Source organism: Pseudonaja textilis, chromosome 5, assembly GCF_049901715.1.
Source record: "Pseudonaja textilis isolate UNSWEBS1 chromosome 5, rPseTex1.2, whole genome shotgun sequence".
In the NCBI taxonomy this organism is placed as follows: Eukaryota; Metazoa; Chordata; class Lepidosauria; order Squamata; family Elapidae; genus Pseudonaja; species Pseudonaja textilis.
The window spans coordinates 46,930,741-47,219,098 of NC_141994.1; the positions used below are offsets into that span (position 1 = coordinate 46,930,741).

The 288,358-nt window shown below is 38.4% G+C and overlaps 1 protein-coding gene and 2 pseudogenes across 2 annotated transcripts; all 3 read right to left on the bottom strand.

Moving 5' to 3' along the window:
* Positions 1–24,755: 24,755 nt before the first annotated feature.
* CACNA1I (calcium voltage-gated channel subunit alpha1 I) lies at positions 24,756–206,239 on the bottom strand. Of its 2 annotated transcripts, XM_087934779.1 has the most exons (35): positions 206,133–206,239; positions 202,756–202,889; positions 161,623–161,720; positions 140,999–141,158; positions 138,410–138,725; positions 137,621–137,713; positions 124,292–124,598; positions 121,339–121,748; positions 100,341–100,492; positions 97,366–97,551; positions 95,525–95,642; positions 94,917–95,072; positions 93,781–93,862; positions 91,773–91,942; positions 89,814–90,224; positions 88,706–88,806; positions 86,836–86,959; positions 86,108–86,176; positions 85,047–85,231; positions 81,282–81,408; positions 79,421–79,546; positions 73,382–73,471; positions 66,081–66,273; positions 64,896–65,047; positions 60,905–61,014; positions 59,698–59,831; positions 57,999–58,069; positions 47,595–47,673; positions 45,117–45,238; positions 43,456–43,776; positions 42,709–42,855; positions 34,313–34,423; positions 32,877–33,042; positions 31,659–31,807; positions 24,756–31,058 (listed from the first exon to the last, which is right to left on the bottom strand). In XM_087934779.1, exons 1-35 carry the CDS (start codon positions 206,223–206,225, stop codon positions 30,351–30,353), a joined length of 6,171 nt encoding a protein of 2,056 aa, XP_087790905.1. In that variant the 5' UTR covers positions 206,226–206,239; the 3' UTR covers positions 24,756–30,350. The 2 variants fall into 2 exon arrangements, with proteins under 2 accessions (XP_087790905.1, XP_087790906.1); XM_087934780.1 differs by lacking the exon at positions 42,709–42,855.
* On the bottom strand, positions 111,802–112,569 carry LOC148125634 (uncharacterized; annotated as a pseudogene).
* Positions 112,566–114,469, bottom strand: LOC148125635 (uncharacterized; annotated as a pseudogene).
* Positions 206,240–288,358: the final 82,119 nt, after the last annotated feature.

A 288,358-nucleotide genomic window follows, 5' to 3' on the forward strand; every position in this document is an offset into this window, starting at 1 on the left:
GTCAATTTTGTTATCTCTCCAATTTCATCATCTTGACCAAGTATTACTCCATATTGGTAATGCCAAATCTTTCCACTTTTATGTATATAATAAACTTACTGCAGTTGTCATGCATAAAATCAAAGGTCTATGACTTTTCTCCAGCTGTTTATCCATCAATCCAAAAGAACAGTCTCTGCTGAAAAGCCTCTTGTTTCTATTGTTCTAATTTCAGATCCTATATAATTTTAATTCTTTGTTTTACTGTGATTCCCAGCACTGACTGAAAAAGTGTTGTGTGCATATATTGTTCACAGCATTGGAAATCACACTCCTCCATTGCCTTCATAAAAAAAACTATTCCAATTCAACAAGTAATATCAGAAATGTTGAGGGATAGATCTACTACTGCAATACTTTCCCTCTTTTAGAACCTCACATCATGCAGATGTGCTGGGAGATGCAATTCAAACATATCCGGCAGGCACAAAACTGAAAAAGGCAAGATTAAAAGCTTTTACCCATTATCAAGGTTTTTATCTAGATGAACCCTTCCTTTCTTACTAATTGCCAGGGTTAATGTTTCATCTGTTTTAATCCTGCCGTTTATCAATATTCCTCTGAATACCTGTCTACAAAGAATGGTTTGGATTTTTTTTTTTTTTGCATTATGATCAACATAGGAAAAGGGGAAGCTGTCAGGGTATACTATACTCTTGAATAAACCATGCTGAATATTTTTTAAAAAGCTTGTTTGATGATTAGATGGATAGTAGAAATGTGTTAGTAGGGGTGATTTTTTGAGGCAATCACAGAAAATGTGACTATGATTCCGTAGAATTTAATTAAAAATAAAATAAATATGTAGGATTTCAGGTAAGTAGTAAGTAAGTAGCAACATCAGGCTGATCTTTTCAGGACCTGGAAGCTAAGCAGAACTAAACATGGTTAGTACTTACATGGTAGATTTCTAGAGAATCCCAGGGCTGTAGGCTAGACTGAAATATTGAGGAGAGAGAGAGAGAGAGAGAATTTCATAAGCTTAACCAACCATTTATGTGTACTGTATTAAGCCCCCATAGTATGTAGAAGGAAGGAAAGTACAATAGTTGTGATGGAATATCCATTTGCAGCAGAAGCAGCAAGATAGTGTTTTACCAACTCAGAGCTTTCTCAGAAGGAGGCCCAGATTAAGAGACTGCGCAATTCTGAGCTGGATGGGGTATAGGCAGGGGTGGGATTCTACCGGTTTGCACCTATTCGCTAGAACCGGTTGTTAACATTCTAAGCAGTTCAGAGAACCAGTTGTTAGAAGAAATTACTGGCCTAAATCCTGTAAGGAAGGCAGAAAGGAAACATTCTGGTGTTGCTTACAGAAACTGCTTCTCCGTTAACCCTTATTACATTCTTGGCAGGACTAGACTTCCTGTCTCAGGAACTTCTCTGGAGCTTTTTTCCCCTCCTTTGCTGGTACTTTGCTTGTTTGGAGTGACCATTCAAAGTTACAATGGCACTGAAAAAAATGATTTATGACCATTTTTCACACTTACGACTGTTGCAGCATCTCCACAGTCATGAGAGGCCAGGCAAGGTAATGCATGCCTCGATGTGAGTGATATTGAGTTGGCCACATCCAGCCAATAATATGACCACCAAGCCATGTCCACCAACTAAGCCACGCCCACAGAACCGGTTGTTAAAAAATTTGAATCCCACTCCTGGGTATAGGGAAGCGTTTCAGAGCCGCTATACTCTAGATTCTCTCATTCTCTCAGGAAACATCTAGTAGATTAAAAAGTTATAGTTTCATTTTGCCAACATTCTGTCCTTTAGGGGAAGCAAATAAAACATTAAAGCAATTGGATTTCACTGTCTTGTTTTTGGACTTAGTTTCAGCAGAAGTTTCGTTTTAACTCTGCATGGTTCCTAACATGCTATTTCAAAGGTCAAGCAGCCCTTTGTAAAAAAGAGGTTCCCAACATCTGAAATTAAGGAAAAGAGAAAAACGTTCCTTTTGAACATATCAGCAAAAGATAACTAATTGCCTGTTTCAAGCTGACTTTTTCATTTTAAACATCTAACATTCTGATACATGACTAGAAGAGGACCCTCTGACTAGACCCTCCTGGGAAATTTGGTGACTCGTGATAGGCTAGGCCAACATTCTGGTATGCTTGGAAACATAGTCTCAGGAAGGTAGGATTATCCCTTTCACCGATAACATGGATGAAACGAAGGTGCTTTAGTGCATTTTATCTAAAGAAACTTTAGCCATAGGTTTCAGAAATCTTTTTTTGCCCACTAACATCAGAATCAGAATTTCTACTAACATCAGAATCATTTTTTTCCATTAACATTGTCCTTATTTTGATGATGCTTTTCTGTTTTTGCCCATTACTAAAAAAACAGTGTGCAATGAAATAGTTATGTTGAGCTGGAATCAAAATACTAAATGTCTGCAACTGGATGAATTAATATAAATGATGCATTGCTTTCCAGCTTATGTTGATACACTGTAGACTGTGCCCACACACATCAAGTCTCAAATCTGATTGACAGCAGAGACATCTTCCCTCAAAGGCTTGCCTTATATTTATAAATTCTCCCCTTAGGGGTCGCTAGAATCTAAAAACCAAACACCTAGACAAAACAATCCCTCACAGCCCATCCCTTTTCTGTCTTAACTGTTATCAAGGTGATCTTATACAAAGATGAAACCACCTTCTCAAATGTTCAAACATGTTTGCACATGTTATCCTTAATCCTGACCTGGTTTTCAGGTTTGGATAGATACGTGTGTACACACACTCACTTGCAGTAGCATTTACTTGTCATGTATTTATAAAAGAAAGAGGAAGACAAAAAGTAATAGTATAACTGGATGCAGGTTATAGAGAAACTGCACAATGCAGGTTTTTTTTTTAAATGATCTGAACTCATTGGGCATTCTGGGCACAGCATATGCAAGCATGCAAACACACAAATATCAACTCCCTCACGCAGAGATAAAAGTAATATCTTAGGTGGGCAATGTCCAATTAACAAGCCTGAATACACCCACATGTTGCAAGTTCTAAATGTCAGAAAATGGAATTTAGCTTACTGTAAAGAATAAAAAAAACCAAAAGCTTGTGGAAACAAGCATACTGGAGGATAATATGCAGATTGAATATAACAGACAGCTTGCTAACTCCAGTTTGCAGTGATTCTAACCTTCATTCAAAACCCTAACATCCAAGAGATATGCCAAACCAGCTGCCAATATACAACTTACAATCCTATCGTATTTGCAATGTTTTATATGTCACATCCAGATTATTCAAATCTGGACTGCCTTGAGGTACTTTATTGGTGTTTCTGTCCAATGTGTCATGCTGTGGGATATGTACAGTAGCATGTGCCTTGTTCATTGATTGTTGACTTGGATCACAAAGTCCTAAATTTAAGATATTTGATTGCAGAGCTTATGAATGACTTTGAGCTAATAATTCTCTTTTAGCCCAAATTATCTCACAGTTTTAGCGATGACATGAGAAGAGAGGAGATCCTGTACCTCGAGTTTCAGAGAAAAGTATATAACTGCAATCAATTAGCAATCAGTCACTCAATCAGTAAGTGAACAAGCAAGTTGTGAAGTATGTCCAAGCAATCGCACCTAACTACAAAGTGAAAAAGCTGGTACCTAAAGACATTCATCTAATGTAGATTTATGTACGTGCTTGCATTACTAGATTTGTACAAAAAGAGCAGTAGAATGTATTAGAAATCTAAACTCACTGAAGATATTATATAGTTAATATTTTCAGCAAGTCTAGATTTCTAATTCTATCTTATAGAAGAACAGGGGAGACATGTGAGAAATAAATAATTCAGTCAGTCAATCAGTCAACAGTTTAATACTGATCCAAATTGTTTGGCAGGAGAAATTGCTCTTTGATTTGAGAATTATGGGCAAACATCATCCTCTATGGTACTGCAAAAAGTAGATACTGTATATATCTAACTCTTGGACATGATTATAGATTGTATAGTCTCTGAATGCTGCTAAAGGGATTCTAGTAGTCTTGTTCATATGGTCAATACAGAAACTGAGAGTTGTAGTCTAGTAACACCTAACAAGCCATGGTTTTTTATTTCTGGATAGATGGAACATTACTTATGGTCTTAGAAATAATGGTATTTATGAACCAATTTTTAAGAGACTTGGGCTTGATCAAGTCCTTAAAAAAGCTGTCTGGCTTGTCAGATACCATTTGGGGGATTGATGTTTTAACCTAGCAGGTTTTCTAGGATTTGAAAAGTGTAAGTGGTAAGTAATTTATTAGATAGTAATTTAAAATTCTGTGGCAATGAAAAATATTACAATTTTATTTAATTAAGATTATGTATGTATTTTCCAAAGGTGATAGGGAAATGTTCCAATTTTAATGAAGTCCGTATAAAGTAAATAGATACACTGTGATTTATTATTAATGCTACATAATTTAATTAGGAACTGAGAATATGGGATCTACATATACACTCTGATTCTTTCTCATTTGAGGAGCATCTTCCTCATTTTCATTTTTAAAGGTATTTCACATTGTCATATGGCAAATATGCATACTTGATTTTCTTATTTATTCACATACATTTGTACTTTGATGTGCTTAAGGAAAATAATTCAGTTTTAAAAAGAAGTTACCCATATTCTGTATAGAACTGTTGTTCGGCCAGTTAATGTAATTACTTAGATTAGGGGTGTCAAACTCAAGGCTTGTGGGCTGGATCTGGCCCATGGGATGCTTAAATCTCACCTGCAGTGCCATGGCAGGTAAAACAGAGAGTACTCTCCTGTGCCCTGTTTTCAGCCTGGGCAGCCTCCTGCAGCCTCCTGCTGGCCAAAATGCCCCCCATGCCCCGTTTTGGCCAGCAGGGTGCTGTCCCATCCTCTCCCACCCACCAGCCCGTGGAGGAGAACTACAGTGCTGATCCAGCCCTTGAAGATATCCAGTTTGACACCCCTGACAGATACATTTTTGAGGGCTATCTGCAGATAGAATAGATATGGTAGAATATCTTATAACTAAATAAGGGCATTATTTCTTTTGTAACACAAGCAGGGATGGCCCATCCATGCCAATGAACTAGATTAAACAATTGCTTGAAGAGCCAAATAAGGCAGGGCACTGAACTAAAAAATGTTGTTAAAAATCCTTTTGATGAAGATGAGGATGCTATTTGCATGGTTCACTTGCAGCTTGTCTGCAGTTATCATTGATTGGGAGCATAGCTCTAAGCTCTTGGTTGAAAAACCAACTCATCTAGTGCTGGTTCCAAATGCAACAAGACACAAATTTTACACGGTTGCATTCTATCACAATACAAATTCAATTGCTCTTAAACTTCCTTCCTGGACATGGCTTCTTCCTAAACAAAAGAGTAGCCAGCATTACAACTAGGACTTCAAAAGAATATTGCTTACAAGCACAGCTCTATGCTTCCCACATTAATGTTCACATATATGAATCAGACATTCATTACCTAGTGGGGAAATAGGTTACATATCTTCTGATGCTGGTTTAGGATTAACGTCAATATAGGACTAAAAATGAATCTTTTGAAATTTCTTGAAGATCTTTGGAATTCATGTTAACATAAGAATGCCACACATGATTAGCCAGGCATGAGGGAAAATATGTATCAAACAGAAATAAAAATGACAGACTTGAATTCCATATTGTTCGTGTTCATGTCAGCCAGCCTTTTGCTTACAGAATAACAGAATGAGAATAACAACAAATGTTTGGAGATTATATATTCTCACAGAATATTTCTTGCTAATTCTAGATCTGGAGATTTCCCTTGTCAGCTGACTTTCTTTCCTGGGTAGGAGGAAGAGTAGCTTCAGTTTCCAAATAAATTGCCTTTTCTTATACATTTCTTCACAACCACTAAGGTTGAGAGAGGTTGAAAGCACAGTTCTCTTGGAATACCTGATACCTCTATCTTGTAATAGAGAAGGGACATTGCCAAAGGCATGTTTTTTTCACAGTCTAGCAAGAAATATACCATAAGATGATGTTGTGATAATACCATTTGTGATAATACCATTTTGATTTTTTTCTCTGCGAAGAGTCGAGGCCAAACTAACATGACTGGAACAGTCAGATTTAGTGTTCATGGTGCTGTATAAAGTCATGGATAGGGTCTCATTTTTAAAACAATAAAAATGAGGAATCCTGATTCTGTTTGCCATCTCTGCAGTAGCTGGAAGCATTATTTTCTCTCAGTTCCAGTTTCAATGCCAACACTCCGGTGCCAATGCTTTTTGTAAGGAAAAAAAAGCACAACTGATGTAGTGTACTGACAGATGTCTGGGGGAAGGGCATTTACCTCCTACCATATGCATTTTGTTTCATCTCCCTTTGCCAAGTGCATGTGTCTATGCACACACACACACACACACACACACACACACACACACACACACACACAGATGCAGCTGTATTTCATAATTCATTGAACTTTGGGACCAGGGAGATCCAAATTCAAATTCCCATTCAGGCTTAGACTTTGATTTGGAGATTGGCAGGGTTACCTTCAGTCTATCTACCTCACAATGTTATTGCCACTGTATGGATAAAATGAAGGGAGATCACCCCATATATGTGAACTCAAAAAAAAAGAGAGGATTATAAATGCCTTTCAAAAAGTAAAAACAATTAAAATAGGCAATATTTTAATAAAAACTGGTGGATATGATTTCCTCCATTGCCTTTTACTACTACTTTCTAAAAGTTTCACCAGAGCTGTATAGTTGTAGATTATAATAGTACGTCCAAAGCAATACAATTTTTGTGTGTTGTTTCTTTGTTATTTACCACACCTGAGTGACACTACTTATAAAAGTGCAGAGCTGAACAGCCACTGATTTTCAACCCTTCAGACAATAATTATGAGAACATAAGAAGGGCAAGAATATGTACCTGCTGTCTTTGGAACAACAATAAAATATAAATGGAACAAAACGTAAGAATCTAGTTTTGCAGAGCCATCATTCTCAATGTTTGACAGAATGAGAATGTCAGAACATCACATGAACACTTCCACTTTCTTTTTCTTCCAGTTTAATTCATTAAACAGCATCACCAATTTCCTCACAAATGCCAACTGGCTATATTCACACAACATGCTACAATTGGTTGTACATACCCAGAATATTTGATTAGTTTATAGTCCAATGTATTTTGCAAAACCCCAAAATGGGCTAATTCAGTAATCAGGTTCAAATTGTATGGATGCAATTAATAATCAATATGCCTAAATTTACAATATTCAAGTCTGCTACAAAATGTTTGTTTACTCTTTAAAATGTCAAAATCAATGTTACATTTTTAGGGTTATTTGAGGACCACTTCACCCCACTTACATTTGCGTGTCCCATCAGATCCAGTAAGAGAGGCATGCTGTGGGTACTATGTCTCAGGGAACTATACTTGGCAGGCCCAAGGAGGTAGCCCTTCTGTGCCATGGCACCCACCTTATAGAATATTCTCTCCCCTGAAGTGAAGCCAGCTCTGCTCCTCCTTATTTTCTAGAAGTTCCTCAAGATCTGATTTTGTCATCAATTTTTTTTGCCAGCAGCTGACATTGGGGAGATCTGCCATTCAAATTCTTTATTACTTATTAAATCTTTGAGGACAGCACCAGTGCCTGGTCTCATTTCTGTGAAACATTGCTCTCAGCAATAAGGGCAAAGCAAAGCAAGCATGCTGGCATACTTTTGTACTGTTTTCAGATTGGAGGCAAGTACACCAACATAACCATGAGAAGTCCACAATCAATCAAATAAATGAAATAAATATAATACCATTCTGCACTAGAAAAACATGTAAACTAACATGATTTAGAAAAGGTTACAACTGGACAGATTTTCAGAAAAATAAGCTGTTTAATTTGTCACAGCAAAAATGCCAAACAGATTTGTAAGATTTGTTGGAACCATTCTGAAGCAAAAAATCACTGGCTGCCAGCTATATATAGTGCCTTTCAATTATCTTTTGTTAACAGAAAAGGCTGGTCTTCAATATTGAGGGCAGAAATAGGGGAAATGTTTACTACTTCATCCTCCTTCTGTAATACTGAATTTCCGGATGTTCCTCTCCCGTGCTGGTTGTGGCCCCCTGACAGTGAAAGATACCAGCATTTGTTAGTAGAATTGCATCAACCTTTTGAAAATTGTGAACACTGAAATGTTTGTGCAGGAAACAGCACTTTCATATAAGTGCCCATCTTTGCCTCTTGACACAATGAAAGATGTGTATGACTGGGTTTTTGAGAGTGGAAACAACTTTGCATCCCCCACCAGCATTGTTACAATAGGAAAAGATGGTGATGAGGACAGATTGTTTCGGTCATGGCAAGAGAAGTCACATATTTTGAGCTAATCAGCAGAGAAGAAGATACTACACTCAGCAAACATGACAGCCAACCAACACTTTCCTGTTCCCTGAAATATACATACAAGCGCACACTTACCTTTAGCTCTTCCCCCGCTTAACAGACTTATTGCTATAGCAACAGGAATCTTAGGTCATGAGTCTTTTTTAAAAATGTCACCCCCGATTATAGAAGTGGCAATGGAATCTAATTTTCATCAGAGACATTATGGTTGTTTTTGCATAATTGTATATTAATACTCAACATGACAATATTTGGTTAAAATTCATGAGCTCTGTTCTAAAAGAAGAAATGATGGCCAAGGGCTTATTCTTTTCTTTTAAAAAAACATTGTGAGACTTGAATTCATATTTCAGTAGGCTTCATGTATTAATCTAACTATTAATAAGAAAGGAAAATAAAAATGAATTTGTTAAATTCACAGAACAAAGGGCAAGTTAAATGTAAATGCTTTGCTCGAGTAATGTAGAAATGTCATATCACAAGATGATGCATTGCCTATATAAGATCTAATTTTGCACAGATTATGGAAAACCTGGACCCACTTCTGCAAATGTCAACTAATTTCTCCAAAGCATTCAACCTCCCATCTCATTTTGGCAACGTCAGGAAGTTCCCAGGACTCTACAATTATTTTTGGTCAGAAAATGTATTTTTTGCTTTTCTTTTTGCTTTTTAAAATACAGTAAATGAACTAACCATTAACCCTCAAATTAAATATAATTGTTTTTTGTATTTTAAATATCTTCACTCTTTTGTCTTTATATGCATAATGCTTATTAAGAATTTTGATTTTAATATTAAATTCTAATACAAGCTAAACAAATAAAAGCAATAGAACAGAGTAAAACATGCAAAGAAAAAAAGAAAGAAAAAGAAAGGGAATAAAGGGAAAAGTAAGACTATAATAAGAGAAAAATATGTAAAGAACTGACTTGCAGCCTTCATCACAAATATACATTTTTTGGTAACTCTTCATCCTCTCTAAAGTTACAGTTATCTTGTCATCCCATATCCCATCTCTTATCTATAATCAAATCCATAAAACATCATCTTTTTCCATCATGGTGTCAGCAGAAAGCATAGCCAGAAGTGATAAAAATCTCATTTTAACCTTCATCAGATCAGCCAACTTTATATTCTGTCCTTTTACTTCTAGCGGTCTTAATCTTTAGTTCACTCAAATATTGTTGTAGGATGTGATTTCTTACTTCTTCTTTGTCCCATTGCACAGAGTTCTTCAAAGCTTTAGCAAGCTTCTTTTGTAAATCCAAAAGGAAAAAAAATATCCAGGTTACTTTCTTAGTTTGCCATTTGTGTTTTTCTTTTAAACTTTAAAACCTTTGCCAGTTTCTTTTATAGATCCAGTGAAACATCTTTTTTCTAAATTCAGTGTCTTGGTCTCTCAGCTATAATTCTACTTTCAATAACATATCAGATAAAATTTGTTCTACATTTGGTATTTCTTCAATAACCTCTTTTGGACATAATCCATCCATAGAAGCATACATAATTCCTGACATTGTTGATATCATGACTATTATTTTCTGATCCCATTCTTCAAAACTTTCTTTCATCTTTTTATTGTCATAACACTTTGCATCATCTTTCTGCCTTTTCTCTTCCTCTTTTGATCTTAGCTGTTTCTTGCTCTGTTGTGTCACCTATCATCTCCATTTACATTTAAAATCTTTTTCTTATCCAGATTTTGCCCCAAATCTTGAATTGTTCTTATCATACCCTCTTTATCATTCTATCAAACATTCATATTTCGTATTTTCCACTAAAGTAGCTCCACAAACTTCTGTGATACTCTACAATATAATTTTGTTCATTCTATTTACAGAATATATAATTTTCCTTATGTCTATTTTCCATTCACTCTCTTGAAGATTATTCTATATTTTAATACTTCTGTGTTCAATTTCTTTCATTTCTTTCCTTTTCTTTCATCTTTATTTTCTTAACATCCCTTCACCCTAATAATTTGCCCCTCATGTTGTATCTCCTCTCCTTTGTATTCTTTTCTAATTAGCCATGATTCTGACTGAATCCTTTTCCACTGGAGTTTAGAAATATAATATTTCAATACTGAAGAGAAAATATTGAAGAAGAGAAATTACAAGCAAGAGGGATCTTAAAAAAATATGATGGCGACCGTCTGAAATAATAATAGTAGCAAAAGGAGCAGCAATGGAAATGCTGCTGCCATTGGTGACGCCTGAGTAAAGCACTTTGTTTCCAAAAACAGAGAGAGTTTGCTGGTGAATCCTCAATTTAACAACACACTTTAGTAAAGTATAACTGAGCAAAAGGGCAGACTTGTTCTTGGAATTTCTCTCTTGATGTTAGATTTTAAACTTTCTGTCCAGCAGAAACCTTCCAAAAATGGATGGGTGAATTCCTGTATTTCTCTTTAACCTTGTACTTTATTTTTCAGCAAGAAGTATTTGGATTGTTTTGCCTAAACTTTGCCATAGGCCATCATTCCCAGTTCCAGAGTTCCCATAAGGGAATAGATGACAAGCAGGAAGATATATGGCACAGCTGGGAAATTGAGAATACTCCAAAGTAATGCTTCCATGCAAATGGAGGTATTAAATCACATTGTGATAAATTATTGGGCCATATTATTATGGGTTTGAGTGACTTGCCTCTTCTTCTGTTGAAGAAAGGCATTTAAGCCTGCCTGCTATTTTTTTATTTTATTTTATTTATTTATTTATTTATATTTATTTATTTTGCCACGCGATTATAATAGGTATAAGTATAAACATAGTTATGAATACATGAAATGGATACATATAAGAAAAATAAAAAGAAACAATAGGACAGGGACGGTAGGCACATTGGTGCACTTATGCACACCTCCTACAGACTTCTTAGGAAAGAGGTGAGGTCAATAGACAGTCGAAGGTTAAAGTTTTTGGGGTTTCGTGAAGAAACCACAGAATCAGATAGAGTATTCCAGACATTGACCACTCTGTTGCTGAAATCGTATTTCCTGCAGTCAAGTTTGGTGTGGTTTACCTTGACTTTGTATTTATTGTGTGCTCTTGTATTGTTATGGTTGAAGCTGAAGTATTCATTGACAGGTAGGACATTGCAATATATAATTTTATATACTATACTTAGATCGGACTAAAGGCGGTGTAGTTTTAGGTTTTCTAGGCCTAGAATTTCATGTCTGGTGGCATAAGATATTCTGCAACGAGTAGAGGAGTGGAGAACTCTTCTTGTGAAATATTTCTGGACTTTCTCAACTGTATTAATATCAGGTATGTAATGCAGGTTCCAGACTGATGAGCTGTATTCAAATATTGGTCTAGCAAATGTTTTGTATGCTCTAGTTAGTAGTATGATATTACCAGAGAAAAATCTATGTAGGATTAGGTTAACAACTTTTAATGCCTTTTTGGCTATATAGTTACAGTGGGCTCTCGCACTTAGATCATTAGAGATGAGTACTCCAAGGTCCTTGACAGAGTTTGAATCATCAACAAGGTCTTGACTATTCAGCTTGTATTTTATTTTCTGATTTTTTTTGCCAATATGTAAGACAGAGCATTTATTTGTTGAGATTTGAAGTTGCCATTTGTTTGACCATTCTGATACATAGTTAAGGTCTTTTTGAAGGGTAGCAGTATTGTCTGTGGTGTTGAATAGCTTTACATCATCGGCAAAGAGAACACAGTTTCTCTTAATATGATCACAGAGGTCATTTATGTATTTATCTTTATCTTTATGTATATCTGTATCCGTATCTATATCTATATCTATATCTATATCTATATATCTATTTCTATCTGTCTGTCTATCTATCATCTATCTATCTATCTATCTATCTATCTATCTATCTATCTATCTATATTCTTAAGTTTTCACGGGTATTTACATGTATGGTATTCAGCTTTCTCGGGGTATTTTCCCACGTCATTATAGTTGTGCTTTTAAAATTGTAGCAACGTTTCGGCAGAATCTCATCTGCCATCATCAGGCTTCTGTATTGTGTTCATCTGTGAATATTTATATTTATATTATTTATATTATTTATCTATTCCACAAGGGATCATCAGGGACTATAGCCTAAAGAACAGTTCCTATATTATTTAGTCAAGTATTGTAATTCTATCCATATACAATAGAACTCCATGTCCTACTTGACTGCATGTAAAATATCTTCAGCTAAAAAAACAATAAATGGGAAGTGGCTATGGTACAAAACCAAATCCATTTCTAGCATTTTTAGAAGGAAGGAGGGGTGAGAAGGAAGAGGAGGAGGAGGAGGAGGGACCCTCTGGCCCCAAATACAAAGAGTGGCTGGATGCATCTCCTCAGAAACAAATACGACCTAGAATTATATAGGGGGGGAAATTACTTGGGATGACCAGAGGTGGTAAGGAATTGTAACTTCCTTACAGTTACTCAATTCTGCTAATTACTTGAACAAAAACACATTTTCATACAGTGAAAATGCACTGTATTTCCTACCTTGTACTTTGTTTTCCCTGATCACTATCATTTTACCCCTAGTGATTCCACTAGCTACTTCGGTTGCTGACTTTCACATCTGGAAACAGTCTATTTAAACCCCTACCACATATACCCACTCTTCATCTTCTTTTACATCCTCCTGTACATCTTCAAATTCAGCTTCACACAACAAAATGTGTGTGTAAGTATTAACAAAATTATTGATGAGGTGCTCCAGCTATGAATCTTTTGTGCAGTTTAGTACAGTTGCAGTGGACATCCAGATTACTTAGAGGGTTCCTTCTTAGCTTCTTATTTGACTTTTAAAGAAGTAAGAATGCAGGAGATGAAAAGGAAAATGTCTGAAAAATTTGGCAATATCTAATAGAATTTGCAGGTATTAAATCCCATCAAATTCTGTGATCAGAACTCACACTTGTCCATTTAAGATATACACCAAAGAGATTATTAATGTTCAACTTTTGAAGATGGTCAAGTGGCAACTCTATTATTTTTAAAAGTAACTAGTTCCTTCTTTACTGATAGAATTAAAATGTACATAATACTTATAGTCTATAATAAACTGTTTCAGTGCAATTCGCCTCAACAGATTGATTGGTTGGAAATTTTGGAAGTTACAGAACATCATATCTCAATGGCACTGAGGGGAATATAATGCCAATGGCATTTAAAATCAGTTTGAGATAGATTAAGGCAGTGTTGCTGGAAACGTCCTATGAACATTTTATCTAACCATGTGCTGTGCCCTAGTACTGCTGCAATATTCTCCAAAGATATATAGGGAACAATACAGGGATCAATAGCTGATGTTGAAGTAGTATATCTATTTTAAATCAGTAGTTTTGGGGGAAACTCAGGCTACTAGCCCAAATGGATGGAGAATGGAACAAAATCAAAGAAGAGTCTTCTGCATCAATTCAACTTCATGATCACTGGGCTCAACGCATGTGCGAAGCACTTCACAATTAGCATTGTAATGGAATATGTGGATGACGTTGGGGGATGAAGGGAAGAGATTCTGCCTAGGAAACAGTCAGACAAGAGAGGGCAGAGCACTGTCAGAGTTGCAAAGTTCTGTTAATGTAGCCTTACAATAAAGCAGAATTAGTCCTTCTAGTGGTGTTTCCGTTCTGGTTTATCTGAGAGCTGACTCTTTCACACTATATCCATAGCATCCAGATCTGTCTTCCATGCTGAAGGAGAGTTTGTATGATTGCTTTCTTCTTCTATATTTTGAGGAATGGCTGAAGAGTAATAATTTATGGTTTCATTCTGAACATAGCAGAGCAGAGGAAGGATTCTGGAAGTCATCAGGAAGAGAAGCATGTTGACAAGAGATGATTTAATATCCGAGAAGGTTGCCAAATCAATATACCTCTTCCATTGTTGCTCCATAGGGATTTATATTAAGAGGGATGATGTGTCTGAATTTACTGATTACATACAGCCTTCATGGCTAATATCCACAACTAAATTGATCTTTCCATGAATTTGTTTAACTCACTCTTTAAAAATTAAAAATCATATTGTAAGATTGTTAAGCTCAGGGTACATTGCTTTCATGATGGTAATTTTGGCCATTTTACAATATCCCAGGTATTTTAGGATTTTAAAGTTCAACATGAGTTGATGTTTTGGTTTATAAAGTTCATATTTCTGAATAAAATGCAGACTCTGGTATTTGCATTTAACTATCTTGCTGGATGATTCTCAAATATGTAATAAGGTCAGGGGTGGGATTCAGTTTTTTTAACAACTTGTTCTTGGGTGTGGCTTAGTTGGTGGGTGCGGCTTGGTGGTCATGTGACTGGGTGGGCATGGCCAACTCGACATCACTCATGTCAAGGGGCGCATCTCCATGCCTGGCCTCTCATGACAGTGGAGATGCTGCAACGGTCCTAAGTGTGAAAAATGGTCATAAGTCACTTTTTTCAGTGCCATTGTAGCTTTGAATGGTCACTAAATGAACTGTTGTAAGTCAAGGATTACCTGTACAAAAATACAAAAAGCTTCTTTGTTTGCAAAAAGCTACCCTAAATACCAATCATTAGATTAAAAATACCTGCAAGCCGGAGTTACAAATCAGGCAGGGTACCAGAGTACCTTGAGGAATGAAAATAGTTAAAATGCAGTGATAACTATCAAGCAGCCAACTCTTGCTCATAAGGTGAAACCCTTTAGCAGAGAGGTCATTTAAGCTCTCCAGAAAAAGCACACCCAGAAAAATCCTTAGATCCATTTGCACCACTTAAAAATACCAGCTGGTCTCACTCACCTCACAAGACATCCTAAGGAAATCATCCAGATTTAAGGAAGGGTCACATGCCCCCCCCAGAAAGGCAATAAAAAAAATCAGGGCCAAGCTTGCATCCTGCCTCTTGGAAGTATACTCCAAAAGGACAGTGCCAGATAGTACTAAAGCAGTGAAGGGAGACCCCCCTCCCCAGATAGAAAAAGAAACCATGAGGCAAGAAAAAATTCAATCACAATACAAATAATTAAATCACAACAGTAGCTGTTGCTTGTTGAAGCTGAATAGGGAAAATTATCTCATCAATGAACATAGAATTAAACATCACCAAGCACAGAATTAACCTTCACTCAAAACCAGTTTTAGACCAAAACTCAGAGTATGTAAACTCATGTTTGAATGTCAATCTTTCTAGCTAGCCAAGAAGCCTTGCTGAATGTCACTCATCTTGGTTTCCTGTCACTAAAAGCTTTGCTTCATTATTCAATTATTTCTTCAAAGTGCTGATTGTTCAGGGAAGTATTTCCTCCCAACAGCAGTGTAAAAATCTTAAAACAACAGTTCCCCTTTAAAAAAGCCAAGCCCCCAAAGTTCCAGAGACAGGAAGTCTAGGCTGTCTGCCAAGAATGTAACAAGGGTGGAAAAAATGAAAGGAGATTGCTTCTAAAGTTCTCTGAACTGTTTAGAAAGTTAACAAGGTATTCTATTGAACCGGGTAGAACTGGTAGAGTCCCACCCCTGAATAAGGTCCTGAAAGTAATTATTAAAGGTCTTATAGAAACTCATATTTGTCGTGGATGTTCTTTAGGGTTAGCCATAGCCATCACACATCTTTTAATGCAGAAGGCAAACCCTTTACATGCCGAGATGAGCATTAGAAATGAAAAAAAAATACCCTCTGAAGACAGCACACTATAAAATCAGCTTTGTGGTGTGAAAAATGACAAAATTGCATCATTTGGAATGCAAGAGACTGCAGACTTGTGTTGTTGCCTAGCCACTTGAAATAGGTGAGCTGTAAGGAAAAAGAACAAAAGGCCCCTGCACCAAACATGACATCAGGTTTGATTTACATTTTCAGGTTACAGGTACCTTTTGGCATTCATCTTGGGAAGGAATATATTAAAAAATCAGCCATATTATAAAGCCCATTTCCAGAAATGCAATGTTTGCATTTGTGTGCATGGATATGTGTGTATGAAGGGGATTGTATCTCTATATTAGTCCTACAACAACAATTTATTCAGCTCAGCATATAAAAGAAATATGATGTGCTTCACTAAATGTTTTTAAGCAAAAATCACTATAATATAATAGTTACAATTTTGGTCTGGAATTAGAATGCTAAAATTCAAAATCCCAATAGATTTAACTGGATAGCTTTGGCTGATTTACCGACTTTCTCGGCAGTGAAGATTCTTGTGTAGATTAAAAAAGGTGAGGCTACATGATTGCAAAGGCAATGTGTATATTTCAAGCAAGAGAATGCAAGAAGATTGGCTCTATATAAGTTGCCCAGAGTCACTCAATAGTAAAATGGGCAGCGTATCAATGAATGAATGAATGAATGAATGAATGAATGAATGAATGAATGAATGAGTGAATGAAGCAAGCAAGCAAGCAAGCAAGCAAGCAAGCAGCAGAGGTGGTGGGTGCAGAATCTGTTCTGAGCCTCATCTACTGCTTCCATGTTCCAAATACAGGCTGAAGTAGCTCCTGAGGGCTAAGAGATCATGCAGCTTATGAGCCCATATGAATCATTTTTATATTTTTAGTTATGCACTCTTACTTTTGAGCTCCGTCTGCAATTTGTTCAGTTCTTATTGTATGAATATTTATGGCTATTTTTATAACTCTGATAATCAAAACATATGAACTGTAACATTCTACCTCATGGAGAGACAATTTTTGCCAAATAACTGTTAATCCCTTTCATTGCATCTGAAATGTTCTGGATTACAACCTTCAGATCAGATCAACTAAGTGTCACCATACAGTTAAAAATAGCCAAACAGCCACATGGCCAGAAAGTTTAATAAAGAAATCCAATATAACCTCAGACTAATATCTCCTAATATTTTTGAGAAACCACTAAAAACACATGCTCATTCAGGAAATATATTAATTTCAAATGGGAAATCCATCAATAATCTAAATTGGCTTTTTTTAACCGATGGTACTTAAATGTATACTAATCTGCATCTTCCAGGTATTTTGTCTCAAATTTTCAGTTTCTTGCCACACCACTTGAAGTCTAAAATTGCATGCAGGGCATCAGATTGCTACAATGATTTAAAACAAAATTCTACTAGCTTAAGAAGTGGGGCTTCCATAGTTCACATTTTCTATATAAATACCTCAGAATTATTTTCAATTCTTTAGTAAGCACTGTGGGTATTCAACATTCTGGAAACACACCTTGCTTTCTTCTTTTTATTTCTTCAGCAGCCTCCTTTCCATATCAGAATCTCCTCCACAACGATTATGCCAGTTTTGTATTGTGCCCACTAATAAAAGCACGTTGTCTTCTTATGATGGCTTGGCAACAGAGTTCAATCACAAGTAAATCACCACTTGGATTTCTGATCTCAGATCCCACAAGGTGAGACATCCCAACTCTGCACCATTCTGAAAAACTTAGCATTATCTTTCAAATGTTAGTATATGTTTGGCTTTCATCTGTACAAAACATACATGTTTAAATTCCACATTTTGTTCCAGAGCTTAAGCAATAAGCATTTTGTCCCTGATTCCATTATCCCCATAACAAGTTTGGGTTAAGAGTAATCCCAATGTCACCCAAGCAAATTTCTGCATCGGGAAATGCATTTGAACCTGGGTCTTTCCAGTGCCAATCCAACAGCTATGGAAATAGGAATCTTTAGTCCATGGCAGCATCTCAATGTGAAGATACTTACAAACTGCAATAAAACTCAGTCAATCCTAAATCCCTGTCAATGCTTGGTTACCATACATTCTGAAAACAAATCAATTTTTCTAATATCAGTGTATGGGTGCTGTTTGCTTAAGATGTGATTCAGCCTTTACCATTTGCCATGAAAAGGACTGAAATGAGGCAACAAAGACAAAACAGTTGAAAGCTTGTAAAGAGCTGATAATAAGCTGACACAAATCTGTGTTCTTTAATTCCATACAGTTTCTTGCTTCTTTGCAAGTATCACAGCAAATTCTAATCACTGACATTGACACATTAGCCACTTCAATGTGATTACAGTTTGTAACTTGCAGGCCATTTTAAAGTAGAGATGTGTATATATGCTGCTACATATCAAGGCAGAATCCAAGGGCTATACATGTATTATACCACATAACCTAAGTCTTTTATTAGTACTTTGGTGGTGTAATTATTAATTCAGTGTCACAAACATAAAGGACTTGCACTTTGGTTTGACTAGCCCAGGCAGCTTCAATTGCAAAATTCAATTGCACATGTCCTTTTACTTAGGGGTGGGATTTTACCAGTTCACACCTATTTGCTAGAACCAGTTGTTAACATTCTAAGCAGTTCGGAGAACCAATTGTTAAAAGAAATTACTGGCCCAATCCTGTCAGGAAGGCAGGAAGGAAACATTCTGGTGTTGCTTACAGAAACTGCCTCTCCATTAACCCTTATTACATTCTTGGCAGGACTAGACTTCCTGTCTCAGGAACTTTTCTGGAGTTTCTTTCCATCTTTGCTGGTACTGTGCTTGTGTGGAGTGACCATTCAAAGTTACAATGGCACTGAAAAAAAGTGACTTATGACCATTTTTTACACTTACGACTGTTGCAGCATCCCCACAGTCATGAGAGGCCAGGCGAGGAGATGGTGCTTCAATGTGAGTGATATTGAGTTGGCCATGCCCAGCCAATAACATGACCACCAAGCCATGTCCATCCAGTCACATGCCCACCAAGTAAGCCACGCCCACAGAACCGGCTGTTACAAAAATTGAATCCTACCCCTGCTTTTACTACATTCTATTCTGTCATAACCTGAGTTGGATAAAGTTAAAAAAGAGAATAAAAATGATTGGTGTCACAGAAGAAAATGAAGCACAAGCAGACTTTTTCCTTAAGATTGCTCTTTTCATTCTTTTCTTTTATTCTGTCCTGCTCTGTCCTTTCTTTTTGTGGGATTTCCACACTTTTCTGAAGAAAAGTGTTTGCTCTGCTTGTCATCTGGAAATCATCTGGAAATATTGTCATCTGGATATCATCTGGAAATATTGGCTCCCATTATTTTAATATTATATTATTCCATTGGGTTATTTAAATCACTATGTTGCTATTTGAGTCAGTACAGCTGCCTGATCCATCTTGCAGTACTGCACAGTTTTGATAAACCATTGGTACGGTGCTATTGTAACAGTTCGTTACAGAAGCAAGAGCACTATTGTGAACACATGAGGCTGACTGGAGCCCAGATGGGGGGATGCTTACCTGTCTGTAACAGTCAATACCAGTGGCTTTGATCCATTTGCCAAGCATCCCTTGACATAACGTATTCCAGAGCAGAACAGATTTTATGCACTTTGTCGCTGTTGCATGCTATTGACTTAAGGGGGAAAACACTGTTTTAACAATTCCACAGCCAGGGATAATCAAGGCCCGTCTGACTCATGACTGGAGGTGAGATCATGGGAATATCACAGAATATGGTAGGGAGGGTTTCTAGGGTATGTTTCAGTGGTGGTGTTCAAAAATGTTTACTATTGGTTCTGTGGGTGTGGCTTAGTGTCACATGACTGGGTGGGCATGGCTTGGTGGCCATGTGACTGGGGTGGTCATATGATTGTGTGGGTGTGGCTTGGTGGTCATGTGACTCAATGTCACTCACGTCAAGGGGTGTCTCGCCTGGCCCCTCCCCTCCCAGCCATTCCTTGTCACACTCAGCCTCAACACATCTATAGTTCTGTAAAAATGTTGTTCACCTTTTGTTGACTTTATTATCTATGTACTATAGATGTACTTTCATGGACCACTGAAAGGAGGAAATGGCTCACCCTCTTTGCCCAAGAGGGTGATAGGCAACAGGCTTTTAGGAAGCTGCCAGAAAGAGGGGGGCAATGTATTTTCCAAAGCACCAGAAGGCAAACAATGTATTTTCCAAAGCAGGATGGAAACTGAACAGAGAGAGAAGCAACCTAAAAGTAAGGAGAAACTTCCTGACAGTCAGAACAATTAACCAGTGGAATTGTTTGCCACCAGAAGTTCCGGGTGCTCCAACACTGGAAGTTTTTAACAAAAGACTGAACAGCCATTTCTCTGAAATGGTATAGAGTTCCCCCCAAGGTCCCTTCTAAGTACTATTCTGTTATTCTGACACCTTGCCCAGGACCTCTAGTCAGAATTTGGCACCCTCAGTTTTCCTGCCTGAGCAGGAGGTTGGACTAGAAGACCTCCATAGTCCCTTTCAACTCTGTTAAACGCACCTGTATTTATGCTCTGGACTATTGACATGTAAACCCTGAAAAATACTTGGGCAAAAGAAAGGTAATAAAATCACTCTAGGTGTAGGGACAGTGTATAATATTAATATATGATAAATAATGGAACAATTAAAAATAATAGCACTGAGTTTTCTCTCTCCCCCTCTTCCTTCTTTTTTTCTTTCTCTCTCTCTTTCTTTCTCTCCCTTCCTCTTTCTTTCTTTCTTTCTTTCTTTCTTTCTTTCTTTCTTTCTTTCTTTCTTTCTCTTTCTTTCTTTCTTTCTTCTCTCTCTCTCTCTCTCTCTCTCTCTCTCTCTCTCTCTTTCTTTCTTTCTTTCTTTTTTTTCTTTCTCTCCCTTCCTCTTTCTTTCTTGCTCTTTCTTCCTTTCTTGCTCTTTTCTTTTTGCCCTTCCTCCCTCCCTCCCTCCCTTCCTTCCATGACTCATGCAAACACACACACACCTTTTCTGGGAAGAACTTATTGGGCAAACTCCAGAGCAGCGAGCAGTGGGACAATGAAGAAAGAAGCAGCCCCAGAACATCCATCCACCCTCCCTTTCAAAGCACGTGGGCAGGGGAGGTGGAGGCGGGTGGGGGTGCCCCGAAAGGCAGGGAGAGCTTTCTCTGCTGCGCTGGGGCTGTGGCTGTGGCTGAGGGGGTGGCAGAGGCAGCAGCAGGGGTGCCCCAAAGTGAATGGAAAGCCTTTCCATTCGCTTTATCTGCTGCGCTGGGGCTGGGGCTGGGGCTGGGGCTGAGGGGTGGTGGCAGCAGGTGCCCCGAAAGGTAGGGAGAGCTTTCTCTGCTGTGCTGGGGATGGAGCTGAGGGGGTGGCGAAGGCAGCAGCGGGGATGCCCCAAAAGGTAGGGAGAAAGTGAACGGAAAGCCTTTCCGTTCGCTTTCTCTGCTGCACTGGCGCTGGGGCTAAGGGGATGGTGGCAGTGGGTGGGGGTGCCCCGAAAGGCTAGGAGAGCTTTCTCTGCTGCACTGGGGCTGGGGCTGAGAGGGGTGGCAGGGGCAGGTGGGGGTGCCTCGAAAGGGAGGCCAGGAACTCTTGGGGCTGCTTCCCATAGCCACACTGTGGCTGCCGCTGTCCCCCCTGCCCTCTGGACTGGCCCAAAAAAGATGCCCTACCTTGGCCTCCTCTTGTCTGGAAAGTCCTGGGTGGTGAGGGGAGGCCCGGAAAGGCCCTGGGCAGTGGGGGGAGGCCCAGAAAGGACCCGGGGTGAGTGAGGGCCTAGCATGACACAGACTTACCTGTGAGCAGGTCAAGCACATCAGGGCTGCTCAGTTGGGGTGCAGGCACTATGTGGGGAAGTCAAGTTAGGCAAGCCACGAAGGGCACAGCGTGCCACATAGGAAGGGAGGAATGACTGGGGGGGCAAGCAATGGGCGGGTGAGCTGCACGAGCATAAGGTGGGTGGGGCAACTGAGCAACTGGGGCCCGGGGAACCGGTTCGGGGGCATGACCAGCCAGAAGTTGCTACCAGTTCTGTGACCCACGCCAAATTCTTGCTACCGGGTCACCAGAACTGGTGCGAACTGGCTGAATACCAGCTCTGGTATGTTTGTATTGTTGTCGTTGCAAATGAGGAGAGACCATATAAAGAGAGCAAAATCTCACACAACATTTGCTACTCAGTTTATTTCTGTTAGAGTTAAAATTGGGAAATTTAACAAGTGCAACATTAAACAATGTGATAGAATGCTATAGGCCTGATAGAAAAGAGTGAAGATGTTGAATTTGGCTTTAATATACAAGATATTCTCAAAATCATTACAGATTTGAAAAAAGTGTTTTTTGTCCAATAGCATCCGGGAGATTTTAAAAAATTAGTTTTCCAGTAGAAAAAAAGTAGGCTTAGTCTGAGAATTCTCATGGAAGAAAAAAGAAAAGCAAGTAATAGTAAAGCTGTAGGTTCTTGCAAAAGCAATCTGAATATGCTCTCTCTAAATAAATAGGGAGTAATTACCATAGTAATTTGGGTTAATATGTAGCCCCCAAATCAGTTATCCTTAACAATTCAGTTCTTTAAATTTACGATGTAATTCTTCAGTTTAAAAAAATGTTAAAATAGGTATATTTGGGTGAATATATAAAGAAAATTATTAGTGTAAATAATGTTCAGAAATACATGACAATTAGAAATGCTTGCATATATTGTAAGTAAAACCTGTGCAACCATATGGATATTTTTCATTGTAAATATGTAAAAAGTTTTAACCATTCAGAAAACATTTAAGATTGGAAAAAATGAAAAATTAAGAAATTAAATGGATTGATTCTTCCATTGCTGTTTCCATCTTTTAACCCATAACAATTCATAACAGAGATCTATGTTACTATTCAAGGAGATGGTTAGTCAAAGTAAAATAGGAGAAAGATAAATGCATCATAAGAAATTAAAGCCTTCTATTCAGGGGTGGGTTTCAAAATTTTTAACAACCGGTTCTGTGAGCATGGCTTAGGTGGTGGGCGTGGCTTGGTGGTCATGTGACTGGGTGGACATGGCTTGGTGGTCATGTTATTGGCTGGGCATGGCCAACTCAATATCACTCACATCAAAGCACCATCTCCTTGCCTGGCCTCTCATGACTGTGGGGATGCTGCAACAGTCGTAAGTGTAATAAACGGTCATAAGTCACTTTTTTTCAGTGCCATTGTAACTTTGAATGGTCACTCCACACAAGCACAGTACCAGCAAAGATGGAAAGAAACTCCAGAAAAGTTCCTGAGACAGGAAGTCTAGTCCTGCCAAGAATGTAATAAGGGTTAATGGAGAGGCAGTTTCTGTAAGCAACACCAGAATGTTTCCTTCCTGCCTTCCTTACAGGATTAGGCCAGTAATTTCTTTTAACAACTGGTTCTCCGAACTGCTTAGAATGTTAACAACCGGTTCTAGCGAATAGGTGCGAACTGGTAGAATCCCACCCCTGCTTCTATTCCTTAATAATCAGCAAGTGCATTCTTTTTTCATTTTTCTGGAGTAAAGATCTGACTATTCTCTGATTAAGAAAAGAGTGAAATTCACCTCTTTTTGATTTAGATGGATTTAATTCTGGAAGTACTTCTCCTTATTAATTCAGCAGGCCTTAAGAAATTCTTCAGCAAACTCCATGCTGCATTTTCGTCATCAGCAATCATCTACACCACAGGTGTCAAACTCATGGTGTCACATTGCCATCACATGACATTTCATGATGTTTTTCCCATTCATGGAGCTGGGGTGGGTGTGGCATGCATGTGATGTATCCGCCTTCAAGCTGCCAGATTGACACCTGATACACAATGTGCATACATTCAAATTGTCAGATTCAGTGTTTTTAGGAAGAACAAAGGCTTTAAGCTTTATGTGCAATTTAAAACATCTTGCAAACCTAGGCAATTGTTTAGGTTTAAACTGCATGTGATTGTGAATAGATGTGAATAGAGCACTAAGTCTTCCCATATGTTGCTTAACCAGGCAAGCAGATTGATGTTCCCCATATTTTGTCTAATGTTTTATAAAACATTTTATAGATTGAAAGCAAAAATATTCAGTTCTAAATCAAAGATGTGATCCAGTGTTGAAAAGTCCAAAGACCTAAAAAGATGAAACATTGAAAGATGTTAAATGTTTCTTACCTTAATGCAGAAAATATTCACTATTCGCTGAGCTAAATAGGAGCTAAAGAATCATTCCACTAAAAACATTAGGGGAACAATCTTTTTAAAATTTTCACAATCACTGAGAGGAGTCCTCCTTACTTCCTATATTTACTCCACATGCATATGGATTTTGCTCAATTTATGAGCTGGAGTTTGGCATGCCTGCATGTGCTTTATTTAAGTTAAAACTATCCATGGTAATTGCTTGATAGCTTTCTTTGTAACTTATAGGGCTTATAAATGGCCAGAAAAAAAAAGGGTGGCTGAGCTTTTAAAATTTTGCTTCTGGTTCAGCTGTTCAATCCCCATCAAAAACTAATAGACTCTGCTGCCTAACTTTCTCTAACCCCGAAGAAGCCACCTTCAGACAACTTATTTCAATTGTTAATATGCTGGAAAAACTCATCCCTTCCCTTCTGCAGTTTAAGTAGGAGAGCCATTAATTCCCGGAAATAAAGCAAATCACTATCCTCTGAAGAGAAAGAAAACAAATGACACCAGATTACAACAATTTTTGTCAAAAGGCAATACTTTAATCTTCAAAACTTTCTACACAAAGTGCAATTGTCTATTGTGGGTTTTTTTTTTTTTAAATTTCATTTACTGAGGAAGAATTGCAATGAAACTTCCTCCTAATGAGGTTTCTGTGATTGAAGAGATTCTAAAATGAACACAGAAACAGAGAGGGGCTGCAGAGACTTTTGGAAATCCCCATTAAAGGGACTGGACTGAAGAGCCACTGAAGAAAATAAAACCAACCAGGTATAAACAGTTTTTTTCCTCATCACCCAATTCTCAAATATGGCATGGAAGCCTTGTTCTAAGCTAATATGCACAGAGAGCCAATTTTGTTGCATTTTAATAACTTCTCTCTGGGAAGAATAGATATTTCCTCTTTTTTCTTCAAAACCATTAGTAAATAATTAAAAGCAAGAGACAAAATATTCTCTAAAGATAACTTCGTCTTCAGTTGCCATAGTAACCAGCCTTTCCTAGGCTAAGCCAGATTTTTTTTCCTTTGCTTGTGTAGTGAAATAAAACATAAGCAAAAAGAATCCAGTTTTTGAAGGAAAAGTAGGATGTTGTTGATGACATGAAGATGTCTCTGCTATCGTATGTTCAAATGATATACAATATAATGCAAACTACTTGTGACTTCTATTGTCATGAATAAGCAATAGCACCTTTAAAAAATAAAAATAAATATTACCTGCAACAAAGGCCAACATACATTCTACAGTTCACAACTGAAATTATTAATTTTTTCAATTAGTTCTATTCATTTCCTGCATTTATAACTCAAGACATCTGCCGCATAGGCACACACTAAATTAAGAAGGCAATCTTGTAACTATTTGTGAGTAAGGAAAATTTCGCTTTAAATCTAGACATCTGGCTAAGCATCTTTGGATCACAAACAGAATCATCTTGCAATTCCTGGTGGAAAGAACCCCCCTACTTCTAAAAGTTTAAAATAAGTGATAAAGTGTCTGAAAACACAGATACACATTCAAACACAAAGGAGATGAGTCCAGAACCACAGAATTTGCTCAATTTGATTCAAGTCTACAACCATGAGAAAAACGCTTGTTGAAATATATGTTAGCATGAAACTGGCCAGAATGTTGAAGCATGTATATGTGATGTAGATGAGGAAGTCTTTTTTGTTGTGATGAGATTAGAATATCCTATCTGGAAGTCACAGAGAAATGGCCCAGTATACTAGGTGGTCATCAGGAGGGATCAGTTTAGATGCTTGGTCACATGTAGAGCTCAATGCCTAAAGTGTGGCAAGTATTCTCTCTCTTCTCCAAGTTTTCCTGAAGATCTGGTCCTCATATTACAGAAAAGTTTTCTACAGTGGGAAACACTATTGTACATATGTCAGTTCTATATAAATTGGAAACTAGGATTCAATGTGTTGTTAGCACTTTCATGCTAATGATTAATCAGGACACCTCCTTCTTTCATGAATTTCCATATGATTTAAGATCAGCTGTGAATTCTACATGCATTCTCTGAAGAAATTTGGCATGATTAAGGTATGAATTGGTATCTAGAATTATATCCCTGAAGATGAATTGGCCCCTGGTACCAGAAAAATGCTTCTCTAATTTCTTATGTGATATGACTGATATTAAAATTGTTGTTGGGTGATCAAATCTTGGAATGCCACTGAGTATTACACACTCAGTTAATTGCTCAGTTAATAACATCCTAACAGAATATTAGTTCATTCTTTAAATTGCATCAGATTACAATGCATTGTGGCCAGATCTAGGCTTATCCCCAACTTCTCATTGTTAGGAATATAATTTTATATTAATGTCATCAGATGTTATTATTCTTTAATTCAGGTTTGTTCTTTTTTTTTAATGCAATCCAACTTAGAACTTTAACAGAAAGTAATTTAATTTTGTGTACTCAAATATAATCTGCCCCAAGTTGTAAGACAACGTTTTCTCAAACATGAATGTTGGAAACCCATCACCCCAACACTGTTGGAAAATGAAACTTAAATGTGATAAAACATACATAGGATTGGACTCTATAGTGACACACATTTCAGAGCTGTCATACTGTCTGTAGGTCACTTTTAGGGCTCTATAAATAACATATTACATAAAATTATATACTGTCCAGTCAAAATGAAAATTGCAGTATAAACCTGATGCAGGAACAAAATTGTGGTCAGGGAGGAATTGCGGTCTCTCTTCTCTTGTGAAAGCCTTTAGAGTTTTGATCACTTCCAATCCTACACAAGCTCCCAGCTCCTTTTCATTACTACCTTCCTATCTTTTTAAAACTACATTTGTCCAAATCACAGACTGGGCAAACAGTTTCTATGCATGTAAGTTTTCTTTTTGGTCTCTCGACTCTTCAAGTACAATTAAGCACAAATTCAAAGCCAAACATTCAGCTCACATCATGACAATCTGAAACAATGCTGGCAACACATACAAATGAGAAAGTTATATTAGTTATATAACTTACATTCCCATACATCTGAGCAGACAGGATCCCACCAGAACATGAAATTCCTATCTACTATTGGAAAAGATTTACACAGCTGTTTTGGCTGGCAGACTGAAACTGCAGTACCTTGGTTGGTTTCTGCACTGCAGCTAAAGTTATCATTTAATTGCTTTGCCATAACTGCAAATAGTCACAGAGTTATGATAAACAGAAATAACTGGGTCTGCAGATGGAGTAGTGACAAAACTCATTTCAGTTTTTTCCTATGCATTGATATGGATGGCTTCCTTGTCCTTTCAAAAAAACATTTAAGAGATCTGCTTTTTTTACCCATCATTTCTGCTTCATAAAGAAGAAGCAGAAAGCATGTTACAAGCTACTGTGCATGAGTACACGCACCCACAGATGCACACACAAAACATTTAAAATTAGGACTATTATTGCTTTATTAATGTAGACCTTGATCCTTCTCTGAAGCAGTCAGGAACTCCTTCCTTCTTTTCTGCATTAGTCACTCTTCATTTCAGTTTTGTACTCTCTAAAAACACACTCATTACTTTTCAAGAGATGCATTCATCATGATTTCATCTCCTGCCTATTGTAACATATTTGGTATTCATTGACTCATTACACTAAAAGCAAAGCAGCCATCTGATGTACAAATCAGCATTGCCATGTCTTCTAAAATTCTCTGCTAAAGTCGTTAATGTTGAAAGGCTCTTGATGCTGAGCCCAAGTGTGTAAAGGTCGGTTATTAAATCAAATGTGACTGGCTCAATTTTTCAGGGAAAAGATATACTTCAGTTCCAGGGAGAAGACCCCTCTCCCTCCCCCTCCCACGTTTCCAATTTTGGGATATGGACTGAGCCTCTCATGGAAGATGTGCAAATTTCAAGGAAGGGAGATTTCCTGTTAACATTTTTCCCCAGAGCACTTTAAATCAGTTACCAACTTTCAGTCAGTCCTTGCCTGGATCTGTCCTTAAGAGTACTTCAATCTACAGCAACAAACTACCAAATAGAATACTTTCATGCTGTGGAAAACTTTCAACTGCCCATTTCTGTATATCATAGCCCAGTCCAAGTCATTTAAGTTGACAGATTTTTTTGGAGCATCAATAACAAAATAATTTGGGAATTATACCTATGATTATTGAATTCTTGCCTTGAAATAGAAGATGATAGCATTTTCAGAAGCCAGGCTTTCTGCTTGATGGCTTGGCTAATAGTGGAAACATTATGATAAAAAGGTATCTTGAAAGTGACCGAGTTGCTGAAAATGTGGTTTATTGTGAGAATGATCCCAGATGTCATATAACTGAGCAAGTTTCAGCTATCCAGTCTTCTGCCCCTAACACTCCATCCTCCATATACAGCCATGCATACACATCCTCACTTAAGGCCAAATAACACATGACATTAAATAGATAGTATGCTGTTATTCTAAAAGAGAAAATAGCATCTGGATCATAATTAGGAGAACAGTATTTTCTCCAGTGCCACTCTATTCATGAAACTATTGCTTGGTTTAAAAGAGATGCTCTCACTGATGCTAATTTCCTTTTCATTTCAAATAACAGCTCCCACATGTGTGAAATGGAATTCTTCTCAGGAATGTAGTACAATTCACTGCCTCCCAATCTACTAATGGATTTGATAGAGATTTCTGGATTTTTTTTCTCCTTTTATGTTATGGTTCCAGTCTTGCTTCTCCCATTCTAGCAATTATCTATAATTTCAAAAAGTTACATGCAGTGTCAAATCATGACATGCAGCTTGGCCTGATTGTCAGTAAAAAAAAAAAATGCTAATCAATTGTTTTGCATTCTTAGAATGGCTGGAGGCATCTCATCTGACACTATTTAAGGGACGTTCCCTTAACTTATCTAAGGAAGCCATGAAAGGCATTATTGTGTTCTTTTCTTATGGAAACATAGAAATGGTTCTGGAAGGATCAAAATAACAGGCCTATGTTGGATACAATCAGCTTGTTACATTTCTTCCTCATTCTCTAGCTTTTTTTCCCCTTTCAATATATTTGTAAAAAATAGCATACCTTTCTTCAGAGATACTTTTTGCGCCCCTGGGCTTCTAAAATAGAATTTTTCCCACAAATATTGAATAGTAAACAAAATAAACTACAAATCCCGATCCCTAAGCAGTACAAAGTGGTTTTTCCCAATGTAGCTTTCTTTCTAAATCCTCCCCCAAACAAACAAACAAACAAAGCACGAATCAATGAAAATCAGAGCACCGAGTAATTTGCCATGTGGCTTCTGCTTTTACTTCCTGGTTTTTTCCATTACCCTGTGGCAACTAAAGCTTCCCAAGGGTGTCCAACTGGGGAAGGCCACCTAGAGCTTTCAATCCTACACAGCCCACATCGACTTTTCTATAAGATGTGTTCACGTTCAAGGAGTCTGAGAATTTCACTGATGCTACCTGAGGAGTTTAACAAAGCTGCGCTTCAGATGCTATTGCACCCCCTCGAAGTATCTCCAAAGAGTATCTTCGTATAACTAGCTCCCCACCCTCCGGCCAAGATGTGGATCATAGTTTTTACTACTACCACCATCACGACCCCACAAAACACAAAACAAATTATGCAATTTTGCTTGAAAGAGGTACCCAAGCCCTAAAAATTTCATTTTAAAGTTATTTTTCCCAAGACCCTGCTCTTTTCATACTCAGCACTTTCTGGAAGTCCTAAGCTCTCTGTAAAAAAAATAAATAAATCATTCTATATATCTGTACATATATATTTGTATATGCAGAGGGCTAAATAGCTGCATCCAGCCAGCTAGTTATTTGGTCGGAGTGTCTTCTTCACCCTCTTAACTATATCCCACTGTCATCTTTGCAGAGGTAGTGGTACCCTGCAAATGTGGGATGTTCTGATATTGCTATCACTCTCTCAAGTCTCTGAGGTATGGTACAAAAGTCTTGTTTTCCACACATACACACAAGCGGACACACATACACACGTGCACACATACAGACATACATATTTATATTTTGTGTGGTTGCTTTTTTCCTTTTCCACAGTCCTCTCATTGGGAACTGCTGTTAGGAAGTGGCAGCCAGAACAAGCCTCTTTCACATTTCATTCTTCCTCCCTGCCACAGGGAGACTCATCTATGTCTCTTGCTGACTCTGGTCCCCAGCTGCAGCTCAGAAGGAACTGGGGGTGTGTGGTCTGGAGTCCCAATTTTGTCTAAGTCCCCTGGTACATCACCCTCTCTCGGAGAAGGGCTGTTCTTGCAGAAGTCTGTCACCCAAGATGGCATGGATAAAAACCCCCTTGGGTCAACTGAGTAGAACTGCTTGGCTTCATTTGCTGCAGAACTCCGTGAAGAAGAGTTGGCATGGAGACTGCTGGTGCTGTTGCACTTCTTCACAAGTGCCAGAGCTTGAGATGGAGGTGGTGGTGAAAAGAGAGAAGTCAGAGAGAAACTGCTGAAGGTCTCTGACTGCTCACTGCTGTTGCCTCCTCCCCTTAGGCTGCTCCCTATCCCTTCTTCATCAGAAGGGTCCATGGAATCATGATAAGTACAACCTGGACTAGTGCTTCCTCCACTGCTGTGGCTCCGCTGGTGCCTCCTGATGTTCTGGAGAGTGAAGATGCCACGACCCCTTATGCTTTGCCTTCGGGAGGCAGGGGAAAGTGGGACCACCAAAGCTTTTTGGGTGGCTGCTGGAACTGGGCATAATACTACTGGGAGATCTAGGGTGCACTGGGGTGAGTCACTAAGGTTTAAACTGTCTTCCAGTGTGGTCTGCAAGCTGCCTTCTGAGCTATTGCTCCTGACATCATCAAGGGAAGTGTCACTCTCCGTGGTCTGCAAGGCCAAGAAATAAAAACAAACAAAATCAATCTTCATATTCAGCACAAAGGAACAGGGCATCAATTGCAATGTTATACATCAACTAACAAAAGCAGATGATTATTCCTTGCCTCCACTTTCATCTGGTAACACTAACCAGTTAATATGAGGACACAGTTCTGATTCCTAGCTGTCAGGCAGCAATATCAGCTGAGAACAATAGTGTGTTAACATCATGGCAAGGAACCTGGTTGACTAAAACATTTGTTTGGTGTCTCTTCTCATACCCAATATTAGTCATAAATACCCTGTTCTTCCATCACTGTCTTAAAATTTTCACTTTTGGATATAAGGTCCACTCACACTCTCATTGTAGGTTTATTTAATAGCCAGGCCTCCTGGTTATTAGCATACATAGGTTTAATTAAAAGGTTTTCCAATGTTATATAGGTAGGATTCATCCATTTTTTTAACCTGTATTGCATAATTTGGTATGCATATGAAGTTTATTTTAAATGGAGAACACAAAGTCTATTTTTCCTTCTGAAGCATTTTCTATATATGGTTCAACCTTGGTGGACATGTGGGAGACAAAGTCATTATGGGAACACTTACCTGGTGAATAAGTGAGGAGTTTACATTTGGAGTTTGCAGTGAGGCCCAAGAAGCTTGCAGAGAGATTTTAGGAAGGTTGTCTGGACAAGATACTTTCTCCTGACTTGATAGTTTAGCAGAAATGGCTGGGAGAAAAAGCTCTGTTTCAACTGGCAACAGAGAATGGGGTGCAAAAAACAAGGGGGATTTGGTAGTTAGGAGAAAGATATATAAAAAAAGAAGAAATTAAGTTTCCACTTTTCAGTTTTCTTATTGGGCAGAAATCTAAAAAGTCAATTTATGTTTAATGGGAAACCGAGAAAATCAAGCTCCTTCTCTTACAACTCTAGTCTCTTCCTTTGGAAGCACTAATTCATTTTGCTCTTGGTTGGCACATCTAGCAAGGTGTAGTCATCCAGCTCTATTGGCTAACATATTTCCTATTCCCTGGATAATTTTCCCTAAGAGAACATAATTTGAGCACGGCCTTTAGTATTAGACAAATCAGCACTTGCCAGCCGAGCAGCATGAGGGATTTTGGCAATGTTTCAGGTTTTTCTTCACATACATCAGGGTTGCACTTTGAAATCTCGTTTGTTTAAAATGTAAAATAATTCTAGTTACCTTTTCATGAGACGTCAAAGTTGTTCTAGTCATGTCTCACAATAACTTATTTCATAGGGTTATTATAAGGTAAGAGGCAGGAGCTATCTATGCTGCCCTCATGATTTTTGAAAAACAATGGGAAAATAAACAAATTAACACTAGAATGATCAGAAGGGTGAGTTTAGACACTGACTTCAGAGGACTTTTAAAACACAGATGAACATATGGGAAAATGACCTTACAAAATTATGAAGTTAATACTTGCCTTTAATCGTTTTACTACAGATAACATATGAAACATATTGCAGAGTTTCCAACTCAGTGTCTTTCAAATATGTCTCCTAGCTATTGTCCCTGATGAAAATATTGGACCCATTTGGAATATACTCAATTGAAAAAGGATGAGGTATTGTGTTAAATGATGTATATCTGTATACAGTGCCATTTTCTATTCCTAGATCAGTGAGTGAAAAAAAACCCTTTGGCAAACATCAATTTCTTCATAACTATGTTGCTTATAACTGATGTATTTTTCATGTCTATATCTGAATATACCCCATTAACACGAAAGAGCTCCAAGTAACTATCTCTTGGTACCATATTAGTTCAGGTCAACTCTGTGGCATTGCCTACCTTCATTGGTCTCATTGTTTAGCCAAGACTGAGCTCGACTGAAAGGGATTTTTTCCATTTCATACTGCTGGCTTTCTGGAAGCAAAGAAGGTCCTGTATTTGTTAAAGGGAAGAGACATTCTTCCAAGTCTGTATTCCTTGTAGAATTAGGGCTGTCTTCACCATCCTAGTCAGAATAAAGATATTTGTCTCATGAAGCTTCATAAAAAGGAAACAAAATTATTTAAATAAGGGGAAACTTTGCAAGGTTGAAAAAATGGGCTGCAATATCTATGTGATACACTGTCAGAGGGCATTAGCACTATGTGTCATTCCCCATGGGAATTTAACCATGAAATGAATGTGCCCTGTTAAATTATTTATTCTGTTCCCTTACCATGGTATTGTTTTCATTTTAGCCATTCTGTGGCAGTATAATCAGATGACTATCCAGAACCTCTTGAACACTTCAATCTTGCACAAATATGTTACTGGGGCTCTTGTTACTCTTCTCTGTCAACTTTCTTTTTCCTCCTTTGGGAAAAAAAAGCAGGCAAAGAAGACAACTCTATGGGTAGCTTCTTATGGCCTGCTAAACAACTCGTTGTTTGGCTCTGAGAACAGCCAGAAAAGCCAGAAAAGTTGTCACATTTTACTGAGCTTCCATGCCACTCCACAGATCAGATGTTTGATGAGCTTCAGAAACTACCAGGACTGTGACTGGCGGATGGATTCCCAAGAGAATTGTAAAATAGAAATGTCATCAGAGAATTTAACCAATTGCTTTTCTAACATGCCAAAACAAAATCTATAGAGGAGGAGAGGGACCAGCAGTCAGAACACAAACTTTTATGTTATGCAGGTTTAGTTTTCAGCTAGCTCACAGAGGATTGATAACACTTTAACTGATATGTATCAGAGCTTTATTCTTGACTGAGGTAATTCGCTTTATACATTTCAGTAATTGACTTCCCTTATTGAAAAAGTTCTGGTGGAAAATGAAAATGTTCCTTATGCGCATATGGACTTCATGTTTTATGAAAGAATCTGTATCAGGAATAATATGATGAAACAAGTAGGGGTAAGCATGCTCCCCTTGTTATGGCCCTATGAGCTTAGTATGGTCTTAAATATTAAGTTTTAGTACTGTTTCAGAAGCTCTAAAACTTTATAGTTTTAAGATTACAATGTTTGTACACTTGTGTGAAATGGACCCATTCCATGCAGCCATCAATGTCAGTTCATTCCAATAAAACAAGATAAAAAAGTGTGCCCCCAGTTATTAAAAGTTTCATACAGTTGATATAGAGCATAGTAAATTAATTCAGAACATTTAAGAAAAAGTCAAATAGAAGTTTGTCATCCATCCATCCATCTACCTACCACCCACCACTCCCCTGACCTTGAAAAAATGGATTCGTTCAAAGGAAGGTAGTCCCTATATATAAATAACTTACCTTTTCCTTAGGGTTTGGCTGCTCAGTGTTGGAAATATCTCCATCATCTCCTAGCAGGATAGAAGACTTATCAGAATTGAGCGACAAGGCCTCCATTTCAGCCAGCTGGATCTAAGGGGGGTGGGTGAGTTTCAGGAAAGAAGCTGTCAAATAACACTCTTAACAGTGTTACATCACTGTTAAGTCACATCACTTTAGAAAAGAGATTGAAGAGAAGGAAGAAGGTCATACTTGACATACTTTAAAGAGCCTTAACTCAATTTTACATATCATGAAAGATTCTTAGGGTGAGATGAGGATAAACAAAAATAAAATAGACTTTTTTTGCATCTATGATGGACCATGTCATCTGAAGAATTCTCCATTTCATCTTCTGTGGAAGTAAAAAAAGAAAGCCTTTCAGTCTCACCAGGAGTGGCTCCATAATATATAATGTAAATTCAGTGTAACTGAATCTACATTAAGAGACTGAGAAATCTCTGAGAATTCCCAGAAGGTAGTCTGGGCATCATTGAGAAAAGGCTTGCCTTGTCTTGGATAGCAGAGTTTATTTCCATCGACAGGCAGTTTATGGCTACAGTAAAGCCTTCAACAGTAGTAATCATGCAATTCATATGAAAATCATGTAGCTGTATGTCTTTTCTTTATTATTTTTCACCTACTTTTTACCTTTTGAGCTTAATTCCAACTTATGAATTTACTAGTTAGTGTTACTTACTAACACAAATTACTTATTTCCAACTGAAAAAAAGAAATCATTCTATTCCTTGTTATTATTCAACTTCTGTTTTTCTTTTCTTTTTAAACAAAATTCTATGTTATGATATTATAATATTCCTTAATTTCACATATCTGACCCAAATTGCTGGGTTTTAATTTGCTACCTACAACAAATAATTCCCCAACACCATTGCTCCATCTTCTTTAAATATCATCCCTTGATGAAGGGATGAAGGGATTTCCCCCCCTTTTCATTTTATTGGGTTACCTTCTCTTTTATTTTTCATTTTACCCAGCTTACTATTCTTTACTTTAAAAGTACTTTTTTTCACTTAATGGCAGTCTCTAAGGAACTTTTGAACCTATTTTGGTATTTGCTCTTTCTTGGTTATTATTTTATCTCTATTATTATGACCCGATTTGAGAGATCCTTCAATAAAGTTCTGCTTTCCTGTATTTGTGCAGAATATTTTGCTAGTGTAAACAGTAGGAAAAATGTGACATGGAGAGCTGATGGCTTTGGACAGGATCTGTAACAGAATTAGTGGCAGTGCCAAATATTAGGACTCCTTCAGACGACAGTTCATTTGGAATTAATGGAAGATATGGCTGAAGTAGATTTCCAAAATGGTAATCCACTGTCATGATGTAATCTGTCACAAGGATATAATGATGGCAATCTTCACAGCACTAAAACCACAGTATTCCATGGAGGCTATCTGCTGAACTACTACTGTTTGGAGCACTGTGGACACAATCCAGTGCCTTGTAATGTCAGCTTAAATGCCTTCAAGATCCACAGGATTAATGCATGCTTCTTAGTGTGCTAGATTGTGTCCAAGGATGGATAATATGGAAGTTTTTACCAAACACAGCCACCACTAATCATCTACACATTTAAAAAAGAAAAGAAAGCCAGCATCACATCACATCAAAACACAACACAACTACCAGCCACAATATCTGGGACATATTATACAAACACAAACTTTGTATGAATGACACCTCTAACTAATTTAGTAAACTATCATATGCCAAAGTGAACTTCACATGAAAACATACTTATTTGTTTCAGGAGTGATTTAGATACAACAAAAAAGCTGTAAGATTATTATTAATAGCCACCTCCAATTATTAATGGTAGAACACTTGATTAATGTTGCATTGTTACTTTGTAAGACATGAACTTTTTTTCTATTGAATACCAGGACAAAAAGAACACCCTAATAAAGTATAAAAGAAAACATCAAACTCAAATCTACAAACCTCCATTATAGATTAATAGATCATGTGAAGACAATTAGCCATTTTGTATGCCTCCAGTATGAAGTCTAAATAAATTATTTTAAAAAGTTTTCTGACACCAACATTAAAATTAGAACAATACCAAGAAGAATAAAGTATTACTTCAGTGAGAGTATATATATTTGAACATTACAGACTGCCTAGACTACAGGATACTTAAATGTATTAAAATATATGAAAAACCTAATTTCTGCAGAACAAAATTCATAGTTTCTTCTGTGATCATAGTTTCTTCAGATGAAAAGTTAATAGAATTAAACTAATTTATTTTCTTCTCAAGTTATGTTTAAACATATCTGAATAATTTTAGCATTTTGGAAATCAAGATCTGTGTGCCACCTGTGATCAACTGATATTAAGAAGTGAGTTTCTGAAGCAAAATATAGTTAGAAATGTTGTAAATTTTTTCCAAATATGTTATTAAAATCAAGATTAAATTTTGCTTTAGTTTTCTCCTTGAATTATTAATACAAGGATATCACAAGACAGGAAAGGGAGTTGTATAGTTTGGTGACACTGGTAGATTTTGCTCTATGAGCTTTTAAAATTCAGAGTGTTTTTTTCTCTATAATTCTTACACAGATTCAGATTTAGTGTCATTACAAATATTTTGGGATATATAACCACTTCTCACAAGCTAGAAATGCAGCTACAAATATTGACTGACTGAAAATATATTACTGAACCAAAACATGAAAAATGTGAAATAACATAAAGAGGTTTTTTTAAAAAAGAAATTTATCAATTAAACCTGCTTGGACATAAATTACTTAACAAATCCCATTGTAATGACATACTCTGAATTATTTCACCCAAGGTTGCATGGATGAACACTAGTTAAACATATCCTTGATCACTATCCTATGTAAATGGTTTACAGCCATTATATAATCCTACTTGTTTGAAAATGCCTATGGCAAATTGATTGAAAACAATGTACTGCAGGGAATGAATTATTTTGCTTGTGGGCTTTACAGATGTGAGGAAGTCTAACCCATCTATAAGGTACTCCAAAATGAAACTGGAAAAATGTAACAGTAAAGCTATATTGTTGCCAAGAAAACTATATGGATATAGCTAAAATATTTAGATAGGCTTGAGTGACAGATGATAAAATTCGCATATCGGAAGGCACTCTTCCAGTTACTGGGGAAGAATGTCAAACTTTTATTGTGTATGATGAACATGGATGGACCAGATCCCAAAGGAAATTTGGTGATAGTTATTAAAGATGGATTTCTTGTTTAGGAGGACTCATCATTAGAACCTGGAATGTGAGGTGCATGCGCACAACAAAAGTGAAATTATTGAAGTGGAAATAAAGTGTACTAAATAGGATACTGTATTTTAGGTATATCTGAATTTTGGTGAATTGAATTAAATGATTATTTCTATTCAGGGTTTGCAACTATATAGGTGAAAAATGAGAATATTGTGAAAAAGTTTATTTATTTCAGTAATGCAACTTAAAAGGTGAAACTAATATATGGGATAGACTCATTACATGCAAAGAAGATAGTTCAAGCTGTGACTTGTCATACTTGTGATGATTATGGCTTACAGCTCATGAAAACCCCAAATCCACAATCTCAGAAAATTAGAATATTACATGCAATCAATAAAACAAGGATTGTACATAGAACAATATCGGACCTCTGAAAAGTATAAGCATGCATATGTACTCAGTACTTGGTTTGGGCCCCTTTTGAAGCAATTACTGCCTCAATGTGGCGTGGCATGGAAGCTATCATCCTGTGGCACTGCTGAGGTATTATGGAAGACCAGGATGCTTCAATAGTGGCCTTCAGCTCTTCTGCATTGTTTGGTCTCATATCTCTCATCTTTCTCTTGGCAATGCCCCATAGATTCTTTATGGGGTTCAGGTCAGGCGAGTTTGCTGGCCAATCAAGCACAGTAATCCCACGGTCATGGAACCAGGTTTCGGTGCTTTTGGCAGTGTGGGCAGGTGCCAAGTCCTGCTGGAAAATGAAGTCAGCATCCCCATAAAGCTCGCCTGCGGAAGGAAGCATGAAGTGCTCCAAAATCTCCTGGTAGACGGCTGCGTTGATCCTGGACTTAATGAAGCACAGTGGACCAACACCAGCAGATGACATGGCTCCCCAAATCAACACAGACTGGAAACTTCACACTGAACTTCAAGCATCTTGCAGTGTGTGCCTCTCCATTCTTCCTCCAGACTCTGGGTCCTTGGTTTCAAATGAGATGCAAAAGTTGCTCTCATCAGAAAAGAGGACTTTGGATCACTGAGCAACAGACCAGGTCTGTTTTTCTTTACCCCAGGTAAGATGCTTCTGACGTTGTTTGTTGTTCAGGAGCATCTTGACAAGTGGAATACGACATTTGATGCCCATGTCCAGGATCCGTCTGTATGTGGTGGCTCTTGATGCACTGACTCCAGCCTCAGCCCACTCCTTGTGAATGTCCCCAACACTTTTGAATGGCCTTTTCCTGACAATCCTCCCCAGGCTGCGGTCATCCCTGCTGCTTGTGCACCTTTTTCTTCCACACTTTTCCCTTCCACATAACTTTCTATTAATGTGCTTTGATACAGCACTCTGGGAACATCCAACTTCCTTTGCAATTACCTTTTGAGGCTTTTCCTCCTTATGGAGGGTGTCCATGATGGTTTTCTGCACAACTGTCAGGTCAGCAGTCTTTCCCATGATTGTGATTCCTACTGAACCAGACTGAGAGACCATTTAAAGGCTCGGGACCCTTTGCAGGTGTTATGGCTTAATTAGCTGATTAGAGTGGGACACTTTGAGGCTAGAATATTGAACCTTTTCACAATATTCTAATTTTCTGAGATTGTGGGTTTGGGGTTTTCATGAGCTGTAAGCCATAATCATCTCAATTATGACACATCACAGCTTGAACTATCTTGCTTTGCATGTAATGAGTCTATCTCATATATTAGTTTCATCTTTTAAGTTGCATTACTGAAATAAATGAACTTTTTCACAATATTCTCATTTTTCGAGTTTCACCTGTAGTAACAAAGGAGCAGCAAAAAAGGATATCATAATATATGGGTTTGCTACACTTTATAACAGGATAATATCTATTAGAACTAGTAGATATGCAGTGAACATCAATGTTATACAAATGTGTGCACCTGATACACATGTGATGGTGAAACATACTGAGAGATTCTGTAACAAATTGTAAGCAGCACTAAATCCAACATCAAAAGATGACCAAGTATTACTAATTGATGACTGGAATACAAAAGGGTCAACCAGCTTTCCATACAAGTGGTTATTAAAGCAAATAACAATACAACAATAACAACAACAAAAATTTTTGAAAGTAAAGCAAAGGACACAAAGAATAAAGGATAGCATTTGTAAACATGAAGGATGTACAACAACCAAACACAGAGTCAAATAAGAAATGACAAAGAATCAAGAATGTCAACATAGAAAAGAAATAGTAAGAAAATGATGATTAGGAGATAATTTTAAGAAGGCTAAATAGATCATAGGAAAGTTTACAGTTTAGGTAGAAGTACTCAAGATTAATCCTGGAATGAATGAAGGCAAATAAGGTTAAAGGAAGATTGACAAATGCACATTGAAATAGTTTCTAAAAAGGCATGAGAAAAAAGGTGAGAAAATTTGGAGAGAGGACTTATACCAAAATGGACTCTGCTAGAAAGTAACTTACAAAAGATGAAGAGACAAGTGCTAACAGTGCTACATCAACAAATATACAATTAGCCTGTGAGGCCTAGATTTGTATATATACTGATTTGAAAGAAGAATGATACAAGAGGATGTGTAAATTACTTAATGCACCAATTCCCTGTGTAAGCAATATCTTATGTTCTTATAAACAGAATCAAACATGGAGAGCAAATGCTAAATGGATAGACAGGTTTCAGGCAAGGCAGCAGCCTAAGAGATCTTCATGTAAGATGGATAAAAGGGTGAACAAGAGGAAGCCTTACCTTTGATTTATTGTCTATAGCAACGCCTGGATATGTGTTTATTAAAAGTAAAGATGGGCAGTGTGCTAAAGAATTAAGGAGTTTAGTTTGAGGAATGAATATGGTGCTATATTTAGACAAGTTCATGAAAGCTAAGTACATTTATATGATCAGAATATAAGAGCAGAATAATTAAATCAATTATCTTTCCAGCAGTATAGTTTTCAAATCGGGTACAAAGACAAATGCTTTTGGACAGTGGATCTGGAGATAATAACTGAGGGTTTCAATCCATCCTGGATTTAATCAAGACTGACTCTTCCCTTGAGGTGATGTTCAGATCATCATGTGCATGTGATAGGAGTGGATGATGATCTAGAAATAACTGTATTTGTCAAGTAGACAAGGGAAGACAATGGGAAAGATTGAAGAACAGGCTCAGACTTTAGAGAAGGGCTGTCAAATTCCCGGCCCATGGGCCAGGTGTGTCACATACTGGCCACGTCCTTGCCTGGTTTAGTGAAGCAGGGAAAAGTCCTGGTATGTCATGTGATGCTGCCATGACAATGTGAGTTTGACGCTCCTGCTTTAGAGGAATATTCCTGAAAGAACTACAAGATAGATAAGCTAAAACAGCCATGCAATTGCCAGGAATGTAGCCCCATATAGAAGCACCTGTCACATTTATAATTTATAAATGCATTATGTATGAGTCATTTATAATGCATTTGGCAAGTTTTAGAAATATTTGTTATACTTTTTTTTACATGATAAGATGCAAATTGTTACAGAAAGGGCATTGATAGAACGTGGACTAGAGTCTCACATTCCATCAAAGCCAGCAGCCCAGGTTTGACACAAGAGTGCCAGGCAATGGATGAGCTCCTGCCTAGCTGCAGCTCCTGTAAACCTAGCAGTTTGAAAGCATCCAAATGTGAGTGGATAAAAAGTAGGTATCACTTTGTTGGGAAAGTAACAATGCTCTGTGATGTCATGCTGGCCAAATGAACAGGGAAATGTCTTTGGACAGCGCTGGCTCAATGGCCTTGAAATGGAGATGAGCACCACCCCTTATAGTCGGCAACGACTAGCAAATCAAATCTACAGGGACCCCTTACCTTTACAGTGTCATCCCAAGTAAGCTATAAAAGTGGGGCAATGAGATGCAATGCATTGGACAGATATGTTGCTGGCATGAAGAGTTTCTTGGATTAAATAGTTTTTATCTTGGCAAGCTTTTTTTGACAGTATAGTAATTTAAATGTTTGGGCTATACAAGTTAATGAAAGAGGAACACTGATACTTCAGGAAGAATTGAGGTGCATAATTCTTTTGGGAGACTTGGATGGTAGTTTTGAAGGTCATTCCAGTTGTACTTGTGCATGCATAACCACTTTGCTGGTGATTCCAATTTAAGTGTTGTCTATGCAGGCAAATAATTGAGACAGCCATGAAAGACTTTTGAAGAAAGAGGCTTTCTTAATGCATTGAGTGCAGTGCTTTGCTCACATAACATGCATTATGAAGCCATAAAGGAAGGAATTGTAGTGGGAGATGGGGAAAATGTTATACTTACAACTGAATAAACATGATATTCTAAGATATTGCCAGACTCCATGATTTAGACCAAGATATAAAAACTCTAGTTTTACTATCAGCCAAGTATTTACTAATGAGATTCTTGACTTGTGAACATTCAACTGGACTTCTCTGCCCTCTGAAATCTATGCAACTAAAACATTCACATTAATTGCAAAGAATTGACAAAGAAGTATTCTATTAGCTAAGATATGCAAAAATGTTTGATTCAGGCTACCTAAGCTATAGCTCCTTACAATCATCACTCAATAGGAAATCTCTTTACTTCCATTTCCCAGACCTTCCACCAGCACAATTTAATTAAAAAGCCAAAGTTTCAAAACTAAAACAAAATAAAATTGTAGCCAGCATGTTAAAAACTTAAAGTGATTTTACCTTGAGCTATACTGTTTTAGAGTACTTAGATACCAGAAAACAGAGTTCCACTTAAAACTAAGCATATCATTTAAAAATACTCTCCAAATCTTGAAAACCATGGCACAACTCATTGTGTTCCTTTCACAAACCACTCTACAATATGCAAAACAGAATACTGTATTCTCTACAGAGCTAATACTGTATCTCATCTTTCATAATGATGAAAGTTTTTTTTTTCCAGGTATCCTTGTCAATCTAGCTGTCTTTCCACTCATCCTTTGATTAACACAAATGTGCCTTTCCTCCTTTGAACTAGATGCCTTCAGGAAAGCATGTTAATGGCAAAAGGTATGTCAAAATTATCTATAACTAGGAGACAATCCCAAGAAGACCTTGTCTTTAGTGTGCATGTGTGTGTTCTGAAAAGCATGGGATGTCCCCTCCCGTATCCTCGCACGCAGATTACCTCTTGCTTGTCATGGTTACACTTCTCGCACATGACCGGCGAGGAGTAATGATGGAAGACGGAGCCCGATAGGTTATCGATGATCATTAACTCCCCGTCGAAGGAGTCTTTAATTATTAAAGACACACTGTCCAGCCATAAGTTCTCCTAGGGGACAAGAAAGGGGGGAGGATGGGAGACATTATTTTAAGAACTCCATGTTTTGTTTTAGTGTTCTTTTGCATAATGTAGTTATCTTCTGCCACTTTCACTCATGCTGATCAATTATGTGGTAAATAGTCACATTTGTGCACAGTCCTACAGAATATGAGTAAATGAGGCAGAATATAGCCCTACGCAATGATGTAAAATGAAGGGGTCAGATGGATATTGGGTAGAGAAGCACCACTGAAACTTGCTATAGAACCTCACAGGTGTTCCTCAAGATCTTATGTAAAGAATTTTGTGTTTTGCCACTGTAGTTCCACTACTGTACTTTAGGCCTGCCTCATAGTATCTTTTTAAATTTTACTTTTCAACTTTTTACAAAATCCAGATTTCATTCTATTAAGCATTAATTGGTATTCTAAGTTCTGACTTCATGAGAATTTTTCAGAACCCTTAGCCTAGAACTGAATCTTTGCCAGTCACAGGTTGTTAAATATCCATTTTTCCATCATAACTCTCTACACTCTTCTAAACTAACTTTGTTCTCCCAAATTAATGTGCCAAAAACTTGCTAACAACAAGGAAAAATCCTCCGCCTACCTGTGCTGGAGAGTAACATGTCATGCATAGATGTCCTTCAGAGTCCTTTCTCCCACCTCCTCCATCTTGTCCAGGATTCAATGAGCTCGTGCTATGAGGGCACAATCCATGTGCCATCTCAAGCTCAATCTCAGCATCCATTTCTGCATCCTCCTGTGCTTCCTTGTTGCTGTCATCTAGGTGCTTCATAAGGACAGCTACTACAACATTGATGAGGACAAATTGGGCTGTGAGCACGAAGCTAACAAAGTAGAGTGGAGAGATGAACTGTAGGTTGCTCAGGCAGCTCCGATCATCATGAGTGCAGTCACGTAGTGTGTCCTTGAGGAATTAAGTTAGGCCAAAAAAGTGAAAAACAAAAAGAAAGGAAACCAAACAACTCCCCATACAACACATATACATGAGCACAAAACACAGAGAAAAGGGAGAAGTTATTTTAAAAACATGAAGACAAAAATTAGCTGCTTTTTCAATCAAAATATTTAAACAAGACTCAAGATCTTTGATGTATGGCATTTCTAGAAACAGAATTTTCCCACTCCAACCAGTACCTCATTCATTCTATCACTTTCTGGATCCACAAGAAATCTGTCAGATAGGTAAGTCCCAATTAACTACAAAATGATAACCCTTTTTATTTTAGCACACATGAATAGAAAATAATGCAGCAATGACATAATTATCCCTGTTCCATGTCCCAATATTCTATTGAGACAGAGCATTTTGTGCTTTGAGATATATATTTTATAGTACTGAGTATTTAATATGAAATGTGAATATTTTAGTGACTAGAGTCCATCATGTCACTTTGTAGAGCCTACTTATGTGCATTTGATACTCTCCTACACTGGATCCAAATTAGGACAGATATGGGGTAGTGATCCTACTGAGCAAGATAATATGAGTATCTGCATGAAACAGAGATTTTATGCAGGTTGTCTTAGCCAAATCACAACGTTTTGTCCAAAGTGTTGGTCTAATTTTGTATTACTACAGTACTCAAAATCCATTTGCTACCAAAATGTTATATTTTAAACATTATTTTACGAGATGGTTCACTGTAGCTATCCCAGTGGAAGTGCCTTTTGAGGAAGCACATGAATGCCTAGAAATTCTCTAGGGGCTCCAAGCAACTGCTCCAAATCTAAAAGCAGCTGAGGCTGTCTTATGGCCTTGAGGAACAGATTCACAGAGGCACTTTGTGTGTTATGCACCTCCCCAAATGATTTCCCAGGCTCAATATTCTTTAGCTTTAATGTAGCCGTAAAAAGAATTGCATTGCCATTGCTCTTATATGATGCTTCAAGAGTGACAGGTTTTTTATGTGGTGTTTTAGTACTATACTATCCCTTCCCTCTTGCCTATTCAGGAATTCACACTCCATACAAGCTCTAAAAATATTGCAAAAAATCATCCCATCCCCCAAATGATAAGATAGATGTAACATGCCAGGCTCTGTCTATCATTATCAATAACATTCTAACACTTCTTGTAATATGGGGCATTTGCAGTCATTGATTAGATAGTTGCAGCATAGAAATCACAATATATACAGTATGCTTTAAGCTCACTATAGAACCCTGTCAACTTTCCTTTTCTTTCCATTTCAGGACACTATTCATGACAGCGCAAAACATGACTCCAGAAATGGCCCCAATTACCTTCATAATGCCATTCCAGTTGTCACCAGTGGAAACCTGGAAAAGTGTGAGGAAGGCCATTCCAAAATTCTCAAAGGTGGCATGGCGGCTCATTCCTTCACATGGGTTCTCATCATTGCATACTGAAAAGAAGGGGTTTTATACAGGAAAAAATAGGCATGAAGCTGAGGTTTAAGATTTGAAAAGTCCGTTTATAAAATTTACACCTGTCTTTACAGTATATGCAAACCTAGATAGAACAATGATCTAATTAACATATGATAACCTCTAAAAGAACCAGGATGAGAAGATATCTTTATATTTTTGCAAAATGCACAAACTCTTTCCTAATGTGTTCTAGAATGTATACCAAGCTGATTTCAAATAATAACGTGTCTTATTTTCCACATATCTGCCTTATAACCGCCTTCTCTTTCTCCAAATCTTATTTTTCTGTTGCTTTTAGATTACACTTATTAAAAAAATATGTTTCCTTGAAATTCATTAGCACGCATGTGTAATCAACAAATATGTTGTTAAATGTAGGAAGAGTGACCAAAACAAATGACTGAACTTCCATTCAAATTCTAATTTATTTCAAGATTTATAAAGCTGTCAAATAACAATAACCCAATATAACATATAAATCAAACCTACACATAACAGAATAACCAAAAGGGGGGACTCTCAACTGGCTCCTAATGTCTAACAGAAGAGAAAGGTCTTAATGGCTTTCCTAAAGGTTAGGAAAATGGGACCTGTTGTATGTCAGAGAGGGGGAAGGGGAGAGAGATAGTTTCAAGAACAGAAGCAACTACAGATAAGCCACACCCTCTAGATTCCATAAGATGACAAAATTTAAAAGATGGAACCTGAGGCAGGTCCTCCCTGTGGAGAATGTGGGGCAGACAGATGTTCTTAGGAGAAGGTAGTTCCTCAAGGAACCTATACTATGTAAGGTTTTAAAGTGATAACAATCACCTTGAAGCATACCAGAAGCCTATTGGAAACCAGCTAGGCTTGTAGAATAGTAGTCCGCATTGACTTAATGAGATAATTCCCTGTGTTGCTACATTCTGGACCCGCCGAAGCTTCCAGATGATTTTAAGATTTTCACATTCCCGTGTGGAATGTGTTGCAATAGGCCAATTGGGAGGTGACCAAGGTATGAGTGACCATGAATGGGGCCAATGAGTGCAACTGGCAGATAAGGTGCAGTTGTATAAATGCAGCCTTGGCCACAGCTGCCACCTGCTCATCAAGCAGGAGCCCCCAGATTGCACACCATGTCTGAATGGAATATGTCACCCCACCCAGAATCAAATATAGAAATTTTGTAATTCCTGGATCTGGAGGACTCAAAGAGATCAGTAAATGACTCTTTCTGTTGCTTTCTCATTGTACAAGCCAAAAAGTGGTTGAGAACAGAGTGAGGACAGAGGCAATTCAACAGAAAGAGGGAAATGATGAGGCAATCTGGTCCAATGTGGTACTTACGTTTATTTCATACATATTTACTTCAATTATTGCAAAATCTGGCCATTATCACCAAAGGCAAATGGGTTATAAAGAGATGAATTAAAGCTATTATAACTATAAAGGTTTGGGCCTGGGTTTCTGAAAAGTAGGTTATAAAATGGGATTTGATGGTGAAGACCAATTAACTCCTTGTTCCTTGATTATTATTATCATTTAGCTGTTTTAAAATAAACTATGCTTAAAAGACAAAGAGATGGATTTTTCTTGAAATAATTCTCCTTAATAATCTCCCATGTTACAAATGTTTTATAAGCATGTGACAAAACAAAGACATAAGGAAAGCACAGTAGGTGTTATAAAGAAAAAATATAGATGAGGGGTCCCTTCTAATGATAAAAACAGAAATTCTATTCCTTTTCAATATTAGAAATGCCTTGAAGATTAAGAAAATAAAATTGTCTGTCTCTGAAGAAGTTGGAAGAAAAACATGAATTGCCTGCAGACATTAAATAATTATCTATCTTGCACAGTATAAATGGAAACAATTAGACTAACCATGGGCAATATGCAAGAGGAATCCCTGTCATGCTAAATTTCTTAATGATGAAAACAGTCAGAAATATACCCAGATCATTCAGCTAAAATGAAACATATTATTGTAGTTTTCTATTTATGGCAGCCATGAACTGTAAATTACAAAGGACAGTCCTTTATGTGAAGCTTGTGTGATATGAATGACTGTCCATTTGGAATCCAGTTTAAAAATATACAAAAACGGAGAGCAGAGCCTTTGAAGTTGCCCATAAACAGTCACCCAGACAACAGAGCAAGCAGGCATGTATGTATGCAAATTATCTAATTACTGTCCTCAAGGTGCATTAGATTTCTATTTAAATCATAGGAATTATTTCTAAGTTAGCATACTATTTTGGTAATTCCTCCCTCTGTGTGGGTGTGATGTAATTGGTGTTGGCAATTCCACCTTTCCTCTATGACACACCTTTATTCTGGAAAACTTACCAAGTTTGCCAAAAAGCTCCACTCCTAGAGCAGCATAGATGAAAAAAAGGAGCATGAAGAGGAGTCCAAGATTACCAACCTGTAAGTAAATCAAATTAATGTCAAATAATTCATAGGATCCACAAGATAAAAAAGACCCTATTTTGAAAAAAAGGAAAAGAGACAGAACACATGAATTAGCACAATTGGCAGCTCAAGATCAGGATCAGATATCATTGAGCAATTCAAAGCATGCTTAAATGAAGTTGGAAAAAGAACCTTAGCATAATCCTGAAATTTATGTTTGACATGCAACATGCAGTTCCAGAGGTCCCACAGCACAAAAGGTTTGGGTTAAAGTCCATCAAAGATAAATAAATGAAAATTAATATGAAATTAAGTCAAATTTAATTTTTGATCAATCCCCTTTGATGTTGAAGAGAGAACAATAAATTGAACAATAAATAGCTAACTGAACTCTTAATGTGTGGATAACATTATTTTGAAAGGTGAGCTTCCTTGGTAGTTTCTTATAAAACAGCTCCCCAAAATGAATAACATGCAGTTTTCAGAAGCCCATCACATGTACCTGTCTGCTAGATATTGTGGTTGACAGGCTGAGCATCATGTGGTTACACACTTTCACATGGAAACACACACCAAATAGACATAAAACCAAAGGGGTTAGAAGATAGATGGGAAGAGAGATTTAATTTTGAAATACTTTGTTCTAAATTGCATAATGTTATGGATAATTTGGTTGTTCCCTGCAGTGTCTATGTACAAAAACAGAAAATTCAGCCTAATCACTTAAACGTAGAACATTTTTTGCTGCCTTGAGTAAAACTCACAGCACAGCCTTAACTATGGTTTCATCTCTGCAGCTTCTAAAATGTAATTTTATTAAAGGCTTTAGAAAGAAGAAAGAAGGCACTGTGTTTTTTAGAGTTCTTGGAGCAATTGCTGATTCATGCGTTAGAAAACACATTTTCACATGCTGATAATTTAAGAAGAGTTTTTGCAATTGTTTTTATCCAATTGCAGAAAAAAGTAAGCTTGAGATTTCCCTGAAGCCCAGGAATGGGTGGTCAGGGGTTGTAAATGCTGTATTTATTCCCAGGAGGTAGAATCAGAACATTTCATGATCTCTGAGATTCCATCCTTCTGATAATTGCTGTCATGCTCTGACCATTTTATATTGGTTGCATTGTAATAGTTTTGTATTTTTATTAAGTTAATTTTTAGTAAGATTTAAATTATATTTTCTGGATCCATAGAATATTAAAAATAGAATAATGTAAAGTATAATCAATGCACTAATATTACTAACCTAAGGAGTAAAAGATATCTTGCCTAAGATTTCTGGAAAGTATAAAACGAGTGGTTGTGGCTTAAAAAAAGAAAGTAACCCACATGCTGAAATTATATCATGATTTTACAGTCTAAGCTCTGCTATAGATTTATGTTCAATGGCATACCTATAATATGCATAACATTCCTAATACTATATGAAATGCCAACTGAATTTTGCTGTTTTTAAAGTAGGAGAAAATAGCATTAGTAGTTGACAGTCAAAATAAACATGGTATGATATATAAGAAGAAGATTGGAAACAATTTGAATTGAAATTGCAGTCCTGGAGAAAACGGTGTTTAAGCCTTTCTATGTCTCCTTCCTTTATTTCCGCAACAGTAATGATATCTATTCTCTATACATCATCTGCTACAGTATTGGCCACTGAATCTACATATTCTAAATGTGCAGGTATAGGTAACCACATACATTCTAATCCATAGCTAATAGCAGCTGCGTGGTGCATGGTGTGTGAATGCTTTTTATCAGGATAATAACAAGGCAGAAAAGAGTTTATCCCTGCCTTCAACACAATGGTTGCAAACCAGCTCCTATAGTTGTTTTTAAGATAATACAAAGATTTTGGAGAATCTATTGCTGTTTCTAATATCACATGAAATGCAAATTTATACATTACTCAGAACATTACTTCCCTTCCTTTTAGAAATTTGCAAGGTCATCCAATTCTACAACTCTGGGTAGCATACAATAAAAAGCAATCATGCATTTCTACTCTCACAGCCCTTAACAATACTGAAATCACTTTTAAAAATTTTCCTGGAAAAAAAGGGACATACAGTCTTTTCCAATCTGATACCCTCATAAATTAATGGAATTGTAACTCCCAGTTACAGTAACTTTAGATTTAAACAAGCATGGCCAATGCAAATTTTGGGACTTGTAATCTAGAACACATTAAATACGGGAATCTAGGCTACATATACATTATCTGCCATGTGAAATGATTAACATTACTGTTATGTCCCTGGAACTTGAAGAAGTTCCCCCTCAGGTCCGCTCGCGCTGCGGGGGCGGTTGCCCTCTCTCTCATTGGTTGGTTCTCCCCAGCAGCCAGCTATAAAAGCAGGCTGCGGGGTCCAACCAGTTGCTGATCGCTGCGAGCCAGTTCCAGGCTTGGCAAGCACGTTCAGTCCTTTATTATTCTAATAAAGTATTGTTGCATCCATGCCCTGGTTCAGCCTCTCATTACCCAAACTTAACACTGGCGACGAGGGCGGGATGGCTACCAGAGGCACAATGCAACCGCTGAATCACTAGTCGCCGATACATAGCCAGAGAGAACGATCGGCAGGCGATAAGAGCAAACGCTGATCCGCAGCCAGAGAGAGCGGTCAGCAAGCAACGAGAGCGAACGCTGATCCGCAGCCAGAGAAAGCGGTCAGCAAGCAACGAAAGTGAGAAGCGTCTGTAGCCGCTTGTTAGCCAAGCTACAGGGAAAGTGAAGCGCTGCGAGCCGCAGCCGCTCGTTTCTTTAGGCGCAAAATTCAAACGGCTGTCATTTGAATTTCCGCCCTAAAAATACAGCGCGGTGCTGTATTACAAGTCACTGACGCCCATGCAGGCGCGAATTTCGAAACGCTGTCAACGACCGTTGCAGCCTAACCTCGTGTTACCCAGAGAGAGAGAGAGAGCTGTGAAAAGCCTCTCCAGAGCTGAAGTCACTTGCCTGCCACAGGCACAAAAACCGTCCTGCTGCTGCCCCAGAGAGATTTTTTTTTTTTCAACAGACTATCCAGTCTGATTTTTTGTCATCATGAACTCCAACCCAGTTTTCCCAGCATTCAAGCCGGATGAGGAGAAGTGGGAGTCATACAAGAATCGTTTTAACCATTACATCGACGCAATTGGGTTGGCTGATACAGGGGAGCACAGGAAAAAGTCATATTTCCTGATCTACTGTGGAGCCATCGTCTTCGATACTGCCACGGCACTCGTGGCTCCACGTGAGTTAAAAAACGTGCCCTGGACAGAACTGTTAGAAATCCTCACTAACCACTATTCTCCTAGGCCCTCACAGATTGCCAGGTGGTTCACTTTCCGAATGAGGAAGCAATCAGACAAAGAGACCATCAACCAGTACATGGCTGCCCTCAGAACCGCAGCTCTCCATTGTGGGTTTGGGACCTACCTGGAGGACATGCTCCTCGACCAGCTAGTCTGTGGAGTCAAGGACCTTCACCTCCAAAGGCGCCTACTTGCTAAGAAGGACCTCAACCTCGCACAAGCCGTCGAGGAAGCCCTGGCAGCAGAACTGGCAGCACACTCAGCCACCGAAATCCAAGGTCCTGCTTCCAAGCAAGGTGCAGTTTCAGTCCACTCCGAAGAGGTGGCCATAGAGGAGGACCCCAGCGACGCAGCCGACATCCACCGCCTCACCCACGCCAGACACCCGCAGGTAGGAGCCAAGCAGGAAAGCGTCAGTCCACCCAAGCACATCACCCTGTGCCTATCCTGTGGTGGATCACACCTGAGGGCCACCTGCAAATTCAAAGGAGCCACGTGCAACATCTGCCACAAAAAGGGGCACATCGCTAGAGTCTGCCAGGCTGCTCACAGCTCGGCACAAAGGCACCCCTCCTTTTCACAGTCTGGACCCCAAAGGCAAGTATTGAACTGTCGCACTCGCCACCATGCTAAGCACGCTTGCCATGCCATTAGTAAAATCTCTCTCTCCATTTTGTTAGAAGGTAGACCTTGTCGCATGGAGGTTGACACGGGGTCAGCGCTCTCAATTATCTCTTGGAGCACCCTCAAGAGACTAAGCCCAGTCTATCCAGGAGCCGGCTCCAGAAGTGCCAGTTTAGCCTGAAGGACTACCAGGGGAAGGACATTCCTGTAATCGGCAGAGGCAAGTTTTCTGTTAATTTTAAAACTTTCAAAGGCCACCTACCTCTAGTGGTAGTTAACGGAAACCTCCCCACACTCTTGGGGCTTGATTGGTTTCCCCATCTCGGCCTAGGGTTGACAGGAGTCCATGCTGTCTCAACCTCAGACACTGACTCCTTATTCGCTGACTACTCAGACGTATTCAGCAATGAACTGGGGTGTTATAACGGTACCCCTATATCATTCTCAGTCGACCCCCAAGCAGTCCCAATCAGGCTAAAACCTCGTAGAGTTCCATTCGCTATTCGGCCTAAATTAGATGCGGAACTGGACAAATTATTAAAACAAGGGGTCATTGAGCCAACAGATTTCGCCAAATGGGAGATGCCCATTGTCACACCCCTCAAAAAAGACGGTAGCCTGAGAATTTGCTCGGACTACAAAACCACAATTAATAAATTTTTACAAGTTAGCGCTTACCCAGTGCCCGTCATTCAGCATTTATTACACACTTTTGAACCTGGCAGCATTTTTGCCAAATTGGACATGTCTCAAGCGTATCAACCGTTCCCTGTTGACAACCAAACAGCGGAACTCCAGACCATTGTCACCCACAGGGGTGCTTTCCGGTGCAAGCGTCTCCAATTTGGCGTAAGTGTTGCCCCAGGCATTTTTCAATCCCTCATGGAGCGGATTTTGCAGGGCCTCCCTGGTGTAGTACCCTACTTCGATGACATCTTAGTCTCGGCCAGGGACAGACCCCAACTCTTCCAGAGAGTTCGAGCAGTGTTAGAGAGGTTCAGACAGCATGGCCTCAAGTTAAAAAAAGAAAAATGTGCCATTGCCACTAGACAGGTGGACTTTTTGGGTTATAAAATTGACGCCTCAGGCATTCACCCCCTGGAGTCCAAGGTTAAGGCAATTCACGAGGCACCCACGCCAACCTCCAAAGCGGAACTGCAAGCCTTCCTGGGGCTATTGAATTTTTACGCGTCGTTTCTGCCCCATAAAGCATCTGTGGCGGAACCCCTACATAGACTTTTGGATAAAAAATCGCCTTGGCATTGGGGACACAAGGAAGACTCCGCCTTTCGCGCAGTCAAATCACTAATCACATCGGAGGCGGTCCTTATTCAGTTTGACCCCAACCTTCCATTAGTGTTAGCAGCGGACGCATCCCCTTTTGGAATTGGGGCAGTGTTAAGCCACAGGCTCCCCAATGGCTCCGAAGCCCCCATCGCTTTTTTTTCCAGGACGCTCTCTGCAACAGAGCGCAATTATAGCCAAATCGATAAGGAAGCTTTAGCAGCTGTCGCAGCTGTGAAGAAATTCCATGAATTTCTTTTTGGCCACTTTTTTCGAGCTGGTCACGGATCATAAGCCGCTCCTGGGTCTACTAGCTGGTGACAAACAGACCCCTCAAGTCCTGTCTCCTAGAATGACAAGGTGGACTCTTTTTCTAGCGGCATACTCGTATAGACTCACACACCGTCCAGGTAAAACACTGTCCCACGCAGACGCCCTCAGCCGCTGCCCCCTGCCTGCTCCAGCTGAGGATCCTGCACCGGTCCATGCTATCTTTGAGGTCACCCAATTGGACCTTCCCATCACTGCCCTTGACATTGCTGCCAAAACCAAGGCAGACAAAACAATCGCCCAGGTACTGGACTGAGTGAGGAGGGGGTGGCCGGGCGGTGATGTTGAAGCGAAATTCACGCCTTTCAAGACCCGCCTACAGGAATTATCCAGTTTGCAGGGCTGTTTGCTGTGGGGCACATGAGTGGTCATCCCGACCTCACTGCGTACCCGAGTTCTGGAGGCGTTGCACGAAGGACACCCTGGCATCGTCAGAATGAAGGCATTAGCACGCAGCTACGTATGGTGGCCGGGACTCGATGAAGACATCAGCAGATGGGTAAGCTCCTGCCATCCCTGCCAGGAATCCCGTCCATCCCCTCCAATTGCCACCCCCACTAAGTGGGAAAGCGCCAGCGCACCGTGGTCCAGGATTCACATCGACCTAGCAGGCCCGATGCACGGCAAAATGTTCCTGGTGATCGTGGACTCTTACTCTAAGTGGATTGACGTGGCACATCTATCCACAACCACCACGCAAGCGATTACCAAGGTATTGACTCGCCTGTTTGTAACACACGGGCTACCAGACTCTATAGTTTCCGACAATGGCCCCCAGTTCGCATCGGCAGAGTTCAGCCGTTTCGCTGCCAACCTGGGCATCCGCCACATCTTCACGGCTCCCTTTCATCCTGCCAGTAACGGGCTGGCAGAAAGAGCCGTTAGGACCACTAAAGAGGCTCTAGCTAGGTTCAGTAAGGAAGACTGGCACCACAAACTCTCCCGTTTCTTGATGAGCCAGCACTCAACTCCGTGCACAGTCACTAATAAGTCCCCAGCTGAGCTCCTGATTGGTAGACGCCTGCAGACTGTATTGGACAGGCTTCACCCACATTACTGCCCTGACTCTCCCCTCGCTTCCACATCGGGGGTTAGGCATTTTGTCTTACAGGAACCCGTGTTTGCGAGGAACTTCGCTGGTGACCCTCTGTGGATCCCGGGCGAGATCGTGGCCATCACCGGACCCAGGTCGTATCGAGTCAGACTGGAGGACGGCCGAGTCTGGAGAAGGCACGTGGACCAGCTGCGGAAGCGCCACGACACCCTCGTTAGCGGTGACTCAGGGTTACAGGCCGGAACGAGTCCACAGCATCAACCCCACATCAGCACCAACTCCGGTGACCTGTTTACACCAGCAGCCGAGCCAGGGAACCCGAACACGGACCACGACCTCCAGATGGCCGACCAGTCCGAACCAGTCAATGGGAACACGTCCCCAGAGACCAACCCTTCGAGTCCCGAGACAGCCCTGACCGAGGGGCGCGTTCGTGACTCCCTACCGATCCAACCCTCCATTGCAGACTCTGAACTGACAGACAATTCACCAGAGTTGCACCGTTCTGGGCGCCAGCACAAGCCTCCAGCGTACCTCAAAGACTATGCGTGTTCGCATCTGGGGGGAAGGGGTATTATGTCCCTGGAACTTGAAGAAGTTCCCCCTCAGGTCCGCTCGCGCTGCGGGGGCGGTTGCCCTCTCTCTCATTGGTTGGTTCTCCCCAGCAGCCAGCTATAAAAGCAGGCTGCGGGGTCCAACCAGTTGCTGATCGCTGCGAGCCAGTTCCAGGCTTGGCAAGCACGTTCAGTCCTTTATTATTCTAATAAAGTATTGTTGCATCCATGCCCTGGTTCAGCCTCTCATTACCCAAACTTAACAATTACAGTGGAATAAACATTATGTGATATAAGCAGTATGATCATAGGTAGCCAACATATCAATGGAGTACTTCACAGAGACATTTGGGGAATGGCTATTGTTATAGTTTGGTATCAATCATTCAAAGATGATTTTTAAAATGATGGTGGGTAATTACTCCTAACTATTGTTTCTTGTGTATTAAAAAAGGCAGTAATTTGATGATTACTCCATGAAAAAGAATTCTTTGTTAAACATTCACAATTCAAAAATAGGGAACACTGTACCACAATTCTCTCACTTGTAAATTGTGTGGCAGTTCCTGTTTTCATCATGAGAAAAGAGTGACTTTGAGACCATTTAGATTCTCATAGGCCAAGCCTAGTTCCCTGTATTAGACCAGGTTTCACCTATTTGGTGCAATTCCTAGAATTTCTGCTCCTTAGGAGAAAGTCCCAACACATCCCAAATCTACCTAGCTAGAGAGGCATAAACTGTGTGGCAATGTATTGAAGACAAGAAGTAAGATCATACAAGGGCTTTATGTTGACTAAAGTTCGATTTTCTCTCATGCACAGAGAAACATTATCTGACAAGTTCGCTAACAAACTCTTTTCTTTGGGACAAGAATAAATAAAACGTCACCATTGCTTGAGAACAGTTGCTTATTTGGCAAATGTATCATTTTAACTTTTAAAAATGGCTGGTTTCTTTTTTATTTTATTTTCTTTCCTTACCTAAGCAATTACCTATGCTAGTGTGCTTGTTTATGAGGAAAAGGAATCTCCAAAACTGATTTTAGCTGGAGATGGCACTCTAGTTTGACAAAGTGAAGCAAACAAATGTTGCTCAGAATTTTTGTCTGCATTTATAACCTTTTTTTGTGTGTGCTTTCTTTTAAGAGGATCATCTTAAATTTAAGGTTCGTCTTCTCCTTTTAAGCAAATGCAGCATTTTTCTGGTTCCTTTGAATTAGTGTTGACTGTCACAATTGCCTGGAAAGTTCCTGCAATTTTCTTGGAGGGATTTTGGCATTGGTTTGCCATTGTCTCTTTCTTAGGGCTAAAGAAACTGATGGCCCAAGGCAGGACTAGACCTCATGGTCTCCCAGTTTCTAGCTTGGTGCCATCTCCACTATAGCAAATTGATTTTCTTAAATACAGTTAGTCTTAAGTGCATTAGTGAATATTAAGTACTGCACACCAGAACAACTAGATACAAGAACAGTTTTTTCCCAAAAGCCATCACTCTGCTAAACAAATAATTCCTTCAACACTGTTCAACTATGTACACTACTATTGCACTACTATTACCGTTTAACTTTTCATCACTCCTTATCACCCATCCCCTCCCACTTGTGACTGTATGACTGTAACTCTGTCATTTGTATCCTTATGACTTATATTGACTGTTTCCTAGTATGATTTGATTGCTTATTGTACCCTATGACTATTATTGCTATACTATATTATTGTTATATTTTCGACTCTTGACGAATGTATCTTTTCTTTTATGTATACTGAGAGCATTTGTACCAAGACAGATTCCTTGTTTGTCCAATCATACTTGGCCAATAAAGAATTATATCTATTAATAGTTTGTTTAATCTGGTAGAGAATTTAAACTATCTTCATTATCTGAATAGATTGAAATGCATGTAGTAGATTGGCAAAGCATTCGCAAAGTTTCTGGGGAGAAAATGATGTCCTCAGCAACTTTCCCCTGTTCCCTGGCATGCACTCATCAAAATAAATAAAATTCTGAGAATTTTAAATATATGACATAAAACTAAAGGCTATTATTATTTTTTGTCAGGATTTACTTTGAGAACAAAATTCATGGACTCATAGTGAAAAGAACATCCAACCCAAGAGAGAAAAAAGAGAAACAGAATAAGGAAAATATCAGCAGAGTTACTTAACGTTGTAAAAACACTGTTCAATGGGGCCTAAATGGATCAAATAATCTAGGGAGTAAGTGCTAATTACTTAAATAGAGTTTCTTATCCTGAACTGTAGAATGAAAGAGACTGGAACTAATGCAAATTTGCTTTGTTGAATCACCATACAAGTAGTCCTTGTTTAGCGACAACTGAGACTGGCAATTTGATAATTCAATTAAGTGGTTGCTAAGTGAAACTGCAACAATGCTTCAGATCCTACTTCAAATTTTCTTTTGCTTTACAAGCTAGAGGTAGAAAATGTGATAGATCGTAAAGTTTTTTATTACCATGATAACTCAACCATTGTTAAATGAAGCAGCTTCCAAGCAAGGACTTCCTGTAGTGATTTTGTAAGTGGTGGCCATGCTGGATCAGCTGCATTTCTACTTACATAAGATTTTAAGGTATCTGTTTCTAATTTAAAGGCCTCTGCTTTAGTAAGGCAGAGCTTTGTAAGCTATGAAAGGTAGTCCTTGACCTATGACAGCAATTGGGTCTGGAATTTCTGTCACTAAGTGATGAGATTATAAACTGTGATTGGATTACTTAACTAAAGTCAGTGGGAAGCTAGAAGGAAGTTGCCACTAGCAGGCAGATAAGTGGCTGCTACTAGGTGGGGGTAGGAATGAGGTGGTGCACAACAGACACAATGGAAGCTAAGGAGGGTGTGAGTGGGTACATGACAGGTGAGGTAGAGATCGGGGAGGGTGTGTGAGGGAGTGAGGTGTGATGCCAGTTGTAGAGGTGCATGGGGATGTGCAAAAGATGCAGCAGAGGTTGGATATACTACAGATGTGGTATAAGTGGGGAGGGCGTGAGCGGTTGCACTAGAGGTTATTTTAATCCATTTATTAGTCCAATAGCTAGAAATTAACTCAGTTCATTTAGTAATATGTAGTACACAAAATTATTTTCCACTTCTGCTCTCAGATAGGGTTAGCCTTAGAAATTTCTGATCTAAGTATTTTATATTCTTCAATTTTACAACTTATACACTTTATACAGCTTTACTTACCTGTGGCAGTGCTTGCACTACTGTATCCAATAAAGCTCTCATCCCAGTTGCCATCTTCAAAAGCTTCAAAACTATCACAAGAAAGCAAGGCAAGTGGTAACTTATTTTGGGGAAGCAAATACTGCTTTGTTTTTTTCTCTGGAGCAGCAGATCATAGATTAATTTTGTAGTTGGGATATCTTATACTGAATGTAGACATGAACATGTATAAATATCTGTGGTCAATGTGAAATGTACACCATTATGTTAGAGCTACCAAGAATTTGAATCTAAAATTACCTTTTTGCTTCAGATTGTAGCTAGTTAGTAATTAGAAATTGTTCTCACTCTGTATAGGGAGTCATGGATAAGGAACTAAATGGGTGCAGAATGTGTCAAGGGCCCCATTTGCTGGCTGTATTGTTAAGCGGCTAAGTGTCTTATCTGCTATGTATACTTATTATTTTATTGTTTTAAAATGTTGCGGTTTCTTTATTGCAGTATATTTTTTAAATTGTAAATCACCCAGGTTCATTGATCAAGATGGGTGGCTATAGAAATTGAATAAACAAACAAACAAACTATTCTTTGAATAACTCCCGCTCTCTTCATGTAAACTATTGCTTAATAGATAAACAAATAAATAATATAAAAATGATGTTGAACAGAAATGAATTTATTCAATTTAGATGTCATTCAACTCCAAATAACTTTGATTGGCTCACAATGTAACAAAGAAAGTAAAATCAGATAAAACACACAATGGCAAATCCAGTCAACAACAGGACTCACAAGGAAATCCAGTCAACAACAGGACTCACAAGGAAATCCAGCCATTTTAGACCAAGGCTTAGGAAAAGGCTAGTTCCACAAATAGCTAGCCCTAGGCCATGTAAAGCTTTATAGCGGACTGGTAGCGAGTACAGCTTGTACAGCAGAATTGTCACACAAGCATATCAAGGTATGTCCATCACTGCCTGCACCTCTGCATTCTGGATGAATAGAAACTTCTAAGTGGTCTTCAATTCCAATAGAAAGTATTGGCAAGTGGGGTGACTAAGACATAAGTGGCCGAAGGGCTTTCTGATCTAGTTATGGTAACTCAGACATTTTCTCATTATATTGTTGAACAGTGTCATTGTATTAAGGCCTAAAATGAATTATTTATTCAGCAATTCAACTCCATTTATCAGATTAAGTATGAATCTAGCCACATTACATAAACAAGGAGGATGACTGTCTGCACAATTTTTCTTTATATACAGGAAATAACAGAAATTGTTAAAAACATTTAAAAGCAACACAGAAAACAAAACACAAAAAAGAAAGATTTCAGACAAAACCCAAACAAAACCCAAATATGAGCAGGAAAAAAAAGAAAATGGGTGTCAGTGATCCTCATCAAAGGTCTCGGTAAAGAGCCATGTGTTCAGGGCCCTTTAAAATACCAGTGGGGTGGAGGCTTTTTGGAGTTCAGAGAAACTTTATTTCAGAGGGTAGGTACTGTTACAGAAAAGGCAAAATTCTGGGGTCCCGAAAGATGGTATTGTTTAATTTATGGAAACTCGTGTACACTAACCCTGCCAGATCAAACCAGCCAGGCAAATACTAACTAATGACATAAACATCAGGGTCTCAGTGCTATCCTACTACTGATGGATTGATTGTTTCCCAAAACATAGGTATAAGTCAGGTTATTCTTTCTGGCTCCTCCTCTTACCTCGGGCAATACGAAGCACTCTCATGATGCGAATGATGGTGGGATTGATTGGAAGGGCAGCATTGATTTCAATTTCCTCCAGAGTAATTCCCATGACGGAGAGCAGAACAATAGCTAGATCCAGCTGGTTCCACCTTTAAGAAATTGAAGAAAATAAGACACCTTTTCTGCCTCAATGAAAGATGGAATCCATCTATTTCTTTATCTGCCCCCCCACAAAAAAACTAAACTAGGTTATGAGCAGATTATTTAGAATATTGCATTAATCAAGTAAGCCAATTTCAAAAATCAAAATAAACATACATATTTTTATTTATTAGTTTAATTTAATGTCTTTAAACAGTTTAATTGATATCCTTTATTTTGATGCTCAATATATTTTGAGGAAGTTAATCTTTATGGGTGTGTTTTTTAATGATAGATGGTGATATTTCATACGAGAGGTGGTATTCAGCAGGTTCTGACCAGTTCTGGAGAACCGGTAGCAGTTTAAGCAGTTCGGAGAACCAGCAAATACCACCTCTGGCTGGAGATTTTACAGTGTTCTTCCCCTGCCACGCCCACCAAGCCACGCCCATAGAACCAATAGTAAAAAAATTTGAATCCCACCACTGTTTCATACTGAACTAGACCACTGATCAGTCTACTGTAAAATTGAATATTTTGACTGGACATAAACTTTGTGAACATTTATTAAGACAAAAAGTTGGACCAAATTAAATGAAACAATAAGGAATTCTAATGAATGGAGCAGTATTTATCCTTGTTTAATTTTAAAGTATTGCTTTATAAAAACATTTTAGTTACAGGTTTGAAGAATTTTTCCCCCAGTGATCACATGGATCACAATGTTTCCCTTTCCTTTTAATGTTACACTGATTTTTCTTCTACCACTTATTTAATAAGATGCAATACTGATTTTGATTACAGAATCCCGAATATGAATAAAAAGAAAAGGAATGGTTTATGGAAATCTCCTCAGTTATCTCATCTCCATGAAATACTAAAACAATGTCTGCTAATTTCTACTTAGTGGTGCTAGTGGGACTTTCAAATCTTGGAACACCATTACTCTTTACAAGACATTGGGAATGTGTCCCTTAGTTTAAAGTATAATAATGTATAGTTGCAATAATCAAAGTACAGCATGCATCATTTCTGATCGTCTGATTCCCCCAGAATGGGTATTATCTTAATTCCAGCTCACCTGTCTTTAAAAAAGCGTCTCAGTCCAAAGGCCACAAGCTTCAAAACCGCTTCCAAAACAAAGACTGTAGTAAACATGTAGTTGCAATACTTAAGAGCAGTCTCCAGGGACTATGAATAAGAGGAAAAGGAAATATTACTAACATAAAGCTCTGGGACTGATATGCTCTGTAGCTGGCAAAGAAAATATGGAAGTGTATTCTCTTTTTTTAAAAAAAAATCTTGTTACATTCCAATTCAATTCTCAGTTTGCAGCAGATTTTACAACAATTTTGTGATCAAAATTCAGATGCTTGGCAACTGGTTCACACTTACGATTGTTGTAATGACCCAAGGTCATGTGATCACCTTTTGCAACCTCCTCACAAGCAAAGTCAATGGGGAAGCCAGATTTACTTAACAACTGGATTACTTACATACCAAGTGCAGTGATTCACTTAACAACTGTGGCAAGAAAAGTTGTAAAATGGTGCAAAAGCTCACTTAACAACAGAAATTTTGGGCTCAGTTGTGGTCATAAGTCAAGGACTACCTGTATAGTGTCTTACCTTATGCTTGAAAGGAGGATAAGGAAAAGACAAATCAACATTAGATCTGATTCTAGAAGATGAGTAACCAGAGGTGCCTTCAGAATTTGGGAGGTCCTAGTCAGATTGCCTTCCCTTGAGGGGCCACTGATTTATTTTCAGGTGGTTGAGCTGCCCAGATATAAAGATGCCATGTCAGTGACAGCAATAATGCTGCACACAGCTGTGAGCAACGCACCTGAACTCATCAGTACTGTCATCCTAATTATGCCATTCCTAATGTGCATACACTACTGTTGGAAATAGCATAATTAAGATGACAGCATGAAAGAGTTCAGGCTCACCAATGTTTCTCCAGTTGTTACTGCAGGAGGGAAAGACTGCTGCCATGGAATCATGTTAATGCTAATCTTTACATGTACATAATTAAATCCCGGTGAGTTGGGAAAGACAATTTGGAATTCTGCTTTTCATCTTCCCCAGCATGGATGGAGAACAATCAGCAACAGGTACAGCAGCAGCCTGGCAGTATCCCAGGGCTGCCAAAATCTTTGAACACTGAGCTATTCATAGCAAGAATTGTCTTACATGGGTTATCTTTATTGTCTTAATACTTTCTTTGTTGTTCCTTTTTGGCAAATTTCCAGGTAAGATCACTGGTCTTTATTCTTTTTACAAAAAACAGTAGTGTACCCCTCATACCATATTTGGACAGAGTTGGTGTTAAAATTACTATGTACATGGCTTTTAAGTTTGCTGTTTTTTTTCTCTTTAAGTGAAAGAATAAACTTGAAAGAGGATTCAAGGATTTTCAAAGTATTAAGCAGTAGTCTCAATTTATCACAGCTAATGGAACAGATACCCTTTTCTATGCTGGCATTCTAATGATTTACAAACAATTTGGTGACCATTCACTCAATGCTATTCCATTAAATTCAGTAGATCTTACTCCCAGAGATTCTGTAATAGGACTATAATGTTAAATAATTTCTAGGTATAATAGAAAAGGGGATGATGGAGATTAAAGAGGAAGATACAAAATATTTTTCCAAATGGTATCTACTAATTCTCAATTTCATTTTTTAAAATCTTTTCATTAATATGAAAGAACTGGAAAGAAAAACATAAAATAGAATGCATGCCAGATTTGACCTAGTATTACAGTATCATTTTCCAGATCATTATGTGGTCTAAAAGGAAAGCTGGCTAGGAATTCTAATGTTTCAGTGACAACACATCTGGAAGGCTTACGGTTAGCGCATTAGATATAGTTCTGTGCAAATTACATCTCTTATTATGCAAATTATACAAAAATTGATGAATGAGAATTCATCATATTCAGCTGGAAATGAGTCATATTTCATTCCCAAAGGGAAAATATATCTGAAAAAGCTGAGAACTTCATTCTCTATAGAGTATCTAATCATTTAGAGGATTTTTTCAAAGTTAGCCAACTTGTATGAAGCTATTGAAGCTCACCCCAAAGGATTGGATAATTAAAGCTTTTTATAAGCATTCCACCAAAGAAATGCTGTGACAGGAAGGTAAAAATATTTGTCTTCGATAGTTAACAATTTGATGGATTTAATAAGGAAGGAGATAATAAACTTTGCAGCATAAACTAAAGAATGCTAAGCCTAGGAATATATGTTTGCTCTTGTGATTTCAAACAAGGTCAACAGAACATTTTGAAAATGCCATATAAAAGATCTCTCAGATAATTCCCTTCTAGATTATGAACTTTCTTGAATATGTAGCTCTGTAGGACAAAAGGTAGCAGTTAAGAAGAATATCTTATCCAATGTGCTTCAATGCAAACCTTTCAATGCTAATAGATAAAGGCATTTGATATTAAATTTGCAAGTTATGTTTATAATTATGTACTATATTAATTTATTTGATTCATTTTGTTAATTTTTATTGTTTTAAATGTGTTTTTATATTCTGTAAGCCGCTTTGAGTCACCATGGGTAAATAGGCGACAATATAATTTCAATAAATAAATAATGGTATAAATATCTTGCATTATTTGTATAAGTATTTATATATTTCTTTAGACTGTTTTAATTTATTCATGTAAGCAGAAGTGTACACACACACACACACACACACAAACACACACACACATTTTTGTTTACTTCCCCCTAATGAAGATGTTTGGTGGTTGTGATAGGGAGTTATTGATAAAGAAACTGCAACCAAAACATTAAATGAGTGCAATTATCCAAGTATAATCTTTTTCATTCATGGGAGGGTTGGGAGGAAGGATATGATTTAAATAAATGTATTTATTTATATTTTATATTTCTTAACCACTCATCTCCCACAGAGAGGAGCTCTGGGCAACATACAAGATCAATAAAATTAAACATTAAAATCAGAATAATTTAAGATAATATAATAAAAACAACATTATAAAAAATTCAGAAGGTGAAGAATTCCAAGTTGGGGGATTAGCTAATGCAGGCGGTGGGTGGGGAATCTCATGGAGCCAGTTAGCCCCATGATTGTGTGGAGCTCTGTGTCCTCCACATAAGGCTGCACAGTCAAGTTTTGACTCAAGTTTTGATTGGAGACTTTCCTCACCTCAATTCACCTGAAAATGCAAAATACATAATTTCTTCCACATTGCTAGGCCAGATCAGGTGCAAATGGTAATCAAGATAATTTACTAAATTGGATAAAGGAGAAAAAATATATATTTGGCAGGTTTGATGAAACTTGCTTGCTTTCTAGATCAGTGATTGCCAACTGGTGGGCTGGGGACCACTGGTGGTCCATGTGAAAATGTGGGTAGTCCGCAGAGAAATGTCTCCCCCAAAGCACTCCCCCCAAAGCAATTAATCCAAGTTGTGTGAAAACACAAGGCTGTGCCACCCACATGGTCGCCCATACTCTGGCCCCTACCCTTCGGCCAAGCACAAACCTTATCTTGAGTACATCCACATGAGCTGGAACTGGAAGGTAAAACCAACAGCGGGGGAGGGAAATCTGCCCTAGGGTGGCTTGCTGATGTTGGTGGGAAAGTCGGTCCCATATTCTAGAGCTGCAGTAGTCACAAGACTGGCCCTTTGGTCATCCCAGAGCAGCTCCTCCAGGATGACCAAAGGGCCAGTCCTGTGACTACTGCAGCTCTGGAATACGGGACCGACTTTGCCACCAACATCAGCAAGCCACCATCAGTCAAAATTCATATTAGTGGTCTGCAGGATTTAAAATTATGAGTTTGGTGGTCCCTGAGATCCAAAAGGTTGGCAACCCCTGTTCTAGATAGTACTTCTCTGCAACGTATCTGAGACAGGAAATCTTTTCCTGTGTAACTTTCTAAGCATTACTAAATTTTCCTCCTTACTATCAAGATCTCTGATTTTCTGTTTTATAAGCAGGAACTCTTTTAATGTTGAATAAAGAAAAAGAAAAGAAGGCATAGAGGCAAAAAAAACAAAAACAGTTTCTTGAACTCACCATTGGTTGATTGTAGTGCTCCAAAGACATGGTGACGACGTTGAGGCAAATTATGAAGGTGATGAAGATGTCCAAGTAGTGGCTGGTGCAGACTGAATGGATGAGGAGGCGGACAGGGCAATAGGTGGCATAGTACGGCAAGCGCTGTGCTTCTTCAGTTGGAGGTGAGGGAGCAAATCAGAAAAAGGGTAGAAAAGAGGGGGTTCAGATTAGGACAGGTGTGTGTGTGTGTGTGTGTGTGTGTGTGTGTAAGAGAGAGAGAGAGGGAGGGAGAATTGAGGGAAAAGATGGAGAAGAAGGGGAAAGAATTGAAAGGTCAAAAAAGGAACAATAATTAAGGAAAGGAAAATAGGAAGCAATATTACAGAAATAAGATAAAAGGAAGGGAAGAAAATAAAAAGAAGGTAAATAGCAGAGAGGAAGAAAAAAGAGGAGAGCTATGAAAGTTTTAGATTTACTGAGCGTAAATTTAAGGGAAGGGGAAGATAAAGGGAGCCATATTGCTATAAGAATGAGGCTCATTCAAACAAATCTTTAAGATGAACAGGAAGGGAAGCATTAGTGAGGTAAGGATGAGATAATTAAGGCCACACTTTCCTTTTAAAGCAAGGAGCTTCATTTACTTAAGAACTGCTAAGTTAGGCCATTCTCCTACTAGTGTTTTTACAGGCCTGTGAAACTGGCAGTCTGCAGGCTGGATGCATCATATGCAGGCCATGCCTACCCCGGCTCACAAAGGCAAAAAACATTGTGATATGTCATGATACGTCACGTGAAGTGATCGAGTTTGACACTCCTGCTTTAGAATGTCTTCACAGCAAAGCACAGTGTAGTATCACCCAGCTATTGTTGAACAGAATCTGTCCTCATTGCTCTTATCTTGACATAACAAAAATTGGATGAACTAAGTTATGCAATAAGTTCCTAATGTGGAAATATACTAAGCCAAAGTCTGTTAAAGTTGTGAAAAGGTCTGCAGTTTTCAGAGCCCAGCAGAAAATAAATCCTTCCTTGAGATGAAGAAAGGAAAAGCTCAATAACATGTTTGGCAGCACCTCAGCAAATTCCCGTCACATGGTTCTAACTTATGCACATGTATATCAAGTTTATAATGAAATAATATTTGTCTCAAAAAACCTTGGCCTACAAACAAACAAACAAAAAACCACTTAGGTTATTCCTTACTCCTACGCTTCTTCTCCAGGCGCCTCAAACGCTTTTCCTCCCGCCTCCGAGCCTCTTCGGCTTCTTGGTGTTGCCGACACTTGTGGAAATTCTCCACCACCACCCCTACAAACATGTTGAGCACGAAGAAGCTGACGATGAGTAAGAAAGAAATGAAGTAAAGTAGCATCCAAGGGTTGTTGTTGGTCACTGGCTGGAATGTAAATAAAAAGTAAAACAAGCAGCAGAGTTTAATAAGGTTGACATTACAAAAAACATTATAACAAGGGGGGGGGCATTGTTATTTGCCAGCAAGTTTTCTGCAAAATAAAAAAAGTTATATTTCTATGGAATTCTTTGAAACCTCCACAGAATTGCAGTTAACCCCTAGATATATTTTATGTAACCCTTCATCAATGGGGTATTCTGCAGATGTTGGATGATATTGCTGGTCATAGTGGTTGAGAACAAATTCCAAAATCTAATCAGGAGAAAGCCAATCCATTTCTGGAATTGTTGCTAAAAATTGTTTTGATATAGCTGAAATATTTATATACATTTGAGTGCCAGATGATGATACTTTTACATTAAAATGCTCTCTAAGTATGATGGAGAAAGGTTGAATTTTCATGTGAGTGGTATGGAAATGATTATATGACCAAATGAAAACTGCAAGGACATCTGGCCAGTGGTTTGCCATTTTATGAGGCCATACAGGTAGTCCTCATTTAACATCCACTTGTTCAGTGACAATTCAAAATTATGATGGCATTGAATGAGGCCCTACTTAGGACAGTTCCTTATACTTGTGGCCATTGCAGTGTCCCTGTGGTCATGTCATCACAATTGGGTGATTGGTGACTGGCTGTTATTTATAATGTTGCAGTGTCCCACAGTCACGTGATCTCCATTTGCACCCATCACTGCTGGCTTCTGACAAGTAAAGACAGTGGGAAGCTGGCAGGAGGTTGCAAAAGACAATTAGTTCACTGTGGGATTCTGCAACTACTGATGATGGCAACTGGGGCTGCTAGATTACCATCATAAGTCACATGACGTTGCACCTTATGACTATATTATTTAGCATCAGAGTTTCCAATTCCAATTATCACTGGTAAGAGAAGACTGCCTGTACATAGTTAGAACAAGAAATGTGAGAAGCATAAATCAAGGGCAATGTGAAATAGTCAGAGTGGGGATAGTATACCAAACATGATATTTTAGGAATAAATGAATGTAGGCAGTTTGAATAGATTACAGAATATATTATTCAGAGAGAGGGAAAGGAAGATATCCTAGGTATGTGCTTGGTTATAGCTAAATGACACTGAGGAAGTCTATAGCAAACTGAAAGAGGTGCCAAATTTATTTATTTGTTAAACATATTTGCTGCCTATCTCACTGTGGGGCTATTCTAGGCAGCATATAACAATTAAAACAGAAAAATGAAAAGAAGCGTAAACAGAACAGTACCAAAAAAATGGAACAATAGAATAAACAATGAAAAAGAAAACAATGAGAATACAGAGATATGAGAAAAAAAGATGGACGGGTAGGGAAACAGGGAGAGTGGGGGGAATGCAGCATAAGGAAAACTAGGCTATTATTAACAGGTCCTTGGAATGCAAAGTTGGAGAAACAAAAAAAAAATCTGGAATTACAGAAAAAAATGGACTTGATAAATGCAACATTAAGCAAGATAGGTAAATTGAATTTTGTGAAAATTATTCTTTGTTTACTGCTAACACATGCTCCAAGCAGCATTAACACAGACCTTATGCATGGACATTACCAGATGGACAATACTAGAATCAAGTCCATTGAAATCAATAGGAAATATAAGATGGAGAAGCACAATCCAATCAATAGGACTTTTCTAGATGCAGATTGTGAATTTACAGTATAAAATATATAAATTGAAGTAAGAAAGGGAATAGACTGCCAGCAAAATTGATCAGAAGGACATACACTCAGAACAGAGGATCAATATAAAGATCAGATTCAGTATGCTAAATTATTCAAAAGTGAACCTAAGAAAAAAATATTATCTTTCTGGAAAGAGATAAGAAATATCTTGGAAACAGTAGTGGAAACAATTCCTGAATTTTCCATTTTTCAAAGAGAAAAAGAATAAGCTATTGGAATATTGAGTCAATCTACTGCAGACCCAGTTCAGTGCAGTACCAGGCTATTTGAAGAAACTGAAGGAATTGGAAGACTCAATTATAGAGTAGCCTTAGACACAAAGCCAGGTAGATAACTTTGGACTAGTCACATTCCCTCAGCCGTAGAAAGTAGGCAATGGCAAAATACTTTCAAATCTTGCCAAGAAAACTGCAGAGACTTGCCAATCAGACAAGTGTAGTCAGTGCTGACTCCAATGCACAAAATAAATATTGGAATAGTCAAAAATAAAAGATGAAAGCAACAAAAATGTTGTAACAACTGAACATAATTTTCAGTATCTTGAAAGAAACTAAGTCAATCAAAAATTTCAACAAAAGAGGAAAATTATTTTAAGAAAATCAGAGGAAAATGTCCTAAAATAAGAATACTCAAGGTAATCTCAGAAGAGATCATTGGAGAGAAAGTAAAGAAAAATGAATAGACAATACTGAAATTCTTTACAATTAGATTAAAGCATAGGAGGTCAAACATCTATAAAGGGAGAATATTTCAGAATTCAGTTATGCCAAAAAGTGAGATACAAGAGGTGACAAAACCACTCCAACCAGGAGAGTTCCAGGCAGAGATAAATATCTCCTGAATACTCTCCTATATGAAGAAAAGTTAATTACAATGTTCACAACTCTACAGCAACATATACTGCATGGCCTACAGACTAGAAAAGCTACATGGTTTGTAGATTGGAAAATACATACCAACCAAGACAAATGCAAAAGACTGAACAGATTATTGAATGAACTAATCCCTCAGAGAAGCATATTTATGTTTAATAATTTGTCCAGAAGAATACAGCCAAGTATACACAAAAAATGTCAGAGATAAGTTTCAGAAAAGGCAAAAGGACACAAGGTTAAATAAAGAACCTAAGATAGATAATAGTGAATATAGGATTTGTCCACAGATGGGATTCATACGGTTCTCACAGGTTTGCCCGAACAGTTAGTTAAGTGCTTATGCAGTTTGGAGAACCAGCTAAAAATAAAGTGCAAGAGAGGGGTTTTTTCTCTCTCTCTCTCTCCCTTCAGTTAATAGCTCCAGGCGGACAGCCAAGAACCATTTAACAGTTGGTTGATTGGTCTCACTCTTAGGAAATTTCTCCTTAGTCCTAGGTTGCTTCTCTCTTTGGTTAGTTTCCATCCATTGTTTCATGTTGTGCCTTCTGGTGCTTTGGAAAATAGATTGACTCCCTCATTTTTGTAGGACCCCTCAAATTTCCTGACAGGATAATTAATCAGTGGAACAACTTGCCTCCAGAAGTTGTAAATACTCCAACACTGGAAGTTTTAAAAAAGAGATAGGATAACCATTTGTCTGAAGTGGTGTAGGGTTTCCTGCCTAAGCAGGGGGTTGGACTAGAAGATCTCCAAGCCCATTTCGAACTCCATTATTCTATTCTATTCTAAATATTGGAACAGTGCTATTTTATTGTATTTTATCTTATTGTGAATTGGACTAAGGGGAAATTTCCTAAGGGTGAGACCAATCAAGTTGGCCATGCCTACCCAGTCACACCACCACCAAGCCATGCCCACTCAATCATTAGGGCAGAGAACTGGTTGTTAAATTATTTGAATCCCACCACTGGATTTGTCTTTGTCTTATTAATTTAGCAAGGCTTTTAATTTTGTAAATAATAAGAACATGGAATGTTAACAATAATGCTGGACAGGATGCTGGAGAAATAAAAAGGATTTTACTCTAGGAAGGAAGTCAATGACAAATTATTAAAAGTTCAAGGATTTTTCTGGGCACGGAGAAAAAGCAAGAGAAAAAAGACAGATGCTTTCAGATAATGGATCTGGAGACAGTTACTAAGAACGCCACAGATGACAGTAAGAACCAATCAATCCTGGATCTAATAAAAACTGATTGTTCCCTTGATGCAATTGTCAGCAAATAGAAATGATATACATGGCCAAGTGATGCAAGCAGATAATGGAAAGGAATAAATAATCATGGTTGGGGAGAATGGGGAAATGGGAGGAAAGCACAAAGGATTAAGTAGATGATAGGGATAAAGGAAATTATAGGGCTATACTTGAAAGAACTACACATTATTACTAGAGACCAATTGGAATACAATCAACTATATTTACTTTTCTCATTCTATAACCCCTCCCATTTTAAACAGATTTTTAAAGTCATCAGATTGGTTTTACAAATCTATGAATTTTTTGAAGAATATTCCTAAACTCTTTTACAAGGAGTTTGCTTACAATATAAAAGAGTTCTATTTCTATATTGTTGACTTGGTGTAGCAAAGCTGGGTAGCTCCAAAAAGTTATTGTTCATTTGTTGGTTAAATTTACAAAGCTTTGTATCTCATGTCTCTTATGTCAGGGAGCTTACCCTGTTAAAAATAAAATAAAAAACCACATAAAGGATAACCATAAGGGTATAAACACAAAAGCCATTAAAACACAACAAATAATTTTTTTAAAAATGATTAAAACTGAAAAAAAATCTGCAGGAAAGCACCATTTATTTTCCTATCAATTTAACTATTTATCAGGCTCTCCATCAATGTCACCAGATCCCCAGACCAGAAAGCAGACCAGGTCTTCAGTCTCTTTTAAAAGGTCAAAGTCACAGTCAATCTCATCTTGGGAGAGGGGTTCCAAAGGGCAGTCAGCATCTGACAGGACCCAGGAGATGGCAGAAAAAGTCCATCTCCTGGGTCCTGAAAGATGACATTCCTTTGTGGATGGGACCCATTACATGCTCTTTCCATCAGACCTGATGGGATGGATAGATGTGATTCGGGAAAGGCAGTCCCTGGTTACCATCATTAAGTTAATCACTGGCAGGTCATTATGTAATGACTTCATGGGATTGTGACCTCCAAGTTGTTTGACTTCCTCATTGACTTTGTTCATGGGAAACTGGTAAGGAAAGACTCAGTTCACAATTATGTGACCATGAGATGCTGTGAGAGTCAGAAATCTTGGCCAACTGTCAAGTGTCTGCATCATGCTCACATGATGGTGGTGATGCTGAGATGGCCATAAATTGAAAGACCAGTCATCAAATATCACTCATTCAGCACCTTTGCAAGTTGAAACACTTGCTGAACAAGTGATCATTAAATAAGGACTCCCTGTACACTTCTGTTAATGCATGTAGCCTGGGATAATGTTCTTCATTTATCTCTTACAAATGCATCTACGCCTCTTCAATCACATGATTCAAAATGGCTTATAATATAACGTACGATACATACAGGATAGTATAAGAAAGAAATAACTATCAAAATGACCAGGCATGTCAATAGTAATATTATCAACACTGACTTAGTATAATTAAAATAATATAATCATTAAACTATTTGTTTTGGGAATCTGCATCATACCATTAGCTCATGTTCAGCTTGTGATTCACCAAGATCACTTCCTGTAGCCTTTGATTTTTCCTATCCAAGGAACAAAAGTATTTATCCCTGTTCTTTTTTGCTGGTTTCTGCTCACTGTTCCAGCCTGTTAACATCCCCTTAAATCATGATATTATACTCTGTATTTTATTATCTCCTACATCCACGTGTCATCTGCACATCTGACTACTGTATTTTTTAAACTCTCGGCCAGATCATATAGAACAGAATAGGTCCCAATGTTTCCTTCCAGACTGATCAGGAGCTGGAAATATAACAATTGTTTGACCAACTCTGCGCTCATCTAATAGTAACACGTCCAAACATCTCTCTAACAAAATTTATTGCATATCATTAAACAAATGTGAAACAAATTAATCCTCAGATTGGAAAATTTTAAATGTGCAGAGAAACATTTATTTCATCAAACATGCAGTTTTTCCAAATTCATTACTTGTCTTCATATTTGTATATTTCCCTATGTAAATAAGCATTTGTTCATTTATAAATGTAAATAAACATCCTTATAACTATTTGGAGGCTGGACTAATAAATGGTTCTTTTAAAAGGCCTGTCAGAAATAAAACCATGTTGTATTGTGAAGAGAACAAACAGAGATCACAGTGTGAGTGTAATATATCATGCCTGGTCCAATACAGCCACCATCTGTTTTAGAAAGTGATCTCCTGTTATTAAACTGAACATGAAAAACATTAGATTGTAGCTATCAGCCACAAGAACTTTCTTAGGATGGAAACCATTGCCAGAGAGTAGAAAACAGAAGATCGGGGTGGGATACTACCAGTTTGGACTGGTTCTATAGAACCGATTGTTATGATTCTGAGCAGTTTGGGGAAACCAGCAAATCATGCCCCTGGCTGACCCCGCTTGTCTCCACCCGCCCCTCCCCTCCCCTCCCCTCCCCATCCATTCAGTCCTTATCGTGCATGTGCAACATTGCGCGTGTGCCCGACATCGCTGACTGTGCTCTTTCCCCACCCAGTCATTCCTTAAGGTATTTCTTTTTTTCCCCTGCCGACGATCAGCTGTTCCTATGATCAGCTGTGCTGGGATTCCTCTTGCTTACTGCTTTGCCCAGGAGGCTTCCTAAAGCCCCAGGAAGGCAAAAAATGGAGGAGGAGGAGTACAGCACCCCCTCCCCCTCCATTTTTTGCCTTCCTGGGCCCTAGGGAAGCTTCCTGGGAGCAAAAACGCCCCCCCAGGAGGCTTCCCTGAGGCACAGAATGCCCCAAAAATGGGGTGGGGGGTTACTGCAAAAAAGGTACATGCACCTTGTCACATGACCACATCCACCTAGCCATGCCCACCTAACCATGCACACAGAACTGGTTGTTACAAAATTTGAATCCCACCCCTGCAGAAAATCATATCATGGGCTCCCAAAACATGCCACAACTGTAAGACGGAGATAGGAGGAGATAAAGAAAATAATGTTTACCTCACATTTTTATCAAAGAAATAAGAAAAAAAGCATTAGACATTTTATCCTTGATGGTTACCTGAAAGATAATCTGCTTCTGGTATCCACAACAAATTAGAAAAGTTATGTCTAAATGGAAGAAGGGGAAGGACCAACATAATAATATACATACAGTACATATATGTGTGTGTTCTCTCCCTCTGAATCATTATGGCATGGCATGGCATGACATGACATGGTATGTCATGGCATGGCAGGCCATCCAGTCTGCCTAACAATTCAGTTCAAAACAATATGAAAGATGAAGGGGTGAGATAACTTCTCTACCTGTTGATCCACAGCCACAGCATCCAGTCCATTATACATAATATTAACCCAGCCATCTTTGGAAGCCAGAACAAAGAGTGACATCAAAGCCTGAAATATATGAGATTGTCACATAGTTTTATGCATTTATTTGCATTTTATTTTTTTATAGTTTTTATTCAAGAAAAAAGAGAAAATTTTAAAAAGAGAATCATGTTCTCACATTTTACAGTGTTTTCATAACAGTGTACATCTCTATTAGTGTTACTTAAGATCATTTACTACAAAGATATCTTAAATCTAATTCCTGATTTCTTACTTATTTATGTTATCATGATACATTGTTTGTTTTCCTATGTTACTACACTACTACACCTGTATACATAGCTATACTATACATATATTCATAGCTATACATTTATCCTTATTTCTGTTGTTCAATAATATTTCTTTAATCATTTTCACTATACATCTTTATTTTCTTTTCATTTAACCATTTGTACCATGTATTCCATGTTGTAAAAAATTCTCCCTCTTCCTTGTTTTTAATATCATAGTTAATCTAATCATTTCTGCGCATTGGTAAATTTTGTTGATTGCTGCTAAATCTATGGGTACCATTGTTAATTTCCAATTTTGGGCAAAGGCTATTCTTGCTGCTATGATGATGTGTAGTATTAGATGCTGTTGTTTTTTTACTCCATGACAATTCTGGTATTCCCAATAAGAAGGTCTCTGAGTTGAGTTTAATCCTTAATTTTGTCATCTCTTCCAGCCACCCCTGTATTTTAGACCAGTATTTTTGAGCTTTGGGGCATGTCCACCACATGTGAAAATATGTTCCCCGGCTATAATTGCACTTCCAGCATTTGGGTGACATACTGGGAAACATTTTTGCCAATCTTGCCGGTGGAAGGTGCCAGTGATAGAACATTTTATAGATATTCTCTTTATATGATACTGATAACATTAATTTATAGTTGGTTTGCCATATTCGTTCACATTGTTCTAAGTGGATGTTATGACTGCAATTTTTAGCCCATATTATCATATTCTCCTTAACCATTTCCTCTTCCATTTTAAATTCCAATAAGCAATTGTATAATTTAGTAATCATTTTTTCACTTCCTTGTAATATTCTGTCTAATTCCTGTTCTTTGTTGTAAAATCCAAATTGTTCCTTGTCTTTTTTATATTTTGTTTGAATTTGGAGGTACGGCCACCACCCAATTTCAATTCCTTGTGTTTTGAGTTGTATCTGTGATTTCAGGTCACCTTCATCTGTTATGAGTTCTTTGTATTTTATTGTTTTATTCAGATCCATGGCATTACGATATATTAATGCCTCCATTGGAGATAGCCAGAGAGATATTTTCACATAGTGTTTTTTTTTATTGCCTCCCATACACATAATAGAGCGTCTCTTATCCAGTGTTTTTGAAAGTAGCTATGGATTCTGTTTTTCCCATCCCAAAGAAACGCATGCCAGCCAAGCTGTAGATCGAAACCTTCTGTTGTCAATATTCTTTTATCCTCCAAGTTAATCCAATCCTTAATCCAAGTACTTGCTGCAGCTTGGTAATATAGCTCGAAGTCTGGAAGGGACAGTCCTCCCTTGCTTTTAGTATCCTGCATTAATTTATATTTTACTCTTGCTTTTTTCTTTTGCCAAATATATTTACTAATTCTTCTATTCAAGTCTTTGAAAAAAATTTTCTCCAGTTTGACTGGCACAGTTTGAAAGAGATACAATAATTTTGGTAATACATTGATTTTAATGGTGGCTATCCTTCCCAACTCAGAAATTTGTAGGTTTGCCCATCTGTCTAAGTCTTTCTGTATCTGATCTATTAATTTGTTGTAATTATCAGCCTTTATTGTAGAACACTTCGCTGTGAGCCAAATTCCTAGATATTCTATTTTGTTTGTTGTCTGAATCCCTTTTGTTATTATCTTAGTCTTCTCTTTATTAATTTTAAGTCCTGCTACTAATGCCTCTATTTCTTGTAGTAAGTTTTTGCTTGACTCTTGTGGGTCCTCCAGTATAAAAACCATGTCATCAGCGAACACTTGCAGTTTATATGTTTCCTGTTTAATCATTAGCCCTTGAATGTTTCGGTTTTCCCTTATCTGCGTTAACAGTACTTCTGCTGACAGAATGTATAGTAATGGGGCAAGCGGACATCCCTGTCCCACTCCTTTGCATATTTTTATGTTATCTGTCGTTTCTCCATTGATTACTATTTTTGCATTTTATATTGAATATATTGTTTTAATTAGCCCTATAATTTTTTTGCCAAATTCATCCTGGATATTTGCTCAATCAGAAATTGCCAGTTTAAATTGTCAAATGCCTTCTGGGCATCTAGAAATATTAATGCCATCTGATTGATTTGGTTTCATAGTACTCTAGGACATCTGTAATTATCCTTATCCTTATATTTATATTTATATTTATATTTATATTTATATTATATATATATATATATATATATATATATATATATATATATATATATATATGTTGTGATTGGAAGGACCAATCCTGTTAGGAACTTTGAATCTGATGACTGTTAGATCGTGGATTGACGTCAGAACCAGGAAACGTTACTCCCTTTAGTTTGATTTGATTGTGAAATGACTGTTTGAATTTCAAAAGGGAGTCCTAACAGTTTTGCTTGCAGTTTTGAATGAGAATGTTACTCCCTTTAGTTTGATTTGCAGGACCGGCCTGAACCTTCAACCTCCTCTGCTTCTCAATCAGGTTATCAGCCGGGAACGGCTGACAATGAGGAACTTATGGAGACTTCAGGTGAAGATAATAATTTAGATGATTGCTGGGTGGATGTCAGAAGCAGGCGTCTCCTTACGAGAAGAAACCAACGGGAGCACAGGAGGAGGGCAGATCAGTAATTAGACTAATTAGCTGCTGCTCTATAAAGGGAGAGAGATGACTTTGCACTTTGTCTGGAACAAAGTGTTTGTTTGCAAGGAGAACCGAAGATTTTGGCTTGGAGGATTTAAACCTGAAATATCTTGTTGGGACTTGGATTTATTTCGTTGGAACTATTAACTTGGACTATCTTGTGGAGGCTATCTACAGCTGTTATCAGTGAAGATTCCTGTTTGCTGCCTTTATTTGCGAGGACTGCTGCTTTCAGCCTTATCTGTTTATTTTGGAAGGTGGGACATAACATATATATATATCTGTTAGGGAGAAAGCCATTCTGGTCTGGATGAATAATATGATTTAATAGTTTTTTTAGTCTATCTGCAATTATTACCACTAGAATTTTATGATCTACATTCAGGAGTGAGATAGGTCTGTAGTTTCTAATTTGGTGGGGATCTGTTTGTTCCTTGGGAATAAGGGATATCAAGGCTTCCATCCATGTTTGGGGTATTTTAGCTTGATTCAAGGCTTCATTATATATTTCCACCAATGACTCGCCTAGTAGATCTTGGAATTTTTTGTAAAATTCCATCTGGTACTGGGGCTTTGTTAGTTTTTTGTCTTGCATTTGCCTCTTGTACCTCTTCTAGGGTTATTTTATCATTTAATAGCTCCCTAGCAGTTTCCACTATGTTAGGTAGTTCTTTGCCCTCAAAATATTGTGTGATGTTCTCATCTAAAATTTCTTTTTTTATATATAGGTTAGCAAAAAAGTTTTGAGCTATTATTTTCTTTTGTTCCAATTTTGGAGACAGTATCCCATTTTCGTTCTGTAGGGCTATTAAGGTTCTTTTCTCCTGCTCTTTTTTAATTTGTGGGAGAGCCATCTCCCCAGCTTGTTCGCGTTCTCAAAATAATGTCATTTGATTAGTTTTAATTTTCTAGCCATTTCTTCTTGAAGGCTTAGGTTTATTTCATGTTTGGCCAGGTTTAATTGTTTTTTAACTAATTCATTACGAGGATCTTTTTGTAAGTTAATTTCCAATTTTTCCAGTTTCTCTTTTCTTGCAGTGTGTTGGTTTTTCCTGTCTCTAATTTTTTTTGCTATGTATGCTATTGTCAGGCTCCTAATGTATGCCTTTGTTGTGTCCCATAAGTTTTGAGTCGTCGTATGTTCATTTGTATTAATTTCAAGAAATATTTTCAGTTCTTTATTTATCATTTGAGTATATTCTTTGTCTCTCAGAATACTCTTGTTAAAGGTCCATCTACCTAGCTTTTTCTTTCCTCTCCAAGTCAGTTTGATTGGATTGTGGTCAGCCTATGTATTTGGTAGGATTTCCACTGCTTCTGTTTTTTCCAATAGTTCTGTGTCCATCCATATCATATCAATCCTGGACCAAGATTGATGCGGGTTGGAAAAAAAAGTAAATTGGGTTTTTGATGTATTCAGCTCCAGGCATTTTTTAACTTCATTTCTTGAGCTAATTTGTCAAATGTTATTGGGAGTGTTTTTCTCTTTTTTATTGTTTTTACTACTTTTATAATCCTTTTCTATTTGCATTTTAAAAGATAAAAATTACAGTATTCTGTACAGTTTCTTCACCAACTCCACCATAAAGGACATCCATTAAGAAAATATATAAAGGTGGTCATGAATTCTGAGTTAATTTATTGTGCATACAAAAAGAGGACTAAATGAATCAGAAATATAAAGCATCCCACATAAAAACCCACAGAGTATATTTTTTAAAGGTCCCTATATCCTAAAACTCAGCAATTTTCTTGGGCATTCCTCAGCTATTCTTTTCCTGAAAAAGGAAATATCTTGTCTAACTCTCCAATCCTCAATGTCCTTCCCTGTTATTCCTATATAGCTATTTTCCCCACACCAGATTTATTTATTGTTTTACATTTGAAAACTGCCCACAGATTTCTGAAGGTAACATAGTATAAATAATTAAACACAATATATAAGATAAATTAAATGGCAAATCAGAGAGCTGGATAAGCTATGTGTAAGTGATAGAGTGTAATAAGGTGGTGGGTTCCTAGGAAGGAGGGAGTGCATTCTAGAGAAGTAAAAAGCAACTTAGTCAAATACTATGTGAGTTCCAAGTAATACACTCATAGTAAACAGAACTCCGAGGTAAGCAGGTTCCTCAAAGAACAAGTTTATTGGATATATCATATTGGCACAGACTGGTGGAAACTGACACTAAAGGCTCCCATGGTTTTCATCTAATTAAAGGTAAATGTTTCCCCCCCCCCTTTCCCAACCCATCAGTCACATGACCCAATCAAGATGCTGTCCGATAGCTTGGAAACTTCACTCCTCTTCTCTTTGGCCACCTGTGGGAATGTCCTTGGTTCTCAGGGGAAACTATTTTGTTATGGCTACAAAACTCCAACTATCTCAATTCCCCCCTCATCACCAGTGTGGCAAAGCTGAAGTCTCCAAGATGGCCTCAGTCAAGCCAGCTTCAATGTGACAAAAAAAGGGTAAAAATAGCCCTTCTCTAAAAAAATTCACCAAATATATTGCAGATGCAGATAGTAGAATGTTCAGTTTGCCAAGTTTTTGTCCACAGGTGTGAAACAAAAAAAGCACTTAGCTTGGAAGAATCACCATATGTCATTCTTGGTTGCAAGTTTGCACCATTGTTAAATGAACAGTCATAGACTACTTTTTTGATCCATTTAAGTACTGTATCCAATATAGTTTAGGCCTAATTTAAGACAAAGTTAAGCACTATTTACATGACCACTACATACATTATGAAGCTAATATGTTCATTCTTTATTTAACTGGATTGCTATATTCCTTTAATAACAAAAACATTGATTATTGTATTGTATTTTGACCACGGAAAACTATGGCTGAAGGATTGTGTGAAAATTAACATACTAAACACCTATATACATAGATATTTTCTACTGAAACCAAAGGGAAGTGTTTAACAATGCCTCTTTGTCATTCTGATTAACTGGCCTCTACCAAGCGCATTCATTTTCTACCAATGTAACAAGAAATAATTTGAAGATAACCTAAGCAAAATAATACTATGATTAGGAATTTGTGAAGGCATCTAAATATTTGAAGGTACAGCCCTGCTAAATATGACTCTTAAGTAGGTCTAATATACTTTGGAGGATTCTATATTTACCTGACCCAGATTGTCAAAGTTGTATTTGTGATGTACCCATTTGTAATTGGCAGCCATGCAGTCAGACCTATTTGTGATATTTCGGATATCAACACCCAGGCAATGGTAGAATTTTCCTTTGAAAAGCTATAAGAAAAAGGGATTTTGTCAGACATTGAAAGAATAAAAGGATAAGAGATTGCTATATGAATGGCCTGATGACCTAATGGTGAAGATGCTCGCCTCCCACTCAGAAGGTTAAAAGTTCAATTCTAAGTAGTGGCAGATATTTTTCTATTAGAATGCAAAGAAAAAATATCTGCTATGAACTCTGCATTGTATCAGGAAGGGCATCCAACCAGTAAATGCTCAGCTCCATCCAATCACCCCAACTCTACAAGGATTACAGTGTTGTAAAAAAAAGGTGGGGGGAGGATGTTGGTGCTGTATTTTTAAGCTGGTTTCAGGTCATTTTTCTCACATTTGTTTGGAGTACTCAGTTGGGAATGGAAAAGGAAGACCTCTTAAAGGGAAATAACTTCTATTCTCCACTCCTAGTTCCCCAAAATAGCCTAAAATCCACCACAGTAATTTGGCAATGATTTGGGGGATTAAAACATTGAAAATGGGAGCAGTTTGCCTCATAGAGTCCTCCCATTCCATCTTTACCCAGCAATCATCAATAACAATATTTGACATTTAAATAAATAAAAGATTAAAACAAATTGGCTGTAGACCAGGAGGCCAAACTGAAGCATATGCTATGAAAATCCATAAAGACTATGTTGTAAGAAGAGCAACTATTTGCTTCACTTCTTATACATTTTAAGTTGTTCCTCCTTAAAATAGGCAATATAGTATATTTTTATATGAAGACAGAAGCATTACCCACTCTTACAGAAGTACACCAACATAAAGACAATGCCATATCTTTCCATCTCTAAATAGCTGTTGGAGGATGCTTGAAATGTGGGTGGGGAGGGGAGAGTCAGAGAAATAAGAAAAGTTTTTTTAAAAAAATAAATGGTTGTCTCAAGGCATCTCACCTCTGATCAGACATCATTTCAGCATTCAGCCCTACGATCCAACTACATCTTATTGTGGTTCAAAATCCAAACCCTAATATCTTGTTAGTTGGGAACCTGTTCTTCTTTATAGGACATGGGAAATAGATCAAGAAGTAAAGCCATTAAAATGATGGCCTCAGTTCATTTCCAAGAGTTTTTTTCCTGTCGTCCTTTTTTAGGCCACATTATTCTCCAGCCACTATTAGAGATCCACCTTTGTATTAAGGCAGAAAGTAAGTAGTCTATAATAATGATACTGCAAAGATAGAGAAAAGCTTGAAGCATCTCTTTCGACATATATGTACTGTGCCAACTTTGAGCTGTTATTGCATGTGAGAAATTGGACATGTTGATTATTAATAAATATTAGGTTGGGAAAACAAGGGCAGACCAGAAATGGAACTCTATTCATACATTCTATTTCTAAGAATGTAGGAGTGGCAGGTCTTGGGGGTGAAGTTAAAAGAGGAATTAGCCTAGAATCCCTATGTAGCCACAAGCGAACTAAGTCCAACCCCCTTTGAATTTTGTGGATCCTTATCTAATTCCAAGAAGGTGCTAACCATTGCTTGAGAAGATTCCCATACATAGGCATGAATAGCAATTAATCTTGCTAGTGCCTTGATCTTTCATGCCTGGCAAAGAAAGACCAAAGCTAAGAACTGGGAGAGTTGGAATCCCAACACATATAATGGGCACCAGGTTGGGGAAATCCATTTCAAACCATACTTTTCAAAAGTGTTTGAAACTGTAAAACAAACATTAATAACAACTGTATATGCCTACAATACTTTTGTATTTAGTAGATACCATACCTGCACTCCAAGAATTCCAAAGATTATAAAGAAAGCACAGCAGATGAGGACAATATTTCCAATAGGCTTGAGTGATGAAATGAGAGTTTCAACCACCAGCTTCAAACCTGGAGCACGGCTGATGACCCTGAGAAAGGAGCACTGTGAGAGCTATAGGGTAGAATCTAATACTTCACTTTCCATGCAAAGTATCATACCAAGAGTTTGGTTTGCAGTTCTGCAAAATGGTTGGTTTAGGAGATCTTGCCTTAACAAATCAGACCAAAAGTTAAACTTCAAGCAACTTATCAAATAGTAAACCTCTCTCAAAAGTAGACAAAAGTAACTAAAGGATTTAATATTTATGAAGGAAATTACTTTTAAAAGCTATTTTTCTCCAAGGGCTAACATGAACAGTCAGGTTGTCTATTGTCCGTATTGACCAGCAACGATTTTTGAGGAGTAGGAATGGATGATATTGTTTTGTATGCTCATAAGGAAATATGACCTCTGGGTAAATTTTCTGGTCCATTTTCCAAGTACAGGTAGTCCTTGAGTGATGACAATTCATGCTAAAACTATAAATAACAGGAAATTATAATGGGATCTTGGAGTTTCAGCTTCCCTCAGTCATATGATCATGATATCTGATGTTCCTTGACAGCTTCCCATAAGCAAAATCAATGGAGAAGCCTGCAAGAAGTCAGATGTTGCGATCATGTGAGGTCTTTGTTTAACCATAGCAACTTGGACTACAGGAATGGCTGTCCCTAAACAATACAATCATGTGACATCATGCCTTAGACCAGGTCACTCAGTGACTGAATTGTTGGTCACAACTGCTGTTGTAACTTGAATACTACTCATGGTGTTTTCCTGCGTCTGGTGGCTCAAAGCATTGCTATATGGTTTGCCTACTGCATTGCTTTTAGTAGGACAATACTTTGGTTTCTTTGTAGAGGTAGGGATACCTACTCCACATGCAATTCTTGCTTTTCCTGAATAATAGCTGCTGCTGGGTATGTTATAAAAGGTCTTCTTACTTACTTAATGAGTTTAATGCTTTGCCTTAGATGTTAAATACTTCTGGCTTGAAACTTGGCAGGAATACTGTTTTTTAATTGCTATTCTTTTCCCCAGAGCTACCTATTTTTGTGCTGGGCTGTATTTCTTTATTAATTACTCCACTGATGCATTATTTCATCTTTTTGCAACTTATTTGAGTCACTCCCTGGTTGAAAGATTATAAATAGATCAATAATAAAACAACCAACTTTGATTACTTTGAAGGCAAAAGATAATATCCATACTTGTGTGTTAAACGGTAGGTTCTCTAAGCTTGGCTTTTTTTAGGGGAGACATTTTGTTATTAGGCTATGTAACATCATTAGTGCAACCAAGATTATCAAGGCAAGCACACGGTATAAACAACCAGAAAATTTCACTCTCTCATCTACTGATGATCTTAACTAGTCTGGTAATGAAATATCTGTAGGAAAACAACCAGGCCAGAGACTACTATAACATAATAAGAATAATGATTGGTGACTAGCAGAGGTAAACAAAATTCAAACCTTCATCTCCATGGTCAAAACAAGTACACTGGCAGCATTGCAATCCAAGCCTAACCCCTTCTATATTTGTATGTGTGATACTTGGATAGTGATACCATATCACATCTACTATCTTGCCTGTATTGTCCCCTGTGGATGCTGATGTGTCAAAAGATAGTGGAGAACATAATTATTTAAAAAGCTGTTTTTTTACAGCAACTTAAAATAACATGCTATGAAAGGACAGAAATATTTCTTTGAAACAGCACACCAACACTTCTATAACAGGAATATAACTGAATGTAGGCAAAAGTCCTGGAGAAAAATGGTCTACCAATTAATTTTAAAGATTTCAGGGAAGACTGCCACCCCATCCCCATATGTTTCATCTTAAATGGAAGCAAATTGCTTAATATGATGAAAAATTTGAGAATAATTGTTCTTAGACACAACATGGGTTTAAGAGACATGGGCAGAAGCATGGTTGGATGCAAAAATCTTCTTGCCTCTAATGTTAAGAAGAATCAAAGCCTTCATCACAACTGTATACTGTCAGATGTAAAGAAACATGCCAGAAAAGCTGACATCCACTTTCATAAAGAAAGGGTTTAAGATAATTTATTTTTTTACCCCACCCCAAAATGCTTGCCTTATTCTTTGCGCTCGATTTTTTAAATGGCTGTTTGCTACACCAGATGTTAAGATTACCATTCTTAATTAAATATATGCAGAAGCAACAGCTACAATTTATACAAATAATGTTAAGTCAGAAAAGATTGATTTAGTCAAGGTAGGGTGGCCTCTCTTCCCTTCACTATCTGATATTGTAGTTGAATTACATGAACTTGGGAAAGTCTAAAGTTAATATTTGGGGGCAGCAATAAAAATGACAATACTTCCTAAGTTATTATCCTCATTTCAAATGTTGCTGGGCAAATGTCCAAACACAGTATGTAATAAAGTGGAAAAAGTTAATCAATGAGTTTATTCATATTAATAATACATCCAGGTGTCCAAAAAAACCAAACATACAAGCAATCTACCTAGAGAAAACTGGAAACCTCCTAATTCAAAGTTGTATTGCACAGTATTCCAAATATTTTTAAATAAATAACTTTAAAGAGAATCCACAAGTTTCATGGAATTTCCTTTGGAAATTGATTTTTACCAAGCTATCTCTCCCCCTACCCCATCAAACTGAACAATTGTTAAATATATTCACAATTACTGAAAAGGGATGTTCTGCAAATTACAATAGTTATGGACATAGGAGAACTAATTTTTTTTTTCTTTTAAAAGATTTACTTTAAATTAAATCCTGATGGGATCAACCCATCACACCTACACTGGCAGAATGATCATGTTATGGAGCCCATCAGACAAAGAATTTCAGCCTTTTCTGCTGTGATTCCCACCCTCTGGAACACCCTGCTCTCTGAGTGGAGATCTGTACCCTCCCTTTTGGCTTTCTTAAAGATCTTGAAGACATGGCTGTACCACCTAGCCTGGGGCCCCAATGGGATACGGAATTTTGGAGGTGGCATTATGGAGTAAATAACACCCTACTTCTTCCCTGTGTGCACTTTGCTCCCTCTCCATCCTGATTAGTTTTATTTCAATTTCAATTTATTATCTTTATTTATTGCTTTAATGTTTTATTGCAGGGATGTCAAACTCGTGGCCCACATCATGTGGTGGCCACGCCCACATCCAGTTTAGCGAAGGGGGAAAAAGTCATGATACATTATGTGACAATGCCATGTTGATGTGAGTTTGACACTCCTGTTTTAGTGCATTTTAATTGAATGTCTGGAGTCACCTCTGGTGAGATGGGTGGCATACACATTTAATTAATTAACTAATACAGTAAATAAACTTTGTTGGCTTAATTTCAAATGGTTACTGATTTTTTTTTTCATAGTCCTTACACCTTGGTTGTCAAACTTGCCTAATATGGAGATGGGGATTGCCAGGAAATCCATAGATTAGATTAGGAGTTGAGGTAAACCTCCCTGAAGTAGGCAGCGTAACTCCTTTCTCTATTGTTGGCAAACAAAACAAAACAAAACAAAACTGTCTACATCCATGAAAACACTAGGAGCTGGATTTGATTTGAGAGAGGCTTTACCTTACTAAATTCTTTTATTTGGCCAAACACATGAGACAAAACAAAATATATTTTTGAAATTTTCCATGCAGGGTTATGATATAGGTGAGGTTTCTTGGATCTTACCTCAGGGGGCGTAAAGTGCGCAGAAGTCGGAGGACTCTTAGCACTCCTAGGATTTTGGCTCCTCCGGCAGAGGCTACCGAAACTACGATATCAATAATGGATACAAACACCAAAAAGCCATCCAAGATATTCCAACTACTGCGTAGGTAGGCCTGGTCTCCAAAATACAGACCAAGAGAGACTATCTAGAGAAGATTAAGGATTGTATGAGCATGCGAAATGAAATCATGAATCAGTAAATGACATCTCTAGTGAGGTACGCTTCCAATTCCTCAAAAATGGATTTATTAGGTCATAGAATCCATTGTAATAATGACAGGTAAAGAATTTGTGTAAACACAATAACCAACTGTGCCAGCATTGCTGTTCATCTCTTTCAGCAGAATAAATTTTGAGAAAAAGAGGAATTAGAATTGGAAGCTTTGACTAGCTCCTCCAAGAAATACTGTTATCCTCTATAAAGTTATTAACCAACTTCAAGATGTTGATGACATCTATTCCCTCTTATTGTACACAACTTTTCATCCTCATAAAGATGATTACACATTTTAGATAAGTAAGTGTAGTTATGAAATGTTTACAGATTTAGTCTGTAGGAGGAAATTGAAAAAAGAAGCTCCAAGGCCATGCTAAATATTTATTCATTTTTATTTTGGGACTGAAATGGATTTTCTCTTATCCAAAGAGGAATAAATAATTAGGGAGAAGCATCACTGAAATGTGCAAGCTTTTAATTTCTTTCCCTCCAAAGATCTGGCTCCCTGCCCCCACCTAGGTCTTCTTTCTAAACTAATTCTAGCTAATTGGGAATCATGTAATGAACTTGATAATGGTAGTTAAACAACTACTAAATCCATTTCTTTATCTATTGAAATGAGTGCAAACAAAGCCAATTCATAATGAAGGTAATCTTTTCTCAACAGAATGTTTTCTCTTTTCACAGCACTGAAAAAATCTGTGACACCATCCAGTGAAAATAATTGTGAAAATGGCACTCCTTTTACACTTAAGATATTGGTTGAGCCAGCACAGCAAGAATGACTTGGCAGTGGGTAACTTACCTTCAGTGTCATCTCAGCAACAAAGATTGCTGTGAAGATGTAATTGGACACTGTGAGGAAGATTCTCTCCTAGAACAATCAAAGGCAGTCTCAAAATAGATATAATAAGTATCTTTCCATTTAAATTATTGCAACAGGCTTGGGGAAATGGTGCTTATGTTAAAGTTAAGAATTGCTATGATTGAAAATACAGTGTATTTGGGTATGTTGCCTCAAAAGCATCTCCCACCTCAGTATTTTAAATAATTTGCTTTGTACTCTCCCTGTGTAATCATATAATTAAATTCCTTTAGGCAGAAATGTATTTGTATCAACTAGCAGCTAATTTTTTTTCTTATTTGGGCACAAATGTCTTTAAAAATATAAATACAAATATATTATCTGTATTATTATACCCTCTTGGTCACACTACACAGGCATGCACAAGGAGATGGGTCTTCCTCATCTTTCAGACCTGTTTTTATGGGAGTCCAGTCACTATCCTACAGACATTAAGCATGAATAGAAGCAAGAACAGTCTTCTGCCACTTGAATATTATTTATATCCATATGATCTTTATTACTCTCTGAAACACATAACTCTGGATATTTCCGAAACAGAATAAAGTGAATTCTTAGATTTAAATCCAATTATTGTATACAGTATTATTTAGAGGCTGAAGAAAGCATTTATGACTTTCTAACTGCTAAAATTATAAGTCTACTCATTATTATACAAAGCTACTCACTGTGCTCCTCTGTTCAATCTCGGGTCTCTCCAAGGCAATAGTAACGCAGTTCAAGAAAATGAAGGCCAGGACGATATAATCAAATAGCTTATGAGCAATGATAGTTTGGCAGAGAATGCGAAATCTGGAAGACAGTTTGTTCTAAACTATGAAAGGTTATCTATGAATATATGTACAATGGACATATCATGGTCATAGCAGGCTTCCCCATGCATCCCAGTTCACATTAACAAAATTAAGTGGCAAGCCCACCAGTTTTTAAACACATCCTCTTCTCAGACATTTGTTTCATCCCCAAAAGGTTTAATACACTTATTTTATACTGAACAAGCTCACTTCATCCTTGATGGCCTTAAAAAAAAAGCAGTCCTCGACTAGAAAAAGCTGTGCATAAATGATTGACAGAGACACCTGGAAGATTTAAAGAAAGTAGGGCAAACGGGATAGAAAAGGGTATGACATTAAACTTTAGATGTTAATCAAAATTGAAAAAATAGAAAGATTTATGGGCAATACTCAACTTCCTCAATTAAGTCATCAATTCACCAGAATTGAGCCCAAAATTTTTGTTGCTAAATGTCACTTAATATTTGTTAAGTGAATTTTGCACCATTTTACGACATTTCTTGCCACAGCTGGTAAGTGAATTACTGCAGTTGTTCAGTTAGCAACATCATTGTTAAATGGCTCTGGCTTCCCCATTAACTTTGATTGTCAGAAGGACGAAAAAGATGATCATGCAACTCTAGGACATTGCAACTGTCATAAATACAAACCAGCTGCCAAACACTTGAATTTTGAACATGTGACCATGAGGATGCTACAATGGTTGTTAGTATGAAAAATGGTCATAAGTCATTTTTCAGTGCTGTGGTAACTTTGAATGATCGCTAAATGAACTGTTGTAAGTTGAGGGCTATCTGTAGTTATTTTCTCCCATTTATTTGATAGTACATAATTGACCAATCAACTTGTATTTAAAAAGCAAGAATAGATTCCTTAGTTTCTGTAAGACTTTCTATTGAAATGCAATATTATTTGCTCAGGGCATGGATTTTCTCAAATGCAATTATTGTATGGCAACCACATTTTTTATGAACGCAATTTTTATAATATGAAACACTTTTGTAATTTTGGAGATGTAGGGACATTTTGAAAGGTTAAGGATATTGTATTTACTCCATAAGCACATGCCACAAGCCACAACACACTGCATGAAGTGGGCAGTCATGGTGTTGTTGTTAAGTATGGAAAGTACATGCATATCTGCATAATTAGGACAGAAATGCAGGTTTAAAAATAGATACTGTGTGATTATGCAGAAAAAAAAACAAATTTCTTGCCTGCATACCTGGCATGCTGACAGAGATCAAAGGAGAAAGTGGGGAAAACGTTGCAAAGTAGATTCTACAACTCTAAATAATCTTCACTGGTTTTCAAAGTGGATAAACCTAAATGCATATGATTTGAGAATATGCTGAAACTATAATCGTTGGGGGAACAGTCAGAGTAATATGGGAAAAGTATAGAACACTAAGTTAAAAAAAACCATCAGGAAAATAGGATGATGAAGTATATTTTACATCACTTGGTCTTAAGATAAAATGCCAGTATAGCTTCACCTGGAAAACATGGAAAGCAAAATTCAAAAGCAAGACCAAAGGAGGAAGAGGGGAAAAAACGGAGGGCAAGAAAAACGGAGCAATGCTTCATTGTAATTATCCTAAGGATAACTTGAATGTACAATTGAAAAGTAAGCCTTCTTGTATGACTGCAAGTAGCTAAATCATTTCTACACTAAAATTGAAGACAGAATGATAAACCCACGCTTGAATCGCCATTCCCCAAAACACAAGCAAATGAAACATACTTGTTTTCTGGTGAGAATAAATAGATGGACCAATCTTCCCGTAACTCACACCAATCGGGCTTGTAGGCCTCTATCATCTTCTTTATACGGAAACACAGGCTCTGTAGAGGCAGAAGCAGATAATCAGGAACTGTTGAGCAGTAGTTGTTTCTTTTCTTCTGTATCTATCATGCCCAACTGAAAATCATCCATGTACTAAATGAACATATTTAGTTGTTCACTATCTAATATTACTATTTATTATAATCACTATAATCACTTCTGCATGTTATAAAAACACAACAAAGAGCATACTGATAAAGTGACGGTGGCATAGTCAGAAAATTCAGAAATTTTGCTCTGATCCATCATGAAATTATTTATCATGTAGGAACGGAATGGAAGAGCAATGAATGACAGCTAGAATACTACAGTAAAATAATTTGCTTTGAGATCTTTGAGCTGCTTGGATTCTCTCTCAATCTACTTTTTCTCCTAAATGGGATTCTACTGTGAGATCTTCTTCCGGGGGTCACTATAGAAGGTATCACACTAAAGCTTTGCTATGGTTTTTCTTTTGCACTATACTGTAATAGAGTTCATCTGTTCATTTACTATAATTTTTCTCTGTTTTCAATTTATTTTAGTAAAGATAGAAAATATATTGCAGGACCACCTCATCCCAATGGGATTGACCTACCTCACCCTGGCCAGCAGAGGACGCATGCTGTTGCAGGCCCCATTGGCCAAGGTATTCCAGCTACCAGGTCCAGGAAAAGAGCCTTCTTTGTCAGAGCACCTGCCCTTTGGATCATCTTGCTCCAAAGAGTGAGGTCAGTTCCAACCTTCCTGACTTTTCACAAGAAAACCTGGCTCTGCCAATTGGCCTGGAACTCCTGTGAGGGGGCTTCAGGTTGGAGGTTGTTGACAGATATGTTCATCCTACTCCCTCCCTCTCCATGTTTTGGTTAAAGTTGAGTATTTATCTTTTTATTGTGTATAGGTTTTGTACTGTTTTATCTTTTTAATATTGTAAACCACCCAGTTACCTTGTGATAAGTTATGTGGTCAATACATTTAAATGAATGAATGAATGAACATCTAAATAAATAAATAAATAAATATTTACATAATCTATCTCTTCATCATCTTCTCCATGGTCTTTCCGATTGTTCATTTCTGGAAATATATCCTTAGCAATTGTGGGCATTTTACCATTGCAGTGCTGGTGCTTGCTTGGCCCTATAGTCATTCCTATCTTCCATGATGGCTTGTGCCCAGATGAGACTGCTGAAGCCAATTCCAGTTCAGTGGGATCTTTGATATCCAATGAAAATGTCCGTCGGTGATGGTGAATTACTGGCCTTTCTTGTTCTGCCTCTGTTATCCTGTGCCGTTCCCCAGATAAAAGTGATTCATGTTCAGCTGAAAAGGGCTTGTGTTTGAGGCTGTGTCCTCGAGCAAGGTTGTTCCAACTGGAACGTCTGCTTCCCCAGCCTCCACTATGATACCGAGCCCCATGAGAGCTACGGGAGCTAGACTGTAAGAAAGCCAAAAAAAAACCCTTATAGTGCTCCCATTCAAAACAAGAAGTTGACATAGTTTTAGTCATGCACCAGCATATTTTTATTTATTTGTTATACATTTTATACTACTGCATTTGTAACTCATTACTTAACTCCCACCTAATGTTTCCTTCTCAAAAAAACAGAGTAAGGAAATAAGATATTGGATTAATACATGGAAAAATGAGACAAACTTTTGAGTTTCTTTCAATCTTATTCAATAACTGAGGGTGTTACAAACATTCGGTGTTACCCTTTTCTTTGTTTTTATCCTGCCCTTTTTCATATATAACTCAAGGTGATGAATACCCACAATACTCCTTCCTCCTCCTATTTTCCCCATAACAATAGCCCTCTTAGGGGAGTTGGGCTGAGAGAGAGTGTGTGTGTGTGTGTCTAAAATGGAATTAGAATTTACAGCTTCTTGGTTTTTAGGCCAACTCCTTACACCAAACTGGCTCTTTAAGTGAAAATTTAATTAAAAACATTTAATTACACATATAATTAATGCACTGAATTACTTAATTAAAACATTTAAAATATAGCCTTACTTCTTAAAAAATTAAATTTAATGGAAATAGTTATAAGACTTCAGGTGATGTCAGTTCCACTAGTTAGTCCAGACCAGGAAATAACTCCATAGAAAGGCCTAAACTACTTTTAATGAAATTAGCTATAGTAACACAATTTTTCAAACCTAGCTCTGCTGTAACTCCTCTCCCTGCTTATATTCCTATGATTTAATGAAGCATCTGCCTGAGCCTCTGCCAAATATTCTATGTCTATCGTAGACTTAAGACATCCCTTTCATCCCTTCGATAACAAATCTTGTGCATCTCCATGAAGGTCACCTTCCTTAGTCTCTCTAGACAGCAAACACAACATAAAAAGATGTTCTCTCCTTTTGTGAATCGTATTCAAGTAAATGTCTTCTTTAATATGATGACTACTATCATTCAAGACCACTTTTTGCTTTCCTCTCCAAGTCTAGGACTTGTCCAGTATGGGTGGGAAATCTCTAACTCCCTCAGACTATGTTGGATTCTCAAATTATCATCCTAGTTGATGGTCATAATAAAAGTAAGTATGATACAATCATCTGCAGAGTCAATGACTGTCCTTTCAGCACAGCAAGCTAGTTTATTTGTAAATTAGAAAAGTAAAGGCTTACACTAGATATACTTTTAATTGCATTGGCCTAGTTCTTATTTTTATTACATTGCAGCCAGTGTTAACTACTATTCAGCAGAGCTTCAATATAAATTCTTAACTATTTTGTATAATCCAATTCCTTTCAATATAGGGAAAAATAATCAACCCTTTCCTACCATGTTAAATGGAGAGGGGTAGGGAAAGTGCATAGATATCAATCAAGCATACTGATTGCAGAATATATAAATGGAGAAGTTTATATAATGATTCTACTAATTAAAGGCCAAATTCTCAGATATTGGAGTTGGAAGATGATCCTAATATATGACTGTTCATGTAAGTAGGTTGCAGATGGACTTAAATTCACTTACTAAAGACATCACGCTGCTTTTCCGGGATTCAAGGGCCATGAGAATATCTGACTGCAAAATATTGCGGGATGGATTCATTATTCCAGCAGTTGCCCCAGGCTGGTTTAGACAAGGAAGGCTGGGGTCAAGATGCCCATTTGGAGTCATGGGAATTGCACAAAGCTTTGGATCTGAGAAAAAACAAAAACAAAGCAGACAAAACACAGAGAGAAAGAGAGATAATCCCCAGGGAAGATATTTTTTAAAGTAATTAGTGCTGTAAAATAAACAGTTCAACATAGATATATTCTAATCGTGTAGTTATGCTTCTAGAAAACAAGGAACAATATGGAAATAAATTAATCCCTTTCCCCTCTTTTTTTCGTGTTCCTATTCTAACAATGCTTTATGTTATGCTTACAGAAGCTTGGAAACATTTGATGAAACTCTGCTCCATTAAAGTAAAAAAAACCCCACCCTTATCTTTTAACATTTGTTTAACATTTACCACCACAAGTTTCCTTCACTGTAACAGAATGAGAACTACTAGAGTAGCAAAGATAGTCCAGTGGTAACAGTTCAGAAGTAAATTTGTGCTGAATGCACAGGTGTCTGCAGCTATCCACAATGATACCAGAATGACAAAATGTATGTCATGAAATCACAAAGCAAGCACCACCACACTTTTGCTTCCACATTACAGGTATACAAGAGGTGAAATTTGTGTCATTATTTTATTTGGACATTTCACCCCAAATTTAGTAAAAGTAAGCAGAAATGATTAATTGGAATGGTGCAATGTATTTTCCGTTCTTCAGATGAGTTGGAGACTTTAATTGCCATCATTCCCCAGACCAAGGGTAATTCATGGACCTGGATATCATTCTTTATCCTTCTTTTGATTGAAAATGGGGGAAATTGACTTTTATAGCCATTGGCATGTATAGTGCGAAATAGGAGTGAACAAAACATACAACATTAACTCAGAAAATTACTGCAAAATGCATTTTCTCATTCGTATTTGATCTTCAAATGCTAAAGTTCTGATTTCCCTTTCAGCCTTTGCTTCCAAGTGCTGGGACTCATCTTTCTTAGATCTTTCGAACACCTTCCAACATACATTCTTCTTGCAAGTTGACTTAGCTTTATAATCTATATAATTGGGCTTTCTCCTGCTCTTTTAAAATATTCTGAATTGTTAACTTTGACAAGAAACCTTTTTGTAGCCAAGGGTCATGCTTCATGCTTTTAGGGTGGCTTAGGCTTCCAAAGTGTGCAGAATCATATCACTTGCATCATATCACTTATTTTATTTTTGTGATATACTTATTTTAGAGCTTATACAACAGTTTTCATCCATTTCCCATCTCAAAATGTCAGAAAATTGTACCTTTGCTTTTCAGCAATCATGGCTCCAAGGGCAGCAAAATGGAGATTTGACAAGCCTCATGCAATTCTAGGTTCAGATTGCTCTCCCCAAACGTATTGATCAATTTCTTTCATCTTGGCTTTTACTGATTTAATTCATCCAAAATTTGCTGTTGATAAGTCAGTAGCCACTAGATATTTTGTTATGGTTTTGAAAGTTAAGTATTTTTTGTGCAGTTTGAGCACTAGGGGTCTGATTGAAACTCAACTGAGAAATTGATTTGAACACTTTTATCATCATTATTGTTGTTCCAATGAAACTATTTTGATTTTATCAGGATAGCCTAAGCCTCTGTAACATTCTGAATTAAGTTACTCATGCATCTTGGATAGAAGAAAAGGCACCTGAATTTCTGCACTATAATGAAGCAAATATTCCTTAGAAAAGTTTGTGAATTGGAAATTAAATGGACTGAAGGATCCATCTCTGTGGATCCAAAGCATATCTTGGAGCAAAAGGAAGGAAGGAAGGAAGGAAGGAAGGAAGGAAGGAAGGAAGGAAGGAAGGAAGGAAGGAAGGAAGGAAGGAAGGAAGGAAGAATACTTTCCAAGATTATATGCTTTTATATAGACATACACATTGTGTATTCCCTGCTAATACCTGAACTATCCTGGAACTTGTCAAATTCTTCAATATTTGATGAACTCTGGTCCTCATCTGAATATGAACGGTTAGCATCACCCTGCATTGGGAAAATAAATGCAAAGACCTGGGAATTGTGAGCATCATGAGAGCAAACAGAGTGATTTCCCCTTGATTTCAGAGAATTGCAAAGGTGAAAAAATACTTTATGGAAATAATTGCATAATATACCACTCCATGAAAGAAACAATAGCATTCAGATTATTAAGTAGGAAGGGATGTCTGAATGGCTCAGTTTTCTCTTACTTTTTATGTTTACTAGAACAGCATCTATATTTTTTAAAGTTCATTTGAAAATGTGTACATATTATAATCTGGATCCAACTAATATAAACATTTGGAAGATACTGTAATTCCCACATGCTTCTTCAGGTTGGGCTTGCTACAGGTCTCTTCTCTGTGCCAATGTCATCAGGCTGGACCTACAAAGTGTGCCTTTTCCATGGTAGCATCTACCTCCATGAATGTCCCCTTTACCTCCAGATGCAATTTGCTATGACCCTCCTAGTTTTTTTGTAAGGCATTAAGAACCTTACTCCCCCCCACCCCCCTTGGATATTTGGATGTGCCCATCTTGGGAGATAAAAAGGGTTTGACAGTCAGACCGTATGGTTTCTTTTTGCTTTGCTTTGTTCCTTGTTGACTAGTCACTCTGAGGAATGAACAGCCATATAAATTGGTTAAATGAAGAGTAATGTTTGTGTATGCATTTCTGATTTGAGCACTGCATCACAATGCAGATTTTGAAAGGGAAGAAAATAAATTGAGTTCATTAAATTCTATTCCAAATGCATGTCTTTTCTATCCTTAGATGTCATATACTCATGAATTGGTAGTCATAATTTTCCACGATCACTCCCAACAAAACATGATTTAAAACAATCTCCCTCCACTCTGTATTTATCAAATGTGTTAGAATTTAGCTCCCAATAGCACCACCCATGGAAACTGTATGTATTGGTGGGAGTGATAACAGCTGTTCAAAACAATGCCTAGTTGGCAAGGATTGACTTATAAGGCATTGGAAATCTGATCCTGAATCTCTTCTTTATTTGCAACTGACCTTCCTGAAAGCAATTGCTGTAGCAACTCACCTCTGCCTGGAATCCCTCCACTAGGATCGCCACCAGTAGGTTGAAGAGAACATAATTTCCAAAGGTCATGAGAGCCACAAAATAAAGCGATGCCCATGGAGAGGTTGAGGCCATGCCATTATAAAGTACAACATTCCAATCCTCCTGTGTCAAGATCTGAGTGGTAAAGTTTAAGGTTATATAGTTAAGTCCAGGACAAATGCATTTAGCAGAAATATGAGATATGTATTTCCAGTAAATAAATAGATTAAAAAACAAGATATACTATCAAAATATTTTCCAACAGGAAAAGTTTCTAATATTACTATTCTAATATTTTGCATAACATGGGAAAGAATGCAGCCATGACATGATTTATATGAGCATATGCCTGTATATTGTAGTATGCCACTGTCAGTGACACTCTGGAAAGGATTGATACCCATGGATTACTGCAGTGTGAAAGATACAATAGGAAGGACAGTTCTGCTTGCGAAAGTCAGTAGGTTTCATTATCAGTCTACATGAGCTCTCTTTTATGGAAACACAATGGAATATGGTTCTATGATAAGAAGACTGAAATTTTAAATTCTATCGCTTCTTTGTTCCTTACCCTACTTTGAACTTACCTGGAATACAGTGACAATAGCCCAAAGTAAAGAGTCAAAGTTTTTCCGGTCAGGGACTGTGTCTCCGGTGTCAGTTCTAAGACTAAATTTACAACCAAAGATGTGCATTCCAAGGATGCTGTAGGGAAGAAAAATGTTTTTATGGTTTTTAAAAGAACATAGAACATCACAGTTGGAAGGGACCTTTCAGTTCTTCTAGTCCAATCTAGGAGACCCTAAACCATTTCAGACAAATGGTTGTGCAGTTTCTTCTTAAAAGCCTCCAGTGATGGAGCACTCAAAACTTTTGAAGGCAAGCTATAAAGCATCAATCAATGTCTGCTTATTTTCAAATTCTTAAGTAATGATTATCTAAAATATTTACATTCTATTATTCCATTTCAAAACTTCTAGGGAAATCTTTATGAGTTTCCCCAAACATAAATCAACGCTATGAAATAGGATCAAAATGGAATCTCTAGTGTTCATAACTGATGGCATTGGTTAGCCTCCTCAGATATATCCTGAAAACAACCGATCAACTTCATTTCTCAACCCAACATTAGTAGTAAAAACAGCACGATAGCAAAACTTATTGGTTATCTTGAAGTATTGTGAGTTTTATTTTGATTTTCTTCATTCATATTTTAACTGTTCATTTATTAATCTCCTAGCCTTATTGCATTTTTTTTTAATTTAAAGGCAAAGAAATTTGGCTAAACTGAAAAAATACTTGAAAAATGTAATTGTTCTTGAACAGAAGGCACTAAAGGTAACTAGCTAGTGGACATTAATACAATATTACTCAGCATCCCTTCTCTGAGAACCTCAAGATATTTCAGATTCCACCTTTTAGAACCCCTAACCAGAATGACTATATTGATCCAGTATGACCATACTGGTATAGTATGATAGAGATTGTAATTCAAAATATCAGGAGGACATTGGTCTAGGACATTTACAGAAAAGCATATTAGGAAAGACTGGTCTTAGTTATAATTAACTTCCCTTTCTTTTGATCTAAGGTTGAAGGAGTCAATATCTGATTATGCTATAGCCAAAATCCTTCTTTTGTAAACTGCACTGATGTCCTGGACTTCCACATGGGTAAAAGCTACAGCTGGTCTAGCAGGCAGAGGATAGGTTGTAGCCAACACAACTCACTGGTGCACAATTTAGCATCTGAATGTACACGATATTGCTTTGCCAAAATGGATTTTGTTCATCCAGTCTGGTCATCTTGATAGAATCTGATTACAGTCTCCCTATATGATAAGTTTAATGGACTTGGATCAGGCAGCAGGCTTTCTCTGTACCAACCCTAGGGCTCTGGAACTTGTTTCCCCTCCTTGCTTTTCATAAAGTGATTAACATCTTTTTTATTCCATTAATCTTATGTGAATATAAGGGTTTTATTTTATTTTTATTATTTCCTTGAGTTCTTGCATTGTCTTCCAGACTCTAGATAAATAAATAAATGTACCAACTACATGTATTAATTGTGCAGCTGGTATCAGCCCATTACAGCTTAAAACTGCTCTGATGGCTTAGGGCACTCCTGGATATATGAAGTTGAATTCTGTCTATTTCCAGCCAGCATAACTATTGTTGAAAATTCTGGCAATTTGAGCTGCACATCTAGAAAGCGTTCAAAATGGGGAAATCAGGTTTAGACTCAGAGATTTAATTTGCCTTTACTGACATTTTCCTTTCTCAGTGTTTAAACTAGAAAAGGAGCCCACCCTATATTAATCTTCCATGTTCACTTGTTAGTTCCTTGGTATCTTTCTGCTTCTACTAGGAAAAGCTAATCACATCCTATACAGGCCCAACTGTCTTCAGCATGCATTTCATCTTCCTACCTGAAGATAAAGATAAAGAGCATGAGGAGCATGCAGAAGGTTGCTACATTATCCATTGTCTTCATCAGTACCACAAGTTGACGTCTCAAGGCAGGCATGAATCTCACCAGCTTCAGCACTCTCAATAGCCGAAATGTCCTCAGCACTGAGAGGCCACCATCAGCCTGACCCACGATCTCCCAGATGCTACAAATAAAAGCAATCAGAAGAGGACACACAAAAGTGAGAGAGAAACTGCTAAGACCATAATAAGTGGAAAAATAATAAAAGGGATTCAATAAACAACCGATTTCATTCAGTCATCTTTCATTAGGCTTAGGTTCCAAACAGACTCTATGTATGAGAACATTTGTGAGGGTAAGAGAGGTATAATTTTTTCCATCAAATGTACTGGTAACTATAATTCAATTGTTTTGGTATAATCCAAAGGCTTTCTTGATCTTCTATAAATCCTAGCTAGAAAGGCCACTGATATGGGAGGTGAGAAATCCAGAAGACCTGGAAGGTCCAAACTGATCCAACTAGAACAATATCTGATGTAAGCATTTGTGATCAAAATATATTTTGTAAATATACTTTTGAATAAATTGTGTGCTTGTGTGTGGTTTTATCTAAGAATATAATTATGTGGGATATGTTTTTCTGTATGTGTACTCATGTGGGTGCATATCTATAGATATAAATATATTTGACGAAATGAAGAGGATGAATAAGCAAGTTCATTAATTGAGCAAAGAGTAATAGCAAAGGATTTTGGCAGGGAAGAATAAAAGAGAAAACGGATCAAAGGGAAGATGAATTAGGGAGACCACAGATTACTGTTTCCCGAATGTTTCTGATACACTGCTAATTGCCCACTGGAGCATCATTTGTTGCCAACCTATCTGAAGCAACTTCAGAAAAAATATAAGGAAGCAGTTCGAAGAGAACAAACTGAATAAACAAACGGAGCTGTGGATGAACTTAAAGAAGAGGCAATTTTTTTTTATTTACTGTTCATATAAAGAATGTGAACTATTCTTGTGACCTGCAAAGCTGTGCCATGTTTGTTTCTTTCCCTAAAGATGACAATAATTAAACATGCTGCATGTTCAGGCTTACAGCCTTGCTATAAGAGGTGAAGAAGCTGGAGGCAAAACTGTCCATTGCTCAGTATAGTGTCAAGATCAAGAGAAGTTATTTCTTTCTATTCTGCTTTGATTGGACCACAATACATTCAATTCTGAGCACAGCAATTTAGAAAATACATTGACAAATGGAACATGTCCAGAGAAAGCAGCCAAGTTAATTAGGGCCCTGAAAGAAACAAAAAGTAAGACAAATGGTTGGAGGCATTGAGTATGTTTAGTCTGGAGAAGCGGAGTCTACAGAGACATGATAACTGTCTTCAAGCATCAGAAGGGCTGTCATATAGAAGACAGGGCAGATTTTTTCAGAGTTGTTCCTGAAGACACCACAATGGGTTTAAATTATGGGGAAATGGATTTCAGTGGGATATCAGGAAAAGTTTCCCCATAGTAAGAGTTTTTCAACAATGAAAAAGATTGCCTGGGGGAAGACGCTGGACACTCTTTAATTGGAAGTGGTGAAAGTGAGGCTGGTCAACCATCTATCAGGGATGGGAATGGTTCTCACACTGAGCACTGGAATGAATCAGATAATTTCCAAAGCCCTTTCCTACCACACCACACCATTGATTCTTCAATGTATGTACGTGTCTGATCAATAATTAAGACTTCCATTTCCATCAAGCAAAGTAGCCTCTATATCTAGAGACACAAAAACATTCATCTAATTCTTTTTAAATATATTCAAACAGATGACTGTGGTTACATGCAGAGGAAATACCATCGTTTGACCATAGATTAAGGCAGTTGTGTAGGTTTATAAAGACAGGAATTCTGAACATAGAAAGAAGAGATAGAAAGTGAATGCCATATCTAGGAATAATATTTTACTTTACAGGTAAAGTTTGCTTTAACAAATGCCCTCTTTAGCAACTGTTCAAAGTTACAAAGGTCCTGAAAAAAATAACTTTTATGACAGGTCCTAGCACTTATGGCCATCACAGTGCCCCCACCTGTTACATGACTGAGATTTGTGTGCTTTGCAACAGTAAGCATTTACTGAGGTTGCAGCGTCCCATAGTCATGAGATCACTATCTGCATGCTTCACAACTAATTTCAGACAACCAAGATCAATAGAGAAGCTGGCAGTAAAATCACGAGTCTCAGTCACGTAATGTCTTGCCTAACAACTTGGTTGCTTAGCAACAGAATTGCTGGTCCCAATTATGGTCATTAAACAAGCACTACCTCTAGTTATATTTATAATTTTGCACAAATTATTTGTTATGCTGATTCTATAATACAGCACCATAAAACTGAATTTAACATAATATTATTGCTTTCACAGTTGGCAGCATTAATTTATAGAGCAAATATCTGGTTGAGTGATTTTGGCCCAGTCTCTCTCAGCCCAACTCTCCTTACAGGGTTATTGTTCTGAGGAAAATAGGAGGGGAAGTAGTATTATGTATGTTTACTACCTTATTTATAAAAAATAGTAAAGGCAGTATAAAAAAATTAATCATAAGTAAACATAGGCTATCCTGAATGTAACAGATAATCTAGTGGGAAAATTTGAAATATAATCAAATATTCAGGTTGCCTGACTACACAAAATTTTGGATAATTATAGTATATTAATTTAAAAGGCTAGTTCAAAATATTGATGTAAACATAATTCATCACTACTATTCATTTGCCAATCCCAGTCCTTGTCCTTGTGCAAAATGGATTTGTTTAAAAATAATATGAATTATGAAGATGTGGGCACACACATACTTACAATTAGTAGATACGACTTAACTCTGATCTACTCTAATTTGGATGACAAGAAGCTAGCTAATTTCATCCACTGCTGTTATGCAACATTTCATTATTGATTCAATAGAGATTTGAATTGTCATTACCTGATGATGACAATGATACTGTCAAAAATGTTGTATGGGTTGCGAAGGTAATCAAAGAGACCAAAGGCGGCAAGTTTCAAAATCATCTCCAGGGCAAACATGCTGGTAAACACAACATTGCAAATTTCCAAAATATTTGTCAGCTCCTCTGGCTATAGGCAAAAGAAAGAAGCCAAGACATCAAATGCATTTAGGGAATGTCACATATTTTTCTGCATGGGATACAGGAAATGGGAGCACCTGCATTTAAAAAGGGGCATTTGGGGCCTTTCAAATATCTTCCCCCAAGTGTACAATGAATGTAAATCTCTAAGGCTACCATCTCTCCAGGGATGGGCTTCAAAAATTTTAGCAAAGGATTCTCTGCTCAGTTGCTTAGTGGGCGTGGCCATGGTGGGTTTGACCTAGTCGGCCTCCTGCACCACGGCAGAAGGGGGGCATTTTTGCCTTCCCCAGGCTCCAGAGGCTTTCCTTGAGCCTCCAGGAAGGTGAAAATGGCCTCCGTGGGCTCCAGAGGCTCTCTGGAAGCTGGAAACAGGCCGATTTCCGGCCTTCCCAAACTTTTTTTCCTCTCCCCGCATGCTGTGCACTTACCTGCATCCAAAATGGACCGCATAGGGATTCCTAGGAAGTGTGGGATGGGATGGGGTGGGGAGCCCAGCCAGGAGTGGGATTTGGGGGTTCTCCGAACTGCACAGAAACTTAGTAGGGGCTCTCCCACACCCCTGTGAACCCCCAGCAGCCCACCCCTGCATCTCTCCAACATTTAATGAATACTGATATTTTCCCCTCCTTTCTTCCCCTTTTTAATTAATCTCCTTTCTAATTTGTGTGGTCTTTCACTCCAGCACTGCAGTGTCTATTAATTTGGAAATTTATTCATTTTTTAAAAAAATGATTTAACTCCTTACTACTTGAAGGCTGAGGACTGTGGAAGTTCCTCTAATTTTGAAGTAGATGTTGGTGCAGTTATCATTTATGATGATTTCATGATATAACTCAAAATATTTCCATTGTTACTTTATGATATGGTCATTGCTTGTGCAAATTCCACGACACTGTTTTGCAGCAATATAATTTGAAGTACATTTATAATCACTGGATCTTTTTTTTATGTTAGTATGGCTAAAAAAGTTCATGATGATAGAATTGCAATTCTTAAAACACATGGAAAGCATCAGGTTTATGCTTTCCCATTTTGGGAAGATAGAAGGACTCACTTCATCTTATATTATTTCCACTCTGATTTTCTGCATTCTTTCTACTGGCATTTATCTACTAGCAACATAATTGGCCCTATTATCATAATAATTCCTCATTACAGGTAGTCCTTGACTTACAACAGTTCATTTAGTGACCATTCAAGGTTACAACAGCACTGAAAAAAGTGATTTAACACCATTTTTCACACTTATGAGCATTGTAGCAGTCCTGTGGTCATGTGATTTATAATTGGATGTTTGACAACTGGTTCATATTTATGAAGGTTGCAGAGTAATGTGATCTCCTTTTTCAACCTTCTGACAAGAAAAGTCAATGGAGAAGCCAGATTCACTTAACTAACTTAACAATTTCACTTAACAAATGTGGCAAGAAACTCGTAACATGGGGTAAAATTCACTCAACAAATTTCTCACTTAGCAACATAAATTTTGGGCTCAATTGTGATTATAAATTGAAGACTACCTGTACTTGCTCAGGTGGTCTAACAAATTACTAGAAAGAATATCAACATGCATGAATTAGGCAGCAGTAAGCCATGAACTGTTAAAATGTACCAACGGGAAAAGAAAGAGTGTTAACCCAGAAAGTGAGTGCAAAATTCAGCTGAGGAAACAAAAGAAAATGTGGCTTGTGTTACACGGCATGATAGGGCTTTCTGATATTTAACCTAATCTGGAAGGTACCAAGCCCTCATACTTAGTCCACATAAATACAGTATTTTAGAAAGCGATAATGTAGGGTCCATTGGAAGTTGTTTTATCCAATGGGAATTTGTTTTATTTGTGAACTACAGCATGATAACCAGTGTAACATAGTTGTTAAATGTCTTTTTTCATCAAGATTTACTGGATGAATGTTAGGTAGTCATTCTCTCATTGCTAACCTTGTAATAAATTTGGAAAAGAAGTGGTATGTATATCACCTTGAACTTATAGATGAAAGGGATGATGGCGATGATAATGAAGATATAATATACCTATAATATTGTATGAAATCTATAGCAAAATTCTATGCTTTACTGAATTTGTGTCACTCATGTTGTTTCTAGTTTATATGTGAATTATATAGATTGGGATTACAACAGTATAGAAACCAGAAATGAAAGAACCAGAGTGTCTGATAGCACATTTAGCGCTAACACATTTTATTATAAGGCATAAGTTTTCATGAGCTGCAGCTCATTTCATCAAACGTGTGAAGTAGCTTTCAGAACTAGAAGTGTTCTGCCCAGAATAATTATTAGTCTTTCCATGTTTCTTACTTAAAGCTGGTGAATAAAATTATTAAACTTGGATACATAAAAAATTAGGATCAGGATCACGATTTTTACACTATCCTTTCCTAGTCCAGATGTTTGAGATTATAATTCCTATTATTCTCATTCACTGTGATAATGAAATATGCATTAGACTTATTAGATCATAAAGATCATGGTTAAAATCATGGAAATTACATTTGGTGGATACCAATTTGGGAAAAGCTACTTCAAAGCCATCCAGGAAATTGAATAACATGCACTCATTGAAATAGGAAAGTGCACTTCTACTTAGTTGAATGAACAGAAGGATCAGTTCCCTAGCTACCTGCCCTCCAATCTTTTTCTCAGCATCACCAAACCCAGTTCCTGAATGTTTTGTTCACTATAACACCCCTTTATTTCATCAAGTGATTTTGACAACTGCTGCCCAAAAGCATTTATTTTCTCCATGGTTTCCTATTTCAATTCCACATTTCACTGTAGAATAGCAATCAGTGACATTATACTAATTTGAATTATAGTAATTATAATTACACTAATTTGAATATTATACTAATATGGCAAAAAGGGTGTACATAAGGAAATGGCACACTTTCCCATGCCGGAGATGTGATTGCAATTTCCAATTCCCCAAAATACAAAATCAAAAACAGAATTAGAGGAGAGTGGGGATGATTGACTCAATTTCCTTCTGCTCCATGTTTCTCTAGCAATATGGAACACACACAGACACACAACCACTCAAGCTCTTAAGTCAGTTTCAGTGTGGCTTGCTCCAACATGAGCATTCATAGGACTGAAGCTTAGGAATGTACACTGCAATAATACAATTTACTTTTAAGAAATAGGCAAAGTATAAAGCTTTCTGCATTATTATTATTATTATTTCTTTAAAACCAGCCATTTTTGATAGCAGTGAGAAATTCCTAGCATGAAGTGCTTCCTTTTTACCTCCCTGTGATCACAGAGACAACATTCCTCTTCAAGTGTCTCAACTGGAAATCTAGTTGAGTAATTATGAAGGGCAACAGTTAGGAAAAGACTGCTTTGGCTTACCAGTTCCTCTCAGTATTTCCCTAATCCCCAACTCATTTTTCTGAAGTTATTTTTTTCCTTAATATTTCAATTTTTTCATATATTCCTTTACATTAATTTTGGGATGACCATGATTTCCACTAATTACAGAGTTAGTGTTTATAAATCAGTAGAATCTTGTTTGCCTTATCTGGGGAGGGGATATAAAGTAACTACAGAAAGCAAATTTATTCCCCTATTTTTCAACTGGGGAGCTGCAAGACACCATGTTTATTTTTAAATCATCATACTTGTCCAACACAATCTCTCCTGAACTTAAAGTAACCACTGTAGCCCTAATATTGAGGTTCATGGCTTGTACATTACATAAATGTTATTGAAAACAAGCATTCCTGAACATCTGTCCAAAGTTGCATGCAGTTGCCAAACTTAAAAAGCAAAAACAATTAAACTCATAACATTAACTCTAGGTAAGAGCCTAGAAGATAATGATCATTCATTGGCTAAAAATGCATTTCTTTCCAGAGGGACTGACCTCGCTACGCTGACTGATAACTACCCCTTCCCCTGGAAACAGGTGATAGACCATAAGCTGGGCTCCTATGGACTCTCACCGGTATTCTTAATGTCCCTAGGCTTTGATCAAGCAAAGCAAGTAGTAATCAATAGAATGAAGGACATGGAGTTTCAAGAAGAACTAAATAGGTTGCCTCTTCACACTAGGGACAGAATCAAACAGGGAGTGTGGGAATTGGCAAGATATCTAAATGATCTGAGCTTCCCAAAACAAATAGCTTTCTTCAGAGCCAGATTTAATATTCTCTCCTCAGCACACCTTCAGGGCAGTTATAAGAAAATACCAATAGCAAAACAAGTATGCATATGTGGTAAAGGAGAAGTCAAAGATATCTCACATGTTTTATTGTATGGTGAGTTATGCAGAGTTTATAGGTCAATGTATATTCCCTCCTTATTAGAGAGATTGCCAGGGAGGGCAGACAATTTTTATGTAGGCTTTCTCCTCCAGGACTCAAACCCAGCTATTATGCATGCAGTGGCAAAATTCTGTGTTGTTGCGATGTCTACCAGAAAAAAAATGGTTACAGAATTATAGCTGTCAACTTGTTCCAAGTTTTGGAGAGATCTCTAACAATTTTTGGAAAATGATATTTACTCACATACTTATTGGCTCTCTACTCACATAAACCAGGGACTGTCCCTAACTGTTCGAGAACATGTTGTTCTGACCTAGGCTTCCTTAGAAAGCATAAAGCACAATCTTAATCCCGGCACAACCTCTTTTATTTCCACAGCTGTGAATTACGTTCATTCACAGCCAGACAGGCTTCACAAACAGTCTTCCAGGAGAATGTTTATAAACCCCCACCTTATCACACTTGGAATGCGGCCCGAGAAGTAATTGTCAGAAGCAGGGTGAGACCAAACTTGACACAGAGTCAAACAGAATTTTGAAAAGCTTGAACCAACCAAATGAACTACTGTATTTTCTGGACTATAAGCTGCTACTTGTACAACAGTGCAGCTTATCTATAGATTTTTCTTCGCTAACTGCCATCAGGGGGCGCAAAAACGTGACAGACGCAAGAGGTCAATGCAAAGAAGAAGACACTACCAGTAGTTTTTGGTGCGCTCAACGCAAGCAGCACGACACGCATGAACGCAAAATATTTTTCACACCCTCATCATGGAAAGTACACGAAGAAAAGCATATGATGCAGCTTTTAAGTTGAAAGCAATCGATCTGTCTATCCAGGAAGGAAACAGAGCTGCTGCACATAAGCTTGGCGTTAATGAATCAATGGTGAGACGTTGGAGACGGCAGCGTGAAGAACTGATTCAATGCCACAGGACAACAAAGGCTTTCAGAGGTCATAAAAGCAGATGGCCTAAACTTGAAAATGTTCTTGTGGACAGGGTGAACACACAGAGAGCAGACGGCTGACGTGTACCACTGTGCAGATCCGTCTGAAAGCTAAAACAATCACCAGTGAAATGGGTATTGAAGATTTTAAAAGTGGACCGTCATGGTATTGTAGATTTATGAGACGAAAAGATCTGTCCATCAGGGTGCAGACAACTGTCTGTCAGCAACTCCCTTCTGACTACAAGGAAAAAGTTGCAAACTTCCACAAATTTATTGAAACAAAACTAGCTAAGAATTCCATCAGACCAGACAACATCATAAATATAGATGAAGTACTTTTAACGTTTGACCTGCCTCTAACTAGAACTGTTAACAAGACAGGAGCATCATCCATTATGGTGAAAACAACTGGCCACGAGAGAACGCATTTCACGTGTGTTTTGAGCTGCACCGCATCCGGACAGAAGCTTCCACTGATGGTGATTTTTAAGCGGATGACTATGCCAAAAGAAAAACTCCTGAAAGGCATAGTCATTAAAGTTAACAAAAAAGGGTGGATGATAGAAAGCCTAATGGCTGATGGAGTGCTACAGTAAGTGCCCAGAAGGATTTTTTCACTGGAAAAAATCATTGCTTGTTTTGGACAGTATGAGGGCCCATATAACAGATTCTGTGAAAGCAGCCATCAAGAGAACAACTCAATTCCAGCTGTGATTCCTGGAGGTACAACTAAGTTTTTGCAGCCACTAGACATCAGTGTGAATCGTGCATTTAAAGCTGGCACTTCGAGGTGAGTGGGAGGCTTGGATGACCAGCGGTGAAAAATCATTCACAAAAACTGGCCGCATGCGAAGAGCATTCTTTTCTGTGGTCTGCCAGTGGATCCTAACAGCGTGGAGCAGTGTGAAAGAATCCACGATCACCAAGGGGTTTTGAAAGGCTGGAATGCTGCGTGGAGAGAACAGCACAACTTCATCGGCAACTGTGCCTCGAGATGAAAGTGACATTGAGAGTGACACCAACAGAGACTGAAAAGGTGTGTGATGGAGATGTTCTGAGGCTCTTCAATTCCGACACTGAAGAAGATGACTTCAGTGGTTTCAGTGCACAGGAGGAGGATGAATAAAAACATTAATGACTTTTCTGTTTTGTTCGTTCAGCCATTTTACTGCCGTGTTACAGGCACCGTTTGGAAACAATTAAGGCATGTAAATAAACATTTACGAAATCTTTCTGTGAAAATATCTCATTTCACAACGTATATATCTGCGACTTATAGTCTGGTGTGGCTGATATATGTAAAAATATTTTTTTCTTTTAAAATTTAGTGGGTGCGGCTTATATTCTGATGCGCTCTATTGTCCGGAAAATATGGTAATTGCTTCCTGAAAAATTGCTTCCTGTTTCATGTCCTGTTCACTCTTCTTTAATGTCCTATGGGAGGGCCCAATCATTTCTGAGGTGTGGCCTTACTCCTAAGTAGACCCTGCGTTCTCAATTGTTCTTGTCTTCTGCTAGCTCTGTGCATGCACAGGCTGGGAACCAGTTCTATAAGCTCCCCCGCATCAATGCAGTCTTAACCTGAAGGCAGCTGCTGACTGCCAGCTTGCCCTGGCCCCATCTCTGCCTTTGATGCAGCACCCTCCTCTGGATCTTCCTCAGCCTCCAGGCCCAGCTCAGGTTCCTCCCCAACCTCCTCACTACTGTCCAACTCTGCTGCCAGCTCCGTCAGCTGCCGGTGGGCCACAACACACACATTTTCTTAACAGGGATGTTATTATCCACTATTAATGTATTACAATGTGTCAGTATAATATATATATATATATATATATATATATATATATATATATATATATATATATATATATATATATATATATATATATATATATATATATGGATCTTTGGTTGTTCGGGTTTTCTCCCACGTAAGATTCAAGTATCTAGGCAACGTTTCGATGAAGTCTCATTCATCATCTTCAGGCTTCTGTTCAGAACACAGCCAAACCCCTACCAATGAGAACACACCCCCACCCAATCAGAACACAGCCAAGCCCCCACCCAATCAAGTCCCACCCCCACTAGCAGTTAAAAGGAAGAAGCAGCTGCAATCTCACATCACTCTGAGAAGCAAGAGCCGAAGACAGAAGCCTGAAGATGATGAATGAGACTTCATCGAAATGTTGCCTAGATACTTCGAATCTTACGCGGGAGAAAACCCGAACAACCAAAGATCCACATACAAATACCCGCGAGAACCTTAGAAAAAAAAATTATATATATATATATATATTGTAAATAGTGATGTCTATTGTTGGTCTATGACCATAATAAAGTTATATTCTATTTCATAACATTAACTCTGAAATGGTAGTGTGATTTCCCAGTTTTACTACAGTAGCAATATTGTAGGATGGCTTGTGGCATGCATCCATGATAGACTCAAAAATGATGAAACATATAGGACCTTTCAGATTTAACCTGTAACTGGTATATATTTCCTTGTACACAGTGGATATTTCACTGTTTTATTAAATATGTATCCTGAAAGGCAGTTGCATCTAGAAACACTCCAAACAATGTGCCCCAGAGAGTGAATATGTTACCTCTTACTTTTAGCTAAACTAAAATTTCCTTATTAAAACCAGAACTACCTATTCTAAACAATTCTGTGATTCTATTTTAGCTTTGTGTTTTAAGATCTTTCAAAGGACCAGAACAGTCAGGAGAGGCAGCTTTGGAATTCTTCATTTTCAGAGAATAATGCTGTGCACCTACTCTTTGCAAAATGTTATGACATATAACATTGTGTGTGTGTGAGAGAGAGAGTGAGTAGTTTTTCTGGCTGATCTGAAATGATTCAGGAAAAGAGTTTCACGATGAGATATATATTTTTATGGATATAAATATCAGTTTTCATTCTGACATCAGTCTTCACAACATATATCACATTACAACATATTTTGCATTTTACTTTTCATGTTGATCTTTGAAAAAGTGAATGGGGAAAGAAGAAGTTGTCTTTAGTTTAATTGGGGAATTATAATTGCCTATAATCACTTGGAGTGATACTTTTGTCTTCAATTTGGACAATTATTTTGTAGAATGCTTTCTATTTTTTGTTTTTTTCAGCCAGAGGGGGACATAAAGGCTTAGGTCCACTTTCAATTTAACATAGAATGATATGCTGAGCTTTTATGGCCAATTTTTTAATTTTCAGATAACACAGCACCCTATGTTTTATTCAGTGGTGGGATTCAACATTTTTTACTACTGGTTCTGTGGGCATGGCTTGGTGGGCATGGCAGGGGAAGGATACTGCAAAATCTCATTCCCTCCCCATCCCATTAACCTGCTTTCCAGCTCCGTTCTCCTGTGCAGGGCAACAAAAGAAGACCCAGCCAATCAGCTGGGACTCGGAAGGCAGAGAATAGATGGGGGTGGGGACAGTCAGAGGTGGTATTTGCCGGTTCTCCAAACTACTCAAAATTTCCACTACGGGTTTTCCAGAACTGGTCAGAACCTGCTGAATACCACCTCTGGTTTTATTTAAACATATTTCCTGACTTTTTAAAACCAAGAATGATGGTCTAGCTTCTCTTACTCAGTGTTTACAAAGGGGTTTTAAAAAATTTAAAATGGTGTCATAACCACACAATTGAAGCCCTCTCCCACACGCTGCCTTTTTTACATGTAATTGTATAAGTTAATGAGAATTCCTGGGAGTTTTTCACATTGCGCTGCATGGAACCCTAGGGTTCTGGAAATGACTAAGAAATTAAGGGAAATAAAGGTCACTTCAGCTCAACCAATTTTCTGTCTCTATAATTTTATTCTTAATTGGGGGTGTTCTGATTTTTTAAAAAACCATCAGTTCTACAACCTAAAAATGTTTGAAAACCTCTGCTCTCTTCCATTTGGCAAACATAATAAACTATATCAAGAAATTACTGCAAGCACAAACTAAATTACAAAGTTAGAAATAAAAAATGTAGCACTGTCCCAACATAAATGCAAATACTTGATACTGCTTTCTGCTTAGATGTACACCTATTTATATGTGTGAACTGTACACACAAATGTATGACAACAGAATTTGGTAAAAAGAAAAAAAATGAAAGATACTGTACTCATTCTGATTCCATCCAAACAATTATGTGAGTAACCCTGAGAAACTGAATGTAGCATCTAGAATATAAGAATGGATTGTTCTCCTTCCTTCCACTGACATTCTGTAGCTACTGTTTTGTTCTTTCTGTACCATAGTGAGGAAGTGATGTTTTAAAAGTCATGCTTCCCTGTCCATTACAGAAAAGGTCATTTGTTCCTGCTCACTCTCTATTCCATCTTGCAACGAGTTTTTCTAGCCAATTGTGTACATGTTTATCTTTTTCTAAATGACCTTTTCACACCAGAAAATGAGTCCACTCAAGGAGCTGAGGAAAAAGAAAAGAATATCCAGAGGACTGAATAAACAAAAGAAACCAGAAAAAGAAAGTGGAAAACAACAAACTCAGAGATAAGGATTGAAAGAAAAATGAACAAACAGAATATGATTCAAGAGAAGCAGCGTGAAAAGCATGAAATGGGTAATTGAAGTATTGTTGAAAAAAACTATTGCTTATTTGCATTGAATTATTATTTATTTATTTAATTTATATTGCCACCTATATACCCATGGCGACTTGAGGCAGCTTACAGAATGTAAAACCATATTTAAAACAAAAAATAAAAATAAAAAACAATAAAAAACTAACAAAAAAACCCCAAATAAATAGTAAAGTACAATAGAACAAAATTTGGAATTTTTTTTTTAAAAAAACCAAACTCCCACCCCCCCCGCCCCGATGACATCAGATCACACTAGCCATTTGATGGGCTCCATCCCTCTCTGGGTTCCCCAGGCCCGCTGGCAAAACCAGGTTTTCAGTGCCTTTCAGAAGACTGCTAGAGTGGGGGCCATTCTTATCTCTGGGGGAATGATTTTCCAGAGAATGGGAGCCACCACTGAGAAAGCCCTTCTTTTGGGTCCCACCAGGTGTATCTCCCTCAGGGGTGGGACCTGAAACATTCCCTGCCTCTTCGCTCTAATGGGTCAGGCGGATGTGACCGGCAAGAGATGTTCCCTCAGATAACCTGGACCCAAGCCATGAAAGGCTTTAAAGGTGACAACCAGCACCTTGAATTGCACCCAGAAGCAAATCGGCAACCAATGCAGCTCCTGCAGGAGAGGTGACACATGTGCACACTGGGGTCTGCACAAAAGCATGTTGGCTGCTGCATTTTGCACCAACTGGAGCTTCCAGATGCTTTTCAAGGGCAGCCCCATGTAGAGCACATTGCAATAATCAAGACGGAAAGTGACCAGGGCATGAGTGACTGGGAGTAGGAATCGCTGGTCCAGAAAAGGTGCACAACCTACATAAATGGTGCACAACCTGCAGTTGCACAAAGGCCCTCCTGGCCATGACCGCCACCTGCTCTTCGAACAGGAGTTGTCAGTCCAGGAAAACCCCTAGCTTATGCACAGGGTCTGTTTGGGGTAGTGCCACCCCATCCAAGACTAAAGGTGGTAATTTTCCCTGAGCCAACAAGCCCCAAACCCAGAGCCACTCGGTCTTGCAAGGGTTTAGTTTCAACCCATTGCTCCCCATCCAACCCCTAACAGCCTCCAGGCATTGCGAGAAGGGGAACACAGCAACACTTAACTCACCACAGGCCAAGACATACAGCTGAGTATCATCTGTATATTGGTGATACCTCAGTCCATGGTGATGGATTATCTCACCCAGTGGCTTCATATAAATGTTGAAAAGGAACAGAGATAATACCAAGCCCTGCAGAACCCCATAAAGCAGTGGGCGAGGGCTAGATCTCTCTCCTATCAACACTGACTGAGAGCAGCCGTAGAGGAAGGAAGTGAACCAAGACAGTACAAGGCCTCCCACCCCCATCCCCCGAAGCCATCCCAGGAGAATCCCATGGTCAATGGTATCAAAAGCCGCTAAGAGGTCAAGTAGAGCAAGGATGGGTGCCCCATCCCCATCCAGCTCCTGTCAGAGATCATCCAAAAGTGCAACCAATGTCGTTTCTGTCCCAAATCCAGGCCTGAATCCTGACTGGTAGGGGTTGAGATAATCTGTTTCATCATCAAATCTCTGGAGCTGCTGCGCGACCACCTTCTCAACAACCTTCCCCAAAAAGGGAAGATTGGAGACAGGTCAGAAATTATCTAACCAGGTGGAGTCCAGCGATGGCTTCTTAAGAAGAGGGTGGACCACAGCCTCCTTAAAGTGCTGGGGCACTGCCCCCTCCTGTAGAGAAGCATTAATCACCAACAGAGTCTACCTGCCTGTCACCTTCTGGGAAGCTTTCACAAGCCAGGAGGGACACAGGTCTAAAACATGGGTGGTTGCACACATACTCCCTAGGATCCTGTCCACTTCCTCAGGAGCAACAGGGCCAAACCATTCCCAGATAACATAGCAAGAACCTGCCTCAGGAGCTTCCACTGGACCAGCAACCATGCCAGCATCTAACTGGGAACGAAGTCAAGTGATTTTGTCTTCCAGAAAATCTGCAAATTCCTCAGTGCGCCCCTTCAAGTGGACCTCAATCTCCTCCTTCTCTAGGAGGAGATGGCTCACCTTAAAGAGAGTCGCTGGGCAATTATCTGCAGATGCAATTAGTGTGGAGAACTATTTACACTTCACCTCACGAATCGCCACAAGGTAGGCCTTAGTAGCAGCTCTTACCCATGTTTGATTGAGTTCATCTCCTGTCTTCCACCAGCGGCGCTCTAGACATCTCCTCATGTGTTTCATCCCTCACAGTTCCTCTGTATACCATGGGGCACAAAGATATCTACAAGTGAGGAGAGGTCAAAGGGTGCAATCCTATCCAGAACCTTAGTCACCTTCTTATTCCAAACAGTGTCTAAGAGCTCAGCTGGACTGCATAATAGATCTGCAGTTATAACCCCCAGCTCCTTCTGGAACTCATCTGGGTCCATTAGTTGATGGGGGTGGACCAATCTAATAGGTCCTGCCTCCCTATGGGAGGGGGTGCAGCTTTTGAGAAACTCATTGCTACCAGACTGTGATCTGACCATGACAAGGGGACCAAGGACAGGTCTACCAATTCCAGGTCACATAGACACTGCTCCGACAATAACACCAAATCAGAAGTGTGACCACTATTAATAGTCAGGCTCTGGATAATCTGGGACAGGCCGATGGAAGTCATGGTTTCTATTAAATCTCGGGCTACCTCCAACCCTGCCCCTAGAGAAGGGAGGCTGAAATCCCCCATAATTATAAGCCTGGGGAATTCCACTGCCAACCCTGCGGCGAGGTCCAGGAGCCTAGGTAGGTAAGCTGCCACGCATCAGGGAGGCTGGTATAGCAGCAGTAATCCCACCTGATCCCTTGAGCCCAACCTAAGAAAAAGGGTCTCACAGCTGGGGACTTGCTGAACAATGCCTCTGGAGGCTACTAGAGATTCTCTGATAACAACAGCCACACCTCCTCCCCGGCCCTGAGGTCTAGATTGGTGCCATGCTCAATAACCCACTGGGCACATTTCTACAAGAGGAACGCCTCCCTCTGGGCCCAGCCAGGTCTCAGTTATATAAGCCAGATCAGCCTTCTCTTCGAGGATTAAATCAGCAATAAGACTAGCCTTATTGCAGGCTGATCTCACATTTAAAAGCAGCAGTTTAAGGCCAGGGCCACCACAGATCTGCTGACTAGGAAAATGAGGTGAATGCAATGGGGCAGAACATGAGATTGGTATTAAACACCGAGGTCGCACTCCCCATGCTTGTCTCTCCCTTGTCTCCTGTATCTCCTGTTACCCAACACCAATGAAATAGGACAGCCTCCTCTGCCTTCCTTGAGAACCATTCAATCCCCCATCCATATTATATTAAATTACAACTTAAACGTTGGCAAATAAATTGTTTCTTTTCTGTGTTGTAAGCCACTACATGCTTGTCAGTGAATGTGATACATAAATTAAAGTCAAAACATCAGCTGGAACTAGAGGTAAGAAGCTAAAGAATGGAAATTCATAATTACAGCCGCCCACAAAGCTTGAGAAAAACAGTTTTATTGGGCAAGAAAGGTCCTCCATTTTTTTCAAAGATACAAAAATAGAGTATATCATCACTTGCTTTATGATCTAAGTGCCAAAAGGAACAAAAGATTCCAGAAAATATTTCTGAAATCACTACTGAGAGTTTAAAATCAGAACTAAAGTTTGTTTGGAATAGTTAATCTGAAAACAGCAGTAGGCAATCCATATTCCCAAACCATCCCATTTATGTCCCTCCCAGCACTGGGAACAGCAAAATGACCAGTTTCAGCAGCACAACTTCAGGCTATTTTTGTTTTGGAGAAGGTTATAGGACTTAAGATGACAATAGTAGTGGCGTGCCTCTCAAAGGGTTGGCTTCCATTGTTAGTCTTAGAAAGAAAATATTAAAAAATAACATAAACCCAATTCCAACAATCCCCCCCAAAACAATCCACACCCACACAAAAAACCCACCCCAAACACAAACCACAATCCTCAAACACAAAAGGACAGTTGTCCATAAAAGGAAGGAAAGAGTCCTCTGAATATGATCAAAGATCATAAAGAGTAAAGCAAGGAAAATAATATTAATGAAGTGAAAATATATTACTTTTGGACTTTTGCAGCCACACAAAATTCAGCTACCATGATAGGAAAATTCTTATGTCCTTCCTGTGTGTGTGTGTGTGCAATATGTAATCCTTGCACAGATTCTTATAGAAATGGCAATAAAGTAACTACACAGTAAGTAAATAGATCATTTCTATTTCTTCATAATCAGATGAGCAGGTGTGTTTTATTATAAAATATTGGTGAATCTGACCTATAGTAATGCCAATGGTAGCCAATGATCCTTCTGGTTCTGAAGAGACTTAATTGTCATTGACAATTTTGAAATTGTTTCAGCTATATCTTCCTGGTGCGAAGTCTAAGAGCTCTGTGCATGAAAGGCCATTTCCAAATATTTGTAGGTAACTGTCTGGTTTTATTTCCATTTATTATACAATTATGTGGCTTTGTTTTTGTTATGAATACCAATGCTTTAGATTTTTGGTACCCAAGAACTCTGATCAAGAGAAACAGGTGGTCCCTGTCTAACTACACTTTCTTCAATAAAACCCAAAAATGTATTGAAATTCAAGAATTCAAAGAGATGGTAAATAACTAGTAAAACCGATTGTATGAATTTTATTTGGAATTTTCAGTCCAAATATTATTGCCTTCCCTTGTCTTCTCTTTTTTATATCTAGAATTTGTCTTCAGGAAATTTTTCATTAAGGCCTTCTTTATACGTAGGACTGTGCAATTGTATAGTTACCCCTTGTTTTAGGTCTGGCACAATGTTTGTTAAGTGTGGCATTTGTGGGCCTTGGGCAAGAAAACCTAAAGCAATTTCCTTTTCATATTTTCCTAGGATTGGGCTAAAGAGAGAAGTTCACGTTCTTAAGAAGAGGACTATGATTTCACCAGGTTTTTTTTTGTCAGGAGGAGCAACATGACTGGTGGTGCCTATTACTATTATTGAGCCATGGTGGCATAGTAGTTAGAATGCAGTACTGCAGCTGCTTCTGTCGACTGCCGATTGTCAATCAGTCAGATTGTTCAGCATATTGAATTTCTCTGGCTCAAGGTTGACTCAGTTTTCCATCCTTTCAAGGTGGGTAAAATGAGGACCCAGATTGTTGGGGGCAATAGGCTGACTCTGCTTAGAAAGGGCTCTAAAGCTGGGTGGGGAATTCTGGAAGTTAAAATCCACACATCTTAAAATTGCTGAGATTGAAAACATTGTTATGAATGAAGAGTACAACACACACACACACACACACACACACACACACACACACACACACACTTTTTCAGGTCTAAATGTCCCTTTCCTTCCTTCTCCCTCCTCTGGACAACTTTTTCCTTGTATATCTTGTGTTGAGAGCTTTTTATTAGCAAGTAATTATCCAGACACTCACTTCCCTTTTGTCACCACCAATTAAAATGTTACCTATTTCATGTTCTTTAATCTTTATTTTATGTCAGACCTTTCTTTAAAAAAAACACTACTTTTTTTTATTGCTCTCCTCTGAACTGAACATCAACTTAGTTTAGGCTGAGCTGCATAGATTAGTGCTTATTATATAAAGCAGTCGTCCTAATAGATCAAAACCCTCTTTAAAAGCAAATGCCCATACTACCTGATTCACAGTGGATTCCAGACTATGGAGAGAGGAGGGGGAGGGAGGGAGGAAGAGAGAGAGGGAGGAAGGGAGGCAGGGAGCGAAGGAGATGGGGGGGGACTATGGTTAGTTTTGCTGATAGGGTGAAATCTGAATATGTATAATTTAGTTGCCTTGAGTATGTATTGTCTTGGATGCTACTGAGTAGTAGATCCCAGTCAGGAAATAACTTCCTCAGCTTTACTTTCTGCTGCATACAGTACATCTGGCTAGTTTATTTGTCAAGCATGGAAATGGAAGGTTCCTCCTGACTTTTGTTCTCAGTTCTATTTCATTTTATTTCTCCATAGGTACAGCTTGCTTGTTCCCTACATTTTCTCTTTCCACTGTCTGGCTATCAGGAGTGTCTACAAAATTATTCACAACAATATTCTTGCCATTTCACAGGAATATCAAACTACAGTAACCATGCCAATTCCAGGTTCTTATGCTTGTAATACCAGTCCTTGTTTAGATTACTAGTATTATGGACAATGGCTTAATTGTGCTGAGTTCTTTGCAACTGAAAATGTGATGATGTTAGTAGATGTGGGTTCATTGTTTGTAATGCATGGAGCTGAATAACTGGCTATGTCTCGCCTTGAAATGTTCTAAACAACAAACAGATAGGTATATAAACAGGTGCTGTAAAACAGATACCAGGCATGCCAGCAGGTTCTAAGAAGAGCAAAATGATAACAACAGGAAGACTTTTGCTGAATTTGATTAAAGGTAGGACAAGGACAAGAGAGGTGAATATTTTTTTTCCAATATTGCAGATTTCAAAACAGACTCATTAGTATGCAGAGGAGATGAGGCAGGACATAACCTGCTATATTGCAGCATATGTAACAGAAGCAGTAAGAAGTGACCTGAACTCAAAACAAATGCATTGGAAGTTACAGAGTCAAAAAAATCATGGTGAGGAATCTTCAGATTGCAACGGGTGAGAGAAATACTGGCTAAATTGAGGGATTACTGACCCTGTCACTCTCTTTTATGTCATGATAACATTTTTTCTTGATCACATTGTGACAGCAGTGCTTTGTTGCTCTGTTAACAAGGCTTGCTTACATGTAAAATCCTTAACTGTATCAGTCATAAATTCCCAAGATATCAACTATGCTGTTATTTGTTGGGTAAACAGTAGATACCGTCTAGATTTAGAAGTTCATTGGTATGTTTTCTTGTACCCCTTAACCAGGGGTGAAATCACCTCAGCCCAGGAGAGGTGGTAGGGACTATTTGAATCAGTAAAATCTCACCCTTGATTGCTGTTACTATTACACCAAGTACACCAAGCCATGTCCACCGTCACACCCACAGAGTGGGTAGGGAAAATTTTTGAATTTCACCCCTGCCTTAACCTTGTGATAATCAACTCACGGGATTCTGAAATTTACCACTTTCAGAGATATAGTTGCAGTGCATATTTCTGCAAACTAATGATTAAGAGTGGTTCCAATTAGAGCAGAATTTATATATATATATATGAGTGTATGTGTGTGTGTGTGTGTTTGGAGAAAGCAAACATAAATACAAATTTTAACTGAAATGTCCATTCATCTTTAAAATACTGTAGGATCAATAAACTTATAATTTGGATAGCATATAACATAGCTAAATTGTTTTAGATGTACTGGCTTAGAATTATATTTTTCTCTTGTTTTTATTGTTTTAAAATGTATTTTTAGTATTTTAATTATAATCTATTTCTTTGAATTGTACACTGCACAGAGTCACTGGCTGTTAAGGAGGCTATAGAAATGAATGAATGAATGAATGAATACCATCACAGAGCTACTTCCCACATCTTTGGTATATTTTTTCCATTAAGCACCAATGACACATGGGTTTTTAAATAAGTTATCAAACAAATGTTCCATTAGTTAAACTTTAAATTTTTAAAAAAGAAATCTGAATCATGATCAAAATAGTATCAGCACTGAAGCAAGCATACATATCAGTTGAGGAACCAAGGGCTTGAGTAGAGTAGAATTAGGTTCAACCACTAGCAGAATTAATAGCAGAATTCATATATACACAAAACAATATTATCATTTTTTAAAAACCTCCTTTTTTATGATCCTGTAATCCCTTAATTTGGGGGTAGTGATTTAGATGGAGCTGATATTCTGACCCAAACCCTTCTCCAATAAAACAAACAATAACCAAAGGGAACAGAAACCTTTTAATGAGTCTTACGAATCCTCGGTTAAAAGGCTGCTGCAAACTAATTAACTTTGATAGGCACAAACCTCACCAAACTGTGCAAGACTGCCAAGAATCACAGATAGGAAATATTTCACAACACAAGAGTCTTCAAATACCAAGTAAGATATTGCAATGTCCACGAGGCTGGAGTTTCAAAACATTTTTGCTTCCTACAAAGAACGTCTGATTCACATCTGGCTTTTATCTTCCTGAAGGAGGGGCCATTACCTTGCAGACTTACTCCCGAGTCACCCATACTGCTGCAGCTGTTCTTTCCTATGAGCAGCCCTGCACACACACGCACTTGGCACAGGTTCCTCAGGAACCTCCTCAGGAACCTCCTCATCGCTGCTGCCAGCCCCCACAGTCTCTGAAGGCAGCAGTCCACTCCCTAATGGTCCTGGCCCCTCATCTGAGTCCTCACTCTCCTCAGCCATCCGCACCTGCTGCTGGCTAACTACAACAGCTGAGGATTTACTGGTCAGATGCTCTTCTGACACCTACATGGAGTTCGCGGCACTTTTTTTCCCTCTCAGCCCTAGGAAAGAAACATCTGCCACTACCCATGATTGAACTCTCAACTTTCTGAGTTGGAAGCGAATGTCTTCACCACTTGGTCACCATGCTGCTCACACACATTTTTAAACAATGTATTATCTTTGACCGGATTTATTGATATATTGAAACATTATGAAAGACGGTCTTCTTCAACCTGATGTCCTACAGATGTGCTGTAATCCAATTTAGAGGACAGCAGGTCAAAAAAGACTGCTGAAAAAGGGAGCATCTTGGGAGATGCTTTTGATGGCACTGGAATGATATTTTTATGTGCAAAATTATCCTATTCAACCTTTCCTAACTTGCTGCCTTCCAAATATATTAGATTATGACTTCCACAATCCTTAGGTAAATATGTTGCATAGGGTCAGAATGCACAATTTGTTTTAAAAGTAGTCAGAGAACAAGCTTTCCACAGACCACCTACACAATATATTAGGATGCAATGACTGGAATTATATTATGTGGAGGTCTGGAGGAACAGAATTAACTTGCAAGAATTAATTGCTGATGACTGACATTTAACATTGAAATGTGTCCATCAATTTACATGAGACTGCCCTTATATGATGTGGGGAAAAAAAATCAAAACAACTCTTGGGGGAAAATTGAAGTAAAAACCCTTTAAAAATTGGATTAGTGCATTTTCTCAGAACTGCCTCTATTTAGATTCCAAGCCTGCAGGCGGTGTTTACTTGCTTGTTTGTTTTAATGAAATTATTGTATGGCATCCAGCGCTGAACCATTTATAGATAATAAGTACAGTCATCATTTGTGCATTTACAATCTCTTAGTGCATTGTTCCCACTTTTAAAATAATCTTTGCAAGAACAAGGGCTGTCAACTCCTTTTCCTGGCTAGAATTATAAAGATTCTAATGCAGATTTTTGAGCCTCATAGATTTGCCTTCAAAACAGCTTGCTCCCCCACCCCCACTGCAGTCAGTTACACCCCCTGAGTTTTAGACTGTCAGTATAAACATTTGAGGTTTGTCATAGATGACTTACAGCCCACTCAAGTGACAGTTAAATGGTACCAATCATTAAATCCTAGAGCTTGGACCGTGGAGAGAGCCACATTTATGGATGGCAGAATACAACCACTTCTTTCTAACATTAATCCATTCTTCATCACATAGAAACACACAGGAATGGGAGTTCTTGACCATTCTGTGACTTGGAGAAGCAAAAAGCTTTTTGGAGCTCAGTTCACCTGATTCTTTTCTACCCTGTTCAGACAGGCTACATTTCTCTGTTTCTTAATTAAGCTGGAAATAGTGGCAAGCTGATGGATTTGCTTTGAGCAGAGGGCGAAGTGCCTCTGCTATCCCCAGAGAGCATATTAGAGTAAGCCAAATAGACTAAGGATTTCAGTTAGCTAATGAAGGAAAATTGACACAGAAAGAGAGAGAGAGGTAGGAGGAAGAGATGGCAAAAACAAGAATAGGCAGAGAAGGAATGGGCAGTTGAAAGGGACAAAAAGAAGATATATATTTGATGTGAGGGCCAAATACAGGACAAAAAATAAAGAAAACCAAAAGAAAATCACAGAACATGAATAGTTGGAACTAGGGAAGAGTAAGTTCAGTTCAAGACATTCTCTTATTCTGTTGTTGTTGTTTTTTAATTATTATTATTGAAAGCTACATTTGCTTAGAAGTGAACGCATTCACATAGCTGAGTCCTAAAAACAATGTTCAGCTTTTATCTGAAAACTACAATATGTATTTCATTAGCATCCATGTAAGCAAAATATCACTAAGTATTTTCCAGAATAGATTACAGAAAATTGCAGAACAAATAGATTTTAATTTTTGTTAAGTGAAATGACAGCTATTCCTCCTATTTGGTTCCACCAATCTTTGATACCATTGAATTTAGCATAGACGGCTCTAATTTAATTTGTACAACTCTTTCTGCTTCTCTTTCTCAAAATGTTCACACACTACAAAACTTTTAATATCTATATTTTTATTTTTTCATATTCTATTAATTTTATTTAACATTCAGATTGAAGATTTAAAAATGAAATCTGGATGCTTAAAAATTTGATAGTAGTTTTGATTGGTCCTAATATATGTGGTTTTTGGATCTATTAACCAACAGAGCTTCTTAATACCAATCTAATTCATTTGTCCCATTTTCAAGCCAAATAACAAGTTCTAATCTTAGAACTAATATTAATTCTAAGATTCTGGCTTCAGTCTACCATCTCTCCAGTAAGATTTATATCCCACAAAGTCTTCATTCAGTGATTGCACTTGCGGTGGTGATATGGTAGAGCCTCACTCCACCTTCCTCAGCACTAAATTGCTGCTACTTGATTGCCTTGGTGATTCTGTGGTCATATAACTCGCAAGTCCCACAGGTTGCCAAATTACCTAGATAACTAAACGAATATAGGTAATGTCATGTTGCTGTCCACAACAGATATCCTAGAGGTTGCAACATGATAATTATCCATCCCTTCAAAACTTTACAATTTTATCCCAGGATACTGAATTTATTTTTTGGTTTCAGGTGGCTATCAGTTCCTTACCTGTTCATGATGCTCAATGCCCATGCTGATGGTGTTTACCAGGATTGCAATCATGATTCCTCGGTTGAAGTATTTGCTTTCCACAATTCCCCTCAGTTTGACTCTTACTTCTTGCCACATATCATTGCAAAGCATGAGCTGTCCTCTCTCTTCCCCATCATCCTCTTCCTTTTCCGGATCTGTGTTAGACTCCATGATTCCTTTCCTTCCATCTCCCTCTTGGTCACAGGCTTTTTCTCCATCTTCCTGATCTGAATTGACACTATCAAGCACAGAAACTCTTTGGGTTGCTTCCAGCTGTGCTTTATAGCATTTGGGGCAGTTGCTGGATTCAGAGACCAATGTCTTGGTAGTAGGCTGACCAAGTCCTTGAGGCATGTAATCAGTAGAAGAATGTTTCCGGCAATGTGCTGGTTAATAATACACAAAGAGATTAAATGTAAGGCTTAATAATGCCCTTTTTGCAATATAGTTTTGCATCTCAATATTTAATTATGCAAAGTAAATGGGTTGTTGGTCATTTTAATGGAGAAGAAAATGAAGCACTGGAATTGCTAAAGTTAAACATCTCATCAGAGACTTTAAATGGAGATTGCTTGTCTCTAAGAGATACGCTCTACTTCAGCCACAATAGATTGCACTCAATTGTGTTCAGCTACATAGCACGGATGGAGTAATTCTCTAGACTGCAAGAATCATTAAATAAGGGCCATTACCTATATGTAAAATATCGGAGGTGAAAAAAAATATTGAAAGCTTGTTTCTTTAAAAACTAGGGAGCCTTATTGATCTCATAACAAAAATATTTCAAATATTATATATTGTGCATATGAAATATGGTAAGTCTGACTTTGCTGCTACATAGTATGTCAAATCATCCAAAAAAGCTTATCTTGGCAAATGGAGCAGAACTAGAAAGCATATCTGACTTGACAAGCATATGATTTTTTTTTTTTAAAAAAAGTAGCACTGGCAAAGTCACTTATGCTGATTTTCTACAAGTAAAATAGTTTTGCAGGATCTGAAAAAAAGGTCATAGCTCAGTGATAACCACATTCATTGCACGAAAAAGGCCACTAGTTCACATAAGACTGTAAAGGTTATGAAGACAATTTTGTGAGAATTCAGTGGCAGCATATCAATCTTCTCACATGGCGTTTTGGGGACGAATGGCTAGAACAAATAATAATAATTCATTCATGTCCCTGTACCAGATGATTTTAGGATTGAGAAAAGATTGCAAAATTTTGGGACTTGCAGATTGAAGTTTAACGTTTATGGGGAAAAAAGAAATCCATTGTTCTACTAATCGTGGCTGGGCCCTTGGAACAATAGCTGAAGACTCCTCCTATATTTGGGAATTGAATTTATTTGACCAAAACACTATATTAAAATTATATTGTTTTAGTCCAATACATTCAAATTTTATTGCACCAATTATATATATTACACACACACATAAACACCCTGTTTTGAACTGCTCATATCCTCAGATGCTACTTTAATAATTCTTAAGTCCTTGATTAGGACTTGAATTATTAAGTTTTCGTTATTCTTTGACTATGAAACTAATCGTAGGTTACCCATACAAAAACAACTGTAATAAGCTTTGTCACACAAAATCACATAAGATTCTAGTAGCAAGTTCCAAGTCTTATGAAATTTCTACAATTAATGTTTTGGGGGGGGCTATCCCATACCATTGTACAAGATCATGCTTGAAAGGGTGAATGATCTCTTCTATAGATGTCTGTTATCTTTTCCATAAAAGCTAGTAATTTGCACAATTGTATTTATATTTCTCCACTTCATATTCTGTATTATTTCTGCTGCTAAATCAAGAATTGTACATACTATATTCAATAACATACCAACTAAACATGTAAATTCTCAAATATATTCTCCTATGTTTTATCCATCCTATATAGCAGGGGTCTCCAAACCCCAGCCCCCACAAGTAGTATGTGAGTATGCAAAGCTTTTATTTGCACATGGACAGAAGCTAGGTTGTGCATGCAAAACCTCCACACACCCTGCCACTGCTGCCACCACTGCTACTACTCTTGGTCCAGGCAGCCAGAAAGGTTGGGGAATTACTGTTATATAGTCCTTTCCATTAACCTAGATATAACAATTGTTTTAAGTAGGGATGGAACATGATGTTGTTCAGTAACCATTCTTAGTTAAGTGATTCTGTTTTAATTTTTTTTTGTTGCCTATTATACAAATCAGGATTCAGCTATCCTTCTTTGAATTTTGTGATGCAATTTCCTTTTTGAAATGCTCACACTTTCCATATGTTTCCAGTTAATAGAAATTGGATATACAAATGCATTTTTATAAAGAAGTTTGTACAATTTAAATGGAAAATTTATAATATATATATTTAAAAAATCTTGAAAAGAATTGTCAAATGACTGATACCTTGTAAAAGTAGTCTTTGACTTATGACCTTAGTTGAGTCAGGAATTACAGTCCTGCCAGTTGTTAAGTGGGTCATCACATGACCAACTCAATTTTATTACTTTTTTATTTGTAGTACTTGTTAGGTGAATCACTATGGTCGTTAAGTGGATCCACAATAAACCCAATGTCCTCAATGATTGTTTTCTGCTGGAAACTGGAAGTAAATGTGGGGTTCCAGCTAAAAGGTCATATAGTGTGGTCATATGATCATGGAATGTTGCAAATGGCTGTAAATATGGCCTGGATGCCAAGTGCCCAAAATGCATCATGTGACTGTGGGAAGAGCAGCCATCAGAACTTCAAATTGGGGTCATAAGTACTTTTTGGGGGAGGTGGGGGGGTTTCATCATAACTTTGAACAGTCTCTAACTGACCGGTCATAAGTCAAGAACTATCTATAGCCTGATTTACAGTGAGGGTCTTAATAATCATTTACATGCCCCACTCCCCACGCTTTCATTTGTCAGGCTTAGTTTATAAACCTTACAGTATTGTTTCCGGTCTTTTCCATTCACTCTCTGTTTGGCAGTGCCTCGTTCTGTTTGCCTGAGATGACGATCCTGCAGGCTGTTGTAGAAGCCAAGGGTACGACGCTTAGCTTTGCGAACAATGTGGCAGACATATTGGAAGATCTCTTCGTAACAATCTCCTGGTTCCATATAGCTGGCCACAGTGCTGGAGGACAGGTATCGTGCTCGCTGCTCTTGCATAAGTTGGTGTTCTCGTTGCTTGGTCTCGGAAAATTGGGTGGCAATGACTACGAGGCACAGATTGATCATAAAAAAGGAGCCCACCTAAGAAACAAGAGAAAACGCATGAATAAATCATTAATGGTGTGTGTGTGTAAAAGGGTGGTGGTGATTAAAGATTTTTAAAAAACCAAGATATAAAACACTGATATATGTGTTTATGTGGGTGAGTGGGTGGGTGGGGTGTGATCTAGAGTCCAGGGATCACAAAATCCTTTCCTTAGAACCTGTAATTCATTCTGTCTCCACTGTAAAATTTTAGCTATAAGATTGGTGAACATTAGTGCCCTATTTTCCTCCCATTTTAGGATGAAATTCTAGAAATGCGATAGAAATATTACAGCCTCAGCCTCAAATGGTTTTAACACTGTTAAAACAAAATACCTTAAAATCTAAAAGTCCATTCCTGCCAATGGATGGGCACGACAGAGGCCATATTGATTTGCCCTTTCCAGTCTATCACTTAAGATAAGATAAACTTTATTGTCACTTCTTTCTGTGAGCACATTAAAAATGAATTTCTGATGCCTGCTCTCAAAAGTAAATAAGTACCGTGTGTGTGTGTGTGTGTGTGTTTGTGTATGTGTGTGTATTCAGCTTTGCTCAGGTATTTTCCCATGTCATTATAGTTGTGCTTTTAAAGTTGTAGCGATGTTTTGGCAGAATCTCATCTGCCATCATCAGGCTTCTGTATTGTGTTCGTCTGTGAGTCAGACTTTCACAGCCATTTCTGTTTTAAATTTGGGGCTAGCCTAGTGCTGTGCCAGAATGGTTTTTTCTTCATCCTGATTGGTTGGGAGTCTTGGTCTGTGTTTATTGGTCTTGGAGTTTGCTGTGTTCTGTTTGATTGGAGTTTCTAATATCTTCTGTCTGTTTTGTGGCTTTTTTTTCTTTGATTGGCTGGCAATATTGTGTTTCCTGTATTGGAGGCTTTTAGTGTGGCTTGGCTCCAAGTAAAATGGACGGCTATCATTTGCTAGGAAGCTAGGTTTCATCTGGGTGCCTGGTTGGGGTGTGTTCGAGCTGGAGGTATCAGGGGGGATCTGTCTGTGCCCAAGTGTTTGTCTGGCTTGTGGTGTGGAGATTTTTTTTGTTTGTGAGTGCAGGTTTGTGAGTGTTTCTCTATCTCGATGGCTTCCCTGATTATTCTCTTGACGCAGTCAGAAGAGAAGAAAATACTTCCTCCCTTTTCCAGCACCTTAAAGTCACAGGACATGAAATTAATTTCGAAGGAACCAAATTAATATCCAACACTGAACACTCCAGCAAGAGAACAGTCAGGGAAGCCATCGAGATAGAGAAACACCCCCATAACATGAATAGACGGGATGACACCTCCTGCCTACCAGACATCTGGAAGCTAGCCCTTACCAACAAACGAGTCCCAGCCATGAAAACCAACACCAGACCCAAAATAACACGGGACACCACCGCCAATCCCCCTCATCAGATCCAGGCCCAAGCCCATCCTATAAACGAAGGACAACCACCATTCAGAAAACAGACCATGGCTGTTTCGCCAGCTGTCACACACCCCCAACCCCAAAACCAAACAAGCTGACACACGCCAAAAACACAGACCCAGACCCAAAACTCGAAGCCAGACTAAAACCCATAATGCTACATCACGGCCACCTGATATCACATCAGAAAACTCAGGAAATTACACCACAACAACTCAAGAAGTTGCAACACAGCGAATGACCCAGGATATCACAGCACAAGACCAAGGATACCACAGCAATAAATCTCAGAAGGTCATCACACAACCCATTACCCAAGCCATTACAACACAGGAGGCTAATGGAAAAGAGATCAAAACACAAACGACCCAGGAGATTACAATGCAGGACCCAGGACACCACAACAAAAGAACTCACAAGCCCATCATACAACCCATTACCCAAGCTGTTAAAACACGAGAGGCTAATGAAAAAAAGATCACTACAAAACAAACGACCCAGGAGATTACAGCACAAGATCCAGAATATCTCCACAACAAAACTCACAAGGCCATCACACAGCCTTTTATATCAACATCAACTCCATCAACCAATCAAGAGGCAGCAGCGCAGCCAACCAGCCCAGCACACCAACCCCCATCACCAGTATTTATAGAGAGACAGCAGCTCTGATCACACACTGCTTGCACTGGCATGAAGCCGAAAGTACCAACCTGAGGATGGCGAGTGGGACCTCGCCGAAACGTCACCAAGATACTCTTGATCTTACATGGAAAAGACCCGAACACACCTAAACCAACCGACCTAACTACCTTCATACATACATACATACATATATATATGGTATTCAGCTTTGTTCAGATATTTTCCTATGTCATTATAGTTGTGCTTTTAAAGTTGTAGCAACGTTTCGGCAGAATCTCATCTGCCATCATCAGGCTTCTGTATTGTGTTCATCTGTGAGTCAGACTTTTACAGTTGTTTCAGTTTTAAATTTGGGGTTAGCCTACTGCTGTGCCAGAATGGTTTTTTCTTCATCCTGATTGGTTGGGAGTCTTGGTCTGTGTTTATTGGCCTTGGAGTTTGCTGTGTTCTGCTTGATTGGTGTTTCTAATATCTTCTGTCTGTTTTGTGGCTTTTTTTGTGTCTTGATTGGCTGGCAACATTGTGTTCCTGTATTGGAGGCTTTTAGTGCAGCTTGGCTCCGAGTAAATGGATGGCTATCATTTGCTAGGAAGCTAGGTTTCATCTGGGTGCCTGGTTGGGGTGTGTTTGAGCTGGAGGTATCAGGGGGGATCTGTTTGTGCCCAGGTGTTTGCCTGGCTAGTGGTGTGGAGATTTTTTGGTTTGTGAGTGCAGGCTTCCAAATAATTGACAGTCTGGTGGAATCATTATGATTTTTTTTTGCCAAAGAGGACTCAACATGTTATGTAGATCCTCATGTCATTCCAATTAACAGCAAATAATAACTGAATTTATTTTTCAGCATCCATTACTTATCCCATAAACAAAATAATATTTGCTATTTCCCTGTGCAACATGACATAAATGTCAAGATAAAAATAACAAATAAGCATCTTTGTAAATATCTTTCAAAGTTCAGTCTACCTAAAGAGCAATTGTACACATCTCAGGCTAGGAAGAGGTAACAGAAAGGGTGAATTTAATACTGCCATCTCCTCAGGTCATAAAAGAAGGAAAAGAGTTACTGTTTTTCCACCTAGAAGCTTTCAAATATAATTATCCAGAGAACAATAGACCATGATGCCCTTCTACTCTTGCTGCGCAGACAAAGGTGCCAGAAGGCTCTATCAGATAATCATTTCATTCACTTTTAGCATTTCAAAGGGGCCAGGCCTTTGCTAGCACTTGAATTAGCCTTTGAAAAACGAAGCCTTTCCTGGCCGGCTTCAGTATCAGAATAGTTCACTGTTTCAAAATAAAATAGTGTTTTTAAAAAAGGCTTTGACAGCTATTTTAAAATACTCAGGTTGAATACCAGGAAGGAATTCCTATTGGCATGAACTGTTACAAACGAAACACTTTGCTTCAAAATTGGGGAATTCCTACTTGCTGGAAGTTCTTGAATGAGGGCAAACTAGATGGCCAACTGCTGAGGCTGGATGTATTGTAATTTAAAGTCTCTTCCATCTCACACATTTGCAAGATTTATAAAATCTGTTACAATAATATCCACTTTTATTTCACTCGATTCAATGATTTGCATACATGTAAAGGCACGGTGGCTCAGTGGCTAAGACACTGAGCCTCACTTTGCTGGGAAGGTAACAGCATTCCATGCACCTTCACCATTTAGTCATGCTGGCCACATGACCACAGAGACGTCTTCGGACAGCGCTGGCTCTTTGGCTTTGTAACGGAGATGAGCACTGCCCCCTAGAGCTGGAAACAACTAGCATGTATGTGTGAGGGAACCTTTATCTTTACCTTAAAGAACAACAGGGTGCTTTAGAAGTGTTAAATTTGTGTAGTATTTGGAGCCAAAGCAGGAAAGATGCTTCAGATATAGTATGAATGTATTCATAACATCTGTCAGCAACATCTTAAAATGTTGCTTTCTTCAGTGCTTGTTGTCAAGAACAGCAAATGCACTGTTGCTGGGATCAAAGGACCTTACCTGTTTTGAATCTGAATACTTGCATATGCTGTTTGATTTATATTGATCCCTACAGCATCTGAGAATTTTGCCAAACAAGTACTTTTCTTGTTTCTATGTCCTTTGAGCAAGGATTTTGAAAGCCCATTCCAATTCCAAACATGTATTTTAACTTCCTTTTTTTGTCTTATTGTCTTCCTATTTATATAAATTCTTACTAGAAAGAAATAGTGAGTATGTCGGGTTATGATTCCTGCACAGCAACTTTTGGTAAGTCAGTGCTTTTCTAAATACTGCACTTTGGAGTTTAACTTTTATAATACCCTCTCTTTGTTTGCAAACCAATAAATAAAATTGCAGGGATGGGGGACTCATATGGAAGATGTATCTTAGCATAAGAGAAATGGTGGGAATTTTAACTTCAGAAAGACAAAAATGGACGAATTGAGAACTCAGTTATAGTTATAAGTCCTCAATTTATGACTATAATTGAGCCCAGCATTTCTATTGCTAAGTGAAACATTTATTAAGTGAATTTTGCTCCATTTTACAACCTTTCTTGCCACAGCTGTGACAATTGAACCACTGCAATTGTTATGTTAGTAACACAGATGTTAAGTGAATCTGGCTTCCCCATTGATTTAGTTTTTAAAAAGGTCACAAAAGGTGATCACATTGCAACTGCCATAAATAGGGGTCAATTGCCAAGGGTCCAAATTTTGATCACATGACCATGGGGATGCTGCAACAATCATAAGTGTGAAAAATGGCCATAAGTGTTGTGGCCCACCAGCATTGTGGCATGCTCACTAGCCCTGGTGATGTTACCTAACTGGGTAATGAAACATCTGTGCAAATAACCAAGCTCAAAGAGTACCATGGACTCCACAATTCAATCCTGAGCTTCAAATATTCACTTCTACTGGAAAATGTCTTATGAGTGGTTCTTGGTGCTCTCTGAGCTTGGTTGTTTTCTTGCAGATGTTTCATTATCCAAACTAGGTAACATCATCAGTACTAGTCTGCATTATATTTTGCTTAAATGCTATTTTTATTAACATGCATAAAGAAGAGGGAATGCTAGTAAACCAGTGCTACTTCTGCTTTCTCCCTAAAGAATCTCAGGACTCTGGGATAAGATATGGGCAAACGGAGGTGCTGAAGCTCGCTCTGGGTTTCACGCTATCTCCTCTTGCTGTTGGAGTGACCCTTAGGGGGTCTTGTAGAGAAGCGTACCATCTTGTAGAGAAGCATGCCAGTGAGGGGAGACTCAAGTCGCAGTGTGGAAAAGGCAATTCTCATCACGACGTAGAGAAACCCTGTGGAGACTGACATCAAGAGATTGTCCGTAATGGCAGTCCTAAAGTCTTGATTGTTGCATACAAGAGGAAGCGAGTGAGGAGTGACAGACTGTAGTGAATGAAGAGTGCGAGTGAAAGAATTTGCGATCCTGATTGAGCATTGAATATTGGAGAACCTTAGTCGGAGTGAAGCCCGAAAACAGTGGCCAAAGCAGATACGAGCGGCGGCAAAACTGAAAGGGCTCGTGAGACGGAAGAGGGTAAGGACGGGAGTGATCAGACAGAGAAGATAAGAGAATCGGAGGGATCTGAGAGACTAACAATAATTGGGGGTGAAAAAAAGAAGAAAGAAAGAAAAACAAATTTAATTTAAGGGAACTTTGAAAGATTTGAATTGTGGATTTTGGGAAAAATTGGAAGGAAGAACTTGAGATGGGGGGAGATTTGAAGTAAGGAATTAAATAGTCTTATTACAACTTTAAATATTCCATGGATGAAACTGAATAATTTACTGGTCTCTTTTTGGACTATTGGACTGCAGCTGTAGTAAGTGGAGAAGATTTATTAAAAAAAGACTATATGAATCTAAAGATTGACTTGTAAGACTTTTAAACGAAAGGAGAAACGGCTACAGTGGAAAGTACAGTAAGACAGTGAAATCAGAGACATTACTCAGCAAGTCTGTGCTTCCGGTGCGCTCGGTGAAGGAATCTCGAAGAACTGAACAATTACATTAAGATACTTTAAGCCTTTAAACTTTGCAGATTGCAATAATTATTTCTTGACACCAACTCAACTGATTTTTGAATATGGAAAATGTAATTTGATTTAATTGATACATTAGTAAATATTGAAGTTTATATTTGGTTATAACACAAAAAAGGGAAGTGATAATTAATTAATTATTTAGGTATAGATATTTGATTATAGGCGTTGATTAGATTGAATTAAATAATTAATTGTGATTACTACAGATTAACTAAGTAATTATTGTATAGCAAGGTTGATATATTTTCATTTAGATTTGTAAGTATTTGAAATATTATTTTATAACACTATTTTGAGATTAGGGATTCTATAGCACTTATAGACATACAGGTTAATAGTACTTAAATTTAAATAGAGGAATTTGATATATTATTAAGATCTACAAATCCAGGTATCTGATTTAGAAATTAGTTTTAAAATTGTTCTGGAGAATATATATATATATTGACAAGCGAGGTTAATCCTATAACATATCATATTAATTAGCGTAGTGGCCATATATAGCTGATACTTCTCAATAGTGAATGTTAATTTGGGACAACATATTTAGTATAATACAAAAACAAAAACAAATTTTATAAGAAATGACCTCTATCACTAACAACGCTTAAAACTGGAAAGAAGACTTCTTCAATACAAACAACTGCGATGCCATCACCCTCAGTGATGGCACAAAAGACAATTGAAGAAACTCTACCTGGAGAGAAACAACCTGTCACCACGAATGCCAATATCCAATTGACCCTTCTTACTCTACAAGAATCCATGCTGAAATTTCAGGAAATAATGGTGAAAAATCATACCGAAACAAGAGCTGATACAAGTGAATTAAAAGAAGAGATGGGGAACTTAAAGGCAGAAATGAAATTAGACATCTTAAAGTTGGATTAAAAAATTGAAACAATACAGCAAGCACTAGAAAGGAATGAATCAACAATAAAGGAGGTTGAGAAAAGGACGGAACAAATGGAAAAGAAGCTAGAAATGGTTGGTGAGTAATTAAGAAATGTGAGTAAGAAATGGACGACTCCTTGGTATATCTGGAAATGGACAAGGCTGCAGCATATCTGAGATTCCAAAATATAATGGAATCTAAAGAAGAGGACTTAGAACAAGTGATGGCAGGAATATTAGCAGACCTATTGGAAAGGACGATATTCTGAAAGAGTTAGACGAATTATATAGAGTGAGCACAAATTACACAAGATAACATAAACATCCAAAAGAGGTCCACATGAAATTTGCCAGAAGGAAAGTTCGAGATATTATATACAAAATTTCTAGAGAAGAAAGAATTACATATAAAGGAAAAGAAAACTTGGTGCTTAAACAAATCCCAAGAAGAATGAGAGAGCAGAGGCAAGATTATAAATTCTTGGCGAACCTATTAAACCAAAAAGGCATCATATTTAGATGGCTAATCCCAGAAGGAATGCTAATCACATGGGAAGAAAGAAAAATTAAAGTAGACTCCATGGAAAAAGCCCAAGAATTCTATGAACGATTGATAGGCCATGAAGAATCGAGTAGCAGAGATGAATGAGAAACAAAGTCGCAAGACAACCAAGACTATCAAAAAAATAGAGATGGGAATCATAGGAATTTGAAAATAAACAATATCAAGAGAGAGAAGAACCGAAGACGCACAATCAGCCACAAAGAGAGACAGGAGTAATTACAAGACAAAGAGCAAGAGTCAATTAGATGATGGACGAAGAAAAGAAAATACCATCAATTAACATAAATGGCCTAAACTCTAGGATAAAAAGGAAAAGAATATTAACCAAATTAATTAAACAAAATGCAGATATAATATGTTTACAGGAAACTCATATAAGGAAGGAAGAAGAAAAATATCTAGAATGCCCCAAGCTAGGGAATTTGTATACATCGCCAGCAGATTTTAGGAAAAAGAAAGGGATAGCAGTATATGTGAAAGACAATATGAAAGCAGAGCCAATTTGGACAGACCCCAATGGAAGAATTCTGGTGTTACAAATTTTGATTAAATCAATCCCAATGCTACTAGTGGTAATTTATGCCCCTAACGATAACCAAAAGGAATTTTTTAAACAACTACATGGGAAAATAGTGGAATTAGAAAAAAGGAATATTTGTATCTTGGGGGATTTCAATGCTATTTTGGACTACCAGAAAGATCACAGGGGGGCGGGGGGGAGAGAAGAAAAAAAGAGAACTACACAAAACATGTGAAGAAATGATGATTGAACTGAATTTGATAGACATGTGGAGGAAATTAAACCCTGAGAAAAAGCAATTTACATTTTACTCTAATCCTCACCAATCATGGACACGAATCGATATGGTGTGGATGAATGGTGAGTTAGTAAATGAATTAAAAGAGATTGAAATTTTACCAAACGAATGAGCAGATCACAATCTGATTCAGATAGTGTGGAAAGGTAGGAAGAAACCAAGGAAAAGGTGGACCTTAAATACACAGCTAATTAAAGAGAAAGAATTTATGAGTAGACTTGAGGAGGAATTAATTATTTTTTAAAAGAAAATAATAATGAGGCAACTACGCAACAGAATATTTGGGATACAATGAAGGCAATAATAAGAGGTACAACGATATCCTATACCACTAAAAGAAATAAAGAAAAATATGCCCAACAAAATAAATTAGAACAAAGAATCAAAGAATTAGAAATTCAGCTGCAAAACACCCCAAAAGATTGTAAATTGAAAAAACAGATGATAATAACTAAATTTAAATTTAATCAAACAAGAAGGAATGGTTTCAAAGTTGAATACAGCCAGACAGATATTTTTTGAACAGGCCAATAAACCAGGAAGGTGGTTGGCCTACAAACTTAAAAAAGAGAAACAAAAAAGATTGATCTACCAATTAATAGACGAGAATTGGGATGCCCAACAAGGAATAGAACAGAAAAAAGAAATTGCATGTAAATTTTTTGAAGATCTTTATAAAAAGAAGGAGGTAAATGAGGACATGATAAGAAACTATTTGGGTATTACTGAAGATAAAATAATCAAGGAGGAGATGAAGGAAATGTTAATTAGAGACATTACGTGGCCCAAGTTAAAAGCAGCAATAGAAAACCAAAAGAACAATAAAACCCCAGGACCTGATGGGATACCAGGGGAACTTTATAAGAAAATAGGAGAACAAATAGGACCTCTCATGGTGGAAGTATATAATGAAATCCTACTAGCAGCAAGAATGCCGGATTCATGGAAGGAGATTCCGAAAGAAGATTCAGATTTACGACTTATACAAAATTATAGACCAATTTCCCTGTTAAATACTGATTATAAAATATTTACCACAATTATAGCAAATATATCAAAAACAACATTGAATGAATATATACATAAAGATCAAAACGGATTTCTTCCCAATAGACAAATTAGGAATAATTTAAGAATAGTAGTAAATGTTTTGGAATACTACGAGGCCCACCTGGAAAAACAAATAGCCCTTGTATTCTTGGATGCACAGAAGGCCTTTGACAATCTAAATTGGCAATTCCTAATCCAACAAATTTACAATATGAATTTAGGCACTAAATTTGAAAACATTGTGACCACAATTTACGATTCACAAAAGGCGAATATTATAATTAATGGGAAAGTACATGCACTCAATAAAAATAGAGAAAGGAGTTAGGCAAGGATGTCCCTTATCTCCCTTGCTCTTCATATTATCTTTGGAAACATTGCTTACATGAATTAGACAGAACCCAGGAATAAAAGGACTAAAAATTAAGAAAGAAGAATATAAACTCCAGTCATTTGCGGATGATATGGTATTTTTCATAGAGGAACCAATTGAAACAGGTCAAGAACTATTGAAAGAGTTAGATCAACTTGGGGAAGTTGCAGGACATAAAATTAATAGGGAAAAAATGAAATTAATAACTAAAAATTTAACAGAAAAACAAAAACTAAAATTGGAAAGCATAATGGGATTACAAATAGTAAAAAAAGTTAAATACTTAGGAATTTGGTTGATGGCTCAATGCAAAATTCTAATGGAAAATAATTATAATAAATTATTACAGCACGGCAAAAAAGATTTAGAGATATGGGTTAAATTGCAAATCTCCTTATTTGGGAGGGTTGCCACTATAAAAATGAACGTTCTGCCCAAATTTATTTACTTATTCCAAACAATACCAATAAAAATACATAAAAATTACTTTGTGGAACTTAACAAGATAATTACCAAATTTATTTGGCAAGGGAAAAAACCGAGGATAAACCTAAAGGCAATGCAAGATATGAAGAGCAAGGGAGGTATGGCACTTCCAAATTGGGAATTATACTATAGTGCAGCCTCCTTATTTTGGTTGAAAGAGTGGGTAAATCTGTCGAATAAAAGAATCTTATTTCTAGAAGGCCATGATTTACAGAGGGGATTGGCACACATTTTTATGGGACACTGGAAAAATTAAGCAGAAGTATTTCCACAGACATATAATTAGAGATTCCTTATTGGCTAATTGGAACAAAATAAAAAAAAAAGATTATTTAAAAATCCCAGTCTGGATCTCAACGATGGAGGCGATGATACATCCAAATAATCTAGATCTTAATAAAATGATAAAATACAAAGACCTTCTTGATGTGCAAGGAACTTTAAAATCATGGCAGGATCTTCAAGAACAAGGGCTACAAGTAGACCGGTGAGCTTATTTGCAAATTCAAAATAGATATACCCAGGACAAGAAAAATTTTGGAATTTATGCTAAGGCACAACAATTAGATAAAATCCTATTAGATCCAGATTAAAAAAAAAAACAAACTAAATTCTATAATTATTTATTAGAGATAGAATTAGAAGAGGAAATAGTCAAAGGCAACATGATAGCTTGGAGTAGAAACATAGGACGTAGCATTACATTATTAGAATGAGAAAGGTCTGGACAAGGAATAATAAAATTACAAAATCAGCAACATATAAAGAAAAAGCCTATAAAATGTTCTATAGATGGCATCTCTTGCCCTCGAGAATAGCGAAAATGTGTCCTAACGTGAATCCGAATTGCTGGAAATGTAAAAAGAAACACGGAACATTCTTTCACATGTGGTGGTCCTGCACTGAAGCCCAAAGATACTGGCATAGAATAAAAAAAATGGTTAGAGGAAATAACGGCGGGACAAATTGAATTAAAACCAGAATTCTTCTTATTGGGGATATTTAATAGACAAATTTCTAAAAAAGTCAAATATATAATACTACACATTCTTATTGCAGCCAGAATAACCTTTGCAGTGATAATAAATAAATAATTTTTAATAAATAATCAATAATCAATAATAAAAACATCTCACTAACTTCATTTCCAAATAAATTTAATATGTTAACAATCGTTTCTATGGTTTTTTGGGATGATCAGGTATCGTTACTGTTATTTTATTTTATGTGTGGCCCAAACCAAATTTTTATCTTCTAATGTGGCCCAGGGAAAGTGAAAGGTTGGACACCCCTGCTTTGCAGTGTTGGAAACAAGCAGATATTCCAACAGAGGAAATAGTCATTCAGAAGATAACATCCTGTGCAGAGATGGATAAGTTAACCTTAGCACTTAAGGAAAAAGAGACATCAGAATATTATAGAAGCTGGGAATGCTGGCATGACTAGATAGAACAAAATAGAAAATATATTAGTAAACAACGTAAAATGTCAAAGAGGTAGTAATTATATATTTGCAATAAGATGTATTTGTAAATATATCACCAATATTGATAACAAACAAGGAACCATAGACTGTCTATAATAGAACTGCTAATTTTTAATTATTATTTTTTCCTTTTTTTTCTGTGTGTTGTGTATGTGTTTGTTTGACATTTTAGTTGTATAATCAATAAATTTTGTTTAAAAGAAAAGAATCTCAGGGCTCTGAACCCTGCACCCTGTTTTAAGGAAACCAATTAAATAGCTTTTCCAGTCAGTCCCTTTTTTGGTGCCCATTGATTTCTATACATCAGCATTGCCTTCTGGAATCCAATTTAAGAGAATTTACATGGTGGAACACTTAGGAATCTATGAATAAATTGTCAAGACCCTATGCACAAAGGATAAAGAACATTATAATTCTCAATAATAGTGTTTCTCTGGGTTAGTCATCAACCTTGATATTCTTCAGTCCAACAATAGTCAATACTTTGCTCTTTTCTTTCCCCAATAGTTTTATAGGGTTTTTTTTAATTCCTGCTCAAATCCTGCATGTAGATATAACTAAGAAACTCAGAAAATCTAAATGTCAGTCTATATTTTTAATAAATAAAGTTGGAACAGTTTGATCTAATTGTCAATGATTTATCATCACTTGCTCATTTGATCTGAACATGAACAATAAGGGTATAAAATGGTATAAAAATAATACAAAAGTGTACAGATCTTTTTAATATATAAAATTTCCTATTATAGCCTTTTTCAACCTGATACCTTCCAAATGCATTGGATGGCTATTCCCAAAATTCTATGGCCATGGAACCATTTTTGGTTATTCTAGCTGGCTGGGAAGTCTGAAAAATTTAGGTATTTTGTTGCCATTTAAGTAGTTAGTGTTATCTATGACCATCACTAAGCTCTTTCCTTCCTGTCACTCAAGGGATTTGCGGAATATTCTTTAACTCTGTTTAAACTATAAACTCTTGGAACATGGTTATAAATTAGTACTTAAATATGACAATAGATTTCAAAGACCTTAGAAAAAATTCAAGAATGGCAAAGTCAATTTGAATGACTTTTTTGCTATTTCAAAGAAAGGATTTGAAATCAGTATCTCCTAGAATTATTTGCAACAGCTATTTTACTTCACAGAACATAAATGTTCAGGTCCCTGGTTTATTGGGATGTAACATTTGTTTCTCTCATGTGAAGGGCATATTTTATCTACTCAGTGGAGGGACTATTGTACTTACAATGATCAGCAAAATGAAGTAAATGAAATTGTAGAATGAATGAGCATCCATCACATAATACATAATCTCCACCCATCCTTCCAGAGTGATCACCTGAAAGAAGAAAGAGGAAAGAGAAAACATTTCAGTAGCTACAAGGAGATAGATTATCCATTTGTTTGGTAAGGCGTCTAAAAGAAATACCAACAAAAGCAAAAAATAAAATCCTTATGGACTATTAAAGCAATTTTCCCTAGCCTGATGCTCTCAAATTATATTTCATAATATATTAAGACAAGGTATATGACTTATACCCCCATAGTGTTCCAAAGCATTTGATGTGACCCTCACAAAACATTTTAAATATCATTAGGAATAATATTAGCTTCCTTAATTTAATGTCTTCTTAATCCTAATTTAGTTTAACTTAGTTTAGTTTTTTCATTTAATTCTATTTGATTTTAAAACTTTTTAATCAATTCCTTTAAATTGAAATTAATAGGTTGTGCCTATTATCTGCTTAAATACAAAATGCAGTTCCCTTTGCCAAAAGGTTATGCATCATTGGCTTAGAGACACAGGATTGTTTCATGCCACACCCCTGAAATAAACCACAGTTCTCAAAATTAGCCACTTGAAGCAGACCCTGCCAGGATTCAGGTAAAATTAAACAGACAGGTCTATTTCTGTTCTTTGGTACAGGAAACTAAATATCTTGAGTAGGCCCTGGATAGATCATTCTTGAAAAGGTGTTTAGGGGACCTCATCTTTAGAATGAGTAGATGTCTTAGATAACCTGATTCAGATTACCTGGAATATAACAATCCATGCATAGCCAATATTATCAAAGTTGATTGCCCCTTTGTGTGGATTGGCATTGCCTGTACGACACTCATTGTAATACTGGTTCCAGTTAACGCACATGCCACTGATGTTGAACTCCTGTCTGACTGAGGTATAGTAGAAGAAGTCATCCTTGTCCAAGCAGCACACGTGACCCCGTTCTTTGAGTGGGGGTATCTCTTGACAGCCCATGATACCATTATCACCTGACAGTGAACAGATGAAGGGCTTTTCATCTTCCTCCTCAGGTTGATAATAGGGAGGAAGAGTGATGTTACCTTGGCTGAAAGAACACATGAACAAAATTGTTACGGCATATATTATAATTAATAGTATCTGTGTAGACTGGGCATAATGGAGAAAAATCACAAAATGTAAAAGACCTGCAAATGGAAGTAGAACAACTGCGACAAAAGAAAGCAAAGATGGTACAAACAATAGTAAGCACCACGGACACAATTTCAGAACATCTGGAGATCACTTGGACACTATTAGCACTGATAAAATCACTATCAGTCAATTGCAAAAGACAGCTTTACCTGGAGCAGCTTACATTCTATGTTAGTACTTTTAATATCCTTAAACAACAATATTTCCTGATCCTAGATTCTTGGGAAGCATTTAGAAAGTAGAGGAAAAAAATGCCAAATTCAACCCCAAATAGCTGGCTACATAAGAAAACCATAATAAAAATCTAGTACAGCAGAGAATTAATAATGCTACGTATCCAGAGATATTGGCTAGAATTAGAAATATTAAGAAGAACAGAATAAAATATTAAGAAGAACAAGAATAAAATGCTTATTATTGATTAAAAGGTCCAGTTTAAGATCCAGTTCAACTTGTTTGTGACCAGGTTCCCCATAGCACACTAAATCTGTACTTTTTTACAGTGTCAATGCTTGTTCTCTAAAGCAGAATTAGAAAATAGTAGATTTCCAACCAGAAACTCTTCTCTGATTGCTAAAAATAGAGTGGAAAGTAATTTTATTACTTTATTTTTTCCAGTTCTACCCATTAGTTTCACTGGCACATTAGGATTAAAAGAACGTTCTTTCTTCTTGTACCCAGCTCAATGCATTTAAATGAAATTGAAAGCAGGAACCTTGGGCAGGTATTCAAAGAAAGAATGAATGAAGGATCTCATCTTCTTCAGAAAACTTCAGAAAATTTGGGAATTGAAAATATGGGAAATCTGGAAATGGCATTAGCATGTATGGTTTATCTCCCTCCCTGTGTTTCAGCCTGAACTCTAGAACAGCACTAGTTTATAATTCTTATTTGGAAGAGAAATGCTAACTTATTAGTTTGTTCAGAAGCCATAGCAAAGTATATGGAGAAGGAACAGAAAATATTGTGGCTCATTCAAGTTGACTCATACCAATAGTTTAGAAGATGATCTGAAGTGATTATAACTCAATAAAATCCAATTTCTATACACTTGGAAAGAGATGTTGAAAAAGGCCAAGGAAAGAGCATGTTTTTATCCATTTTTTCCTTGAGAGAAAGACTTGTGACACAGTTAGAACTAAAATAGACAACAGATGCTTCGTGGAGCAAATGGGTAATCTGGTACCATGCCAGCATATGGAATCATTAAGCAACTTATTTCTCAACATGTGATAGCAATACTTCCCACAATATTGAATCAAAACTTAAAATAGTAGAAGCTCAGAAAAATAAAAATCTCTAAAAATTAAAAAAAGAACGAATGATCTAAAAATATTGGAGTATTTAAAGCATGAGTTCAGCCATTTTATAATATGCTCCTTTACTCATGTTATTGCTTCAGATGGCTAGATTTCTAACACTGTGTAAAATTAGAGAGAGGAAGAGTTAAGAATCTGCACAGGCCAACATCCTGGAGATCTAGACAGACAAACAGAAAGGTTAGCAGCACAGTTCTCCTTGAAGTTATCACCCAGATTTATATATCATTTGCTTCAATACTGGGGAAAAATGTGGGGAACTATATGAGAAACTATAAAAAAACAATTGTTTACTATGCAGTCTTACCTAACCCAAATCCTTTTGAATGTATTGTACCGTTTTCAGAACTGATAGATCGTTCTGGTTGAGGATCATAGCAGTTAATTCTCCAATAGATTGGAAGGGCAAGTAATTTAGTTGTTTAAAAAGATATATTCAAATTTTAATAAATTATAATAGTTTAAATATGTACGTAAGTAATTACTTGAAGTTATGGAGTCTTTTTCCTTGAAAAACAGAGACTAGCAATCCATGTTCTTTGTCTGGATTTTTTGCATTAAGGAGGAATTGGATTTAGATGGACTACATCATCCTCTCAAATACTTCAATCTTATGACAATCTTCAAATTTTAATGTTGATGATATACATAATCATACAACAGTAATTTCAACATTCTCACATGTTCCTTTCAAGAAGCAAATGGTACGTTTGATAGATGTAGTACACAAGAGTGAGGGACTTGGGGACTGGGATTAACTCAAAATCAAAGATTTAAAAAAAATGAGGGAGAACAGAGACTTTACAAAGTTGAAAAGGAGTAAGAGAGCCATTTCCTGAGCACTCACATTGTCAAGTTCTCATCCATGAAACAGCGGTTTCTCAGTAGACCAGCCCACAGCTGCACACCGATGATGCCAAAGATGAAGAAGACAAAGAAGCAGAGAAGGAGAACATTTCCCAGCATGGGTAATGTGTCCAAGAGCAAATTCACCAATATTCGCATGCCTGAGAGCAGGACCAGGGCCAGGGAGAGAGGGATAGATCATCACAAAGGAGCAATAGTTGAAGATGGAAAAAGAAAAGAAGGGAAACAAGGAAAATATGGTAGTAAGATTAGAAGAAGTAGAGAAAGGAACATAACAATATAGAAAGAAATCCTGAGCTTTAAAAAAGTGAGAGGCAGCTAGAAAACTTACAATAGATGTGCAGCTTTGACTTATGCAACAACAATACATTTACTGTTGATCCAGCCAGTTTGTCCATATTGTATCTGTTCTTATAAACAGATTTTTTCATAAATATCCAAAATACAGGAGGCACTTCCCATTTTTAGTGTTTCAAGATCCAAAATAAACAAGAAATACCTGACATTTTTGAACTGAAATGCATTCCACATCATGGATATTGTTTAAATAAAACTCCTGTTTATATATTTAGGAAAAAAAAAACACCTCATGATCATAGTGTTTTAGCACCTACCTGTTATTACTGTTGGATCCTGGTTAACTAAATATTATTCTCTTCTTATGCATGTATTTTTTAAAATTATAAAACTGAAATTGTTCAAATGTGGCTTGTGTTTCTTCCTAACTTTGAATAACTTTGCCAAGATAAAAGGCTGATCAATAGATCAATGGTAAGAATGGTCTGTGCCTTTTGCTAAATTAATCTTAGTGCTTATATATTCCACCATACCTTGCATTTCTATAATCCTTTTAACAAACAGTAACGCTCTTAATCCCCCATTTACTTTTCTATCTTTTCTGAGACACCTCACTCTAATGGATGGGTCCAGGGAATTTCACTTAACAAGATGTTGCATGCAGGGCAGTGTATAAATGACTAATTAGTTATTTATAACTAGCTCATTACTTCAGTTGGCTTGGGTGGAGCAGAGAGAGGGAGAGATAAGATTAGGATTCTGTGACAATTCCCTAAGGCACCAGTTAATCCCCCTTTTATGCCTTTTGTCATATAATTAGTTACATTATTTTGTGCTTTCCACTTTGTCTCATTTTTCTATGTCATTGTTTTCCAGCAATTGGGAATAAAAAAAATATCCAAGCTCAGAAAAGTGCATGAAACTGAGCTCCATGAAGAATTTAGGTATTCACAGATTAAAATATATATGTAGAGGCATGGATTTAATACTTATGAAAGCATTTTTAGTTTCAATAGCCTCATCTCTTTGGTGTAGATAATTCAAGCCATAGCAAGAGAAGAAAATAATACCAGTGATGAGAGATGGCATTTATGTATCTAATCACTTATCATACTTAACTCCAGGGACTCCAATTTTCATCAATAAGACATAAACAATGTAAAATTATTTTAACCATTGTACGTCTTATGCATTAAAAATCCCCTGATTTAGTTCTTTACAAGTGTATGAATAATAAATGATGAAAAACAAAACCTACCACTCTTTCTTACCCATATAACAAGTGATATTTGGTCATACAGGCAAGAGCTAAGTAAACAAAAGATGCAAAAGAAATAAGGTTGATTTTATGGGGATTGAATCAATGACTTTTATGCAAGTATTATATGGCAAAGTACCCTAAATGAATGAGCTCATTGTGAATGTGAGCATTATTACTACAGGAAGCCAGTGGCAAGACAGATGAAATGGGAATAAGAGTTTTTATTAAAATATTCTCCAATATGGTGCCATCCAGTTGTGTTTAATACAGTTATTTTCTTCATTCATGCTGGCTGGTAATCATGAAAATATTAATATAACACAGATCAAGAGTATCAAGTTTGCTCTAGGGAATTTGTAAGAAGTTTCATTTCAGATAAAGATATATGGGGCAGAAGGTCCAATAACAATTTATCCAGGAAAGCTCCATGGGCAAACTTTAATTTTAGCCTGATATACCTGAGATTGAACCTCATTGAAATAAGTGGGACATCTGCAGTAAACACATCTGAAACTGCTGTTCTAAAAAAATTCAATGCCTTTTTAGGATGATAATTTTATATCATATTTTAATGTAATGACTTTTTAAAAATTATTTAAGAATGATAAAATATGAGCTAAATTCTGGGGGACGGAGAAATGTTGCAACAAAATGGGTTATCTGCTTAATTCTTCTGGACATCATTACAGGCAGGCCAATGGAAAGCAAGAATTCTTAAGTATGAAATCTCTTCCAGTAAAATATATATAATTAATTTATTCCAAATATTTTTCTACTTGGAAATATCCACTAGTATGGTTTAATAAATCACTCCATGGGAAACATGCTTCTCACTCAATTTATTATAAGTAATTAGATAACAAATGAAAGGAAATGGGATACAGACAAGTGAAAATGACTAGAGGCATTTAATGGGACCACTGGTAACTGGTAAACTTTGATGCAGAGGAGTTTAAAGCCAACTAGTGAACTATTGGTTACTTGGACTGAAGTTTCATTTACTTCAAAGTAAATTAAACTTCTGACTTCGTAACTTCAAAATGTGAAACACCCTGAGCTACAGTCAGGCAAAATATTCTAATTGGCTTTAAAAAGTTTGCAAAGAAATGACACCATCTGAGTGGCGCCACTTAAAGTGTGAAATAAGAACCTTATGGAAAAGAAAAAACACATCAACTCTTTGTTTTATTATATTCTTAATTCTTAGAAGTATAATTTGATACAAACAGTAATAAAAACTAAAAGCCTTATTATTACTTTATTCCTTATGCAAAGTGTATCCATAAATTTTGCTACAACTGGCATAGATGTTTTTGACTTTTTAAATTATTGGAACTTTCTGATTTGTAATTAAAATGGTATTCATGTGACAGCTTTTTTTAAAAAAAGATGTTTCTCTTCCTGTAGAAATCTAAGTCTCTAGAAGGAAGAGATCACCCAGGAAAGCTACAACATTATAAAAGTCCATTTTAAAAAGTTTCAATTCATTTTGAGAAAATGTTCTTTGTTATATTGTTATATATAACATTAAAAAGCCATTACCCATTTTCTGAGCCATCAAATTATTCAAGGTTGAGGAGACTCATATAATATAGAATTGTCATATGTGCCACAAATTATGAGAGTTCTTATAAAAAAAGAAAAAGATGGGAAGTTGGGAAGATACCAAGGAAGGAAAAATAAAGAAAGAAGGGAAGGAAGAAGAAAGGAGAGGGAAGAGGGACGGAAAAAGAAGGAAGGGAAAGAAGGAAGGAGATTATAATGAGAGTGAGTGAGGGTCTCAAGGAAGTCCTGCCTTAGCATTGGCCACAGCAGTACCCTGACAGGAGTGATGTCCAGCTGGCCACACCCACCGCAGCCATGCCCACCTCCACCCTTCCAAGGTCAAACACAATTCTGATGTGGCCCGCAATGAAATTGAGTTTGACACCCCTGATCTATGGTCTCAGCCAGGTGTCAAGAAGGGATCATTAATTTTGCCTTTATACCTCTGAAAACTCAATAGTTTGTTTCACCATGTCATAGTAATAAAAATGTTATGCAATAAAAGTCCAGTGGCAATGCTTTCTGCCACCCGCTCACTCCAAAATGGTTTCAGCACATTAATTATGTACAGCAACTTAATCAAGTTTCACTTAAAGTTTTGGTGGGTCATGGAAACCATAAGTGTTTGTGTAAACGAAGCAGTTCCCCCTCCAAAGCCACTTCATCACCAACATTTCAAAGCTAAATGAAGACCTGGCTATTTTCCTAGGCTCTGGGGATCGTCACAATAGTGTGTCTTTTTATACACTTTTATTTTGAAACTTTTAGGGCTTAGCTGATTTATTGTATTTACTGATTGACATCTGATCTGATGCTGTTGATGTTAACTTTAAGAAAATGAAAACAAATTTAATATTTGCCTTTATCTGCTAATTTGTTTTGTTGGACAGAATGAGCTTAATTTTCATCTCTGCAATTAGTAGCAGAGTGACAACTACAGTTCTCTTTCCTTTTCTTACAATAACAAAATTTGAGATCAATGTGATAACAACTGAATGTTAGGGGGCATTCTGTTCTCCTAGTTGCTTTTGAGCAGATTCACAATTCACACATTACACTTGAAGCAATTTTCACATTTTTCTCCTATGCCCATTCTGGTCTGAAATGTGGCAGAAACTGTGAAATTCTGACAGCAACCAAGCTAGTTTGGACCCAACAGGTACCTTTTCAATAATGGTTTGTAAAATGATTCTTTGTTTCTTTACTGTCTTCTTCTCCTACTGTTTCATTGTGAGATAGACTGATAGCTAGATAGATTTGTGTATGTGTCCATATGGGTATGTGACTCTGTCTCCGTTAGCTTTTTTATTGTTAACGTCTCCTCGCTGTGCTTATCCCGTCTGCTATTCTTTTCTAGCTCTCCCTGTTTATATTCTATTATTTGGAACTCCATCTTTCCCTCCTCCCTATTTAGTCTTTTCCTATGCCAAAGAAGGAGCCACACTGGCTCACAGTGAGAAGCAGGAATATGAAAGAGACGGTGACCTTTTCTTAGGCTGTATTTAAAAAAAACAGCCATTCTGTGTAAAAGGGGATGGAAGCTAGGGAGGAGAACTCTGATGAAGCAGTATTTGGGAAACAAAACAGGCTTTTGGGATATCAAAATGAAAAGAGACACTCTTCACAGTGAAGAACAGCACACAGAGAATTAAATATGCATGGATACCAGGTGTGGATTCTGAAAAGAGAGAAATTGAAATGTAGAAATTGAACCCTGGTCTCCAGTCTTACAGGGAGACATATTGAATATCAGCCACTGATCAGGAGACAGTGGAGGTTTCTGGCTGGCAAATGTGCACCTAGCTTCAGGGTTTTTAAAAATATATTTCCTCATAATTGACTACTGAGAGAAAATATATGTTGAAATGGAAGAATGGTGCACACTGCTGGAAAAACTGCTTGTAAATGCTGACTTAAAATTTTCCCATCAGATTGGATGGATGATGCCAGAATTCCTCCCTCAGAAGGAGAAATTATCCAACAAATTTCTCAAAAATAGAACTCTTTTGAAAAGACAATGGCAGCAATATTACTGAAAAAAAATCCAAAAGGAGGAATTCTTTCAAAGCCAGGAAGCTGCAGATTACTGGGGAGGTAATTCTACAGTAAAAGACAGGATATTCACATACCTTTCTTGGCCATTGTGTAACTAAAAAGATGCAGGAATTCTATATTCTATTCATGTAAAATATACTCTGAAATTCTCTTCTTTCATGAGAGGACGGCACAAGAAACTGAGAAGCTACCTTTTGATCCTATGAAAACCAATAGTATAATTTTGGAGGGGAAACTATTTGAACTCCCTTTTGGAATTGTGGGCAAAGTGAATATATTCTGGAGGTGCCTCAATGCCTTTTCTGACAAGCTTCTGTCAACTTTAGAGAATCCATGTCTCCTCCAGACAGTTCCTGTCAACTTCTATTAACCAGCTGCCACTGCTGAAGCTATCTCCAATGAAGCAAGTAGCATGTGCCAACTCTTGGGGAAAAAGAAGTGATTTAGAAAAGGGTGAGAAGTGTGTGTGTGTGTGTGTGTGCCCACACTCACAAGCTGCAATTAACACACATAGACAAATCTCATATTTATGTTCCAATCTTTTTTTATATGCTTCCTTCTCATATGTTATAAAACAGATCATTTTTGTACATCCATTACTTTTCACTGCATTTAGTGTCCCAAAGTCAAAGTAACTGAGAAATAGAGTTTTCTTATGCAACATTAATCATTATAATTTCTGGGTGCCTACATGAAGATATTATGAGGCCTCCACTTAATAAAAAGTCACCCAAAGGGCAGTTGACATTATTAATTTCATCTTCTCCATCGTAGCATGACTTGCAATTTGTGACCAGATATACAGAAGGCAAGATCTGGCTGCTGCTATTTAATGCCGGATTGCAAGCAATCATCATCCATAAACTTATTGTGGATGAGAGGATAGATCAGTCTTGTATTACTGAGATATACAGATGCTACTCCCCCTTGGAAATGAACCATTCTGTGTTTGGGATTAGCCAGGAACTAAGGGCAGAGAAAATGGCATGGTAATTATCATGTGAAAAAGTTGGTCTCTAGGAACAAGCTGAGTTTTCCCCCTTCCCCCCAGCTTCCCAGAGGCATCCCTGCCATTGTAACCAATGCAGTGGTGGGATTCAATTTACTACTGGTTCTGTGGGCATGGCTTGGTGGGCGTGACAGGAGAAGGATACTGCAAAATCCCCATTCCCTGCCCACTATTTATTTATTTATTTATATTTGTCAATTGCTTACAAGATAATAGGTATAAGTAAAAACATAGTTATGAATACATGGATACCTATAAGAAAAATAAATATATATATATATATATAAAAGAAACAATAGGACAGGGAAAGTAGGCACATTGGTGTGCTTATGCATGTCCCCTATAGATCTCTTAAGAAAGGGGTGAGGTCAATAGTAGACAGTCTAAGGTTAAAGTTTTTGGGGTTTGGGGGAAAAAACCACAGAGTCAGGTAGAGTATTCCAGACATTGACCATTCTGTTGCTGAAGTCGTATTTCCTGCAATCTAGTTTGGTGCGATTAACCTTGAGTTTGTATCTATTGTTTGCTGTAGTGTTGTTATGGTTGAACCTGAAATATTCATTGACAGGTAGGACATTGCAATGTATGATTTTGTATGCTATACTTAAATCGGACTGAAGGCGGCGTAGTTCTAGGTTTTCTAGGTCTAGAATTTCAAGTCTGGTGGCATAAGGTATTCTGCAACGAGTAGAGGAGTTGAGAACTCTTCTTGTGAAATATTTCTGGACTTTCTCAACTGTGCTAATATCAGATACGTAATGTGGGTTCCAGACTGATGAGCTGTATTCGTGTATTGGTCTAGCAAATGTTTTGTATGCTCTAGTTATTAGTGTAATATTACCAGAGAAAAAGCTATGTAAGATTAGGTTAACAACTCTTAATGCCTTTTTGGCTATGTAGTTACAGTGGGCTCTAGCACTTAGGTCATTTGAGATGAGTACTTCAAGATTCTTGACAGAGTTTGGATCATCATCAAGGTCTTGACTATTCAGCCTGTATTTTATTTTCTGATTTCTTTTGCCAATATGTAGGACAGAGCATTTATTTGTTGAGATTTGAAGCTGCCATTTGTTTGACCATTCTGATACATAGTCAAGGTCTATTTGAAGGGTAGCAGTATTGTCTGTGGTGTTGATTAGCTTTACATCATCAGCGAAGAGAACGCAGTTGCTCTTGATATGATCACAGAGGTCATTTATGTAGAGTATGAAAAGAGTTGGTCCTAGAATACTGCCTTGGGGGACACCACTGTTAACAGGTACAGAATTTGATAGGACACTCCCAATTTTGACCATTTGTTGTCTGTTTGACAGGAATGCTTTTATCCAGTAATGCAGGTGTCCAGAGATACTGTAAGATTTTAGATTTAGGAGTAGTTTGTCATGTACCACTGAATCAAAGGCTTTACAGAAGTCTATGTAGACCGCGTCTTGCTTTGCCCTGATAGAGTTGTGTAGTCCATATGTTTTTGCAGTGTAAGAGTTGCAGATTACATGATAGTTTTTTCCTAAAACCAAATTGTTTATTCGAGAGTAGGTTGTTTGTTTCTAAGTGGAGGATGATGGATTGGTTAACAGTTGATTCCATGACTTTACAGGTGACGCAACATACTGCAAAATCTCCACTCCCACCCCACTCCAGGGGAAGGATACTGCAAAATACTCATTACCTCCCCACTCCTGGAGGAAGGACACTGCAAAATCTCCATTCCCTCTACACCCCACTAACCTGCTTTCCAGCTCCGTTCTCCTGTGCAGGGCAACAAAAGAAGACCCAGCTGATCTGCTGGGACTCAATCAGGTGGGAGGAGGCAGCGAATAGATCAGGTCGGGGACAGCTGGTTCTCCGAACTACTCAAAATTTCCACTACCGGTTCAGGAGAACCTGTCAGAATCAGCTGAATACCACCCCTGAACCATTGACATGACAATGTCACAAGAACAAACCTGCAACTTGCAATTTAATCAAAGGTGGGAGATAGTTGCATCCATTAATTATCTTGGAGAGATCACTGTCTCATTGACATGGAATTGAGTTGCTCTATCAACTTCCACAAGGAAAATACTTGTTTTGTTGATCCTAAGCTACTAGGGAATCTTTTGATTTTTCAGAGGATTCTTGGAATTTCTCAGACGAAGAACCTCTGCTCACCTCTATCTAGATTATTGCAACATGGTCTACATGGAGCTACCCTTGAAGATTACCAGAAATTGCAACTGGTCCAGAATGGAGCAGCTCATCAAGTTTGCCGTGCTACCCAATTCTGAATATAATATAAGGTCCAACACACCTTTCATGCTTGTGTTGGCTCATAGTCTGGATATCTGCAAGATGTTATCTAAAGGGATCCCATGGGTTGTTTCAGTGGGCTTTTGAGCTCTGAGATACTGTTTGACACCTGCTGAGAACTGAGCAGTACACATTATTTTTTAACTGAAAACCCAAACTAAAGCTGCAATCTTAAGAGTGGATACCACAGAGTTATTGCAAACAGCTTTCTCTTTCACCCTTGCTATCCAATTTGCAGCATTGTTCAGTGTGGAACTACATGGCACTGTTGCCTGAATAATTCCTCAGCCCAGCCTTCTCTGTTGAGTAAGAACAAATAAAACTACCTAGCTGCATTAGTGTCTGCAAAGTTGGGTCATCTTCAAACCAACCTGCAGAGTTCCTGATTAACAATATAGGCACTTGGTAATGACGCTGAGTGTATTGTCATTGCAAGGCTATTGTAGGGGTCACTTTCTTCCAGCTACAGCCCTTCTAATATGAAGATGGTAAAGTACATTTCACACAAATGCATTTTTGAGACAGTAAAAATAAAAAAGGTAGGAAATGAAAAAGAACAAAAAACATAGTTATGCCCTCTACCCTTCTTTCTATTGTGTAATTATCATCTTATTCCTTTCCCCATCACCTTTGGCCATTTTTAATCCCCAAATTGGGAAATCATTAATTCTGTCTTTTCTTCTTTCAATAATAAAATACACTGCCATTGGTAGCTTTGTATAAAAAATAATACATACTTTGCTTTATTTTAGAAAGAGCAGGAACTCTTGGTTTTTGTTTTTTGCTACTACTTCTTGAGGAGAAGTCCTTTTGGATGAGAAAGTGGATAAATATTAAGCATATTTAGACTGAGATCTGGCTACATCTAGTCTATAATATTAATATAATAAAGTCTATATCTCTACCGATTTCCATGAAATAAGAAAGTGTCTATAATATCTCAAGGATGTTAAGAAATGTTCTTGATGCAAAGCAGGATATGATGTCTCTGAAGGAAACAATACTTTATTTCCTTTCTCAGGTTTTGCAGTCCATTTCTTCCCCTCCTTCCATTTCAATCTCCTCTTAGTATTCCTTGTCTACTAAGCACACATAACTGAGATTGGGCTGGTTTTGCAAGAAATACTATTTATAGTATTTATAGTATTTCTATGTAACTTGGGATTTCTCATCATCTACTAGTATCATCCTGTAGATATTTTGGGTACATCAAGACAAAGATTCTGCCTTTGAAGACCAAGCAGAATGTCAGACTATGCTACTATATATCTATGGATTCTCAGTCACCCAGATGATGTTTGCCCAAAGGTGCTTATTCAAGAGGCAAGTAGGCTTTCTGGTTTTTCTTTGAAGACATTTCACTTCTCATCCAAGAAACTTCTTGAGCTCTGACTGGATAGTGGGGAATGGAAGGATTCATATCCTTGAAGACAGCTGATCATTTGTATTCTTTTATAGAGTCATTGAGGCTACCTGGAGGTTTATCTATATCATCAGGGTCACCTGAGCAGTGCAAGTGGGTGTGGAGCCTTCTTGGAACTGTTGAAAGGACTGTGTTGTAGACTGGAGATTGAGAGAGAGATGAGAAGTGAAAAGTCTTCAAAGAAAAAACAGAAATTCCAGTTGCCTCTTGAAAAATAGCCCTTAGTAGTACTATACAAGTGGCTAAGCATGAATCTGACATACAACCCATTGCCTCCTCTATTGCTTAGGGCTGCATTTTAATTATCAACTATGAATAAGATAGACTGGAACAGCCAGGTAGCTATATAATTTACAGGAAAAGGTGAGGGACCCCCAAAAAGATCCCTGAAATTCTGTTACGGGGCCATGCAACAGGATATTCCAAAATAGCTTTGATTATGGGAAGAAGGAAAGTAAGGGTGGGAAGGAGAAAGAGAATAAAGTGAGTAATGTTCTTATTAGTCATATATGATGCTAGTCTTCAAAACAAACTGAATCAACATGAATCAATGGGCTACCAGAAATCTATGTTTCCATGTATATTCTAATTGATTGTCAGGTTGAGGTAACATACAGTAGGTCATAATATTGCCATATGCTATACTGAATTTACACTTTGTGGATTTTGTAGTTTTTAAGTGGTTTTTGATGAAAATACACACAAAAAAAATATTCTGGGAGTATCGATAATGTAAATTTGTAAAATGGTTTCCTAGTCCAAGCTGAAACATGGTAAATTTTAGGAAACTTTGAGACATTTTGAATTAAAGTTTGTCATAAATTTAATATAAACTGCACATCTACTCTAAACATTGTGAGTCAATATAAAAATGTGAATGCTTGTTCTTTTGCAGAGCTGAAAATACTTTAGATTTCTCAATGTCACCAGTATTCTAGGAATTGTTAACAATTCTGTCCATATCAACTTCAGAATGTCAATTTCAGTATGACAAAATGTATGAATTTGATAAACTAAACATGGAAACTTACTCAACATGTCTAAATCCCCCACCCCGACAGACCCACACTTTTCCAGTGTGGAAAAGTTTTCTTCAATCTTTAGGCACAGACTCCCAAGAGTGAGACTTGGGGTTTAAAAGAATGTGTAAGGCCGCTCCAAAGCAGCACAACTCATATAGATCATAAAATGCTGTCTAAAAGAAAGATAATAAACATCTGACATTGTCTTACAAAGATTGTAAGTAGAACTTACTTTTCTGATTCTGAAAGGGGTAGCAATACTATAGAGCAGGGCTGTCAAATGCATGGCCCCTGGGCCAGATGTGTCACATGCTAGTCATGTCCATGCCCATTTTAGCAAAGTGGGAAAAAGTCACAATGTGTCACATGATAATACGAGTTTGACACCCCTACTAGACAGCAATACCTAAGCTCGCTCATGGTGGATCTACTCATCTCAAAAGAGTGCAGAGAAGAGCAACAAAGATGATTAATGGGTTGGAGGCTAAAACAGATGAAGAATGGTTGTAGGAATTGGTATGTCTAGTCTAGAGGTGACATGGTAGCAGTGTTCCAATATCTGAGGTGCTGCCTCAAAGAAGAGAGGTCAACCTATTCTCCAAAGCCTCCAAAGGCAGGACAAGAAACATAGGATAGAAACAAATCAAGGAGAGATTCAACTTAGAATTAAAGAGAAATTTCCTGACAGTGAGAACTATTAACCAGTGGAATGGCTTGCCTCCAGAAGTTGTGGATGCTTCACCCATTGGGAGTTTTAAAGAACAGATTGTACAGCCATTTATCTGAAATGGACGGGGGAGTGGATTGGAAAACTGCTGGCATCCCTTCCAATTCTATTCTGTTATTCTTTCTATGATTACATGTATCCATCCCTGCAAGCCCCCGCCCCCGCCCAAAAAAATCCAGAATGGTATAGGATCTCATGCTATGAACAGGGGTTGGACTAGAAGACCTCCAAGATCCCTTCCAATCCTATTTTTCTATGTTCTAATGAAAAACTTTTCTCATGCATTGAAATATAACTTCTGTCTTTCCAACATGGTCAGTTTTTCTGCTTTTGGAGATAGGAAACATAGTTCAAAGACATTACAGGTAGCAGGTTTAGAGCGCTGCTAGAATATCATAGAAAGAAATGGAACCTAGGAGAAGGTTATGCAGACAAATAGTTGGAAATCAATCAGGGATAAACTAGTCCATAGATAATGCAGCAGCCTAAAGCAGAAAATCAATAATCCATAACCTTTGGAACTGTTCCAGTTGTCCTTTGGCAGATGGTACTATTTGAACTAAGGAAGCAGCGAAGAAAGATTTTCTTGCTATTTCCATTCCAGCCAAAGCTGGATAAAATAAGACTGTTGTAAAGTCTTCTGTTTTAGAGGACTCTTCAAAAATTGATAAATGTATCAGTGAAAGCTGTAAGAGAACTGTTTGTTGTATTATTTCCAAAACAATTTTCTGAATCCTTTGCTTTTCAGTCTACACAGTTGGGCTGAGTAATAAATCATGGTTTCCAGAAATTAACTCTTAATTCAGCCCTCAGTGAGACTTGGCAGAAGATCTCCGGACACAACTTACCTAGTTAAAAGCATTAATGCAGACAAGAATAAAGTTTATTTATCAAATTTAGATATTGCCCACGTCACTCTCAGAGCAACAAAATATTAAGTTTCTGAAATAACTGTTGATGTCTATCGCAGCTAAAAAATTGTATCTGTTTGCCTGGGTTTAAACTCTAGGTTTTTTCCCCCCATGACTTTGTAAGTTAATTAATACTTAGCATCCTTGGGTGGTTGAGGTATGTTTTCATCTTGTGATGACCCAGGGCATGCCACTAAGGCAACCCAGTCAGATAAGCAATAAGAGTCTCTTTATTATCTCCAAATTTGCCCCCAATGTCCAGGTTACTTTCTGGCCGGAGAAAAATTCTCCCAGGCACAGCTTTTGACTGCAGAAAATTAAGTCCAAAGTATGAGCAACACAAACTGTAACTTAAAGTCCAAACAAGCCAAATGGAAGTAATTAGTTTGGCAGGGCAGGAGCAAGAATTTCAGACTTGAAAGCATGGCAAAACTCACACAGTTGGGAATATGCCAGGAACACAGATAAGCCATGATAACACAGGATAAAGTCACATTTGCTCCCAGCAGCCTGCTGCATGCAGTCTGCCTTTCTTATCAACTATCTTCCCAGCTGTAGCTAATGAAGGAAATCAGGGCCCTTTTCTCCCCTGTAAGCCACACAACCCAAGTTGCTCTCTTCTCTGTTCCTCGCTAAGTGCCCTAGGATGAAGAGGGGTGGGTCTGGGTCTTCCTCTGAACTCCCTCTACCTTGTTCTATCTCTCTCCTGCTCTGCCCATCCAGACTTTGCCCTTCCCCCACTAGCCAAAGGAGCCACGCTCCCACTCCCTGTCAGCTGTTCGGCTTCCTCCTCAGATTCAGACTCCGACAGGGGCATGACACATCTCAATCCTTTCTTGATTGTATATATACAGGTATATACACTATATATGTATGGGGAAATGTGTGCTAGTTTATTACTTATCTGGGGTTAGGGATTTCTTTTTTATTTATTGATTTATTGAGATGTATTCCGTGTTCTTGGGCGGGCTGCCCCAAGGGAGGCTCATTCAATCTCATTGTACACATGTTGTGCATTGATAACAAAGGTTTGAACTTGAACTTGAATTTGAAGGCCCCATTCTTATATTCTAGAAAAATATGATTCCTTCCTCACCTACCTTAACACTGGCATTCCATCAAGAATTAATTATGTGTCAACAAATCATTTTTGACTCCTACCACACAAGTTTTTGACCACACAAGTTTTCTTCAAGATAATTTATCACTAACCTATCATGTCTCTTAATGGTGCACTTATTACCTCTGTAACTGGGTCCATCTACCTTGCTGCTGCTCATTCACCCGTGGTTGAGCCATTGTGGTGCAGTGGTTAAAATGCAGTACCGCAGGCTACTTCGAGTCTACCAGGTCAAGGTTGACTTAGCCTTCCATTCTTCTGAGGTCGGTAAAATGAGGACCCAGATTGTTGGGGGCGGCATGCTGACTCTGTAAACTGCTTAGAGAGGGCTATAAAGCATTGTGAAGTGGTATACAAGTCTAAGTGCTATTGTCATTGCTATTCTCGTCTTCTCTTTCCTTCTAATTTTCGCAACATTAAAGGCTTTTTCAGAGAACTGGGTCTTTGCATAATGTGTCCAAAGTAGCATAATTTGAGCCTGGAAATTTGTGCCTTGAGTGAGAACTTCAGGTTAATTTGTTCAATGATCCATTGGGTTTTTTTGGCTTTTCATAATAGTCTCAGGAGTCTTCTCCAGCACTGAAGTTTAAAAGGATCATACTCTTCCTTTCCTACTTCTTCAAAATCCAACTTTTGCTTCCATACAGTGTCACAGGAAACACCATGTCTTGCACAATTCACAGCATTGGAATATTTTTTTCCAAGGTCTTCATGACTGCTGTACTGCGTGCTGGCCTGCAATGCATTTTTTGACTGCTTCCTCTTTGTTGATAATCGCTCTTAAAAGGGAGAAACAATCAGCCACTTTGCTATCTTTATTGCTAGTTATTCTACCTGTTGTCTTTAATTTGACATTAAATTTTTATATTTGATGTTAGTTCCACTTTTTCACTGTGGTCTTTTAGTACAGGGCTTGCAAAACTTTTGCATTGTTGGCCATTAAAGTTATGTTATCAGCATGGTGCAGGTTAGCGATGTGCCTTCCTCCACTTTTAATCTTTCTAGCAAGCTTCCCTTTATATATTTTCCACATATAGATTGAATAAAGAAGAGAAGAGTATGGAGCCCTGTGACACTCCATTGCCAATCTGGAGTCACTGTTTCACCATGTTCTGTCCAGACAATGGCTTTCTGGCCTGTGTACAGGTAATCTTTAACTTACAACAATTCATTTAGTGATTATTCAAAGTTAGAATGGCACTGAAAAATATGACTTATGACTGTTTTTCACAGTTATGATCTTTGTAGCAACCTCATTCAGATGCTTGGCAACTTGTTCATATTTATGACCATTCCTATGTCCCAAGGTCATGTAATCACCTTCTGAGACCTTCTGATAAGCACAGTCAATGCGAAAGTGAGATTCACTTAACAACCAGGTTACTAACATCAATTGCAGTGATTCACTTAACAACTGAGGCAAGAAAGTTTGTAAAATGGGGTAAAACTCAATTAACAAATGTCTCAGTTAACAATAGAAATCTTGGGCTCAATTGGGGTCATAAGTCAAGGACTACCCATATAAGTCTCTCATGAGGAAATGAGAAGTCCTGGTATTCCCATTTTTCTGAGCACAATCCTCAGGAGGATGAAGAGGTATTATGCATGTTTGCCACCTTGAGTTCTTATAAAATAATAAAGATGGGATTAAAAAAATCTAGAACAAAATTAATCTCTTCAAAGATAAAAGTTATTTTTCAAATAAAAACTAAAGAATTGTGGAATGCAAGCCTGCAGTTTGCCATTCAGCATGGGAAAAAAATCTGCTTTTTTGCAGGATATGCAAATAATAGTTACTATTAACTTGTTAACATTTGTGTATAGTTAGGCAAATACTACTATCATTATTTGATCAGCATTGATAAGTAACACAGTAAAATCCCCACTGTGCAATAGTTATAGTTTTGTATAGTCTACACAAATTCCGTGTGGTGAAGAAAGGCAGTACTTAAAAGGAGCAGAAAGATTACTTTATGTTTTATAAACTTCTCCCATATTCTTCCTTCCATAATCATTTTAATAAAAATATATCTGTTTTCCTTGGCCTGTACATAACATGGAGAGAACACCATAAAATGATATAGGGTCTCCTGCTTGAGCAGGGGGTTGGACTAGATGACCTATAAGGCCCCATCCAACTCTGTTATTCTATTCTAAATACTTGTTTAAATATGCAAGCAGCTCTATAAAATGAAAACATCAATGTTTTTACATTGTGGCCCAGGAAATCCTAATAGTTCAATTTCCCTGTAGAGTCTGACTCGTATTAATCTCTCATACACAGAGACCTATAGTGGCACTAACTGGGACAAAAGGAAAAGGGGAAAATATATGGCTATTATCTAACATTTATTTCAAGGGAGAGTTTAAAATATTTTTAAATCATAGGATGTCAAGAGGTCATGCAAGACACCAGAAGTCATGTCCCTCACTGCTTGCTTACTGTATTTAGTTTTTCCAAATTCTATGGAATGGCCATTTCAGTAGCATATTTTTAAGTGTATTAGCTTTACTTTAAGGCAGCTTCACAATTATTTCCCATTTTTTTAAAAAAACCTTTTAACTTTGACTTTGAGATTTAATGGTTAGACAGGGATTTTTTTGTTATAGAAGTGGCTAGTACATATGTTGAATATGCAAAGTAAAAAGTTGAGGCTGTAATATTATTATGCTCGTTCTACAGCATCGAAAAGAGTCAGAAGTTAATCCTTTTTTCCTCTTTTAACCTTCATCTTACACTTCTCTCTTTCCCCTTTTCCATCTTCCCACTATTTTCATTATAATGTGTACTTTATGCTCTAATAAGTTTAATAAAATTATATTATTAAATATCAACTTTACTGAATACAGTGCTATCTAGATATATTTGCTGCAATTCCCATAATTCCTAGTTAATATGTTCAAAATCTGGAAGTTCTGGAGTTGTACATTTGGGTGTCCACTGGGTTGAGGAAGTTAATTATACTAACGCCAGTCTCATTTATACAAGAAGGTACTAGATATATACATGTGTGCAATATGAAAACACATGTATACATAGCTAGATATAAACGCTCATATAACATGAAAACACAGTAGTACATCTTGCATGCATTTGCAAATATGGTATTGATATTACTGATAAATAGTTTATATTGTTATATCCTATGGAGGGGGATGGGGGAGGAGGAGGAGGTATTTGTCAAGAATATTTTCTATCCATATTTGTGTGTGTGTGTGTGTGTGTGTGTGTGTGTGTGTGTGTGTGTGTGTGTGGTATTCAGCTTTATTCGGGTATTTTTCCACGTCATTATAGTTGTGCTTTTAAAGTTGTAGCAACGTTTCGGCAGAATCCCATCTGCCATCATCAGGCTTCTGTATTGTGTTCATCGAACACAATACAGAACACAATACAGAAGCCTGATGTTGGCAGATGGGATTCTGCCGAAACGTTGCTACAACTTTAAAAGCACAACTATAATGACGTGAGAAAATACCTGAACAAAGCTGAATACCATACAGTATTTATAAATATACACACACACACTTCATTATTCTTCATTATTCCTGTCCGTTATAGCTTGAAGCAGCTCTGCCAGGCTCCTCTGTATTTGGACAGGCCTGGCTGTGCCTTCATGGGATAAATCCACATGCTCAGGGATGGGGGAAGAGATGCCATCTGTCCCTGCTCTCCAATGGGAAATGGTCTCTGTTCCTCCTGCAGGGTCTTTCCTGGTGTCTCAGTACTTGGTAGGCCAGTGGTAATTCGATATGCCTATTGATAGAATTGCTATTGGAAAACCAGACTTCTTTTAGTAGGTGCCCTCCTTTAGTTATGTCACGGGCAACAACCTCAGCCTCTTAAAAACTGAATGTGTGATTATATTCCTGCAGATGTGCCCAGATCTGGGAGCGCTGTTCTTTGTGCCAGACAGCCAGTTCATGTTTGTGTACTCTGGTCTGTAGCTGCTTAGTTGTTTCCCCTACATAATTGCTTGCACAATCACTACAGTTGATGTGGTAAACCACCGAAGATATCTCCTCCTTGGGTAGTGTTTCCTTTGGGCACATCACTCTCATTCTCAGAGTTTGGTCCGGTTTGTGCGCCACCTTGTCCCTATGCTCCAGGAGAATGTGTGCAGCAGTTTCAGATACTCCCCGTATATATGGGAGCACATAGTTGTTCCACTGGCACCTTCAATGGGTTGCCGGGCCCTGAGTGTAGTACATCTTCAGATGAAATCCATGGAATAGCCATTGAGCTTGCAGACCTGATAAAGATATGCCTGCTCCTTGGCTTTGGTTGTCAATGTACTACAATGGGTGTCTACCCTATTAAACAGTGCCCGAGTGCAATTAACTTTATGTGCAACGGGGTGATTGCTCTCATTGTGTAGGATATGGTCCCTGCTCATGGTTTTTTGGTACACACCTATGTCAAGGCTCCCATCCAGGTTACAGCTGACTAGCATATCCAGGAAGGCCAGCGTGTTATTGGTCTCTTCCTCCATTGTAAACTGGATGCCTGGATATATGGAATTGAGGATATTCATAAATCTGATCTTATCTCGTTGTTTAACAATGATAAATGTGTCATCAACATAATGTACCCAAAACCTGGGCTCATAAACTTTCATTGCCTCATATTCCAATTTTTGGAGGACCGTCTCTGATATCACTCCCGAGATTGGAGATCCCATAGGCGTCCCCTTTATCTGTTTATATCGGTGACTGTCGAATGTAAAATAGGTCTTAAGGCAGAAATTCAACAGGAGGAGGAGGTTGTCTGTGTTAGGGAATTTGGGGTTTTGTGGCTCCTTTTCCAGTATTAGTTCCTTTATAGTTAGTGACAAGGGAGGAAGCAACAACAAAAGATAAGCCTCCTTTGACCAACATGACTGAAGCATAAACAACGGGGCTAATTACAAGTGGGAGGTGGTTGGAAGGGCCTATTACAAGTGGGAGGTGGTTGGAAGGGCTAAAGTGATTAATGATATATAAAAGCATAGAACTCTGTAATGGTAGCTTAATACTCTGTTGATGTCAGCAACAGGCTGATGAAAGCTTAGGATTATGTATTGTCCATATTTTTATCCTTCAATAAATCAGGCTTTAACTATTTTGGTTTAACTAAAATCAGGTTGCAACTTTCCTGATCATTTCATGCACTTCACAAAATAGTTACTATAAACATCATGCTACAATGAATGTTATTATGATAAATTTAAATAAATAACTTCAGCTTCAAAACTCCTCAGAGCTTAAAGGTGGGGTTCTTGAAATCATTACTCACAATTTGGAGACCCTTTTCTGGGTTCTCCTGCTAAACAAATTGCACTGAGTAACTGCTATGGAGAAGAACTTTTCAGAGATACCCTATTATGCAAATCCCAGAGTTCACTTGCATGCACTCTGACATGCATCTAATTTGAATATGTATTTACATATTCATGCTGAATGCTAATTCCACATTTTTCCAAATGGAGATTACTGATCTGCCAAGAATAAATATGAGTTATGTTTCTTTCCCAAATATTTTTCCATGATCTATTTATATGTGAACTTATAAACATATTATAGAGAATCAAACCAATATAAGAGATAATTCTCAACTTACCACCAAAATAGAGACCAGAATTTCTGTTGCTAAATGATGTGGCCATAAAGCAAGACATCACATCATCGGAGTCCTTAGCAATCCCAACACTTCCTACTGCCATCTGAATTTCAGACACATGTGCCATTCAGCCATTACATCATGCAGCCTGTTCTTGGGATAGCTCAGAAAGCCTTCAGAAAATGTCCAAGATCTTCACCAAGGCTTGTGAGAATGAGTGTGTTATTTTGAAGAATAATGGTGACTTTCTAAAGCTTTCTGAAACATCTCTTTAAGAATAGGCAAATCAAAGAAGTAACTTCTTCTCCAATACAATGATCAGCAAAAAGTTCAGAGCTCTAAATAAATTAACTCAACATTCCACATCCAAACCTTTAGCTGTAATAAAATCCCATTTAAAGGAATAAAATGGTCCTGATAGCCTCATGTAGACAAACTAAAAGAAAGCCAATGTATGAAGAAAAGGTACCATTTTTCATTTACAAAAGACAAGCTCCAATTATTCACTGTAATTTCATGTCTTTTCTTCTGGTTTATCACCACAAGAGTCTTTGACATGTAGCTGAAGATTTATGATTGTACTCATGAACCAACTTAATTTTACCCTTTTATTGCCAATTCAGTTCATCTTTTCACAGTTGTTTCATTCTGATAATCTGCTTTCAGTTTTTATTGTTCTTTAAAAAAACCTGATGTAATCTACCACTGAACTCTTCATGCCATACTTCTAACAGGAGATCATTTAAGGACAAGTGAAATAGCTCTTGTCCCAATACAAACACTTAAAGAACTTTTTTAACTTCTCAGTATTATGAAATTAATATTAAAAGGGCACACTTTTTTATGACCTGAACGTGAGATTTATTTTTGGAAATGCTTCTGTCAAAAGCTTTATTAGAAAAGACTATTATGTCTCCCAAGGGAGCTTGGTCTGTTTTTGTGGTGACACATTTAACCAGCCATAGCTGGCAGGGACCAGATGCCTTAGGGAAATGAAACTTCAGTTGGCCAGAGGACTGCATTACATTTTAGCTGTCATATTGGGGAAGCTTTCCCAAAATGGACAAGGCTGGGGCTAAACTTTTAAGAAGTGAAATTAATGCATTAAATACAAAGCTTAAGGCATTTATTTTACCCTTTGAAACCTTTCCAAACTCTTCAAAATACAAAATGGGACCCACGGGTTTCTCCCCACCTTTGGAGACCACAAGAGGGATGCTAGTGAATTCCTGTGGCCCCTGGACTACTCCTATACTAAATCATTCATACAATGCCAACCTATCGTGAAAAAGGCATGGACATGCATTTTCCCATCACTGTCAAGAAAAGAAGGAGGCAGACAGACTTACTAGGCACTCGGTTAATGGCTTTGAGGGGCCTCAGAACTCGTACAGTGCGAATTGCAGACAAGTTAATATTTTGAAGATCCAGGGAATATTCCACCATCCTGAAAAAGATGAAAGATACTGAAACTATTATACAGTATATGTTTAAAACCAATAGAGTAAATGAGGGATACAGGAGTTAAAGCTGCTCATGCTGACAGAATGGCACCAAATCCCTTTAGTGTGTCATTTCTTCTTCGTTAGTATCCTGAGAATTTGATGGTAGGAAAGTATTGGGGGAAGCATCACTCTGCAAATTGTATTAAAGGTTGTCACTTCACTTGGGCTGGAGAGACTAAACAAATGACTAGCATCCAGGGAGTATATCTCAGGCTGTATCTTTAGGATATTATGAGAGCATCAGGCTATAGATTCAATAGTGGATACCCTTTGAGAATCTTTAAATCTGAATATGTGCATTCCACAAACTTTACAAAAACCAGCCTCCCCAAATCCTCAGGTTCAATTAAAAAAGCTATCCTTAATCTTTATGTCCTAAAAAGTAGCAGGAGATCAGAAATATTTCTTCCATTTATTCCCCCCATATTTTATCCTTGATCATACTGGCTGCGCTGGATGCCTAAATTTGTTCTGCAGAATCTGAAGATCCAAGAATCTGTAGAGAATGAACAATTTCAGGAACTCCATAATTCACAAGTACTTTAAAAATTAACACTGTTTATGTGTTAATTTTGAACTATGAGCCTCCTCAGAAGGGATATATGTATTTGTATATACATCTATAAATAAATACACAAAATGGAATATATAAATCAGAACACTGAATCTCTAACAGAAAACAGATTTTTTTGAGATAGCATTGGGTACAGAATTTTTTTTTTTTTGTATTGTCTTCTTTGTCTTATACTATCTAATCCAGGATTCTAATCTTCAGGATTAGAAGATTTCAATAAATGTTATTGATTTCTTCTAATTCTGGATATGACTTCATAGAATCTGTTCTAGTAAATCAGAGGGGAGGGGAGGAAAAGAGAAGAAAGGAGAGGAGACCAATGCACATAGAAAAAGCGTGGAACTTTGGTTGCCAGCTGCAAACACCATTGATCCTGTTCTGATCGTCTTTGCAATTGCCAATGAGAAGGTGTAAAGACTGGAAGCCAGCATTTCTTTCTTAAGATTAGTGCAGAGTATTTTAATTTTAAAATAAGTGATCTTACATACATACTGGCTGAATTCTCATATTATGCTGCCTGAGCTATAATGAGGTTTGCTTGCTTATGGTTTAAATGAATTTCAGCTTCAACCCAATAGTCTGATTAGGCAAACTATGGCTTAATGCAGTATAGGAACTCGGCCATCGTTTATTCTGTCCGACACCTGCCTTCCAGTAGAGAAATCTGTAACTCAGTGCAACCTTCTCAAGAGATCCAAACCATAACCTAGCTTGTGTAAGCCAGGTCTCTAACTTTGCAAGATTCAAAGAGAAGAATAGGTTTAAGCTTTATGAGGCAATTAGACATTATCTCCTTGAATCAGTGTAAGCAAGCAACTCACAAAATAATACAAATATGCAGAGATAAATAGCACTGAATGTTTGGTGCTATAAGACAACTGTAAAAACAACTCCCATCAACTGTGACCTGGATAAATCCAGAAAAGAAGATGCACCATTGGCTTGATCTGATCAGTCTTCTCTATGTACTGATAAATTCCTCTCAAGGACATGAATGTTTGCTATTACTGATCTCTTGTCAGTGGAGGAAGAAAGATGGCAAAAAAAGAAGTTTTCTTCAACCTAACATCCTCCATATTTGCTTTTATTTTTGTAGACCATCTGATCTAACTGGAGGGTACCAAGCTGGAAAATCAAATCAAAATCCAATTCTCGTGAGTCCTGCTCCTGAACTTTAAGAGCAAAGAAACTAGAGCTGATAAAATTAAAGTGGTATAATTAATCAATTAATGCATGAATCATATTAAAATTCAGAGCAGTCTCCTGTGGGAAGAAAGTTCAGGTCTGATGACACTGTCATGAACAATTTATGTTCATCCCTCCAGTCAGGGGATGCATTCAAGATGATCTTTCAAAGAATAAATGTTTTGTCGGTGGGAGTTTTCTTTGATCATCAGCACATTGCAATAGATTTTAAATGTTCAATTTAACTGATAGAATAGGTCCATTCATAGAAGTACTTGAAAAATCAGTGCTTGCTACTTGGGGGGAACTTGCTTTTGCCCACAAAACATTTTCTACTTCTTTTTGTCCAGAAATATAAGAATTGATATTCATAATGAGAGTTTATTCTAACATGCAGGCGAACCCTTTGTGGGGGGAAGTAGATATTTTGAAATAGGAATATGAAATTAATTGGAAATAGATTTGTTGAAATATAAATTAGGTTCTTTTTAATTAGCATGTTATATTAATATATTATTGGTACCAAATATTACATGTATTGTATAAATTGAATTGTGCAGATCAATAACTTAATAAATAGAATTTAAAGCAAATTTAAGTAAGAGTGCTTCCCATGCACACATCATGCAGCATGGCACATATAATCACAGTCTATCTTCTAAGGGGGCTTAAAAATCTATAATATTGCAAATCAGTAGTATACAAAAAGGGAGAAAGTTAGAAGCTCAATAGTTCCTATTTTTCCCTACTTTTTTGTTTTTTAATTTTTTGTTCTTTTTATTAAATTAATATTAATGGAATGTTTATATTTACAATAGGTATTGAAATAATGGAATGTTAATAATTTCAATTCACACAGTACAAATATCATTATATCAAAACAATATAAGATTTACAAACAGAAGGGGGAAAACCCCAAATTAAAAAAAAAACGTATCTCTAATATGGTGTCATGTACAATGCCTTCTTTCATATTATATTAAATTTATAATTTTGTTTTGTTTCATCATAATTGGATCACTACCATCTGAAATTGGATCAAAGAACTGCTGGTTTTGTGAACTTCTGAGAAAAAATATTGATTTATTTGTTTAACTTCTGAGGGTATCTGACTCAACAACTCTGGATGGCTTCTGTTTGCTTTTAAACTACATACATTTCCTTGGTTTCACATCTTTTGTTCTGGGACTATCTTTAACTATGCAGAAAAGTATCCTTTTCCTAGAATGACCACTCTAGAACTTCAGCAAAGGGATACAAGATTTCTCATCTATGTTGACAGATGCCCCATCTATGTAATGGCTGAAGCTGGTGAGGCAGGAAGTAGCAGTGCTCTGACCAGTGGTGGGATTCAGCCAGTTTGCACCGCTTTGGGAGAACCGGTTGTTAAATTTCTGAGCAGTTTGTTGAACTGGTTGTTGGAAGCAATCATTAGAGCAGAGAAATGTTTATTAAATTATTTGAATCCCACCACTGGCTCTGACCCCAAAAAACAGTTACATAAACATTGAGTGGATGTCTCAAGGCTAGGAAAGGAAGCCACCGTAAGAGGAAAAGGCCTGCAATTTAAACCCTGGAGCAGATCCGGCTGTCTTATTGCAGGCAGTGTTCTCTTTCCCCCCATAACTACTGGGCTCATTAGCACCTAGAAGGGTATTGCTTTTCCTCATCAGGTATGACTTCCCCACTACAAACATTGCATCAATTCTGGTTCAACCCACTGTGCTGCTGTTATGTCCCTGGGACTCTCCACAGTCCCCTCTCAGGTCCGCTCCAGTTGTGGGGGGTGTTACTGCCTCCCCATTGGCTGACCACCCCAGCAGCCGGCTATATAAGCAGGCTGCGGGGTTCGGTTAGCCGCTGGTTGTTGCGAGCCCGTTCCAGGCTGGCGAGCTCAATCAGCCCTTTATTTCTAATAATAAAGTATTTGTTTGCTTGCAATGCCCTGGCTAAGTCTCTCATTCCTCCGAACTTAATACTGGCGACGAGGATGGGATTCTTCCCAGAGGCATAACGCGACCGCTGAGTCACTAGCCGCTGATCCCAGCTAGAGAGAGAAAGCGATCAGCTGGCAACGAAAGCGAACTAGGGAAAGTGAGAAAAACGCTGTAGCCGTTTTGCTAGCCTGCAGCGAACGCTGAGCCGCAGCCAGAGAGAAAGCGGTCAGCGAACTAATGAAAGTGAGAGAAACGCCTGTAGCCGTTTTGCTAGTCTGCTACAGAAGGAAGTGTAGCGCTGCGAGCCGCAGCCGCTCATTATAAAAGGCGCGAAATTCAAACGGCTGTCAGTTGAATTTCCCATCTAGTAACAGCGCGGTGCTGTAAGCTGAAGTCAAGCGCGAAATTCAAAAAACGCTGCCAACGGCCGTTGCAGCCAAAACACCAGCAGTCCCAGAGAGAGAGAATTGAGAGTTGTAAAAACACCTCTCCAGAGCTGAAGTCACTAGCCTTTTGCTGGCATAAAAAACCTTTCCTGCTGCTACCCAGAGAGATTTTCTCAACAGGTCATCTAACGAGGGTTTCATCATGAACTCCCACCCAGCCTTCCCATCGTTCAAACCGGATGAGGAGAAGTGGGAGTCATATAAGAATCGTTTTAATCATTACATCGATGCCATAGGGCTGGCTGATGCAGGGGAGCACCGGAAGAAATCATTTTTTCTGAGCTATTGCGGGGCCATCGTCTTCGACACTGCCACAGCCCTGGTAGCTCCACGTGAGTTAAGAAACGTCCCCTGGACTGAACTATTAGAGATCCTCACTAACCATTATTCTCCTAGACCCTGACAGATTGCCAGGAGGTTCTCCTTCCGCATGAGGAAGCAGACCGAAAAAGAGTCTATCAACCAATACATGGCTGCCTTGAGGACTGCAGCACTCCATTGCGGGTTCGGGAGCTACCTTGATGACATGCTCCTCGACCAGCTCGTATGCAGGGTCAAAGACCTCCATCTCCAAAGACGTCTATTGGCCAAGAAGGACCTCAACCTCGCCCAAGCCGTCGAGGAAGCCTTGGCATCAGAGTTGGCTACCCAATCAGCCACGGAAATCCAAGGCCCCGTGCACAAACAACCCGCTGCCATCATCCATTCAGAAGAGGTGGTCAACACAGAAGAGTCCAGAGACCAGGCTGACATCCACCGCCTTGCTCAGACCAGACAACCAGAGGTTGGAGCCAGGCAAGAAAGCAGCCATCCGCCTAAGCACATCACCCTGTGCCTGTCCTGTGGCGGATCTCATCCGAGGGCCACCTGTAAGTTCAAGGGAGCCACCTGCAACAATTGCCTCAAAAAGGGGCACATAGCCAGAGTCTGCCAAGCTGCTCGCTGTCCCACGCACGGGGGCCCCTCCTCCTTTTCACGATCGGGTCCACAAAGGCAAGTACTAAACTGTCGCACTCGCCATTTTGCTAAACATACCTGCAATGCCATTAGTAAAATCTCGCTCTCTGTCCTATTAGAAGGTAAACCATGCCTTATGGAGGTTGACACGGGTCAGCGCTCTCAATTATTTCGTGGAACACCCTCAAGAAGCTGCAGCCCAAGCTATCCAGGAGCCAACTCCAGAAGTGCCAGCTCTCCTTGAGGGACTACCAGGGAAGGACATTCCGGTACTTGGCAAAGGCAAGTTCCATGTTAATTTTAAAGCTTTCAAAGGTTACCTGCCTCTAGTGGTAGTTAGCGGCAACCTCCCCTCTCTATTGGGGCTTGATTGGTTTCCCCATCTCGGCCTAGGGTTAACAGGAGTCCATGCTGTCTCCACCTCTGACACTGACTCCTTATTCGCTGACTACTCAGACGTATTCAGCAATGAGCTGGGATGCTATAACGGTACCCCCATCTCATTCACAGTAGACCCCAGGCAGTTCCAATTAGACTAAAACCCTGCAGAGTCCCATTCGCCATCCGGCCTAAACTGGATGCGGAGCTAGACAAGTTATTGAAGCAAGGGGTCATTGAACCAACAGACTTCGCCAAGTGGGAGACGCCAATCGTCACCCCCCTTAAGAAGGATGGCAGTCTGAGAATTTGCTCGGACTATAAAACCACAATCAACAAATTTTTACAAGTTAGCGCTTACCCAGTCCCTGTCATACAACATCTATTGCACACTTTTGAACCCGGCAACATTTTCGCCAAGTTGGACATGTCTCAAGCGTATCAGCAGTTCCCTGTTGACAATCAAACAGCCGAACTGCAAACCATCGTCACCCACAGGGGTGCCTTCCGCTGCAAGCGTCTCCAATTTGGCGTAAGCGTTGCCCTGGGCATCTTCCAATCCCTCATGGAGCGCATACTCCAGGGTCTCCCTGGCGTAGTACCCTACTTCGATGATATATTGGTCTCGGCCAGGGACAGACCCCAACTCTTCCAGAGAGTCAGAGCAGTGTTAGACAGGTTTAGACAGCATGGGCTCAAATTAAAAAGGGAGAAATGTGCCATTGCCACTAGACAGGTGGACTTTCTGGGCTATAAAATTGACGCCTCAGGTATTCACCCCCTGGAGTCCAAGGTTAAGGCAATCCATGAAGCACCCACACCTACAACCAAAGCAGAGTTACAAGCCTTCTTGGGGTTATTGAACTTTTACGCATCATTCCTGCCCCATAAAGCTTCAGTTGCTGAGCCTCTCCACAGGCTCTTAGATAAGAACTCTCCTTGGCACTGGGGTCACAGGGAAGACACTGCTTTTCACGCAGTCAAATCGTTACTCACTTCTAACGCAGTACTTATTCAGTTTGACCCCCATCTTCCACTAGTGTTGGCAGCTGACGCATCCCCTTTCGGGATTGGAGCTGTTTTAAGCCACAGACTACCAAATGGCTACGAGGCACCAATCGCCTTCTTTTCTAGAACCCTCTCGTCAACAGAGCGAAACTATAGCCAGATAGACAAGGAGGCTTTAGCTGCCGTAGCAGCAGTTAAGAAATTTCATGAATTTCTGTTCGGCCACTCTTTCGAACTAGTCACGGACCATAAGCCTCTCCTGGGTCTCCTGGCCGGCGACAAACAAACCCCACAAGTGCTGTCCCCAAGAATGACAAGGTGGACCCTATTCTTGGCAGCCTATTCGTATAAACTCATACACCGCCCAGGAAAAACCTTAAGCCATGCAGATGCTCTCAGCCGCTGCCCCTGCCTACTCCAGCTGAAGATCCGGCCCCAGTCCACGCAATCTTTGAGGTCACCCAGCTCGACCTTCCAGTCACTGCCCTCGACATCGCCACCAAATCCAAAAAGGACAAAACGGTTGCCCAGGTACTGGACTGGGTGAGGAGGGGGTGGCCGGGCACGAGTATTTCTAACGAATTCACACCCTTTAAAATATGCCAACAAGAATTATCTAGTTTGCAGGGCTGTTTGCTGTGGGGCACCAGAGTGGTCATCCCGGCCCAACTGCGCACCCGAGTCTTGCAAGCACTTCACGAGGGCCACCCTGGCATCGTCAGGATGAAGGCGTTGGCACGCAGCTACGTGTGGTGGCCTGGCCTCGACGATGACATCAGCAAATGGGTAAGCTCGTGTCAACCCTGCCAGGAGTCTAGACCATCCCCTCCAATCACCACCCCCACAAAGTGGGAAAGTACCAACACACCCTGGTCCAGACTGCACATCGACTTAGTGGGCCCTGTTCATGGCAGAATGTTCTTGGTGGTGGTGGACTCATACTCTAAGTGGATTGATGTGGCCCAACTATCCACCACCACCACTCAAGCCGTCACCAAGGTGTTGACCCGCCTGTTCGTGACCCACGGACTTCCAGACTCCATAGTTTCTGACAACGGCCCCCAGTTTGCCTCAACAGAGTTCAGCCGTTTCGCCGCAAATCTGGGCATCCGTCACATCTTCATGGCCCCCTTTCACCCCGCCAGCAACGGGTTGGCGGAGAGAGCCGTTAGAACCACAAAGGAAGCATTGGCCAGATTCGGAAATGAAGACTGGCAACATAGACTATCCCGTTTCTTGCTGAGTCAACACGCAACCCCGTGCACGGTCACTAATAAATCCCCGGCCGAACTACTAATGGGCAGACGCCTAAGAACCGCGTTAGATAGACTTCACCCTAATTACTGCCCTGACTCACCCCTCGCTTCTTCAGCGGGGAGCAGAGGTTTTGTTTTGCAGGAGAGCATCTTCGCGAGGAACTATGTGGGAGACCCACTGTGGATCCCTGGAGTGGTCATTGCCATCACCGGTCCCAGGTCGTACAAAGTCCAGTTAGATGACGGTCGCATCTGGAGGAGACACCTGGACCAGCTTCGTAAGCGCCTAGTCACTACGCCCTGCGCAGAACCATGGGCACAACCCAACACACAGGCACCAAGCCAGACTCCCTTCAACTTCAGCCCGGGAGATACTCCACCACCTCCACGTGAGTCACTGAGCGAGGAGCCAGACAGAGACCACGCAGAGGGTATGTCACCCGAACCAACGTACGAGGACACACCGTTGCCAGTCGGCTGTTCTACCCCCGTACCAACGCAGCCCGCTGAGCATGCCCGCGTTTCTTCATCAGTTCAACCATCTCCCTCGGGCTCGGGGCCAGTGGTCAACGCACCCGAGCTACGACGCTCAGAGCGCCAACACAGACCTCCGGCTTATTTGAACGACTACTCATGTTCACATCTGGGGGGAAGGGGTGTTATGTCCCTGGGACTCTCCACAGTCCCCTCTCAGGTCCGCTCCAGTTGTGGGGGGTGTTACTGCCTCCCCATTGGCTGACCACCCCAGCAGCCGGCTATATAAGCAGGCTGCGGGGTTCGGTTAGCCGCTGGTTGTTGCGAGCCCGTTCCAGGCTGGCGAGCTCAATCAGCCCTTTATTTCTAATAATAAAGTATTTGTTTGCTTGCAATGCCCTGGCTAAGTCTCTCATTCCTCCGAACTTAATAGCTGCTACACCTCAAGGACAGTGTCAAGATTATCTTCAGTCAGTTCCTTGATTAGACTGCTTATGTTGGTTTCTACAATGCTTTGCAAAAATACTCAGAGTTTATCTTGGCCTATATCTGGCATCATTACAGGCAAAAACAAGGGCTAACTTGCAACTACTCTTGCAAGAAATGAGTACATTCTTGGGCATCTGGAAGTGCAAGCACCTCCACAACTGGAGGTGAAGATGAGTCATGCAGTCCTAGGAAAAAATGCAGCTGCTCTAAGAGGATGGATTCCCCTAAGCACTGCTATGCCCTCACATCTGAAGTGCTGCACAACCCTACTACCATCAGTTCAAACAATATTGAATGTCATATATAAATGCTGACTTAACTGTTAAACAAATGTTAAAAGAGGCTACCTCCTCTGGCATTTACTGAATGCTTAACATAAAATTATCATTCTGAATAGTAAAGAAGACTCCTGATTGCCAATATAGAGGAAAGTTAGATATATTTCCCTTTGTATAACAGAACCCTTTTTCTATTCAAAAGTACCTAGAAATCTGCAAGCACAAAACTATACAATTTAAAAAACCAAAGATCTCCAAAATTCAAAGAAAAAAATCGAAAGCCTTGGTCCCATCAATATCTGAGATCTTACCTCTTTTATTTTGCTAGAGGTAGTCTTCAACTTACAAACTATTCCTTAGAAAGCATTCAAAGTTATGACAGATCTTCCCAGAAATATCACACAGTCATGTGATCACATTTTGGGTGCTTGACAACCTGCCTGTATTTATGGCTGTTTTTGCTGCAAACAGGCATTTATTTCCAGCAAAAAACACCCACTGGCTAAAGTGGGTTCCTTTCATGACCATGGCATTCACTTAATGACCACAATATTCACTTAATGATTGCCACAGAAAAGGTGTCAAAATCAGTGCGATCACTTGGTGGCCTGCTTAATGATTGCCATAACCTACAATCGTAATTCTGGGCTCAGGTATGGTCTTAAGTCAGGAGTACTTTGATTACCCTGACCAGTATGACTATTGGCCCTACATTAACTGGAACCACTGTAAATAAAGTCTGCCTGAACTGGTCTTCAAGTCAGAAGATATTAAAAAACAAACCATTGGTACAGAGGGATCCATTCTTAACAAGAAAGAGAAGGAAGAATTTCAGCAATTTTTCTGTGTACTCACTTCAATACTGTTCGTTATATACATACATACTCTATGTACTCACTTGACTAGATTCTGTATTAATTTGTGTTTTGAAAGTTCTATGACATACTTTTGTATCTTATTTTGTTTGGATCTCCTAGCCTTCCTAATCAAGTCAACTACTGGTATTTGATCAAATTCTTGATCAAACAAGCTCTGACACACAAAAACAGATGTAACATGAACCATGGAATGTGTTTCCACAAGTAATATGACTGCAAATCATGTTTTCACTTGGATAAAGGTTATCCTTTGTTCAGCTTCAGTTCTACTTCTACAGCAGGCATAACTAATTTCACAGGACTGGTGCAAAGGTTGGTATGCATATCTGCAGATCAGGTTTGCTATACAAATCCTTAATTATAATCTGCCCTGTCTTTTCTCCAAGAATTCTGTAAGTTCAGCAGTACATAATTACATATAGAAGGCCTAGACCTTGAGGGCTGTCACCACCTAATTCACTCCATGCATTATTAAGTATCAAAGGTTGCTCTAGTTGCTGACTCAGCGCTAGCATTAGGCCTTCTCTTTGTTCTGCAGCATATTTAACCAAAAGAACGCTCTCTGTGAATTGTCATTCAATTCTGTTCCCAGCCCAAAAAATAGAAAGAGCAGCTGTCACAACCTTTCACAACAGCATTTGCTACAGGGACATATTTTCCAGGGCAAATTACTTGCTGAAGTGTTATGATTTCTCCTTTTTTTCTCTGTTGCCTCCTTTTTTCTCCTCCACACTGCAACTCATTTTTTTTAAAAAAAACTTACTTACATTTGTGGTAATTGAGTGAAATGATGTTTTTTGTGAAATGTAGTTTGCTTATGTATTTTCATCCTCCTATAAGGAACTTAGAGAAAGTAGCAAATGTTGTATAGGCAATGAAAAATATTCAAACCTCTATTAAAAATAATTTGGAGAGATTTAGATTGTTAAGGAAAACCATTTCAGAAAATGGTCGGTCTTATCCCTTATCCCTTTTCACTTTTATTATTTTCAGGCCCCTGCAGAAAGATATCTAAATCAGAAAACAGGAGTTATAATTGATCTAAAATGTAAAACAAATTGAATTTTCTCTTTTGAATGAAATTGAAGGAATCTCCTTTGCTCTTCAAGTGTAGAATCAGTATCTCTAAAGCTATAGTTAATGCCTAAAGATTGCAATTCAACATCTGGAGGGCAACAGTTGAGAGGAGATTGCACTAATTTCCAAGGTACTCATTAGAGAAAAACACAGACCAGAATAAAACTGTCTTCCTAAATTAAGTAGATTTTAAAAAATCCATTTTCCACAGTGAAAATGGAATGACTTTTCAGAAATATATTTTCAGTAAGTTAACTAGTTATTGATGAGTTAATAAAAGAAGGCAAACATGGAAATTTATTTTTATGGCAATCTGGAAACATTGAGTAGTTTACCAATTAAGTCTGTTTCTCCGTAAATTCAGCTAATATTTCAATTTGATTTTGTTATAGTCTAACAACATTATAGGAAATGTGCACATTTTCAGAGCCAAACAAATAAATAAACTAAGTACATGCTGGATTTATTCACTTTTTTCTACCTAGCAAGAATAAATTACCTATTATTATTTCTACAACTTTCTGGCTTCTGCATAGTGCAGATGTATTATTTTATTACTTCAAATTGAGGTATTCTGAAGTCAGAAAGTTGTAAAAATAACAATAGGTAATTCTTGCTGGGAGAAAAAGAATATACTTCTTTCATAACCTGGTGCCTTAAGATATATGGAAAATACAGTTCCCTATCAGAATGGCCTTTGGGCATTCTAGCCAAAATTTTAGGCATTGTATATCCACAAAGCCTGCCTTCCCTGCCTCCCTCCTGTACTTTACTCCATCTAAACCAAATTGACATATAGGACCACACATGCTGGTAATTATTTTGATCAATGCCTACAAAACTTACTTGCATTTTTGAGCAAACACATGAACATGCAAAACAAAATACATATACTTGATCTTTGTCAAAAAGCTAAGTAGTATTTGTGTATCTGCTCAAACTCTGAAATTGAGACAGTAGCACACCTACTTCTGAAATGCCCTCACTTTTGGGAGGGCAGAATCACAAGCTAATCAGACTATTCTCACATGGCAACCATGTGTCACCTATTAAATGACCACATTCAGGAAGCCATTAGAATTATAACCAAATTTTATGCTATTGCTAATTCAATTAGAAGCTTTTGAACCTGATTTTTTGTAGGTGTAAACTCATACAGGCAAGAATAGGTTGCTTTTTAAAATCTTTTTTAAAAATGAATTAAATCTTTTTTAACTTCTATGTTTGATCTATGATCATATATTTTAATAAACAAAACACAATGTGAAACAAAATGAAAACAAATTTTTCTATTTGCATTGTTCCTAGAGAAAGGTAAGAACAGGCTACTATCTGTCACTCCAGAACTCAAATTTAAGCTACAGGAAGGCAGAATTTGAATGAATGTTCGAAAAACCTTCCTAGCTGTAAAAGCAGTTCAATAATGGAATCAATTAGCTGTTGAGGTGATGGGCTTCCCTTGATTGGATGTTTCCAAGCAGAGTCTAGATAGTCATCTGTCTGGATGCTTTCATTTGGATTTTTATACTGAGATTAGACTTAATGGCCTAAATGGCTATTCCAATTTTATGATTGTAGCATGGAAGCTGCTGTTTACCTCATTGCTCCCATCTGCATTAGAGGAGAATGTACTACTTCCCCATTTGCAAATACAGTTCACTAATGGTTAATCTACTATTTAAGCAAGTCAATGTATAAATGGTTTAGGAAGCTAAACCACTATTAGAAGTGGAAAAGAAAACTGATGGGATTTGAGCACAGAGCTTATAAGGTGATTTCATGGATGCAGCAATTCTCACTGGCAGCTACATTTTATTTGAATCATGATAAATATTTGTTTGTAAAATAATAACCCATATCCATCCTTGTTTCTTTTCATGGAAATAAACCTACTGAATTTCAGCACATAAAATAATTTCTTAATTTTATCCATCAGGAATTTGCCAAAGACAAATTCATCATGTATAATTCTGAGTTAATTATATATTTCTATTGGCTGACATAGTCAAGCAACATACATCAGGATCTAGAACAGGGGTGGGGAACTATGGCCCCTTTATGACCTGTGGACTTCATTTCCCAGAATTCCTGGGCCAGTATGATCTAGAGCAGGGGTGTCCAACCTTGGCAACTTTAAGACTTGTGGACTTCAACTCCCAGAGGGTCCACACCAAATATCTGGATAGAGATAGTATGAGAGGAAAATTTAGGATAGATAGGAGGGTGGTCCAAATGTGAATCTGCAAACAAGTATTTGCTTCCAGTCTTAGAACAAAAAAAAAAAAGCTCAACTATGTGAAAGCTTCCCTCAGATGCTAGGTTCACTAAAGAAATAAGAAATTACCTGTAGGGGAAAAAATGGACATAATGGGTTCATGGGTAAAAACAGGGTCCTAGGAATTCAGCCTTTCTAGAAACAATTTATTGACCTAATAACCTAGTTTCAGATCTCAGTGATATGAACATAAGTAACTCTATTCCTCACTGAAAAACTTAAAAATTGGTACCATTTATTATATTTTGCAGGCTGGCAAAGATATATATGCCTATGCCTGGAAGTTATAACTGTCAGCTTGAGTAGCAGATGCCTCTTGGATCTTACCTGACCTCTAATATGATTAGGACAGCTATGATATGTACACTCCACCTTGACTGAGTCAAACATTTGTCTTGAAGTCTATAGTTTGCAACAGTCCCAACAATCCCCCACCCCAGTAGTGATGTAGAGGAGTCACCATATGCTAAAAACACAATAGGAGGGTTCTCATAGAAAAGGCATTGATGTTTTATCAGTTCGAAAGCCATGGCGTGTGCCTCACATGAGGTCTGATCATCCTGCAGCTTGCCTCTCTACAGCTGCTTCAACCACTGTGCAGACATTTGAACCGATGCTTTGCTGACAATCAGAAGCATGGATTACTTATTGCTGTTCACTGTGATATGGACATTTAGATGATACCTGAAATGGGTACTTAACATCCTTGAAGTCAAAAGACCCTTAGCATCCTTCCCCTTTCTGACATATCTTGGAGCAGTTGCATAATATATCGGGTAGATCTTCATACTTCAGTTTAAAATGCTGACCTATTATAATATCCTGTGACCCACAGTGTAACTTTGTGAGTTCTTTGGGATTGCCATCAGCTGTAGTCTCATATTCAGGAAGGGGCAGCTCCTCCTTTTCCTGATGCATTGTCATCCTCTATGTTTCAGGGAAGGGCTCAAGATTAGTGTTATCCTCTCCTTTGCTTATACCAGAGGAAGATACCTTCCCCTGGCATTGGTCCTACTTTGATCTCAGTTACCACAGTACCAGCTAATGACACCAGTGATATCATGGAAGTGGCATGTTATTAAAGTCCATTTTGTGATGAAATGTTGAATATATCCTGGAATGTAGAAGAACAGGATTGTTACAGAAAATATTTGTTAATGCAGAAGACAGGGGAAGCATGACAAAGAGATTTAGCACAACCCTATCATTATGTATATGTATACCCTGTGTGTGTATATGTGTGTTTGTGTGTTTTCCTTGATATTTCCAACTGTGGCATTCAAGTTGCCAACCAGAAGCAGCACATCTTGTTTGCATTATCTGTTGATTTCAAATTGATCCTAACACTCATCAACCTCTTCTTCGCATCAGTAGTTGTAGCATAAATTTAGATAATTGTATTAAAGAGCTGTTCACAAAGTTTGAGTGATATTATTTCATTATTGATTGCATTGTTCCCAAGTATTTTCTGTTGCTATTATCTTCTTAACTATGACAGAATGCCATTCTTCTTTATTTTACATGTCTTGAGTAATAGACAGTGTGATCTATTGACTGAAGGTGACCAATCCAATCAACTCACTTCATGAATGCCTAAGATGTCAATGTGTAGTGATTCATTTCATATTTCATTGCATTGAGCATATTCTTCTTCTTCCATTCCATGTTCCTTTTTTACATAAATTTAAAGTTTTAAAGAGAACATAAAAACTAACCCAACCTAATATAGAATAAAGAGAACAAATGAACAAAAAAGTAGCAAAAACATAAAACAGAAAGAAGATCTATCCAATTTCCTTTGCAGAAAATACAATTACAAATTGCAGATTATCTTGCTCTGTGATTAGAAAAAAGCTCACTCTTTCTTCTATCCATTTTTTCTAATCATCAAAACCATAAATCATTAATTTATTTTTTGTTTCATGCAAAAATTTTATAAGGGGTTTCCAATCAGCCTTATATGTAGATGTTGTATTTTTTCTGATCAAAAAAGTTAATTTAGTCATCTTCAAGTTCTATCATTTTCACCAACCATTCCTTCACTCTGGATAGTGACAAAGCTTTCTACTTTTGAACATATACAGTAGTAATCTCACTGCAATTGTTGTATCGAAAAACAAAGTTCCATGACTTGTTTCATATGGTCTGTCCATTAGTCCCAAAAGAAAAGCCTCTGGTTTCAATTGTACTTTAGGCTTTAAAATCTTCTGAATTAAAATACCATATTTTTCAGAGTATAAGACACACTTTTTTCCAACCCCAGAAGTGTGTGGAAATGTCTGCATGTCTTATACAGTGAATGTTGCTGAAGCCCCACCTACCCGCCAACCCCCACCCCTTGACCTCTGCCTCCCAGCGATTTGCCTCCTTGCAGTAAACAGCAAACAGCCTGTTTCAGCTTCAGCACAGCCTGGTTAGCACAAGCAGCTGATTGTCAGTTGGTTCAGCCTCCTGACGATCAGCTCTTTCAGGCTGCAGGGATTGCCATTGCCTATTGCCGCCTCCATGCACCCCATTTTCAGGCTCCTCATCCCATTTTTGGCCTCCGCACGCCCCATTTTCAGCCTCCATGTGCATGTTTTCTGCCTGTTCTGATCCCCGCCAACCAGAACGAAGCGAGCTCTCCAAACTGGTAAGGGAAATTTTTTGAAACCCACCACTGAATATGGTATATAATTATATCTAACTTTGAGAGCTGTTTTACATTTGTTTGCATTACCAACAATGATTCAAGGTATCTTTATGTATTCCAGATAATCTCTTTGGTGGCAAATATCAAAGATACATATATTCTGTATTCCCACAGTAATTCAGATTTTCTTTTCCTACATTGCAAATATTAATCCCAAAGAGTTTAATTTAGCCAGATTATATGCAAAATTAATATTCTGAAAGATCTTTAGTTCTTCCTCAATAGCATGTTGAGTGATGGGGAATTCTGGGTAGTAACAGCAGACTAAAGATGACTGTGGGGAAATGAGAAGCTGGAGAATTGATTGACAACTTGGAATTTCTTTCCAGAGCAAGGGAAGAACCAGGGTTGCCCACAAGTACTCCACACAGCAGCTCCCTACAAGCAGATGGTAAAACAATGGTCTCTGGTGGATTTTACAGTCCTGGGAGCTGAGGGACTATCAGTTTTGTACATGCTGCAATCAGTTTCTTTATGGACATAAGCTTCACATATTACATTTCTTAATCACTTGGAAATTCCTTGCTAACAGCTTTTGGGATTTTAAGAACATCGACAAAGGCAAATTTCATTACTTTCATTACTCATGCAATGTGAAACGATGCCTTTGCCATTGTCACTAAAGTGAACTTCTGCATCCAGCATCTTGCTATATTGCTGCTGTCCAGTAGAAACCCCTGCTTGCTGTACCTGTGCAACTGGATTACCTTCACGCCTTGGGCAATCCTGCTGGGATTATCTATAGAAATTTAATATTCCCAAATAAGCCAAAATATCTTATTTTGAAGGGTACTTGTGGGGAAGGGAGTTAGTTTAAAGAGGATGAATTAAAAGCAGGGGAGGTAAATCCCTATCTCATGTTCTTCCTTTAACTGGTGCCTACATTACACTACTTTAAAATTAAAATTGAAGCTTACAAATTATGCACAAATATTAGTTAAATTGGATAGGGATGAAGAACCCTTGTGCCACAGTGGATAGAGTGCAGTATTGCAGGTTAATTGTGTCCACAGTCTGGAGTTCGATCTTAATGGGGCCTGAGATTGATTCAGCCTCCCATCCTTCTGAGGTCAGTAAAATTAGGAGCCAGATTGTTGAGAGTAATATGCTGATATTGTAAATCACTCAGAAAGTGCTGTAAAGCACTATGGAGTAGTAGTTTAGGTGCTATTGCTATAGGCATGCGTGGGAGTTTTTTTTCAGATGGGCAAAGAGATATTTTCATCAAGCTCCATCAGCATCAGCCCAGCTGCAATCATTTTAGTTACAGGAGCATTAGCAGACTCGACTTCCTCAGTAAGCCATGAGCTGAAGTGGTTTTGTTCCAGCATCCCACCTCCCACCCTGGTTCATCTCATTCAGCCTAAACAAATAAACTAGCAGGCTAAAAAAATAACCCAGCTGGAGCCTTACCACGCTGTGGTACTTAGCACAGCGAAAGCATTTGGAACATCTTTTTTTAAAATACAGGTATATTTTTTATTAAAAGTTTTACAAAAAAACACAACACGAACATGAACAGAAACCAATAAAAAGTAGAAGGAATGAAAGAAGGAAGAAAAAGTGTGAAAAGAAAAAGTAAAAATAAATAGAAAAAAAGACAATGTACACAATTACAAAATTATCTCTTACTCTATGACTACAAAAAAAAAATTAATTTTCTATTATCCAGTATTTTTTTTTCTAATCCTCAAATTGTAGGTGCTTTTTGGGACACTCTGAATATGCTATTCTCAAAATGGATGAAAGTTTTGTTTTGAGCCTGGAATGTAAAACTCTTTTGAGACTGAACAGGGAAAGCTGGAATAACCCAATTAAGGATGTAAACATGAAAAAAGGAAATGTGGGAGAAAACAAATTACAGGACTTGGTTTTTATATTCAAGTTCAATAAACTACTCCTCAACAATATTTGGATACTGTTGTTCCTCTCATTTTGTGATATCATCTTTTTCAATCTCTTACAGATTTTTGGCTTATTAACTCTAGTCCTGATTCATGCCCATTGTCATTCTGGTTTTCTTTCTGTATTTCTCCCTCTTCCTTTGCTATTCAGTTTTTCCCATAAAACTTCCACACTATTTTTCTTGGCTTAATCCTGATTTACTATCTTTGCTCTCCTCCCTGTCTCTTTGTAGCCTTTCCAATCCAACTGATGCTGGATAGAAATTGTATAGCAAGATTCAGGACTCTGCATGTTTGTCTAACCCCCCCTCCCCCCCCCCCCCATCCAGAGCAGAATGGGACCAGATTTGGATGTGGTGAGAGAAGCCTTCAAAAGAAAGATGGGATTTGAAGTTGGGATAGATATAAGTGGAGGCTATGGAGAAAAGTATGTCAGAAAATGTTTCTATGGGAATGGCTTGGAGTATTGCCAGATGACCCATTAAAGATGTTTCCCCCTTCCTTCCTGATCATGTGACCTGGAATGGGACTCCTAATAAGGGGTCAGAAAAAAATTCAGATGTACGCTGTGCCTGCTTTCCTATCTTATTTCAATCTCCTCTGCTTCAGTCGTAATCCTGGATATTCTTCTGAGCTCACCCAGAAGCCTTAAATTAGCAAAAGAACTACACAAGGATCACTTGTGCCAAGTAGTGCTGATCAATGATTTTACAATCCGACCTGAGTTAGTATGCATCAAGAGAATATGGGCTCTGTCTCCTTTATCACAGAGAACAGACTGCAAGCACATTTGAAATAGGGACCCACAAGCATTTACAGGCATTAATCCATAGAAGCTTGACAGGCTACAACTTTGATGGCTTTTCAAAATGATATAAAGCACAGGCTTATAAATATACAGGCATGAATTCAGAGGCATTAAAGCATTTCCCAGATTCCAGATTATAGAAAGCAGTGGTGGGGTGGGTTAGGTAGGAATCATTTTGCTGCTCACTCATTAAGAAAAGGCAGGAGGGTGGGAGCTGTCAGCCTCCCCCCCACCCCCCATTCTCGAGTTGCTTTTAAATTCTTAAGAATGACTCTGGTGCAGTTTTTGAACTTGCTTTGTTTTTGTAAAATGGTAGAGAAATTCTCAATAGGCAGTTTTCCATCAAGCTGCAGCTTCCCTGACTGTTTCTGCTTCCCACCATGAGAACATCCCAAATGGAAGAATGTCCTCTTGATGTCTGTCTGTAAAAACGAATGCAGGAACTAGAGAAGCCACAGAAATATGATTACCCAGAGAAAAAGTAGAAGTCAAGCAGCCATTTCATTACTTCTATAGCTTACATCTTGCAAAGATACCTACTACATTTATGCAGTTTTCTTCTCATTTGACTCCATGGACATTTTTTTAAAAAGAGCAAAAGATCTATATCACCTGTATATAAGCCAGAATAAGTCTATTTTAAGACATATGTTAAGAGTTTTTCAGTACGTCCTTCTCCCTAATGATAGAAAACCATAGTAACCCAATTTTATGGTCAAAGGAGTCTCCCAAAAAGATATTGCTTTCTCGACAGTATAGCACTAACTCTACTAGTACCCACTATACATCTTTTGCATTATGAATATCTTGATTTTCCCCCCATTTTTTTAAAAAAAGGCATTATTTTCTCCTTAATTTTTATTTTAATGTTTGTACCTTAGGTATGCTTACTTTTTAAATTGAATGAAATTGAAAGAATTGGAGGACAATGACTGAAAAACTCTTGGAGATGGCATTTTTAGCATAGCACTAATGAACAAACTACATTTTCATTTCCTAATCACATATAGTTATTGCCTATTTTGCATATATAGGTTCGGTTGCATATAACCCAATCTATGTTGGGTTGCGGGAATTGGGTTAGTATGTTCTGCTAGTAGGGTTTTTTTTTATATATCTCCTTGGTTACCATGGAAACAGAACATTACACTAGTGGATGTCTTCTTATATAGTAATCCTATGCAGGAGCAGAACACATGAATTGGTTGGTGGGGTTGCAGAAGATGGGAGCAATATACTGAAAGATTGTCCAGTAGAGATGTCAACATCCAAGATATCTTAGAAGACATTCCCTATTTACAAGAATCTCTAATACTAGAAGATGAAGTCAGATCATCAGTCCATTCATTACCAAGTTGAAGGCTACAGGAACTGATGGAGTTGCACTGAAATATTGCAAGTGTCAGAAAAAGAATCAGTAAAGATTCTAACTAAGATATACAAGAAAATCTGTAGAATGACTAAAAGATTGGAAGAGGTCAATCTATATTACAACAGCAAAAAAGAAGAGTTAGTAGGATGTACAGTATCCTTAATTTCACATGTTAGCGAAATAGTACTTAGGACCATCTATTGCGGATCAGAGTTCTATATGGAAAAAAGAGATGCCAGATGCTCAGACTGGCTTTAGAAAAGGTCAAGCAACATAAGACATTATTGCCAATGCATGCTGGATAATTGAGAAAGTCAATACCAAAAAGGAATCAGTATGTACTTGATTGATTATAGAAAGGTCTTTGAGTGTGTCAATCACATTAAGCTATGGAACACGCTTAGAAAAATGGAAATCTCAAAACATCTCATTGTTTTATACACAGGTCAGGGAATCACAGTATGTACAGAACATGATGAAACAAACTCTCAATCATCCAGGTCACCTCCTATCCCAAAGGAGCTTTTTTCAAAGGGCAATTGGACTTTCTTGGGTTTTTTTTCCCTTTGGTTCTGAAGAAGCTTCTTGGATAAGAAGTGAAACATTTTCAAAGGAAAAAAAAAGAACCCCACAAAAGTCAAGAAACAAAGTGAAAAAAATAGGGCTAAAATTAAATATAAATGAATGGACAAAGTAATGAAAACAACCAGCCTTAAAACTGATAATGGAATGGTGGACAGCTTCTACCTTTTAGGATTAACTATCAACAGTAAAGGAATAGGTAGTCAATGCAGACTAGCACATGATAGAGCACCATGAAGGCCTTGGCAAAGACACTCAGATGCTGTCATGTATCTGTGTCTACAAATACCTACAAAGATCAGAATAGTGCAAGCCATAGTATTTCCTATGATGGTCTATGAAAATTTAATTGGATTTTGAAAAAATATGAAAATATTTAAAGGTATACTTGTTTGCTGGTCAATAGAAGTGGATTCTCTGCATCCTATGTTATTTGTCAATATGGAAAGATACATCTATAATCCCAATTACTCTACAGACTGAAGACTTGATGTTACTTGTAACTTATGAACAAGTTGCTTACAGATCTAGACTACACATGGAGGATTATAATGAAATATGGGCATCATTTATTGAAGCTTTTATGTAAAAAATCTCTATTTAGGTTACTTCTAGAGATATTAAGACTGGGAATAATTACTCTCATAATTCTGACCCTATTTCCCAGCTGGAATGTATTCGGTTGGGAAGGCTAGAGTAAATTAACGGAATAATAATCACATTAATATACCCCATAGACTGCAGAAGTTTCAAGATTTTATTTTTCCTGCCAGTACAAAACCACTTGAGTAAAATTGTTCGATGCTTACCAACTTTAAGGGGAGAAGCTGTGCATACTGGCCTTGGTTATTATCATGCCCTATCATTTTAGCTAATATCCCAAATTCAGAAAAAACCTTATTCCTGGAAGAAAAATTGCCTCCTTACATTGAAGTCTTACAAGTACTTCTGATGGCTGTTCCAATAAAAGTCGTTGAAATCACTTAAACTTCCGAGCCTGCCAGTTTCTTGTGATTCAATTATTGTGTGGTTAATGCATCCAATTAGTACTAACAGCAATGATACATTGAAACATGGGAAGGGAGGGCAAAAAGCAAACAAGCCAATAAATTACTTAAGTGGATAGCAAGTGTTATCCAAGACACACATCAGCAGTCCGCTGCTGTGAAAAGTGCACATCAGTCATATCTGGCAAGGCTAAAGACCGTTGAAAGCAAGATGACAGATCGATCCATTGACTCATAAATCAATTCTAGGAATTGGATTAGAAGGCGAGTAGGAAAAAGCCCCACTGAGCCATATATATATACTCACACTCAAATATATGTTTGCCTTGTTAAAATGCCACCATTAATGGCTCCTTGATTCCCAAATATTTAGACTATATTAAAAGTTTTGCTGTCTGCTTATTTCGGTATGTTGAAGTTTACAGGGAGATTCTAATCTTCTTAATCCAAATTTGGCCTGGGACACTGTCACCTGTGTTCACTCCTTATTCTCTTGTACTAATTATTTTGATTCTTAATTGTTTTATTAAAATATTGCCATATAAAAGTAATATATACATTGTTACCTATAACTTTCCATAATTCAAGTACTCCTCAACTTACAACCACAATTGAGCCCAAAATTTCTATTGTTAAGCGAGACATTGGTTAAATGAGTTTTGGCCCATTTTATGACCTTTCTTGCCTCAGCTGTTAAGTGAATCCCTGCAACCATCATAAATATGAACCAGTTGCCAAGCATCTGAATTTTGATCACATGATCATGGGTCTTAACTGTGAGAAATGTTCATAAATAACTTTTTCAGTGCTGTTGTAATTTTGAAGAGTGACAAAGTGACAAAATTAGTGGACCAGAGGAATACTGTGGATATAATATACTTGGACTTCAGTAAGGCATTTGATAAAGTAGATCATAACCTACTACTTGATAACCCTAACTCAACTGGGTTCCCAAAGAGCAAACACAGACAAAGGTGGCAGCCCCCATCTTTTCAGGTTTAATAATGAATTCTGTTCCTTTACAGATAAAAGGCTGCTTTCTACTAGTTAGCTCCGATAAGAAAGAGCCTTGCCAAGGTGTTCATCAAAGCTGCCAAAAACCCCGAGATAAGAACTAATTTACAAGATTCTCCAAACACGAACTAAGATGTCCACAAGTTGAGCTTCAGAGCTTCTTTGCTTTCTGCAAAGAACGCTTTTTCAAACCTGGCTTTTATCCTCTTACAGCCTTACTTCCGAGTCGCCTGTGCTGCTGTAATTGTTCTTTCTTCTGAGTAATCCTTTGTGCATGTGCACTTGGCACAGGCTCCTCGGGAACCTCCTCATCACTGCTGCCAGCCCCCACAATCTCTGAAGGCAGCAGTCTACTCCCTGATAGTCCTGGCCCCTCATCAGAATCCTCGCTCTCTGCAGCCATTTGCACCTGCTGCTGGCTAACAACAGTTAGACACCATCACCACCAGATGAATTCATAACTGGATTTCCAACCATACTCAACATGGAGTTCTTAACGAAACTGCATCTACATGGAGAGAAGTATGCAGTGGGATACCCCACAGTTCTGTTTTAGGCCTAGTACTCTTCAACACCTTCATCAGTGATTTGGACAAGGGAATAGACGGGAGTTCAGAGGTGGTATTTAGCAGGTTCTGACCAGTTCTGGAGAACCGGTAGCGGAAATTTTGAGTAGTTCAGAGAACTGGCAAGTACCACCTCTGACTGGAGATTTTACAGTATCCTTCCCTTGGCAGGCCCACCAAGCCATGCCCATAGAACCGACAGTAAAAAAAATTGAATCCCACCACTGCGGGAGCTCATCAAATTTGCAGATGACATCAAGGTGGCAGGAATAGCCAACACTCCAGAAAATAGGCAGTAGGATCTTGACAGACTTGAACATTGGGCACTATCTAACAAAATGAAATCCAGTGGTGAAAAAAGTAAGGTTCTACTTTTAGGCAAGAAAAACAAAACGCACAGGTACAGTATAAGTGGTACTTCGCTCAATAGTAGTAACTGTGAGAGGAATCTTGGAGTCCTAGTGGACAATCACTTAAATATGAGCCAGCAGTGTGCTGCAGCTGCCAAAAAAGCCAACACAGTTCTAGGCTGCATAAACAGAGGGAGAGAATCAAGATCACGTGAAGTGTTAATACCAGTTTATAATCCCTTGGTAAGGCCACATCTTACCAGTATCCTTGGAATACTGCATCCAGTTTTGGTTGCCACAATGTAAAAAATATGTTGAGACTCTATAAAGAATACAGAGAAGAGCAACAAAGATGATTAGGGGACTGGAGGCTGACACACACTGGAGGTTGCTGGAATTGGGTATGTCTAGTTTAATGAAAAAAAGGACTGGGGTGACATGATAGCCATGTACTGATGTCTCAGGGACTGCCACAAAGAAGAGGGAGACAGGCTATTCTCCAAAGCACCTGAGGGCAAGACAAGAAGCAATGGATGAAACTAATCAAGGAGAGAAGCAACTTAGAACTAAGGAGAAATTTCCTGACAGTTAAAACAGTTGATCAGTAGAACAACTTGCCTCTAGAAGCTGTGAATGTCCCAACACTGGTAGTTTTTAAAAAGATGCTTGATAACCATTTGTCTGAAATGGTGTAGGGTTTCAGGAGGTTTTACAGGAGGTTGGATTAGAAGACCTCCAAAGTCCCTTTCAACTCTATTATTCTATTCTGTTCTGTTCTGTTCTGTTCTGTTCTGTTCTGTTCTGTTCTATTCTATTCTATTCTATTCTACTGTACTCTACTCTACTCTACTCTACTCTATTCTTATTTCTACTCTACTCTACTCTACTGTACTCTACTGTACTGTACTGTACTGTACTGTACTGTACTCTACTCTACTCTACTCTATTCTGCCTGCCCTACCCTACCCTACCCTACCCTACCCTACCCTACCCTACCCTACCCTACCCTACCCTACCCTACTCTACTCTACTCTACTCTATTCTATTCTATTCTATTCTATTCTATTCTATTCTATTCTATTCTATTCTATTCTAACTTTTTAAGTCAAGGACTTTCTGTATAGATTTGTATATAACTTTCCTGAATACTGATTTCAATGTGAGAACTCCACAGTATGTTTTTCTACAAACAAACTTTAAAAATATAGATTTTTTTTTTTGAAATGACACATAATATATACATTTTTGATAACTTTCCCTATGACATGCTGAGATTCTAGTAGATTGCTTGCATTACTGCAATACATGCTGAGATGGAATCCGTACTGCTATATAATATCATTGTGTTCTAAAATAAAATCGTGATGAAATTCTAAGGTTTTTTTTTTTCTACTCCCGATGGACATGACACAAAATGACTACCAAATTGGAATAATTGCATTTGTAGGAGTTTTCTGCGGTTATATTTGTTCAACAGAATCTGTAACTAGCCATAGATTAAACTTACTATTTTTAAATAACACACGACACAGAAAATCATAGCCAGCCACATCAACCTCCTTCTATTTTAACTAGTATATCCACTGGCTTTTATGTTTTAAAAGAAACCTACAGGAGCTTGACTGAGACTGGAGCCACTGAAGATTGAACTCCACTCAGGTTCCCCCCTGCCTGCATCCTTGTTTCAACCCACACAGAGTTACAGGAGAAAAAAAAGACAAAAAAGCGAAGGAGCTGAGACTGCCTCACTTCCATTATGATGCCAAAAGAGAGAATTAACTAGAGATTCCACCCACCCGCTGCAGATTCAGAGATAAAACAGAACTTTAAATACAAGCCACGTTTCAGGTTAAGATGCATCATCAGTCCTAGTCACATTATGGATTAATCTGATCTCAAATTAATTCAGTATCTTAATGTAAGTTTGTGTGTGTGTGTGTGCATGTGTGAAAGAAGGAAAAGGTAAAAAAAAAAAAGACATAGCATCCAAAATACTTGCTAGTGCCATTCTCAATTGTCAGAATTCCAATAAAATTCCCCACACTCATTTAGCACTCAGAAACAAAGTCAATCCAAGTAAGAATTTATTAGAGAAATCATATCAGCACATCTGGGAAAACCCGAATCTGAAAGTTCTGGGTTTTCCTCTCCCCATGCGAAATTCAAAGATTTATCCTCTGCACTCATCAGTCCATCACATGGCCCAATCAAACATCATCCCAACTGGAGCTATTCCTCCAAACACTCTTTTCCAGGAGCAGGGTACCTTGTCCTTGTCCTTTAAGAAAGAACGTTGTTGAGTCTACTCTCCTACTCATTAAGAAATCCCCTCTCCCAAATTCCCATGCACTAAATGTGGCAGTCTCGAAGCTTTCAAGTAAAATATGACTTCCAAGGCTGACATCAATATTCATAAATCTCCCTAGTTATTCAACTGAGTAGCCATTCCAATTCCTTTGATCATTGATCTTCATCTGTCATATGGAGATCTGATATGATGAGCATATTAAAGTTTTCATGAACTTACCCACACCACAATGCACAATGCATTTCTGTTCTGTCCAAATTTCTTTCTATCCCATTACAGTCTTCTTTTTGGGATGAGTTACCTTATCTGCCCAGCTCTGCTCTCACTCATTACTGTTGTGTTTAGCTAAGAGTTGGCAAAATATTCTTGATGGAACAGTCCAATTCCTGGTGTTGCAGAAGCTGCCACAAGATCTCTTCTGCTCTCTCTCTCTCTCTCTCTCCTCATCTCTTAGAGGATATCAGAACAAGGAGACAGGATATAATTTTAGTCCTTCTCTTTTTCTTTCCACCCTGTGAGATTTGGTTTTCTTCACACTATTTACCCTCCCAGCATTAAATAAGATATATTTTCTGGGAGTTAAGAAAAAAATTAATTACTAATTACACAGTTACTTTAGTTTTAGAGCCGAGAAGTTCAACACCCCCAAATGGCAAGTCACTTAATTAAGTTATTCTTGATTTAATCGAGGATTTATTTCTCTCCTGGCAAAAGCTTTATGAAAGTGACCCAGGTCTGTGACACCTATTCCAAAGCATACAGCATGATTATTTCACACCACTTTTACACTTAGATCTGTCCCAAACCTAGGGAGAGGAAATGTCAGGTCCTATTAAGAAATATAGGGATGTTTTTGAAGCTAATATGTGGAGGCATAAGTAGCAGTCAAGTAACAACTTAGTGTAGATTTTACAGTGTTGGGGGGCCCCTGAGAAGTCTGATCACAACCAGATTTTTTTAAAGGCAAAAAAGAAAGTCAGGAGTCTAAGTTATTTTGGAAGTTAAAAGAATTCAGGAATATACATTTTTATCATTTAGTGTAAATTTTTTATTTTGGCATTTGGAAAAATGTTATTTTCCAATAAGCTAAGATTGCAAGTTGGCAAGACACTAAGCCATCACTGGCTTGTTAAAGAAATCACAGTGGCTTGGTTGATAAATAACAGTATAAATCATGATTTTCAAAATGCAGAGTATAGGTTTAGATATTATACTAAGTCAAAGACAAATGAACCACATTACTTTTCAGACAGTCTGAAAAATGAATTTATCCAAAAGGGTTTATTTCTAATCATAGATACAAGACAAATGAAATAGAAAAGATCTATGTTGTCTTCCCCCTTCTTGAGATGCTATTCCTAGCAAGTACTGAGGTATTTATTTTCCTTTATCTCCTGCCTTCTGCACACCAGTTATCAGATAATTTAGTTGCTTCATGTTCAACAAGCATAAAACTGTTGTTAGTTACTGACACCTTTCTAGCCAAATGGGAAAGAAAAAAAAAAGGCAGGGGGAATTGGATCTTTTGACTTTTCTTTCCCATAACATTTCTTTGGATTTTTGCAATGTGAAAGAAAGAATGCAGAATGAGGAAAAGGTTTCTAAGTATTTCCTTTTTATATAAGCATAACATTTTCTAGCCTTCTCTTGTAGTTCAAAAACATTAGCATTTCAGGTTTAAAAATAAGGTGGAGCAGAGTAATTACTTTGTTCAGTGATATCTTTTTATTTATTTATTTAGCATTTTAGAAGAACAATTCATTCACTCTGTAAATACATCTACTTTTTGATAGATAATGACCTGTTGTGCAATATAATGGTCTGTTCCTATGAGTAGAAAAGAAAGCAGCTTTTTTTATAAAGCTCCCCCCTCCCCCGTTTTAAATTGTACCAAATCTCTCAACAAGGCTTTCAGTGATCAGTTCCACCAAAAAGATAGTGACGACCCCCACAATCCTGAAAGAACATGATATGAATTAACATTGATTGTTTTACCCACATCAATGATTGTTCAGTTTTCTAGAACTGTACTTCTTTACTAGTGTAACAACATATTATGATTTTTCCTGTTATTTTAAACACTTGTTATATATTTTTGATAATGTAAATATATCTTTTATTTCTTTCTATGTTTTCTTTTTCTGTTATTATTGTAAAAGCAATACAAATAAATAAAATAAATAAAAACATCCGACTATAACAAAGTATTTTACATCTCTTTGATAGACTGAAGGATATTGAAGAGTCCATCCAAAGAAACCGAAGAGCCAGTTTAGTCTAGGCACCAACTGGGAGACCATTAGTAAACTGCGTACTATATATATATGTGTGTGTATCTGTACACACACACACACACACACACACACGCAGGTCTTGGTGTGTTCGGGTCTTTTCCCATGTAGGATTGAGGTACTCTCAATCCTACAGGGGAAAACACCCGAACATGCCAAGACCTGCATACCAGTACCTGTGAAAATCTACAAAAACACATACACACATACATATATGTTGTGGCTCCAATTCCAGAGCCTGTGCTCTTAGAGGAAGAAGACTTGGAAGATGAGGAGGAGGAACAGGGGATGCCTTCCTCCCCAGGACCTTCCTCTCTGGCAATGCCTTCCTCCCTGATAATACCTCAGGTTTCATCAGACAATCGAGAGGAACAGCCTGAGATTAATCAGGGGAAAGAGGGCATATCGGAGCAGCCCCTGACAGGGGGTCAAGTGGATGAATGTTGGCTTGATCCTAGGCAGCGTCATAGGAAGAAATGTGAGCTGCAATGTAGGAGGCGTGGGAGGGTCAGAGAGTGAGCTGAGTCATTGAGACACACCCCACAAGGGATAAAAGTGGGTGTGTTTGCTCCGGAAACTTTGTACGGGACAAAGTTTTACTTCTCTTCCAGGTTTCGTTGTGACTGTTTTTTGTGGTCTGCTTTGGAATCTTTAGTGAGTAGTTTTTCTTGTTATCATTTCGGACTTGGCAGGCAGAGTGTGTTAGAATGCCAAGGACATTATCAGTATAAAAGATTAACTCTGTAAAGACCGAGTCAGCTTGCCTGCCTGTGTTTGTGTGAGTTTGGACTCTTTCATATTTTTGGAAAAAAGAAAGGTGAGACATAACACACACACACACACATACATACATACATATGAACACAATACAGAAGCCTGATGATAGCAGGTGAGATTCTGCCAAAACGTCACTACAACTTCAAAAGCACAACTATAATGACGTGGGAAAATACCCAAACAAAGCTGAATACCATATTCAAGACACGAGCCTTGGGGACTTACATGTATGGTATTCAGCTTTGTTCGGGTATTTTCCCACATCATTATAGTTGTAGCAACGTTTCAGCAGAATCTCATCTGCCATCATTAGGCTTCTGTATTTTGTTCGTCTGTGAGTCAGATTTTCACAGCCGTTTCTGTTTTAAATTTGGTGCTAGTTTACTGCTGTGCCAGAATGGTTTTTTCTTCATCCTGATTGGTTGGGAGTCTTGGTCTGTGTTTGCAATTATATACAAACTTAAATTATAATCTATGATTACCCTCATTATACTGTCTTGCGGGCAGGCAGAGGGCAAAAAAGATAAAGGCTGACCAATGTCAGAAATGCTTTTAAGGGTAAGAGTTTCAGAATCATGTGGATTAAGATGAATACACCATATACTCTATGGACTGTAATTAAAAATTAATTATTTCTGAACCCCAAACAAAGTGATTAGCAGTTATCAGCTACCATTTTGCAATCTGATCTCAGTCTACTTTTGAAAGAAGCCCGTATTTGTAACTATGGCATCCTTTCAATTATAGTTTTAGCAGGCATCTCTTCAGGAGTGCATGGGTTGGGGCAGCAAAATAACAGAATGGGAAGAGATCTTGGAGGTCTTCTAATCCATCCCCCTGCTCAATCAGGAAGCCCTGTCCCATTTCAGACAAATGGTGGTCCAATCTCTTCTTAAAAACCTCCAGTGATGAAGCACCTACAACTGCTGGAAGCAAGCCATTCCACTGATTAATTGTTCTCACAATCAGGAAATTCCTCCTTATTTCTAAGTTCTCTTTGAGCCCTCAATCCATCTCCGTGGAAGGTTCCCGTTTCCCCGGCTTCCCAACACTGCAGCCATACAAAGTTCACTATTTGTGATTGATAATTGGGCAGTATTTTTGAAGTGTGATTAGATGTAACAAAATATTTAGAATACCGCCAATATGGATATTTTTGGCACATGGAATTCATGTCATGATGCCATTGTGTTTCAGTTTTCCTGCAAGCTTTGAGTTTATTAGAAGAATTGCTGTGCCTCAACAATGATAAGTAATGCCAGTCTAAGATCTTTGCTGAAAGGTAGTAATTTAAATCTAGGCCTCATTTATATGGCTAAGATGGTGCAGTGGTTAGAGTGCCGTACCGCAGGCTACTTCTGCTGATTGTTGGCTGCCTGCAATTTGGCAGTTCAAATTCCCCAGACTCAAGGTTGACTCAGCCTTCCATCCTCCCAAGGTGGGTAAAATGAGGACCCAGATTGTTGGAGGCAATATGGTGACTCTGTAAACCACTCAGAGAGGGTTATAAAGCACTGTGCAATGCTATTGCTATATAAAGTAAAGACTGAGAATTGCAACGCAGGATGCAAGTACTGTCTATACAGACCAGACTTTTGCTCTTCAACAGATTATTGAGAAATGTATGAATGTAAGGAAGGAAGTTAATTATATGTCTGTTGAATGTTGAGAAAGTTTATAACAAAGTGAATGTGGAATGTTTTGCACAAATAAGAAGTTGCTCTGTAGTTGCTGAATATAATAATAATGGTACACTGTATGATGGATAAAAAGCAGGCACGAGAATAAAATACCTAATGAATAATAATAATAATAAAGTTATGTGATGCACAGATATTTTTGTATGCAGATGATGATGTCGTGTTGTTGATTGAGAATCCAAATAAGTTGCATGGAATGTTATGCATATACATTGCATCTGAAAATCAATATACGGTTTCAAAGACCAAGGATTGGCAGGGGAAGTGGAATGAATAATTGTAAGTAATGCATAAAAAGCAAAAAAGCCTACAGCAACTAAGTTAATTTGTACACCTTGATAATATGCATGAAATGTGGTAAAATAGATGAAGATATTTTAATATATGCAAATGTTAGTATGGGTGGCATGTGGTCTGTTGCAAAAAATGATTTTTTTTAAAAAAAGCAAAACTACCTGTTTATAAGAGCAGACTTCTGGAGTAGAGGTCTTTAGGAAGCATCAGAAAAGTCAAACTGATGGTGATAAATATGGAATTGAAGCTCCAAATCTTTTATACACATGTAGACATTGCTAACATGTACAAACCAATAAATAGGGTTTCAATTATGTGGCTGTGATTACTTTTTTGTCATCATTGTCTTCTGATGTTTCCTGTGATTATTATTGGCATTCTACTACTTTGTTATATGGTAGCAAGGGTTGCATTTGTTAAGAAAAATATAAAAGTAAATTGAACAGAATGAAAATGGAGTTCTTAAGAGGTGCATGTAGTACAATAAGAAGAAATAGGATCAAGAATGAAAGGGTGCCATTGAACCTGTACTAGTAAGTGATCAGTACATAAACACTGTTTAATCACACAGGCTGAATGAATGAGAATCAAATTGTAAAACAAATACATGAAAAAAGAACGAATGGTTGAAGAAGAGGAAGACTTACAAAAACGTGGTGGAACAGAACTGATGAAATCTTCAAAAAAAGAGATGAAACATTTCAAGAATTAAAGTTTGTTTCAGTGGAAAAATGATGTGCAAGTATAGAAAGATATGGAGTAGTTTAGTGAATAAGGTTGGGATAACCCATATTGAGCTATATTTTGATTCGTCATCTCATGGCTTTCATTTTTTTGTTATTTCTTATATATTTTTGTCATTTACTTATGCTAAAAAGGGATAATGTGGTATGTATGTGTCTATGTTGCAGGCTCATATGATCAATCTTACTTTATTCCTTCCAAATTCCTTGGGAGAAAAATTGAACTTTAATAAAGAAGCTTAAAATAATTCTCTTTACTCTTAAGTTTCTTTTCAGCATGAAAAAAATCCATTATATGACCTTCCTTCTGTAATTTGAAATGATTCAGTCTAGAAATAGGTATGTTAACATCTATTGTTCATGAAAACTAGATTCTAGCTTATCACATATAGGAAATGTTCTTTTCTTAATTAACCACAATAAATAATACAAAAATACCCTCCAAATCTGAAGTTTTGTTGTATAAAAGGGCAGTGAAAATTTGTTGCTTTTAACATTCACTTAGAAATATGATTTGAAATATGATTTTCAATTAAAATGTATTCTTGTTTTTGGAATTTAATTGCTACTGTGTTTGAACAACTGGAAACAAAGACTAGAAACTCATTTTCAAGGTTAATGAGTATCCCTATTCTGAATTTTCCAAAGTTGGCACTTATGACACAGATGCTAGAATAAATATTATTTCTTTCGATCTGAAAAAATATCTTCAAATTTTATTTTATTTCATATGCTCAGTGAGGCAGCCATATGCCCACTGAGGCAGACAAAGTAAGAAATTTTAAATACATATATGGAAGATGATTTGATGTTTTTAAGTTTTGTTTGTTTATGTTTGTTTTAAAAACCAATAAAAATTAAAAAAAAAGAAATTGAGTATGATCTTTAGATAATGTTCCTCTGGATTCAGGTTATGCACAATGATCTTCAGCAATTTACTGAGGATAGTATAAGTTCCATGTTGGCACTGCTATACATTATCTTGTACCAAGTCTGGGATTTCACTTTGCCATGGGTTGTCAGAAACAATAAAAGTGGCTGTGGGATTTAGGTCAAGAGGTTCCTTTATTGTTGACTACACTGTACACAAGAATCTTACCAGACTGCCTGTTTTCCCCTGGGAAAGCCCCATATAGACCTAAGTGTTTGACCTTCTATGCTTCCTCCTATCTATAGAGTCTAGACTGGCTTATCTCTTAACTAACCCCACCAGGGCTTCCTTCCTTTCAGCCACTGATTCCACCACATCATCTACTTATCATAATAAACTCATACAATTATAATTTATAGAGAAGATGCATTAAGAATCAAGCTCTAATTAGTATTAAGCTCCAGAATTTAAAATTCCAGATAAATGCTAATAATCATGATGGGAGAACAGATTTAAGCAGCAAGCCAGATGAGGTCAGATGGAAAAGAAATTGGAGCTCATATGCTTTTTCAAAGCAGTGACTTTCTCATTCTCCTCGACCTCTTAATCACAGACCAACCATTACGAAACTGACAAGCAATTTAGTACACTTAATCTTAAATGTTAAAGTCTTATTTCTAAACTACTTTGTGAAAAGGAGCTTCTTAAGTTAAAATTGGTTCAGCAAGTACATCCCAATGCGAGTCAGTTCTTGGAAAAAACAGCTCTATTTGCAAGACAACATATGCCAAATCAGGAGTGTTCACTGTATATGGGGAAAAAGAAGTCAAGATGGCAGCCCCAATTGTGCAATTGAAATTCTGTCCACTTTTAAGTCTCATTATAGAAAATCTGCTGATGTCTTCAAGATGGGGGTATTTATACTCATCTGCTGAGTATACAAGTTAGAAATCATTAGATGCTGAAGCTTTTGTGAAGATATCTTGGAGAGCCAATGCTATTAACTAACCACGCTAACACTGTGAGTCACATTTCCAGGAATGAGGACAAAGAGGAAATATGGAATGACCTTGAGAAATGGTTGGCACTTAATCTGCTGACCTTCAGTAAGGTTGTCAAGACCTGGCTTTTTCCTAAGGCCTTTGGGTTGTGACCACCATTTACATAATGGTGTTGTTTCTTTTTATCTCAATTATATTGTTTTATTATTTCATGATTGCTTATTGGTTTCTGAATTGTGTTTTTGTATTAATTTTTCCAAGATTTTGTTGCATTTTCTATAAGCCTGCCAGAGTCACCTTGACTGAGTTGTGTGACTGGTCAAATCTTTTAAATAAGTAAACCATCCATTAAATAAACAAAATCCTCTGCACACATAAAAATAGGCAGAGCTTTGTTGGCACCATTACAGGTACCGTCTTGATTTCTTTTCCTTTTATCATACCTGGTGTTGAATATTCAGCAGGGATTGTATTCTGACATCAGAATCCACTGATTGGAGCAATTTCCCTGGCGGAAAATTGAAGCGCTGTCAGTGGCTGAAATGCCAGACAACTCCTTGCTTAAAAGCGGGAAGCTGGTGGCGGCTTGGCTGCTTCTATCGGGATCTTCAATAAAGAGTTACTTTACTGTTCCTGAGTGCCCCGTCTCTTCAATTGACCCTGATTCAATGCCTACCTTGTGAACATCCCAGCAGCAAACAAATGAAATGGAGAATGGTCTTGTTCTTCAACAGCAGCTGCCAAATACTAGCCACCTGGCCACCTGCTATCTAATCTAACCTGAGAGATGGCAGAGAAATGGGAATTCATCAGAGAACAGATATTGCTTCTTTGTGTGCATCAATGTTTTATTTAGCCCCACAAAAGATATGCTTTTGTTTTGGGAAGTGTTTGATTTCTTAAGGGAGGCAGCAAAGAAGAAAAATATTGATTTGTGGCCTTTTATTTTAAAAGTCATTCCTTAATCTGGGAAGGAGAGGAGGAAATAAACATATAGTGATGACAAATCTCATTGCTATGACAACTGTACATTTTTAGTGACAGTGGAGTCTTCTTCCAGAAAGAGCTAAATTGCCTGGGAAGTGAAGGTAAAGAAGGCAAGAAGCAGATGGTGGAATTTACTTAAGGAAAATTGTAATTGGAAAAAAAATTGGAATTTGCAAATAGAGGGAGATAAGGGAAGAAATATACTTGAGTAAACAAAATAGGTGTGCCTACTATTGTATAGGCACTCATGTCATTTTATTGATGATTTATAATCTACCTTATTTTATAAATCCAGAATTGGGGACTATAATATCTGGGACTGTACAAATTACTTTTTTCCTTTATTTTTCTACTAGATGCACACAATATAATCAAAGAAAGATGCAGGTTTTTGAACCACAGGGAAAGCTTTGGCATAATATTTGTTAGAGGTATTTTGCTGTCCATGAGACTTCTCAGTCCCATTTTCACTCTGAAACCTCATCTCAGTGGGACAAAAGTCCAAAAAAATTACAGCTATATCCTTTCTAGAAATGTCAGTGCATCGTTGCATATCCTACTGCAGCTCTCAAAAAGGTTAGGGACCTAAGTTGCAGATTGCAGCTTTTCAAAAATTGCCTATGCAAAGAGAACAATGCAGTAATAACTTGGGGGGAGGGATTAGGTGGCCTTTTCCCATATGATCAGAATAATCTTGAGAGAAATTTTCTATAATATCTGATTCACTCAAGGAACCCCCCAAAAATTCCAAACCCTGAGAGTATTTCCACTTGATGCTCCATTTCCTATTGAAAGGAGAATATTTGTTTGTTTCACAGAATTTATAACTGATTACATTTCTGTTGGACTTCTATTGCTTTTATGAATGTTCTTTGGGTTAGCTGCATTTCCAATACATTATCAAATGCAACAGTTTTTACTTTTGAACTGTAACTTTTACTTATGAACTAATTCCTAAATGGGGAGAGAAGACAGACAGACAGACAGACAGACATAAAGCTCCTCCATCCAAGGATGTTGTGCCCCTCTGAATCAGCTCTAGGGCCTTGTGTTCTCACACATTTAGAACCTTGAATCAGTTCTGCAGTGGTTCAGCAAAATCAGAGCTAAAATGAGTATCAGTTATTGTTTTGAAAAGCTGATTTTCATTGGTGGGAAATTCACCTCAACCTGGCTAAACGGTATCTGGCTGAACAGCAGTAACTGTGAGAGGGATCTAGGTGTCTTACTGGACAGCCACTTATATAAGCCAGCAGTGTGCTGCAGTTGCCAAAAAAGCCAATGCAGTCCTAGGCTGCATCAAATTTTAGTACCACTTTATACTGCATTGGTAAGGCCACATTTGGAATACTGTTGTAGCAGATGACCATGCTGAGCCAGAGAAAGGGGTTTTGAGTTCCTTCATGCCCACAAGAGATCTAAGTCCAGCCCACTTTGAAATCTGTTGAGCCTTATCTACCACCAATTTCCCTTAAATGGAAATGGCGGTAGATAATTCCCTTAAAGGGATTCCCTTAATCCCTTCAGATTCTTGTAGGGAGTATTAGCATGCAATGAACCTGTATTAATTTGAACTGCCTTGGCTCTTGATTTCCCGTGCTTGACAACTGTGTCCAGTTTTGGTCACCACAATACAAAAAAGATGCATGAAATTCTACAAAGAGTGTAGAGTCACAGAAAAGAGGGGGTTGACCTATTCTTCAAGCACCTGAAAGCAGGACAAGAAGTAACAGATGGAAGTTTATCAAAGAGAGATCCAACCTACAATTAAGGAGAAATTTCCTGACAGAAAGAAGAATTAAACAGTGGAATGGCCAGAAATTTTTATCCAAAATGGTATAGGATCTCCTACTCAAACAGGGCATTGCACTAGAACAGCGGTCGCCAACCGGTGGAAAAGTTTTGGTGGGCCACAGAGGAAATAGCCCCCCCAAAGCAATTAGTCCGGGTTGTGTAGTTCTCGCAGGGACACCTTTCCTTGCCTGTCTCCAGGTGAGGCTGGAAGAGCCCCTCCCAGCTTTTCCTCGGCTGCAGATCTGAGCTCTCTCAATCCTCTACCTGGGATCTGAAAGGAGCTCCCACTTTCTCCCCCTCCCCTCCCCCCAATTAATCACCGAGGGCGGCAGTCCTTCTGTAGACAGATGCCTGCTGAGAAGCCCCTGGAGTGGCGGCCAAGGGGCGCTGACCCCCAAGGAGAGCAAAGCCCCCTTTCTGCTTCTGCTTCTCCCAGCGGCAGTTGCTCCAAGGCCCCTCACCTCCACTCTTCTGCCTCTTTGGAAGGTGCAGGGGGGGAGGACGCTTCCAGCCTGGAACATTTTATTTTGTTATCATTAAGCATTTACATCTTTGTTATAATTAAGTGTGTGTGTGTGTATATATAATAATATAATATAATATAATATAATATAATATAATATAATATAATATAATATAATATAATATAATAATGTATATATAATATTAAATTTATATTTAATATAATTTTTGTATTAAATATATTAGCTTTTTAAAAAATGTATTAGTGGTCCTATGAGTTTGGTCTTCCCTGAGGTCCAAAAGGTTGGCGACCCCTGCACTAGAAGACCTCCAAAGTTCCTTCCAACTCTGTTATTCTGTATTCTGCCTCCTACTGGCACCTATCAGTAATTTTTAGGTACTTTGCTAAATCGGTAGCACACATTTCACTCTTCTGCTACACTTTGTTCTATCAAACTTCTTCAAAAACTGGATTCAATGCTTCCTTCCACATAATACAGGAGAAGGCAGGAGTTCAACAGAAGTTTGGATAAAACAAATGTTGGGTGTGGGGGGGGGGGGCAATTTACAAAGTGGTTTTTAGTTTGTTAAACTCAACCTGCGAGTTTAATTTAACTGCTAAATAATTTATATGAATTATGCCTTTTGATAAAAACTTTGCTAAACTTAATATATTCCAGAAGTTTTAGTGCTAGGTAAAATTAAGACACCCCCCGCAATGAATTAATGTTGGAATTAAGAACCAGACAGAGGAGGGAGAGAGAAGGAAATGAAATCTGTAGTGTGGCAAAATAGACGATTGCTAGTTCACCAGAAAAGTGCATTGAACAAGCAGCATTTCTATATTCTTTGTTTCCTTATAGTCTTTTTTTATTTTGCAATGAATAGACTATACACTTTTATATTCCAACTGGCATAAGAAACATGTTGTGTTCTGGAATATGGATCAAGTATTGGTGTGCCCATACCTATACATTTGCTTTGGCAACAGTTGAAGATACTGGACTTGATTCTGAACATTTTAAATAATATAAAAATTTTACCTTGAGTGTTACACTGAGAGTATTGCAAATGAGTTGTCCTTTGAGTAACTTCCTCAGTAAATCTGTTGTGCTATAAACTATGTTTTGAAGGGCAGCATTCTATATTGTTACAATAATAATAATATTCCCTAAGAAAATCAGCAAATACCATATTTTTGGAGTATAAGATACACTCCCCCTCCCCCCCCAAAAAGTGGTGCAAATGTCTGTGCGCCTTATACAGTGAATACAAATCCATTTTTGGCCTCTCAAAGCCTCCGTGCATTCCATTTTTGCTCTCCCCAGCATCTAGGAGCACTCTGCAGGCCAAAAACGGGCCTGTTTTTGGTCTCCAGAGGCCTCCACAGGTCCCATTTTTGCCTTCCCCTGCCACTTCTAATTGCCTTTTCTCTCAGCTTGCATTTGAGCTATAGATTCTTTACAAAATATTTTTTTCCAAATACATATGAATTTTATGAAATTCTTTTAGATTTGAATGATCAGTGGAAATGGAATTTCTGTTTTGGAGTTATGGGTGTTCTGTGGTGAAAGGATGACATGATACCCCTTTATACCCATATTTATAACTGAGGAATTTTCTATTGCTTAATCTGATGGAAATATTCATTGACATAATAAATGACAGAATTCAACGTTAGATCTGGCACATTTTTCAAAGTGAGAAGAAGTTTCTCATTTGCACAAGATAATTAATTAGATTGTATGACATTTAAATTTGGCCAGCAGTAAGCATTCTGGCTGAATTAAACAATGACAACAATAAAAACTTGTAGATGGCAATAAATGATTTACACTGATCTAATGCAAGCCAAGTGACAATTCTGTGCTGACTTAATGGAATGAATACAAACAAAGAAATGGTATTGCTATTCTTCACTATAGAAAATACAATTTTACAGACATGTTTACTACTTATTAAGCTTGAACCCATTGCCAGTTGTAAACTCCAGATAAAAATGATAATTGATTATTTACCGAGAAAAAGAATTGGCAGGGCAAATGTTTATTGTATAATGACACCATCCTGTAAAATTTTGGCTACATGTATAAACCATGACAGTGCAACTAGATAATTAACTTGCAAATCCCTATATGCCCTTCACTCAGCTTGCAGAGAGACAGAGGGAGTGACTACTGCAGCTTTAATACAGCAACTTTGCTGTTAAAGCACTTAAATGTCACCTTGTCCCTGAGGTGTGCTTAGATGGGACATCAGAAAGTAAAGACAAAATCACAATGCTTTTGCTTTTAATAAAAAAGTTGCCCTTAATGCCCAAACTCCATAAAATGAAGCAGCACTGAACTGATCATGAAAACTCTGTTCTGTTTCTATGTTTTGTACAAGATACTTGTCAGATTTGCTGATTACACAGAATTACATTGGGTGGCTATTAATATGTTCTGAGAGACAAAAAATCAAAATCAAAATTATTTTGATATATTAGGAAAGTGGGCTCAAAAGAATGCAAGTTTATGGAGACAAATACAGAGTTTTTCACTTAGGAGAAGAAATCAAATGCATGAGGGGATAATTGATATATAAAGGCATATGTAAAACAGAATCTGTAATTGATCACAAGCTTGAATGTAAGTCAGCAATGTGAATGGATGTGAAAAAAGACAAACACAAATTTAAGATGCATTAATAGACATTTAGTTTTTTAATCAGAACAAGTAACTGTACTCTCCATTGCCTCACACACTATCTTTTGGCATAACACAATAGTGCCACTTCAATCATCTTCAATAGACATTAACACCCTGCCTACACTGTCAGGCTTCAATACAGTGATATTATGGGGAAAACTTTAGTCAGTGCTTTTTGCTGAAGCAAATGGTTATTGGGAAGATGGATTGAACCACCAGGTCATTCTATGGTTTGCCATGTAGAGTCAGATTATACAGAAGAATAAAATGGAAAAGCAACAATCACTCCCCAAAAGTACCTTTCACTTGTCCTCAAAAGTTTATAAAATGGTGAGGATACTGCTTGAGACGAAGAACAAATGTGAAGGAGCAAGAAGGATCTGCCCAACCACACTCTAACAGAAGATTTAGAAAATTTTCCTCAAACCTGCATTTTTGCAATGTCATCTGAACATGTTTGGAATCTTAAGATATTCTTTAAGATGGCAATATACAACTATTTTTTCTTTGGAATTCTAACTATATGATTATTGCCTTTTATTGTTTCTATTACATTTCTTAAATGATTTTTTTATCTATTTAAGGATTACTTTTTCCCAGAATTGCACAATTTCACATCACCCTCTTATGTTTTCAAGTTGTTTACAAAATGCTGGTAAGTATTTGGGACTTCTAAGCATCTTTCTTTCTGTTCCGCCCTGCCCCTTTAAACTTATGCTAAAAAGGGAAGCCTTGTACAATGGGCTAAGAACCATCCATTTGGTCAGATGCAGCATCACAAGATTCAGCCTAGACAACAGCCTTTGTAAATCCTTGGATAAAGCTATTCATTAGTGATACTTAAATTAGCTTCCTGGCAGCTTGTAACACAAACAGAATGGGCTCATTTATTACCTGTTCATTGTTTCAGAGTGCAAGACACACTCTGGTAGCTTCAGGAAAGTATTTTAGCTGAATATTGTGGGGGGGGATTCATAATGGTAAAATGGTTTGATAGTGATACTAATCAATTAGGAAAATTGTAGACATTATTTCTGTAAAAGTATTAAAATAGAAACTGAATACCTACTCACTAGGAATCAATTTCATGTACAAAGCAGGGGATTCTAGTAAGTACCCATATTATGCCCAAAGGAGACTTATATAATATATGGGATTCTAAAGCTATAAGATGTTTCCAAGTGTTCTTTACTTAGAGAAGCAGAGCAATGCAACTTCTCACAGCCAACTTTCACTGGAGTTCACCAACCTTTAATGTCTCTCCTTCCCAAGCAATGTAAGGAAGGCCATTAACTTTCCCAACAGATGAGTATGAAACTGGCTGAAAGGCTAGGGTGTGCTGATGAACTTTTTCATTTGTATCAAGTTTCCTTAGCAGTCGTTTTGATCCTTCACTGTAGGGGGACATGCTTTCAATTCACTTTTTAATTTTAAACATGACAGAATTGAATCATTCTTACAGTTATGTTCAAATTATGTTTAGAAACAGTGCTCAATTCTTTATTAGTCTATTAGTGTATTTTTTGTACAGGTTAAAGAAAAGAAAACCTACCCAGCCATAACAATGAAGAAATCCAGGCGGTTCCAGGTATCTCCAAGGTAGCATTTCTTGCCAAATATCCCCAGGGCCACCATCTTCAGCACCATTTCCATAGCAAAGAAGATAAAAATGAAGTCATCAAACACCTAAAATGTCCATAAGGAAAAAGATGCAGATTTAAATTAATTTTAACCATTATTTTGAATAGGCATATGAAATGCATAAACAGGATTTTCTATGTAGTCTTAATACATTGTTTAAGATAATGTTTGAAGATCCTTTTGCAGGCACTGCCACCCACAAAGACGTTGCAGCTGGCTTACAGAGCAAGGAACTTATTCTTGTATGCCTACCAATCCTTCCCCTGAACACTGTTTCTAGAAATGTCTACCTCGTCCCTTAACAAATAATAGACTAGGCTGAGATCTTTGGGGTTTTTTTAGCTGTCTGACATAATTTTTATACATTTTTGTTTGTTTTAAATCTATTGTTTATTGATTGCTTTTCATTTTATGTTTGTAATGCAGTCCAACAACGTTTATTATTTAGAACATATTAAACAGTCTACAGGAAGCCCTTGTATAACGTCTACTTTTTCAGTGATTGTTTGAAGAAAAAAAAATTCTTTGGTGGAAAAACAAATCTGGTCAACTTCAAAAACCGTTACAAAAATTTATGCCACCAGATAAAGACTGAATGCACCAATTATCACATCAAACAAGAGGAAAACCTTCTACACACTAATTCCACCTGCACTTTCTACAATTTTATAAACAACAAATTAAAGGATTCAAGGTCCATCCCACCCCTGAAAGGACCTAATGGTAAAGACCGCAACGATGACACCATTAAAACCAACCTCTTTAACACATTCTTTGGCTCAGTATTTGTGAACAGCAATGGATCATGCCCAGTATTTCCTAGTCGAATCACAGACAACTACAATGATCTCATACATATCAATTTTACAGAAGACAATGTTGAAAAAGCACTATGCAATCTAAAACCATCTCTATCTATTGGACCGGACAGAATATGTGCCTACTTCTTAAAAAAGCTATCCACTGACATATCCATTGCGAACTTCTAAGCATAATCTTTGAAAAATCTTACAGGACCAGCTCCTTGCCTAACCTATGGTCACAAGCCACGGTCATCCCCATCTTCAAAAAGGGAGACCCCCGCCTAGTTGAAAATTACAGACCAATCTCTTTATGCTGCATCACCTGTAAAGTCATTGAATCAATTATTAACCAATCCATTATCCTCCACTTAGAGACAAACAACCTACTCTCTAATAAACAATTTGGTTTCAGGAAAAACTATCCTGTAATCTGCAACTCTTACACTGCAAAAACATGTGGACTACACAACTCAATCAGGGCAAAGCAATAGATGCAATCTACATAGACTTCTGTAAAGTCTTTGATTCAGTGGTACACGGCAAACTACTCCTAAAACTAAAATCTTATGGTATCTCTGGACAACTGCATAACTGGATAGAAGCATTCCTGTCGAACAGACAACAAATGGTCAAAATTGGGAGCATCCTATCAAATTCTGTACCTGTCAACAGTGGTGTCCCCCAAGGCAGTGTTCTAGGACCAATTCTCTTCATACTCTACATAAATGACCTCTGTGATCATATTAAGGGCAACTGCATTCTCTTCGCTGATGATGTAAAGCTATTCAACACCACCGACAATACTGCTACCCTTCAAAAAGACCTCAACTATGTATCAGAATGGTCAAACAAATGACAACTTCAAATCTCAACAAGTAAATGCTCTGTCTTACATTTGGCAAAAAAGAAATCAGAAAACAAAATACAAGCTCAAAGTCAAGACCTTGTTGATGATCCAAACTCTGTCAAGGACCTTGGAGTACTTATCTCTAATGATCTAAGTGCTAGAGTCCACTGTAACTACATAGCCAAAAAGGCATTAAGAGTTGTTAACCTAATTGTACGTAGCTTTTTCTCTGGTAATATCACACTACTAACCAGAGCATACAAAACATTTGCTAGAACAATACTTGAATACAGCTCATCAGTCTGGAACCTGCATTACATTAATAATACAATTGAGAAAGTCCAGAAATATTTCACAAGAAGGGTTCTCCACTCCTCTACTCATTGCAGAATACCTTATGCCACCAGACATGAAATTCTAGATCTAGAAAACCTGGAACTAAGCCGCCTTCGGTCCGATCTAAGTATAGCATATGAAATTATATATTGCAATGTCCTACCTATCAATGAATACTTCATCTTCAACTATAACAATACAAGAGCACGCAATAGATACAAACTCAAGGTAAACCACACCAAACTTGATTGCAAGAAATACAACTTCAGCAACAGAGTGGTCAATGTCTGGAATACTCTATCTGACTCTGTAGTTTCTTCCCCAAACCCCCAAAACTTTAACTTTAGACTGTCTACTATTGACCTCATCCCTTTCCTAAGAGGTGGGGGCCATGCATGCCTACCGTCCCTGTCCTATTGTTTCAGCACTTTCATGGGCTGTAGAGATCACGCCTCTCAGGCTGGCCCTGGTAGCCTAGGAAACATCCTTGAAGAAGGTATGCATGGAATGTGCTTCTGGTTGTAGCTGCCATACTACTCTGCAGGGGTGGGTTTCTACCAGTTCTGTCCAGCTCTGTAGAACCGGTAGCTCTGAAGAGCAGCAGACATAGAACCAGTTCTATGTCTGCGGATGTTTTTGCCCACCCGCCCACCGGGGCTCTTACCTGACCTTTATTTCCTGATTTTTTCAACTTCAGCTGCCATGTGAGGCACAGCTGCAGTTTAAAAAGCAGGAAAAAAGGGCTTTTTGAAAGGCTGCTTCTCTGCACGCAACATGCTGATGATGATTTACAGGCATGCGCTGGCAGCGTGCAGGGAAGCACATCATAAATCATACACATACATATATACATACATACATATACATATACATATACATATACATATACATATACATATACATATACATATACATATACATATACATATACATATACATATATATATATATATATATATATATATATATATATATATATATATATATATCAACAGGATCCACAAGAAGCTCTAATAACAAACTGGCTGAAATATTCACTTTGGAAAAAGTGAAAAGGAGTGAATACTTTTTCAATAATATAGTTTAATCTTATGTAGAGAAAACCCAAAAGCAGATGTATGAATAGCTAGAATAGCAAGTTTGACATTTTGACAGATTATTTTTAAAATGCTGGCTTGTTATAGGCCTTGTTTCTACATGATTTTGCTGATGACTTTAGTTCACATAACATAGTTATGGAATATATGTCAAGATATCAACCAGAAGGTCATATATTGCCGTTATAGAAAGGGAGCTACTTACTTGCAAAATTTTACATCTGTTGGAGAGGCAATCCATATCATCACAGGGTTGATACATTCCAAGTGTGACACAGTTCAGTAGGATCACCATCATGCTGACACATTCAAACCAGGTGAAAGGAAGAAATAAAGTCAAGGGAAAAAAATCTAATTTACAAACAATATAATTAACCCTCAGATATACTAGAGTAGAAATTTTTGTTTTTAAAAAACTGTCAGAGTATATTGTAGTAAGCAATACAACTATAGCAACACCATGCATAAACAGTAGATAATTGAGATAATACAACTGCAGGTGAGAAAATCACATGAAAGCATATTCCTTGATAGAATGAAAAAAAGCATGTACAAAATATATTCTTATAGATAAAAGAAATAATTCCATGGAAAAAGGTTTCAATTATGGAAACTTCAGATACAGGCTAAAGTGGTATCACTTGAGAAGAATTTAATTACTGAATAAGTTGTTTACATGAATTACTTTATCTGGCACTCTTAAAATAACCAAATCAATGCTTTCATGAAGATGGTAGTAAGGATTTTGATACAAATAATGCAAAACACGGCCCAGTATAAACGTTCAACAAATACAGATCTCTCTATGAGATAAATCCTTAGGAATCTCTTCCAACTCCATGTACATCAGTGCATTTACACAGACACAATTTTTTATCATTACATACTGAATACATCACTTCAAATGTACTGCAACAGAATAAGGTTAAATAAGCAGAATTCATTTTTTATTAACATCTATAACAGTAACATGGAAAACAACATGTATTTTAATTATAATTTATCCTTCTCATCCTTCTTAATTACAACTATCCTTCTTATCCTTCTTGTTCACATTTGTTTTAGTTGACTTTATATAAAAATAATCAGCAATACCTTCAGAGCAACTAATATAAATATATACTTTTGTATTTATTTGTCTTTTTTTTTCAAAAATAAGATCACAGTTACCAGTCTTGTAAAATTACCACATCTTACCCGTCTGATGAATTCTGCACTAATATATCCCTAATTGAGATACATTAAAAAAAAACAACTAGCATCCTTCTAGCAGTGCTTCATTTTTTTCTGCAAGGGTTCATCTAACATAGATAAGGAAAATGCTGCTGGGACAAAACAAAGATCTATCTAGGGTCGAAGTTTCTCATTGTCAACAGTAAGATTGCTATGGAAAGTCCATAAGCAAAACATAAAGAAAATAACCTTAATAATAATAAATAATAAGCGGTTTGTTGCAAGTTTGCCTAGATGCTCCATTTTCGCTAACAGAGGGGTGTGAGGTCATTGTGGTCAAAAATGGACCTCAACAACCTATTTTCACTGGCAGAGTGCTTTGCCCACCACAGGCATCCCAACATGAGTGACGCTGAGCTGGCCATGCCCACCCTAGTCACACCCACCCCTGCCCCCCGAGGTCAAACCCTGATGTAGCCCTCAATGAAATCGAGTTTGACACCCCTGGTGTAGGGTGTTAATCTCTACTGAACATGATTGAAGTAACACTGTTGTGTTATGCCCCTTTATGACCTGTAAAGTCTGATTCCCAGAATTCCTGACCCAGCACGTAGCATTAACTAGAAACACCTCTAGGTCCCTTCCCATTCTAAGCCAAAAGATAAAGCTACCAATTCCCATGAAAAAATAATAACCATAAATTGCTTCCAATAATTGAAAATTATCTGCCTTAATATTAGTTGCTAGTGAACAAGTAAGATGATTCTACTGAATTCACATTTTGCACGAGAGCTTCTCAAATGGCATTAAGCCAGGGGTATCAAACTCAAGGCCCACGGGCTAGATCTGGCCCATGGGGTACTTAGATCTAGCCCATGGGGCCACCCTGGAAACAGCTTCATTTTCGCTGGCAGAGGGTTGCAGGAGGCTCTCGCAGCCGAAAACAGAGCTCGGGAACCCATTTTCACTGGCAGAGTGCTGGGGGCACTACAGGGGCCCCCAACACAAGTGTCATCAAGCTGGCCATGCCCACCCCAGCTTCCCAAGGTCAAACACAGCCCTGATGCAGCACTTAATGAAATTGAGTTGGACACCTGCATTAGACTAATTAATGTAAGAATATCATGTTGGCCGAAAGGTTTTTGACAAAATAGTTAAAAGGGTAGCCATGATGGTAAAATTGAAACTGCCTAAATTTTATGCACAACACACCCTTTGCTTTGTCATCTGTATGTCTTCCTCTTACATACGTATAACATTCCTCATATTCTAACATTCCTCTGGTTCTGTTAAAAGAGAAAGTTGTTTCTCTTATGATAAGCTTTTTTTTTACTATAGAGTTAATAGGTTGTGGCAACTAGATAGGCCTATTGCAATCAGTAAATCTGGAGGGTAATGTTTTCATAGAAGGCAGGGGTGGGATTCAAATTTTTTAACAATGGGTTCTGTGGGTGTGGCTTAGTTGGTGGGCGTGGCTTGGTGGTCATGTGACTGGCTGGATGTGGCCAACTCAATATCACTCACATCACGGTACGCATCTCCTCGCCTGGCCTCTCATGACTTTGGGGATGCTGCAACAGTCGTAAGTGTAAAAACGGTCATAAGTCACATTTCAGTGCCATTGTAACTTTGAATGGTCACTCCACACAAGCAAAGTACCAGCAAAGGAGGGAAAAAAAACTCCAGAGATGTTCCTGAGACAGGAAGTCTAGTCCTGCCAAGAACGTAATAAGGGTTAACGGAGAGGCAGTTTCTGTTAGCAACACCAGAATGTTTCCTTCCTGCCTTCCTTACAAGATTAGGCCAGTAATTTCTTCTAATAACCGGTTCTCTGAACTGCTTAGAATGTTAACAACTGGTTCTAGCGAATAGGTGTGAACTGGTAGAATCCCACCCCTGATAGAGGGTGATAAATTACTCTCTTTCACTCACACAACTAAAAAATAGGGGCACCAATTGCTTTCAAGCAATTGCTTTATATTGGAAAAACAGATCACTGGTCCATCTAAACTGTTACTTTACTTCCAGCAGTGGCCAATGTTTGACATAATTTCAGTGACAGATTTTAAGTGTACACTTAAAGAGAAAATGTGGTGTTTTTTTAAAAAAATCTAAGCTGGTGTTAAGTGAAGATCCTAAAAACACAAGGATTTAGAGTCCTTGCAATTGTTTTCTTAGCTACTGCTAATGTCTTTGCACAAACTTAGCAATGGAGACAAGTAATCTTTTTCAATATACTTTTTTACAATTAGCTACCAATGAGTTAATTCACTTTACAATCTCTACTTCCAACTATTCATGAAGTCACCTGGAGTCAAATGCAATCCAAGAAAGTCTTTATCTTTTTGTATCTCATCAGAACTCATCTCACTTTGCATAGAAGGCACAAATACTTCAAATATTTACCACCCTGTTTCTTCTGTCACCCTATCATGCCCTTTTCTACTTTCTGAAATTGAGCCATTCTTAATATAGATTTATATCCAAGAGGATTTTCTAAATGACTGCTTCAGAGGCAGGTAGCCTTAAATTAACTGGAAGTGCCTTCATATCTTTGTTTTGCAGCTTCTTTATTTAAATTTAGCCTAATGAGAATAAAGGCCACGATAGTATGCCATGTAAAGAACTATAAAATCTCAAGAATATTTCTATCAGCATTTATTCAAATTAAAACTTAAGTAAAACTTCTTACTAGAATGTGAAATGTTGATGAAGAATTAAGATACCTTGCACTCTGTAGTTCACTGGAAATGGTAAAGGGAAATGCTAAATAGGTTAAAGTAAATGCAAATGGAAAAGAGGAAAGAAATATAGCCTAATTTCTATATACATTGCTTGCTTAATTTCAGGCAGATGTGTTTTCAATTTTACATCTTACACCCAAAATCATAAAACAAACAATTACAAATAATTGTGACAAAACAGTTTCGTTTAATAGCTTTGATTCTATAGAAAAAACAAGCATGATTATCATATCACTAACAGGATGAGAAATTCCTTTGATAATTCATTTGGTGAAAACCAGATTTTTATTCTTTTTACTTCTTTTATCCAACACAGAAGAACAGCAAAATCATCAACCATATAATTGGACTACTATACATAGAGCTTCAGCTTCTGGATGGGGCTAAACTAACTTGGAACACGCAACAAGCCTTTGCTAATAAGAATGAGGCACTTATATCAATATTTCCCATTTAAATAACTGGCTCTTATTCACTGAAAAAGATATTCCTGGAGACCTGTCAGAGCAGGAACAAAATAACTTGTTGCTCTAGACACTGTAAATGTAACATGGAAACAACCCCATGCAGAGCTGCTTTATGGCTTTATGCACTGGAGTCTAAGAATCCTCTGTCTGCCTAGTTATTTGCTAGTACACCCAAATAAAATTTAGGAATTATATACTTACTGAACATTATTGTTCTGACCCAGGCTTCGTAAACAGTTATTATTCACAAACTTGTTTGAAAAACAAAACCTATTTTATTGCAATGCTGGGAATTGTTTTCATTCTCAGCTGGAATTAAGCTCAAACAGTCCCCCAAGATAAGCACAAACCTTTCAGTTCTGTGAAGTGCTGCCAAAACAGAAGTATTAAATTAACTAGAAAAGAAACCAACCAAAGTACAAGAAAAACCAACCAAAGTACACAGAGCTTCAAGGATGGCTCAGAACCTTCCTGCAAAGTTTTTGTCATCTTGGCCTGACTTTTAGCCCTTATGGGAGAGGCAATCACCTCCCATCCTTACTCCCGAGTCACCCCTTTTGTTTCAGCTCCTCTCACTTTCTAGCAGCTCTGTCCACATGCACACTAGGAACAGGCTCCCCTGGGTCCTCTGCCTCATTGCTGCCAGGCTCAGAAGGCTCCAGAGGAAGCACCCCACTCTCAGATGGTCCTGGACCCATCTCTGCATCAGATGCAGGACCCTTGTCCGAATCTTCTCCAGACTGTCTGACTGGTCCCCGTTCTTCCCCACTGTCCAATTCCGCTGCCGTCCGCACTGGCTGCCAGTGATCCACAACACTTATAAAGTTGTATATTTTTAACATCTGGATATGCATCTCTATAGTACTAAATTCCGTCTGTTTTTAACCTTCAGTTGGGTGAAACAGTGCATCGACAATGGGCTAATTTAAAGAAGGCATCAAAAATCTGGGACCCAAATCTGGGATTGAAATTTGGCAAAGTGGTGGTCACTTCAGCATCACCACACTGTAATAGTCAGCTGCCGACACATGATCATAATTTTCACACTCCATGCCACATTCCCACAAGAGAAGTTAATGGGGAAGCTAGAAGACAATCAGAAGTCACTCCCATTCTCACTGCATTTTTGCCCACCTGTGGTCATTCTGTTTCTCAGTTAAGGTAAGGATATGTTTCTGCAACGATGTCCTGATGGGTAACAGACCGTCTAGTTATTCATTAATTTGGTGCAGAACTGTTTTGTACTTCAAAATAGAATGTTTTCAACAATAACTATTTCATGGATTTGGCGAACCTGGGATGCCCCTCCCCCTGGTTTTCTTCTCTAGAATTGGAATAAAATCACAACCATCCTGTACATGGACAGAACCTGATAGCTAAACTGTTTTGGTCTGCCTTTTTCCAAGAAATGCTTAAGGAAATGTCTCAGTTTAGGTTATCTGTTCTGATCTTTTTTATTTAATAAAAGGCAGGATATCTTATGCCTACTGATGACAATATAGAGTCTAACAGTTCATTTGCATTAAATGGTTCAAAGCTTGCTTGACACTATTTACAATCATTTGCAATATTGCTGGGTTTTACAGAAGATAATAACAGGGAATTTAAAGCTCAGTGATGAAAGGTACTCATACAGATACATTAATATTACTATAAAATGTAAAAACTGCTTAAGTTCCTATACCTGTCTATGCAGAAATCACTCTGCCTACATTCAGAGGAACAAACTTCTGGGGGAGGGGGAAGGGCGGAGGAAATAACTGCACCACATCCTCTTTGTAAAGGACACTTTCCAAGGTCCTGAAAAGCCAGTATTTATTTATTACTCAAATTTATATAGGTGGTTATCTTACCACTCTGAGTACCATACAATAGTCAGTAAGAAATAATACATATATGAAAACAAGTATAGGTTTTCCTAGAGGAAAACAAGTATAGATAGTCCTCCCTCGACTTACAACATTTAGTTTGAACAGTCATGTTCAAAGTTACAACGGCATTAAAAAAAGTGAGTTATGAATGTTTTTCACATGACTGTTGCAGCACCCCCTCGGTCATGTGATCAAAATTCAGGTGCTTGGCACTGCCTCATATTTATGATGGTCCCAGGGTCATATGATCACATTTACAACTTTCTGACAAGCAAAGTAGCTGGGGAAGCCAGATTCACTTAACAACTGTGTTACTAATTTAACCAATGCAATGATTCACTTAACAACTGTGGAAAGAAAAGCTGTGAAATGGAGCAAACTGGCTTAACGAATGTTTCATTTAGCAACATAAACTTTGGGCTCAATTGTGGTTGTAACTCAAGGACTACCTGTACTTAAAAATAGGAAAATCAGCATTAAAATTGAGATGATTAAAATTTAAAATATGTACAAAATCTAAGGAGAGGGGGGAGAGGGGGGGAGGGAAGGAAAGAGAGAGAGAGAGAGAAAGAACATTCAGTTCAATAATGGAATCATCTACATATGCCTTTCTTTCCTGATCTTGTAACTGATGGCACTTTATAAATGTTTGTGGCAAAGTGCTGAGTTCTCTCTTTGAACTGCAACTCTGGCAGAAAATGGCTATGTCAAAGGACAGGTATCTAACCTTGGAGGTTAGAAAGATCTCAGGAATGCTGGTGGAAAGAATGGGTTCGTGGTATGGACAAGTACCACCAATTTCTTCTCCATGAGAAAAAATGTGTGCTGGCAGGATGGGCATTTGGGGAAAAAGCAGCTTAGAATACACAGTTTAACTGTACCTAAAGTTCAAGTTGGAGGTTCTTTAAGGTTGCCCATAAATAAGCATGATTGAGAGTTTCGGTTAGAGTTGGGATGTGTGTGTTTTTAAGAAAGACAATTGCTTTACAGAGGCAGAGATGGTGAAGGCATTTTGTTTTTACTATGTACAAGGAATTGGGGGTTGCGCGGGCAACTATTTATAACACTTTCCAAACTTCCCAGTTTCTAACACTCTCTTCCTCTGTCCTAGGGCTATTTGCAGACAACCATCTGCACTGTTGCAAAGCTACTGTACATTTCCCTCCACCACCACCCAAGCTTCCTCTCAACTTTTCACTAAGAGAAAGGTAAGAAGGGAATTGGTTGGTATACTTTCAAGTTACTCCGTCTTTCAGCATCTGTCTCTCTGTATAGAATTTGCATACTGCACTTCTTTCTGGGATTTCTGTCGAGCCATACTTTGTCCATAGAGAAGTACTCACCATTTTGAGGGGGGGGGGGGTTAGATTTATTTAACAAGCCTTGATGAAAACAAGTTGAGATAAATATGTATAACTGATTTCTTATTTATTGCTATTATACTGAACAACATAGTACGAAGCCAAACCACAAATATAAGTTGACCAAATCTGGTTAGCATTTTATATGCTATTGCAATTCCTGCTTTCTGAATTTTGTGAGCAGATCTGTGTTAGAAGCTAACATTGGCTCAATTCAGGTTGTTGATAATGGCATTGAGGGAAACTGATGAAAAACTGTAAGCTATGGAGTTAAGTGGTAGGCAAAAAAACCCCTGCATTTCCACCAAAAATGATCAAGAGTCAAAGAATGAAAGGAATTAAGTAAAACAAACAAGCAAAAAACGGAACACTGAACTCATACTACTCTTCTTGAATCAAGAAAATCCATAGATGGGGTTAATTATATCACAATCATCCACAGGACTATCTCTAGTCACCACGGCAACAGATTTGAACCAGGTTTTAGTCCTGCTATCTCTCCTTCGCCACCTCCATGCCTGAGCATGTAATTAATTTCAACTGCTGACAAAGCCAGTATTCAAAATCCTCATCATTTAGTCAGAAGTTTCATTACTAATTAACTTTCTTCAGTTCATTTTTTTTCTAATTAGCAATGATATTTCCTTTCCTCATTCCTACCATCAATGCTTTTTAATATCTTATTGCTAATTTTCTATCTCTGTCCCTCTGAGCCCCTGCTTTTCAATTCTTGCTCTCCTAGTTAAGCTGAAGATTGGATCACAGGGCTAAAAGTTTTTTTTTTTTAAACAGTATTCTGCAAGGATCTCATGAATGGGCATTCTGTATCAGGAACAATCTTTTTAAAATGCAGAAATGGTCAACCCAGCCATCTTATTTGATCAGCGCCATTATATGGTTCAAAGAAATGAAAGAGAAAACTCATAGAAGCTTAACAGAAGGGAAAGTCTTTTCCTAAAGTGCTCACAGTGAAGGGGACAGTTCAAATCTTTAAGCAAAAACAACTTGTGTTTCTTTGACATCTTGGTTGGAAACTGTAGTACAATATCCTTTCCTCATAACATAGAGATGAACTAATAAAGCAATGATTCAGTGCAGGCTATTTTTCTCTTTCATTGAAAAGTTTGCTGGGGATGATTCCATCTGAAATAACATATGTGAATCAGATTTATAATTCCTTTACCATTTTAGGGACTATTAATATTGCCAATTGCCTCATACATTTCTCCTCAGCTATTGATTGGCTGTGATCCAGCTATGACTCTAATAAGGCCTCCATTTATTTTGAAATATGTGATTTAAGCCTGGAACTTTCAACTACTAAAGCTTCTACGACAATTAAAGAGACTTATTTTCCTGCCAAATGCTTTACAGGCTATAATGAAGAAAGATAATAAAAGTGTGACAGTATACATATGCATTAGCATTATGCCCACAACATAAGCCAGCCTTCTGGAACCTGATCTTTTCCTGATATTCCTAGAACTTGTAATTTCAGCATTTTCAATGGCTCCTGATTCAGGACAACTGTCTGATGCTAAAATCATTTTTAAAGGAGTTAACAAGTATTTTTTTTACTTCTAACACTTAGCTCATGATTGTTGACAATAGGTCCAGTAAACATGCCTAGACCTGATAAATCTTTTTTAAGTAATGGATTTAGAGCCATTTTTAAGCAGTTTTTATATCTGAGTTCATTTTTGCCCATAAAATATTTGCAATGCAGCTCCGATTGGATGTGCAAGTGCATATTTTTAAACATTTCTCTTAAAAATTCATTCTAATAGCCAAAAGCCCCACAAATTCTTTAGACAAACTTCTAAAATGTGCATGCATGCCCAGTTAAATGAAACCTAGAATGAAAGTATTTTAAACTGGAGGGTTCATATTCCCAGAAGTACAAAAAAAGCAGTAGGTCACAACTGATAGTATTAGATCTCTGTTCCAATTTTTCCATCTGTGAAATATATAGTAATGACCTTTCAGCTTGGCTTATTCAATTGGAGATGTATGGTGGATATCCCCAAGTAACTGGCTCATTTTGTTCGTTAAAAAAAAGAAAAATAAACTTCAGTTAGCACAAAATACTTCTGATAGGCTACTAGCTGGGAGCTTACACCTACCAGCTTACCCATAAGTTTTTAGGCCCAATTAATAATGTTTGTCATAATCTGTATAGTCCTGGATGGGAATCCTCATCGTTTTCTAATATTAGCCAAGTGACTACAAAGGAGAAGAAGGATGGTAATGTTAAGGAACTAGAGTCTGAAAAAGAGAACCTTCTTGGCTTGAAGACTTTGATTATTAAATGTACCACTTGTTTTTCTGACAACAGGCTATGATTTTCCTATTCTCCCAAGGACTTAAGATTTTGATAGTAGAATTAGAATTTAGAAATGAATGCCTGTTTCTGTGCCAGTCATAATGATACAACTGGTCTGTTGACCACCATAGATCAGTGAAGGGAATGGTTATACAATTTCTTGCCCCATGCCTTCCAATCTTTTCCTATCTTGCCAAGACAACTCTGCAGATTAAAATGGTGCGTGGGGAGGAAAGGGGGAAGTAAATCTATTGTGGTCAGCCATCCTACCACAACTGTGCTGCTTTCTGCCTGCTTTATCTGGTATAAGGTGTGTTGCCCCTTTTGTAGTAACCTCACTATGGCATCTTTTGGCAAATGAAGTTATAGAGGCAAAATCTCTAACAAAGATTAGAGCCAGCAAGCCATAATATTACTCTTGATGCTTCTGATATGGTATCTAGCTATCCAAAAGAGATATGCCAGCTAAATTTAAAGAAAACATGCCAAGCTTTGTAACTAAGAAAGCCATCAGAAATTAAGAATACCATTGCACCATACATTGCACCCTTAGGTATTCTTTTGCATCATTCCAAGAAAAGGTTACATTTGCCAGTGAGCCAATCAGCCCAGAAAGGCAAGTAATTGGAGAGTGGCAAACACTTCAGGTTCTAGTATGTCCTTATTTTTTTAACAGTTTTGAATATTTCTTAAACATTGGTGCAGTACATTTTCTGCATTGATTCCATACAATTTCATTACAGGTATCTTGTTGGACAATATGAAAGTCATGGTGCCGAACTTTCTTTCTCTCTGTTTAAAAGAGGTATAAAAAAAAATATTTTAATAATTCCTTACAGTGGGATCCTGAATCTACCTGATTGAAACCTTGTGGGGGGGAGGGAAGAAAGAGGAAGCATTTTAACATTTTTTAAATTAAAATCTATGATTTAATCATTTTGAATCAGGTTTGCTTGCCTTTGAATGACACATCCAAATTAACTCCTGAATCTCTGTAATATTAGAAAGAATATTACTGCACATTTCTAGTCAAATATATATTAAACAAACAAGCAGTTTACTTTCTTTTTCCTGAATAATCCACTCTTATAATACAGTGTAGGTTAGGCATGTACATATAGTGAAAGGAAACATATAACCATCTATCCTTTGCTATGATTTTCTGATGTGGAATTTATATTCATGCAAGATAGCATCATGACCTCTTGAAAAGGATACAAAAGGAAAATATTGGTTAGAATCATTCTATGGCAGTCATGTATGCTCAGCCTACTCCACTCACTTCTTCCATCATCTAAACTGCTTTGACTTACAAAGATTCACAATGGCAGGTGCCCATTTGCTTTTTAGGGTGACAACTTGCCAATGAGGTGACCCCGTGAATACTTTTCCTCTTCCAGTTCACCTCTCCTCCTAAACATCTTTTTCTTTTAACAAATGATTTCCTGTTGGGTCTGCAGCATCTTCATTTTAATTAGATTCATAATGATTACAATTTTCTCTCCTATCCTTTCACAATTCTGTTCACAATAAACAATAAAACCATCCTTCTTTCCTTGGCTTGACTCTGTGTTGTCTCTTCTCATGTAACAATATGGATAACAAGCAGGATGCCAAATTTACTGGAAGGCAGCAAATACTGCATTTGGAGTAAAAGCCTGGAGTAAAAGACTTTATTTATTTATTATGTAAAATTGCTTACAGATATTAGTGAATACACTTTGGGCAATATACAACACGGAATAAAATTGACAAAAATATAAACACAAGAAAACAATACGGTGCTATAAACTTCCTGCTAATTATAGTCACTCATAGTAATCAGAAATTAACAGTGTTTAGAGCAGTGCAAAATACAAGAAGTGTTTGGGGTCTTGGAATTCAGGACCTCCAGGGAAAATTCATTTTAAAATATGAGTTCCTCTTGGCCCAGATTCTGTGTAACTTTCATTGTGGTGGCCCTCCATGACCATTTCAGACCAAGCAAGCAGAGATACAATTGGAAGGCTCGATTTTTGATTATATTCCACAGCTACGTCATATACAGTTTTATAAATAATGCCAGTGCTGAGTTGGGTCCAGAACCCAACTATTTATGTTATGAATGTTAAATCATCAGTGCTAGGGGAAAAGGTTCTCTGCTGTCTCTGCTAATTTCATGCTGTTTTCCTGATCCTCTGTCCATTCCAATGATCTCCATCTTCCTATTCCCTCTTTCTCCCTTTCCTTTGTTGATTTTATTATTCCAGTTAACTTTCTATACAAAATGAATGACAATATGACAAATCCAGGAACAGCAGGAGCAGCCGGAGTCTCTCAAGTCTAAATGAATAGGGCTGTCTATTTTTGTATACACACACACACACACACACACACACACACACACAATTTTAATTCTCAAATATCCCACTGGTATAGCAGGTGTTGCCTTTGTTCCTTTAGGCAAAAAAAAAAGGTTCTTTGTAGACACTGAATCTTCCCAGTTTCTGCAAACAGGCTGAGAATGATAAAAATGAAATTATTAGCTCCTCTTGGAATTAATGTTTGGTCATTTATTGTTATGTTTACAATATATCCACACTCTTAGCATACCAGTTCACATCAGGTTAAATTAATAGCTTCAATATATAACAACAATTGTATCAAACAAATGTTTATGGGGACTTCTTGGGAAGCCACTTGGGTGGCAAAGCTTGAGTCCATTCCTCAGGATATGGGTTAAAAATCTCCAAAACCTTATTAAGATTCTGTAAAGTCATGCAATGAAATATTAAGAAATATTGCAATGTGAAAGCTTATATAAACAAATTCACAGAAGAAATTTCAAACGGTGCAGTCACATTGGCTGATCCATCTCTGGTCATTTTACAATTTCTAAGGAAGTGGAAGTGGAAAACAGTACCTTTGCACATGTGTATCATAATCATAGCATTTCCATAGCAACCTACTATTGTCCTGTTACGTATAGCAACTGATTTTTCACTGCAGAGTGCAATTTCACAGCACCTGAACTTCACTCTTGCACCTGTGTATGACCATTTGCTTATCTATTTTTAACATTTATATATCATATTTAGAGACCACCCATCTCTCTCATAGAGAAACTTTATGCTGTGCTATTTCAGCTAACTTTACATTCTAATAATGAAATCTGTTTGGCTAGGTCTAAACCTCTTTATTAGGATTAAATTCCTCATAAATCCCTCAAATTCATCTGGTTTCCTTCATCTCTTACAATACACATATATACACACACCTACTGTACATACATACAGATATGTTAGTTGTAAGCCAATTTGGGAATCAATGTAGCTAAAAATCTCTTTTCCCATCATTCAGGAGAGTGTGTGTGAGAGAGAGGTTTCAGCTACATTGACTCCAAAATTGGCTGATAATTAAAATGTACATAGAGATAGAATTAAAGTAGGAATGCATAAAACGTAGGGCAGATTTTGCCACTTTGTGGAAGAAACATTTATATGCTAACTTTTTGCCAAGAAAGAAGTTTAAGGCAGTTTATAGTTTGATTTTTAAAAAATATATCAAAAAGCAGCAGATTATTTAAAAAATATGGGATTTTTAGAAAACAGTAAAAAACTCTCTTTAGATGTATTTAGTTTTAGCCCTGAATTAAAGCAGAACCTTGACAAAATATTGAGCCTGTTATTTCTAAATCACTATAAGCTAGTCTCTTTTGTGTCTGTTTCCCACTATGAACATCTACAACTAGAAAAATAACCCTGGTTGCTGGTCCATATGCCAAAATGAGCCAAATTCAAGATTTACTTTTGGTTTTCTATTTTCCATTGGTAAAGTCAGCATGTTAAAATGGTACCTTTAACAGAAGCCATAAGCTAAGAAGCATTATCACTAAAAGAGATTATTTCTGAATTAATTCTGTCAGTTTTGACTGAATTTGCCCACCTCTTTTACTTCCCACAGTCTAGGGATTCAGATGTAAATATTATTTTCTGACCTGATATTTTCAGTTAGTTGCTTTGCAGATGGCTTTCATTAAGGCTTTTAAGATTCCTAGAAATGTTTAACTGCCAAATTGCCCTCTTCCATGAACAACTTGGTTTTTCACTATTTACAGGATATAAATTCATCACATAGATGTCCACATAATGCTGAAGGGATTTCCTCTTCTTGTGCTTGTTTTGCTTCTGACAGCTTTATTTAACAGTAACAAGTAACTCTGGATTGACTGCAGTAAATTTTGGCAGAGATGTGTCTTTAATTAGACATTTTGCTGTCTACTTGCTGAGACCGGGAATTGTAAAGTCCCCAGCTTGCTCTCCTTTAGGTCATTTCCCTCACTTCTTTATTTCTCTAAATTTTAGCATCATCTACATCTTGAATTTGATATTTTTCTCTCATTCTAGATGACCCACAATTTTCCTTTCAATGATTTTAACTACTGTGTTTCTTAGAAAATAAGACAGGAATGGAGGAATGGAGCTGGAAAGCAGGTTAGTGGGGTGTGGAGGGATTGGAGATTTTACAGTATCCTTCCCCTGCCAGGCCCACCTAGCCATGCCTACTAAGCCATGCCATGTTCACCAAGCCACGCCCACAGAACCGGTAGTAAACATTTTTGAATCCCGCCACTGTATAACATGGGTGTCAAACTCAATCGCATCACAGGCCGGATCATGACGTATCATGACATTTTTTGTCTTTGTGGAGCTGGGGTGGGTGTGGCCTGTGCATGACATATCTGGCCTGCTGGCCACCAGTTTGACAGGCCTGTATCTATTAAGGATTCAGGGACCCATCTCATAATACCTCATCTGATAAAATATTCAGGAAACACCAATCTTTTTGTATGTACAATTGTTATCGGATCATTTGGATGTAGTCTCTTTGAATATAGCTAAATTTTGTTATACTGTCTGCAAAATTAGGCAGACTTTGACTGCCTGCTGATAATCTACCACCAATTGTTTTATTTTACTTTACTTTTAAAGCTTCTTATTGTAACGTTGGTCTGTGATGTAATAAAATTTACTTACTCCTCCACCCACAAGTGCTGCATAAGCTAATCAGTTTCTATTTCAATCTTTTTTCCTTCCCACCCAATATAATATGATCTAGTCCTGCTAAGAGTTGCCAGGGATATTCATGTGTGATTTAGCCACAGCTGCTGAACTGCAAAATTATAGCAAAAATGAACAGCAACAAAAGCAAATAATCACCTAGGCTACAGCTGCAGCATTGGTTCCAATGCTTATCTGCATATTTGCCCCACCCTTCTATGTTTGCCTTTCTTGCATCACTAGCTCAAAAAAGCAACCAGAAACATGCCTCTTGCACACACATAACAGCGCCTCTCTTGGAAGTGCTTGCTTCTCACTGTAACAGATTATTTTGATAACAAAGAGCAGCAACTAATATTTCTTTCTTGTACTGCTTTCTTCTACAAAATAAAGTATGAGCAGTGAATATGACCAGTAGTGACTTTGATACTGATACTGACACATTGATAGTAGGTTAAACTGTGATTATTTTTATTCCTGTCTGGCCCCCACCCTGACCATGTTTAAATTAAAACTTGGAGGTAGATTCATAACTGTATTGTTGTCCGAATGAATGGATTTTTCTTCTTTCAGATGTTTGTGGGGTGGTACTTATATCTTCTTTACTAATGCTTTTATTATTGTATGCTGACCAAAATTGTTATGAAGTAGAGAAACCTTGTAAATTTAATACATAAATGCCTTTCCTCTTACCAGTTGTGAATTGAGAAATAGATAAATTATTCCACAGCTCTCTGCTTATGAATGTTTCCAAAAACTGAACCAATTATAAAAATAACAAGAATACTAATGCAATGCTAGATTATTTCATATAAAGCCATTAGTTATTCTAATCCTCTAAACCAGTGGTGGGATTCAAAAATGTTTACTAGCGGTTCTGTGGGAGTGGCTTGGTGGACGTGGCATGGCTTAGTAGTCATGGCTTGGTGGGCCTGGTAGGGGAAGGATACTGTAAAATCTCCATTCCCTCCTCACTCATGTGGGAAGGTTACTGCAAAATCCCCATTCCCTCCACACCCCACTAACCTGCTTTCCAGCTCCGTTCCTGTGCAGGGCAACAAAAGAAGACCTAGCTGATCAGCTGGGACTCGGGAGGCAGAGAATAGCTGGGGGAGGAGCCAGTCAGAGGTGGTATTTGCCGGTTCTCCAAACTACTCAAAATTTCCGCTACCAGTTCTCCAAAACTGGTCAAAACCTGCTGAATACCACCTCTGCTCCAAACTATGCAATGATCTTATTCACTCCTCTTTTACTGAAATGCTTTGGTGTATTTCCAAATTGAAGTTCTCCAGATGTGTTGCGCGTATAATTGCCTCAGAGGTGGGCTGCTACCAGTTCGTCCCAGCTCAGGTGAACTGGTAGCCAATTTTACCATTTTTAATTGCTGGTTCGGTGAACTGGCAAATCCCACCTCTGACTGGCCCTGCCTATCCTACCCTGCCCTTCCCAGGAGTCTCTACATGGCCCACTTTGGATCCCAGGGCCCGCACGGAGGCTCGGGGAAGATGAAAAACAGGCCTCCCAAAGGTTCCAGAAGGCCAGAAACTGCCTGTTTTCAGCCTCCAGAGGGCCTCTGGAGCCCAAAGAGATCATTTTCACCCTCCCATAGGCTTCAGGAAAGCCTCTGGAGCCCAGGGAGGTCATTTTGGGGGGTGGCCCGGAGGCTCAAGGAAAGCCTCTGGAGCCTGGGGAGAGTGAAAATGTCCGTCCCCCCCCTGCCATGGTACAGGAGGCTGACTAGGTCACATCCACCGTGGCCACGCCCACCCAGCAAGTGGGCAGAGAACCAGTTGCTAAAATTTTAAAGCCCAGTCCTGCCACAGCTAGGTTCGCAAAGAATCCTAGTACATCCAGTTCCAGCACAGCTGGAGGACATCCAGTGGAAGAAGTCTGCTGCCTGAGTTAGATGGCCTGAGCACACCTGATCTGCATTTTTGCAAGTCATCTTTCCTATTTACAATGGGGTTTCCTATTTGGAATGTAGATAAAAAGCCAATAGGTTTCATACAATAGCCAGTCATTCTGAAAATATCTATCAATTATTTCTCTCCTCTCTTCCCCTCCCCCATATATACACTAATAGATGCTTATGATAATGATATGATAAAGATATGACAATGAACAAATTTGAAGCTTACCTGCATATAATGGACCAGATAAAAGATTTTCTACAAGTAATATACGTATTTTGTTTTAATCATTAGGTTGGTCTGAGTTTGGGTAAACTTCTCTTGAACAAAATTCAGGATCCCATATAACACTTTTTTCCTTTTCCAGGAAATTTGGGCAGTAGGAAGTGTCAGAGCTATCCCTGAGCTCACATCTTAGCAGCATTGACAGATCTACCTCTTTCTTTCCTGTAAAGATTTTCAGGACCCTCCTGCAATTTGTGTAATCCCAAGCAATGCAAAAGTGCTACAATTAAACAAATTGTAATGACAAGTTTTCATCAATGTTTATATGAATTCTTCTAGTGTTATGCAAGTCCTATATCAGTTTATATGGGGTCTGTCCTTAGATTGAATGTATTGACTGAATCCAGTTGACTAAAAAAGCTTAGAAACAACATAAGCCATATGGATTAAATTAAGAAATGTTTAATGATGCTGTCAGATAACCTGGCAGCAAACTAGGTTTAACTGATCCAGTTTGACATGGTTACCATAAGAGGAGGAAGCAATTGCTGCTCAGATTTGTTCAACTTACTGTCAATGCAGAAAAAATCCTATTCAGAAAAGCCAAGGACATGATTGATAAGTAAAAATCTTGTTTTCCATGAGAACTAAGTCACAAGATCAGCAGAAGAGGGGAAAGTGCTAGCTTTTTTTCTCCTCCACTACATTTTCTTCACTAATTATTTTGGTACTTCCTACAGGATGAACTGTTACACGAAAGAGATTTATGGTATGCAATGGTCACACTAGCAATACATTTAGATACCAAAATATCCTATTATTCATATAAGTTAAGTATATTACAGTCCTTTCTTCTTTCCTGTCAGCCTTACCAAAGACCAGACTAGAAACATAGGCAGATAAGACAATTCTACATTATTGTAAAGTTAAATTAACAGAATCTTGCAAGTGTGAAAGTACAGTTCTCCCACTGCCGCCTTTACTGACTGATAACTTAGGAAGGGTTCCTCCTGAGTGTCTTGCTCTGTTAACTATGCACCTATGCATTCTGGGCTATGCTCCCTCATATCTGAGTGTTCACTAGTCAGCATATATTCACCTTGTCTCTCAAGGTCATTCTCACATATCATTACATCTCCACATTGCATTCACTAATGACATCAAGGTCCCAAAGCCTAAGCAATTTATAAATAAGTGTCTGATCTTGAATTTGCATTTTTAATAGAATTTTCTTAACAGCAGACTGTGGCAACCATGTCCTTCATTCTGCTCTATTATCTTATTAGCTTAACCTCTATTTCATTTCTACAGAATGAACAGGGCATACTTAAATGATATAGGAAAAACCTCATTTAGAAAGACTTTCCTGAAGAATGAAATGAATCAATTGCCTCAGAGATACTACTTTGATATATTTGATGCAGACTTAAGCTAAACTGATGTTAATAGGAAATAAAAAAAATACAACTGTGGAAGATGGGGTTAGGTTTCAAGCACTTATGTGTATGAAAAGTTCAGTGGTTTGTATGGCCCACAAATAACCCCCAGACTAACAAAAGGTGTAATTACTTTCCCTTGCCAATTTTTTAAATTATAGGCATAAAATCATATGTTATGTAGCTTGCTTTTCATATGCAAGCACACTTCACCGTGTATTATTTATAACCATTAGTGAATTATGTCAGTGGTTTGAAACACTTCCCTGATATTTCTAAAACTACACATTTCATGCTAGTGCTATGCATTAATAAACACACACATATTTTAGTATTCTGCTATTGTTTCAAGAAGAGGTAATCTTAAACCATTCCAATGTAAACCAAATACACAGCAGAAGTAAGATGTAGGTCAAACTTCATATTAGAGTATATGATTTTTAGTTTGGGTTTATAAAATATACAGCATTTAATTTAAAAGAAAACACAGCAGATTTATATCTAAAGAAAACTCTATTTGCAAACCAAAGCTCACTTGTACGCACTTGATGGGATAATTTTATAGCCCAATGAATGTGTAATTGTATTAGTACAAGGCAGAGGTGGAATTCAGCAGGTTCTGACCGGTTCTGGAGAACTGATAGAGGAAATTTTGAGTACTTTGGAGAACCAGCAAATACTACCTCTGGCTTGCCCTGCCTCCACCTATTCTCTGCTTCCTGAGTCCCAGCTGGTTGGCTGGGTCTTCTTTTGTTGCCCTGCACAGGAGAACGGAGCTGGAAAGCAGGTTAGTGGGGTGGGGAGGGTATGGGATTTTGCAGTAACCTTCCCTGCCATGCCCACCAGGCCATGCCCACAGAACTGGTAGTAAAAAAATTGGAATCCCACCACTGGTACAAGGGTCCTGAAATGATCTCCTAAGCTAGTAGTTTGCATATATGTGAAAGTAGCAGTATTTGGTCTCTAAGAGAAAGTGAATTTTCAGTGAAATGGGTACCTCAAAGGCCTTTCTCTGGTGCTTGAACTTTCAGAGAAACAACAATGGGTCTCCATGAGAGGACAGCATCCATGGCTGCATCTTAATTTTGATTTTTTTTTCTCCAGGAACATAAGGAACCAGGTGACATTTCTTTTGTTTATCTAAGCTTTTTTCAAAAGGAGGTCTTTATATGAAAATTGCACCTTGTTCTTAATCACCAAAATGATTTACAATAATTAAAATCACAGTATCAAGTAAACAAAAATACAGGGTACCCATGTTTCAGATATATTTACACACATTTTTTGTTTGTGGATTGCTAGTTTTACTTTGGGTTTACTTATTCTTTATTTCTAAGATATGGATTCATGTTTCCTATTCATAGAACAATTATATTTTAACTTAATCTTTGCTCTAATCGTATTATTTCCTTGAAACACATCCTGATTGCAACTGTGTGTCACAAAGTTGTCCTAAAATATTTAAAAATAAATGCATAGCATAGGAAAAAGAGCAGTATGATTTTATGTTTGTTAGCCACCATGAAACTTATAGAAGATAAAATATAACAAATTGCAATTAAAAACACATATGAACAAATATTTTCTCTTTAGCACGTTTCTGATACTTGTATACTTGAAGATCAAAATTCCTTATAAATATGATCTTCCCTGTTCAAAAGGCTCAATAGTAGATAACAGATAACAGATAATCAGAATTGGAAGAGCCCTCTAGGTCATCTAATCCAACCCCCGCCCAAGCGGGAGACCCTACATCATTTCTGACAAATGGCAGTCCAATCTCTTCTTGAAAGCCTCAAGTGATGGCGCTCCCACAACTTCCGAGGGCAAGCTGTTCCATTGGTTGATTGTTCTCACTGTCAGAAAGTTTCTCCTTATTTCTAGGTTAAATCTCTCTTGTTTAGTTTCCATCCATTTTTTCTTGTCTGGCCTACAGGCACTTCAGAAAATAGCTAGAGTTCCCTCTTCAACAAGTTTCATAGTCTCAATTCATTTTGAGCCATCAATCCAGATGGCTCAGGACATGGAAGTACAATATTTCAAAATATGCTATTTTTGTTTTTAAAAGAGGCAATTCCACACAAATTGTAACCATAATGTTTTAATTTTAAAAAATAAATAGCTTCTATTAAAGGGCCACTCAATTATTACGCAACTGTACCTACATCTGTGCATCCAGAAAACTATAAAATGTGAACTTTAATCATTGTCTAACATAGAGAAAGGAAGTATATAGATACGAGAGACAGACAGACAGATAGGGAGGGAGGGAGGGGAGGGGAGGGAGGGCGAAGGCCATGCTGGGCTAATAGAATATGTAAACTCAAGTTCTAATCTCCTTAAGCATGAAACTTGATGAGTTTAGACCAGTCACTCCCACTTAGACCTAGATTGGGAACTCCAAAATGTACCCTAAATATCTACCAATATTGTATTGAATCAGAATGGTAGATTACAGACTGTAGCCCAGGCCTTCATCCTATACTGGATTGATTTTGTCTAAAGCAAAGTATGTGAGTTTGTATCATACTATATGAAATGAAAGCAGTTTTATTTATAGAGAATCACACAAATTCATTTACCATTTTATGGCTGCTACAATTTGAACATTACCAATTAAAGAAAGAGCAATTAAAAAGTTTCCAAGTATGAAAATAGAAAGTTAAACAGATACAGAAATGATTGAATTATTTTTTAATGGTAATTTTATTAAACATAATTAAAAAGATAAAATTAATACTAATTAATAAAAATAAAATACAGAAAATGAAGAAAAGATAAGAATATAGTTGTAATGACCAAAATTTCTTCTCTCACAAGTCATAGACGACAAGCTTTTTTAAAATATGAGGAAAAAAATAGTGGATGCATGTGTTCATTCCGAAAATCAAGGAAAGAGGAAAATTGCAAGAACAATAGTAAAAGTATTTAAGTATTTAGGGCATCACTAATGTGTAGACATAGTCCAAGTAATATTGATTGGAGTCTTGAAAGTAGATTGATAAAAGTATGTATTTTTGTGCTTATGACAGTCTTTAAAAGTGCAGATACTTTGGCCTAAAACTTCTAGAATTTGCTTTAATCCCAAGCAAGTCACAATGGCTTAATGTATTGAAATCTCAACTATAATGTCCTTTTGGATCAGGCATCCTGACACATTGCTTTAATTTGCAAAAAAAGAAAGAGCTGAGTTGTATACCAAATGGAATTTATTTATCTGCTTGGTAATCTTGAGTTTAGGAGTCCTTATTTTAAAGACTACAGATGAGGAGAAAACAAATGAGAGGCAAGCTTGCTCTATACCTATATTACGGTATAGCAGAAGATGGCTGCCAATAAAATCTCAGTCAATGGATTGTAAATGAGAAATGCAAAAAGGGCTGTCAGATTCTTCCTGAAAAGAATAGCTCACCCTCCAAACCTTCTCAGAATGTGATCCCTCTTGGCTATCAAGGAACATGACAAATCATTAGTCAACAACCAGATGGTTAAATCTCCATATACCTCAAGAGTTGATAAGGTGTTGCCAAGGAGACAGTTACTGACTTGGCTGACAGCTGAAAGTTAGACCACTTGCTTTGTGCCCAGTGCCAGTGTTATATTCAAAACCCAACATTCTGTGCACAGCTGATAAGACATTTCCCCTCTTCTATTCCCACCTGTCTGACATTAAATATTTCTGGACAAGTAGGAGGATAAAGTCAATTTGCACATGTGGTAGGACTTTTATTGGGATGGATTGGAGAGAAATGTCAAAACAAAATTTTGCTTCCTTGCCTAATTAGTTTTATTGATCTTTCAAGTGCATGTTCTAGTTTGGTTTTGAGGGGAAGAATTGCTGTGTGGATTCTGTCATTTACACCACTCCTGTCTGCTAGTACCTTGGATCAATTTCAGTGAAGTCCCTTCTTTGGTGTGAAGTGTTTTTCTCCATTATGCAGGCACTTTAATCTTGGACATGGCTCTCCTCTGAATTCCCGGACGCTGCCTTTCAAAGTTTTGTTTAAAGACATATATTAAAAAATGATGTACTGCACTGCCTTTGAATAGACTGTTCACAGTTTGCAGCAAAAAAATAAGTATTTATGAATTCATATTTACAATGGATGTATGTTCATCTTTACTGCATGCACCATCAATAATTATGTAAATCATCATTTTTTCCCAATCCAATGGTTTTTAGATATGTTGTGATGATAAATCCCAGAATTCCTAGTAAGAATCATGCTAGCTGAGAAATTTGAAATATTGTCAACTCAACAATAGTTGAGGCCTGGAGGTGGCTATCAGAATGTGGTATAATTGGGTTTTCACATCAAAATCAACATTTTAGTTAGCTACTGTATCATACGATCACACATTTTTAGTGTGAAGACAACATAACTGTCTAAATCTTAAAACTCTGCTTTATGAATAGATTGCACATAAATCCTTTCTAGAATAAGATGGCATACCTTTTTATTTGATTGCATATTGTCAAAAGCCTATTTTCACTTTTAAAGTTTCTACCCTAAAAAAAGTGATAGAAATTTCATTATGTGAGCCCTTTGATCTTTATTCACATAACTTCTTATATAGTTGAAATGGATGTTACTGTGTCCTCTTCATAATAGCAGTATTAAGCTATGATGATAGAAGTAATGCCCTGTTTCGTTTTCTAAAGAAAAATTCTGTCAGTTGCTTGGGTTAATGTTTAATAATCTTTTTCTGCAAGGATTCTTTGCTAACTGGCAGAATCTGTAGGAAACTCTTCAAGCAATAAGCATGTAAGGCTAATTCCTTAGTCACCTCAAGTGTTAGTACCCAGAAAGAACTAGTTTGCTCAGCAATGGCTAAAACAAAATTTAAATCTACTCTAAATCTAAATCTGCTCTCTATATCCACTATTTTCTTTTCTTTTCTCTGACATAATTACCAGAGTTCCATGCCTTATAAAAATAAAATATATATAAAAGCCAATTGCTAAATATCTGAAGATAGTAGTATAGGAAACTACACACGGTCCAAAATACTAGCAATGTTGCTTCCATTTGACACTCTCTTCCAAAATTTGGTATCCCCATTCAGTAAGGACCTATCCTGAAGACATAAGTTTCTGTTTTATAAGATGCACGTTGAGTAGTGACAACTTTTATTCTTTAAATTCCTCTTATACCTTGATCTCTCTTAAATCAACCCTTGGTCCCATTTGCATTTCAAAAGATGCTAGGTTTAACTGAACTGGAACATAATCAGTTTTCCATGGGTGCTCAAAGAGACAAAGTCCCACATCTGGAAAGCAAACGTGCTTTCTTTTCGTCCACAGATATTTCTGCACATGGTGAATTGTTTAACTCTGAACAAGAATATATTTACAAGGAATTTTCTAGCCTAAAGTTGGGATGGTCCCAGCAAGGGATTTAAATCACAGACAGGCAGTTCTTTTTCTGCCCTGGGCCACAAAAACCATTTGTTGGATGATGTGCAGTGCATGTCACAGATGGAAAAAAACAAAACCCAAACTGGGTGGGCTGCTATTTACAGTTTAATTGTATTATTTCTTTCTAACATCCTCTTTTTTCCTTTTTCCTCAGTAATAGCAATAGCAGTAGCACTTAGACTTATATATTGAGCCATAGTGCTTTATAGCACTCTCGGGTTGGTTTACAATGTCAGATTATTACCCCCAACAAACGGGATCTTCATTTTACTAACTTTACTAACTCAGGATTGAACTCTAGGCTATAGGCAGAGCTTTCCTGCAATACTGCATTCTAACCACCAGACCACCAGTAAACTGCTAAGAAAGGGTCAAGTCATTTTTTTGGGAGCATCCAAACTGATTAACCTGAGATCTCCCTAAAACTCAGACGAAGCTGCATGTGATCTTAAAGTTACAGGTTCTTCACCCTGATTTCACAGTGTCCTTCACTTGGTCCTCTCTTTGGCTTTCCCATGTTTTTCTTTTCTTAAATTCAGAAAGGAAGAAAAGGGGTTAATAAATATCCTATTCTTCCAGCAATGGAGTAAAAGACCTGAACTATCTCCTCTTTGGTCAGTTATCCACATTGCTACATAGAGTCTAAAAAACACTCCATTAAACTGCCCAACTTCCTATAGTCTCTAGTATTTTGACCGCCAGAGCCACCTGGTCTACAGAATACCACGTCACTCATTGTGATTTTAGAGAATAGGGGGTACTTGTTTCCCTCCAGATAGAACCAAACCTTCCTTCCTTCCTTCCTTCCTTCCTTCCTTCTTTCCTTCCTTCCTTCCTTCCTTCCTTCCTTCCTTCCTTCCTTCCTTCCTTCCTTCCTTCCTATACAGCTGCACATCTTAAATTCATTACTTCAGCGCAGTTAACATTAAAAGAACATACACAAAACAGCATACACAAAAACAACAGCTGGGGTAAAAAACAAACTCATCGATCACAAATCAGCATAACCAATGTTGGGATCTGTAGCTCAGCAACTTCTTGAGAGCCACAAATTCCCCATTCCTCTTCCTCTTAACTCCTGTCTAAATTTTAAAGCCTGCGTGGTCCTGCTTCTTTTGCTGCCCCAAATTGTTCACCAGTGGGATAAAAGCATGAACTTCAGATGAATTATGGACTTAATGCTCCAATTGTTCTCTCACCAAAATACAATATGGTGCTTACTATAAAGGGTGATGTATTGTCTCTTTTTTAGGAAATGTGCATGGGTAGTGCATTCTGACAAAACTTTTTCAATTGTTTGCATCCCTAATTATCAAACTCTAGACATAAATAACCAGGTTAAAACTGATTTTTCAAATCAAAAATATGAAGAACATTTGTCTATTTTGCTTTCCTTGCTTTTCTTATAGATTTTCAGAAAGATTCCTAGCTTTGTAGTGGTAAAACACATGCAGTCTTATGCATATGAGCTGTATTCACTACCAAATCTATAAGATTTTCCTTCTCTCCACATGTGAAACAGTGGTGGGACAGTGGTGGGATTCAAAAAAATTTACTACCAATTCTTTGTGCGTGGCTTGGTAGGCATGGTGTGGCATGGTGGGCATGGTTTGGTGGGCATGGCAGTGGAAGGATACTGTAAAATCTCCATTCCCACCCCAATCCAGGGGGAATCACACCCCACTAATCTGCTTTCTGTTCTCCTGTGCAGGGCAACAAAAGAAGACCTAGCCAATCAGCTGGACTCGGCAGAGAATAGATGGGGGCGGGGCCAGTCAGAGGTGGTATTTGCCAGTTCTCTGAACTACCCAAAATTTCTTCTACTGATTCTCCAGAACTGGTCAGAACCTGCTGAATACCACCTCTGATGTGAATTGCTTAAAGTGCCCTTGTGAAAACATTTAGAGGAAGCTGAGTTGACCCGGAGTGTCAACAGGCAGAAAAATTAATCAGGAACCCTAAACCAAATTCTGTATATTCATCAACCATAGATAGCAGGCTAGCATGCTAACCTGGTAAAAAGGAATAAATAATAAGAAATATGTTTATTTAAAACATTCAAGCATCATACTGTAAATTACACCATATCCGTCTTTTTCTGAGTCTATTATATTCCCTGATTTGATTTTGTGATGATTCTTTTGATCTGACTGAGGTACACTAGTGCAGGGATCCCCAGTTCCCAAGCCTAGGCCCACTGCCGGGCCCTGGCCTATTTACAACCTGGCCATGTGAGTGGCAGGCCGGCACACATGCATGCACATACAGCTTGATTCACATGAGCAATGGGTTGGCACACACACCCTTGCAGTTGAGCTGCGTGTGCATGTGCGTACACAGCAGCCCGCTGTTTGTGCAGGTTGAGCTGCATGCCAGTCCACTGCTCATGTGGCCTGGTTTTTCTCTCCCACCCCAGCTGGGCCACCAAGCCACAAAGGTTGGGGACTGCTGCATTAGTGTGCCTATTTTTATAGCAATTGCAATAGCACTTAAATTTATATACTTTACAGTCTTGTCTAAATAGTTTACAGAGTCAGCATATTGCCCCCAACAACCTCATTTTACTGACTTTGGAAGGATGGAAAGCTGTGTCAAAATTGATCTGGTGAGAATCAAATTGCTGGTAATCAGCAGAATTAGTCTGCAATACTGCCTTCTAACTACTGCACCACCATTGCACCATACAAAAGTATATATAAGTGTTATGTCTCACCTGTGCCCACGAGGTGAGAGTCCAAGTTTCCAAAGGAATATAAACAAGCAGACAAGACCAGTAACGACAGGATTAAATTCCTTTGGCTGGAGAAGTCCTTGGCAGTCACCCACAAGCTGCCTGCCATGTCCGATAATAAAGCAAGAACATAAATCACAGGCAAACGCCACACGCAGAATTTGTCGAAGCTTCTATCCCAAATTAACAAGTTGTCCCGAGCGAGAATCCAGAGCTAACACTCCCACTTTTATTCCCTGAGGGGCGTGTCAGTTTCTCATCTCAGTCCCTGATTTGTCCTTTCCTTCTACATTGCATCTCATGCCTATGCCTGCATCTTTGCCTCGCATCAAACCAACATTCCTCAGTTTGATCCTCAGCCAGAGGCTCAGCTATACTCTCCTGATTATCTACCGACACCTGAGGCACAACCAGGGAGGAAGGTCCTGGAGAGGAAGGCAATTCCAAATCTTCCAGCAAAGCAGGCTCAAACCTCAGAGCCAAATCCTCCTCCTCCTCATGGCTCAAGTCTGTGTCCTCCAGCAAAGCAGGCTCAAACCTCAAGGCCAAATCCTCCTCTTCCTCATTGCTCAAGTCTGTGTCTTCTAACAGAGCAGGCTCATACCTCCGAGTCACAACATATAAGTATTCTGATCAGGCTGCCAGTTTGACATTTAGCTTCATAGGAGGGATTGACTTGGTCAAATGGGCTGTGCTTGGTGGAATTTGGGATAAAGAGTGTACATTCCGACTAACCTGGGTTCATTCTTGTTCCTTCTCCTTCTCTTTTCTTTTATTACTGAATAAATTAGGAAATCATAGTACCATTCCAATGATGTTCTCTCTTTATTTATTTACACTCTATAATATTATTATATCTTATTTTCATGAGTAGCACTCTCCTGTCCACAACCAAGAACTTCTTTGTGGCCCTGCCCCTGGAAAGCATTAAGTTCAAACTGTACAAGGAAGCAATAAAAGAAGTTGAGGTGGATAATTAGTACACCTAATTCTTTTCTCACTTCTATTTTTGCTTAGTGTTTTGCTGTCAAAAATAGTAAATTTCACATTTAAATATTTCACAGATTTTTTTAAAAAAAAAACAGCCTGAATTTAAATCATTCCACATTTCAAACAGCTAGACCTAATTCACTGACATCCTGCATAGCATTCTCCCTTTGGTGGCTCATACATCATAGTTTTGTAATGCTGTTATTCAGTGTATTGGAACATTGAGAAAGTTAGGGAGGAATTAATTAACATCTCTATTTTCTCCAATGTCAAGAAATGTTTGAAAGGGAAGACAAGACTGGAGAATCAAGTGAGGGTTTCTATACCTAGAAATATTAACCCATTAAAGTAATTTACAGAAATAGCTTGCTTAGTTTCTAATGTCCTTTATTGATACAGTTGACAATAATGGAGAGGTATTTCATCCTTCCTCTATGGGTTGATTCTAAATTGACCTCAAGCTATTTGCTCTGTGGAATGAACTATCCAAGCCAGGTCATCAATTTCAGGGTGTTGGCAAGAACATTCTGGTTTTTTCCCTGGGCTACCAATACCTATAAGGCTACACTGACACGTAATAGACACCATTTATCTTTTTTTTTTTATAGTGTCAATAGCTGCTGTGGAAGTGAGTTTACAACAGGACACTGAAGGACTGAGAGTGATCTGTTGATTAATTCAGTATACTCTCTATGACAAAGCACAGGCCTCTGGAAAGAAAAAGCAAAGATACAGGTCCTATATGAAAGGCACATTTTTCTGCCTCATATCAAATAGTGCTTGTTTAAGTCCTGTCTTACTGCATGCTTTAAATGTTTTTGGCTAACCAAAGAGAAAGCTTCGCAGTAGTCTATCTTTTTACTCATGCTACTTGGGAAAAAAATTCCCTTTCTTTTAAAACTCCTTACTCCTCGTAATTGTGGAATCAGTACTTGTTTATGCCAGCAAGAGTAAGATGGCATGTTTCTTTGGAAAGAAGATTTACTATCAGGATATAAATTCTAATAGTTTAATTCCTACTCAAATAGGCTTTGATTCATACTTAAAACAAATGGTATTGTTTTCAAATAATTGATGCATCAATTATTAACTTTTTAATATTTTTTTAAACATTAGTTAGATTTGACCAGAAATGCGAAGGTGAGACAGCCAAAAAGACAAAGAAGCCTAGGAACAAAAGAGCATTTTTGTGGCTCTTCTGAAAGATAAAACAGTATGAACAAAGCCGTATGAATGAATTAGAAGAAGCAGAATAGAATCACTGGTCCAAGGTAAACCTAAGTCAAAACTAAGCCTATAGCCTAGGTAAAAGCATGGAAAATTTGAAGGTGAACTGCATTTATTTGAATTGCATTTATTTGCAACCCATTTTTTTCTGCCCAAGATTTGCATAACAACTACAAGAAAGCTAAAATGTCTTAAGAATATACAGTATTATTTTTTCAGCAAACGATCCAATTTCCTTGGTTATTTTTTTTTATAATTTAACTGATCAGCTTGCCAAAAAAAAAAATATGGAAAGGAGGAATAATCCAAGTAGTCTCTCTGTTTAATTATTAGATGACTCATAACTGCAGAATTTTTTTTTTGTTTGAACTAGGAAAACATTTTGCCCTTAATTTTGGTTATTATAAAACACATTTTTGAATAATAATCATAATATAATTACACTACTCTGAGGGGAAAGTATTTTTATAAATTATTAGCAGAGGGAACAAAGTCAGACATTCAGATACAGATATGGACATTTTCCCCCATCCCATTTTTTTTAAATGTCTTTCTTGAGGTGAGAAAGGTGAAATGTCTTTAAATTTGGTGATCTCACAAGATTTTATAATTTTAAAATGCTATTTATTTATCAAAGTGAAAAATGTGAAATGTCTTTAAATTTGGTGATCTCATAAGATTTCACAATTTTAAAATGTTATTTATTTATGATTTATTTATTTATTTATTTATTATCCATTGATTGTGTACCATCAAGTTGATATTGACCGTTCCTGATGACATAGATTTTATCCATGACTATCTGTTCCTAACCTGACCCTTCAACTCTTTCAATGGTGTACCCATTATCACCATAACTGAGCCCATCCGCCTTGCTGCTGATTGTCAGGAATGGTATAGAAATGGATGGGGGGGTTGGACTAGATGACCTACAAGGTCCCTTCCAACTCTGTTAATCTGTAATCTTGTAAGACCCTTTCTTTTTCTTTCGATCTCTTCCAACATTACAGCATTCCCCACAGAGCTAAACGTTCTCATGATGTCCCCTTGTGTGTCCAATCACACTTGGCCAATAAAGAATTCTCTTCTCTTCTCTTCTCTTCTCTTCTCTTCTCTTCTCTTCTCTTCTCTTCTCTTCTCTTCTCTTCTCTGAGATAATTTGAGGCTGGTCATTTGTGCCTCGATTGAAAACTCTTAATTGATTTGGCACTCATAATATATCTATGGGTATGTAGTGATATAAAAGGAGACTGGTGGGCTTAGATCAGGGTATCAAACTCAATTTCATTGAGGGCCACATCAGGGCTGTGGTTGACCTCAGGTGGATGTGGCCAACTGGGTGGGTGTGGCTGACTGGATGGGCATGTCCAACTTGTTGCCACTCCCCAAACTGCTGGCATATTTCCTCTTCACATTGGGTAGACCAAGCCGAAGCCACGCTGGCTTAATCTTTCCCCTTTGCATTGGATAGATAACTCTGGACTGGTCTCCGAAGCCACTCTGGACTGATCTTTCCTCTTCACATTGGATAAACCAGGACGGCCCCATGGGTTGGATCTTGGCCACAGGCTTTGAGTTTGACACCCCTGGCTTAGATTAATTCAAACAATGACCCCTTCAATGGTCAGCTATTACATTCCTTGTTTTAGTGCTTTCTGACTTCTTATTCTCAGAAAGAGGCAACTGCAATGATGACCAGTGAGGACAAAAACTTTGGTTCTCAGCTTGTCAAGAATTAAGAAAATACTTAACTTGACTCTGTTGGTATGTCATATACATACACACACACACACACACACTGCTAACAAAAGAGAAACAATTACATACACATTCATTAATTTCTTTAAAAAATACCATTCAATCACATATGGTGCTGTTTTATATAAAGGAATGTCAAATAATTACCAAAATGAAATCTGTGTAAAACAAACTCATTTTTGGAGACTCTGGAAGCCGCATGAGAGCACATCCCTTTCAGAGGGTTCAGAGGCCCCGGGGTCTAGAATATGCCTCATTCTCACACTGCTTCCACAGCCTCCAGAAATGGTGCAAAAGCACACTCTGTTCTCACATGATTTTTGGAGGCTCTGGAGGCTGCATGAGAGCACACTCTATTCTTGTGCAGCTTCTAATGCCTCTGCAAATCACACAAGAACAAGGCATGCTTTCAAGAATGGTTGTTCAGTGTTGGAGAACCTTGAAGTATCACCCAAAATATCATGCCATGTCACTTTTGCCATTACTGCTTTTAACATTATGATACATTTATGAGATTGTAAAGTATTCCTTCTGCACGTCGTTAAAGTAGGCCTCTCTTTCTAGAAAACTGGTATTTGTGCCAGTTTTCATTCATCATAATTAAAATTTTACACAGCAGTAAAATGTACATAGTGAGAGTTTATAAATACTAATATTGTGAAGAATTCCTCTGAGAGAGCATCTGAAGGACAACAAAAGAATCAATACGACTGTGCAAAAAGCTTTGAAACAATGTGAAAACTAAACAAAAAGCTCATATATGGAAGAGGAAAAGAGAAACATATACAGTATACAGGAATAATGGCTGGAAATGGCATTGTATCAGGAAAATTAAGTCTTGGAGGGGCTGCGATGGCTGAAAAGGATGTGTATCGTTTAAATACATTGAAAGTAACAGGAAAGGGGAAAAAAACACAACAGTATACCAGATCTTCATGGAAAAATATCAATAGAAGTAAAGGTAGAGCTAATTCAGGCCTTATATTTATTTAGTCTTATCTAAAATAAAAGAAAAAAGATATGAGTTGTATCACACATTTTTCTGTGGTGAAGAACAAGATAAATGGGGTGGGGGCAGGGAAGAGAAACTGAATCTTTAAAAAAAGAAAATTATTTACTTGGCATGAGCTGAAACTCCTTGGACTAGAGGAACTACATACTACAATACTAAAAGAACTTGCTGATGGTCTGGAATGGATGGGCTTTTGTTGAGAAATTTTGAAGAATTGTAATACCAGATAATTGGAGGAGAACAAATTTTGCCCTTCATCCAAGAAAAAGGAAAATCCAGGGACCCATGGAAGCCATTCAGTTTGATAATGATTGCTGAGAGGTTTCTAGAACAGACCATAAAAAGATGGATCTGAAAGCATTTGAAACAATGCAGTAACTGCCAAAGTCATCTAGCCTCACCTCATTTTTTTTCATAACAGAACTTCATTGTGGGGATTGTAGGAATGCTGTAGATATATATCTTGCTTCTGGAAACCATTTCACAAGGTACTTCATGCTAGTCTTATCAGCAAGGTAATTAACCCCAGACTGAATGACATAGAAAAGCAAGAGGATAAATATAGCTGGCTTGGAAATCATATTCAAGGAGTGCTATCAATATCCAATATTTCATCAATAAGGCAGAGATTGAAAGGGGTGCTACAAGTTCAGTCTGAAGTCTACCGAGGCCTGAGCCTACTTTTTAAAAGTAATGCTGCTCTTCAATATTATAATATTTTATTAATATTTTAACAAATAAGCATGGGAATGCTTATCAGATATTCAATGACAGAAAATATGGGAGGGGTGTGTAACAAATAATAGCAGTAAAATTCAAAATGAATTTAGGTTAGACAAGTGACTTCAAAGTAAATGAATGCCAATATTACAAAATTTCTCCCAGTGTTAGTATTACTTTCACTTTCTTTATTAAATTTTTCCTATTGATTAGTATCAAGTTATGCAGGCTTCCAGACTGCTTTGTTCCAGGGTTTCAGGCTCTGGTTTCATCTTTTCCCCACCTGATAAATACATATTAAAGTATCAATCTAAATACATATTGATTCTATACTGGAAATCATTTTTTCCTGAAGCACTTTTAATCATCACCTTGGGAAGTAGAATAAGATATTGGCCACATTCATCCAACATGCTTGATCAAATCAATTACAAACTTTGGTTATTAAACTTGTGAGCATTTTTGTTCATTTAGGGTTCCATGTGTTGTACAAATGCAGAAAACGTATTAAGTCCATAGTCATTGCCTGCATGAGAACAAGCTTTATTATCATCAAATATGTCAAGTGAAAAATAGTATATAAATACCGAAACCATCTTAGCATTTAGAGTATCTACAAAAAGCATGGAAAAGGAATATTAGATAAACTTTTGCCCCAAAGTTTATCAGTGTGCATTCTATTCTAATAACACTTTTTTAAAAAAACTGAAAAGCCTTCTGGCCTCCTAGCCTGCTTTCAGAAAACGGCAGTGTGTTATACGATAGTAATCCAGCTGTCTAGGGTTGGAACAGTGATTCTTTCAGCAATATATCAACACATCTGATCTTGCTTAAATGTCACTAACAATATGATATCCATTGATGCACAATTCCAATGAAAATAGTAGGTCTTAATGTTGGAGTATCAAAAAGATTTCAATACAAGAGGCAGAGGTCTCAAAAAGATGCATAATCCTTCTTGTTAAAGAGTAAATCTTAAAATGTGGCTGATTTGAAAAGCAATTCTTATTATATATACATACATACAGAGAGAGGTTATGTTTTTAAAAAAATATTTCTATGCTATCTAAATCATCAAACAGTATTCAGCATAGATAAAATGGTCAGAAATATATACACACATGCACTGGGATTTTAAATTGTTCTCTAAATTATAAGACAAACTTATTTCAGTTGTTTGATATGTTGAACCAGTGAATCATCTGAAAACCAGTGAATCAGCCCCTAAGAAATAATGCTCATGCAATCTGAAGCATAGGTGGAATGGAGGGCACTTTCCCTCAAGGAATATCTCTGAAATTCTATCATTCTGTAATATATTACAACTTCCTCTAACTTAGTGCCTTGAAAAAAATAATGTTTTGGGATTATGGCAACTTGAAGTTATATACATTTGGAGTATTTTTTTGTGCTGGTGAAACATCATATATAGATCCTGTTGAATTTCTTATTTCACACGACTATGTCATTATAAAAATAAATACCTTTCTTGTATAACCCATCTTTATTTCCCTGTTGTTTATATATTTTTTTAATCTGATGGATGGCTCCATATACTATATATTAGCAATTCTTCCCTTACCTCCGAAAATAATGCAGAGTTGGATGAGTTTGCACTTGGTTGAGATGCCATAAGTATATTACACACATTGTAGGTTTCTTGGATGTGTTGGGGGAGTGGGGAGCAGAAGGAATTTTTGAAAAAGGAAATAGCAAATCAGAAATATCCAGGAGTTGAGCCTGATTTGAGGGAATCTTTTTTTTTTAATCTAAATTGAGAACAATAGAGGAGTTGGAAGTTGGCTGTGACGTAAGTAGGGAAAACTGTGAGCCTGATTGAATACTATTTGGAAGCTAGGACACAATCAATGCCATTAAGAGAACTGAAGAAAGCTCTCTTCTTTTCCACTATGTTAATAGTTTTTCATCTCCAACTCCATTATTATTACTATAAAATAGACAGTACAATGTGTTAGAAGCACAACACAGCAAGGATTCTAATCAATCTTAGATGGTAAATTCTAGAAATCGATACTGAGGAGGTTCTTCCAACTTTCAGAATTTGTCTCTAAGCTCTCCTAGTCCACCATAGTAGAACTTATAATAGCATAAGAGTATGCTGTTGAATAACAACTATGAGACATAGGAGGCATTATCCAAATATTTGTCCAAGATATTTTATACACAGGGAAAAGATCCACTTTAAGTGAAAGAGGGGGAAGCTTCCCAGTACTTTAAAATTCTAAGAATTATCTTTATCATATCTATGGCTATATTCAGATACCACACAAAATATGATTTAGCAATATGCATCAGTTTACATCAGTTTATAAACTAATAAGTGATTTAGCAAAGTTGTTGCCCTGCTATCTATTCTGACTGGCCCAAATGACATTATTTTCAAAACAAGCTTTTATGGAATCATCATAACCACAAGGGCAATTGGATGGGTTGTTAAGCATGAGCTATAAAAATAACTTTCAAAGCTATTATTTCACAGATTTGTGAGGGTAAAGGACAAGAGCACAGGAGTTTGGACAGAAACGATTGAGTTGTAATGGTTTTGTGAGCATAGCATGAATGCTGCTCCAATGTAAAAACCCCACGGGGCTCTCTGTAGACTTTGTGGATGGTGTGCACTGAAGCAGCTTTTTCTTTAGCATCCAAGGCAACGTTATATGCCAGCAAGGAATAGATGTGAAAAGTCAAAACCGTCCGCCTTTCTTCCTGTATACAGAAGCCGCCCATAGCTCTTTTAGCTCTTATCATTTCTTTTCAGTTGATAATTTTTTCCAATTCTTCAATTCCAAATGTTTTCAAAGGAAACTAAGGCAAAAACAAGGCCAGATTACTATTTTCAACATTTGAGAAGGCTGTTAATATGAACTGAAAGTACTGATCATCGAAGAACGACAGGGGAGCAATAAATGAATGAATGACTGAATGACTGAATAAATAAATAAATAAATTGGAAGCTTTTTGTGAAGTCTTAGTGCTTAATTTTGTGTTCAAAAATTTGTAGTTTTACTGCTTTACTATTTTTTTTTCAAGAATTGTGATAGATTTTCAAAGCTGCTATGCCCCATTATCTGAGAGTTAAGTACTACTGGTCTCAGTGGAACTTACTTTCAAGGAAGCCAGGAAGAAGGAGAAAGGGTGTTAATTTACCAAAATCTCATCCCACCCCCACTCCTAACTTAGTTTTCTTCAGCATGGTATCTTCTAAAATATTAGAATTCAATGTCCAAGATGTCATCTTAGAGACAAAGCTTTAGGTTGGGGAAACTGTCCTTGAATATGTAGGTGAATGAAGAAAGCACCCAAAGATTGTTCTTCCCTCACAAGTTAAAACTGCATTTCTGACACTTATAGTTTGTGGAGCTAATATTTGGTGTTGCTGGTTCCCTCTTGAAATCATTGTGCATTTCTAAAGACTGTTCTGATTTCAACTGGCATGGAAAGATGCTTCTGTTACTCTGGAAAACAGCAAAATTGGAAGAAATGGCTTTGGATGTATTCATTGGAAGCTAGCTGTTTTTTAAAAAAAAAATTCTATAAGGAAGGAATGGACACATTTTTATCAATCTATATTGCAATTTTTTTTAAAGTGCCATTGGGGACATGGTGACTAACATGATCAGCACTTGGGGGAGGGGGCTTTTTAAAGTAAAAGATGCATGTTTTATTTATGGAAAGCTATTTTGCTTCACTTTTCCATAGAGGCTGCACTACTAAGCCTTGATGTGCAAAATGAAGAAGCTGCCAAAAAGGGCATGTGGTCACTTTTACCATTTATCCTCAATCTAAGGGAACCATCCAGAATTTAACAATGGTGGCATTTGAAATGAAAATGAAAGAATGGTGGGTGATTCCCCACCTCATGGCATTTTAGCAGGACTGTTTTTTGCATCAATTGTGCTCAATTTACCGCTCTGCATCCTCCCCATCCCCAAGCAAACAGGCTGCAGCAGAGAAGAGGGTGGATGAGTGGCTTACATGTATAAGTGATGACATTAGTGAAGAAAAATCCAGAGAGCCTTCATTATTAGTTTCACTAGGGGTGACTAGTTATTATTGTCTTTCTGAGATGTTTTTGGCTTCTCTTACAATTGGCCTTTTGGTGGCTGAGAACTATGGGGCTTGCAGTTCAAAGAGGCCATGGGAACATCATTATTGCTCCTAGTCACAAAGAGGCTCAGGACCCACCAATGATGTACTGTGAACAATCTTGGGCCAGTCTTAGTCCTTCAGTTTAACCTACTTTACCAGATTGTTGCGGTACTGATCTGTTGGAGAACTCCATCCTCTATATCAGGGGAATCAAACTCATGTCGTCATAGTGGCATCACATGACATATTGGGATCTTTTCCCCCTTCGCTAAACTAGGCATGAACATGGCCAGCACATGACACATCCAGCCCGCGGACTGCAAGTTTGACAGTCCTGTTCTATATCTTGCCTTCAGCTTCTAAACAAAAGGCAGGAAATAAATCCCATTACAGACTGAGTTGAGGAAGTCTGACTTCTGTACAGGTTTACAATCAAGTGGATCAATTTCACCAAACCAAACTATAATTAGTTCTGACTGAATATCTTGTGAGAATTTAGTATTTGTGATTTTGGAAAACTTTCTTTATAGCCTATTGTATTGTATAAATTCAGTCAAATAGACCTTATGCAATAAATCATGATAAAGTGAGTCATGTTTTTTTGCAACATGAAACCAGTCTGTCCACACCGATTATCTGCCACTATTTCAAGCCAGTATATGAAGTTGTTGGGAAAATATTTCTTTTACCTAACTGCAAGTTCAGAACATTATCAGTTCTGTGGGATCCTCCATGATAATGGTAAATAACCCTGCATCTCATATTTGTGCTGGCATTGGATTGTGATCCTATGTCAAGTGTGATAGTTTAAGGCACATAAGCCACCAGGCAAATATCATTTACAACAAGCTTGCTTTTCATTCAAGTAATGATTTGGTCAGAAATAACAAATCAAAGGCTTGTAAGCCTGGATAAAGCACTATTAGGCCTTCTCTTCTTCATGACCCGTAGGGTCTAACTAAAGAGAAGGGCAAGCTATCCATTCTCAGTGCACTGGAACTGCAAGCAAAGCCTGGGAAAGCCCCTTGCATTTTTTTTCTTTGTGCACACGTATCATCAAAACAAGAGATGTCGTGAACTTTAAACAGTGCCTTGCAAATGTATTCCCCAAATACTTCATTTTACTTACTGAAGATATTTCTGCATTCCTTCCCTAAAAGGAATTTTTTCAAGCAGCTTACCAAAAAGAAATACAAAAATTTAGCAACAATCTAAAAAGAGTAACAAAAGGCACGTTTTTTTAAAAAAAGTCACTTGACAACAAAGATTTTACTTCCTGAATGCTTTTGGGTACATCTTATAGATTTTTTTCTGCTAATCATGAAAATAACCTATAATTTAACCTATCCTGTACCATTTTATAGAAACCTTCTGTTTTTTGCATATATATATATATATATATATATATATATATATATATATATATATATATATATATATATATATATATATATATTATTAGTTTTCACTTGTGTTATAAGATACTGTATTTATCTCATGCTTGTCCAGGCATGCATTCAGGGCATAAAATTATATGTATAATTTGTGGAACTGATATACTTTGTGCATGCCTAGGCATACTTAGGCTGGATGGATGCTGCCCAGAAAGGCTACAAATGTGCAAATATGCTACTCATTTTGATATAAGTTTTCATGAGTTTTGGTGTGATTGTTTCAAGACATAGCATTGTCAATGTACATGTAATTTAAATAACAAGTAACCCAGTTACAGACTTGCTGTAGGATGATTGTTGACAGCAGAAATGGCTTCCCAATGTTGGAAGAGCCACAATACATTCTGTTACATATGTGGCAAGTACATGGTTAATCCTCAAACATGCACCATGACTGGATCTAAAAAAGCATATGAAGTTAGCTTGTAAGATTGGTAATTAGGGCAAGAACTAGGCTCCGCTCATTTGTTGTGCAAGATTTGCTGTTCATCTTAGTGCTTGGCTTAGAACTTGGAAGCCAATGCCTCTTTGCTGGACTGATAATATGGTAAGAAAAGAATGATCACATGATAGACGTACTCCTGACTAATGTTGCTGGTTTCTCTACTAAAAATCAGAAATCAATTAAATATCTCAATCTGCCATGAGTCCAGTGTCACATGATGACAATCTGCTAGTACTGAAGCTGCCAGAGAATGGAGCTTACACAAAACAGATTAAAATGCTGCAATGCATCCACCAGGTATGGACAGTGACAATAATCCAGATTTTGAATTATATATGTCTAGTGAGCCTCGTCTCATAACACAGTCAGAATTAAATAACCTGGTCAGGGCCTTAGATTTGTCAAAATCAAAAGTAGAACTACTAGGTTCAAGACTGCAAAGGTTACTATCACCCGGTATGAAAATGTCTATCTTTTATAGCCTCCAAGACAATTTAACAAATTTCTTTCACAGGTTAACCATCTTGTTTTCTGTACTGACATTGACAGTTTGTTTACAGCTTTGGATTGTGAGCCTGATTCTTTGTACATCTCTGTACAGAGTCATCAGTAAAGCCACAAGGCTGTCTCAATAAACAGTGGCAATGTACACCCTTCAATACCTGTTGCTATGCTGCACACATGAAAGAAACCTACAAAAACACAGAACTGTCATTGAAACATGTCCAGTACACTAAGTACAATTCTCTGTGGAGATCTAAAGACAGTGGTTCTGCTGTTTGCAATGTAATTTAGGTACACCAAATATTGTAATTACATATGTGAATGGGACAGCCTTGCAAGAGTTGCTTTACATTAAAAAGAAATGGCCACTCCAAAAGAATTTGGTCCCAGGACAGAGAAATGTGGCACATGAACCGCTTGTACACCTGAAAAGATGTTTTTGTCTCCACGTCACATAAAACTCAAAAGTGATGAAAAATTTTGTGAAAATGATGAACAAGGAAGGTGAAGGTTTTCATTATTTGAGGCCAATGTTTCCAAGAATAACTAATGTCAAGATTAAGGAAGTCATTTTTGTTGGTCAACAGATCGGAAATGTCATCTATGACAAGTGATTTGAAGATCTGTTAGTGAGGCCAGAGAAAATCATTTAGAAAGCATTCCAGGATATCACTGAGAATTTTCTTGGTGATGACAGAGCACCAAATTACATTCAGTTTGTTGACAAACTTCTTTCAGAATATAAGACCATGAAATTATTCTCCAAAGCACCAGAGAGCAGGACAAAAAACTATTCAAAGAGAGAAGCAACATGGAATTAAGGAGAAACTTCCAACGGTGAGGACAATTAACCAGTGGAACAGTTGGCCTTCAGAAATCATGGGCGCTCCATCACTGGAGGTTTTTAAGAAGAGACTAGACAGTCACTTATCTGAAATGGTATAGGTTCTCCTGCTTGAGCAAGGGACTGGACTACCTTCAAGTTCCCTTCTAGCCCTGTTCTGTTCTGTTCTATGTACAACATGTCACTAAAAATTCATTTTCTGCATTGACACTTGTGTTTCTTTCCCCAAAATCGAGGTGAAGTCAGTGGTGAACACAGTGAAAGTTTTCACCAGTCACAATGAACAAGCATACAAAGGCAACTGAAATCCATCAGTGCTTGCTGATACTTATAAGACACTGCAGTGAGATCCATCAGACATTGAGTACAAACGAAAATCAGCAACAAACACTTTTAGCTCTGTTGAACTCATGCAGCCTTGTCAGAAACATGTGATTAAATACATTATAGTAATTAAAAGTTCATTTCATATTTGTCAAGATTCCCATGTGATACACTCATTCTGAAATTATATTTGTGTTCAATTTGGAGAGGTCTACCATAATCACCAAATGTTTTTCAGGAAGCAAAACATTTGAAAAAAATTTGTTGTCCAGTGTAATCTTTTATTTAAGACACTTCACTTCAAAATAACAATTATTGCTAGTGAAATATAGAACAAAAGGAAGATGAGGTCTAGGTCTAGGCAATGAAATCAAGAAAATCATCTTGTGCATTGCCATTAGTGTCTTTGATGGCAACAGTATGTAAAAGATGGATGTAACAGTTGTCTTAAAGATAGACATATTATCCTATAATTGGCTAGGCCATGAGCTATTTTGAGATTTAAATAAGACACTTAGTCCTTTAAAAAAGCACTTGGAAGTAGAAAAGCAGAAGTGTAACATAATAAACATAAAAAAGGAATTAAAAATACATGAATTTTGTCAGTCAAAATTATAATAGCAAAATTTATGAAAAAAATTTGAAGTTTCTGAGTGATTTTCAGAAGTCTATGCAGAGGTTTACTCAAACTCTGACTTAGAAATCAGGTTGGATTGAATCTTATAGCACCCCAGCCTCTAGAAGAATTCCAAGTTCTAAAAGATGCTGGAACACCTAGGAGGAAAACGAAGGTAACAACAAGTTGACATCTTAATCCTTGACAGATATGCTTCATCACAGTAGTATGATTAAATAGATTAAATTCCATCTCTAATCGTCCATCACTGCTTTAGCACCAATGCACAATCTCTATTGCCTTGCCAGAATACAAAAGAAATATTACAATATAGTACAGTAGAAGCACTTTTTGAACTGGTCATGTAGATAAATTATACCAATAAATTATTAGCTACTCAACATATTCAGTGATAGGAAAGATAGCCATGGATACCATGCGGTATGTATTTCCAAGGCAGTAATAATAAATCACTTGCCTGCGTAATATTTTACTCCGCATAAGCCCATAAAACCTTTGTCAGAGATCACATAATCTGTAAACGTTTCCAAGGGATGCATTTTTGTTTAACTTCAAGCATAAACTCTATGAAGCCTGTGTTTCAAACTGGCCAGTCCAATTCCTTATTTAAAATACTTTTCTTATATAACACATTAAGAATTCTAATTCAAAATCTACAGAAAAGAAAGTCTCCACATTTTCATGGTCCAGGATTCCTCCTTCCAAATTGGCTCCAATAGTCAAATTTGTGGCAAGTTAAGGCAGAAGGGGCTATTAAAACGATCCCATTTGATTTCTTAGATAATCTGTGTCTAGAGTATAATCTAGCATATATTTGTCTTTTATATGATTCATTGCATGTCAGAACCAAATCTTACCAGTGAGCAGCACAAGGCAAATAAAATAATATGCCAAAATAATTATATTATAATAATTATTAAATAAAATAATAATTTCAACACCAATAATTTAAATTAGTTTAAAAATTTGCAGTAATTTGTGGGAAGAAAACTACATGACTAAAACTTGAGCATCATCATAACAAGCAAACAGGCAGGGGGTTGGACTAGAAGACCTCCAAGGTCCCTTCCAACTCTGTTATTTTAAACAGCATAATCATCTATCACCCAAAGCTCTCTGGAAGTGGTCTACCTTAACTTACTTCAAAAAAGCCATTAATGACTGTTCCATGATATTGGTCAGTAGTAGTATTCTACAGGCTCGGCCCGGTTCTGCCAAGCTGGTAGCAGTGAGGAGCAGCGGAGACCGAATCGTTTCTCTCTACCATTCTGCTGTTGGGCCCACCTGGGCTCCTATACTCACCTTTATCCTCTGAATTTGAAGCACAGCTGCTTTGCATGGCACAGAAGAGTGCTGCGTGGCAGCTGCTGAAGCGACTGGGATCGTTCAGGTTTGCAGGAGGTGATTTAGAACAGCTCTCTGCACCTGTGCAAACGCCTCTGTGCCTGAGGAAAGTGTGCGCACGCATGCAAAGCCCGCCCACCAAGCCACGCCTACCAAACTGGTGGTAAAAATATTGGAATCCCAGCACTGATACTGGTGCCATAGCAGAGAAAATGGGAATATCCAGAAGTTTCTCCAAGAATATACTAGATGGATTGAGTCAGCTGAGTTCCTACAGATATCTTGGTACTAGGCATTCTGTTATCAGGAGTGTGTTGTTATCAGTCTCTAAGTTGTGTCCAACTCCTTGCAACCCCATGAACTATAGCATACCAGCACCCCTCTTTCTCCAGGAGTTTGCTCTAGTTCATGTTCATTGTGTTGATGAATCAGAGTATAATTATAGTAAGTAATCGCTAATTTTTATACATTTTAAAGATATTTTCCTCCACTACCTATAACAATAAGCAAAACTAAGCTATTATTAATAAGCAATGAGAAATTCTATTGGAAAAAATTAGGTCAGTTAGTCACATGGGATTAAATGTGTATTTAACCTGCTGAATACCACTTCTGAACTGACGGATCTTTCTGCCATCAAGAATTTATCCTTGCATTGATAGGATTGTTTTTTTTAACCTTTTATTCAATTGTAAAATTCATGAATTACCCAAATTTGAGTACCCTTCCCAGTCATTGCTGTTTCTACAGGAAAAACATCATTGAATTCTATTTCTCCTGAAGAATATAGCAACATGAGATGGAGTGAAATATGATATTTCTAATCAGGATCAAGAATTCAACATATTTTGAACCAGACAAAACTGTATTTTCTTTCTAAAAGGAAACACCAATATTCTTTCCGTTCACTTTCTTATCCATTCTAGGCAAGTTGGACATTTATCATGAAAGACATCTAATAATTGAGTAATATGATGGTTATACAGAGATTTCAGTATATTCCTTATTGACAGAAAATCAATAAAACCAATGAAAGAATGTTTCTTTCTCATTCTTTAGAACTTGTTGCTCTAGTGCTCAATCTCTTCTAAAAATAGTATTCTTATACTGCTTTGCTACTTTGCTGTTGCCTTTTCCTTTGTAGAATTTAAAAAGAAATATCTTTTCCCTACTCAAGAAAAAAGATTATTTGAAGAGCCTTGCTTTTATCAACTGGGCATCCCCTGGTTAAAGCAGAAGGTTTTTTTTGTTCAGAATTAACCAGGAAAAATGGGTCTAGACAATAGTTATAATCTTTCCTATTGCTTTCTCCCAAACTTGCTATCGCAAAATCTTGCACACCCCTAATAAAAATTTCACTAATATTTAAAGCCACATTGCATACAATTGACCTAAATTTCTCATCTTCTTGTAAAATTGATTCTTTAGTAAGCCTGTTGGCCTTTACCTTGTGGCTATGTTATAATTATCCTGGCCCAGCAAAACTAAAAGAGATTCAAGAAAAGTATATGACAAGGAGATGAAAGTAAGAAAGAGAAATGTATATTGGAATGGGTGAAAATTGGTGGTAGGGAATAGGTCTTCCCTACTCATTGTGGGAATCTGAGGGGGGCAGTCTGCTATTTTTGACATTTATTTATTTATTTGTCAATTGCTTACAAGATACTTATATTGATTACAATTACATTTACAATTACATTACAAGAATTACATTGTAATTCTTGCCTTTCTGATTCCTTATATTGGAAGCAGGTTACAAAGTAGAAAATGTGACTTAGGTGTCTGGATTATAACCAGCAAAATGTGAGCTTAGCTGGTGCAAAATAATCAAACAATTGCAAAAGCAACACAAGAAAAAAGAAACAAATTAATGCATCCCTTGAGGAAGGACTTTCCACTGATACCTTTTGGTGGGTCTGGAGTTATTCAGTTCTGGGACAGTGAAAGCAAATAGAAGCCTATCTTGGGGTTGAAGAGGGATGGAAAAGAAGCAATCCTTAAGGTCAATAACTAGAAGGTCAAAATGCTGTGGGATAAGGTTTGGATTGGGAAGTCCACATTGCAGGGCACCCATTGGTTGAATGATAAAGTTCACGGCCCTTAAATCTTGAAGTAGACGAAATTTCCCAGATTTCTTTTTTATAACAAAAACTGGGGTATTGTAGGGGCTGGTAGAAGGTTCAATATGACCAGCACTTAATTGTTCAGAGACAAGAGCAGTCAGAGCAAGCAGCTTCTCTTGGGGAAGTGGCCACTGATCTACCCATACAGGAATGGATGATTTAAGGGTAAGAGGGAGAGAAACAGACATGATGAGAATCAAGGAATGTGAAAGGTAGCTCCAAGCTGTTCTAAAAGATCCCGACCCCACAGATTGTAAGCAAGGGGAAGGATATAAGGTTTGATGAGAGCAGAAGCAGAAGCATTAGGGGTAATGGCCGTAAGCCAATTAGAGCTGACCTGAGCGCTTTGAACTCCACCAACACCTTGGACAGAAGGTGATTGTTCAAGGGGCCATTCTGGGGGCCATTCAGTGGTTGAAATTGCGAGGCATCTGCTCCAGTGTCCACCAGTCCTGTAAAAGGACGACCATTAAGAGACACTGTTAGCAGAGGTTTTGAAGCTTCTATAGAGCAGTCAATAGCCATGAGGGAGGGGAAGAGGAAGTGGGGATGGAGGAGGGGAGAATGATAAGAGTGGCTACGATAGTGTTAGCAGGTAATGAGAAAGGTCTATCACCTACTGCTGTAAGAGAGAGGCAGTTAAGAGCGGATGAGTCATAAAGAAAGGGGCGGCGATCACCCCTTCCATGATCAAAGAGGAGTTTGGGATGAGCAAGATGGGCGTGTGAGGTGAGAGTGGGGCGGGAAGTGTAACTGTGAGAGGGAGGGTAAAGACAGATCCAGGATCCTCATAGATGATAGCAGTTGCAAGCAGAACAGGGAAAGCTGATTGGGACGAAGTAGATGCAACCTTGGAGGCAGGGCTAGTTGCTGGCCCCGAAATTAGTTTCCGAGGGGCATTTGGAGAGGGATGTGGATTAGAGCGACATTGGCTAGCCCAATGGAAACCTTTACGACAGCGAGGGCAAACTGTTTTTGGCTTGACAGAGGAAGGAGGAGGTCCCCTTCCCTTGGGTGCACTGCCACCTCCTGGCGAACGGCACTGAGACTTAAAATGACCAGGTTTGCCACAGTTGAAACAATTCCCTGCACGAGGGGTGGTCATGGCAAACGAGGAGGTAATGGCTGAGGCAAGGGCAGTGGCTTTATGCGCCTCAGTTCCCACGTTCTGACATGCTTTAATATAGTCAGCAAGGGTCTGATGTGGAATGGACTGAAGAGGTTTCAGGATTTGTTGGCAATCATCATTAGCATTAGTCACGGCAAGCTTTGAGAGAAGCTCAGCTTGCGCATGGGGGTTTTCTATCTGCCGGTTAAGTGCATCTGATAGACGGTCAATGAAAGAGGTATAAGGTTCAGAAGGACCCTGAAGAATTTTATGAAAAGACAAAGAGGGTTGAGATGGGTCAGGAACCCTACGAAAGGCATTAAGAGCAGCATTACGCATGATAGGATAGCCCTCAGTAGCCATTTGAATCTCATCTTGTGGGGTGATCACAGCTCCTTGGCACAAAAGGTGATCCAAGGTGACACCCTGGGGAAGCCCTGCTGTTGCAGCCATGGAGACGGCCAAGCGATAATCGTTGTGCCACGCTGCAAGCTGGGAGGACGTCAAAAGCATTGAAGCCATTGTTTGCCATTCAGAAAAGAGAATATTATGGTTGTTAGAGATATTCTCCAGCATGGCACGCACATAGGGTGACTTTAGACCATAGTTGGTGGTGGCAGATTTAAGATCTTTCATAAGATTCCATTCCATGGGGGCATACTGAGCAACTGGATTGCCTCCTGCCACTGGGGCTTGGAGGATCATGGGGAAGCAAGAAAGATCTTCTGCATTAATCTTCCCATTAGCTAAAGCTTCCTGAAAGGTGTTACGAAGCAAGGGGGGAGGGGTATTAGAGGGGAAGGAGTCAGGTTTTGTAAAGGAAGATTTTGAGGCTGAAAGGCTGTAGGAGGGGGGAGGGGGAAGGGGGGAGAGGAATGCGAGGAATGTAAGGCTTTTGTTGAAGGGGAGGAGGGAGGGGGGAGCGGGGGGTGTTTGAAGACAAAGAGGAGATGGGTGAAGTTTCTGCTGGAAGAGCAGGGGGGGAATTAGACAAAGGAGCTGCTGAAAGAGCAGGGGGGGGGATTTGAAGAAGGAGGGAGGGAATCTTGTTGATTCAAAGTTGAATCAGGAGAAGGATAAAAAATATCAATCGCAGCCATGAGCGCTCTCCAGGTACAGAGAATATGTGGCGCTGCCCGAGGAGGTTGATGGATCCATTTCCCAATTTTCTCCCATGTGGAGCGTTTAAGAGTGCCATCCTCGGAATAGGCTGGGCAATGTTTTTGAAGATAGAGCAGAAAAGAGATTATAGCTTTCCTTGAAAGAGGAAAGACTGTCATGCCATTAGTTCTTTGCAGAGCATTGGCCTTCCTGACTAAAAATGAAGTTCATCCACATGCTTGGACAGAACTTTGGAAAGTGGGGAGCCCATACTTACGAATGCGCTTGCTGTTGCCCAGTGGGTAGTACGGGAGTCAGGCGACGCCTCCCTAGAAAAGGAGCACGTTGTGAAATCACGTCGGGGTCACCAGTTGATGAGTTGCGGGTCCCAGTGCCGGGATGAATCAGCTGACGACCTGCACCCAGACAGACTGTCTGGGTGGGCTCCTCTTGATGGCAAAGATGACAGACACAAAGGTTTCTTTTGGTGAGAGGAAAAGAGCCCAGAGCAAACTTTGCCCCTCTCTTTTATTGTGCAGCAAGCAGGGGGGTGGGTTTAGGTTACATGAGGTTAGACAGGAACAGGAAACACTGCCATATATGGTTAATCCTTATGCTATAGCTGACTCAGGATTTTGTACAGGAACAGGAAACATTGCCATATATGGTTAATCCTAAGTGACTCAGGTTTTACACGTAGCTGTTCCTATAGTGTCACCCTATATATGTATTGTATGTGTATTGGGTTGTCTGTGTACGTGACTTCCTACTGATGTGTCATATCGCAACAAGGTGGATTTGTCTACATACAGGTATTAATGCTAATGAATTTGTATTAAGCTAAAACCATTTTAAAAAGAGATATCTGAGCACCAGATACTGATTATCAATAAAAAAACGTTTGGCAGATAGTTGTAGCCTCTGCAAAAAGAATTAAAATGTGCAAATTAAAATGTGCAAAAAGAAAGCTGAATTTCTAATTTTAAAACTTACAAAAAAGAATGATGAGCCAAGTGTAGACTGTTCCCAGAAAGAAAGATATTGAAAGAATCTCCATAAAGACAACAAGAAGAAAATTGAATAGAAAATGTGTAACAACATGCAAAATTGAAGCTTCTGATCACATTTGTTGCAATGTTATATACCTACAGTATATATCTTTGTGAAATGCTGTACATTGTTTATTTATCCTGTTTTTGGGCTGAATTAATTTCAAGGCATCCTTCAACAGAATATCTGTAATGGAATTCTTCGGGTCTTGGAATGGAAGTGGTGGGATTGCAAATCAGTTTAGCACATTTGGGTATGTCTTCCTTATCTGGCAAATAGAAATGACATCTCCCCTCCCTCAAGAGGCAACTAGAAAGAGGATCAGAGAGATCAAGAAGCTATGTCATAACATACTTCCTGATGAATGTTAAAGTAGATGTCTATTTACCAAGAATCTGTAACCTAACCCACTTTCCTTTCAATATATCTGTCTAGTGAGATTCTGGGAGAATCTAACTTTCTTGTCTGTGTTGAGCTACTTAGTACTTGATAAAACCTTCTAATATAGGAGTTGGGTTGATGGCAGAAGGAGTCTTTTCTATGATTAAATAAAAAGCCCTAGGACTAGAAATAGGGGTTTCTGCTGCTTAGTTTACTGAAACTCCTAGAAAATTAACTCCATTAAGTCTTCATGAATTACAATATACCTGGAAAGAAGTTCAATATTTCAGCAAAAATACAATCTCAATGTATGTCCAAATCACCCATAAAGTACTTACAGAAGAAAAAAGACTTTGGAATGGTCGTTACAATCTCCAAGTGTGAATATTATTGCAAATCTGTCAGAAAATCTCAAGTATGCATTGCATGCAAAGGGACTTTAAGAACATTTCAGAGCTACAGAAATTTGTAAGAAAAAGTGGTGGTGGGGAAATTCCCAAAAGTGAGAGCATAAAACTCTTAGCTGGTTATAGGAAACATTTGGCAGTTGCTATTTCTAGCAATGGAGATACAAATTATTTATTGAAAGACTATCCACATTTTTTACAACAGTACTAGATCCCAGACATGCTTGATGAACACAATACATCCAAGGCAGCTGAAAGAAACTTGGTTAAGAATAACTGCAGGGCAGATATGAATCCCAAATTCATGCATACCTTCAGCAACTTAACAAACTTGGCATATGCTTATTCTGCTAACAAGAACTATACACGTACAACTGAATAGTTTTTCTGGCACAACCTTTGCAGATTACCTTTTTTGCATTAGCTGGTTAGATATGTCCTTAGAAAAACAGGAGTTACCTCTGAAATGGAAATACAGCCAGTACTGCTTCCTTTCACTCTAAAATGTCTTATATATCTGTTCAGTATTTCAAAAACCAAAATAAACAAGAAAGGAGATAGTGGGCCTCCTTTTCTTGTTCCTTTTTGTATCTTATAGGGGTTTGGATATTCATCTATTTTTTCTAGAGGGATGTCACTTTTTTATATAAGAATATTATTGATGAACTTCTTTTTTATATTCCCACTTTGTTAACATAGCATATTCCTCTTCCTCATTACTGGGTGATATATAGATATAGATCGCTTTATAGTCTGAGGATGCTTTTGAATTCCAGTTTGTATCTGGATGTTGAGTGACAGCTAGAGCTGCGCTTTGCCTTATTCCAGTGAAACTGTGAAACTTTGAAAGCATTATGTCAAAAAATCAATGAAAAAAAAATCATGTGATGTTTCACCTAAAACCACTTTACTTAGTAATGGAAATTCCAGTCCCAATTAGGATTGTAATTGAAGGCTACTTCTATAAGGACCAACCTTAGATTCAAGGAGTCTATAACAAGGTTAGGTCTGCCACCCCTGCCCAATTCTAAGTCTTTGGGAAATGCAGACACACATACACACACAAAACAAATCACCTAAACTCAGGATCACGATAATATATATTATTATCAGTTGCTAGCTTTCTGCTCTAATTGTTTTTTTTTTCCTAATAATAATAAAAACTAGATTATCAACTTTGAATCTCTGCCTGCTAGCCTTCAGGTTATAGGAACAGTTTGAATGAAGACTAAGGTACCTTTCTTAAAATAAACCATTTTATTAAGTTATAAAATATTATAAAATACAAAACTACATAGAAGTACAGGGAGTGGGAAGGGCAAGGGAGAAGCGAAGTGATAAAAGATGGGGGGGGGGGAGAAAAAGAAGCATTTACTTCCGACTCTGTTATAGTAAAATAAGGCATTAACATCAAATGACAACCTTTTGCTTTTCCATAATAGTGTGAACAACTCGTTTCTATAAAGATCTATCAGTCTAATATGTAAAACCCAAAGTCAGAGTTTCATTCTTTTCCACATCAAACACAAAGTTCAGAAGTCTTTTTGTGGAAACAAAAGATTAATGTCTGATATATTTTTATAGATGAAGATGATCTCTCAGAAAAATATACGAGGTGAAAAGTATAGTACGAAAAGGTACAATTAATGGTGCAACCTACAGTTATGTATATTCCCTTTTTTACTTCATGCCTTCAATTTCTTTGGTTTAAAATTTCTTATTCCTTTTCTGTGATTTGCATAATGTTGCTTACTCCAAAAGAGAATAGCATGATGTGTGGGTGTGAATGTGTGCACATGTGTGTATGCATAAATATCCATTTAATTTCCTGTCCAAATTAATATTTGTAGAAATGAAGGTAATTTAGTAGGGAAAATGTTATTAATAAAATGAATAAATTATAACCAAAAATTGGCTCAATTAGTCCTGTATTGTAGAATTTTAAAAAAGGGTTTCTATTTGACTGACAATTTTCCTACATTTTAAACCAACTTAACTTTTCAGTTTTTGGCAGTAATTTTAAAGCAATTGAAATGATAAACATGTAACCTTTTTAAATAAAATATAAATACCTTATACATTCTATATTTTTAACACTGGAGATGAGGTACAGGTAGTAGTCTTTGACTTATAACCACAATTAGGACTGGAATATCTTATCATTAAGCAATGTGGTCATAAAGCAAGACATCATGTGCCTACATATTATAGAATCATAGAGTTCTCTAGGACAGAGCTGTCAAACTCCCGGCCAATGAGCCAGATGTGTCACGTGATGGCCACGACCAGTTTACCGAAGGGGGGAAAGTCCCAACATGTCAGATGATGCCACCGTGATGCCGTGAGTTTGACACCCCTGCTCTAGGGCTTCTAATCCAAACCCCTATTTAAAAAGGAGACCTTACACCATTCTGGACAAATGGTTGCCCAATCTCTTCTTGAAAGCTCCCAGCGATAGAGCACCCAGAACTTTAATTGTTCTCACTGTCAGGAAATTCTAGGTTGGGTTTCTGTTTGTTAAGCTTCCATCTATTACTTCCTATCTTCCCCTCAGGTGCTTTGGAGGTGCTTTGACCCCTTCTAGTCCTTAAAATATTGGAAAACCACTCTCATGGTGTCACCCTGAGGCAGTGATGGGTTTCAAAAGTTTTTCCTACCGGTTTGGCGAGCATGTGCATGCAGTGTTTGTAATTCACCTTCTGCTGCAAGCCCTGTGTGTAAAACAGCTGACACCCAGCAATCCACTGTGCTGCGTGCATCAGCCGAGCAGATGAGTGTGGGCAGGCCCAGAAGTTGATTGTCAGAGCCAACCAGTTCACTCACAGATGATCCTCGGAGCTACCACTTCGACTGAACTGGGCCGAACCAGTAGAATACCACCACTGCCCCTGGGCCTTCTTTTTGTTAGACTAGATATATCCAGATCCTTTAACCATTCATTGTATTTATCCCCCATTACTCTAATCATCTTTTTTTTAATACTTCATATTTTTTTTTATAATTAGCAATCACAATCCTGGCACTCCTGTTGCAGTCATTAACCAACAATCATAGGTTATAAGAGAAGTACCAACTCCAATCCAAGCCATTCTGGTCTTGATTCCTCCAAGCCTCAGTAAGATAAGGGACTGACTCCAACTCCACCCACCCTCCTTATCTCCCTTCCCCATCTAGTCCCTTTTGGCCCTGGCCATCTTGCCTTACAGGATGACAAGCAACCCTGAACTGTGATGTTTTCCCAGCTGCTTTCTCTCACAACTCCCCACATCAACCTTTCACCTTTTGCATGCAGCCATTGTAATTGAAGCTAACATACCTTGTTCTCACACCCAGCTTTTCCCAAGGCCATTTCCTATACATGGCTAAATCTTACTGGCTTTGGAAAACTTTTCATTGCTTGATAATTACAATGGTGCTGCAAAACATGACTGAGGACTGGTCTTCAAAATTATAACCATGCAGTGGTGGGATTTAAAATTTTTTACTATCGGTTCTGTGGGCATGGCTTGGTGGGCATGGCAGGGGAAGGATACTGTAACATCTCCAGTTAGAGATGTATTTGCCGGTTTTCCTAATTACTCAAAATTTCTGCTACCTGTTGTGGTTAGCTGGCAGTAGGTGCAGACAGCTAAGGAGAGCAAGGACTCAGATGAGGGGCCACGACCATTAGGGAGTAGACTGCTGCCTTCAGAGATTGTGGGGGTTGGGAACAGTGATGAGGAGGTTCCTGAGGAGCCTGTGCCAAGTGCGCGTGCGCACAGGATTGCTCATAGGAAAGAGCAGCTACAACAGGATAGGCGACTTGGGAGTAAGGCTGCAAGGCAATGTCCCCTCCTTCAAGAAGATAAAAGCCAGTTGTGAATGGAACATACTTTGCAGAAGTCAAAGATGTTTTGAAACTCCAGCCTCGTGGACATTCCAGTATCCTGAGTTTGTTTTTGAAGATGATTGTATTGCAAATTATTTCTTGTCTGTTATCTTTTGGCAAGTCTCACACAGTTTGGCAAGGCTTGTGCTTATCACAGCTAATTATTTTGTAAAAGCATTACAAGGTTTCTGTTCCCTTTGGATTGTGTTTGATTTGTTGGAAAAGGGCGTGGGTCAGAACACTACTGGTTCTCCAGAACTGGTCAGAACATGCTGAATACCACCTCTGCCCCCATGGTCACATGATTGCAATTTGGGCACTTGACAACTAGCTTACATTTAAGATGGTTAGAACATCCTGCAGTCACATGATTGCAATTTGCAATCTTTCTCAGCTGGCTTCTAACAAGCAAAGTCAAGGGAGAAACCAGCAGGGAAGTTTGCAAATCAAGGTCGCATGATTTCTTGCTTAACTACTGTGATGATTTGCTTAACAACCACAACAAAACAGTCATAAAATTGGCTGCAGTTACATGATGTCTTACTTAAAGGTCATACCATTTAACATTGAATTTTCTGGTTCCAATTGTGGCCAGAAGCTGAGGACTACTTGTAGCAGTCTCCATTTCAGTTGAGACAGCAGGTTTTGAGAGAGCCAAGGACAGGAGAAGCCCCAGTTTTAAAAGAACAACCACAAAGGATTGAGAGGTGTTATGTCCCTGGAACTTAAAGAAGTTCCCACCCAGGTCCGTTCGCGCTGCGGGGGCGGTTGCCCTCTCTCATTGGCTGGTTCTCCCCAGCAGCCAGCTATAAAAGCTGGCTGCGGGGTCCAACCAGTCGCTGTTCGCTGTGAGCCAGTTCCAGGCTTGGCAAGCATGTTCAGTCCTTTATTTCCTAAATAAAGTATTGTTGCATCTATGCCCTGGTTCAGCCTCTCATTGCTCAACTACAACACTGGCGACGAGGGTGGGATGGCTACCAGAGGCAAAATGCAACCGCTGAATCACTAGCCGCTGATCCACAGCCAGAGAGAACTATCAGCAGGCAGCGAGAATGAACGCTGATCCGCAGCCAGAGAGAGCGGTCAGCGAACAAGTGAGAGTGAGAAAGCGTCTGTAGCCGCTTGTTAGCCAGCTACAGGGAAAGTGTAGCGCTGCGAGCCGCAGCCGCTCTAAACAAAAGGGCGCGAAATTCAAACGGCTGTCGTTTGAATTTCTATACAAAACACAGTGCGGTGCTGTGTTCTTTTGAAATCACTGACGCCAACGCAGGCGCCAAATTCAAAGCGCTGCCAAACAGCCGTTGCTGCTTACAGCGTGCAAACCCAGAGAGAGTGGGAGGCGCGGAGCCCCCCCCCCAGAGCTGTAATCACTTGCCTGCCTAGGCACAAGAGTTTTTTTTCTTGCCTCCATTGTGGTCCCAGAGAGATTCCAAAGCAGCTAGCCACTAGATTCTCAACATGAATTCCAACCCAGTCTTCCCATCGTTCAAGCCGGATGAGGAGAAATGGGAGTCATACAAGAATCGCTTTAACCATTACATCGACGCCATTGGGCTGGCTGATGCAGGGAGCACCGAAAAAATCATATTTCCTGATCTATCTGCGGAGCCATCGCCTTTGATACTGCCACAGCACTCGTGGCTCCACGTGAGTTAAAAAACGTCCCCTGGACAGAACTGTTAGAAATCCTTACTAACCACTATTCTCCTAGACCCTCAAAGATTGCCAGGCGGTTCACCTTCCGTATGAGGAAACAATCAGACAAAGAAACTATCAACCAGTACATGGCTACCCTCAGGACTGCAGCACTCCATTGTGGGTTTGGGACCTACCTGGATGACATGCTCCTCGATCAGCTAGTCTGTGGGGTCAAGGATCTTCACCTTCAAAGGCGCCTACTCGCCAGGAAGGATCTCAACCTCGCTCAAGCCATCGAGGAAGCCCGGGCAGTGGAGCTGGCAGTACACTCAGCCACCGAGATCCAAGGTCCTGTCTCCAAACAAACTGCAGTTTCCGTCCACTCTGAAGAGGTGGTCATCGAGGAGGACCCCAGTGATGCGGCCGACATCCACCGCCTAGCCCACACCAGACACCCGCAGGTAGGAACCAAGCAAGAAAGCATCAGTCCATCCAAGCACATCACCCTGTGCCTATCCTGTGGTGGATCTCACCTGAGGACCACCTGCAAATTCAAGGGAGCCACCTGCAACAATTGTCACAAAAAGGGGCACATCGCCAGAGTCTGTCTAGCCACTCACAACTCGGCACAAAGGGTCCCTTCCTTTTCACATTCCGGACCCCAAAGGCAAGTATTGAACTGTCGCACCCGCCACCATGCTAAGCATGCTTGCCATACCATTAGTAAAATCTCTCTCTCCGTTTTATTAGAAGGTAAACCTTGCCGCACGGAGGTTGACACGGGGTCAGCGCTCTCAATTATCTCTTGGAGCACCCTCAAGAAACTACAGCCCAGTCTATCCAGAAACCGGCTCCAGAAGTGCCAGCTTAGCCTGAAGGACTACCAGGGGAAGATCATTCCTGTAATCGGCAGAGGCAAGTTTCTTGTTAATTTTAAAACTTTCAAAGGCCACCTACCTCTAGTGGTAGTTAGCGGCAACCTCCCTACACTTTTGGGACTTGATTGGTTCCCCCACCTCGGCCTAGGGTTAACAGGAGTCCATGCGGTCTCAACCTCTGACACTGACTCCCTATTCGCTGACTACTCAGACGTATTCAGCAATGAGCTGGGGTGTTATAACGGTACCCCTATCTCATTCTCAGTCGACCCCAAGCAGTCCCAATCCGGTTGAAACCTCGTGAGAGTTCCATTCGCTATTCGGCCTAAATTAGATGCAGAACTGGATAAATTATTAAAACAAGGGGTCATTGAGCCAACAGATTTCGCCAAATGGGAGACGCCCATTGTCACACCCTCAAAAAGACGGTAGCCTGAGAATTTGCTCGGACTACAAAACCACAATTAATAAGTTTTTACAAGTTAGCGCTTACCCAGTGCCCGTCATTCAGCATTTATTACACACTTTTGAACCTGGCAGCATTTTTGCCAAATTGGACATGTCTCAAGCGTATCAACAGTTCCCTGTTGACAACCAAACAGCGGAACTCCAGACCATTGTCACCCACAGGGTGCTTTCCGTGCAAGCGTCTCCAATTTGGCGTAAGTGTTGCCCCAGGCATTTTTCAATCCCTCATGGAGCGGATTTTGCAGGGCCTCCCTGGTGTAGTACCCTACTTCGACGACATCTTAGTCTCAGCCAGGGACAGACCCCAACTCTTCCAGAGAGTTCGAGCAGTGTTAGAGAGGTTCAGACAGCATGGCCTCAAATTAAAAAAAGAAAAATGTGCCATTGCCACTAGACAGGTGGACTTTCTGGGTTATAAAATTGACGCCTCAGGCATTCACCCCCTGGAGTCCAAGGTTAAGGCAATTCACGAGGCACCCACTCCAACCTCCAAAGCGGAACTGCAGGCCTTCTTGGGGCTATTGAATTTTTACGCATCTTTCCTGCCCTATAAAGCATCTGTGGCGGAACCCTGCACAGACTTTTGGATAAAAATCGTCTTGGCATTGGGGACACAAGGAAGACTCCGCTTTGCGCAGTCAAGTCACTACTCACATCGGAGGCGGTCCTTATTCAGTTTGACCCCAACCTTCCATTAGTGCTAGCAGCGGACGCATCCCCTTTTGGAATTGGGGCAGTGTTAAGCCACAGGCTCCCCAATGGCTCCGAGGCTCCCATCGCTTTTTTTTCCAGGACGCTCTCTGCAACAGAGCGCAATTATAGCCAAATCGATAAGGAAGCTTTAGCAGCTGTCGCAGCAGTGAAGAAATTTCATGAATTTCTTTTTGGCCACTTTTTCGAGCTGGTCACGGATCATAAGCCTCTCCTGGGTCTACTAGCAGGTGACAAACAGACCCCTCAAGTCCTGTCTCCTAGAATGACGAGGTGGACTCTTTTTCCTAGCGGCATACTCGTATACACTCATACACCGTCCAGGTAAAACATTGTCCCACGCAGACGCCCTCAGCCGCTGCCCCTGCCTGCTCCAGCTGAGGATCCTGCCCGGTCCATGCTATCTTTGAGGTCACCCAACTGGACCTCCCCATCACTGCCCTTGACATTGCCGCCAAATCCAAGGCAGACAAAACGATCGCCCAGGTACTGGACTGGGTGAGGAGGGGGTGGCCGGGCAGTGATGTTGAAACCAAATTCACACCTTTAAGACCCGCCTACAGGAGTTATCCAGTTTGCAGGGCTGTTTGCTGTGGGGCACACGAGTGGTCATCCCGACCTCACTGCGCACCCGAGTTTTGGAGGCGTTGCATGAGGGCCACCCTGGCATCGTCAGGATGAAGGCATTAGCACGCAGCTACGTATGGTGGCCTGGCCTCGACGATGACATCATCAGATGGGTAAGCTCCTGCCATCCCTGCCAGGAATCCCGTCCATCCCCTCAATTGCCACCCCCACTAAGTGGGAAAGCGCCAGCGCACCTTGGTCCAGGATTCACATCGACCTAGCGGGCCCGATGCATGGCAAAATGTTCCTGGTGGTCGTGGACTCTTACTCTAAATGGATTGACGCGGCACAACTATCCACAACCACCACGCAAGCGGTTACCAAGGTATTGACTCGCCTGTTCGTAACACATGGGCTACCAGACTCTATTGTTTCCGACAATGGCCCCCAGTTCGCATCGGCCGAGTTCAGTCGCTTTGCTGCCAATCTGGGCATCCGCCACATCTTCACGGCTCCCTTTCATCCTGCCAGTAACGGATTGGCAGAAAGAGCCGTTAGGACCACTAAAGAAGCTCTAGCTAGGTTCAGCAAGGAAGACTGGCACCACAGACTCTCCCGTTTCTTGCTGAGCCAGCACTCAACCCCGTGCACAGTCACTAATAAGTCCCCGGCTGAACTCCTGATGGGTAGACGCCTGCGGACTGTATTGGACAGGCTTCACCCACATTACTGCCCTGACTCTCCCCTCGCTTCCACATCGGGGGTTAGGCATTTTGTCTTACAGGAAACCGTGTTCGCGAGGAACTTCGCTGGAGACCCTCTGTGGATCCCGGGCGAGATCGTGGCCATCACCGGACCCAGGTCGTATCGAGTCAGACTGGAGGATGGCCGAATCTGGAAAAGGCACCTGGATCAGCTGCGGAGGCGCCAAGGCACTCACGTCAGCAGTGACTCATGGTTGCAGACCGGTGCGAGGCTACAGCATCAACCCCACATCAGCACCAATTCCGGTGACCTGTTTACACCTGCAGCCGAGCCCGAACATGAACCGTGACCACCAGACGGCTGACCAGTCCGAACCAGTCAACGAGAGCACATCCCCAGTGACCAGCCCTACGAGTCCCGAACCAGCACTGACCGAGGAACGCGTTCGTGACACCCCACCGGTCCGACCTTCCTCTGCAGACTCTGAACTACCAGACAACTCACCAGAGTTGCGCCGTTCTGGCCGCCAGCATAAGCCTCCCGCGTACCTTAAGGACTATGCGTGTTCGCATCTGGGGGAAGGGGTGTTATGTCCCTGGAACTTAAAGAAGTTCCCACCCAGGTCCGTTCGCGCTGGGGCGGTTGCCCTCTCTCATTGGCTGGTTCTCCCAGCAGCCAGCTATAAAAGCTGGCTGGGGTCCAACCAGTCGCTGTTCGCTGCGCAGCCAGTTCCAGGCTTGGCAAGCACGTTCAGTCCTTTATTTCCTAAATAAAGTATTGTTGCATCTATGCCCTGGTTCAGCCTCTCATTGCTCAACTACAACAAGAGGAAAAGTGGGAAAGGTCCTTTACTACCTGTTAATGGTAAAGCTGGCCCTGCACAAGCTCCAAATACAAGACACAGGCTTTTTTTCTTTTAAATTGACTTTGCTATGAAGCACTAGAGTAGAGGTCTCCAAACTGGGCAACTTTAAGTCTATGAATTCTCCATAACTGGCTGGAGAATTCTGGGAGTTGAAGTTCATAAGCCTTAAAGTTGCCAAGTTTGGGGGGCCCTGCCCTCGAAAATTGTACACAAACTGTTCTGAATGTTTCAAAAGAAACATGGAATATAAATACAATGAACTGTTTTGAAATAGTTTTAGATTATAATGAACTATTTTGAAATAGTTTTCAAAATAAAAGTGAAATATAGATATAATGAACTATTTTGAAATCATCCCAGGGAGAGTGCTAATAATCAGATGACTGCAAAGAAATGCAGTCCTTCCATTCTCCCTGCCCCACACTACCTGGTCAGAATCTATCCTTCCATCCCTCACCAACTAGTCTCAACTGTCAGTCCTAATCCTTCCATCAACCACCCCTCCCATCACAACTGATTTCAACTGTTTCTTGGCTAAGAAACAAAACATTTTGTTCTTCTTCCCCCAAGGAAAAAAATATCCAAGTTACTTTTTGAAAAAGCACCTTTGAGACTATTTTGAAATGTTTATGAAGTCCAAAAAGACATAGACACATCTTTCAAGGTTTCTTCTTCTGGATATAGCTATAAGAAGAGTATATTTTATTGCACTATTTAAAAAAAAAATTAAAAACTTTGTTATAACTTACCGAAGTGAGAAAAGCTTAGCTAAAGACCCAAATAAAGTGGATAAGGAAGAAACAGAAGGAAAACTAACAATGTGATGGAAATAAAGCACTTAAGAAGTTGAAAGTGAAGGGCCATTTTATTTCTGGAATGAGCAACTCAGCCTCTTTCTTCATCAGATCCAAGAAAGAACTATTCTAAATTTTAATTATAGGGTGAACATCGGAGGAGGAAAGAAACAGTAACTGCCATTGTGAAACAGAGTCTGCCTTCTTCTTTCTCTGGTACATAGGTTTAAAAAGAACATCTTTCTTTCCCGACAAATGGTGGAAAAGCTACCCTGTTCTGTTTTTCAGGTTTATTTCATTTATTCTCCCATGATGGACTGGTGAAACAGAGAGAATTCTGCCAAGTAGAAGTGGTGATATCTCAGCAACATACTTTAATGGACTGCAACATTGCAACAAGGATGTTGGCAGGTAACTGAGACAGAGGTCACAACCATGAACTTAGCAGTATAACTTTCTAAACAGTATTCTTCCTTGATTTTTAGTTTGTAAGAACAAACTTCTGTGCCAGGTTCTTAATAATATAGATTTACCAGATTAAAAAGAAAAAAAGAAAAGGATTACCTGGCACTATTTTATATTATATATATATATATATATATATATATATATATATATATATATATATATATATATATATATATATACATACATACATACATACACACACACACACACACACACACACACACACACACACACACCTCTGATACGGTATAGACCATAATCAGGGATGTCCTTTACTAATATGTATATTGTAAGAAATCTATAGAAATTAATTGAGATCATATAGTTAAAACATATTCTAAACTAATGTAATAAAAGTCAATATAGGTTATAGATTAATTTATCTCCTGTCAAACATTCTACCCAAAATGAATAACATCATAATTATAATTAAATCTCTGTTTCATCTAGCCCATTTGTCCCCAGCCCCAAAGGAAAGAGCTGGGGTTGCAACAAGTTGAACTCTCCCAGGTAGGTAGAGATCGTACAATTTTATAGTATTTTCAGTGGAGAGGTTGAGATCTTGAGCAGACAGATTACGTGTTATTCTTAACAATGGAAGTTTTCTTTCCAATATAGCTAGCAATTTTTGAGGAACAATTTTTATTAGCATCCAGCAGAGGAGATAAAAATTAAGCTCCCTCTCCCTGCCTACTACAATCCCAATAAGTAATTTCATTTGCATGGAAATACGTTGGTTGTGTTAAAATGCAAAGTTAGTCTCATCATTTTTCCCTCCTGAGTTTACAGGACTGAGGCTGGATTTCCACTTTTGAAACAGTTGCTAAGCAATCAAGACTGTGATTAAGCTTACGTGTATTCAACCAGAGTTTATTTAGTCAGGGTTTTTGAGCAAGTAATAATTTCCTAGGCTCATATATAATGTCTATAAATCCAATGGCTACCTTGACATAATTTCCCATCCCGTACAAATCACATTAACAGAATGTGTGGTTTCATTCTGTATGAAAAATGGTTCTACAAAGTCAGTTCAATTAACCGATTCTCTATAATATTACACAGCAGTTCCTTGCATTTAACATATGGAATCATAAGTTACAAGGATGATACAAATACAATAGAAATAAGCTCATCTTTTCAACCCTCCCACTTAACCAGACAGGGAACAGGACTAGATGAACACATTCTACTCTATTGTAAGGCTACATTCCCAGAATTTTGCAAGTCTGAAAGTACAGACTTCCTTCTGCCACTTTTAACCGCTTGATCCATTAGGGTGGGTCTGTTCTAAGTTCCTTTCTCTGACTGTTAAGCCATTGGGGGCTCTTGTCTGATTGTTTCCTAAGCAGCATCTCTTCCCTTTTTTCCCCAAGGTCATCCACATGTTCCATTACATCATCTAATAAAGAGATCTGTAAACTCAGGAGACTTTTATATTGCAGGCAGAAGAAGATAAAAGGATTAAACATTACAGTCGCAGTTGGAAAGCATTATGCCACCTCAAGAAAGGAGAACTATCTAAGGAAAAACATGGGCTATATCAAGCAAATGGGAGTGAAAAATCCGCTACTGTAAATATGTGCTGCTAATTCAAATCTTATATCTATTGGTCTACAGTATTTTCAATCATGACTTGTAAATAAAAATAAAATTATTTGGAAAATCACATACTGTCATGGGAAGAAATGTAACTGTTACATTTACCTGTGCAATGCATACTGTTTTACATAATGCATTTTACATAATGCATAACTGATGACTAAATGACCCGATATTGAATGATCAACAAGTGGATTTTTTTTATACATGCAGACATGAGTTCCAAAATGAAGGAAACCAATGAAATCAATTCCCAGTAATGTTAATGTTTGAATACTTTCATTGGAAGTTGAATCATTACATATAGTTGAAAAAGTTGGTAAAAAAAAATCCTTATCTTGTGTTTAATCAATTGTGCCATAAATATAACAATAACAATATTGAAATATTTCCAAAGTTTTTGCTTAAGATGCATTTCCACAAATAAAACATCAATATATAGAAATTTAGTGCATCAGTGGCACAACGTTTAACTCTAAATTTAGTGCATCAGTGGCACAACGTAAACATTTAACTCTCAAAAATGTAATGATAATTGATGACTAGAGATGGTAAGAATTCTGTCTGATTTTAAGGCTGTGGAAAACAGCTTTAGATAATTGTTTTGAAATTTATAGGTATGTCTAAGATCTGAATGAGCTTTGTCCTGGATATAAAATCTATCTCTTCTAGTTTATAAGAAAAGAGCAGAAAAAATTCAAACAACAGTTAAAAATATTTGAATTAAATTTATTAAGAAGCACTGCTGGATACTGTGAAATTGTATATTAGAGAAATAATTATTAGCAAAAAGCATAGAAAAATGAAGCTGCTAATACAAGAGATAACCTAAATATTAAGCTAAAACCTGGGACTGTTAAAACCTATAGCAAATTGAACTCTGCTAAAGTACAATTATATACGTTAAATATAGACAGAATAGTACTCTATCAACACTTTTTAAATCAAAACTCTAGAAAGTTAGCAACAAAAATGGTGCTAGCTCTGCGATGTCACAAAGCACTTTCTGCCACCCTCAAAATGGTTACTTCTGGAAAAGCACCACACAGCCTTTGTATAGGAGGGCTGCACAGCAGATTGGCTGCTTCTCCTGGGTGTCTCCCTTAATGACTGCCATGACTTATCATCATAATTCTGGGAGCAATTGCAGACATAAGTTGAGGGCTGTCTATAATTATTTATGGCCAATAAATAGGCTGGGGCTTCTTGGGATCTGAGAAATACTGTCAAGGCACCCAAGTTAGCACAGAAAAGTAAATGTATAATGAAAAAGTTGAATTAACCACATTTTAGTATGTATGCAAAACAGGAGCACTTTTCTTATTTGTTCCTAGATATTCCTTTTTGTATGCTTGCAATAATGGCTTAGATTTTTTTGTTTATCAGGGGCAGATAATCTCCTGGTGTCAGTTGTAATATTGTTATTAGAACTAATTAGCTTGGCTCTTTTAATGCAGGCTAGACAATGTTTTGATGATTGGCGGCTCCATTTAAAATATGGACTGAAGAAGAAGGGCAGGGGTGGGATTCAAATTTGTAACAATTGGTTCTGTGGGCATGGCTTAGGTGGTGGGCATGGCTTGGTGGTCATGTGACTGGGTGGACATGGCTTGGGGGTCATGTTATTGACTGGGTGTGGTCAACTCAATATCACTCACATCAAGGCACACATCTCCTCGCCTGGCTTCTCATGACTGGGGATGCTGCAACAGTCGTAAGTGTGAAAAACGGTCATAAGTCACTTTTTTCAGTGCCATTGTAACTTTGAATGGTCACTCCACACAAGCAAAGTACCAGCAAAGGAGGGGAAAAAAACTCCAGAGATGTTTCTGAAACAGGAAGACTAGTCCTGCCAAGAATGTAATAAGGATTAACGGAGAGGCAGTTTCTGTAAGCAACACCAGAATGTTTCCTTCCTGCTTCCCTTACAGGATTAGGCCAGTAATTTCTTCTAACAACCAGTTCTCCGAACTGCTTAGAATGTTAACAACCTGTTCTAGAGAATAGGTGGGAACTGGTAGAAACCCACCCCTGAAGAAGGGGTAAGATGATGCTATTCTGATGCAAATTTCATGCACATAAGCAGAAATATGAGTTTTCATTTTTTTTTTTATCTCAGGAATTTATAGTGAGCAGTTAAAAAATAAACCCACATTAGGCCTGTTTAAGAGGTGGTGTCAAACTTGCAGCCCACAGGTCAGATGCATCGTGTGCTGACCACATCCACCCCCGTTTTACTGAAGGGGAAAAAATTGTGATATATCATGTGATGACGGGTCATGGTGAGTTTGATACCCCTGTTATCGGGTTTTTAGTAAGCTTCTCACTTAAAATGGTGAGTATTGATGATGCTAAATTGCAGGCATAAACTATACGTATCACCATAATTGATTGCAGAGATAGGTGCATTTGGACACACCTTCAAGGGCTGCAAAAAAAGGGTGATTGGGGAGGCTGCCTATGGCCATGGACCTGGAGTTTTCTCTCTTTTGCTTTACTGCAATCATTAACAAGTTACTTGGAAATAAATACAGAATTCACTAGAACCTTCATTGCAATTTATAAATATGTTTAGGGCAGTGTGGGATTCATTTTTTTTTTACTACCGGTTCTGTGGGTGTGGCTTGATGGGCATGGCAGGGGAAGGTTACTGTAAAATCTCCCCTCAGAGGTGGTATTTGCCGGTTCTCTAAACTACTCAAAATTTCCGCTACTGGTTCTCCAGAACTGGTCAGAACCTGCTGAATTTATAATATAATATATACATTATTATATATACATTATATACGCATTCAGTATATATTCAGTATATTATATATACATTCAGTAGGGAATAAGCCCCACTGAACACAGCAAAAGTTGGTATTTTTTTATCTGGTTTCTTTGCTTACAAATCACTGGAATTTTCCCTCTCCCCCCCCCCCACCCAATTAACATTCAAAACACTTGATGTGCAATACTCAGCACTTTAACAGCTTCATACAAAATCTGGCATCCCTCTTGCATATCAGTCTGACCCACATTATAATTATTCTCATAGACACTTCTCAAAATCTTTTTTCAGAAAATTGCCTACAGTCTTCCATTCTAGTTAAATGTGTTTCTGAGTGACAGCATATATTTAAAATCTGTAACACATCTGACAACAAGCTCATCTATTCCTTTATGTAAATGAAAATGATTAAATGACTAGCCATATTTATCAACATAATCAACCACAGAGATATATCCACACCAGTTAGAAATGAAAATAAATCTCTTCCTGTTGTGTACTTATGCATATCTGTCTAGATGAGGATACCGCATTCACTAGCAGCAGCAAAATCACACAAGCATCTTAAAAAATATATGCTTAGGCTTCCACTTCATTCTTCCAGAAAACAGATTTTAGCTTCATGCCACTTTTAACAAGTATATTGGCATGCTATTTGCACACCAGATTTTTAACAAGTATATTTGCATGCTATTTCAAATACTGGTATATGTGTATTTACATATATTTAATTGTGACTTACCCAAGTCACTAAGAAATAGTCTTATGATTCAAAAGTGCTTCCTCTCCTGCCTGCCAGGTTTCCATTTCTGTTTCTACCATATCCAGTTTCCTATATGCATCTATCAATTTACCTAATGGTAGATTAATGTTAGTTATGATTAGTCCTAGATATAACCCTATGCTATGATTTGAGGGACTAGTGTTTTTGATGTAGGGAAAAGGTCTTGTAATGTAACTCTAGACAAGTTATCTATCCCTGTGTTTCTAAGCCTCAGCAACTTATGTGTGGATTTCAAATCCCAGAATGGTGGCTGGGGGATTCTAAGATTCTTATAGTTGTAGCAATTGGTAGACATTTTTGCAACCTTTTTAGATGTTTCTGAAGGTGTCACTTAAAGAAGAATGATGGTGTCCTGGTCACAATAACAAAGTTACTAAACATTGCAAATATTCAATTTGACCACCGGTTCCATTGGGTATACAGTAGACATTTCAGTACCATAAATGGAACAGATTCTATCTTTATGTCAGAATCTGACAGAAACAAAATAGTTTTGTTTTTCCCCAAAATAAGGCCCAAGTGGAAAATAAACCCTAACATGATTTTTCAGGGTGCTCATAATATAAGCCCTACGCTAAAAATAAGCCCCAGTTAAGATCATCAGCTTGATTTCATTGAGGGTAATATCAGCATTATGGTTGCCCTCGGGGGGACAGTTCAAAGTCAGGGGGTGCCTTGGGTGTCTGGGCCAGAGTGGGGAGGGGGAGTCCTGGGTGGGTGCCTGGGTGGGACAGTTCAAGTTGCATCGGGGGTGCCTTAGGTGCCTGGGTGGGACAGAGTGGGGAGGGGAAGTCCTGGATGCTTTGGGGACAGTGGCTTCCCACCCTTCCCAGGGTTATCACAGGTGGGGCAGTGGGCAGGAGGCATGTCCCACAAGTTCAGTGGAGCTGGAGGACAAGGTCCATCCAGAAAGCAGGCAGAGGCAGAGGCATGGTGGGGAAGGCATGGGATCCGGCTGGCTGGATACACTGTGCAACCGCCTGTCCCATCACAGCCATGGGCAAACAAAGACAGACAGTGGGACAGAGTGGGTGGAAGCCATGTAGTGTGTATGGTGGGCCAGATTATGTGCCTCTCCCCATGCCTCTGCCTCCGCCTGTTGCTTGGAGGGCCAGCCTGACAGTTGCAGCACTCAGACTCACCTGTGCTACATGGGCTGCACAGCCCTTGAATGCACCAGACAAGGGGGGCTGTGGCTGCTGCCAGACACCACTGGTCCCCGCATGCTTGCTGCCTCCTGTTTTGTAGCAAAAACCAGTCTTATTTTGGGGGAAACATGGTGTATATCTATCAGTTATTGCTCTAATAGGTAACACTCCAAGTTGGGCCAGGGTAATTAGTCTCCTATTAGGGGCACAGAATTTTGAAGAAATAATTAAGGATGATCTAGGAACAGAAGGCAATTGTGCCATAAAAGGTGTGGGAAATACTGGCTTTATCATTCTAATATTCCAAATTCTCTGTTTTGGTTCAAGTTTTATCAAGGCTCAAAACAGATAATGCTGGCAAGGAAAGACTGCAGTATGCCAAATCATAATTAATTTGTCTTTTTAGGCTGGAAAAGAACCTGTGTAGCAAGGGTGGAAAAATCACAGAAGTTCCCCAATCCACTTGTTTCTGCCAAAATCTAAAGATAAAGCCTTAATCAAACCCTAAGGAAAATGCAATCTAGTTCAGTAGTATTAAATTGTTAGAGAGTAAATAAAGTACTTGTAATAAGATTTTTAAAAATAATTGATAGTAAGAGGACAGCTGGAAGAAACAATTGTTCTGGAAATCTTGAGATAAATAACTAACCAAATAATAGATATACAACTGAGCATCTTATAGCATCAGAAACAGAACTTTAGCTTTAAAATTGTTTAATGGCTGCTAGGACCTAATTATTTTCAGATTGACCTGTGGGTTGCTTTTTGGGCTTTTACTAGTAAATCTCTTGCTTCAATAGATCAGCTGGTAATGATCTCAAAATGATTAGATATTCAAAGGGTTTATTTATTTACTTAATGCCTTCAGGTCAGTTTTAATTTCTGGGAGTTGTGGAAGGTCTAGACAGTTTTCTTGGCAAGATTTCCAGAACAATTGCTTCTTCCAGCTGTCCTCTTACTATGTTTAGTTTCTATCAACTGGCTACTGTGCCAGAGGTGGTATTCAGCAGGTTCTGACCAGTTCTGGAGAACTGGTAGCGGAAATTTTGAGTAGTTTGGAGAACCGGCAAATACCACCTCTGAGGGGAGATTTTACAGTATCCTCCCCCTGCCACGCCCACCAACCCACACCCACACAACCGATAGTAAAAAATTTGAATCCCACCACTGTATTATGCAAGGAAAATAGCAGAGCCACTTGCAAAACTGTTGACAAGGATGAGGATTGTGGCAAGCTACCATAATACCTATACTGCAGGAGGGAAAGAAGAGGCACCAAGATCCAGGATCCTTTAATGAGAAACCACTTGCTCTCAGCTATAGAGGAAATACTACAAAATTAGTCTATTTCTGAAGGAAGAGGAGCCAAGCTATTTATTATATTGTAGCGGATGGGTAGGAAACATGTATGGAATGAATGCAAGAAATTTTAGTCAGCTATTTAATGCTTCCCCTTTCTCCATTGATGGCCATGAATCCCTTTTCAGCTTTTGCTCAAACTCTTAACCAACCAGCTTGCTTCCATTGTAAAGATGTGATCACTTTTCCCAAGATTTTTTTCCTTGCATGTCACCCAAATGTTATAGAGGAGTCAGCTTTTTTCTTTCTACAAGATTTCAAGAAATTTTCTGGAATCTTTCCTAGTTCTCTGAAGTGAAGCCTCGCTAAACTGGATTTTTTTTGAACACATTAAACCATCAACAAGTGAACAGGAGAAAATCACGAGAAAAGCATCCATGTAAACTATGCTTGATGAAGCAATCAGAACCTTATTTCAAGTAATACAATCACACAACCTTTTTGCTGCATGCTTCAATCAAAAATTCACTCAGTCGATATACTATCCAAGTCTCTTTTAGCCCATTTTTCTCTCCCCTGCCTTTTTATTCCAGATCACATCTGACTATGTGGTAGATGACTAAAAAGGAATATAATTTCCAAGGAAAAGTTGATGTTTAATATTTGCATATTAAGAAACCGTCTCTTATTCACCTATTCCTCATGCAAACTTTCCTTATCTCAGCAAGTACAGATCTGAAAGTAGGGATTTGCTAAGGCATGTCTTTTGAAGGCAACAGGCAGCTGGGGGCAAGGAAAAGTTGTTGAATTACATCTTCAGTATTCTTCTAACATGCCATTCCAACTGAGGCTTTTCAAAGGAGGTAGTTCAACATATACAGTGTTATTACTTGGAAGCAGAGGTGTCTGCAGGATCTGAGGCTTTGGTCAAAATGCTGAAAGTGGCATCATATTGTAAACTCCACCTTTTTTGCATGCAGAAGCATGATACTTTCATCATTTGATATCTCTCTTGAAGAAGGTCTATGGGGATTCTCAATCACCCAGTTGTCCCAAAAGAGAACTGAAAAAGCTTCTTGGTCGAGAAGCAAAACATCTTCAAGCACAAAGAAAGTCCAGCTGCCTTTTGAAAAAGCACTTTTGGGGCCTTTAAAACCTGCAGATATATCTAGTTGGAACAGATCTTGGAAATCATCTTGCCCAATTTATTGCTGGAAAGTACTGTTGCAGCATCCTTGATAAATGTCTATCCATAGAAAAGAGAATCAGAAATTTTCCTGGACTTAAAACGTAGTTCTCTAGCTTTGAATCTCTCTTTAGTTCTTTAGTGGCACTGACATTTCACACCCAGAAATTTCTCTCTGGGTGTTCTGGTAAAACAAGGGATGTACAAAATTATATGGCTCTTTCCCATGCAGGTATCCTAAGTGTAGTTTGTCCATTTCCAGAAATGAATGTTCTGGAACAGAAAGTGGTTTGTAGTGTGCCGGACAATGTCTGGCACATCAGTGGAAGAAACTGAATGTTCTTAGAACTCACAGGAACTGCACATAATTTAGACAAAAAGTATATAATCATCACGGCCAATCTTGTAAATTGGAGGATGAGAATTGATCTGGCTTGTGACATTAGGACACACACACAACCACCACCACTCCAGGGATAGTATTATTTGATTTGGGAGTTTTCTGTCTCCTCTAATTGAGTTTTTATTGGCTATATTTTGCTCTGGCACCTAGACTGCAAAAGCTACTTCAGAGGGAAAATAGATGACATGTGCTTTTTTCTCTTCCTTTTTTCTCTTAAGATTTTTGACTGGTTAAGTCAAAGAATTTATTTCCTTTATAACCCTAAATAATATATGGATTTTGATGCTTACTGGTACTGCACATTCTATTTGCAACAAAACCAGTATGTTATGAGATTCAAGGCTCAAAAGTAAGCACTGGAGTCCAGCAAAAACTATACACAGCTGGCAAATACATTTCAATACTAGGACCAAATTCTACCTATGCCTGCAAAATAAATGCAACATGAAACAGTCTCTATTCTTTTTAAAAGAGATAATATTAAAGCTTAGTGACCAGGGCTTAGCTAACCCATGCCTGTGCTTTATACTTATGAGAAAAGTTAATCTTCCTTAACTTCCATTAGATTACTTTGCTTCTCTCTGAGTATGTAAGGTCTTACAATTAGAAATGAAAAGATAATTAATGCTGCATTTAAAAGAGGGGAATAAGAAAATAAATGGACAGCCAAAACAAAATTGTTATGTCCTGAGGACTCAAGGAGTTCTCACTCAGGTCCACTCACTTTGTGTGGGCGTTATTCCCCCATTCCCATTGGTCGGTTCTCCCCAGCAGCCAGCTATAAAAGCAGGCTGCGGGGTCCAACTGGCTGCTGATTGCTGCGAGCCAGTTCCAGGCTTGGCAAGCACGGTCAGCCCTTTATTTGTAAAATAAAGTACTGTTGCACTCATGCTCTGGTTCAGCCTCTCATTGCTCAAACTTAACACTGGCGACGAGGATGGGATGGCTACCAGAAGCACCTTGCAACCGCTGAGTCACTAGCCACCGATCTACAGCCCAGAGAGAGCGATCGGCTGGCGACAAGGGAAACGCTGATCCGCAGCCAGAGAGAGCGGTCAGCTAGCGAAACGAGCGATCAAAAAGAGCAAACGCAGATCCGCAGCCAGAGAAAGCGGTCTGAGTCAAATAGTTAGAAGCGCCTGTAGCCGCTTGTTAGCCTCGCTACGGGAAAGTGAAGCGCTGCGAGCCGCAGCCGCTTCTGCATTTGGCGCGAAATTCAAACGGGTGTCATTTGAATTTCGAGCCAGTAGGAATCACAGCACAGCGCTGTAGAGAGTCACTAACGCCCACTTTTTTGGCGCGGATCAAGACACCTCCAACGGCTAGCAGCCAACGTGGTAACCCAGAGAGAGAGAAAGAGAGGGTAGCAAAAACCTCTCCAGAGCTGATATCACTAGTAACTCACGAGCGTCGTAGTCCCAGAGAGATTTTTCCCGCAGGTAGCCCAGCCGTTCCAGCACCATGAGTTCCAATCCAGTATTCCCAGCGTTTAAACCAGACGAAGAGAAGTGGGAATCGTATAAGAACCGCTTTCAATCATTACATCGATGCGGTCGGCCTGGCGGATGCGGAGAGCATCGGAAAAATCCTATTTCCTAATCTATCGCGGAGCCACCGCTTTATACCGCTGCAGCACTCGTGGCGCCGAGAGAATTAAAAACGCCCGTGGTCCGGAGTTGCTTGAGATCCTCACAAACCACTACGCTCCCAGACCTTCACAAATCACCAGGAGGTTCACGTTCCGAATGAGGAAGCAATCAAGTAAGGAGACCATCAACCAATATATGGCCGCCTCAGAACAGCAGCCCTGCACTGCGGGTTTGGAACATACCTGGAGGACATGCTCCTCGATCAATTGGTTTGTGGGGTCAAGGATCTCAACCTACAGAGGCGACTGCTAGCTAAAAAGACCTCAACCTCGCGCAAAAGGTAGAGGAGGCCCTAGCAGCCGAGCTAGCAACGAACTCAGCCACCGAAATTCAGGGCCCAAGCGCCAAGCTAGCAGCGTTCCCAGTCCATTCGAAGAGGTGGAAGCGGAGGAAGGCCACAACGATGAGAACGATGTCCATCGCCTCACCAATGACAGACGGTCGCAGGTAGGGGCCAAACAAGAATACACCGGTCCACCCAAGCACATCACCCTGTGCCTAGCCTGTGGGGGATCACATCAAAGGGCCACCTGCAAGTTTAAAGGAGCCGTTTGCAACAACTGCCATAAGAGGGGGCACATTGCGAGAGTCTGCCAAGCCCCCAAAGCGCTGCACAAAGACCCCCGTCCTCGCACTCGGGACCACAGAGGCAAGTATTAAACTGTCGCACGCACCGCCTTGCCAGGCGTACATGCCACTCTGTTAGTAAAATTTCTCTCTCCGCTTCCCTAGAAGGTAAACCGTGCCACATGGAGGTTGACACAGGGTCAGCGCTCTCAATAATCTCGTGGAACACCCTCAAGAGACTCCACCCCAGCCTATCTACTACCCGGCTTCAGAGATGCCAGTTCGGTCTGAAGGACTACCAGGGGAAGGCCATTCCCGTGATCGGCAGAGGCAAGTTCTTTGTCAGTTTTAGAGCTTTTAAAGGCCACCTACCTCTAGTGGTAGTTAACGGCAATCTACCCACCTTATTGGGGCTCGATTGGTTTCCCCACCTCGGCCTAGGGTTAACAGGAGTCCATGCTGTCTCAACCTCAGACACTGACTCCTTATTCGCTGACTACGCAGATGTGTTCAGCGAGGAGCTGGGGTGTTATAATGGAACCCCCATCTCGCTCACCGTTGACCCCCAGGCAGTCCCAATCAGATTAAAACCACGAGAGTTCCATTTGCTATTCGACCAAAACTAGACGCTGAATTGGATAAACTACTAAAACAAGGGGTCATTGAGCCAACAGATTTCGCCAAGTGGGAGACGCCCATTGTCACACCCTCAAAAAGATGGTAGCCTGAGAATTTGCTCGGACTACAAGACAACAATCAATAAATATTTACAAGTTAGCGCCTACCCCGTGCCCGTCATTCAGCACTTATTGCACACATTCGAACCGGGCAGTATTTTTGCTAAATTGGACATGTCTCAAGCATATCAACAGTTCCCTGTTGATAACCAAACAGCGGAACTTCAGACCATCGTCACTCACAGGGGTGCCTTCCGATGCAAGCGTCTCCAATTTGGCGTAAGTGTTGCCCCGGTATTTTTCAATCCCTCATGGAGCGGATTTTACAGGGCCTCCCTGGTGTAGTACCCTACTCGATGACATCTTGGTCTCGGCCAGGACAGACCCCAACTCTTCCAGAGAGTGCGAGCCGTGTTAGAGAGGTTCAGACAGCATGGCCTCAAGTTAAAAAAAAGAAAATGCGCCATTGCCACTAGACAGGTGGACTTTCTGGGTTATAAAATTGACGCCTCTGGCATTCACCCCTGGAGTCCAAGGTCAGGGCGATCCACGAAGCTCCCACACCGACCTCCAAAACGGAGCTACAAGCTTTCTTGGGACTCCTAAACTTTTATGCATCCTTTTGCCCCATAAAGCCTCAGTAGCCGAACCCCTACACAGATTACTAGACAAAAAGTCACCGTGGCACTGGGGGCACAAAGAAGACCAGGCATTTAACGCCGTCAAATCACTACTTACGCCAGAGGCAGTGCTCATCCAATTCGACCCCAACCTTCCTTTAGTACTGGCAGCAGACGCATCCCCTTTGGAATTGGGGCGGTCCTTAGTCACCGACTCGCCAATGGCGCCGAGGCCCCCATCGCTTTTTTCTCCAGGACGCTCTCGGCCACGGAGCGAAATTACAGCCAAATAGACAAGGAAGCCCTAGCAGCTGTTGCAGCCGTGAAAAAGTTTCACGAATTCCTTTTGGCCACTTCTTCGAACTGGTCACCGACCATAAGCCCTCCTGGGCCTACTGGCCGCGACAAACAGACACCTCAAGTCCTCTCCCTCGGATGACAAGGTGGACACTTTTCCTAGCGGCCTACTCATACAAACTTATCCACCGCCCGGGCAAAACTCTATCCCACGCTGACGCGCTCAGTCGCTGCCCTTACCCGCTCTGGCTGAAGACCCAGCTCCTGTCAATGCCATTTTTGAAATCACCCAGTTGGACCTGCCCATCACCGCCTTGACATCGCCGCCAAAACCAAGGCAGACCAAACGCCGCCCAGGTGCTCGACTGGGTGAGGAGGGGTGGCCGGGAGGCAATGTTGATAACAAATTTGCACCCTTTAAGACTCGCATGCAGGAGCTGTCCAGTTTGCAGGGTTGTCTACTGTGGGGCACTCGAGTGGTCATCCCGACCTCGCCATGCACCCGAGTCCTGGAAGCGCTGCACGAGGGACACCCGGCATTGTGAGAATGAAGGCGTGGCACGCAGCTACGTGTGGTGGCCGGGTCAGACGAGGACATTGTCAATTGGGTAAGTTCCTGCAGCATTTGCCAGAATCCCGTCCTGCTCCCCCATCGCCACCCCTACCAGATGGGAGAGCGCCAGCGCCCTTGGTCTAGAATCCATATCGATCTGGCTGGCCCCGTGCATGGAAAGATGTTCCTAGTGGTCGGGACGCTTATTCCAAGTGGATAGACGTGGCGCAGCTATCCACGACCACCACACTAGCAATCACCAACGTGTTAACGCGCCTGTTCGTTACACATGGACTACCCGACTCCTTGGTCTCCGATAATGGCCCACAGTTCGCATCAGTAGAATTCAGCCGTTTTGCAGCCAACCTAGGCATTCGCCACATTTTCACAGCCCCATTTCACCCTGCGAGTAATGGGTTGGCTGAAAGGGCCGCCAGGACCACCAAAGAGGCCCTCGCTAGGTTTGGCAGAGATGACTGGCACCACAAACTCTCACGGTTCCTGATGAGCCAGCACTCAACCCCTGTGCAGTCACCAATAAGTCCCCAGCGGAACTTCTGATGGGCCGGCGCCTGAGGACTGTATTAGATAGATTGCACCCACAATACTGCCCTGACTCTCCCCTCGCTTCCACTTCGGGGTTAGACATTTTATGTTACAGGAGCCGATATTCGCAAGGAATTTCGCTGGGGACCCACTTTGGATTCCGGCGAGGTCATCGCCGCCACCGGGCCGAGATCATATAGAGTCAGGCTGGAGGATGGTCGCGTCTGGAGGAGACACATAGACCAACTCAGAAGGCGCCTCAGCAACCTCGCAAACAAGAATCCAGAGTCTCCAGTCGAAGGGGAACCGTCCCATCCGCCACCCAGCCACACCGCACCCAGTGACCAGTCTGCGCCAGCGGTCGCCCGGTCAGCCCAAACTCGGACAACAGCGCCCAGAGAGTTGACCAACCGGATCCAACCCACGAGAGTTTGACTCCAGAAACCAACCCGGTGGTTTCCGAGGATGCCCAGTCCAGAGAGAGTGTTGGCGACACTATGCCAGCTCAACCGTCACAGACTGATACCGAACAGTCAGACAATGTTCCCGAGTTGCGCCGCTCCGGGCGCCAACACAAACCCCCCATCTACCTCAAGGACTATGCGTGTTCGCATCTGGGGGGAAGGGGTGTTATGTCCTGAGGACTCAAGGAGTTCTCACTCAGGTCCACTCACTTTGTGTGGGCGTTATTCCCCCATTCCCATTGGTCGGTTCTCCCCAGCAGCCAGCTATAAAAGCAGGCTGCGGGGTCCAACTGGCTGCTGATTGCTGCGAGCCAGTTCCAGGCTTGGCAAGCACGGTCAGCCCTTTATTTGTAAAATAAAGTACTGTTGCACTCATGCTCTGGTTCAGCCTCTCATTGCTCAAACTTAACAAAAATCATGATGCTTTCTCAAGATTTATGAGTAATAAATTGCTATGAGAAATCCAATGGAAAAATTATCTATGGTTAATAAGATCTTAAGGAAGATAATTTAGCCTTCACGTTGATAAGTGAGACAGGAAGAAGTGCATGAATAGTTAAAATATGCTGATCAACAGCCTACTAGTTTTAAAGTCTAATTTTCCATAAACTAATTGCACTGTCAGCAAAAGAATATTCCAAAAGATGTACCGAAAGAGCTTTTCACTAATGCCAAAAAAGCAACCAGATGCATTTGCAAAAGGATTTTACTGTAAAGCCAAAAGAAACAGCATTCTAGACTGACAAAGGGAAGATGATAGACATCTGTGTATTAATTGTTACTTTTCAGCAATGTGATCAAGGAATTAGGAAAAATAGATCTAACAGAATACAAGCTTTCTAAAAGAAAGGAGGATAAGAACTGATCATTAGTAAGCAACCATTAGAGCAATAGTAAGAAATAACAATAATAATACCAAATATAAAAGTGACAATTTTTTTTCACCACAGTTGAAATTTGCTCTAATTGAACTAAAATATAATCATCAGTATTTGGAATAATGCCCAGGAGCAGTTATGCTTCAGTGATTTTGCACATTATTCACTCAGCAAATCCAGGTTTCAACTTATTTGGATAGAAATGGGAGGGTAATGTAATATAGTTGCAATCTTTCCTGAAAATAAATCTTTTATCTGCATATAAGGCTCTGGTTTAAATAGACAGGATTTTTCAAAATATTTTCCACTGACTAACAAGTCTAAAATATTTTAAAAAATCAATCCTTTCCCTACTATTAAACAAACTAGCCAGATAGTCTTGACCATACATAATATAAATATTGAGTACATCAGATGGAATACAAAGAACAAACCAACATCATCCTAATAAAATCAATACATCCCCTTGAAACAAATATGAACTACATGTCCTTTGCAGATTTACAATGTTTTTATTTTTAGGTTTTGATCTTTCAGTCAAGATCAAGACTAATAAGCAGCAAAAATGGAAACAGAGATAATCTATAGATTTTGTTTCTTCTTAAAGCCTGACTAGAACTTCTTTAATGAGACAGGCTAAAGTAATAGAACCTTACAAGCCTGATTATGCTTTACCATTTGTCCTTGTTATACACCAGTGTAGTTCCAGAAGGCCTGAAATGAGCCCGTTTCCGGCCTCCAGAGGGCCTCTGGAGCCCGGGGAGGCTGTTTTTGCCCTCCCGGAGGCTCAAAGAAAGCCTCCAGAGCCTGGGGAGGGTGAAAATGCCCGCCCCCCCAACCATGGTGCAGGATGCTGACTAGGCCATGCCCACTGTGGCCACACCCACCCAGCAACCAGGCAGAGAACTGGTTGTTAAAATTTTTGAAGCCCACCCCTGGTCTTAAGTATATCTTCTAAATTGTTGGGTTTTTGCCCCACCTTGGTATTGTCTGCAAATTTGATGAGTTCCCCTTTTATTCCCTCATCAAAATCATTTATGAAGATGTTGAAGAGACAGGATCTAAGACAGAACTTTGGTGTAGCCTACTGCATGATTCCTTCCATGTAGCTGTAGTTCCACTGAGGACTACACATTGAATGCAGTTGGTCAGCCAGTTATGAATCCATGTGGTGATGATGGTGTCTGTCCCACATTTTCCTATCTTACCAGGAAGTTGGTTGTGTTCTACTTTGTAAAATGACTTTTTGTATTTTGGGATTTGGCTATTAGAATTGTTTATAATAGAAATACTGTGTATTTTTGTTGATTTTAGAGTAAGAGATTAATGTATTTTATATTTGTATCAGTATTGATGAAAGAGGGAGATTATTTTTCCCCTTTCCCTTTTTTCTTCATCTTTCTCTTTGCACTCCTGAATTTGCAATTTGCTTACCCTTTCTTTTCTCTAACTTCTCATTTTTCCCCTTTTGTATTTTTAACCTACGCTAAAACTTAATTTAATTTTTTTTTAAGAAATATTCTTTCTAAGGGACAGAGAATTTGGAAAAGGTTATCTTAGTGTTTTGGACATTGTTGCAAAAGCATTGGGCCAGCTTTCAAGCTAGCTAGGCCATGCTCTTTGGCACAGGCATAAATTATGTGGCCTCCCTAGTACCTTTCTGTCAATCTACTCAGGGCACAGCCCACATAGTACATCTATTTGCCCTTGAGCTCTCTCATGAAGTAGAGAGCATTAGAAACAGACAGTGCAAAGCAAGTCATGCCTTTCCAAACAGATGAGTCGCTGCATCAGAAATCCAAATTAAATCACCAGGTTGAAGGCATATTTGTGCCCCAACTGCTGAATAAACTTCCAGATTTGCTCATTAATACAATTTTTAAATAGGCATTTCTGCTAACAAACTTGTTACAGTCAAAGTCAGTCCAGGAATATCAATACAAGAGTAAACTAATTACCATTTGCAATGACTCCTAACCACATGAGTTCAAATAATACAGAAGAATTCAGCCATGGTTATTCTCCACAGGTATTTTGGAACTTTTATTTCTAGCAATATCAAAATTGTCTTTTTCATAACTAGATGACAACTTTGCATCAAAAGTTTTTGGGTATGTAAAATATAAAGTCTCGAAATACTGGTAGCTACTGTAGCTGTCATTGTTTCCTGCTGCAATGTCATTTATTGATTTATTGAATCAAAAGTTATAATAAGAAAAAGAACTCAACCCAAACTGTTACCATATCTCTAACAGCCCAGGATATTCATTTCATTTTCAGGGTTGCCCTCAACATCATCAGTCCGTTTTTAGAAGCAATCAAGCACTTTAGAACAGGGATCTCCAACCTTGTAGACTTCAACTCCCAGAGTTCCTCAGCCAGCTTCACTGGCTGAGGAACTCTGGGAGTTGAAGTCCACAAGTCTTAAAGTTGCCAAAGTTGGAGACCCCTGCTTTAGAACCTATCTGATGTTCTTTTTCACTGCTGAAAATAATTTCTTCATTCTATCAACCTAATCCCAGAGTCTTCCAATACTTTGTACTGTAGTTGTTGTCTGAAACCCTGTGATTGATCTTGGGTTCAGGAACTTAGTGACTTTTCTTGATGCTCCTTTCACCTGATGATCATCCACTGTTTTACTAAGAATCTCTGGTCATTGATTTGGCATAGAAAAACTCAGTTTTCAACACTTTGAGATTATTACCTTTCCCATTTGCCAATCCCTCCAGAAAAAGAAAAAAAACCCAGCTTGAAGATAATAAGGTATTATCTTCAAACCTGTTGATGTTACAAGAGACATAGAGCAAGCAAATACATTCCCTATCCAAGCTGTTGCAGATCTTCTCAAACATAAAGGAGAAATAAAATACTTAGTCAAAACACAAACACCTTCCCCACTATTGAATGTGTGTGTATTTATCTAATTGTACCCAAGCAGACAACTGAAAACAGTCAATAGTGTTTATTCTTTAAATATCTGTAAGTCCATAAGAGCCAGGAGGGGTAATAAGTGAAGCATCTTTCTGGAGAATAGATCTAAAAGGAAAGAAGTCAATATTGCTCTTCAGTGAGATTACAGGAACCAAAACAAACCTATTTTTTTCTATGCCTTGAGAGCAAATCTCTCTATCAGAATTGACTTCAGCTATATAAATATCTTTTAATTTCTGAAATTTAAGTCAGTATTGAAATTTAAGAAAATAGTAACTGTTTAAACCAGAGGTCTCCTAATTTGGCAACTTTAAGACTTGTGGATTTCAACTTTCAGAATTCTGGGAGTTGAAGTCCACAAATCTCAAAGTTGCCAAGTTTTGGGACGTCTGGTTTAAACCATATAGAATGTCTTGTCTACTGTGGGTATCCAATTACTGCTCTTTTGACAGTGTGGTAAAGGGTAAAGGATTGGGAAACCAGGTTTCAAGTCTACAGCTTCAGGAAATACATTTGTTGAAAGTTATTTATTAATTTAATTTAATTGCCACCTATCTTCCTGTGGTGCCACTCTATGTGGCTTACAACAGTAAAATGAAATGAAATGAAAAAAAGATAAATAGAACAAAAGTAAAACAATAGAACATTAAAATAAACAATGAAAAGGAACACAATGAGAACACATCCCTATGATAAAAATGTTGGGTTTGAATGTTAGTCTCCTACAAACATAAGTAATGCAGACCACTTTAATAATACTGTACTTTTTAATGATATAGAACCTTGTTGTTTATCTAAGATCTCATGCTGTATGCAGCGTGATTCTTATGTTCCCTGGTTTCGAATAATTAGAAACAAGAGATGTTCAATATGTATAATTCCTTCAGTTAAGGACTTTGATGATAAAACTCAATTCACAAGGAGTCTTATATATCAAACAATAATCTACAATAGCTTATTCAAAATATATTCCCCCACAACACATGATAAGCATGTATCTGAATTATAGCCTCTCATCCTACCTCTGTTACTCATGATCATGAAGTGTAAGTTAGAATAAAACATTATTTAAGATTTAAAATAAAATGAGAAAATTATCCCAACTGAAAGGGATAATACATTGCAGTGACTCCAAAGTTCAACCAGATCAGATCAGATCAAATCAACAGATTTAACAGATAATCAGAGTTGGAAGGGACCTTGTAGGTCATCTAGTCCAACCCCCTGCACAAGCGGGAGACCCTACACTATTTCTGACAAATGGCAGTCCAATCTCTTCTTGAAAGTCTCAAGTGATGGCGCTCCCACAACTTCTGAGGGCAAGCTGTTCCATTGGTTTTTTGTTCTCACTGTCAGAAAGTTTCTCCTTATTTCCAGGTTAAATCTCTCCTTGCTCAGTTTCCATTATTCCTTGTCTAGCCTACAGGTGCTTTAGAAAATAGCTTGACCCCTTCCTCTCTGTGGCAGCCCCTCAAATCAAATCTTTATTGTGGTCATAGAATAGTTCATCCAGAACATAATCAGGGTAAGAGCCTTTTTATGAGAAAAATAGGTATTCATTGATCATGAAGCCTGTATATCGTACCTGTTAGGCCTATGGGTTACCAGCCAAGGACAATGCAAACTTGCATTAAAAAAACAAAGTTATAAAGATACTTCAATCTAAATCAAAAGAGTCTCCAAAGAAACAGATAACAAACATATGCCAGCTATCCAAGAACAAAATGTTATGACCAAGAGTAAAAAGCAAGATTAAGATATCATATAACTGAGTAAAGAGGAACAAAGACATTCTGTAACAAGGTCCATATGCTGCACTAGTACCAAATAGGCTGTTTTTGGTTTGGGAATCTATTTGCCTTGATGGCAATATGCATTCTCTAATTCAATGGTTAATGATAGAATGGGGGAATCTATTTCCTGAAATGCCTAATTTCTAGAAGACAGACAGGGTACTTGACAAGCAAAAATCCAGAGCACATTTTACATATAGGATCCTAACCTTTGAATATTTTGTTTCTGCTGTGCCTATACCCAAGGGTGAGAAGTGTCTAGACAATATTTGAATTCTCTTCTGTCAGAAGTTGAATAGCAATATCCTTGAGACCCATGAAAGATAGGTCATCTAGTAAGCTTTTGCTAGGTATCATGAAAAAAGTTTGATTTTGATTACAGGCCAGATAATTCCACAATTATTCCCATACCTTTCAGGTGTAGAAGACATAGTATCAGTCCCTGGAACAGGCACCTGGGAAGGTGCCATGGGTGTTTAATTATAACAGATAGGAGTATCACAACTTCTGTGACCAGTAGTTAGAATTAAATACTGGTTAATTTCTGTGACAGGGTTAGAATTATTTTAGTATCTAGTAGTTTTACTGTATTTCATGGAGTATCCTGCAGAGGATTAGAAATGGTAAAAATATATTGGAAATTAACAAGAGGACTCCGAAGCCAGGGGATGCCCTTTAGCTCTGCTGTTTTAAAAGCAAGAAGAGCACTAAGTGCTTTTAAGTTATCTATTATTTGTATCTATGAAGAGTTCAACTCTTTCCTTTACTTATTGGGAAACCTCTGAAACATATGATGTCTGAACAAATGCAAGATCAGTTAAAATGTCGTGATATTAAGCAGATCTTGATGAACTCCATTGCTATGGACAAAAGATGAGTCAGCTTGCATGTAGAATCTGTGGGATATGAACCTTTATGTTGGTCTATAACCATAATAAAGATCTGGTTTTATTTGGACCCTACTGAATGATTTACAATGTGCTCTTGTAGGAATGTTGCGTGATCCTTGATGAGGGGAATAGAGGCAAAATACATTGTCTTCAGTTCCAATAGAACAATAGAGAAGGAATCTTCACATTGGGGCTATTTTCTCTGAATCAACCAATTTTGAAAATGAATGATTCAGTCTGATAGGCTAATCTCCGAAATAACTCCAATTCTCTCATCTTTGGAAAAGACGAAATTAAATCAAAAACTGCACAGGGACAGTCTCACTTCCTCTGATAGACTCACCCAGAAATGGGTTCTGTTGACTGTTAATGGTTGGAATCAGGAATAGGAATAATCAAAATTAAAATGCACCAATGAAGGCATATGAAAGTTCCAGAGGAACTGCCCTGAATTTAAACTGATTATTATTTGCAAACGATCCTGGGATATCTCCGGTGGAATGTTTGTTGGGCCTCTGATAGCATGGAAGAGCGGGCTGCTTAGAAAAATTGCAGGCTGTTTTCCTCACCTCCCATTTGAGCCTTTTTCCCAGTGTTAGCATGGAAGAGTTGCTGATAAAATTGCAATCTTGAAATAGGTGTGGGAGGAGAATGGAGGAAAAGTGTGTTTTGGAAGCTGTGCAGTCACCAGCAAATAGAGAAGCCAAATAAAAGATGTTTTTCTTTCAAAGAGAGTGGATGGTGCAGAAGAAAAAGAGGTATAGTGGCACAGCAAAGCACAATGTGAAAAGGTGCAAGCCATTTCCTTGGCCATTAACACAGAAGGGGAAAAAAGCAGAAGAAATCTCAGAAAGAGCATTAAGGCAGAAGGCAGAATAGTATTTATAATAAGAAGAAACCTACCTAGTAATATTGTGGGGTGTAGTATACTAATAATAGTACAGAAAAATATTATAATATTAATAGAATAGTTATACCACAGAGTAGCATAAAAGAAATACTATAATAATAATAATTGAATACTAGCATAATGAAATATGTACTAATACTCAATATGCTCTTACAATAGACAATAAGTTTAAAAGCCAATTTAGTGTAGTGGTTAAGGCACCAGATAGAAACCAGGAGATTGTTGGCTGTAGTCTCATCTTAGGCACAAAGCCAGCTGGGTGACCTTGTGTTAATCACTTTTTCTCAGTCCTGGGAAGGAGACAATAGCAAACCATTTCTCAAAAACATTATCAAGAAAACTGCAGAGACTTGTCCAGGCAGCTTCTGAGAAGCAGACATGTCCGAACAGAAGAAAATATAATATATAATAATTGTGATAGTAATGCTTGGCATAATAAAAAGAGCAATAAAATGGAATAAAAAATAAGATAGAAACAAGAGAAAGGACTTACATTTCACATTACATTTTATGTCTTGTTTTTTTCTTAAATAAATCACCTCCCAGCCCTTATAGGGAAATATTTTTTTTAAAACCACCTGCTCAGGGTCCAGTGCTTTTGTGGCTGTTTTGAATCTGGGTCAATCTAACTGGACATACTTTTAAAAAACATGACAAATCAGTCCATGAAAGTCAACTGGAAGTATGGTTACTGTATCCACCCCAAGCTTTCTATCCTGAAATTGCAGTGTGATAAACAGATTGAGGGACTGGAGATTCAGAACAATCTTCAGACTCCATTGTCCCAAAATGTGATTTTTCAAAAAACAACTGAACTTTCTTCAGTTCAGAACTGAAGAAGCTTCCTGGATGAGAAGCAAAACGTCTTCTAGGAAAATAAAGAAAGTCCAGTTGCCTTTTGAAAAAGCACCTTTGGGACAACTGTTACCTTCTTAGTCCTAGATGACTGAGAATCTCCATAGACATTTCCATATTCAGCCTCCATCCTTCTTTGGAAAGATAAAAAATCATAGCATCTTAAAATTGAAAGAGACCATTTCAACCATCAAGTCCAACTCCTTCCTCAGTCCTGGAATACAAATGACTGTCTAATATCTGCTTGACAAATTCCAGTGGAAGAGGAAAGCAAGTTCCTCTCTGACATTGGCAACTCTCCCAGTAACCCCTTATCCTATTCATCAGCTGTTCCTGGTGAGCTGAGGTGCCTTCTCCATCAGAGTAGTGTGACAGCAATAATTCAGGAGAGTTATGATATTTTCTTTTT

Bases quoted from the DNA above. Each gene is read 5' to 3' on its own strand.
- CACNA1I (XM_087934779.1), bottom strand. From the start codon at position 206,225: ATGATGGTGATCCTACTGAACTGTGTCACACTTGGAATGTATCAACCC. The intron at 124,599-137,620 runs GTAAGTACAATA...CTTGTTTCTTAG, and splicing joins ACTTCATTTTGCTGATCATT to GTGGGCTCCTTTTTTATGAT. The intron at 73,472-79,420 runs GTAAATATAGAA...CATATATTTCAG, and splicing joins ACTTTGACAATCTGGGTCAG to GCTTTGATGTCACTCTTTGT.